The 284,009-nt window shown below is 49.5% G+C and overlaps 6 protein-coding genes, 4 long non-coding RNA genes and 1 pseudogene across 69 annotated transcripts; 6 read left to right on the forward strand and 5 right to left on the reverse strand.

Annotated features, from left to right (window-relative positions):
• Positions 1–4,034: 4,034 nt before the first annotated feature.
• Positions 4,035–4,854, reverse strand: LOC135966370 (uncharacterized). The gene is made up of 2 exons (XR_010579690.1): positions 4,736–4,854; positions 4,035–4,359 (listed from the first exon to the last, which is right to left on the reverse strand). It is a non-coding gene; the product is annotated as an uncharacterized lncRNA (long non-coding RNA).
• Positions 4,855–4,928: 74 nt separating this feature from the next.
• On the forward strand, positions 4,929–14,754 carry PGAM5 (PGAM family member 5, mitochondrial serine/threonine protein phosphatase). 2 transcript variants are annotated; one of them, XM_045366249.2, is made up of 6 exons: positions 4,929–5,154; positions 9,199–9,377; positions 11,259–11,384; positions 11,530–11,618; positions 11,796–11,929; positions 13,344–14,754. In XM_045366249.2, exons 1-6 carry the CDS (start codon positions 4,964–4,966, stop codon positions 13,492–13,494), a joined length of 870 nt encoding a protein of 289 aa, XP_045222184.2. In that variant the 5' UTR covers positions 4,929–4,963; the 3' UTR covers positions 13,495–14,754. The 2 variants fall into 2 exon arrangements, with proteins under 2 accessions (XP_045222184.2, XP_045222185.2); XM_045366250.2 differs by having other exon boundaries at positions 11,799–11,929.
• Positions 14,755–19,175: 4,421 nt separating this feature from the next.
• ANKLE2 (ankyrin repeat and LEM domain containing 2) lies at positions 19,176–60,956 on the reverse strand. Of its 3 annotated transcripts, XM_045366235.2 has the most exons (13): positions 60,742–60,956; positions 54,004–54,462; positions 46,310–46,516; positions 43,931–44,124; positions 43,384–43,572; positions 37,697–37,819; positions 34,396–34,462; positions 29,067–29,239; positions 27,578–27,684; positions 26,507–26,697; positions 22,497–23,091; positions 20,713–20,844; positions 19,176–19,490 (listed from the first exon to the last, which is right to left on the reverse strand). In XM_045366235.2, exons 1-13 carry the CDS (start codon positions 60,920–60,922, stop codon positions 19,289–19,291), a joined length of 2,820 nt encoding a protein of 939 aa, XP_045222170.2. In that variant the 5' UTR covers positions 60,923–60,956; the 3' UTR covers positions 19,176–19,288. The 3 variants fall into 3 exon arrangements, 2 of the variants coding, with proteins under 2 accessions (XP_045222170.2, XP_073864602.1); XR_012420888.1 differs by lacking the exons at positions 19,176–19,490; positions 20,713–20,844; positions 22,497–23,091; ... (1 more) ...; positions 27,578–27,684; positions 29,067–29,239 and adding exons at positions 31,503–32,365; positions 32,713–32,856; XM_074008501.1 differs by lacking the exons at positions 19,176–19,490; positions 20,713–20,844; positions 22,497–23,091; ... (1 more) ...; positions 27,578–27,684; positions 29,067–29,239 and adding an exon at positions 32,563–32,856.
• Positions 60,957–68,865: 7,909 nt separating this feature from the next.
• On the reverse strand, positions 68,866–125,230 carry GOLGA3 (golgin A3). Of its 7 annotated transcripts, none has more exons than XM_015431858.3 (24): positions 125,117–125,230; positions 117,813–118,123; positions 113,963–114,235; positions 111,043–111,155; positions 107,998–108,656; positions 107,311–107,422; positions 105,270–105,576; positions 101,653–101,855; positions 98,068–98,205; positions 96,332–96,493; positions 95,646–96,014; positions 93,271–93,348; positions 91,145–91,408; positions 88,999–89,093; positions 86,988–87,204; positions 84,783–84,926; positions 82,876–83,073; positions 81,464–81,580; positions 78,424–78,563; positions 77,761–77,893; positions 77,035–77,157; positions 76,016–76,180; positions 74,697–74,860; positions 68,866–73,178 (listed from the first exon to the last, which is right to left on the reverse strand). In XM_015431858.3, the coding sequence occupies exons 2-24, from the start codon at positions 117,943–117,945 to the stop codon at positions 72,989–72,991; spliced, it is 4,497 nt and encodes a 1,498-aa protein (XP_015287344.3). In that variant the 5' UTR covers positions 117,946–118,123; positions 125,117–125,230; the 3' UTR covers positions 68,866–72,988. The 7 variants fall into 7 exon arrangements, with proteins under 7 accessions (XP_015287344.3, XP_073864597.1, XP_005572743.3 ...); XM_074008496.1 differs by lacking the exon at positions 125,117–125,230 and adding an exon at positions 124,901–124,940 and having other exon boundaries at positions 114,083–114,235; XM_005572686.5 differs by lacking the exon at positions 125,117–125,230 and adding an exon at positions 124,901–124,940.
• Positions 125,231–131,861: 6,631 nt separating this feature from the next.
• LOC135966372 (uncharacterized) lies at positions 131,862–132,454 on the forward strand. Its single transcript, XR_010579693.1, has 2 exons — positions 131,862–132,001; positions 132,362–132,454. It is a non-coding gene; the product is annotated as an uncharacterized lncRNA (long non-coding RNA).
• Positions 132,455–134,777: 2,323 nt separating this feature from the next.
• CHFR (checkpoint with forkhead and ring finger domains) lies at positions 134,778–169,822 on the reverse strand. Of its 33 annotated transcripts, none has more exons than XR_012420893.1 (19): positions 169,751–169,822; positions 169,385–169,544; positions 166,040–166,139; positions 161,257–161,366; positions 159,705–159,764; positions 158,936–159,157; positions 156,380–156,547; positions 152,363–152,522; positions 150,683–150,837; positions 150,260–150,422; positions 147,235–147,377; positions 146,030–146,155; positions 145,472–145,591; positions 142,083–142,215; positions 141,524–141,594; positions 140,608–140,695; positions 138,799–138,906; positions 137,355–137,427; positions 134,778–135,941 (listed from the first exon to the last, which is right to left on the reverse strand). XR_012420893.1 is itself a non-coding variant. In XM_065525112.1 (19 exons), exons 2-19 carry the CDS (start codon positions 169,530–169,532, stop codon positions 135,899–135,901), a joined length of 2,139 nt encoding a protein of 712 aa, XP_065381184.1. In that variant the 5' UTR covers positions 169,533–169,544; positions 169,751–169,822; the 3' UTR covers positions 134,778–135,898. The 33 variants fall into 33 exon arrangements, 14 of the variants coding, with proteins under 14 accessions (XP_065381184.1, XP_065381182.1, XP_065381186.1 ...); XR_012420906.1 differs by having other exon boundaries at positions 142,083–142,166; positions 145,472–145,588; positions 146,030–146,183; XR_012420905.1 differs by having other exon boundaries at positions 142,083–142,166; positions 146,030–146,183.
• A 3,997-nt stretch (positions 169,823–173,819) lies between these two features.
• Positions 173,820–174,461, forward strand: LOC107126817 (NHP2-like protein 1 pseudogene; annotated as a pseudogene).
• A 26,571-nt stretch (positions 174,462–201,032) lies between these two features.
• On the reverse strand, positions 201,033–234,171 carry ZNF605 (zinc finger protein 605). 8 transcript variants are annotated; one of them, XM_065525127.2, is made up of 5 exons: positions 234,129–234,171; positions 224,365–224,500; positions 220,546–220,721; positions 213,790–213,910; positions 201,033–206,828 (listed from the first exon to the last, which is right to left on the reverse strand). In XM_065525127.2, exons 3-5 carry the CDS (start codon positions 220,558–220,560, stop codon positions 205,045–205,047), a joined length of 1,920 nt encoding a protein of 639 aa, XP_065381199.1. In that variant the 5' UTR covers positions 220,561–220,721; positions 224,365–224,500; positions 234,129–234,171; the 3' UTR covers positions 201,033–205,044. The 8 variants fall into 8 exon arrangements, with proteins under 8 accessions (XP_065381199.1, XP_065381196.1, XP_073864611.1 ...); XM_065525124.2 differs by having other exon boundaries at positions 234,120–234,171; XM_074008510.1 differs by having other exon boundaries at positions 201,033–206,563; positions 224,365–224,538; positions 234,120–234,171.
• On the forward strand, positions 231,072–233,742 carry LOC141408123 (uncharacterized). Its single transcript, XR_012420910.1, has 2 exons — positions 231,072–232,677; positions 233,003–233,742. It is a non-coding gene; the product is annotated as an uncharacterized lncRNA (long non-coding RNA).
• Positions 234,172–234,248: 77 nt separating the features above from the next.
• LOC135966373 (uncharacterized) lies at positions 234,249–248,319 on the forward strand. Of its 2 annotated transcripts, XR_012420909.1 has the most exons (3): positions 234,249–234,610; positions 245,684–245,827; positions 247,523–248,319. It is a non-coding gene; the product is annotated as an uncharacterized lncRNA (long non-coding RNA). The 2 variants fall into 2 exon arrangements; XR_010579694.2 differs by lacking the exon at positions 245,684–245,827.
• A 2,649-nt stretch (positions 248,320–250,968) lies between these two features.
• ZNF26 (zinc finger protein 26) lies at positions 250,969–276,747 on the forward strand. Of its 11 annotated transcripts, XM_074008516.1 has the most exons (7): positions 250,969–251,464; positions 251,752–251,894; positions 252,258–252,361; positions 270,531–270,736; positions 271,528–271,654; positions 271,928–272,023; positions 274,305–276,747. In XM_074008516.1, exons 5-7 carry the CDS (start codon positions 271,555–271,557, stop codon positions 275,648–275,650), a joined length of 1,542 nt encoding a protein of 513 aa, XP_073864617.1. In that variant the 5' UTR covers positions 250,969–251,464; positions 251,752–251,894; positions 252,258–252,361; positions 270,531–270,736; positions 271,528–271,554; the 3' UTR covers positions 275,651–276,747. The 11 variants fall into 11 exon arrangements, with proteins under 11 accessions (XP_073864617.1, XP_073864616.1, XP_073864615.1 ...); XM_074008515.1 differs by lacking the exon at positions 252,258–252,361; XM_074008514.1 differs by lacking the exons at positions 252,258–252,361; positions 270,531–270,736 and having other exon boundaries at positions 251,581–251,894.
• Positions 276,748–284,009: the final 7,262 nt, after the last annotated feature.

Consider the following 284,009-nt stretch of genomic DNA (forward strand, 5'->3'; position numbering starts at 1 on the left):
TTTTCTGTTTATTCATTTGTTTTGGTCTCCTTTTTCTTTTTCTTTTTTCTTTTCTTTTTTTTTTTTTTTTTGAGATGGAGTCTCGCTCTGTGGCCCAGGCTGGAGTGCAGTGGTGCCATCTCGGCTCACTGCAAGCTCCGCCTCCCGGGTTTACGCCATTCTCCTGCCTCAGCCTCCCGAGTAGCTGGGACTACAGGCGCCCGCCACCTCGCCCGGCTAGTTTTTTTGTATTTTTTAATAGAGACGGGGTTTCACTGTGTTAGCCAGGATGGTCCCATCTCCTGACCTCGTGATCCATCCGTCTCGGCCTCCCAAAGTGCTGGGATTACAGGCTTGAGCCACCGCGCCCGGCCTTTTTTTTTTTTTGAGACGGACTCTTGCTCTGTCGCCCAGGCTGGAGTGCAGTGGCATGATCTCGACTCACTGCAACCTCCGCCTCCTGGGTTCACTCACGCCGTTCTCCTGCCTCAGCCTTCTGAGTAGCTGGGACTATAGGCACCCACCACCACACCCAGATAGTTTTTTGTATTTTTAGTAGAGACGGGGTTTCACCGTAGTCTCGATCTCCTGACCTTGTGATCCACCTGCCTCGGCCTCCCAAAGTGCTGAGATTACAGGTGTGAGCCACCGTGCCCGGCCTTGGTCTTTTTTTCTTTTTAGAGACAGGGTCTTGCCATGTTACCCAGACTGAACTGCAGTAGCTATTCACAGATCTCACTCATCAGCATGGGAGTTCTGACCTGCTCCATTTCCACCTGGGCTGGTTCACTCCTCCTTAGGCAACCTAGTGCTCTGCTTCTCCCAGGAAGTCACCACAGTGGTGTGTTAAGTGTGGATATCCAACTAGCAAAGCACACTACAGCGCCGAACTCCTGGGCTCAAGCAATTCTCTCACCTCAGCCTCCCCAGCAGCTGGGACTGCACGGGTGTGCCACTATGCCTGGCTCTATCTTTCTTGATTAGGATTTCCTCAAATGTCTGTTGATCCTTGATGGTTCATTAATTTTTAAGAATCAGTGCTACTAAGACATTCTTTGGAAGCTTAGTGTGGGCTGCACATGTTAAATGGTGCCTTCACTGTAGGCCAAGCAAGCAGAGACCCACTTTTGTTGAGGATCACACGTTATCAAAAAGTGGGGTATAAGGCCGGGTGCAGTGGCTCATGCCTGTAATCCCAGCACTTTGGGAGGCCAAGGTGGGAGGATCACTTGAGCCCAGGAGTTCAAGGTCTCTCTTTTTTACTGTGCAACACAAACCCCCGTCTCTATAGAAAATATAGAAATTAGTGGAGTATGGTGGCACATGCCTGTAGTTCCAGTTACTCTGGAGGCTGAGGCAGGGGAATCACTTGAGCCCAGGAGTTGGAGGCTGCAGTGAGCTGTGATTGCACCATTGCACTCCAGCCTGGGCAGCAGAGTGAGACCCTGTCTCTTAAAAAAAAAAAAATTTTTAAAAACTTTTTTTTTTTTTCCAGACAGAGTCTTGCACTGTTGCCTGGGCTAGAGTGCAGTGGCGCGATCTCAGCTCACTGCAACCTCTGCCTCCTGGGTTCAAGTGATTCTCCTGCCTCAGCCTCCCGAGTGTGGGATTACAGGCACCCACCATCACGCCCAGCTTATTTTTTCCATTTTTAGTAGAGATGGGGTTTCACCATGTTGGCCAGGCTGGTCTCGAACTCCTGACCTCGTGATTTGCCCACCTCGGCCTTCCAAAGTGCTGGGATTACAGGCGTGAGCCACTGTGGCCCAGCCCATTTTCTTTTTTTTTTTTTTTTTGAGACAGAGTCTCGCTCTGTTGCCCAGGCTGGAGTGCGGTGGCACAATCTCGGCTTACCGCAGCGTCCCGTTTTCAAGCGATTCTCCTGGCTCAGCCTCCTGAGTAGCTGGGATTACCAGCATGCGCCACTATACCCTAATTTTTTGTATTTTTAGTAGAGATGAGGTTTCACCATGTTGGCCAGGCTGGTCTCGAACTCCTGACCTCAAGTGATCAGCCTGCCTCAGCCTCTCAAAGTGCTGGGATAACAGGCATGAGCCACTGCACCTGGCGTAAAAAAAAACATTTAAAAAAAAATCTTTTTTCTTGGGCTGGTCAGTTTCCACACAGAGGAATCCTTCAGTTCTTGTCAGGGCGTTGGGGGAAGGATGGTGGTGGTAGCTGAGCATGCAATGAGCCTAGTGGCCAACATTCTTGTGACTAACCGGATGAAAGGGATTAGAGGTCCTACTCTTCCTTATGTGAACTCCGTATAATCCCGTCTTTAAGGCCGGGCGCGGTGGCTCAAGCCTGTAATCCCAGCACTTTGGGAGGCCGAGGCGGGCGGATCACAAGGTCAGGAGATCAAGACCACAGTGAAACCCCGTCTCTACTAAAAATACAAAAAATTAGCCGGGCGCGGTGGCGGGCGCCTGTAGTCCCAGCTACTCAGGAGGCTGAGGCAGGAGAATGGCGGGAACCTGGGAGGCGGAGCTTGCAGTGAGCCGAGATCGCGCCACTGCACTCCAGCCTGGGCAACAGCGTGAGACTCCGTCTCAAAAAAAAAAAAAAAAAAAAAAAAAAAAAAAAAAAAAAAAAAAAAAATCCCGTCTTTATTACTGCATCCCGATCCGAGCTATGCTTGGTGTCCAGAATCCTCCTGTTCAGGTCCTCTGGAATGGCCTTTCTCTTAGTGCTCCACGGTGATGAAAGTGAGCTAATCCCCTGAACATGTGTGTGAGAAAGGAAATGTGGAAGGCAACCTTTTCCTCTAAATGCTCCTGCTTTCAGTTCCACAGTTCTCAGACAGGAGGCTAGCGCTGCCAACTCCCAGACTCTTCCAGACTCACTGGATTAAATGAACTTGCTTCTTGGTTTCCTTCCACATAGGCACTGGTGTTCCATTTTCTCAGGTCCATAAAGATCTGATTTCCAGTTTTCAAACTTTTGTTAACTGATTTATCTGCTGTCGTTTCTTTTTTTAAAAATTAATTATTTATTTATTTATTTTTGAGACGGAGTCTTGCTCTGTTGCCCAGGCTGGAGTGCAGTGGTGCGATCTTGGCTCACTGCAAGCTCCGCCTCTCGGGTTCACGCCATTCTCCTGCCTCAGCCTCCCGGTAGCTGGGACTACAGGCGCCGCCACCGCACCTAATTTTTTTGTATTTTTAGTAGATACAGGGTTTCACCCTGTTAGCCAGGATGGTCTCGATCTCCTGACCTCGCGATCCACCCGCCTCGGCCTCCCAAAGTGCGGAGATTACAGGCGTGAGCCACTGCGCCTGGCCCTGTCCTTTCTTCTTATGGACTCAACTATGTCCTTGTGGATTTTCCATTTTGTTTTTTATTTTTTAGCTGGAGTGCAGTAGTGCGATCTCAGCTCACTGCAGCCTCTGCCTCTCCAGTTCCAGAGATTCTCCTGCCTCAGCCTCCTAGGTAGTTGGGATTACAGGCGTGTACCATCATGCCTGGCTAATTTTTTTTTTTTTTTTTTTTTTTTTGAGACGGAGTCTCGCTCTGCCGCCCAGGCTGGAGTGCAGTGGCCGGATCTCAGCTCACTGCAAGCTCCGCCTCCCGGGTTCACGCCATTCTCCTGCCTCAGCCTCCCGAGTAGCTGGGACTACAGGCGCCCGCCACCGCGCCCGGCTAGTTTTTTGTATTTTTTTAGTAGACGGGGTTTCACCGTGTTAGCCAGGATGGTCTCGATCTCCCGACCTCGTGATCCGCCCGTCTCGGCCTCCCAAAGTGCTGGGATTACAGGCCTGGCTAATTTTTGTATTTAGTAGAGACGGGGTTTCACCATGTTGGCCAGGCTGGTTTCAAATTCCTGACCTCGGGTGATCCACCCGCCTCAGCTTCCCAAAGTGCTGGGATTACGAACATGAACCACTGAACCTGGCCAATTTTTTTGTTTTGTTTTTTTCAGAGTCTCACTCTGTCACCCAGACTGGAGTACAGAGGCACGATCCTGGCTCACTACAACCTCTCCCTCCCGGGTTCAAGCGATTATCCTACCTCAGGTTCCTGAGTAGCGGGGAATACAAGCGCGCACCACCATGCCAGGCTAATTTTTTTGTATTTTCAGTAGTGAGGGAGTTTCACCATGTTGGTCAGGCTGGTCTCGAACTCCTGACCTCAGGTGATCCGCCCACCTTGGCCTCCCAAAGTGCTGGGATTACAGGTGTGAGCCACTGCGCCGGGCCCAATTTTCCTTTTTTTATGTTATTAATTTTTTTTGAGACAGGGCAAGCGTCCAGCAATGGGTAAGCGGTGGGGTCGGTCCACACAGGCGTCCAGCAATGGGTAAGCGGTGGGGTCGGTCCACACAGGCGTCCAGCAATGGGTAAGCAGTGGGGTCGGTCCACACGGGGAGCGCCGGTCCCCCTGGAAGGAAACCCAGGCTCTAACGAGGTTCCTCTGAGGACCCTGCTAAGCGAAATGCGCCGGCCACAGAGGGACTATCCCGCAGGAGGCCGGGACCAGAAGTAACAGCCCGGCCGAACCTGAACGCACTTCACGCCGCTTGAACCGCACACGCAGGAACGGCGCCGGCGGAAAAATTTATTTCGGGTTCTGCCACCAAAAACATATCCTTTAAACAAACCTGCCGCGGTTTCCCAGCTCCCTTAAACCAGGGCCCCAAGTTCTCCTCCGAGTCTCCGCCCCGCACCCAGCCTCGAGCCTGGGCAGGGCTTCCGGTGCGGAACCTTCTGGAAAGCACCGCACCGCCCTCCCGGCGTCTCCACAGCTCCGCCCGCACCTGCGCGCACCGGCGTTCGCGAGCACCAGTGACGGGACGGAAGAGTGACGGGGCAGGCGGCTCCGCGAAAACACCCCTTCGCTGAAGGCTGCCCAGCGCCCCGCCGCGCCCCAGGAGGCGGGACTTCCGTCCCCGCTTCCCGGAAGCGGCCTCCCGCGGAAGCGTGTCCCTCGCGGAGCGCCGTCGGGGCTGTGGGCGCCTGCGCGGGCCGGCGCGGGAGCGGGCGGCATGGCGTTCCGGCAGGCGCTGCAGCTGGCGGCCTGCGGGCTGGCAGGGGGCTCGGCCGCCGTGCTCTTCTCGGCCGTGGCGGTAGGGAAGCCGCGCGCGGGCGGGGACACGGAGCCACGCCCGGCTGAGCCGCCGGCCTGGGCGGGGGGCGCGCGGCCGGGCCCCGGCGTCTGGGACCCCAACTGGGACAGGTGCGCGCGGGGCTGGTCGGGCCTGGGGTCGGGATGGGGGTCAGGGCCGGTGTTACCGTTGGGATCGGGATCGGGACCAGGTTCAAGGTTGCGATCGAGTCGGGATCTGGGGTCGCCGTCCGCTTCCCCCGGCGAAGGAACCGCCTTCCGGGGCCGCTCTGCGCTGAGGGTTCTGGGGGCGGCGGGCCCTTCCCGCCGGCTTCTGTGGGCCGAGCTCCGCCTCATCGTCGCCCTTCTCTCCGCCCCTGCGAGTCCGTCCTGGGTGCCGTCGCCGGAGCGCGGGCCGGGGCGAGGCTGGGGTGGAAGCCGGGCCTCCTCCAGGGGCGTTTGCAGGAGGGCGCCCGCCAGCCGCGTGCGGTTAATGAGCGTTTGAAATATGGCCCGTGTGATTCCTGAAGGGAATGCTTAGTTTACGTCAATTTAAACTTAAGCAGGCCGGGCGCAGTGGCTCACGCCTGTAATCCCAGCACTTTGGGAGGCCGAGACAGGCGGATCACGAGGTCAGGAGATGGAGACCATCCTGGCTAACACGGTGAAACCCCGTCTCTACTAAAATACAAAAAAATTAGCCGGGTGCGGTGGCGGCGCCTGTAGTCCCAGCTACTCGGGAGGCTGAGGCAGGAGAATGGCGTGAACCCGGGAGGTGGAGCTTGCAGTGAGCCGAGATCCCGCCACTGCACTCCAGTCTGGGCGACAGAGTGAGACTCCGTCTCAAAAAAACAAAAACAAACAAGCAAAAATAAATAAACTTAAGCAGGGCCGGGTGCAGTAGCTCACGCCTGTAATCCGGGCGTTTGGGAGGCCGAGGCCGGAGGATCGCTTGAGCCCAGGAAGTTGAAACCAGCCTGGGCAACATAGGAAGACCCCCATGTCTACAAAAATTACAAAATAAGTTAGCCGAGCGAGGTGGCGCGCGCATGTGGTCCCAGCTACTCGGGAGGCTGAGGCAGGAGGATCCCTTGAGTCCAGGGGTCCCAGGCTGCAGTGTGAGCCGAGATCCCGCCACTTCACTCTGGCCTAAGCAACAGAGCCTGTCTCAAAGGAAAAAAAAAAAAGTGCAGGTTTTTAACATTGGTTATGTGTTGAAATAGTATTTTTAGCATATTGAATTAAAAGTATGATCGAAATTCACCTGTTTCTTTTTAATGTTGCCGTTAGAAAATTTATAATTTTCACATGTTGCTGGCATTCTGTTTCTGTCGGCCAGGACTGCTCTCGAGGCAAGGATGGTTTGCCCAGTCCTAACTGCTCCTTATACTCAGTATTCTGAGAAAGGGGCACAGAATTATACTTACTACTGTGGTTGTGTTAAGTACTTTATATTACTTTTTTTTCTTTTGTTAACCTTATTTCCTCTATTATTAGCATCATACACTAAGCGTGGTATATATATCAAAATTAATGAGCCGTAACCCATACATTATTACTAAGGTTCATGTTTCACTGAGATTTTCTCAGCTTTTACCTGCTGTTCTGTTCTAGGATCCCACATGACAAGCAATCTTCATGCCTCCTCAGGCACGTTTTGGTGGTGATAATTTCTCAGACTTGTTTCGATGATCATCACTGTTTGACGCATCCTGGTCAGGGGTTTTATAGAAGGTTCCTCAGTTGAGATTTGTCTGAAGATTTTCTCATGATTAGATGGGAGTTACATTCTTTTTCTTTCTTTTCTTCTTTTTTGTTTGAGATGGATTTTCGCTCTTGTTGCCCAGGCTGGAATGCAATGGCGCAATCTTGGCTCACTGCAACCTCCGCCTCCTGAGTTCAAGCGATGCTCCTGCCTCAGCCTCCCGAGTAGCTGGGACTACAGGCGTGCACCACCACGCCATCTAATTTTATGTTTTTAGTAGAGACGGGGTTTCTCCATGTCGGTCAGGCTGGTCTTGAACTCCCGACCTCAGGTGATCCACCCACCTCGGCCTCTCAAAGTGCTGGGATTACAGGCATGAGCCACCATGCCCAGCCCATTAAATTCTTTTTTAAAAATCAGTAAAATATTCTGAATTTCTTAGGCCTTTTTAAGGAAAGAGATTAAGGTTAAAGAACTTGAAGTAGGTTGGGTGCAGTGGCTCACACCTGTAATCCCAGCACTTTTTGAGAGGCTGAGGCGGGCGGATCACTTGAGGTCAGGAGTTCGAGACCAGCCTGGCCAACATGGTGAAAGTCTGTGTTTACTAAAAATACAAAAAAATTAACCAGGCATGGTGGCACACACCTGTAGTCCCAGCTACTCAGGAGGCTGAGGCAGGAGAATCACTAGAACCCAGGAGGTGGAGGCTGCAGTGAGCCCAGATTGTGCCACTGCACTCCAGCCTGGGCGACAGAGGGAGACTCTGTCTCAAAAAAAAAAAACTTGAAGTAGAACCAGGAACTGAGCCCAGCCTTTCTCTTTTAAGCAGGTGTTCTGTATTTGCTTGCCATGTCTGGGGAGAAGTGAATTGGGCCTTGTGGGCTGGGAAAGACTCGTACAGACAGAAGGCATGAGCAACTACAGGAAGGTGCTAGAAGACAGCGTGTTTCCTCTTGAGTCTGGTGTCCACGCTGTAAAGTTCCAGAGCCTCATCTGGTGAAATCTCCCGCTTCTTCCTGGAGGTCTCATGCAGTGCACGGCTTCCTGTCTCTGTGCCTATAGCTCCCAAATATTTTCACCCTGACTCCCCCATACCTGCCAATTTGAGTCTTGGCCTGGTTTATGACAGGCCCCCAGGTCAGCGCAGCCCGAACAGAGCCCTTGAGTCACGACCATACCCTTCCACAACTTCCTTTTCTGCCAGTGTCTCTGAGTAAACACCAGCAGGTTCCACTTCTGCTCTTCCCAGCTCTGCCGTGTTGAACTTTTTTTGTTGCTGTTCAGACAGGGTCTTGCTCTGTTGCCCGGGCTGGAGCGCAGTGCACTGCAGTGGCGAGATCATGGCTCCCTCCCAGGCTCAAGTGATCCTCCCACCTCAGCCTCCTGAGCAGCTGGGACTACAGCTGCGGACCGCCTTGCCCAGCTAACTTTTTAATTTAATATTTTTGTAGAGACGGGGCCCCCCTGTGTTGCCCAGGCTGGTCTTGAACTCCTGGGCTTCAGTGATCTGCCCACCCTGACCTCCCAAAATGCCGGGATCCGCTTTTTCAGATTCCAGCAGCTCCGGAACAGGACTTCATAATGGGAATGGTTTCTTCCTCACTGTCTGATGTGATAGTCACTATCCCATGTGGCTGCTGAGTGTTTGTTTATTTTTTGAGGTGGAGTCTCGCTATGTCGCCCAGGCTGGAATGCAGTGGTGCAATCTCAGCTCTTTGCACCCTCCGCCTCCCGGGTTCAAGCGATTCTCCTGCCTCAGCCTCCCGAGTAGCTGGGATTTCAGGTCTGTGCCACCAAGCCCGGCTGATTTTTTCCATTTTTAGTAGAGATGGGATTTCACCATGTTGGCCAGGCTAGTCTCGAACTCCTGACCTCAGTTGATCTGCCCGCCTCAGCCTCCCAAATCCTGGGATTACAGGTGTAAGCCACTGCACCCGGTCCTGAGGGTCTAAAATGTGTTTAGTATGACTGAGGACATGATGTTTTAATTTTATTTAATTTTGCTTAAATTTTTAATTGAAACATCCTCATAGCTGGTGGCTGCTGTTGGGCATTGAAGTTCTAGGCTCTGTTGAAGCATCATGGTCAGGGAGGCTGTCCTGGTCCCGCGGACACTTTCCACCTGCCCACCCATAGCCGCTGTCCTCCTTCCTTTTCCATACCCACAGGTGCATTCTGGGTGGTCTGTCTCCTGCTGTTCACTGTCTGCCTCTCCTTATTAGAGAAGATGCACAGGGCTTTGCTTATCTGTTTTGCTTTCCAGCACATAATGCAGAACAGGCCTGGAACTAGCTTTGTGGGAGGGAGAGTAGCGGTATGCTCAGAGAGGCCTCCCCAGGGCTGTGTCGAGGTCCTTGTCTTCTCTCCATGCTCTTCCCAAATAGTCTGACAATCTGGAAATAACATCTTGTCAGAAAAACTCAAACTTGGGAACAGAGGTCACAAGGACCTATCTTGTATTTCAACATCAGGCGAGAACCGCTCTCTCTGATCAACCTGCGGAAGAGGAATGTGGAATCTGGGGAAGAAGAGCTGGCGTCCAAGCTGGACCACTACAAAGCCAAGGCCACACGGCACATCTTCCTCATCAGGCACTCCCAGTACCATGTGGATGGCTCCCTGGAGAAGGACCGCACTCTGACCCCGCTGGGTATGTGGCGAGTCAGACCCTCTGTGACTCCCTTGGGTGTGTGATGGGGTCAGACCCTCCAGGGACGCCCTTGGGGATGTGGCCAGGTGCATATCCTCTGCTGGTGCCTTGGTTACGTGATGCAGCTCCTCCGCAGACCCCCCCAGTCAGCTTTCTTGAAAGTGTTTGGGGCACTGGGTCTCCTGGGGCCCATGTCTGAGGCCATCACCCCTGAATCACACATTGACATTACCAGTAACTGTCCGCTGAAGTTGGATAGAAGACAAGCTTTTAAAAATGTCTTTACCTTGGCCAGGCGCGGTGGCTCACACCTGTAATCCCAACACTTTGGGAGGCCAAGGCAGGCGGATCACCCGAGGTCAGGAGTTCGAGACCAGCCTGGCCAACACAGCGAAACCTCGTCTCTACTAAACGTACAAAAATTAGCCAGGTGTGGTGGCAGGCACCCGTAATCCCAGCTACTCAGGAGGCTGAGGCAAGAGAATTGCTTGACCCTGGCAGGTGGAGGTTGCAGTGAGCCAAGATTGCACCACTGCACTCTAGCCTAGGTGACAGAGCGAGACTCCGTCTCAAAAAAAAAAAGTCTTTACCTTTTAGCAAATGTTGGACCTATCTTGTTTGCATGAGACCAAATTCGGTACATATCCTAGCAGGGGTTTTGTGCCTGCTCGACGCCTTGGAAAGCCGCATAGCTTGTGCGCTCAGCTGCTCACCTGGACCTGCTGCCAAAGACCCTTCTCTTCTGCACTCACAGGCCTACTGCCTGGCGTCTGCTTTTTTTTTTTTTTTTTTTTTTTTTCCGGAGACAGAGTCCTGCTCAGTTGCCCAGGCTGGAGTGCAGATGTGATCATGGCCCACTGCATGGGTTCAAGCAATTCTGCCTCAGCCTCCCAAGTAGCTGGGATTACAGGTGCCCACCACCACAGGTGGCTTTTTTTTTTTTTTTTTTTTTTTTGGTATTTTTAGTAGAGACAGCGTTTCACCTTATCGGCCAGGCTGGCCTCAAACTCCTGACCTCGTGATCCGCCCGCCTTGGCCTCCCAAAGTGCTGGGATGACAGGTGTGAGCCACCGCGCTCAGCCTGGCATCTGTCTCTCAATGCCCCGTTGAACAGGCAGGACTGAGCGACACGATCCCACCTGTCCCCACTGGCAGACGCTGCATAGACAGCGCCCAGGAGGGTCCTTCCACCCTGTCCTTGTGTTCCTGTGCAGGTGGATCTGTAGGAGAGATGCCTAGAGAAGGAAATGTGGGGTAGGCTAAGGTAGAGTTTACACTTTGAAAAGTTCTTTAAATGGGATAGTGTCTGTTCATGCACATATTAAAAGTTCAAATGGTAAAAATGTGCAGGGCTGTCCTCCACAGATGCCTCCCTCAGCCCCCAGAACTGTCCCGGCTGCTTGTATACAAAGAAAGTGGAGTGACAGACGCAGCTGTGGCTGCATCCAGTGGACTCGGCCTTCCCGAGGGCCTTTCCACCTGGATGCCAAAGCTCACAAGAGAAAAGGTGTCTGCACTGGTGTCCGGCCCCATGTAGCAGCTCGGGGTGTTTAGGTCCTGCTGTGTTGGCCTCCGTCATGGCGTGTGCCTGGTGGACCCTGAGGCTCAGGTTTTGGGCATAGTTAAGTGACGGGGACGAGGGGACTCAAACCACCAGCCACTGTCCGATTTCCTGCCGTTGATGGAATCGGATGCTTTTCTTTTTCCTGTATGGGGGTGAAGACAGTTGAGTGCCAGCCCCTCAGGCCCAAGCCTAGGGAGAGCAGGAGCCATGGGGTGCACTTGCTGCCTGACGCGGGCTCGTGCTTGTGGGTGGAGGAGGGCGCGTTTGCGGGCGGAGGAGGGGGTGCGGGTGCGGCACTGAGGTGTTTCACCCTCCAGGTCGGGAGCAGGCTGAACTCACGGGGCTCCGCCTCGCAAGCTTGGGGTTGAAGTTTAATAAAATCGTCCATTCCTCCATGACGCGCGCCATAGAGACCACTGATATCATCAGCCGGCACCTGCCAGGTAAGTGCGGGGTGCGGGGCCTCCATGCTTGCAGCAGTGGACGGCTCGCGGCAGGGCCCCGGCCTGAACTCCTGGCCACTGGGAGGTCACAGCATCTCCGCCGGCACGGCCGCCGCACCCAGGGCTTCACTGTGCTTCTCCCCAGGCGTCTGCAAAGTCAGCACAGACCTGCTGCGGGAAGGCGCCCCCATCGAGCCAGACCCGCCTGTGTCTCACTGGAAGCCAGAAGCTGTGGTAAAAACCTCCCCAGGGAACAGCTGCGTCACCCCTGCCTTTCGTGGGCAAAGCGGCCCTGCGGGGCTCACCGTCCATCACGTGTCCGGCCATCCCACGGGCTTCCCCGGGCAGCGATGGGGTCTGTCTGCCTTGCCCGTGTACTTCCACACTGACTGTTCCTCACTCTGCCCCCAGCAGTATTACGAAGACGGAGCCCGGATTGAGGCCGCCTTCCGGAACTACATCCACCGTGCAGATGCCAGGCAGGAGGAGGACAGTTATGAGATCTTTATTTGTCACGCCAACGTCATCCGCTACATCGTATGCAGGTAGGCAGCCACCGTGCTGGTTGTGGCCAAAATAATTTCACACCTAGAGAAAAGCACTGTGCTGTTCCGGCCGGCGCCGCAGGGCAGCCCTGAGGCGGCTTGGGAAGCAGCCTGAGGGTGGCCATGCCACCCACGGAGACAGGGTGGTGGGTGGCTCAGAGGCGGTGATGGCAACACCAGGCTTTTCCACAAATGCGAATTGTGCCTAAGAAGTGCATGAAGATGCCACGGCGGATAGATCTCATCTCTGTTCTTCGCTTTCCCAGAAAGGGACCTGTTCCACTAACTGGCTGCTCCCTGCGTTATTTTTATTTTTATTTTATTTATTTATTTTTTTTTGAGACGGAGTCTCGCTGTGTCTCCCAGGCTGGAGTGCAAGTGGCGTGATCTCGGCTCACTGCAAGCTCTGCCTCCCGGGTTCACGCCATTCTCCCGCCTCAGCCTCCCAAGTAGCTGAGACTACAGGCGCCGCCACCTCGCCCGGCTAGTTTTTTGTATTTTTAGTAGAGACGGGGTTTCACCATGTTAGCCAGGATGGTCTCGATCTCCTGACCTCATGATCCGCCCGCCTCGGCCTCCCAAAGTGCTGGGATTACAGGCTTGAGCCACCACGCCCGGCCGCGTTTTTTTTTAATACGGGAAAAGCAGAAATTAAATTGTGTTTACTCGTAAGAAGTTTTTCTGATTTGTGCAAATCTTGAGTTGGGGTTGGGCCCCTGTCCTAAAGAGCGCAGGTCTCCAAGTGTGATGGCTCAATTCACGTCTATCCCAGCCAGATCTTCCCCGAGAAGCCCCGATTGAAGATAGGAGCAGCTCGGCTTATGTGTACCCAGCCCTGAGGCTGCTTTGAAACTTCTTACTGAGGGGCTCAGCCCCCGTTCGTAAAACAGAGCCCCCCCGGCCCAGCCTCTTTTAAGGACAGAGCCCCCTGGCTCTAGTCCAGCCTGTTTTAAGGACAGACCCCCCCTGCCCCAGCCCGGCCCATTTTAAGAACATAGTCCCCTGGCTCTGGCCCAGCCTGTTTGTTTTTATTTATTTATTTATGTATTTATTGAGACAGAGTCTCGCTCTGTCGCCCAGGCTGGAGTGCAGTGGCGTGATCTCGGCTCGCTGCAAGCTCCGTCTCCCGGGTTCACGCCATTCTCCTTCCTCAGCCTCCCGAGTAGCTGGGACTACAGGCGTCCGCCACCACAGATGGCCAATTTTTTGTATTTTTAGTAGAGACGAGGTTTCACCGTGTTGGCCAGTATGGTCTCAATCTCTTGACCTCCTGATCTGCCCACCTCAGCCTCCCAAAGTGCTGGGGTTACAGGCGTGAGCCACCGCACCCGGCCTAGCCCAGCCCAGCCTGTTTTAAGGACAGAGCCCCCGGCTCTAACGTGCTCTCTCTCTCTCTCTCCCCCTCTCTCCCCAGAGCGCTGCAGTTCCCTCCCGAAGGCTGGCTCCGGCTGTCCCTTAACAACGGCAGCATCACCCACCTGGTGATCCGACCCAATGGCCGAGTTGCGCTCAGGACCCTCGGGGACACGGGGTTCATGCCTCCCGACAAGATCACCCGGTCGTGAGGGCACCGCAGGGCTCTGGCCTCTCCTTCCCTCTGTCCTCCCTGCACAGGCCGCACGCGCTTACGTTTTGTTCCCGAGGAGACAGGTGGAAAAGTAGAAACCTACAATGCTGCATCTGGGGAGTGACTTGTGGCCAGGCTGAGAAGGGGAGAGTTGGGATCAGACAGCCTGACTTCTATACAGGGTTTCACACCTGACCAAGGAACCCCCAGGATGGCGTGGGGTTTAAGGTGAAGACCCCTCATGCAGAAGTCAGGCCTGTTGTGGGGACCTGAATGAGGCCTGACCCAGACCACCATGTTCGCAGCCGCGGCTGACCCGTGCCGAGGGTCCATGCTCCGTTGGCAAAGCCAGTCAGGCACGAGGGTGACTGAGGCACACGGATGAGGAGGGCACCCAGGTTCTGTTCACAACTCACTTCACCTCATACATCCTTTTAATTTCTTAAAACCCTCTTGTCATTTAAATATTTGTCGATTAAAGATTTTCTGGATGGGCACAGTGGCTCACACCTGTATTCCCAGCTACTCGGGAGGCCAAGGTGGGAGGATCTCTTGAGCCCAGGAGTTTTAAGACCAGCCTGGACAAGGCAACATAGCGAGACCCTGTCTCTACTAAAAATACAAAAGTTAGCTGGGCATGGTGGTGGGCATCTATAGTCCCAGCTACTTGGGAGGCTGAGGTGGGTGGATCACTTGGGCCCAGGAGTTGGAGGCTGCAGTGAGCTGTGATTTGTGTCACTGTCCTCCAGCCTGGGCAACCAAGGGAGACTTAAAGCAATTTTTTTTTTTTTTTTTGAAACGGAGTTTCACTCTTATTGCCCAAGCTGGAGTGCAGTGGCGGGATCCTGGCTCACTGCAACCTCTGGCCTCCTGGGTTCAAGTGATTCTCCTGCCTCAGCCTCCCAAGTAGCTGGGATTACAGGCGCCCACCACCGCACCCGGCTAATTTTGTATTTTTAGTAGAGACGGGGTTTCACCACGTTGGCCAGGCTGGTCTCGAACTCCTGACCTCGTGATCCGCCTGCCTCGGCCTCCCAAAGTGCTGGGATTACAGGCGTGAGCTACCGCACCCGGCCGGGGATTAAAACATTTAAACGTGTTGTGTGTACCCAGATATTATGTTAATTTAGGAAAAACTAAAATTTCTATGAAGTGGTTGTGACTATTTTCTGTAGTCGATACAATTGGGATATCTGATCTATTTCTCTGTCTACTTTGGAAATGATTGCATAATAAAATTTTACTGTTTTTCTTAAAAGGACTAGTGACTGTGTTAAAAACAGGAAACTTCGGCCGGGCACGGTGGTTCAAACCTGTAATCCCAGCACTTTGGGAGGCCAAGGTGGGCAGATCACGAGGTGGAAAGTTCAAGACCAGCCTGACCAACATGGTGAAACCCCGTCTCTACTAAAAATACAAAAATTAGCCAGGCGTGGCGGGCGCCTGTAATCCCAGCTACTCGGGAAGCTGAGGCAGGAGAATCGCTTGAACCCAGGAGGCAGAACTTGCAGGGAGCCGAGATCACGCCATTGCACTCCAGCCTGGGCAACACAGCGAGACACCATCTAAAAAGGAAAAAAAGGAAACTTGTGCAGTGTGAGAAACGATGGTGCCACCAGAACCCTTTGCACAGGGTCCCGTCTCCCCATGGTTTTGACACCTCTGCCTGTGTCACACCAGCTGCCTGCTCAGAGGACTTCCGCCAGCGGCCTGGGCCCTCTCCGAATCCCTGACCAGGATGGCAAGACTGACCAGTGGCTGTGGAGACAACAGCCACAGCAACCAAACGCCATTGTCTAGAAACAGTTTGATAAGCCAGGGCTGCGCCGACTTCAAAAACAAATACCAGGCACGCTCACGCTTGACCTCAGACAGGAGCAAGGCTCTCGCGGAAGGAGTCCGGGATGCTCTCAGTCAGCTGCACAGGCGCCCACGCCACAGTCCCAGGCGGGGCCTCTGGGGATGGGCGGCGCTGCAGGGCTAAGCCTTTGTTTTGCTTGGGGCCCTGGCTCCTCTGTAAAGTGGGAAAGCTTAGAGGTGGGAGCGGGGCCAGCACGCCTGGCACCAAGGCGGTGCTCAGAGCAGGCACAGGGTTGCTGGGCGGAGAAGCTCATCGCAACGTGGAATGACCACACATCAGCTGGCCCTGACCCCCACCCAGCCCGCGGCTACTCCCATCACTCACGTCACAGACCTGAGTCCCACCCACGTGAAGATCTGGACAGACTCCCAGGTCTAAAGGGGGAAGCGGAAGGGGGACCGTGAGCAGTTTTCAGTGCATCACAAGAAACCAGTGACCCAGAAGTCTTCGAAATGCTTATGCAAAAAAAAAAAAAAAAAAAAAAACCCAAAAGGAAAGAAAACCTGATGCTGCTGCTTAAGTCAGATTTGAAGTCAAGGATTTTGAAAAGTTAAGCCACAAACTCAGTGTGACTCATTCTTTAAGAGCACACGGCAATGATAACCTGTATTCTTGTTTTTCAAGTCTACAGCCCTTGGTATTCCCAGGCAGCCTCCAATCCAAGTCCTAACCAGGCCCTGCTTATCTGCCAAGATCAGAGACTCTGGATGTGTTCAGTGTAGTATGGCCATAGATGATTACCCAACTTTCTTGAATATGAAACTTTAAATAACTTTTAGTTTCTTTTTCTAGAGTAAATTCCCAGCAAACTTTTTTTTTTGAGACATAGTCTTGCTCTGTCACCCAGGCTGGAGTGCAGTGCCATGATCTTGGCTCACTACAACCTCTGCTTTCCAGGCTCAAGCGATTCTCATGTCTCAGCCTCCCAAGTGGCTTGTTCTACAGGCGTGCATCACTGCACCTGGCTCATTTTTGCATTTTTAGTAGAGATGAGTTTCACTCTGCTGGCTAGACCGGTCTGGAGCTCCCTGGCCTCAGTGATCCGCCCACCTCGGCCTCCCAAAGCGCATGAGCCACTGTGCCTGGTAGACATTTCCCTTCTAGAATACCTGCTGTTTAAGTGGTTCTTACTTGGCCTTTTCCAGTCTTCTGCATTTGGGACAGACGTAGATTAGCAAAGTGAGGACGGCTCCCGGTTTGGCTGGTTGCTGGTGGGGGTCTAATTTCTGAATGCTGGACTCAGGGCAGGCATGGCTGGGGAGAGGCAGGGAGGGGCAGGCAGGAGACTGGGGAGTGGGGGATCTGAAGACCCCAGGGATCTTCAGCGCACGAGTGTGCATGTTGTGAACGCCCGCACGGAGGGAGCCGTGTGAGGGGAAGGCTGGGGGCTTTGGACTGGGCCAGTTACAGGGGCCCAGTGACGTCAATGATGGATACTGTCCCCCGGTTGGGGACAGGCTGAAGACAGACTGAAGACTTCTCAAATGTTAGTAACGACACCCTCACTCTGGTCAAAGTGAAAACTGCACACAAGAAGCCTCAGTGAGACTGGTGGGAATGGCATGCCACCAAATGGCAGCCAGCTGCCAGGGACCGTCATGCCAACGTTTATCCCAAAGCCTTTTCTTGAGACAGCTAAGGAAGGAGCATTGGCAGGGCAATCTGCAGCTGGAGCAGTCACAGGGTTTCCAACCACGACAAGCAGACGCCTGCGCCCTGCATGCACAGCCAGGCCCCAACCAGGGTTCTGCCATCAGCCCTTCCTGGAAAAGCTCTGCAGGTTTCTGGAAATATCCAGACGACTCTGGAGGACCCAGCTGTGGTCCCTGCCATGGCGCCGCTGGCACGCCCACGGCTGGTATGCAGCACCATGGCTGCTTTTACCCCAGAAACGAGCAGCAGACTCCCCGGGCGCCTTCCTCACAGCTGCCACCACGCTGAAGCAGGGCACTTTCCAACCAAAGCCACCACAGCAACTGTTAATGTCACCAAGGTTCCCACTGCCAAGAGCAACAAGAAAATCTGTGCTCCTTTAACGGACGCCAGAAAGTCTTTCGCAACTTAGTCCAGAAAGGGGCCTAAAACCAGCAAGCGAATCTGAGGGCGCCCAGGCTGACAGCCGTGCCACCAAAACAGTGCCGTGTGCCCGGGCACAGGTGAGGGATCTTTCCAGAAGCTTAGAATTATTACCACGTGGTTCTGAAGTAATGCATTTCATTAAGTGTTTTGTGAAGGACATAAAGCCCCCTGGGGGACACGAGAATGCCTTCGTTGGGTCTGGAATCGCCTCCCACAAACAAACGGAGAAACAGTCAAAGGCGGCCTAAGACCTGGGAAATCAGGAGCAGTGGCCTATATACAAAATCAGGGCCAAAATCTTTTACTTTCTATTTGAATTTACAACCATATACAGACAATATGGTAAGATTTTAGAGAAAACAGATCATCACTATGAATATCCATATTCTGATTTCTTTTGAGAACCAAGATGCCTTTTAAAATGCTGCTTAGAAGAGCACGTGTTGTCTGTCTGGTGTCTAGGTCTTGTCTGCTACAAAACAAACGAAGACACCCTGTGTAACAAAATCAGATTTTAACATTTAAATCTTGATTCCAATATTCCTCACCGATATCATCATATGAAAGAAATAAGCCTTTTTTTTTTTAAACAAAGTTTCAATTCAGAATTTTTACAAACAAAAACAATCTTGTATCTACTTATTATCACTATATTCTCAAAAAGCAAGTTCAGGAAATTTAAAAATGATTTTTATAAAAGGCACTGAAGTTAGCAAAAGCATTGGTGGGTTTTCATTTTGGATGAAACACTGGAAATGTTCACAGAGTAACAACTGTGTGAGCAGGTGCCCGTAACACCCAGGAAGAAACCGACCTCCAGTTAGTACCTCCTGAGCACCTAGGCAGCTCCTCACACATTCTGACCACAGACCTTCATTCAAGCCAAGGTGAAGGCTACAATCAACACGGCAAGGAACCCAAATGGGACTTAAACCTCTGAACGCAACACTCTTTATAAAGGAGATCCCCACTGAAATGAGTTCCAAAATAAAGGGTAACTTTATCGTATAATCATTTATGCTCAAAAAAGCCTCAGAATAAACTTCAAAACAGAACAATTACAGCTTGTATTACTGCTACACTGGCACCTGAACAAAGCAGGCAGTGAAGGCGCGCATGCTGAGGAAACAGGGAACACCTGGGCTCCACTGCTGCGGAGCTCTGCGTGGCTCCTGACACCGCTCCTACGGGCTGCAAGACTTCCCACAGAGAAAAGCTACTTTCATCTTCCGATCAGTAACTTAAATATTCCGAACAACCCAAATTACAACAGTTGCTGCGAGTCTGAGGCGCACTCCGGGCTCCCTGATCCCAGCCGTCCACCTCACTCTGTCTGAACCATGAGACCCACGAGCGAACTAACAGGGACTCTGCCAGCATCATGCCACCCCCTGCCCCAGCCCAGGAAAAGACAAGGCGGCAAACAATTCATCTTGGTGAGTGCAGGCAGCGCGGGGACATCAGTGCTCACACCTCCGCCAAGTCCTTCCTTGTCCACAGCGTTTGTTGGATGCTGTGGTGAGTACCTGGCTGCCTGCCTGCAACTGCCTCAGCACCCTTTCCTCTGCTACATTTCAGACCTAGAAATTGCCACCTAAAAAGTCCACCACTACCACATGGACATTTTCCAGAAAATTGGTATCTGAGTTTGCTTTCATTAACTTCTAACTTCCAAAATATCAGAAATCTAAGTTTTATATAAAACATTTAAATCTTCTAAAATTCTCACACCCTCAAAGTGAGGATTAATAATAATTTAATCAGAATATATTCCTTTGTGACAGTTTAGCAACAAACATATGATCTTTCCTTCTTTAAAACTGAAGAACCAACGGAGAGCCCAGTGCTAAGCCTACAGGGCGGCAAGCTCAGCCAGGCGCGCCATCCTGCGGAGCTGGTTCCCGTGCGCGGGGCTGTAGCGCCCAGGACTGCCCGGGCCCGGCTTTCCGGGGTTGCTCCCAGCTGCACTGTTTCTCCCCGGACTGTAGCTGTGAGGGCCACTGAGATCTGGCAGCCGAGACTTGAACTTTCCTTTCACCGCGGGACTGGGCCAACTGCGGAAAGCAAGAAAGAACTGTTAGCAGACGGGCAGGCCGGGAGATGAACAGCGAGAGAGTGGGAAAATAATGGCCCAGGACTCACGCACACGTGCCCGGGCAGAGAGGCACTGCTGAACCCTGGCACTGTGGGCACACACACCCGGGCAGAGAGGCACTGCTGAACCCTGGCACCGTGGGCACACACGCCCGGGCAGAGAGGCACTGCTGAACCCTGGCACCGTGGGCACACACGCTCAGGGGGAGGAGAGGCACTGCTGAACCCTGGCACCGTGGGCACACGCCCGGGCAGAGGAGAGGCACTGCTGAACCCTGGCACCGTGGGCACACATGCTCGGGGGAGGAGAGGCACTGCTGAACCCTGGCACCAAGGGCACACGCACCCGGGCAGAGGAGAGGCACTGCTGAACCGTGGCACCGTGGGCACACACGCCCGGGCAAAGGAGAGGCACTGCTGAACCCTGGCACCGTGGGCACACATGCCCAGGCAGAGAGGCACTGCTGAACCCTGGCACCGTGGGCACACACACCCGGGCAGAGGAGAGGCACTGCTGAACCCTGGCACCGCGGGCACACACGCCCGGGCAGAGGAGAGGCACTGCTGAACCCTGGCACCGCGGGCCCATGGGCCCGGGCAGAGGAGAGGCACTGCTGAACCCTGGCACCGCGGGCCCATGGGCCCGGGCGAAGAGGAGGAGGAGAGGCACTGCTGAACCCTGGCACCGCGGGCACACGTGCCCGGGCAGAGAGGCACTGCTGAACCCTGGCACCGTGAGCACACACGCTCAGGGTGAGGAGAGGCACTGCTGAACCCTGCCACCGTGGGCACACGCACCCGGGCAGAGAGGCACTGCTGAACCCTGGCACCGCGGGCACATGCGCCCGGGCGGAGAAGAGGCACTGCTAAACCCTGGCACCAACTGGGAGAGTCAAGCTCATGGGGGTTTCCAGGAGAATCCTGTGTGATCTGAGTAGAAACCCTGCTGCTTCCACCCCTCTAGCCCTCAGCTTGTCAGCAGCTGACCCGTTCGGCTTTTCCACCCAACTGGAGATCCGTCCTGTGTGCAGAGCCACAACACCCAAACCCACAGCCTGGCTGACGGGCCTGCCGGCGTTAGGAAGAGCCACTGATACTTCCGCATGAACTGGAACTGGACCCTGCAGAAGCCAGCTTCCAACAGCTGCCCTGCGGATAACAGGCTGTCTGGGGCCCATGTACCTCTGTCTGTCCGAGGGTGAGTAGCACAGGACAGCAGTCTTCCATCTGTGCACGGCTGGGAACTGATGGGGGTCGACATCTGCACACTCAAGAGCAGCCAAAACATCCTGATCGAGTTTTGACGGCTCCTCTCTAGAAACCACAATACAAGAAGCAAAAACATCTTTGGTAAAAACATGAAGACCTCTAAAATAGCACTACTTTTTTTTTTTTTTATTTTGAGACGGAGTCTCGCTCTGTTGCCCAGGCTGGAGTGCAGTGGCGCCATCTCGGCTCACTGCAAGCTCCGCCTCCCAGGTTTACACTATTCTCTGCCTCAGCCTCCCAAGTAATTGGGACTACAGGCGCCCGCCACCACCCCCGGCTAATTTTTTGTATTTTTAGTAGAGATAGAGTTTGGCCATCTTGGCCAGGCTTGTCTTGAACTCCTGACCTCATGATCCACCCACCACGGCCTCCTAAAGTGCTGGGATTACAGGCTTCAGCCACCGCGCCCGGCCTCCACCCACTGTTAAAATGCAGTTTTGCATATTTGCACCCTCAGTGCTCAGTACCAGAAGGTTAGGGACATTTATCCTGTTAGACTGAGACTGACCCCAAGATGGCTTTTCTTCCTAAAAGAATTTAATTCTTAGAAGAGATCATTCACACCAGTGGCAGGCACATCCCTAGCAAATAACAGCAAACACGAGGATCACCCACAGTCCAACCAGAAGAAGACCCAGAAAGAACGTCTAGAAGCTAGACTCGGAGACGGGAACTGAAAGCACATGGCGAGTCCACACGAAAGCTTGTGTGGGGGTCGGCGCGGTGGCTCCCGCCTGTAATCCCAGCACTTTGGAAGGCCAAGGCAGGTGGATCGCGGGGTCAGGAGTTCGAGACCAGCCTGGCCAACATGGTGAAACCCCGTCTCTACTAAAAATAGAAAAATCAGGCCGGGCGTGGTGGCTCAAGCCTGTAATCCCAGCACTTTGGGAGGCCAAGACGGGCGGATCACGAGGTCAGGAGATCGAGACCATCCTGGCTAACACAGTGAAACCCCGTCTCTACTAAAAATACAAAAAATTAGCCGGGCGAGGTGGCAGCGCCTGTAGTCCCAGCTACTCGGGAGGCTGAGCCAGGAGAATGGCGTGAACCCGGGAGGCGGAGCTTGCAGTGAGCCAAGATGCGGCCACTGCACTCCAGCCTGGGCGACAGAGCGAGACTCTGTCTCAAAAAAAAAAAAAAAAAAAAAAAGCCAGGCGCGGTGGCTCACGCCTGTAATCCCAGCACTTTGGGAGGCTGAGGTGGGTGGATCACAAGGTTAGGAGATCGAGACCACGGTGAAACCCCGTCTCTACTAAAAATACAAAAAATTAGCCGGGCGAGGTGGCGGCGCCTGTAGTCCCAGCTACTCGGGAGGCTGAGCCAGGAGAATGGCGTGAACCCAGGAGGCGGAGCTTGCAGTGATCCGAGATCGCGCCACTGCACTCCAGCCTGGGCGACAGAGCGAGACTCCGTCTCAAAAAAAATAAATAAAATAAAATAAAATAAAATAAAAAAAAGAAAAATCAGCCAGGCGCGGTGGCAGGCACCTGTAGTCCCAGCTACTCGGGAGGCTGAGGCAAGAGAATCACTTGAACCCAGGAGGTGGAGGTTACAGTGAACCGATATCACGCCACTGCACTCCAGCCTGGGCGACACAGCGAGACTCCATCTCAAAAACAGAAAGCAAGCAAGCGTGAGTGGGAAGGAACAGGTTTGGAAACAGCACCGCAGGCGTGCACAGGGCAACACAAGCCTACCCAAAAAGGAAAAGCCGCCTGGCCGGTTCCCTCGTGACCTCCAGCTGACCCTCGTGCCCGGGGCTGCTGGGACTCAAGGACATTTTAGCGATCCTGGCTGACATTTCGCTTTCCGTCCTCCTGCGGCCGGTCCCCAGTTGGTCTGCGGGAGGAGGAGGCTCTAACAAGTCTCTTTCTACTGCATCGATTCTTGAAGTCAGGATCTTATCTTTAGTTTTCGTATTTTCATCTGGTGTCTTAGAAACGCTACTTCCTACATTTTGCAAATTCAGTTTATCAAACTCAACAGTCAAATCCGAGACAGGTGGCAGATGGGCTTCCTCCCCACGGGGCGCCTTTGGTCTCTTGCCCACCAGGGTCCTGCTGTGACTCAGAGGATGGCAGAGCCCATTTCTGCTGCTGTGTGGACCGCCTGGCTCGGCGGCTTCTATGAGGTCTGCCTCCTGCTCCAAGGGGAAGATGCTGCACCTCGCGTATCCAAAAGCACCAACTGTGGGCGGGCTGTTATTTCGAGCTGCATTTTGCCGATTTTTTATTTCTTCCAAGCTCATGTCATCTTCATCTAGAAACGCCCTCACAGAAATGGAGTTGCTGCCTGTGAGGAGGACAAGGAGCACTTCAGTGACAGGAATGACAGGAAGCCATGGAGCTGCTCCGCTCCGTCCGTGACCAACCGCCATGACCCCAGCAACCACAACTCTTACATTCAAATCCTACTCATCAGATTTCACAATGGAAAACCACCCACACGACTCCCCGGGAAAGGGCAAACAGGACCCTGCAGATGCAATCAGGCTGCTGGGCCAGGCGCAGAAGCTCACACCTGCAATCCCGGCATTCTGGGAGGCCACGGCAGGGGGGTCGCCGGACCCCAGGAGTTCAAGACTGCCTGGGCAACATAGCGAAACCCCGTTCTCTATAGAAAAATTAGCTGCCATGGTGGCACTCACCTGTAGTCTCAGCTATTTGGGAGGCTCGAGTGGGAGGATCACTTGAGCCCAGGAGGTGGAGGCTGCAGTGGGCTGTGATGCCCCAGCCTGTGCCACAGAGTGAGACCCTACTTCAGGGAAGGAGGAAAAAAAAAGCTGCCAGGCTGACTTCTTTTCTTTCAAAGGAAGGGAAATGAAAGGCCAAGGGCCGCCCAGGTGATGGGTGAGATGACCGCCCTGCACCCCCAGCTGCCCTCCAGCCCTCACTCCAGCTCTGATCTACTGCAACCCCAGGGGCTCTGAGTGTCACAGAGCCCCACAGGATCCCAGAAGATTGTGCAGAACAACTCCATGAAGCAGCACTGCTGCGCTTTAGCTGTGAAGACAACATGGAAGAGCTCCTGGGCGCAGCCCTGTCCGACAGGCAACAGAAATGTCCCATTTGGTGTTCACGATGACGACCCTGGCCACAAGGGGGTCCAGAACACTTGAACTGTGGCTCGTGCTCCTTAGGAAATGAGTCAACTTTATGTAATAGTTATTAATTAAAATGTACATAGTCACAAGACAACACAGGAAGTGAGGCCACTTCATAGAAGGGAGTTCTGTGCCACCGTCAGCTACAGCACAGCAAGGTCAGATTTCAGTGCTTCCTGTATAACCACTGCACTGACTTCTCTCTAGTTCTATGGTTGAGAGTCACAGGTGACTTTCCAAGATTCATTGCTTCTTAGTTTAATGTATGTCAGTCATTTTCATTTTCTATCATTCCAGGGAGTTTGTTTTATAAATGAAGTGTCTTGTGGGCCAATGGCTCTATTCTGACCTTACACATTCACACTCACACACACACACACTCACACTCACACACTCACACACACTCTCACACACACACACTCTCACACACTCTCACACACACTCTCACTCTCACACACGCTCACACACACACTCTCACACACACTCTCTTTGACATGCACACTCACACACTCACACAGTTTAAACTGTATATCTGCTTTTTTAGCAGATTCAAATCTCTATTAGTAAATTTGTTTTTTTAAAAAATAGAGACGGAGTCTCACTATGTTGCTCAGGCTGCTTTCGAACTCCTGGGCTTCAGGAATCCACCCACCTCGGACTCCCAAAGTGCTGGGATTACAGGCGTGAGCCGCCGCACCTGGCCATCATTGATGTTTTTATGAATCACTTTTAGATTTTGTGTAGATAGGCTGGGCGCGGTGGCTCACGCCTGTAATCCCAGCACTTTGGGAGGCCGAGGCGGGCGGATCACAAGGTCAGGAGATCGAGACCACGGTGAAACCCCGTCTCTACTAAAAATTACAAAAAATTAGCCGGGCGCGGTTGTGGGCGCCTGTAGTCCCAGCTACTCGGGAGGCTGAGGCAGGAGAATGGCGTGAACCCGGGAGGCGGAGCTTGCAGTGAGCCGAGATCGCGCCACTGCACTCCAGCCTGGGCTGGGCGACAGAGCGAGACTCCGTCTCAAAAAAAAAAAAAAAAAAAATGATTTTGTGTAGATTAACCTCTTCCATCATGATCTTTCCATTCACTGTATCCGTGCTTTGGAAGCACTTTGCATCCCAGTGTCTGAAATGCACCGCGTGAAGCGCTTAGCGTCCCGGTGTCTGAAATGCACCGCGTGAAGCGCTTAGCATCCCGGTGTCTGAAATGCACCACGTGCGTCCCGGTGTCTGATATGCACCGCGTGAAGCGCTTAGCGTCCCGGTGTCTGAAATGCACCGCGTGAAGCGCTTAGCGTCCCGGTGTCTGAAATGCACCGCGTGAAGCGCTTAGCGTCCCGGTGTCTGAAATGCACCGCGTGAAGCGCTTTGCGTCCCGGTGTCTGAAATGCACCGCGTGAAGCACTTTGCGTCCTGGTGTCTGAAATGCACTGCGTGAAGCGCTTTGCGTCCCGGTGTCTGATATGCACCGCGTGAAGCGCTTTGCATCCCGGTGTCTGATATGCACCGGTATTCTGGTGTGCACTCCTCTTTGTCTTTTTCCTGAAAATATGCTAAATCTAAAATATCATAGTCTCAGCCAGTGGAGTTCAGCTATTATGAGTTTTGAAAAAATGGCACAGAATGAAACATATTAGATTTTGGGTAATGAAAAAACAAGCAGAAATAGCAATACTGGAAAAAACAAGCAGAAATAGCAATACTGCTGAAAGCGATGTCATTATTTTTCAAATATCCTCCCCAACACACACCCCATTTAACATTAACCTTCCCAGCACTCTGGGAGGCCGAGGTCAGGAGTTCAAGACCAGCCTGGTCAATATGGTGAAACCCTGTCTCTACTAGAACAAAATACGAAAATTAGCCGGGTGTGGTGGCAGGCGCCTATAGTCCCAGCTACTCAGGAGGCTGAAGCAGAAGAATCGCTTGAACCCAGGAGGTGAAGCTTGCAGTAAGCCAAGATTGTGCCACTGCACTCCAGCCTCAGTGACAAAGCAAGATTCCGTCTCAAAAAACATTAACCTAAATGAAAGTACCAGACAGACCTCTACATTAAAAACACCGACAGAAATGAGAAACAGATGTGTGTATCCTGTCAGACCCCGGCCACGGGGGGCCCGTCCCAGCTGCCACGGCCACGTCTGCACGTGCTTAGACCCCGGCCACAGGGGGACCCGTCCCAGCTGCCACGGCCACGTCTGCACGTGTTTAGACCCCGGCCACAGGGGGACCCGTCCCAGCTGCCACGGCCACGTCTGCACGTGTTTAGACCCCGGCCACGGGGGGCCCGTCCCAGCTGCCACGGCCACGTCTGCACGTGTTTAGACCCGGGCCACGGGGGGCCCGTCCCAGCTGCCACGGCCACGTCTGCACGTGTTTAGACCCCGGCCACGGGGGGCCCGTCCCAGCTGCCACGGCCACGTCTGCACGTGTTTAGACCCCGGCCACGGGGGGCCCGTCCCAGCTGCCACGGCCACGTCTGCACGTGTTTAGACCCCGGCCACGGGGGGCCCGTCCCAGCTGCCACGGCCACGTCTGCACGTGTTTAGACCCTGGCCACGGGGGGCCCGTCCCAGCTGCCACGGCCACGTCTGCAGGAGCTTACCAGACATGGTGGCTTTATCTCGGCAGGAGGCTTCCCTTTCTCCTGTTTCTTGTTGAGCCTTTTTGCCTATTTCCTGCTGTGTGAGATATTCTTCTAGTCTTTGCAGGCCTTCCTGGGAAGACAGATCAACAAAACAGCCCAGAAATTCCCAGTATTCAACCCAGGGATACCCCAGCTCATGAGCTAGCTCTCTGTAAGAAATAAAACACAATTAACCAGTTACGACAACAGAAAAAATACTCAGAACTACACAGAAAAAAGCCACTAAAGCTTCAAGTACCAGAGCAATGTCTGCAATCATGGCTATAATTTTACTTTATCCTTAACTGGCGGCTAAAATCACACTTCGCATTTTCTGAAACCGCACTCCTCCTCACACTTCGCATTTTCTGAAACCGCATTCCTCCTCACAGGGTAAGCAGGACCCGGCAGAGCTCTCATGAGCTGTGAACCGGCCGCGGGAAGGAAGGAGGCCTCAGCCCGACAGACCCTCACGCCAGCAACCCAGGTCACACAGTTCAGCTCCCACAGACGGACGTGTTCATGACCACGGAACAGCCCTGTGAACTTGCCCGTGGTTCTAGTCACGGCACACGAAAGCCTGGAGGTCCTTCTGGGTTCCACTTGTACACCTGACAACGGGCACGTATTTTGCAAAAATATTCTAAACAATACCACGAAGCTTTATTTGATTACAACACAACTTAGCTTTGTGGCTGTGCACGTCTTTTCCCCAAGGAATCCATACCATTATGCGGTACCTTCTATAAAATATTAAGGCTCCTTAGAAACATGTCCCAGAATCAATAAAGAACTCCAACTAGAAAAGGAAAGAAGGCACTGCAGACATCCCCCAGGTGTGGGATGGAACTGGCTTAAGCTAGAATTCTGCAACAACAACTGCAGCGTGTCCAACATCCACAAGGAATTAGACCTTCATGAAAAGAACCAAGTCTCCCAGTAAAGGCTTCCTGGCAATTGGTACTTAGAAGCTGTGATTTGATTTTCCGTCATTAATGAAAACACGACCAACTGCGTGCTCCACAGTGCCACGGCTCAGCCTTTCAGTACCTTCCCACTCTCTCAAAGCCTCTTTCTGGGTCTGATTTCTTGACGTGGTGAAGGAAGCCTGCTTTCTCTCGAGGTGGAGTTTTCCAGAGTTTGCGAAAATCTTCTGCCTATGAAGAAAAAAAAATGTATTGAGCCGTGCCAGGCACCACGCCCCTCATCTGGGGAAATCGCAGCAGCTGCCTGTCTCCTGACGCCCCTCCTTCTCTCCCCTTCACTAGCAGATCCCTGGGCCACATGCCCACCTGTGGCATGGCTGAGTGGCCGCATGGCTGCACTCTGACCTGGGGGAGGGGAGGCGATCTCCTTTCTTGCAGCCCCGTCTGGGCTGTGAGGTTCAGAACCAGGAGGGCCCGAGCGTGAGGCCTCACCCTGAGGACAGCAGACGGCTTGGAGCTGCCACACCGACACACATCTAACACTGCTCCCATCGCAGGAGAAGAAACCAGCGTTGATCTTTCTTAGTCACTCTTCCTAGGGCTTTATGCTTTATGGATCTGACCTAATCCTACCTGATACCACCTAATTTTGGAGCCATTTTTTTTTTCTTTTGAGACAGAGTCTCGCTCTGTTGCCCAGGCTGGAGGGCAGTGGTGTGATCTCGGCTCGCTGCAAGCTCCGCCTCCCGGGTTCCCACCATTCTCCTGCCTCAGCCTCCTGAGTAGCTGGGACCACAGGCGCCCACCACCATGCCTGGCTAACGTTTTGTATTTTTTTAGTAGAGACGGGGTTTCACCGTGTTAGCCAGGATGGTCTCCATCTCCTGACCTCGTGGTCTGCCCATCTCAGCCTCCCAAAGTGCTGGGATTACCAGGCGTGAGCCACCGCGCCCGGCCTGGAGCCATTTTCATCGTAACTTATTTAGAAAGTTTTCAGGACAGGATTATATGTACAAGTCAGTATGTGAAATATTTCAATAGGAGAAAGAATTGAATTGTCAATTATAAATAAAAAAACGTGTACAACCTTTGGCCCACCAACACCATCATCAAGGATTTCTCCGAACATCGGGGATGAACCCGGGGGCTGAGGCTTCCAGGAGAGGGACTGGCCTGGAGCATTTCGTCTGAGAGGAAGCCAGTGGGGGCTGCAGCCATGGGGAAACGTGGTCAGGTGGACGTGCAGATGGAGCTTTCCTAGTCACAATGGGCAGCCTCGCTACACCAGCAAGGTGCCCTGAGATGGGCCGTCGACACAGAAAGAACAGGGCGACGCGTGCACAGGACGCGGCTGGCCCAGGGAATATCTGCTTTGTTGAGACATGTGGCTCCCAGCACACCGGCCCTGGTGAGCAAGCCACAGAGCCAAGAACACACATTTCTCTGACCGGTGTTCTCACCACCACTCACTGGTGGACGGTTTGAGATGAGGACAGCCCTGGGCTCCACAGGACGTGGCCCCTGAGACTACGCACAGGCCAAGGCTGGAACACTCAGAACTGCAGCATAGGGACAGCCAGGCACAGCTTCCAGAAGCTTCGAGAGCAGCTCACCTTGGCCGGACTCAGGGGCCCCGCGAAGGCTCTCAGGGTCAGCACTGGGTCTCGGGGGCTGCCTCCATGGCGGCTGACGTGAGAGGCCTCAGCCGTCTGGTCTGGGGACCACAGCTCCCCAATGACTGGAGAAGAAGTGTCTTCTGCTCTCAGGAGAGGCACGTAGTAGTGACCTGAGGGAGGAGACAAGCACTGGCTGCAGGCTTCTGCCCCCTCCGCAGGTCAGGTCTGGTGATCAGCACGGGGGTCACACAAGCCCTTGCCAAGGCCTCTGCAAATGGATCCAACGGACAGGGCAGAGGCTGGTTTGCGCCAGAGCTCCCTTCACTTAATGCAAATGGATGCAATGGAAACAAAGTCACACGAGGTCTCAGAGCTCACTTCACTTAACCAGCCTCACTTTCCTCCACTGCTACAAGAAAGAAAAGAAAAGGAAGCCCCAGGTAGTTAAAGGACTGAGGGGTCAGACCTGAGTGAATAAGATTAGCACACAATAGGCGCTTAATACATTTTAAAAATAAGTTATATTTCATTCCAGCCAGGTGCGGTGGTTCACGCCTGTAATCCCACCACTTTGGGAGGCTGAGGTGCACGGATCACTTGAGGTCAGGAGTTCAAGACCAGCCTGGCCAACATGATGAAACCCCATCTCTACTAAAAATACAAAAATTAGCTGGGTGTGGTGGCACACGCCTACTCAGGAGGCTGAGACAAGAGAATCACTTGAACTCAGGAGGTGGAAGTTGCAGTGAGCCGAGATCACGCCACTACACACCAGCCTGAGCGACAGAGTGAGAATCTGTTTCAAAAAACAAAAAAAAAAAGTTTTATTTTATTCCTTCTCTCTTTTCCCCTCTTAGTTTCAGACAGTCTCACTCCGTCACCCAGGCAGGAGTGCTGTGGTATGATCATGGCTTACGCAGCCTCCAACTCCCAGGCTCAAGTGATCCTCCCACCTCATACTCTTGAGTGGCTGGGACAACAGGCGCCACCACACCTGGCTAATCTTTTACTTTTTGTAGAGATGGGGTCTTGCTCTGTTGCCCAGGCTGGTCTCGAATGCCTGGATGCAAGCGATCATCCCACCTCCACCTCCAAAAGTTCTGGGATTACAGGTGTGGGCCGCCGTGCCTGGCCTCCTTGTTTCTCAATTCTGCCTCTGTGGTATTTTATCATAGGTGTGGGCCGCCGTGCCCGGCCTCCTTGCTTCTCAATTCTGCCTCTGTGGTATTTTATCACAGGTGTGGGCCGCCATGCCCGGCCTCCTCACTTCTCAGTCCTGCCTCTGTTCTAGTTTACAGTTTGCATCACTGAATACGCATCTCTCAACAGATCTGGCATCACACGGCACTTGGATGTGAAGTATGGAAAGCACAAGGAAAAGTAATGTCCTCAGGTCCCATGGGACAGTGCAATAAAGTCACACAGGATAGTGTCATGAGGTTCTGTAGGTTGCATGGAGGCCACACACCACCTCGTCCTGCTTTCAAACACAGACCCTGGAGACCTAGACTCAAGAGGCTTCCTTTACAGTCAGTCACGCTGCTCAGGAACGCCTGGGAATTTCTTATGTTAAAGGCTTATTATAGTTTTGTTTTGTTTTTTTTTTGTTTTTTTTTGGAGACGGAGTCTTGCTCTGTCGCCCAGGCTGGAGTGCAGTGGCGTGATCTCGGCTCACTGCAAGCTCCGCCTCCCTGGTTCACGCCATTCTCCTGCCTCAGCCTCCCGAGTAGTTGGGACTACAGGCGCCACCACCACGCCTGGCTAATTTTTTTGTATTTTTAGTAGAGACAAGGTTTCACCATGTTAGCCAGGATGGTCTCGATCTCCTGACCTCGTGATCCGCCCACCTCGGCCTCCCAAAGTGCTGGGATTACAGGCATGAGCCACTGTGCCCAGCACTTATCATAGTTTTTATGCTTTTAATTTTTTTCTAATTGTAAAAGTGCTGTATGCCCATCAACAGTCGACTGGATAAAGAAAATGTGGTACGTATCGACCACGGGATATTAAGAACAAGATCATGTCCTCTGAAGCCACATGGATGGAGCTGGAGCTGTGACCCTAAGGGAACTGACACAGGCAACAAAACCAAACACAGCTCTCGCTTATGAGAGGAAGCCAAACGCTGAGACACATGGACGCAAAGAAGGAACAACAGTCAGCAGGGCCTGCTTGAGGGTGGAGGGAGGGAGGAGGAGGGAGAGGACTGAACCTACACTGATCACCTGGTAAAATAATCCACCCCCTACACCCCGGTGATGTGCAAGTTACTGATACTACAAACCTGCATGTGCACCCCTGGACCTAAAACGGAAGTTAAGAAAAAGTACGGTAATTTCCATTCAAGAGTACTGAAGGTACTGAAGAATTTCCACTCAAGAGTACTAATTTTCCATACTGAAAATTAGGGTAACTCAAATACTCTATCTTACATTTTAATATCTTATATTTGAATGCATCATATGTACGTTGGCATTTTACAGGTAATGGCAGTTTTTTCCCTCTTTTAGTGGTACATGAAAAGAAAACATATAGTATATACAGTATACGGTGCATGGTAAGTATACGGTAGAATTTACCTATAATTTACTCATAAAATACTAACGTTTACTTTTTTGGCATATTGATTTGAGTCCTTTTTAACAATTTCTATCTACAGATGGAACTCACGGTCTCTGGACAGTTTTGTGCCTGGCTTTCTGATCCTATTTGTCCCTCATAACACTTTAGAGCCCCTCATCTTCACACAAGCGTGGGTCTCTCTGAGTGGCGGGAAGGGTGGGATGCAGGACGCAGCCAGCCCTGCAGCAGGCTCTGTGGCATGTGAAGCTAGTGACCGAGGCCCCAGCATGACCACAGACGCTGACCATGCCTGGGCTTTGCACGAGCCTCAGAAGGACCAGGAAGGAGATGCAGGCACTCTGGAGGTGCTGTGTAGCTCAGCCCACAGGAACATGGATCTCACAGTGCTGCCTTCTCCTCAGCAAACAGCTGCTGGGGCAGATCTTAGAGGCAACAGTGTTTTACTATCACACATAGGCAAGGACTTCTCGGACAGAAGTGCTTCCTCAGTACCATCGTGAAGCAATGCCTAATGTCAGGGTTGCAAAGCATTTCTGACAGCGTGGTTTGAAAATCCAGAGCAGACTCTCAGTTCTTCAGGATGTTCTGGCAACACAGCCGTGTGTTCCAAGGGCCTCCAAAAGTTCCAGCTGGGCCTCTGGAGCGAGGCCTCAATGGCCCTGAGGAGGAACTCTCAGCGCTAGCAGCATGCAGGATTCATGTCCTGTGCACAGCTACACACGCAGAAGAAGTATAATTAACAAATTACACTTAGGATGGGAAGAGATCAGGGGACAAGCAGAGGCTCTTGATACCTTAGAGTGGGGTTGGTACACTTCCATACAAGGTCAGACAGTAAATAATTAGGCTCAGTAGGCCACAAGTCACTGTGTGCTGGGAAAGAACCCGGACAGTGTACAAATGGTGGTCATAGCTTTGTGCCAATACAATTTTATTTTTAAAAGCAGTCATTTGCAGACCCTGCTTTAAATGGAGACAGAGTTTTAGACAGGAATGGAATCCGAGACAGAGAAAAACAGGCAGGAGGGCGAAAGGACCTCAGCGTCTGCTTCAATCTCACCAGCAAGCAGAAGCTCCAGACTTCGGGCTAAGACAGCAAAGAAGAGGCGCTTCTAGACGTGTCATTTTCCAAAGTTCACGAAAACAGAGGAAGACGGCAGGGAAAAGCCATCTCTGAAACCAGCCATTTTCACACGCCTGGCACCTACAAACCGCGAGGCACAGGGGCCAACTGGAAGCTGCTGACTACAGGAGGGCGGTCCAGAAAGTAAAGCCTCTCCCAAAGGCGAGTGGGGAGGGAACATCCCAGAGCCAAGGCAGGAGCCGGAGGAGAAGGAGGAGGAGGGCGGCGGCTTCGGAACCAAAGGAGTGACGGGGCGACCCCAGGGACGACCCCCACCCCAACACAGGCAGAGTGTGACGGGGCGACCCCAGGGACGACCCCCACCCCAACACAGGCAGAGAGTGACGGGGCGACCCCAGGGAGTGACCCCAGGGACGACCCCCACCCCAACACAGGCAGAGAGTGACGGGGCGACCCCAGGGACGATCCCCACCCCAACACAGGCAGAGTGTGACGGGGCGACCCCAGGGACGACCCCCACCCCAACACAGGCAGAGAGTGACGGGGCGACCCCAGGGACGACCCCCACCCCAACACAGGCAGAGAGTGACGGGGCGACCCCAGGGAGTGACCCCAGGGACGACCCCCACCCCAACACAGGCAGAGGGTGATGGGGCGACCCCAGGGAGTGACCCCAGGGACGACCCCCACCCGAACGCAGGCAGAGAGTGATGGGGGTGACCCCAGGGACGACCCCCACCCCAACACAGGCAGAGAGTGACGGGGTGACCCCAGGGAGTGACCCCAGGGACGACCCCCACCCCAACACAGGCGGAGAGTGACGGGGCGACCCCAGGGAGTGACCCCAGGGACGACCCCCACCCCAACACAGGCGGAGAGTGACGGGGCGACCCCAAGGAGTGACCCCAGGGACGACCCCCACCCCAACACAGGCAGAGAGTGACGGGGTGACCCCAGGGAGTGACCCCAGGGACGACCCCCACCCGAACGCAGGCAGAGAGTGATGGGGTGACCCCAGGGAGTGACCCCAGGGATGGATGACCCCCACCCCAACACAGGCAGAGAGTGACGGGGCAACCCCAGGGAGTGACCCCAGGGACGATCCCCACCCGAACGCAGGCAGAGGGTGACGGGGCGACCCCAGGGAGACGACCCCCACCCCAACACAGGCAGAGGGTGACGGGGCGACCCCAGGGAGTGACCCCAGGGACGACTCCCACCCCAACACAGGCAGACACACAAAAGCCAGGCCAGCCACCCAACCAAGGAGCTCTGGGCCCTGCCTCTCCCTGAGCTGTTCTTTGTCAACTGCAGGCTCTACCTGAAGAGAAGCCATCACAATGAAGCTGCTGTGGGAGAGACCTGTGGATCCAGGGGTGAGGCCACGGGCAACAGGCAGCGACACACAACCTCAAAAAAGTTCTCTCACAGAAAGCTCAAGGAACAGATACAAGACTTCAGAGAAGGGATAATAGGAAAAGAGGGGGCAAGTGAGCTGGGAGAGCTCAGAAGAAAGGATGATCCCGAGAAGAGGCTTCCGAGGGGAGCCGGCACACGCCTGGGGAGCTCAGAAAAGCAAAGCTCTGCTCTGTTCCCCCAACACTCCAAGGCCCTTCCCACCACGGATCCCACGATCCAGGCACCAACTCCCCATCTTACCCTTTAAATACTCTCTGATCCGCTCCTTCAGTTCCACAGATTTATTTTTGCTTCTTTCACAAATCACCTATTGAATAAAAAGTGTGTCTAAATCTTATTTGATTGCAATATTTCCTTATCATTACAATGATTTTAGAAAAGTAAGTTTTAAAGTCAGTAAAGCAGAATAGTATCTTAGTGCTAAAGATTTAATAAAGCTCACAATCAAAAAATGTGTGAAGAGTGCAGTCTTTCTAAAAGTCTAAGGGGACAGCTAAGAGAACACCCTCTGGGATTACGGGTAAATTTACTTTTTCTTCATGCTATTCTGCATTTTCTAACTGTCTGCAAGGAGAGGAAAACATAAAAGCACACCGTCAAGTAAAAGCAGGAGGCATGTGAACATGTTTCTAACTTTCTCAGGTGTCTGAGTTTCACTTACAAGAAGCCTCATCGGCCGGGCGCGGTGGCTCAAGCCTGTAATCCCAGCACTTTGGGAGGCCGAGACGGGCGGATCACGAGGTCAGGAGATCGAGACCATCCTGGCTAACCCGGTGAAACCCCGTCTCTACTAAAAAGTACAAAAAACCAGCCGCGCGAGGTGGCGGGCGCCTGTAGTCCCAGCTACTCGGGAGGCTGAGGAAGGAGAATGGCGTAAACCCGGGAGGCGGAGCTTGTAGTGAGCTGAGATCCGGCCACTGCACTCCAGCCTGGGCGACAGAGCAAGACTCCGTCTCAAAAAAAAAAAAAAAAAAAAAAAAAAAAAGAAGCCTCATCATACATAAGCTTTTTGTTGTGAGGCTGGGTCAAGGTGGAGCTCCTAATTAACACGGAACAAGAATGTTCTATTTTTGCCACTACAGAAATCAAATTTCTCAGCCTTGGAGAACTGCAGCAAAATACAAACTTGTGCTAGAAACTACAGAAAAATCAACAACCCTCAAATAAAAGGAAGGAAAGGAGCCAGCCTGTGAGAGAAACTGACTAAAACTAGGAAAACAACCACATTTTTGAGTCTGTACTGGATTGTAAGCTTTAAAAAGTCAAATGCTCGGCCGGGCGCGGTGGCTCAGGCCTGCAATCCCAGCACTTTGGGAGGCCGAGGCGGGCGGATCACGAGGTCAGGAGATCGAGACCATGCTGGCTGACACGGTGAAACCCCGTCTCTACTAAAAAAAAAAAAAAAAATACAACCAAAAAAAAAAAAAAAAAGTCAAATGCTTTTTAAAATGCCAGGAGTTAGGCCAGGCGCGGGGGCTCACGCCTGTAATCCCAGCACTTTGGGAGGCAGAGGCGGACGGATCACGAGGTCAGGAGATCAAGACCATCCTGGTCAACATGGTGAAACCCCGTCTCTACTAAAAATATAAAAAATTAGCCAGGTGTGTTGGCGGGCGCCTGTAGTCCCAGCTACTCGGGAGACTGAGGCAGAAGAATGGCGTGAACCTGGGAGGCGGAGCTTGCAGTGAGCCGAGATCGTGCTACTGCACTCCAGCCTGGGAGACAGAGTGAGACTCCGTCTCAAAAAATAAATAAAAAAATAAAAATAAAAAATTAAAATAAAATGCCAGGAGTTTTTAGTTACCAAATGCCATTCTTATGCTGAATAAGTACAGATATTCTCACACACACACACACACACACAAATTAAATCATACATATGCAAAATAATGGCAATTTCTCAGTTGTAGAATTTTCTTTTTTTTTTTTTTTTGAGACGGAGTCTCGCTCTGTCGCCCAGGCTGGAGTGCAGTGGCCGGATCTCAGCTCACTGCAAGCTCCGCCTCCCGGGTTCACGCCATTCTCCTGCCTCAGCCTCCCGAGTAGCTGGGACTACAGGTGCCTGCCACCTCGCCCGGCTAGTTTTTTGTATTTCTTAATAGAGACGGGGTTTCACCATGTTAGCCAGGATGGTCTCGATCTCCTGACCTCGTGATCCGCCCGTCTCGGCCTCCCAAAGTGCTGGGATTACAGGCTTGAGCCACCGCGCCCGGCCTAGTTGTAGAATTTTCTGGTGAATTTTATTCTTTTTGATCAAGCAGTATTTTAAATTTTCTATGGCAAGTGGATGTATTGCTTATGCAATAACAGCAGTTACAGAGGGGGTGTAGGAGAGGCCACTGCCACCGGAAGATTCTTACAGCTTTTATTTCTAAAGGGCTGCTAGACCGTGGACAGCTCACAGCTGTAATACACAGAAACATGAAACTTGTCTTTCAGTTCTCAGAAGGTCCAGATACGTCTGGCACTTTGTGGGCACAGAACGTACTTCTGCCCTTTGTAAGGTGCACTTTGCTCAGCTGCTCAGGGTCATGATGAGGCCTGACTGACCACGCTTTTCTGGGTCAGATGAGTACGTATGTGTGAGAAGCTTAGCACAGCGCTTGGTGCACACTGAGCTGAATACAATTTAGCTGCTTTCAGCATCATCATCCTCACTACCATCGTCACCATCACCATCACCTCTGCCAACACCATCATCACTGCGATCTTCATCCTCACCATCACATCATCACCATCGCTATCTTCATCACCATCCTCACCACCATCATCCTCATCATCACAACCATCACCATCATCAGCATCATCATCCTCACTGTCACCATTCCCACAATCCTCACCACTACCACCATCACCACCTTCACCATCACCAGCATCACCATCATCACCACCATTCTCACTACCACCATCATCACCATAATCACCATCACCACCATCACACCATAATCATCACCATCATCATCACAACCATCATCATCCTCACCGTCACCATTACCACAATCCTCACCACTACCACCATTACCATCTTCACTATCACCACCATCATTCTCACTACCACCATCATCACTATCACCATCACCATCATTCTCACCAGCACCATCACCACCGTAATCATCACCATCACAACCACCACATCCTCACTGCCATCCCCATCACTACCACCATCACCATCATTCTACCACCGTCATCACCATCACCATCACCACCACCATCATTACTTCTGTTCTCTTTGACTCTGGTCAACTGACGTGTTCAGAAAGGGAACTTGATAAAAGACTGTGAGCTGTTTAAAGCAACTGACTGCCAGTTTTAGGAAAATAAAATCAGCAAACCGGGTCAGTTCCTTCCCTCCTGGTTCAACAGATGCATCATCTTCACAAAGTGCATCTGACCCAACAGCCAGGGTTCTAACATGTCCCATAAGGCAAACACACTCACACAGAGCTCCTTGTGGCTTCCCTGTGCCTGTGATAACAGACTGTCAATTTATGTCTTTTCATTTCTAACTCCAGATAGTAACTGAATTTTAATAAGTACTTACATCTTCAGGTGTTTTATCATATTTATTCCTTGGGTTTTTTACAATCAAATGGTGTGACGAAAGCACGTTGACTACATCTGCACTTCCAAACTTACAAGCAAAATGCAACGGTGTGTCATAGCCCTGAAAAAAGGTGCAGGGGAAGCACAATTATTCACACGTGTCTCATAAGGTTGCTCTAAGATGAAAATAGATATTTATACATTTATTTATTGATTTTATTTTATTTTTTGAGACAGAGTCTCACTCTGTTGCCCAGGCTGGAGTGCACTGGCGTGATCTTGGCTCACTGCAATCTCTGCCTCCTGGGTTTAAGCGATTCTCCTGCCTCAGGCTCCCCAGTAGCTGGGACTACAGGCACCTGCCACCACATCCTTTTTTTTTTTTTTTTTTTTTAGTAGAGACGGGGTTTCACCATGTTGGTCAGACTGATCTCAAACTCCTGACCTCAGGTGATCCACCCGCCTTGGCCTCCCAAAGTGCTGGGATTACAGGCGTGAGTCACCCCACCCGGCTTCTACTTTTTTTTTTTTTAAAAGACTCACAAACAAAAAGGCCATATAAGACGCTACTTTTATAACAGAAAAATAACTGGCATTCTAGCACATACCCACTTCATGCCAAGGCTTGAGCTCAGCACACTGACCCGGGTGCCCAGGCCCTGGAGGAGCTTAAATTCTCCATAAACAGCGAACAGTCGCTTTAACCAGTACAGGGCCCAGTACAACGTCATGTAAAACATGCCCAGAAAATGAAATACACAGATGGGGACCACAATCGGAATAAAGCAAAGCCCACGAATTTGGCCTGTACTCAAAGAAAAGTCTCTGTGGCACGTGACACCCAGTAAACGAAACTCTTCACTGCTGACGATGCTGCACCACGCCCTGACTGGGAACCCAGGTCTCTGTCCATGACGCTGCGTCACGCCCTCCCTCCCCCATGGGGTCGCAGGTCTCCACGCCATCTGCCTGGAGTTCCCACAGCTGCACCTCTGATCCTTCCTTATGCTCTGGGCAGTCTCAATGTCACCTTCAAATGTGGCCTATAGACCAGCAGGCCTCATGGTCAACAGTGCCCCTGAGCCCAAGACCTGAAGGGCCAACTCCCTCCCAGGCACCTCACTTGGACATCCCACAGGCAGCTCCACTGCACCGTGTAGAAAACAGAATTCATTTACACCTAGCAGAGCCAGAAACGCCTCCTCACGTCACCTCTGATTACCAAGATTCTGGCTGTAAAGTGTCTGGTGGCATCGTATGCCATGGCGGCCACCCCTAAGCTTCTGCACAGGGAACAAAAACTCATCATGGACCCTGCGGCCTGCACTGACACCCCGCCTCCACTCCTTGGCAACACAGCCTAGGTCACCCGCAAATGTCCTTCTCCAGCTCCCTCCCACCATCACCCACTAGAGGTAATAACCCTTACGACTCGCTCACACGACCCCAGAAAGGTCTGGATGTTTGAATACACCACCACGCTGCCTGCACCCCATCCTTCTGTCCAGGGGCTGGTAAGCTTTCTTGGACAAGGACCAGACAGCAAGCATTATAGACTTTTGAGGCCATCCTGTCTCTGCCACGGCTACCCAACTCCACTCTTGTAGCAGGAAAGCAGCCACAGACAAATCCACAAATGAGTGTGGCTATGTTCCAATAAAGCCTTATTTACACACACAGATGGCAGCTGAGCTGGCTCCTGGGCTGCAGTTTGCTGGCCCCTCCTCGAGTGCAATGATTGCTCTGTGTTCTCCAACCCTCAGGCCCTTCTTCTTTTCTTTTTTTTCTTTTTTTTGGAGATAAGTCTTACTTTGTCACCGAGGCTGGAGTGCAGGGGTGCAATCTCGGCTCATTGCAACCTTCACCTCCCAGGTTCAAGTGATTCTCCTGCCTCAGCCTCCCTAGTAGCTGGGATTACAGGTGAGGATAATTTTAGTTTTTTTTTTTTTTTTTTTTTTTTTTGAGACGGAGTCTCACTCTGTTACCCAGGCTGGAATGTGGTGGCGCGATCTCGGCTCACTGCAAGCTCCACGTCCCAGGTTCACACCATTCTCCTGCCTCAGCCTCCTGTGTCGCTGGCACTACAGGTGCCCACCACCGTACTCGGCTAATTTTTTGTATTTTTAGTAGAGACGGGGTTTCACCGTGTTAGCCAAGATGGTCTCGATCTCCTGACCTCGTGATCCCCCCGTCTCGGCCTCCCAAAGTGCTGGGATTACAGGTGTGAGCCACCGTGCCCGGCCCTAATTTTAGTATTTTTAATAGAGACAGGGTTCTGCCATGTTGGCCAGGCTGGTCTCAAACTCTTGACCTCAGGTGATCCACCCGCCTCAGCCTCCCAAAGTGCTGTGATTACAGACGTGAGCCACGGCACCCGGTCCTCAGGCCTTTCTTGGTCCACATTCTACTTTACAGGACTGAGGTTCCGGGTCCTCTGCTTCAGAAACATGACCGCCCCCCTCCCGCTTCCCAGGCCCTCTGCCGTGCATCTGGGCAGATGGTCTACACAGAAAGGACCCGCAACAGAACGGCTTCCTTCTGGCCCACCATTCTCCCCACTACACAACGGCCCTTTCCAACCTGTTCTGTACTCGGCAAACCTCACCACCCCGATTTCTGCCTGTTCTTGCTGGGTAACTTCCTGTAGTTCTGGCTGACCTTCTCTCCAGCCCTGCTTCTCACCCACACCGTAATCTTGGGATGTGATCTCTCCAAAAACCCTGGTACTTTCTCAAGTTATTTTTGGTCCACACTTTAATGATTCCTACTTTCGGGGGTTATAATAAACAAATGTAACCTGAAATATCTAATTTCAGTAATTTACTAAGTTTTCTTTCTGGACACACACATGCACATTTTCTGTGAATACTGCGTGAAAATAAGAACATGTATTCCTAGTCGAACCTCATTTCCTTACTCAGTTTGCTCACACTCAGCATAACTGACGCACTGTGATGTTACTCCCCCTTTCCTAGTTCATGTACACTATTGCTTTTTTGGTAACCACTGTTTTCACTTTCACCCCTTTCTATAATTTTGCTGGCTTGACAAAATGTCAACACTCCCCCTTTTCTCTCTTGTTGATTTAAAAATTATTCTTGCTTTTCAATTTTGCAGCTCAGTCGGGCGCAGTGGCTCACGCCTGTAATCCCAACACTTTGGGAGGCCAACGCGGACGGACCACTTGAGGTCAGGAGCTCAAAACCAGCCGGGCAAATATGGTGAAACCCTGTCTCTACTAAAAGTACGAAAATCAGCCGGGCGTGGTAGTGCATGCCGGCAGTCCCACTACTCAGGAGGCTGAGTCAAGAGCATCGCTTGAGCCTGGGAGGCAGAGGCTGCAGTGAGCTGAGATTGTGCCACTGCACTCCAGCCTGGGGCACAGAGCAAGACACCGTCTCAAAAAAAAATTTTTTTTTTTTGCAGCTCAACATATCATATTCACTGTGTTATCCAAATAACAAAATTATGCCTCCCCACAATATGCTTCTTTGACACTCTCTTCTACCCACCACAACACGACATTCCACACTCCCGGGTTTTACTAAGAGTTTGTAATTCCTGGCTCTAACCTGTCACTGGGCTTTCCCTCACAAAAATACATCGATTCTTCAAGAATTCTTACTTATGCATTGTTCAACCACTGAAAACCATCCCTCTTTCGGTGGTGGGGACAGGGTCTTGCTCTGTCATCCAGACTGCAGTACAGTAGTGCCATCTCGGCTCATTGCAGCCTCTGCGTCCTAGGCTCAGGGGATCCTCTCACCTCAGCCTCCTGAGTAGCTGGGGCTACAGGCATGTGCCACCACCCCTGGCTAATTTGTTTTTTTAAATTTTTTGTAGAGACAGAGTTTTGCCATGTTGCCCAGGCTGGTCTCAAACTCCTGGGCTCAAGCGATCTGCCCACCTCAGCCTCCCTAAGTGCTGGGAGGCCATCCACATGAATTTAAACAGTCGTGTACCCAGTTTTACACTAAAGTTTGTAGCTGAAACAGATAACTGTGCTGTCCTTCCTAGGGGTACAGGAAGTGGACAGGGCAGAGGATTTGAAACACTGAGCCAAAGCCCAGGCTCCCTTTAAGAATCATGTTAGTGGCCGGGTGCGGTGCTCACGCCTGTAATCCCAGCACTTTGGGAGCCCGAGGCGGGCGGATCACGAGGTCAGGAGATTGAGACCATCCTGGCTAACACGGTGAAACCCCGTCTCTACTAAAAATACAAAAAAAATTTGCCAGGCATGGTGGCAGGTACCTGTAGTCCCAGCTACTCAGGAGGCTGAGGCAGGAGAATGGTTGAACCCAGGAGGAGGAGCTTGCAGTGAGCCGAGATTGCGCCACTGCACTCCAGCCTGGGAGACAGAGCAAGACTCCATCTCAAGAAAAAAGAAAAAAAAAAAAATCAGGTTAGCCCGTCAGAATGTTGAAGGATTGAAGAGCCGCACGCGTTGAGTGGCGTTTCTGACCTCCTCCTTCCCTAACTCGCAGAAGGAGTGCAATCGCCCAGAAAGCCCTATGTGTTCCACAAGCTTCTTATCTTGAAATGTTGAACAAGAAAACTGTCCATTTTCTGAGACCCCCCCAGAAAGTAAACTGATTATCAACAACTGCTTAATTGTTGCACTAATCTATCTTTAACGAAAAGCAAATTCGTTATTTTTTTTAAGCAATGGACTTTTCAAAAATTGAAATTAGGCAAAGCAGCTTAAGCCTCCTAATGAGAGAATATTATTTGTTCAGACTCAAGCTGAAATTCAAGCCTCACATTGCCTTATGCTTTGTTTATGATAAATATATAAATGAGGGTTGCTTAACAGCTGTGAGCACTGTGTGGGATTTTACACCTGGCCTGCGTGACCGCCTGTTCCAGTTGGGGTGTTGATTTGACTAATACGCTTCATCCCAGTGTATAAAACTTGCTTCTCTTCTCAAGCAGAGCAGCTCCCCTGGCTCCCTACTCTGCCCTGAAGGACTCTTGGGCTCCTGGGGGTGGGAGGGGCCAAGAGAAGGAAAAGCCTGTCTTTAGCACCCTTTAGAAGAGCTGTGCCCCCTTCACAGTGCTGCCTTGCATGGGCCTAGCCCGGGGGGGCACTCATCAGTGACTCCAACTCGCCTGCTTGCTGCACTTGGGATGAAACGATCCCACAGGTCAGGTGGAGGGTGGGGTGTGGGCACTGGCCAGGATTGCTGTCGCCTTTTCTCAAGAGCGAGGAAGATCGTTCCTATTTCTAAGCAGTCACACCCCAGCAGTCTCTTTCTCACACAGTCCTGCATGTTAGGCGCCATGGTCTGCAGGGGCAGCTCTGTGCCTCAGTGGCTCTTGGCAGGACACTGAGGGCCTGTCTGTGGTGTGCCCAGCTCTGCCACTCCCAGGAGGAGAAAGGCTGCTCAGCTCAAGGTATCCTGTTCAGCAGAGCAAATGTCCTCTGACAACCATGTCCCCAGACAGTTCAGACACCCTTGGGGACAGCACTGCACACACGACAAAGACGCAGGGGCCAGGGAAGCCCAGCACTCGGTGCCCTCTGTCCCGTGGGACGTGGTGAGAAGGCAGGATGCAGGGGTGTAACTATGTGTCTTTTCCCCAAAGTTATTACACCAATGAGTAACTGGTCAATAAAGCATTCTTCTGGGGAAGAAATTTTAAACAATTAAAAAAAGAAAGCGTCAGTGGAGGGTGGGCACGCACCATCTTGTCGGGGGTGTTCAGATACAGGTCAACCACGTAGCGGATGCGCTTCTGCAGCATGGCCTCGTCGTCATCGGGGTACATCAGCCTCATGAAGTCGGGGTTCTCCAGGACGTCCAGAGTCAGCCGGCAGATGGAAGCCTGGTTCTCTTTGGCAGCAACATGCATCACGTTGTACCTGCACCCTTCCTGAAAGAGACCCGCACACTCTGAGCTCCCATCTGTGACACGTGGACACGTCTGTCGCGAGTGCTGCGATGGAACCGCCAGGCCGCGCACCCACCCGATGGAACCGCACCTACCCGATGGAACCAGCCAGGCCGCGCACCCACCGATGGAACCGGCCAGGCCGCGCACCCACCCTATGGAACCGCACCTACCCGATGGAACCAGCCAGGCCGCGCACCCACCGATGAAACCGGCCAGGCCGCGCACCCACCGATGGAACCGGCCAGGCCGCGCACCCACCCGATGGAACCGCACCTACCCGATGGAACCGGCCAGGCCGCGCACCCACCCGACAGAACCGGCGAGGCTGCACACCTACCTGCACAATAGTTGGGTTGTCCCCTGAGCCAATCAGATAACGGGGGTTGCTCCAGATGAGGTCAGAAAAGGTGTCTTCCTCTCCCTTCTCCACAGCTTTCCGAAGCTTGGCGGTGAGGTCCTGCGTGCGGGGATTTTTATAGCTGTTCGCTCGCTCTTTGTTGACTGTTTCTGATTCAGACAAGCACAAACCATCTGCCGGTAGGAGACAGAATTTAAGAAAGATCAGTGTCACCAAGTCACTCATGCACCCTGTGACCAGGGATAAGGAGCTTTCCACACAGGCCTCTGGGCCAACTGGGAGGCACAGGTGAGAAACGACGAGATGGGCCTGCGGCCACCAGCCCCAGCATGTAACGGCAGCCAGCGCGCCCCTGTGAGCAGAGCAAGTGGAGGAGAGCAGCCAGACCCTGCCGCAAGCTTGCTGGGAAACACTGAATGAGGCCAAGTTTGGTGAACTTTGTGTTTTTTCAGAGACAGGGTCTGGCTCTGTCACTCAGGCTGGAGTGCAGTGGCACGATCACAGCTCACTGCAGCCTCGACCTCCTGGGCTCAAGTGATCTCAGCCCCCCAAGTAGCTGGGACTACAGTTGTGTGCCACCACGCCTGGCTTATATCCGTATATATAAATGTATTTTTAAAGATAGGATCTCACTATGTTGCCCAGGCTGGTCTCCAACTCCTGGCTTCAAAGGATCCTTCTGCCTCAGCTCCCAAAAATGTTGGAATTACAAGCATGAGTCACCACAGCCGGCCAGTGAACTCTGAAAGCTTGGTCAGTAGGTGGAGGAGGAATAACGGCAGTTGTGGGCAAGGGAACACTCCCAGCAATCACACAAGACCTTCGATGTGCACAGTGTGGCTGCAAAGGATCACAGGATTAAGGAGCCACCACACCCTGCTGATTTTTTTGTGGGGACAGAGTTTTGCTCTTTCGCCCAGGGTGGAGTGCAGTGGTGCGATCGTGGCTCACTGCAACCTCTGCTTTCCGGTTTCAAGCAATTCTCCTGCCTCAGCGTCCCAAGTAGCTGGGATTACAGGCACCTACCACCACGGCCAGCTAATTTTTGTATTTTTAGTAGAGACAGGGTTTCACCATGTTGGCCAGGCTAGTCTGAAACTCCTGACCTGAGATTATCCACCCACCTCAGCCTCCCCAAATGCTGGAATTACAGGCATGAGCCACCGTGCCCGGCATGATTTCTGTCTTAAAGTGATTTCCTTCTGAGAAATTCTCACAAACTGCAAAGAAGGAAATCTGTACCTGTTAGAAGCCACTCTGGTTTCCATCCAGGAAGCACCTGTATAAGGCTGACTGAGGACAGGCAGATGACTGGAGGGAGAGGGCGCCATTCCTCTGGAGTACCAACCCGCCAGAGAAGCCCAGACAACTGTGAGCTGGGAGAGGGAGCAGGAGCTGAGGCCAGACGAAAGGTAAAGGCAGAGGCTCTACCCCACACTGACTGTGAAGAGCCTCTTCACACAAAACCCGAGTTCTGAGCTAGGAGGTGGAGAGGAGGCAGACTTCGGGCTGGACAGTTCCTACAGACAAGCCCGACTTTTGCAGATGCCCTAGTCCTAGAAGTAGGTATAGCTTCAGGTGGGGAAGGAGACTGCTCTCAGGATCCAAAAAGGCACAGTGGCTCACGCCTGTCATCCCAGCACTTTGGGAGGCTGAGACGGGAGGGTCACTTGATGCCAGCAATTCGATCAGCCTCGGCAACATGGCAAGACCCTATCTCCATAAAAAAATTTAAATTCTAGCCTGGCCAACATGGTGACTAAAAATACAAACATTAGTTGGGCATGGTGGCGGGCACCTGTAATCCCAGCTACTCGGGAGGCTGAGGCAGGAGAATCACTTGAACCCATGAGGCAGAGGTTGCAGTGAGCCGAGATCGCACCACTGCACTCCAGGCCGGGCAACAGAGCAAGACTCCGTCTCAAAAAAAAAGTTTAAATTAGCTGGGTGTGGTGGCGCACGCCTATTTCTCTCCCTATTTGGGAGGGTAAAGCAGGTGGATTGCTTGAGCCCAGGAGTTTGAGGCTGCCGTGGGCCATGACAGCACCATACTCCACTCCAGGCTGGCAAAACAAGACCCTGTCTCTTTACAAAAAGAAAAGAAAAAATCCAACAGGCAGCAAGGAGAGATGTGGGGACAGATGGAAGCAGCCACAGCGCTCTTTTCAGCTTCTCCACTCCAGATGCTAGTTACTGGCATGTCAGCATCAGAGCTAGCGTGGCTTCCTGGTCCACTGAGACGCCATCGACTCTACCCCCACAGAGAAAACAAGTTACCACATACGAGGAAAGAAGGCACAAAACAGGGTGGGATCTGTGTGACAGGAACATCAAGATGTGAACTGCTGCATGATTTACCTTTCACCCCGTCATTGCTAAAGAGCGGCGCTGTTTTCACAGGAGAAAGTGGTAAGGACGTTCTGCTTGGAGAAGGGAAATAATCACAAATTCCTCTGGCAAATTTCTCAGCGTCTTCTCTGGTAGAAAAAGCTTTAAATCGGGACCCTTTGATCATCTTGACAGCTTGCAATGCTTCTTTTTTATTTTCATAAACATGGATCCTTTCTGGGTAGGAAAAGTAACAAAGGAAAATCAGAGATGAGTGACTGGAGCAGCTGTCACCTGGTCCACCCTGGGCTTCATCATCAGCTTCCATGTCTGCTACCCAGTCGCCCGGCTTAGTTCAGATCTTTAATCTTGAAGAAAAAGGGCCTTAGCTAGCCAAAATAACACAGTTAACAAGCTCAATTGTGTGCGTATATGCATGGGAGTAACATGATACATATTATGTTCACATATGTAATTCTATATGGCAAGATTCTATCCTAAAAACTAAATTTCATATAAAGATCTAAATAAAAATTATTAAAAGGCAAATTAAAAAAAACCATAATGATGTCAGCCAAGAACAAAAGAGAACTTTAAACACAATTTTGAACAGGAAACGCCTATTTTTTTTTTTTTTTTGGTGACGGAGTCTCGCTCTGTTGCCCAAGCTCAAATGCAGTGGTGCGATCTTGGCTCTCTGCAACCTCGGTCTCCCAGGTTCAAGCGATTCTCCTGCCTCAGCCTCCCGAGTAGCTGGGATTACAATGCACCTGCCACCACGCCCGGTTAACTTTGTATTTTTAGTAGAGATGGGGTTTCTCCATGTTGGTCAGGCCGGTGTTGAGCTCCCGACCTCAGGTGATCCGTCCGCCTCAGCCTCCCAAAGTGCTGGGACTACAGGCATGAGCCACTGTACCCAGCTGGGAATGCCTTTTTAAACATGCCAAGAAACCATCCAAAACAAGCTAATTCTGATTATATAAAAATATGAAAGCTCTGTAGTGGAACTATCACAATCAAGTTTTGTATGAGACCATCGTAAATACATAAGATACAAACTATTAGCCAGGAGACAAAAATTTCTGAGCAATATAAGAGAGGAATGGTTACTGTCCACTACTGGATAAAAATGGCCATGGTCCAGGCATAGTGGCTCACGCCTATAATCCCAGCACTTTGGGAGGCTGAGGCGGACGGATCACCTGAGGTTGGGAGCTCAACACCAGCCTGACCAACATGGAGAAACCCCGTCTCTACTAAATACAAAATCAGCCGGGCACGGTGGCGCACGCCTGTAATCCCAGCTACTTGGGAGGCTGAGGCAGGAGAATTGCTTGAACCCGGGAGGCGGAGGTTGCAGTGAGCCGAGATCGCGCCACCGCATTCCAGCCTGGGCAACAAGAACAAAACTCCATCTCATTAAAAAGAAAGAAAGAAAGAAAGAAAAACAAAGTCTACCTTGTGACTCTGTACTTCTACTTTCGTTTTTATAAAAATGAAAACAGGCCGGGCATGGCGGCTTACGCCTGTAATCCCAGCACTTTGGGAGGTCGAGGTGAGTGGATCACAAAATCAGGAGATTGAGACCATCCTGGCTAATATGGTAAAACCCCGTCTCTACTAAAAATACAAAAAATAGCCGGGTGTGGTGGCGGGCGCCTGTAGTCCCAGCTACTTGGGAGGCTGAGGCAGAAGAATCGCTTGAACCCGGGAGGCGGAGCTTGCAGTGAGCCGAGATCGCGCCACTGTACTCCAGCCTGGGTGACAGAGAGACACTCTGTCTCCAAAAAAAAAAAAAAAAAAAGTGCACTTATATTACATTCAAAAACACACGTTACATATCATGTTCTAAACATCTTAAAAATAAAAACAATGTTCATGTATATAAATAATAACAGGATCAATCATGGCGAAAGCAGTGAAGTAGTTACTTCTCAGCAGTGAGATCTGAGAACAGAAGAGAGAATCTGGCTTTTACTTTAGATGCCACTTATAGAACATACACATTATAAGTGATTGTAACGAGCAACCTTTACAATAATAAAGATTAAAAATAAGGCTGGACGAGGTGGCTCACACCTGTAATCCCAGAACTTTGGGAGGCCGAGGCAAGCGAATCACGAGGTCAAGATATAGAGACCAGCCGGGCGCAGTGGCTCAAGCCTGTAATCCCAGCACTTTGGGAGGCCGAGACGGGCGGATCGTGAGGTCAGGAGATCGAGACCATCCTGGCTAACACGGTGAAACCCCGTCTCTACTAAAAAATACAAAAAACTAGCCGGGCGAAGTGGCGGGTGCCTGTAGTCCCAGCTATTCGGGAGGCTGAGGCAGGAGAATGGCGTAAACCCGGGAGGCGGAGCTTGCAGTAAGCTGAGATCCGGCCACTGCACTCCAGCCTGGGCGACAAAGCAAGACTCCGTCTCAAAAAAAAAAAAAAAAAAAAAAGATATAGAGACCATCCTAGCCAACGTGGTAAAACCCCGTCTCTATTTTAAAAATACAAGAATTAGCCGGGCATGGTGGCACACTCAGCGACTTGGGAGGCTGAGGCGGGAAAATCACTAGAACCCAAAAGGCAGAGGTTGGAGTGAGCCCAGATCGTGCCACTGCACTCCAGCCTGGTGAAAGACCGAGACTCTGTACCAAAAAATAAGTAAACAAATAAATAATAAATGACAAAAATAAAAACTGCACTATGACCATTTCCCAGTGTCACTATTCTTTTTTTTTTTTTTGAGACGGAATCTAGCTCTGTCGCCCAGACTGGAATGCAGTGGCACAATCTCAGCTCATTGAAACCTCAGCCTCCTGAGAAGCTGGGACTACAGGCGCCCGTCACCACGCCCTGCTAATTTTTTGTATGTTTAGTAGAGACGGGGTTTCACCATGTTAGTCAGGATGGTCTCGAACCCCTGACCTTGTAATCTGACTGCCTCGGCCTCCCAAAGTGCTGGGATTACAGGCGTGAGCCACTGGCCTGGCCACTAAGTATTCTTTAAAAAGATCTTATGTAAGAATAATATTCCATTCTATTCACGGTGTTTAACCAATTATCTACTCACAGGTATCACCACAAATGATATCACAGTAACAACAATACTAATGACAGTGTGCAATTTCCGGCATTCCAGTCAATATTGAGTTCTCTTTTTTTTTTTTTCCCCAATGCTAAATCTTGTTTAAAATTACAATTCTTGGCCGGGCGCGGTGGCTCAAGCCTGTAATCCCAGCACTTTGGGAGGCCGAGATAGGCGGATCACGAGGTCAGGAGATCGAGACAATCCTGGCTAACCCGGTGAAACCCCGTCTCTACTAAAAATACAAGAAAATTAGCCGGGTGAGGTGGCGGGCGCCTGTAGTCCCAGCTACTTGGGAGGCTGAGGCAGGAGAATGGCGTGAAACCGGCGGGGCGGAGCTTGCAGTGAGCCGAGATCGCGCCACTGCACTCCAGCCTGGGGCACAGCAAGACTCCGTCTCAAAAAAAAAAATAAAAATAAAAATAAAAAAATAAAAATAAAATTACAATTCTTGGGCTGGGCACAGTGGCTCACACCTGTAATCTCAGGACTTTGGGAGGCTCAGGTGGGAGGACTGCTTGAAGCCAGGAGTTCAAGACCAGCCTGGGCAATAAAGCGAGACCCACTCAAAAAAAAAAAAAAAAATTGATTACCTAGGTGTGGGCAGGCGAGGTGGCTCACGCCTGTAATCCCAGCACTTCGGGAGGCCGAGCCTGGTGGATCACTTGAGCCCAGGAGTTGGAGACCAGCCTGGGCAAAGTGGGGAAATCTCATCTCTACCAAAAATACAAAAAAATGACTGCACACTGGCACATGCCCGTGATGTCAGCAATCCCAAACTGAGGTGGGAGAAGTGCTTGAGCCTGGTAGGCAGACATTGCAATGAGTTGTTGAGATCACATCACTACACCCCAACCTGGGTGAGAGACAGAACCCAATCTCAAAAAAAAAAAACCAAACATAAAAAAAAAACCAGGCCGGGCGCGGTGGCTCAAGCCTGTAATCCCAGCACTTTGGGAGGCCGAGGCGGGTGGATCACGAGGTCAGGAGATCGAGACTATCCTGGCTAACACGGTGAAACCCCGTCTCTACTAAAAATACAAAAAACTAGCCGGGTGTGGTGGCGGGTGCCTGTAGTCCCAGCTACTCAGGAGGCTGAGGCAGGAGAATGGCATGAACCCGGGAGGCGGAGCTTGCAGTGAGCCGAGATCACGCCACTGCACTCCAGCCTGGGAGACACAGCGAGACTCCGTCTCAAAAAAAAAAAAAAAAAAAAAAAAAAAAAACCAATTAGCTAGGCGTGCTGGTATGTGCCTGTAACCTTAGCACGCTGGGAGACCAAGGTGGGTGGATCGCTTGAGGGCAGTTCGAGAGCAGCCTGGGCAACATGGCAAAACCCTCTCTCTATAAAAAATACAAAAATCGGCCGGGCACGATGGCTCACACCTGTAATCCCAGAACTTTGGGAGGCCGAGGCGGGCGGATCCCGAGGTGGGCGGATCCCGAGGTCAGGGGTTCGAGACCAGCTTGGCCAAAATGGTGAAACCCTGTCTCTACCAAAAATACAAAAATTAGCTGGGTGTGGTGGCAGGTGCCTGCAGTTCCCAGCTACTTGGGAGGCTGAGGGAGGAGAATCACTTGAACCCGGGACGCAGAGGTTACAGTTAGCTGAGATCGCGCTATTGCACTCCAGCCCAGGCAACAGTGCAAGACTCTGTCTCAAAAAAAAAACAAAAAAACAAAAACAGCTGGGTGTGGTGGCTCATGCCTGGGTCCCAGCTACTCAAGCGGCTGAGGTAGAAGGATCACCTGAGCCAGAAAGGTTGAGGCTGCAGCGAGACGTCACTGTACCACTGCAATGCAGCCTAGGTGGCAGAGTAAGACCCTGTCTCAGATGAATAAATTGAAAAAATAAAATGGCCGGGGGCAGAGGCTCACGCCTGTAATCTTAGCACTTTGGGAGGACAAGGCAGGTGGATCACAAGGTCAGGAGTTCAAGACCAGCCTGGCCAAGATGGTGAAACCCCGTCCCTACTAAAAATACAAAAAATTAGCCAGGCGCGGTGGCAGGTGCCTGTAATTCCAATTACTCAGGAGGCTGAGGCAGGAGAATCACTTGAACTCAGAGGGCGGAGGTTACAGTGAGCCAAGACTGCGCCACTGCACTCCGGCCTGGGCAACAGAGTAAGACTCTGTCTCAAACAATAAATAACTAAATAAATAATAAAATAAAATTACAAAACTTTGATGCTGAAAATGTATGCATTCATTGGCCATTTGCATTCATTAACATAAAAGGTGTGCAGGTCACAATGCATTTTAAAAAGGGGGAGGTGACTAATCAACAAAGCTCCTAACCAAGAGCAGCAGCAGCTAATGTCAATATCTCAGTCCAGCGTATCTCACAGAACCCATTTACCTCACAATTCTAACAGTCCTCACGTAGACTCTCTACATAAAAATATTAACAACGGTTCTCAGTCCAGCACATCTCACAGAATCAATCTACCTGACCGATTCTAATGTTAATATCTCAGTCCAGCGTATCTCACAGAACCAATCTACCTGACCAATTCTAACACGTAGACTCTTCCACATAAAAATATTAACAACGGTTCTCAGTCCAGCATATCTCACAGAATCAATCTACCTAACAATTCTAACAGTCCTCACGTAGACTCACATAAAAATATTAACAACGGTTCTCAGTCCAGCATATCTCACAGAATCAATCTACCTAACAATTCTAACAGTCCTCACGTAGACTCTTCCACATAAAAATATTAACAACGGTTCTCAGTCCAGCATATCTCACAGAATCAATCTACCTAACAATTCTAACAGTCCTCACGTAGACTCACATAAAAATATTAACAACGGTTCTCAGTCCAGCATATCTCACAGAATCAATCTACCTAACAATTCTAACAGTCCTCACGTAGACTCTTCCACATAAAAATATTAACAACGGTTCTCAGTCCAGCGTATCTCACAGAATCAATCTACCTGACCAATTCTAACAGTCCTCACGTAGACTCACATAAAAATATTAACAACGGTTCTCAGTCCAGCATATCTCACAGAATCAATCTACCTGACCAATTCTAACAGTCCTCACGTAGACTCTTCCACATAAAAATATTAACAACGGTTCTCAGTCCAGCGTATCTCACAGAACCAATCTACCTGACCAATTCTAACAGTCCTCACGTAGACTCTTCCACATAAAAATATTAACAACGGTTCTCAGTCCAGCGTATCTCACAGAATCAATCTACCTGACCAATTCTAACAGTCCTCACGTAGACTCTTCCACATAAAAATATTAACAACGGTTCTCAGTCCAGCGTATCTCACAGAATCAATCTACCTGACCAATTCTAACAGTCCTCACGTAGACTCTTCCACATAAAAATATTAACAACGGTTCTCAGTCCAGCGTATCTCACAGAATCAATCTACCTGACCAATTCTAACAGTCCTCACGTAGACTCTTCCACATAAAAATATTAACAACGGTTCTCAGTCCAGCGTATCTCACAGAATCAATCTACCTGACCAATTCTAACAGTCCTCACGTAGACTCACATAAAAATATTAACAACGGTTCTCAGTCCAGCATATCTCACAGAATCAATCTACCTGACCAATTCTAACAGTCCTCACGTAGACTCTTCCACATAAAAATATTAACAACGGTTCTCAGTCCAGCGTATCTCACAGAACCAATCTACCTGACCAATCCTAACAGTCCTCACGTAGACTCTTCCACATAAAAATATTAACAACGGTTCTCAGTCCAGCATATCTCACAGAATCAATCTACCTAACAATTCTAACAGTCCTCACGTAGACTCACATAAAAATATTAACAACGGTTCTCAGTCCAGCATATCTCACAGAATCAATCTACCTAACAATTCTAACAGTCCTCACGTAGACTCACATAAAAATATTAACAACGGTTCTCAGTCCAGCATATCTCACAGAACCAATCTACCTGACCAATTCTAACAGTCCTCACGTAGACTCACATAAAAATATTAACAACGGTTCTCAGTCCAGCATATCTCACAGAATCAATCTACCTAACAATTCTAACAGTCCTCACGTAGACTCACATAAAAATATTAACAACGGTTCTCAGTCCAGCATATCTCACAGAATCAATCTACCTAACAATTCTAACAGTCCTCACGTAGACTCACATAAAAATATTAACAACGGTTCTCAGTCCAGCATATCTCACAGAACCAATCTACCTGACCAATTCTAACAGTCCTCACGTAGACTCACATAAAAATATTAACAACGGTTCTCAGTCCAGCATATCTCACAGAATCAATCTACCTAACAATTCTAACAGTCCTCACGTAGACTCACATAAAAATATTAACAACGGTTCTCAGTCCAGCATATCTCACAGAATCAATCTACCTAACAATTCTAACAGTCCTCACGTAGACTCACATAAAAATATTAACAACGGTTCTCAGTCCAGCATATCTCACAGAATCAATCTACCTGACCAATTCTAACAGTCCTCACGTAGACTCACATAAAAATATTAACAACAGTTAACTGGGGTGACGAGATGGTGGTGATCGGATTTTTTCTTTTTTTATCTGTACTTTTCCATTTTCATATGTCATCCCGCCCTCTGCATATATGCTCTGTGTGAGGAAATCCTACACACGTCCCCATTACCATTTCTCGCTGGGATGTCCTCATATACTGGACACACCCCGTAGTACAAGGGCGGTTCCTTAGACGCAGTCACTCCAGTTCCGTAGGTGTCAACAGCACTGGGGGGCACCGAGCAGGTCTGAGATGTCACAGCTTCCTCTTCTGGAGGATTCAGGCCCACACTGTAACCAAAATCTCTGTCTTCAGAAAAACCAGCCTCATCAGTTGGGTTCCCTTCAGCTGACTTCAAAATCCTTTGTGTGTCTTGGCTGGGAGCTGTGGCACCTGCCTCATGGTGGTCGAAAGAAGGCAGCCTTCCTCCTTGCTCCAGTAAAGCCTGAGCCAATTTTTTCTCAAAAATGAACCTTGTAGTTGACGTAATGGGTCCACATTTCAATCCAGCTTTGACGATTTCTTCTCTAAGGTCATCTGGATTCAGAAGTTTCAATCGAGCCAACACAGCATCCATTGTCATTTCACCTAGGCCCAAGACAAAAAAATCAAATAGAGTCACAAAATACTAACACCTGCTGAAGCTGGGTGGCAGGTACCAGGGTTCGTTATTTAATGGCATCAGTTTATTTCATTAAAAACTTTTTTCTTGGCTGGGCGCAGTGGCTCATGCCTATAATCCCAGCACTTTGGGAGGCCGAGGTGGGCGGATCACCTGAGGTCAGGAGTTCGAAACCAGCCTGGCCAACATGGTGAAACCCCATTTCTACCAAAAATACAAAAAATTAGCCGGGGCCGGGCGCGGTGGCTCAAGCCTGTAATCCCAGCACTTTGGGAGGCCGAGACGGACGGATCACGAAGTCAGGAGATCGAGACCATCCTGGCTAACCCGGTGAAACCCCGTCTCTACTAAAAAAATACAAAAAACTAGCCGGGCGAGGTGGCGGGCGCCTGTAGTCCCAGCTACTTGGGAGGCTGAGGCAGGAGAATGGCGTAAACCCGGGAGGCGGAGCTTGCAGTGAGCTGAGATCCGGCCACTGCACTCCAGCCTGGGCGACAGAGCGAGACTCCGTCTCAAAAAAAAAAAAAAAAAAAAAAAAAAAATTAGCCGGGTGCAGTGGCAGACACCTGTAATCCCAGCTACTCGGGAGGTTGAGGCAGGAGAATGGAATGAACCCAGGAGGCGGAGGCTGCAGTGAGCCAAGATTGTGCTCCAGCTTAGACAACAAGAGCAAGACTCCAGATCAAAAAAAAAAAAAAAAAAAAAATTTCTTTCTTTTTTCCCAGGCAGGATTCCACTTTTCATACAAACTCTCTCCTTACTATAACGCCACCAATTTTTTTTTTTTTTTTTTTTTGAGGCAGAGTCTTGCTCTGTCACCCAGCCTGGAGTGCAGTGGCACCATCTCAGCTCACTGCAACCTCCGCCTCTTGGGTTCAAGTGATTCTCCTGCCCCAGCCTCCCAAATAGCTGGGATTACAGGCACCCGGCATCACGCCGAGCTAATTTTTGTATTTTTAGTAGAGATGGGGTTTCACCATGTTGGCCAGGTCGGTCTTGCACTCCTGACCTTAGGCGATCTGCCTGCCTTGGCCTCCCAAAGTGTTGGGACTACAGGCGTGAGCCTTTTTTTTTTTTTTTTTTTTTTGAGACGGAGTCTTACTATGTCTCCAGGCAGGCTAGAGTGCAATGGCGCAATCTCGGCTCACTGCAACCTCCACCGCCCGGGTTCAAGCGATTCTCCTGCCTCAGCCTCCTGAGTAGCTGGGATTACAGGCATGTGCCACCATGCCCAGTCAATTTTGTATTTTTAGCAGAGACAGGGTTTCTCCATGTTGGTCAGGCTGGTCTCGAACTCCCGACCTCAGGTGATCCGCCTGCTTTGGCCTCCCAAAGTGCTGGGATTACAGGCATGAGCCACCGTGCCCAGCCCATTATATTCTTTAAAAAAAAAAAAAAAAAAAGTCCAGGCACGGTGGCTCATGCCTGTAATCCCAGCATTTTCGGAGGCCAAGGCGGGCCGATCACCTCAGGAATTCGAGACCAGCCTGGCCAACACAGTGAAATCCCGTCTCTACTAAAAACAATTAAAATTAGCCGGGCATTGTGGCACATGCCTGTAATCCCAGCTACTCGGGAGGCTGAGGTAAGAGAGTTGCCTGAACTTGGGAGGTGGAGGTTGCAGTGAGCCAAGATCGCACCACTGTACTCCAGCATAGGGGACAAGAGCGAGACTTCATCTCAAAAAAAATTACCCAAGCATAGTGGTGCACGCCTACGGCCCCAGCTACTCAGGGGGCTGAGGCAGGAGGATCACTTGAGCCTGGGAGGTGGAGGCCACCGTGAGCCGAGATGGCACCCCTGCACTCCAGCCTGGGCGACAGAATCAGACCCTGTCTCAACAACAAATAAAAGGATGGGGGGGAGTAATATTTCTGAATTTCAGTTTCCATAGGGTTCTGACTTTTAAAAACATGTTCGTGATTGACATACTCAAGAAATAAGTAAAGCCGGGCAAGGTGGCTCACACCTGTAATTGCAGCACTTTGGAAGACCAAGGTGGGTGGATCACGAGGTCAGCAGTTCGAGACCAGCCCGGCCAAGATGGTGAAACCCTGTCTCTACTAAAAACAATACAAAAATTAGCCAGGTGCGGTGGCAGGCACCTGTAATCCCAGCTACTTGGGAGCCTGAGGCAGAAGAATCACTGGAACCCAGGAGGCAGAGGTTGCAGTGAGCGGAGATTGCCCCACTGCACCCCAGTCTGGGCGACAGAGAGATACTCCGTTTCAAAAAAAAAAAAGAAACAAATAAGTAAATAAACAAAAAGATAGGGGACACCCAAATGGAATACCAGCCAGAAGAAACGAACCTAACTGGCTTACAAGTGAGTAACACACCGGAAGCTAACCCACATAACTTTGGAAAACTGAGTGACTAAAGTGCTCTAAGGAGAAAGACAAAAAGAAGTGTGGCCATTACAGTGTGAACAGCCTCTAAGCAGTAGGTCTTTTCACAATGCTGTAAGTTAGCACACTTACAGCTATTTTCTGTGGACTCTAGGGCAAAGCAAATCATTTGAATACATGGTGGCTGATGAGAGCCAGGACTCTCCATGACAGAAAGGAAAGTGGGAGTGAGAACAGGGTTTCACCAAATGATTCCTGTAAAGGGCAAGAGAGTAAGCATCTCAGACTCTATGAGCCAAAGGCCGTGTAAGTGCTCAAGAACAGCCACAGGCAGGGTGTGACAGCTCACACCTGTCATCCCAGTGCTTGGGGAGGCCGAGGCGGGAAGATCACTTGAGTCCAGGAGTTCAAGACCAGCCTGGGCAATGTGGCGAGACCCTCTCTACAAAAACTTTAAAAATTAGCTGAGTGTGGTGATGTACACCTGTGCTTCCAACTACTTGGGGAGCTGAGGCAGGAGGATAAATTAAGCCCAAGAGTTTGAGGATGCAGTGAGCCCTGTTTGTGCCACTGCACTCCAACCTGGGCAACAGAGCAAGACCCTGTCTCCAAAAAAAAAAAAAAGAACAGCCACAGATATACACAAACAAAAGGGTATGGTTGTATTCCAATAAAACTTTACTATACTTAGAAAAATAGATGGGGGCCAGTTTGGATCAGTTTGCTGACTCTTGTATTAGAATAAACCCAGGGGCCCGGGCATGGTGGCTCATGCCGGTAATCCCAGCACTTTGGGAGGCCAAGGTGGGTAGATCATTTGAGGTGAGGAGTTTGAGACCAGCCTGGCCAACATGGTGAAACCCCGTCTCTACTAAAAATACAAAAATTAGCCAGGCGTGGTGGCGTGCACCTGTCATCCCAGCTACTCAGAAGGCCAAGCAGGAGAATCGCTTGAACTGGGCAGGCAGAGGTTGTAGTGAGCCTTGGCCTGGACAACAAAGTGAGACTCCATCTTAAAAAAAAAAAAAAAAAAAAAAAAAAGAATAAACCCACAGACGTTGCATTGAAATTGGAAGTATCAGTATGATCACATGGTCTTTGACATATCGATGGGTAAAGATGTGAGAAACAGCTAGGTCTGAAGACTGGGTAATGTTACATTAACAATTTTTTTTTTTTTTGAGATAGAGTCTTGCTCTGTCACCCAGGCTGGAGTGCAATGGCACGATCTCTGCTCACTGCAACCTCCACCTCCCGGGTTCAAGCAATTCTCCTGCCTCAGCCTTCCGAGTAGCTGCGACTACAGGCACCTGCCACCACGCCCAGCTAATTTTTTGTATTTTTAGTAGAGACTGCCTCACCACATTGGCCAGGCTGATCTTGAACTCCTGACCTCGTGTTCCACCTGCCTCGGCCTCCCAAAGTGCTGGGATTACAGGCGTGAGACACGGCACCCAGCCGAGTATGCAACTTTTGAGATTGGCTTTTCCTAGTCAGCATAATGCCCTTGAGATCCACCTACGTGGCAGAGTGGACTGCTGCGGAGTGGCACCCTGGGGTATCAATGTTTAAGTTTAACCATCCACCTCTAGAGGGACATTTGAGTTATTTCAGTTTCTGGCAATTACAAATAAAGTTGCTATGAACATCAAATACGGGTTTTTGTGTGAAAATCGTTTTCATTTCTCTAATAAAAGCTCAGGAATGCAGAGCAGATTTAACTTCCTAAAAACCTTCCAGGCTGATTCCCAGAGTAGCTGCACCACTTACCATCCCCACTCGCAATGCACGAGACCCAGTTTCTCTAAATCTCTGTTGACTTGTGGTAATATCAGTATTTTTTTATTTCAGCCCCTCTCAAAACACCACCTCCAGCCACCTTGTCCACAGCTCTGCTTGGATGATGCTGGTGGTGACGGTAACAGAGCACTCAGAGGTGCTTAACACATACCAAGTGCTGCACTTACCCAACTCCCAAAAAATCTTAACTAGGTACTACTATAATCCCTATTCCTAAATGAGCAGGCTGAAGACAGGTTAAGCCCACAGCAGTAAGTGGTAGGGCCGGGCGCGATGGCTCACACCTGTAATCCCAGCTACTCGGGAGGCTGAGGCAGGAGAATGGTGTGAACCCGGGAGACGGAGGTTGCAGTGAGCCCAGATCCCGCCACTGTACTCCAGCCTGGGCGACAGAGCGAGACTCCGTCTCAAAAAACAAACAACAGCAGCAACAAAAATAGAAAAATTAGCCGGGCTTGTTGGCATTCACGTTTAATCCCAGCTACTCCGGAGGCTGAGGCAGGAAAATCGCTTGAACCAGGGAGGCGGAGCTTCCAGTGAGCCGAGATCCTGCCACTGCACTCCAGCCTGGGCGACAGAGCAAGACTTCATTTCAAAAAAAAAAAAAAAAGAAAGTGGGTAGGGCCAGGACACAAACTCACACAATCCGACAGGAATCCCCACTCAATCATTAGAAAGCACCGCTTCTCAGTGACTAACAGTCTGACAATTTAGAGTAAAAACAAACTCAGTTTCTCCCACTAGACTCTCGCAACATGCTTCAGACGCCAGATATGTGGGGGTTTTCTCGCCACGAATCACGCAGGTCATCAGTTCTGCAGTGGACACAGGCTGGGTGTCGTCTGTGCAGTTCCATCCTAACTCAGTCATCTATTCTGACAGCATCTTCCTGGACATACCAGCAGACCCCACAGGTTAAGGGCTCAGCCCCACAAGACTGTCCCCCACTTCCAGTGCCCAGGTTGTTTGACCTGCGCTTCGGACCGACTGGGTGTAACCGGGTAACCTCCTCAGGTTGTGTTAATTTGCTAGAGCGGCTCCCGAACTCACAGACATGTTTTACTTACATTTACCAGCATAGGATAAAGATTACAAAGAATACAGGTGAAGAGATGCGTGAGGTAAAACCGGGGGGAAAGGCTTGGAAATTCAAGGCCTCTCTGGGCACCGCCTCCAGGAATCCCCACGTACTATCCGGAAACTCCCTCAACCCAGCCCTTTTGGGTTTTTACAGAAACTTCATTTCACAGGCATTGGTGATCAGCTCAACCTTCAGCCCTCTCCCCTCCCCGGAGGTTGCGGGTGGGGCTGAAAGTCCCCAGAACCTCTAACTCAGCCTTGGTCTTTCCTGCGACCAGTCCCATCCAGAAGCTCCCTAAGGGCTGCCGGCCACCAGTCCACTCAGCCTACAAAAGACATCACATTGGAGGTCCCCGGGATTTCAGGAGTTGTATGCCATGAAAAGCGGATGGAGGTGAAACACACAGTTCACAGTATCAGTTACCTCAAACTTAAAATGACCCAAACCCACCTCCGCTCTCCACATCACCCAGACCCGACAGTCTACCCCAAAGCAATAAATGGACACCTTCTCCCGTTTCCTCCCGCCCCAAACCCCTAAGTCACATAGGCCTTTTCCGTCTCTGCCTCCTGTTCAATGACCAGTAACCGCAGGGGTTTCACATTCCAAACACATCCGGGACCCAGGGCTTCCTACCCGCGCCGCCCCCCCTTGGGCCATCCCTCCCCAGGTCTCCATCGACCGCAGCAAGGTTCTCCGCTAACGCCTCGCCGGGCTCCCGCCGCCTTCCCCGGAGGCCGCTCCCGAGCCCAGAAAGCTCTCATCCCCGAACCCGGCGTGGCCCCTGCCGCCCCCGCCCCGGGAAGCCGCGTTCCCCGCAACTGCCCTTTCCGCGGCCGGAATGGCCTTTCTCGAGCGGCCCTGGGAGAAAAGAATGGCCTTTCTCCCGGCGGCCTCGCCCAACTGCTGCCGGCACCGGGAGCTCGAGGGGCGCGGCCCAGGACGGGGTCCCGGGGAGGGCGTCGGGGCGGGGAAGGGACCGGGATGCAGGGGCCCAGCGACCGCCTGGGCCTTACCTGGGGCGGGGGCGGCGGCCGCGGGCGGCGGAGGGCCTGGGGTCCCACTGCGGCCCAGACCCCCAGGCCGCGGGCCCAGCCGCCGCACCAGCCACCGCACAGCGATCAGCAGCACCGAGGCGCCCAGCAGCTCCCAAGCCAGCGCCGCCCACTCGGCCGCCGCCAGCCGCGGCCACAGCATCGCCGCAGCCCGGGCCGCAGCCGCCTAGGAGCCCGCACCCTGCGCCGCGCCCGCTCCAGGACCCCGCGCCGGGCTGCCCGCGCCCTGCCTGACGGCGCCACGCTAGAGGCGGCCGGGGTGGCGCGGGGGACACGGGCGGCGGCCCCGCTCACGAAGGTCCGGCGAGGGCGCCGCGGTGGCCCCGGCCCTGCACCCCAAGCGGGCGGGGACGGGCGAGCGGACGGGCGGGCGCGGCAGGCGGGGCGCGGGCAGCCCGGCGCGGGGTCCTGGGAACTGCGCGGCGCGGAGAGGGTAATGTGTGGGCGGGGGCCGGGGCGGGGCTTGTTTACTGCCTCCCGGGCCTGGCCTCCGCGGGGCGCTGCGCCTCTTCGAGAACTAAGCGGGCTCCGCCGGGTTCGTGAGCTCCGGGCCCCAGGACCGTTTGCGGCCGCCGCCCCGTCCTGGAGCTGGAGTGAGGAGGCGCTTCTCACTTTCCTGCGAACCCGCAGAACGGGCGGCCGGCGCTGGGGAGGCCCCCGGAGCTTCCCGCTTCTTCACCAAGCGACCCTGACGCGCAGTAGAAAGCTTGGATTTTGCCGGGCGCGGCGGCTGCGTCCGGAGTCCCAGCGCCTTGGGAGGCGAGGCGGGAGGATCCCCTCGGCCCAGGAGTTCGAGACAAGCCTGGGCAAATATTTTGAAAGTCATGGTAAAAGCCTCAGTTACTTTTGCACCAACCTAATTGGGAGACCCTGTCCCGAAAAAGGGAGGAGGATTTTCCTGTATACAATTTAGATTTTTTTTTTTTTTTTTTTTTTTGATGCGGAGTCTTGCTCTGTCACCCAGGCTAGAGTGTAATGGCACGATCTCTGCTCACTGCAGCCTCCGTCTCCTGTGCTCAAGCGATTCTCCTGCCTTTCCTCCCAAGTAGCTGGGATTACAGGCGCCCGCCACCCCACCCGGCTAATTTTTGCATGTTTAGTAGAGACGGGGGTTTCATCATGTTGGCCAGGCTGGTCTCGAACTCCTGACGTCAAGTGATTGGCCTCCCAAAGTGCTGGGATTACAGGCGTGAGCCACCGCACCCAGCCTACTTTAGATATTATGAAATGAAAATGAAAGACCTGAAAAATACAATTGATATCCTTGGTTAAAAACATAATTGATCTGAGCGAGGTGGCTCAGGTCTGTAGTTCTAGCAACTCTGGAGGGTGAGGGGCGAGGGTAGTTTCAGTTCGGGAGTTCGAGGCTGCAGTGAGCGTGATCTCGCCTGTGAATAGCCACTGCATGCCAGCCTGACCGACATAGCAAGACCCCATCTCTTAAAAAATATCATTGGATGGTACTAATGGTTGGTTGGGCACTACAGAATAAAGGGTCAGTACATTTGAAGATGGGTGAAATGGAAATTTAAACCACGATGAGATGCTGCTTTAAATCCACCAGAATGGCTAAAATTTAAAAATTGGCAGTATCAAATTTTGCTGGCAAGAGCGAACACTGAGTTAACCACTTTGGAAAATAGTGAGGCAGTTTCTTACAAAGTTAAACGTATACCTCTGCTGTATTCTGAGTGTCTCTCCCCAGTGTTCGTATGTTGAAACCGTAACCCTGAAGGTAATGGTATTAGGATGTGGGGCCTGTGGGAGGTGATAGGTCAGGGGGCAGAGCCTTATATACTTTACTTAGAAGAGGCTCAAGAGGGCCGGGCGCGGTGACTCACGCCTGTAATCCCAGCACTTTGGGAGGCCAATCACTTGACTTTGGGAGGCCGAGGCAGGAGGATCACAGGGTCAAGAGATGGAGACCATCCTGGCCAACATGTGAAACTCCATCTTTACTGCTGGGTGTAGTGGCGCACGCCTGTAACCCCAGCTACTCAGGAGGCTGAGGCAGCAGAATCGCTTGAACCAGGGAGGCAGAGGTTGCAGTAAGCCGAGATCGCACCTCTGCACTCCAGCCTGGCAACAGAGCAAGACTCGTCTCAAAAAAAAAAAAAGTATGGTGCTTCAAACTAGGAACACCCCAAAAGTATGTCAGTAGGTGGGTAAATAGATTGTGAAATTGTCATAGGCACATACTATCATTATCACATGGTTATATACTATTCAGGAACGACATGGCTGAGTCTCAAAAGTACACCACGAAAAAGAAACCAAACTCAAGAGTGCATACTATATAATTCCATTTATGTCTTTTTTTTTTTTTTTTTTTTTTTTTTTTTTGAGATGGAGTCTCACTCTGTGTCCCAGGCTGGAGTGCAGTGGTGTGATCTCGGCTCACTGCAAACCTCACCGCCTGCCCGCACCCTGCCACCTACACCAGTAAAAGCGATTCTCCTGCCTCAGCCTCCTGAGTAGCTGGGATTATAGGTGCGCACCACCACGCCCAGCTAATTTTTGTATTTTTAGTAGAGACAGGGTTTTGCCATGTTGGCCAGGCTGGTCTCGAACTCCTGACCGCGGGTGATCTGCCCATCTCGGCCTCCCAAGGTGCTGGGATTACAGGCGTGAGCCTCCCCGCCCAGCTGCGATTTATGTCTTAACAGCAAAGCTTGTGGTGAGAGAACTCGGAACAGCAGCTGACTAACTGGGCTGGTTAAATGGAAGGGGGCACAAGGAGCTTTCTCCTGTGAAGGAAATACTCTGTATCTCGTCTGGGTTGATAATAAAGGCACATATTTGTGAAAACTCATCAAAGTTTTGGCTACAAGGTTCATAAATGGGAAGAAAACTCATCAAACTGTATGCTTAAAATATGCCTAAGTTTTAAAAAAAAGAATAAGGAGTACCTTGTTAGAATGAAACCTGCCATTGTTGTTTTTGATTTCTAGGTACTGTGAGGACAGATCTCTGTGCTCAGCGCCTCCCAGTTTTGACCCTTTATGAACGTGTGCCATCGTGTGGTGACAAGAGCACAGGCTCTGGGCTGCCACCTGGGTGGTGTCCGGTCTGCTGCCTGCCTCTGGGTAACTGTGGGTGAATCATTTCCCTGTGCCTCAGGTTTCTCATTGGTAAAATGAGGACAATCATAGTATCTATCTGACTGGGCACAGTGGCTCACGCCTATCATCCCAGCACCTTGGGAGGCCAAGGCAGGAGGATTGCTTGAGCCCAGGAGGTGGAGACCAGCCTGGGCAATATGGCGATACACTGTACTAAAAATTTTTTTTTTTTTTTTTTTTTGAGACGGAGTCTTGCTCTGTCGCCCAGGCTGGAGTGCAGTGGCCGGATCCCAGCTCACTGCAAGCTCCACCTCCCGGGTTCACGCCATTCTCCTGCCTCGGCCTCCCGAGTAGCTGGGACTACAGGCGCCCGCCACCTTGCCCGGCTATTTTTTTGTATTTTTTAGTAGAGACGGGGTTTCACTGTGTTAGCCGGGATCGTCTCTCGATCTCCTGACCTCGTGATCCGCCCGTCTCGGCCTCCCAAAGTGCTGAGATTACAGGCTTGAGCCACCGCACCCGGCCTCTAAAAATTTTTTAAAATTAGCTGGATGTGGTGGCACATGCCTTGAGGAGGGAGGATCACTTGAGCCTGGGAGGTCAAGGCTGCAGTGAGCCAAGATTGCGCCAGTGCACTCCAGCCTGGGGGAGAGAGACCCTGTCTCAAAAATAAACAAACACATACATACATACATACATACATAAAAAGGTAATTACATAAGTCCTTGCTACGGAGCCTCCATACACGAAGGACTTTAATAACGAGTTGTTATACACTTTTATAAACTATAAATTTAAGTTTGACGTATATGCATGCTTTATAGGGGTGGCCGAGTTCTCGCCCGTCACAGGGATCTTGTCATCTGAATCATAAACCCAGGCAGCTCTGGGAGAACTGAGAGCTCATTTGTTAAATGGTCAGCTGTAGTCAACTGTTGCCACCCAGCACGCACTCTCCAGCCTTAACAACAGAAGCTCCCAGTGGGCAGTGGAGACGCTCCCGTCTCCTAAACACATCCAGCGGCCATGTGACTAAGCAAAGGCAGCGGAGAGTGAATGGATGGTGACGGATGGGGCCACGCAGCCGGCCTTCTGTGAGCGCCTACAATGCACATCCCTGTCCTTTCTCTCCCTACTCACCTCAGAGGAGGACGGAAGGTGGGACTGGGAGAGCTGTTCTCAGGCTGGTGGACGCTGTGATCAGTGGAGACAGAAGGCACTTTTGTTCTGGGCACCGTGAAGCTGTCCTGGTCAGTCCTGTTTCCATGCTTGAGTGTCCGTGGTGCAGCAGCTCCACCATCCTTGACACCAGGACTTCTGTGGAATCCAGGTAAGCAGCTAGGGTCCTGGTAGGGCCATGCCCTCACCCCCATCTAATGCATCCACTCCCAGTTAAATGAGAACAGAATAATCACAGGAAAACATGGAGAACGACTCCACTGTTCTGAAGCCAACCCTGTATTAGCCACTATTTAACTTTAGGTAGAAATGAAAAAATTTGAGATGTAAACTCCTGCAGGTAGAAGTGGATTTCTCGTGAGTTAACAAAATGAAACTTACTAGAATCAACGGCCTTTTCTGAGAGCCATTCTGATTTTATTCCTAGTTGTAGTTTAACTTCTACTTCGTTTCTGATCCCAGATCACACAGGGGCCGTGTGAGCCCCAGGGACTCAGTGGAAGCTGCAGTCTCATAGCTCGAGGATTTACTCCCAACGGGCTGGGATAAGCCCTAGATGAGCAGGGAGTAGCTAATTTTTTCTTCCCCTTCTTTTTCAATATTAATTGGATTTCCTTAAAAGCCATGTCCATTAAGTCTGTTATCAATGGCTATTTAGCACTTGTGGAAAGCCAGCCATATGTTACATACAGTAGGGTTTAGTCAGGAAAACAGTCCAGGCCAGGTGGTTCAGCAGAGAAAATGCAGGGGCAGGGACGGCAATTGCAGGACGCCAGAGGCCTTCAGGTGGAGATAACGGCCCGTAGTGGAAATGCAGACTCCAGAACCTGGTGGAACCGGGGCTGATGCCGGGGAATGAGGGTGGCAGGGGAGCTGCGACCGTGACCATCAGACGCCCAGCCACAGGGACTGCCTGATGCAGACAGGCGGCGGCAGTGGTGTGGGGGGGGCGTCTGTTTTCTGGGTGAAGATGGGGCATTTTGAAAGCATTGGGAAGATAAACCTGGCGTGTCCATCCAGTCTCCAGAAATGCACATTTAACGCTCAGAAGGAAATCTTGCAACAGTTGAAGTGCTGTTGGGAGGCTCTGTGAGCAGAGATAAGACTGTCGTGTGCGTTTCAGGACATTCAGATGTGACACTCAAAAATATTTCACTGTGGGCCGGGCGCGGTGGCTCACGCCTGTAATCCCAGCACTTTGGGAGGCAGAGGCAGGTGAATCACCTGAGGTCAGGGGTTCGAGACCAGTCTGACCAAAATAGTGAAACCCTATCTCTACCAAAATACGAAAATTAGCCGGGTGTGGTGGCGGGCGCCTGTAATCCCAGCTACCCGGGAGTCTGAGGCAGGAGAGTTGCTTGAACCCAGGAGGTAGAAGATGCAGTGAGCTGAGATCGAGACACTGCACTCCAGCCTGGGCAACAAGAGTGAAACTCCATCTCAAAAATATAAGTATTTCATGTGAAGGTGGAATCCAACCCCGACAATGTGTAGAAAAGCCCAAAAATCTACACAAATTCCTGAGCCGAGGGCTACGGAGATGAGCATCCTGGTAATGCCAAGGACACGCTGCCTTCGAGGCTAGAGGTTCCCACCTCATCAGTAACGGAGGCATCGCCAGCCCTCAGCTGCCTCGGGAGCCCCCGATTGGCCTTCACACCTCCCAGAAGCTCCACCATTTCAGCCCTTAACTGGAGTCCAGACCTTAGAAATGTGGACACTGCGAAGGTCGCCAGCAGCAAGTGGTGGAGCCAGGGGGACGGCTGTAGGACGCCCCCACACACAGGCGAGCAGAGGGCGTTGCAAACATTGGCAGAGGCGGCCCAGCAGCAGTTTAACATCTCGCCCTGTGTCCAGGAGAAAGGCCACTGCCCAAGTACCCTTTTTTTTTTTTTTGAGACGGAGTCTCCCTCTGTCACCCAGGCTGGAGGGCAGCGGCACGAACTTCAATCACTGCAACCTCCGCCTCCCAAGTTCAAGTGATGCTCCTGCCCCAGCCTCCTGAGTAGCTGGGGTTACAGGAACCCGCCACCATACCCGGCTAATTTTTGTATTTTTAGTAGAGATGGGGTTTCGCCATGTTGGTCAGGCTGGTTTCAAACTCCTGACCTTGAGTGATCCACCTGCCTCGGCCTCCCAAAGCGCTGGGATTACAGGCATGAGCCACCACTCCCGGCCTGCTTCCTAATACTACCTGAGGTCTCACATTTCCAAGTGATCTGGTGATTTTTAAATCCTGAGCCTCCCATCAGCGACAACCCAAATTCCTGACAATACCTGACGCCACTCTAAGCCAGGAAGAAGTGACCCATCCGTGTCTGCCAAAACCGCTCCTGACACCCACTGCTGAGCTCTGTAGCAGAATGCAGCGTGGAGCTTCGAGCTGCTGAGACAGACACAGCTGAAAATACACCTGTCAGCCAGTCAGTGCAGTGCCTGCAAACACGTAGCAACTCCATGGAGAAAAGGAAAACGTTCAGATATAAACATGTCCCCTTAAGGGTTATTATAAACAAAAAAAAGTTATATCCTTAATATTTCAGAAAGTTAAGGCCACAGAAGGTGGTCAGGGAATTTTTACTCCGACCTGTGTAGTAATTCCCTGGGTACAGAAGCGGGTAAAGCAGTCACAGGAAAAAGTGCATTAATCCCACAGGGCCAAGCCCGGCGACTACCACTTCCTGTCCCTCTTCTGTACTTTTTAAACCATGGTGGTGTCTACTAACGTCTAACTGAAAACTCTGTATCTGGTTAACTGTTTTTTTGTTTTTGTTTTTTTTTTTGAGCTAGAGTCGCACTCTGTCATCCAGGCTGGAGCGCAGTGGCGCGATCCCGGCTCACTGCAACCTCCGCCCCCCGAGTTCAAGCAATTCTTCTGCCTCAGCCTCCTGAGTAGTGGGGATTACAGGCGCACACCACCACGCCAGGCTAATTTTTGGGTTTAGTAGAGGTGAGGTTTCACCATGTTGGCAGGGCTGGTCTTAAACTACTGACCTTAGGTGACCCACCCCCGCTCAGCCTCCCAAAGTGCTGGCATTACGGGCGTGAGCAACCACACCCAGTTTACAGCTGGTTAACTTTTTTTTTTTTTTTTTTTTTTTTTGAGACAGGGTCTTGCTCTGTCGCCCAGGCTGGGGTGCAGTGGCCGGATCTCAGCTCACTGCAAGCTCCGCCTCCCGGGTTTAGACCATTCTCCTGCCTCAGCCTCCCGAGTAGCTGGGACTACAGGCGCCCGCCACCTCGCCCGGCTAGTTTTTTGTATTTTTTAGTAGAGACGGGGTTTCACCGTGTTAGCCAGGATGGTCTCGATCTCCTGACCTCGTGATCCGCCCGCCTCGGCCTCCCAAAGTGCTGGGATTACAGGCTTGAGCCACCGCGCCCGGCCTACACCTGGTTAACTCTTAATGATCAAAATCAAAGTACGGATGGAAAAGACAGAATCTGGGAAGTCACATTGCTGAGGTCTGAGAGTCATGACCCCACCGTCACCGCGGAGGCCCAGCAGAGGGCAGCACCTGCATGATGAGGCCCAGCTGAGGAGGCGCCGCACAGAGCGGCCACCATCCTTCCCCTGGTCCACCGGGAAGCTCGCTCCCCCTCCTGTATTCCTGGCAAATGGCAATGGGCGAAGTGTGGGCCAAGCGCGGAGGCGGCGGTGCCATGCGTCTGCTGTTGTCACAAGCCACAGAAGTTGGCTTCACTCCTGCCTGAAACCGGCAGGGCACTAGAATTCTCTTTTAAAGCATGTGTTGAACAGAGTGTGTAATAACATAAGATTAAAAAGTTACTCTCCAAACAACAAAATATAAATATTAAAATGAAGCTTCCAATGAATATGAAAATCTTTACCAAAAAATAGTTTATTGCACAAAATTTAAGGAATTCCCAAGCACACTTACATTTGTAAAAAAATCAACGTGCTTTTTAAAGTTACACTTTGTCAGACAAGGTGACCCCTTTCCCCAGAACAGCCACAACTTGAGTGCTCTCTTTTGTGAGGAAATTTTTAATAAAAATGAGTAACTCAAAAGCACTGAATTTTCCAGAGCCTCTAACACATTTCCCTCAGGATCCTGTGAGAGCCTGAGATCACTGTATGATGAAATTTGCCTGGACCTTCCAGTCAGTGAGCTGAGAACGCCTCACACCACAGCATCACTCAAGTCCTCACGTCAGAGGGCTCCTCGAAGGGAGGCTCCAGGACGGTTCTCTCTCAGATTTGCTGGTCCCCTCCCCTCTGAGAATCTTCACATACAACATTCTGTTTTTGTTTTTAAAGACCTCAGGGAACTAGAACTCTTACGTTGTGGGAACCCTACACCAAGGAGAGCTGAGGGCAAACTCCCTAGCACAGCACAGTGCGGCACGGACTGCGTTCTGGGGGGCAGGGCCCTGCTGGACCCACCTGAGGAGAGTCCGTTTCACATCCTATCAAAATCACTGCCTGATCCATAGTGCAGAGGTTGGGAACAGGGGTGTGAGTCCGTAAGACCCGTAGCATCCATCTCACACACACCATGGAAAAACACATGAAAACCAAGTTACGTTGTTTTGGGAGCGTCAGAAAAACAACCAGTGACGTCGTGAAGTGCCCAAGCCTGTTGTGACACACAGCGTGGGGACAAACACGCCGCATAATGCTCTGGGGACCCTGTTTTCTAAGCAATACTCCCGACTTCACTGCCTTTTCCATGAGGATATTCCATCATTCCCACTGCTGCCCACAAGAAGAAAATAATTCAAACTTTACGCACTGAAGTAACTCTGGGAGGTAGAAGTGCCAGGAGAGTCCCTTGGAGATAAGAAAAAAACCTCGACAATAAAGAAAAAGCTGGCAATTTAAAACTTCAGTCGGGGGTGGTGGTTCACGCCTTTAAACCTAGCACTTTGGGAGGCTGAGGTGGGCAGATCACCTGAGGTCAGGAGTTCGAGACCAGCCTGGCCAAAATGGTGAAACTCCACCCCCATAAAAATACAAAAATTAGCCCGGTGTGGTGGCGGGCACTGTAGTCCCAGCTACTCGGGAGAATGAGGCAGGAGAATGGCTTGAACCCGGAAGGCGGAGCTTGCAGTGAGCCAAGGTCACGCCACTGCACTCCAGCCTGGGCGACAGAGTCAGACTCTGTCTCAAAAAACAAACAAAAAACCCAACTTCCTCTTTTAGGCATCGTCTTAAGAAAGGAAGCCTGAAGGCAGTGTCCGTGTGAACACAAGAGGTCTCAGATCCAGAAGCACAAGCCGTGCATGAAAACACCGGAAGACTCACCGTGGAGAGCGAGGGCAGCCAGGCCCTGCCAAACCAGAGGGGCCCCTGGCACCGGCGGCCACAGAGCACCGGGGAGGTATCACGCCCAAGGGCACACGCAGGAAAAGCGGGGTGAGAAACGCAGAGCTACCTTCCCTTGAGTATTTTCACAATTAGTTTGTCCTAAGAGAAAAAAAAATACACGGTGAACATCGCTCACTCGAGGACTTTCCATGAGAAGTCGCTCCCCATCGAATGTGTGTGATTTCTTGATTTTAATTTTTAAAAATTTTCTTATTTTTTTGAGACGGGAGTCTCGCTCTGTTGCCCAGGCTGGAGTGCAATGGCGCGATCTCGGCTCACTGCAAGCTCCACCTCCCAGGTTCAAGCGATTCTCCTGCCTCAGCCTCCTGAGTAGCTGGGATTATAGGCGCGCACCACCACACCCAGCTAAGTTTTATATTTTTAGTAAAGACAGGGTTTTGCCATCTTGGCCAGAGTGGTCTGGAACTCTTGACCTCAGGTGATCCACCCGCCTCAGCCTCCCAAAGTACTGGGATTACAGGCATGAGTCACCACGCCCGGCCCGATTTCTTGATTTTAATATTAAAACAAAGGGGTAGTGCAGCCCAAATAAATAAGAATGTAAATTACTGTATTTTTCTTTTCTAAGGGTACAAGAACAATTTAGTAAATAACATCTTCAACTTAACATAAAAAGGATATATTTATAATGAAATTTTCAAGTATTATTTCAAAATTAACCCTGTACAAATGATATATATATTTTGGAAGTTCTAATACTTGCTAGAGAATATTTTTTAAATACCAAACATCTTTGTGGTTAATGCTACCTTAACCTTACCAATTAACCTTCTAAAAGTATATTACAACAGAACACAAGTAGCATAAACATACCATACTGTTTTCTCCACAAAACAGACACAAGATACGGACATGAGCACATCTGGCCTGGCCAGTGACACTCAGAACCTCGTTTCAGACCCGTATCTCTGCAAAGGAGGCCACAAGGACCCATTCTCTCTCTCTCCTCATACAATAAATATTATTTTAGATTTTCTTAACAAACTAGGGGACAACTTACAGACCCCAACTCTCGCAGTGTCTGCAATGTTTCAGGAGTTGGGGTGGGAAACGGAAGATCTCACACACGTAGTGCTGATTTTAAATAAGGCATCTGTCTGAGACACCTGGGGAGAGCACAGCCACCTTCCTCACGGTGCTGGCCTGTCTCTCCCGGAAATCGCCTCTGCTCTCCACATGATGCTGGTGTAAGCACAAAGGACCCAGGACTTCTCTTGGTGACTGCACGAGTACAGGCGCTCCCTCAGACACTGGTAAAGATTTTCACTTGGGCATAGAAGTGTGAGGCTTGTTACCACCTGCTATCTACACCTGGCTGTGGCTCCAGGAGAAACGGCAGGAGTCGCTGCAGGGAGCCCCTGGCCTGCTCTCCTCCTCCTCCTCCACCTTCCTTCCTCTCCCTCTGGCCTCTCCCTGTGCCCCACAAAGGTCAGATCAGATACAGGGCCTCAGTGTCCTTGTGCCTCCTGATGGCCTTCAGGCCTGACCAAGGGTCCAAGCTGCCGCTTCCCGGTGGCCAGCCATGGTGGAATCACACAGGACCAGTGGCCCGAGAGGAAGAGACCGGCAGGAAGGAAAGACCCTTAGCAACAAAGTAAAACCAGAACAGAGGACCTTTCTGTGTAAGAATATTTGGCTTTAGAAGGTAAATAAAATAATTATATTTCTTAGAACAGAATTTTCTGACATCCCTAAATCCTACAGGTAAATTATTCCCAACAAATTTTCAAAAGGCAATCAATAATAAGACAAATAGGTTCTTCTTAAATAATATGAGCATACGCTTGTTAAAGATTGGGTTACAGGCTGAGTGCGGTGGCTCATGCTTGTAATTCCAGCACTTTGGGAGGCTGAGGCGGGCGGCTCACTTGAGGTCAGGAGTTCGTAACCAGCCTGACCAACACGGTGAAACCCCATCTCTACTAAAAATACAAACATTAGCCTGGCATAGTGGCGAGCGTCTGTAATCCCAGCTACTCGAGAAGCTGAGGCAGGAGAATGGCGTGAACCCAGGAGGCGGAGCTTGCAGTGAGCCGAGATGGTGCCACTGCACTCCAGCCTGGGCGACAGAGGGAGACTCCATCTCCAAAAAAAAAAAAAAAAAAGATTGGGGTTATGATCTTCATTGTCTACGTACACATCCTATGGTGGGATGGCTATCCAAAAAAACAAGCAAAAAGGTGCAAATAAAATTTCATTTCTGCAGAAAAGTAAAGCTCTTACTGAACGGAACAGGGAACTGAGACTGCAGCCGGCCTGGCCGGGTGCTGGTGCCGCACACCCCGTCATGCAGCCTCTCCCCATCACCTGCAGAGAGCAGCGTCAGTGACCGCTCGGAAGACATGTCCTACAAGTAACCCTTCAGACACGTTCGAAGCTCCTTGCCGAGAGCCTATTAGGCTTTTAAGATTTGGTCATTCCATGGGAAAAGCTAATTGTAATCTTCGAATGTTTTTCTAATCCTTGGCTCTCATTCTGTTATATATTTTACTCCTTGTTAAAGGCAAAACAAAATTTAAATTTCATGTCTTAGAAAAACATCAGCCACACAATCAAATAAATAACATTGATAAGAGAGCATTCCGGACAGCGGTACATGGAGGCGAGTCCGCAGCAGTCACTGTCCCGGCCCTTCTTTGGAAGCCCTGCTCTGACTGTGTCTCTGGGCATTGCCACGTGGGTTGGCATGACCCCCAGGGGGCGCAGGGCTGGCAGTGGCTGGTTCCACCGGAGTCCAGGAGGACAGAGACTCGTGCACCGTGAGGGTGTGCTCCTCCATCTGGCGCTGCAGGCTGTCCATCTCCTGCCTGGGACAGAAGAAGGAAGGCGGCCCAGATCACACACGTGCCAGGCAGAACGTGCCACCCGTGGGCAGCCTCGCTCGCTAGCACCTGAGTGGAGCTGGGCAGCTTCGGGGACCCGCAAACCAACCGAGACCACAGAAGCTCAGCTATTCTCGGCACCGTTCTCTACACTGTGCAGAGGACAGTCGAGGGCGTACACAAGAGGACACAGGCTCAAGGACCAGTCCTGACCAGGCGGCAGGGTGGAAGCTGTCACTGAGGCCTGGCACACACGACTTCCATTCCGTAACCTTCCCTCGGGGTGCCGCCTGGCCCCACCCTACACATTTCACTGAGCCTCAGGCTGCCAGGTACACTGCGTGTGGCCTTCCAGCTTCTCAGGGCCTATCACGGTAGTTTAACTCCAGGCAGTTTCCGCCTATGAGTTCAGAGGCTGTGTGTGAGTTCCCCAACCTTTATATAAACCTCAGAGGCTGTGTGTGTGAGTCCCCCACTTATATAAACCTCAGAGGCTGTGTGTGTGAGTCCCCCACTTATATAAACCTCAGAGGCTGTGTGTGTGAGTCCCCCAACTTATATAAACCTCAGAGGCTGTGTGAGTCCCCCCCTTATATAAACCTCAGAGGCTGTGCATGAGTCCCCCCCTTATATAAACCTCAGAGGCTGTGTGAGTCCCCCCTTATATAAAACTCAGAGGCTGTGTGAGTCCCCCCCTTATATAAACCTCAGAGGCTGTGAGTACCCCCCTTATATAAAACTCAGAGGTTGTGTGACTCCCCCCCCCGTCATATAAACCTCAGAGGCTGTGTGTGTGACTCCCCCCCCGTTATATAAAACTCAGAGGCTGTGTGTGAGTCCCCCCCTTATATAAACCTCAGAGGCTGTGTGTGTGACTCCCCCCCTTATATAAACCTCAGAGGCTGTGAGTACCCCCCTTATATAAAACTCAGAGGTTGTGTGACTCCCCCCCCCGTCATATAAACCTCAGAGGCTGTGTGTGTGACTCCCCCCCCGTCATATAAACCTCAGAGGCTGTGTGTGAGTCCCCCCCTTATATAAAACTCAGAGGTTGTGTGTGAGTCCCCCCCTTATATAAACCTCAGAGGCTGTGAGTACCCCCCTTATATAAAACTCAGAGGTTGTGTGACTCCCCCCCCGTCATATAAACCTCAGAGGCTGTGTGTGAGTCCCCCCCTTATATAAACCTCAGAGGCTGTGTGTGTGACTCCCCCCCCGTTATATAAACCTCAGAGGCTGTGTGTGTGAGTCCCCCCCTTATATAAACCTCAGAGGCTGTGTGTGAGTCCCCCCCTTATATAAACCTCAGAGGCTGTGTGTGTGACTCCCCCCCCCCGTTATATAAACCTCAGAGGCTGTGTGCACGAGTCCCCCCACCTTTATATAAACCTGCTCAAACTCTGCTGGGCACTCATTGAGTGCTGGCACCAGGAGTGTCCTCTCAGCTAAAGAGGGCATTAATCTTTAAGACTAGCTGAAGTGCAACACAGAGTATGGTCGTACTTGAGCTGCTGGAGGCAGCTGTTCAGGTTCTTGAGGGGCTCCTTGCTCACGGCAGGCGGTGGCTTCAGCAGCTCCTCCAGCAGCGAGGCGGGAACCGGGCAGTCGGGGATCTTGATGGGCGTGGCGGGGTTGGAAGAGCTGGCCTCGCCTTTTGGCTCCTTTCTCTGTTTTGAAAAGCACATGATCGGCTTTCCCACCGTCCCCTCCCTCGGGTCAGTCTCACTAGCACAGCATGTGGCAGATGGGCCTCCCCAGCGGGTGACATGGGGCCTCTGGGAAGGGGACCATCCCGGCTGCCGTGACAGCACAGCGGTCCCAGGGCTCCAGAATAGCTGGCTGAGGAAACACCTTTATTCCTAAGGCACAAAACCACAGCAAGCCACAGAGACAACCTAAGTCCTGGGTCTGCAGCGGGGAAGGGCCGAGCCACAGACTTACAGCTCTCCCAGAGGCTTTTCCCATCAGAGACTCAAGGCCTTGACGTGGAATTTCCCTAAGAAATTAAGTACGTTTTCCAACTTAGGCTCCCTTTTCTAGGACTTCAGACTTTTTCCACAGATAGGCAGACGACGCAAAACGGCCTCTGAATCCCAGCGCTGCCCTCCCACCTGCCTCCTGGAAAGCATGGCCATGGACTGAGCACAGAAAACCGCCGGGCGCCTGGGCACAGCTCCCGGGCCCCAGCCCTACGCACACAGCAGGGACTGCCAAGTCACAGACCAGCTGCTCATCTGTTTTACAAAGCACATTGTAACAAAGTGGTATTTTTTTTTTTTTTTTGAGATGGAGTCTCGCTCTGTCGCCCAGGCTGGAGTGCAGTGGCCGGATCTCAGCTCACTGCAAGCTCCACCTCCCGGGTTCACGCCATTCTCCTGCCTCAGCCTCCCGAGTAACTGGGACTACAGGCACCTGCCACCTCGCCCGGCTAGTTTTTTGTATTTTTTTTCAGTAGAGATGGGGTTTCACCGGGTTAGCCAGGATGGTCTCGATCTCCTGACCTTGTGATCCGCCCGTCTCGGCCTCCCAAAGTGCTGGGATTACAGGCTTGAGCCACCGCACCCGGCCAACAAAGTGGTATTTGAATTCAGAAATGAGGCAAACGCTGCTGGATGAATGAAACCAGAATGAAATGATTTCATCTGTCACCTGAGCAGGACATCTCATTATCACTGACTTTATACAGCCGCTGCTCAGGGTGGGTTAAACTACATAAATGGACATCCGTTTATGTCTGAATGACTAACATGCCTGCCAGCCTCCTGTCCAAGAGCATCTACAGCACAGCCTGGCCACCCCGGGAGGGACGCGGGCCTGAGTACCGTCTTGGCCGCACCGCGGCGCAGGTCCAGCTTGAGCTGCTGGTTCTGCTGGAGCAGGGTCTTCATGTTGTTCTTCAGCTCCGACACTTTTGCCTGGAGCATGAATTTATCCTTCTGGGTCATGGACAGATCTTCCTGGGCCATCTCCAATTCAGACTTGACATTCTGTGGAAAATGAAGTCAGATTTTTTAAGTTAACAGATCTTAAACATCCTGCCAAGATCCGAGTTTGTATTTTCATAGGTTAAGCACATGTGTGTCCTCCTCGGCGCCGTCTCGATGGTCCCAGTCCAGGTCCAAAACGCTCAGGACCGGAAGTGTGTCAACTTTTGGAATTTTGAATATTTGCATCACACCTGCCAGCTGAGTATCCGTAATCCAGACATTTGAAATGTTCCAATGAGCATCTCCTTTGTCATGCTGACGCTCGCAAAGTTTCGAATTGTGGGTTTTTGTTTTGTTTTGTGTTTTTGAGACAGAGTCTGTCTCTGTCATTCAGGCTGGAGTGCAGAGGCCCAACCACAGCTCACTGCCCAAAGCGCTGGGCCTACGGGCATGAGCCCCTGTGCCTGGCCAGATTTTGGGTTTTTGGCTGATGGATGCTCCTCTGCCTGTATCTATAAATAAATTCTCACTGTGACTCAAGCCCCTCATTTACGAGGGGGACTCGGCAATTATACTCCTTTCCCGAGCAGTCAAGACCGAACCCTGAGCTCTTTGTCGAGAAGTTTATTGCAGATTGTAAAATTTTTCCCATGCACCCTCCCATTTGCTGGACTCCATGAAATCACGTTCTTGGTCCATGTCACACAGCGCAGCCAAGGGATCGGAGCCGGCCCAGGCTTCAGCCCTGCCTCCGTCCTGCTGTGTGACGTGGACCAGGTGACTTTGCGAGCGCCGCACTGGACGAGGGTGCCAGCTCCCCCGGGAGCCTGGCCACAGGCCGCACGGCACGGGAACCAGGGGCCGCCCCAGGACGTGCTGCTCCTGCCTGTGCCCAGCGCCTCACACACAGATACCTGCAGCAGCTGCTGTAGCCCTTCCAGCTCCTTTCTGCCCTGCTGCTCCGTCAAGTCCAGCTGCTGCTTCAAGGACTGGATTTCTCTTTCTTTCTGATCCACCTCCCATTTGAGATTTTCCATCTAAAGAGGGGAAAGTCACATGGCCAACAATATTGAAGCGGCTTTACCGCCCAGGAAAACAGCTCTAGCTATGTGTCCGTTCATTTGATTGATTTTTTTTTTTTGAGACGAAGTCTTGTCCTGTCGCCCATGGAAAACAGCTCTAGCTGTGTGTCGGTTCATTTGATTTTTTTTTTTTTTTTTTTGAGACAGAGTCTCGCTCTATTGCCCAGGCTGGAGTGCAGTGGCGTGATCTCGGCTCACTGCAACCTCCGCCTCCTGGGTTCACCCCATTCTCCTGCCTTAGCCTCCCGAGTAGCTGGGACTACAGGCGCCCGCCACCATGCCCGGCTAATTTTTTGTGTTTTTAGTAGGGACGGGGTTTCACTGTGTTAGCCAGGATGGTTTCGATCTCCTGACCTCATGATCCGCCTGCCTCGGCCTCCCAAAGTGCTGGGATTACAGGCATGAGCCACCGCGCCCGGCCTGGTTTATCTTTTAATACCATATTCAGAAAACCATCACTATTCCTCCCCACGTAGGACGGCGTGAAGTCACCCAGGACACCTGTGAGTCCAGCCCTGTGAGTCCAGCCCCGCAAGTCCAGCCCCCGCGAACCATCACCTCTTGGTTTCCCACAGGCTGTTTGCTGAGCTGCTCGTCCAGCTGCTTCTGCAGGAGCTGGAGCTGCACCCGGGCCTCGGCCAGCTCTGCTTGGAACTGTGCTATCTCCTGGGAATGTTTCCCCTCCCGAATCCTAGCGTAAAAAAACAAGAAAGCAGGGAACTGCCGCGCTCCTCCAGCATGCCCTGCCCTCCTGCTGGGAAACGCTGCCTGGGGAAGGCATCCATCCCGGCAGGTGCTGCGAGCTGCAGCCATGCTTGGTGCCTCAATGTGCACTCGGGCAGTCCTCACAAAGTGTCTGAGACTCACCCTTCGCCAGCTCCCCTCACGGATCCCAGAGACCACAGCGCCTGGGGCCCACAGAGCCACAGCGTCAGCCCCACGCCGGGCCGCCCCTTCCCGCCTCGGACCTGAGGCTAAGTACTCGTGCTGGGCGCTCTCTCGGGGGAGGACACGGGGCAGTGAGCGAGGCTCAGGCTTCTGGAGACAGACGCTGGGTGCCCCCTACTCCTATGATTCACACTCAAGTACTCGGCACTTTGCAAAATATAGATGACCCTCGCTGTGCTGAAGGTGATGAATTAGACCCCGCCCGTTGCCAGGACAGCCGTGTGTGAGGCCGGGCATGGCCCAGGCCCCGCTGTGCAGGGCCCAGGCACTCACTGAAGGTCGTCGGCCTCAGCCTGCAGCTTCTGCACCAGGTGTTCCTTGGCCTGCAGCTCCTTCTTCACCTCACTCAGCTCCAAGGAGGCCGCCTTGACGTGGCGGCGGTTGTGCCCGGCTTCCACCTTGGCAGCGGCCACCTAGGAGGAAGGAAATCACATTGTCCATACCCTGCATGGCACCTGCAGCTTTACGACACGCCGGACGCGGTGGGTGAATCCACTCCCGGCCCCGTGCACGTCTTGGCTGTGGTGTGTGCTTCTCCACAGGCCTGTCGAGGTCCTTGTAAAGATGAAACCACCTGACCCGGAGCGCGGCACACTCATGTGGCTGCTGCTGTCTGTTCAGTGAACACGAACATTCATTCGAGAACATTCATTCACAAACATTCATTCAAGAGTTTTCGGTCTAAACGGTTTTTATGGTCTTCTTCCAGTTTATTCACAGCCTGGACAACATAGCAAGACCATGTCTCCACAAAATATAAAAAACTCAGCAGGGCATAGTGGTCCCAGGTATTCAGGAGGCTGAGGTGGAAGGATCACTTGAGCTCAGGAGTTCTAGGCTGCAGGGAGCGTGATCGCGCCACTACACTCCAGCCGGGGTGACAGAGTGAGGTCTGGTCTCAAAAATAAAGTAAATAGGCCAGGCGCGGTGGCTCACGCCTGTAATCCCAGCACTTTGGGAGGCTGAGACGGACAGATCACGAGGTCAGGAGATAGAGACCATCCTGGCTAACACGGTGAAACCCTGTCTCTACTAAAAATACAAAAAATTAGCCGGGCGTGCTGGCGGGTGCCTGTAGTCCCAGCTACTCGGGAGGCTGAGGCAGGAGAATGGCGTGAACCCGGGAGTGAACCCGGGAGGCGGAACTTGCAGTGAGCCGAGATCGCGCCACTGCACTCCAGCCTGGGCGACAGAGCGAGATTCCGTCTCAAAAAATAAATAAATTTAAAAATAAATAAATAGGCCGGGCGCGGTGGCTCAAGCCTGTAATCCCAGCACTTTGGGAGGCCGAGACGGGCGGATCATGAGGTCAGGAGATCGAGACCATCCTGGCTAACACGGTGAAACCCCGTCTCTACTAAAAAATACAAAAAACTAGCCGGGCGAGGTGGCGGGCGCCTGTGGTCCCAGCTACTCGGGAGGCTGAGGCAGGAGAATGGTCTAAACCCGGGAGGCGGAGCTTGCAGTGAGCTGAGATCCGGCCACTGCACCCCAGCCTGGGCGACAGAGCAGGACTCTGTCTCAAAAAAAAAAAAATAATAAATAAATAAATAAATAAAAATAATAAAATAAATACATTTAAAAAAGAAAGAATAAAATTAATTGCAAGGCCAAGGCGGGCAGGTCATGAGGTCAGGAGATCAAGACCATCCTGGCTAACAGGGTGAAACCCCTCTCTACTAAAATACAAAAAATTAGGCGGGCGTGGTGGCGGGCGCCTGTAGTCCCAGCTACGCGGGAGGCTGAGGCAGGAGAATCACTTGAACCCAGGAGGCAGAGGTTGCAGTGAGCCAAGATCACGCCACTGCACTCCAGCCTGGCAACAGATTGAGACTCTGTCTTTAAAAAAAAAAAAAAAAAAAAAAAAAAAAAAAAAAAAAACACTGAAAAAAATTAAGTGAAACCTAAGCACAGAGCGAAAGCTGGAGAGCTGGGGCACTGTGTGAGCCCAGCCTGAACCACAGCCCAGCAGCAGGCCCCAGGCAAGGGTTAAACGGCTGGGTGGATGAGGCCTGTGAGGCCAAAAGAAAGCTGTTAACTACTCCTATTAAAATACTCCTGCCACATTTTTTTTTTGAGACAGAGTTTCACTCTTGTTGCCCAGGCTGGAGTGCAATGGCGTGATCTCGGCTCACTGCAACCTCCGCCTCCTGGGTTCAAGCGATTCTCCTGCCTCAGCCTCCCAAGTAGCTGGGATTACAGGCATGTGCCACCATGCCTGGCTAATTTTGTATTTATAGTAGAGACAGAGTTTCTCTATGTTGGTCAGCCTGGTCTCGAACTCCCGAACTCAGGTGATCCACCCGCCTCAGCCTCCCAGAGTGCTGGGATTACAGGCGTGAGTCACCGTGCCCAGCCACCTGCCACATGTTAAAATTAATTCTATTTATAAGAAAACTTTATTGTTTTACCCCTTTAAAAAAAAAATCAAGAAGCTTTTTATTTTTATCTCAATTACATTATCATAGAAAAGTTCTTAAAGGCTGTGGCAAAGCCAGGTCATAGGCATGAAAGAAGCTTTACTGTTAGGCCAAAAAGTTTGAATTGTGAAGCAATTATAACTTGTAATTTTTTACAAGTTCAATTCAAACAGGATTTAAAGGAAAAGTGATGTGTTCTTTCCTGCCTTTCTCTAGAGAAAACCAGTTATTTCTTGTGTTCCTCCTAGAAATTTTCTACAAATACATGAGCATCGAATGCACGCACACACACCATGTCCCAGGCACACACGTGCACGCACACCCCCCACGCGCACACACAGGGCAAGCGTGCTGAGTAGCTGCTCTGTGCCAGGCATGGCAGAGGTAGCCAGCAAGCAGCGTTCTAACGGAGGAGCAGGGCCCAGACAGGGCACCTGGGGGTCAGGATGGGCCTCTGCTGGCAACTTGACCAATGTGTCAGTGAACACAGGTGAAGCAGGGCAGGGGCCAGTCACGAAAAGACAGCTCTCTACACAGAGAAGGGTCCACAGAACCACCCCTTGTCTGCCGAACACAAATGGGATCCTATGCTATTCTCAAGTTTGCTTTTTCAATGCAACAAGACACACAGGACACCGTTCCTAGCACAATATAAATACACATGCACGCTGAGCTCATTGGCCCCAGGTCCTCACGGCTGCACTGCCATTTAATCTAACACCACCTTCTAAGGACCAGACCAGGTGCTCTGCAGCCTCCATCACCGACAACTGCAACGCACCTTTGCTCTCTGAAACTGCTGGAAGGAGGCTGCTGTGTGAAGGACTCTGCATAGATTTCTAGGCACTGGAGCGTCCCCTGGAACGCCCTGTGAGCCAGAAAGTGGCACGCACCTGCTCCTTAAGGCTGTTCACCTTCTCCTTCTCCTTCTCTAGTGAGGCCTGCAGGGCCTGGACAAGCTGCTTCATCTGGCGATCCTCCTCTTCTTTGCGCTGCAAAACCGCCTGCACCTAGATCAGATTGCAGGACAGATAAGGACGTCAAATGGCAAACACACAAGGCTGCACACGTCACATCACAGGCGCAGGCACACGTCACATCACAGGCGCAGGCACACGCAGGGAGGCAGAGGAAACTCCACCTCTGAAGAATCTGTGACAAAAACAGAATCCTAGGTTGCGGGAGCACAACCACAGGGCCGCACTCAAGAACGTGGCACGCCTGTGGGCCCCATGGCTCCAGAGGCTGGGGCAGGAGGATTGCTGAAGTCCAGTAGGTCGAGGCTGCAGTGAGCTGTGATGGTGCTACTGCACTCCCCTCCACTCTGGGCAAAAAAAAAAAAAAAAAAGAATGAGCCGGGCACGGTGGCTCACGCCTCTAATCCCAGCACTTTGGGAGGCTGAGGCAGGCGGATCACCAGGTCAGGAAATCAAGACCATCCTGGCTAACACGGTGAAACCTCGTCTCTACTAAAAATATAAAAGATTAGCTGGGTGTGGCGGCGCCTGTAGTCCCAGCTATACCGGAGGCTGAGGCAGGGCAATCGCTTCAACTGGGGAGGCGGGAAGCCGAGATCCTGCCACTGCCCTCCAGCCTGAGAGAAGAGTGAGCCTCTGTATTACGAACAACGACGAAAAAAAAAAGGAATGTGGTGGCTGGGAACCCAAAAATTACATATAAATCAGGGGTTGCGGCCAGGTACAAACAGAGCGGAAGTGGTGGGAACTAGGGCAAAATATGGAACTAAGACAGGAGAGTCAACACCAGCAGCCTGATGTGGCCCCCAGGATTTCCCTGAAATGCCCCGCCTGGTCCTCAATCCAGAGAGGCTGTGGAGCCTGAGCAGCTGAGTGAGACCCAGGTCAGTGTTCGAGTCCCAGTTCTGAACTGCGTGAACCTCTCGTTAAGTGCCCCCTACATACAATGTCATCACCTGGGACTGGAACTCAGCCACACCCGCATGGGAGGTCTGCCCCTCAACTGAGCAGGCCTGCCCGTGAACTAAACAGGCCTGCCTCTCAATTAAACACATCTGCCCCTCAACTAAACACGTCTGCCCCTCAACTAAACAGGTGAACTGAGCACACACAGGGGCTCCAGCCTCACCTCGGAGAGCCCAGCCCTGCACCAGCAGCCGGGGACCCAGGCCTGTGGGTCACCCGACCCCTGAGCCTGTTCTCTCGGCTGCAGGCCGGGTGGGCTAGGAGTCAGCACAGGTGACTGAATCTGGGTGAGAGTCTCGGAGTGCACGCAACCTCAGCAACTCTCACGCCGCTGCTGGCCTGAGTTTGACGAGTTTGAATACCTGAAGGTTCAAGTGGACTAGGTCTGCCTCCCTCTTGGCCAAAGCTGTTTCTAGGATGCTGTTGTGTTCCCGCAGAGCTGCGTTGGACTGTCCAAGACCCGTAAGCTTCCCTTTCTCGTGCTCTAATTCGAGAGCCAACTTCTTGTTCGACTCCTCGAGGCGTTTTATCTTCTTCCTGAAGCCTCTGGATTCTTGAAGCTGAAACATACCAACGTCACCGTGAAATTACCCGCACTGGTGAGTGGAGTTCACACACCCCAGAAACAGGTGTTTTCAATAAGAAAAAGCAGACACTTAGGCCAGGCGTGGTGGCTCAGCCTGGAATCCCAGCACTTTGGGAGGCTGAGGTGGGGGGATCACCTGAGGTGAGGAGTTCGAGACCAGCCTGGCCAACATGGTGAAACCCCGTCTCTACTGAAAATACAAAGACTAGCCACCGTCATGGTGCACGCCTTTAGTCCCAGCTACTCAGGAGGCTGAGGCAGGAGAATCACTCGAACCCAAGAGTGGAGGTTGCACTGAGCTGAGATTATGCCACTGCACTCCAGCCTGGGCAACACAGTGAGACTCTTGTCTCAAAAAAAAAAAAAAAAAGAAAAGAAACATCGAAAACTAAAACACAGCAATGGGCCGGGCGTGGTAACTCACACCTGTAATCCCAGCACTTTGGGAGGCTGAGGCGGGTGGATCACATAAGGTCAAGGGTTTGAGACCAGCCTGGCCAACATGATAAAACCCTATCTCTACCAAAAATACAGAAATTATCCAGGTGTGGTGGCAGGTGCCTGTAGTTCCAGCTACTCAGGAGAATGAAGCTGGAGAATCATGTGAACCTGGGAAGCGGAGGCTGAGGTGAGCCAAGATCGTGCACTCCATCCAGCCTGGGTGACAGAGCGAGACTGTCTCAAAACAGCAAAAACAAAAACAGCAATGGACACCACAGGACCGTGCTTGCTTCATGATATGAAGGCTGTTGTGGTCATGGTTAGTTGCTTCCCCAGGCCCCTCTCCTTCCTCCCCATGGCCAAGAGCCCAGCCTTCTCCTGGGGCCATGGGCTTCTGGAGAAGCCTGTCCAGGCAATGAGCCCTGGCCAGGCCACTCAGCAGGGTGGGCACGAGCAAAACCATTTCAGGACAGGACATAGTGAGTGGAACAGGCAGCCCTAGGGTGACAGAGCTCCACAGAGGGGGCTGGGGAGGGAGACAGGGGCCGGGAACCAGAGGGGCTGGGGAGGGAGAGGGGGCCGGGACACTGAGCTGCCACCAGCACCGCTGAAATGAGAACTGTCTCTGAACCTGAGACAGATCTGCGTTCTTTTTTTTTGAAACGGAGTCTCACTCTGTTGCCCAGCCTGGATTGCAGTGGCACGATCTCAGCTCACTGCGATCTCGGCTCACTGCAATCTCTGCTCCTGGGTTCAAGCAGTTCACCTGCCTCAGCCTCCTGAGTAGCTGGGACTACAGGCATCCGCCACCACACCCAGCTAATTTTTGTATTTTTAATAGAGACGGGGTTTCACCATGTTGGCCAGGCTGATCTCGAACTCCTGACCTCGTGATCCGCCCACCTCAGCCTCCCAAAGTGCTGGGATTACAGGCGTGAGTCACTCGCCCAGCCAAGTTGGGTTTCTTATTTGAAACCAAAGCGTTTGAACTGAGAAGGGCTGCACTGTGAATTCTGTAACCATTCCACCAAACAGACGGTAACACAGTGATCCTCCCCAGAGGGCTGGAATCAGGGCCTGCCCCACCACAGAGCCAGAGGCTGACAGTCAGAAGGTGGCAACACCAAAAGCAACGCTAGGCGCACAGTGAAGTTTTGTTTTTCGGGCCACACGCGTGGTGGCATGCCCAGGGATCACGTGACCTGCCCCACGCTGCCGCCACAGCAGACAGCCAAACCTCACCTCGTCCTCCAGCTCCAGCACCTTCTCCCGGGACTCCTCCAGCTCCTGGCTGGTCAGTGCAATGACCTCCTGCAGTTCCTTTTCCAGCAGAGTCTTGCTGTGACTGACAGCCTGCAGCTCCGCCTCCAGGGCCTGGATCCTTTCCTAAGGGCCAAGACAGAACGGGCACTTGGTCACGGGACAGGCCCTGACCTCCCTCACTTCCCGTGGCACCTGCAGGCAGGAGGCTGTGTGGCTGCACACACCAGACACCAGTTGCGTGACACAGTCCCACAACCTTCCTTTATGTTCAAGGAAGGAGTTGAATTAACCGACCACAGCATGCACACGATGACACACGGGGACAGCTGGGACAAACATGCACACGATGACACATGGGGACAGCTGGGACAAACATGCACACGATGACACACGGGGACAGCTGGGACAAACGAAATCATCTCTTCAGTTCAATGCTTCAAAAATACAGAAGAAAATCTGACCTGCAGATAATGGCTATAAATCACCACCTGTGGCAGCACCAGGTGTAATCAGCACCACATATGTGCTCACGCACCACACATCACACACACACGTACGTACCACACGCACACACACGCTCATGCACCACACGTGTTCACATCTCACACATGCACATACGTGCTCACCCCACACGCGTTCACATGTTCGCACCCCACACCACACGCACACACGTGCTCACACCTCATACATGAATGGATACATGCAGGCACTGGTGTGCTCTCACACCCCGCCCACTTGTTGCCTCGATGGTGCCAGGCCCTTGCCAAGCATGTTCCAGTACCACCTAACTTAACCCTCACATGAGGAGGTCCTCATTCACCTCAGTTTGACCTCATTTCACTGAGGATCAAAAAGGTGAGAAATTTGCCAAAAGCCACCACTTGCGAGGGGTGAAGCCCGGACGGACACAAGACATCGGCTCGCGGCCGTGCTATTCCTCAGCTGCAACGATGCGGCGAGGGGCTGGCTCTGCCCGGCCTTTGCACCCTCCCCACCCCAGCCCTTAGTGAGCCCAAGGAAAATGGCAACTGAATCAATCTCCCCAACAGTTTACAAAGCAATCAGGTGAGAGGGAGCACTTGATTTATTCATTTAATTTTAGACAGAGTCTCTCTCTGTCGCCCTGGCTGGAGTGCAGCAGCAAAATCACGGCTCACTGCAGTTTCAGCCTCCCCTCCTGGGCTGAGGTGATCCTCCCACCTCAGCGTCTCAAGCATCTGGGACCACAGGCACGTGCCACCATGCCCAGGTAATATTTCTGTATTATTTGTAGACATAGGGTCTCATTATGTTGCCCAGGCTGGTCTCAAACTCCTGAGCTCAAGCGATCCTCCCGCCTCAGGCTCCCAAAGCGCTGGGATTACAGGTGAGAGCCACCGTGCCTGGCTGAGTTTATTTAATTGCTGGGCTTACAGGTGTGAGCCACCATGCCTGGCCGAGTTTATTTAATTTGACAAGAAAACCCCATGTTATGATACAGTCTCTTCTTACCCCTAAATTCTTAAGTGGACAGGAAATAGAAACAAACCACATGTAAGAAGAAATACTAAGTTGTCAGTGCAAGGACACGAACTGGAGAATAATAAATACAATGCAAATGAACTCACTCAGGTAGGATGGTATGCCTACCACGTAAGGTAAGAGAGCACAGAGGGCCGCGGCCTCCACAGAAGGCCCTGCTCAGAGCCCTCCAGCAAGGGCACTGGCTTGTTCTGGGCCACTGCAGCGTGGCTACCTCTAAACGCTCCCCGAACCCTGCCAAACGCTGACCCCACACCCTTACTCCTGCTTCTCAGCGAGTTCGGAGGCTGCTGGAACGCGAGTGGACCAGGGCAGGCCCTCCCTCTGCCCCAAGGGAGCAGCTGAACTTCTCTGAGCCAAGGAGATTTCTTGAGGAAAATCAGGTGAAGGCCGCAGACCACAGACCGCAGACCGCAGACCGCAGACCGCAGGCCGCAGGCCGCAGGCCGCAGACCACAGACCGCGCAGGGTTCATGAGGGTCGCGGGGCGATGCTCCGTCACTGCGGGCTCCTGGCAACCTCGACGCTGAGCGGAGTTTAGAGGCTAAAGCCTCCCACGTGAGCTCGGCCCCGCGAGGCTTTAGGGGACAACTGCTGATGGAGAGCCCTTCCCCGCACTGAGGGGCTGGCAACCCTGGCCGGGGATGGCACGGCGTTACCTACATGTAGAGCCAGGCTGCTGTCACCGCTGCCGCCCTGGGCTCGGAGTTGGCCCAGCTCCGCGTCCGCAGCCTCCTTGGCCGCAAGGGCCTCCTGCAGGCGGCGGCTGAGGATGCCCACGGCATTCTCGTAGGCCTTGTGTTTTGTCTTCATCTCCTTCTGGGCGCTGGTCAAGTCTGAGCCCAGCCGCCTCATCTTCTGCTTCTGTTCCGTGATGGCCCTGGGGTGTCACGAGGGAGACACAAGAGGAAGCTGAATTATCCTCTGACGCGACCATCTGGCATTCTGGTTCGCAACAGCTGGCAACAGGAAGTGCGTCTCAGAAGCCCCTTCTGAAGGACAGGCTCGGTGGCCGAGACCCTGGGCCACGGGGAGGCTGCCTCCGCTCACGCCCCACCCTTGCTCTCCCCAGAACCCGGCTGCCCTAGGAAAGCCGGGTGAGTGTGTGTCTGTCCTGTGGGGGCTGCACACAGCGAAGGATCAGTCCGTATCGGGTGTTCCCGCAGAGCCAGGCCAGCGGAAGCACTCAATGAATTTTCACCATTTCCACCACCAGCGTCAGACCTGCCCTCCTCTTGGGGCAGCTTATGAACGACCCTGTGAATGCAGAGAAAGAGTCTGCTCCTACCAAACAGAAACGTTCTTGAATATCGGTAAAAATTTCAACCATCAGATTCATGAGCAAATCACCAGCTGATTAAAGCAAAGCAGCACAGACGCCCACGCCTGGAATCCTGGAGGGCCGAGGCGGGAGCATCACCTGAGTCCAGGAGCTTGAGACCAGCCTGGGCAACATACTGAGACCCCATCTCTACAAAAAAATTTAAAAATTAGCCAGGCGTGGTGGTGCACACCTGGGGTCCCAGTTACTCCAGGGGCTGAGCTGGGAGGATCACTTGAGCCCAGGAGGTTGAGGCTGCAGTGAGCTAGGATGGCACCACTGCATTCCAGCCTGGGCGACAGAAACAGACCATTTCGAAAACAAACAAAATACCTCAAAACTATGCATTTAGCTGGGCATGGTAGCTCACATCTGTCATTTCAGCACTTTGGGAGGCTGAGACAGGAGGACTGCTTGGCCCTGGGGTTCGAGACCAGCCTGGGTAACATGGTGAGACCCCATCTCTACAAAAATGAAGCAAAGCAGCACAGGGCACAACGCCAGAGGAAGAAGGCCCGACAGCATCTGCGTGTGCAAACGTGTGCCGGCGAGGTCTGTGCACCACTGGGGTAAGGCAGCCCCGACGGCATCTGCGTGTGCACGCACATATTGACGGGCATGTGCCGGCAAGGTCTGTGCACCACTGGGGTAAGGCAGCCCCTGACGGCATCTGTGTGTGCAAACGTGTGCCCGCGAGGTCTGTGCACCACTGGGTAAGGCAGCCCCGACGGCATATGTGTGTGCAAACGTGTGCCCGCGAGGTCTGTGCACCACTGGGTAAGGCAGCCCCGACGGCATATGTGTGTGCAAACGTGTGCCCGCGAGGTCTGTGCACCACTGGGTAAGGCAGCCCCGACGGCATATGTGTGTGCAAACGTGTGCCTGCGAGGTCTGTGCACCACTGGGTAAGGCAGCCCCGACGGCATATGTGTGTGCAAACGTGTGCCGGCGAGGTCTGTGCACCACTGGGGTAAGGCAGCCCCTAACGGCATCTGATTGTGCGCACACGTATGCACGGGCGTGTGCCGGCGAGGTCAGTGTGTTCATGTTTATGTGAGTGTGAGGTGTGAGGATGAACATTGAAGCGTCTCCCAGGGTAGGAGCTGGGAGAGGGGATGCTGCTGCACAAAAAGTCAAACGTAAAAACACCTGGGGAGCTTCTGTTACAGGAGCTTCAGCAAGTCCACGATCAACTCGGATCATTTCGCAGATGAGCAGCCACCAAACCACACAGACTCCAAACCTGGACCTTAACGTTCCAGGCCACCACAGCACCTCCCAGGGAGGGTGTCCCCGCACAACAGCAGCAGCCCACGGGGCTCTCCTGCCTCCCCCGGGCACACGCGGACTTACTTCCGGGCTTCTTGCTGCAACTCTTCAATTTGTTTCTTCAGCACCTCGTTGGCCTCTGTGACCGCGACCATCTGCTCCTTATCGAACTGCAACGACTTCGGAAGGGAAGGAGGGCGTGAGGAGCGGCACTGAAACCCCAGCCTGTCTCCCCTCCCGGGCTCCAGCCCATCGCCCCTGCCGATGGCACTGCACAGGCTCGCCCTGGAGGACTTGCGCCTTGAGAAAAGTCCTGAGAGAGATATCTACCTTCTTACAGACCTACAAACCACTCTTTTTTTTCTTGAGATGGAGTCCCATTCTGTCGCCTAGGTTGGCGTGCAGGGGCGTGATCTCAGCTCACTGCAACCTCTCCACCTCCCAGGTTCACAGTGATTCTCCTGCCTCAGCCTCCCGAGTGGCTGGGACTACAGATGCCCGCCACCACACCCAGCTAATTTTTTTATTTTTAGTAGAGACGGGGTTTCACCACATTGGCCAGGCTAGTCTTGAACTCCTGACCTTGTGATCCACCCGCCTCAGCCTCCCAAAGTGCTGGGATTACAGGCGTGAGCCACTGCGCTCGGCCACAAACCACTCATTATTGAGACCAACGACCGTTTCCAAACACTGTGTCCAGAGCATCAGAGGCACAACAGGACATGACTAGTTCATAGGAAAGACTGTGGACCCAGGACCTCTCCTCCTAACCCCTAGGACCCAGGACCTCTCAAGGATCCAGACCCCTCCTTAGAAACCCCAGGACCCCTCCCTGGAGACCCCTGGACCCATCCCCAGAGTCCCCAGGAACCCTCCCCTCAAGCCCCTGGGTTCCCTCCCCACAGCCCCTGGACCCCTCCCTGAGCCCCCAGAACCCCTCCCCAGAGACCCCTGGGACTCATCCCTGGAGACTCCAGGACCCTTCCCTGGAGCCCCCTGGATGCACTCCTCAGCCTCCACTGTGAACACTGACGGCTGCGTCCCCCACCTGCTCCTGCCCTCGCAGCCTTTCCCCAGCTCCTGCGTGCTAGGCAAGTCCCCACAACCAGCCCAGACCTGCAGCTGTGGGGTCTGAACGTGCTCTGCGCCCACTGCTGTCTCCTCCAAGCCTCCTGCAACCCAACGAGCCGGCGCTGCCCTCGGCCCACCTCCCCACCCCGGCAGCAGCGTTAATCCATCAGCCCCCACTTTCTGACACCGACCGCGCTCCTCCATCAGCTCCTACTTTCCGACACTGACCGGCGCCGGCCATACCGCCTACTCCCGGCCTCACCCTGGCTCCTGATGAGCCAGACACGCTGACCAGTCCGCCTGCTGGGACCTTGGCTCGGTCCTCTCTGGCAACTTCAGAAACATCATAAGCAAAACGACCCTCCCCAAATTTACTGTTGCTCTCCCGATTTCTCATCTCGCCTCCCGGTTCCTCAGCCTGGATGTCTGGACAGGATCCTGGACTGTGGCCTCCATCCCGCACCCCTCACCCCTCACCTCCGGCTCACCTGCTCTGCCACCTGCAGCCAAGAAACTGTCACCAGCATCCCGGACACCCACTGCGTGCAGAAGCCAGCCCAGGCTCAGCTTCCACAGGAGTGTGACTGTCTCTGGCCGGTCCCAGCTCCGCACCCAGCCACAAGGGACTCCCAGGGTCCCCGGGCCCCGGTGCCCTGCCCCGACGTGGGGTCTCCACAAAACACTCACCCTTGCTTTACGCGCGACAGCCGCCATCCTCACACACTGGATCCCGGGAGCCCATGGCAATGGGGAGAAGCTGGGTGCCTCACGGGGCCTTCTCACTCCCTCCCTTCATGCAACATCGTCACCTGGACTTACCAGGCCTCACCTGACCGCCCCTCTGGGACCTATGCTCCAGGTGGGCCATATTCCCAGCTGTTCTTCCAAAAGCCTCTCCCGCCTTGCCACCGCCCTGCCCCAGACACGGCCCCGCCCCAGACTCGGCCCCGCCCCAGACCCGGCCCCGCCCCACACTCGGCCCCGCCCCAGACCCGGCCCCGCCCCACACTCGGCCCCGCCCCAGACCCGGCCCCGCCCCAGACCCGGCCCCGCCCCACACTCGGCCCCGCCCCACACTCGGCCCCGCCCCAGACACACGCGCCCCAAGCACTTTGGCCGAATCCTCCCGATCAAGTGAGTCAGTCCGACACGGACGGACCTGCAAGTGTGTTTCCATCTCGTCTCGCTCCTTCTGTGCCGACTGGAGATGCCCTTCAAGGTCGGCCATCTGCTGACGGACCTGGGCCGCCTCTCGGTGCAGGCGCGAGAGCTCCGCCTCCGCGGCCCGCTTCTCCCCGTGCACTTGCATCAGCTCCTGCCGCAGCTCCTTCAGCTCCGAGTCCAGCCTTTTCCTGGTGGCTTTCAGCTCACTGATGAGCTGGTCTTTGGAGGTGGCGTCGCGCCGGTAGGCCTCCACCATCACCTGCCGAGACAGAAGCTGTGAGCCGACGCTGGGCGGTGGGCGCGGGGGACTTCTGGGGGTCACGCTGGCTTCAACAAAAATGTTTACCACTTACCAGGGACATAACTTTTTTGAGGTAAAGATACATTTCATCAAATTTAAGCCTTCATCGACTGAGACACACCGTTATTTACCACAGGTGACATCACGGCCTGTTTAAACAAGAGTCTGTGTGTGGTGCAGGAGGCAGCCACACCAGCCTCCTAGAGGTCTCTTCAATTCCAAGGAGTCTGGCTCTCTCCAGCCTTCAACTGCACTGCTTTGCTTCCAACAGGTACTCCCCTTGCTTGTGGCTCAGTAATAAAACAAAGCAGGACTCACGACACTGCTCCAGGGGCCGCCCTTGCTCAGAAATAAAATACAGCAGGCCGGGCGCGGTGGCTCACGCCTGTAATCCCAGCACTCTGGGAGCCCGAGCTGGCTGATCGCCTGAGGTCAGGAGTTCAAAACCAGCCTGGCCAACAAGGCGAAACCCCCATCTCTACTAAAAATACAAAAAACCAGCCAGGTGTGGTGGCACATGCTTGTAGTCCCAGCTACTCAGGAAGCTGAGGCATGAGAATCACTTGAACCTGGCAGTCAGAGGCTGCAGTGAGCTGAGACAGCACTACTACACTCCAGGCTGGGCGACAGAGCCAGACTCCGTCTCAAAAAAAATAAAACACGGCACTCACAACGCTGCTTCAGGGGTTGTCCTCGCTCAGAAATAAAACACAGCACCACGAACAATACAGCTTCGGGGGTCACCCTTGCTCAGATCCCATAAAATCCAACAGGAGGTACTGGCTTCACTGACACAAAATTTATATTCCATGTCTTTTTGGGTAATCATAATTTGTTTCAATGCTGGAACTCCATGTGCATTTTTCAGACATTTTAAATGGCAAACCCAACCTGTGTGAACAACACCGCACAACACACAGCCTCCCAGAGTGAGCACAACAGGGTATGACAGGCGCTCCAGTGACAGGCGCTCCAGTGACAGCCGGCCCTGGAGATCTGAGGGGCCAAGACCCCCACCCCGCTGTGGAAGTGCATCTTGACTTTGCAGATTAAGTACCTTTAAAAAAAGTTTGGCCGGGCGCGGTGGCTCAAGCCTGTAATCCCAGCACTTTGGGAGGCTGAGACGGGCGGATCACGAGGTCAGGAGATCAAGACCATCCTGGCTAACACGGTGAAACCCCGTCTCTACTAAAAAATACAAAAAACTAGCCGGGCGAGGTGGCGGGCGCCTGTAGTCCCAGCTACTCGGGAGGCTGAGGCAGGAGAATGGCGTGAACCCGGGCGGCGGAGCTTGCAGTGAGCTGAGATCGGGCCACTGCACTCCAGCTTGGGCGACAGAGCGAGACTCCGTCTCAAAAAAAAAAAAAAAAAAAAAGTTAAAGAGAGCCAGGCGCGGTGGCTCACACCTGTAATCCCAGCACTTTGGGAGGCTGAGACGGGTGGATCACAAGGCCAGGAGATCGAAACCATCCTGGCCAACACAGTGAAACCCGGTGTCTAATAAAAATACGAAAAATTAGCCAGATGTGGTGGCCAGTGCCTGTAGTCCCAGCTGCTCGGGAGGCTGAGGCAGGAGAATGGCTTGAACGCGGGAGGCAGAGGTTGCAGTGAGCCGAGATTGTGCCACTGCACTCCAGTCTGGGCGACAGAGTGAGAGACTGTCTCAAAAAAAAAAAAAAAAAAGAGTTAAAGAGAACTCAAGATGTTACCTGTTATCTTCTTCTCAACTCCAATGACACTGGAATTGCTAAGCAATTAAACCACACAAAACTCTGTTCATATGCTTATTTCAAGTGAAGAAATCAACAACACATTTTTACCTTTTGTTGAAGAAACTGTTCCTTTATTTTTTGCGTTTGCTTTTTCAGAGTGGCAGTCTCCTGCTGCAGGTGTTCCACCTGTGGGGAACATGTGCACAGACATTACACTGTGGGCTCCAGGAGAGGACACGTCCTCACAGATACTACACTGAGGGCCCCAGGAGAGGACACGTCCTCACAGATACTACACTGAGGGCTCCAGGAGAGGACACGTCCTCACAGATACTACACTGAGGGCTCCAGGAGAGGACACGTCCTCACAGATACTACACTGAGGGCTCCAGGAGAGGACACGTCCTCACAGATACTACACTGAGGGCTCCAGGAGAGGACACGTCCTCACAGATACTACACTGAGGGCCCCAGGAAAGGACACATCTGCAGAGATGTTACACTGAGGGCCCCAGGAGAGGACACGTCCTCACAGATACTACACTGAGGGCTCCAGGAGAGGACACGTCCTCACAGATACTACACTGAGGGCTCCAGGAGAGGACACATCCTCACAGATACTACACTGAGGGCCCCAGGAAAGGACACATCTGCAGAGATGTTACACTGAGGGCTCCAGGAAAGGACACATCTGCAGAGTTGTTACACTGAGGGCTATAGGAGGTGAATGTGTCTGCATAGATGTTAAACTGAGGGCTCCAGGAGGGGGATGCATCTACATAGACATTACACTGATGGCTCCAGGAGGGCACACATCTGCACAGATGTTATAGGAAGAAGCATTTGTGTCCTGACGGGAACCGGTGGTTCCTAAGGCCTGGGCTCTCCCTCCTCACCACTGAGAACATGAAGGCACAGTGAGGGGCAGGGAGGTGGGAGAGGGGATGAGGCCAGGGCGCACTCCAGCCCAGGACTTGGCAAGCCTTTCTTGGAGATGCCTGATAGGAAACGACCGCAGCTCACAGGCTGCATGTTGGTCACGGCTGCTCAGCAATGCTCCTGCAGCACAGACGCAGCCCCAGTCTCTGCAGAGGCGGGCAAGCAGGGCTGTTCCAGTGGCCGTTTACAGAACCCGGTGCTGGGCTGCGCCCACAGGCTGAGGGTGCCGACCCCAGGCTTTGGTCCTTGTCCTGCAAAGTCTGTTGGAGCCCAGTCCATTCAGCCCAGGAGCTTTTGAGAAATGCAGAGCCTCGGGCCCCACGCAGACCCACCCCACAGGACTGCACTCGGAGGGCCCCACGCAGACCCACCCCACAGGACTGCACTCGGAGGGCCCCACGCAGACCCACCCCACAGGATCTGCACTCGGAGGGCCCTGAAGGACTCAGGAACACGTGTGTTTGTGGAAACACTTCTCTACCTCAGCAAACAGCTCTCGGCACACACACATGGAGCAGTCGACTCCAGAAATAGGGAAAAGCTTGTTGAGGGTCTAGGTTTGCTGTCTGAATATAGAATACACTGCACGCAAATCCTAGTTATCACTAGAGCACGACTGGAGAATGAGCCTTTTTCCCTACAACATGGAGGGCGGTCCCTCAGGAGCCCCCCTGCGAAGGATCAAAGTGCCCGGCCAAAACTGGTTTTAAATAACATTCTCTTCTTGATGAACTCTGAAAACATCATGCTAAGTGAAAGAGCCAGTCACGGCCGCGTGCAGTGGCTCACGCCTGTAATCCCAGCACTTTGGGAGGCCGAGGTGGGTGGATCACGAGGTCAGGAGATCGAGACCATCCTGGGTAACACAGTGAAACCCCGTCTCTAATAGAAATACAAAAAAATTAGCCAGGCGTGGTGGCGGGCGCCTATAGTCCCAGCTACTCGGGAGGCTAAGGCAGGAGAATGGCATGAACCCAGGAGGCGGAGCTTGCAGTGAGCCGAGGTCGCGCCACTGCACTCCAGTCTGGGCGACTCAGCAGGAAAGAAAAGAAAGAACGCCGGGCGCGGTGGCTCAAGCCTGTAATCCCAGCACTTTGGGAGGCCGAGACGGGCGGATCACGAGGTCAGGAGATCGAGAGCATCCTGGCTAACACGGTGAAACCCCGTCTCTACTAAAAAAATACAAAAAACTAGCCGGGCGAGGTGGCGGGCGCCTGTAGTCCCAGCTACTCGGGAGGCTGAGGCAGGAGAATGGCGTGAACCCGGGAGGCGGAGCTTGCAGTGAGCTGAGATCCGGCCACTGCACTCCAGCCTGGGCGACAGAGCGAGACTCCATCTCAAAAAAAAAAAAAAAAAAAAAAGAAAAGAAAGAAAAGAGAGAGAAAGAGAGAAAGGGAGGGAGGGAGGGAGGAAAGGAGGGAGGGAGGAAAGGAGGGAGGGAGTAAGGAAAAAGAAAAGAAAGACAGGAAGGAAGGACCAAATAAGCAGCATCACTCCTGAATGGAGGGTTCTGATTCAAAACAAAACACAGCAGAATGCATTACCTGGCCGGACTTGATGGCCAATTCTTCTCTTAACTTCTCTAAAGTTTCTGACGTTTCCTCGGTACCTTCTTCCAAGCGTCTTGCTCCTCTGTCAAACTCCTCCTTGCCACTCTTGGCCGCCTGCAGAGCCGCCTCCAAGATGATCTTTTCATTCTGCAGGAGGCAGATTGTGTCCTCCCTGGAGGCGGCCTCGCCCTGCAGCTCCCCCAGCCTGGCCTGCAGCTCATCGTAGTGTGTCTGCAGGGCATCGAGAGACTGCTCCCTGCTCTGCAGAGCCTCCTGAGTCAAGGTGAGCTGTTTCATCAGGTCCAGGTGCTCCTGCTGCAAAGCCTCAAGCTGCTGGTCTCGCTGGAGCAAAGTCAACTTCACCTGGAGAAGGAATGAAGCCCACATGGCTGCGCCGGCCCTACTCCGAGAACGTGAGCCCTTTTCCTGTTCGGGTTTCAAGTAATTTTGATGGACACCATGGAAGGTCTTTTTTTCACACACAATCCTGGTGCAGAAGAACCAGCAGGGCAAACACAGAGTCAGGTCTGCAGCAGCAGCAGCATCTGACCAACAGCCCAACTCTCACCTGAGCAGACACGGCCCCACAGCAGAGGACCCCCCGGGTTCCTCGTGTGCAGTCCTGGCTGCTCGGGATCACCTGGGGCCTGGGTCCAGCCTGAAGGGCTGCAGGGACTTACCTGCTCCAGCTGCTGCTCCAGGGATGCCGCGGAGTCTGCCATCCTCTGCAGCCGCTCCCTCTCGCCTTCAAACTCTTCCAGCCTCCTCTGGAGGTCCTCCTCCACCATCGTCTTTGCCTCCTGAATCTGCAGGAAGGCTGCTTCCTGATCCAACATGTCAGCCTGGGCCCAGCAAACAACGCATTTTTTAAAAGGCAGGAAACCGTAATAGTGAACAGCAGCCAGCAAGTCCCGTGCTCTGCGGAGAAACTTACCACCCTGGCATGGGCCCCATCCACGTCCCCATCCTGTCTACCAACTGCAGACTGAGGGCCCCGGGTGAGCAGCTGGGCCGCCCACCAACCAGGAGACCGAGGCCAGGTCCAGCCCAGGCCAACAACCCCGTGTGAAGGACTCGGATCCACTGGTGAGCAGAACCTCCCGGCTTTTCTCGTGTGGCAACAGGCGGGTCACAGGTGCCTGCTTTCGGGAGTGAGACCCAGACATACTCTCACGAGAGCAGTGCTTGGTACCACCAGGTAAGAGAGCAGAGGCCCCTGCAGTGAACACAGCCTGCGTCCTGGCTGTGGATGAGCCCTCACATCGGGGTACACTTAGGGAAAACACAAATTCCTAACTTGAAATTCTTTTCAGTTCTTCTCTACTAAGCCCTTGAAGAACTATGGCTGACGCAACACGATTCTTATCCGTCATCCCAGCCGGGTGGCCCAGCTGATGCCACAGAGAGGTGGGAGCAGTCACAGAAGACGGGAAACCACGTGAGGCTGCGGAGAGCTCCCTGCACAAGGGAAAGGTCGGCAACGAGAGCGGCCCAGCATCATCCAGCACAGACCCTCCCTCCATACACTGCCTTGGGGTTTTACACCATTCCTTCTTCTTTAATTTTTCCACAAGGTTATCGAGTAGGTGACACTATCCCCATTTTATAAAGATGAGGCTCAAGCCTGTAATCCCAGCACTTTGGGAGGCCGAGGCGGGCGGATCACCTGAAGTCGGGAGTTTGAGACCAGCCTGGCCAACACGGCGAGACCCCGTCTCTACTAACAATACAAAAAATTAGCAGGGTGTGGTGGCGGGTGCCTATACCACCAGCTACTTGGGAGGCTGAGGCAGGAGAATCGCTTGAACTTGGGAGGCGGAGGTTGTAATGAGCTGAGATCACACCACTGCACTCCAGCTGGGCGACAAGAGCGAAATTCCACCTCAAAAAAAAAAAGATGAGGCTCAGAGAGCTAAGAAATTGTCCAGGGCCCCACAGCTAAAGAACAGCTATCAAGGCTGCTGCATTTCTGTCCTCTGGAGATGGCTGGGCAGGCAGCGGCCATGACCTCAACAGCGTGTGGTTGCTGGAGGGTCAAATGGCAATGCAGGTTGAGTGCTTAGAAAAGAAAATCCTCTCATCGCTAGGCTTCGACAGGCTGTCAGGCACAAACTCACCGGATGCTTCCTCCTTACCTACTCTGTACCCACCGCCATCCCTGACTGGCAATGACTGACGGCCGGGGCCCAGGCCGAGGCGGGGCTGGCAGGGAAAGAGCCACACTGCACTAAGCCCCAAAGGTGAGGGATGAGGAGCGGGGTCCCAAAGCCTTAATGAGCGGTCACTGCAGGCCATCCATGAGAATATTTAAGAGATACACACAGAGAGATAGAACATGTAAGAAAAAACACACCGTATCTATGTCTGTGTATGTGTATGTTCTCCCAACCTTACACGGCCCTGGTCGCAGCCTCACCTCAATACCCTGCAGCTGTGCCGCGATCCGTCCTTTCTCCTTCATGGACCTGTGCTGAGTTTCCGTCAGCTGCTGGGACAGGGACACATTCTCGAGTTTCAGGTGCTCCAGGAGACCTGCCTGGGTCATCTGTCCAACCTTCAAAAAAAAACCCCACAAAGTAAAAAGTTGCTCAATTTCAAGCAAGAAATGCAGACCAGCCTGTCCCTGGAGGCCCCAGGATGAGGGTCACTGGCTGCCCCTCAGTGTCTCCCACAGAAGCCCCACCACCCACCACACGTCTTCCCACATCAAAATATGCGCTGTCTGGGCTCTGTGTGCCTGAGTGGGAGGGCGGGCAGGCCATCAGCAAGCGCTCATCATGCTGTTTGTAGCTCATCAGACTGCGGTTTGTAGCAGGACCTACCCAAAAGTCCCCACTGACGAGGCATCTCTGAGCCCCTGTGGGTGACGAGCCTTATCTTAACTGACCAAATCCAGCCAGACACACACCAGGGCCTGCCCGACAGGTGCCATTCCCGGGACGCAGCCTTTACAGCCCAGTTAGGGCCCGGCCTAGACCCCCAGGTGCTCAGGCCCACCCTGGCCAAGCGTCTCATGAAAAAGCCCAGTCCCACGGCCCTGAGGAGGATGGCGTCAGCCAACGGAAGTAGTACTGAAAGGAGATGTGAGGACAGCCTGGGGCCTGTGTCTGGACCTGCCCGCGTCGCCTGTTCCATGCTGCCTCCTGGAGAACGAAGTGCGAGACGTGACAGAAGCCACAGGCCCCAGGACCTCAGGAGAAGGTACACGGAGCCAGGGAAGACAGCCTTTGCTGGGACTGTGTTTTGAGACCATGAAAGCAGAGTGCCTGCCTGGAATTCTCCTCCCTTCTGCATGTTACTGGGAATGAAGGGATACATTTGGGTACCAAAAAAATGTATTAAAAACTCTGATTAAGGAATGCTGAACCTGGATTCCAAAGGTATTTGGAAAAAGCAGTGAGGGCCCAGCACTGGCTCATCCTGTAATCCCAGCACGCTGGGAGGCTGAGGCAGGAGGATCGCTTGAGCCTAGGAGCTCAAAACCTGCTTAGGCAACGTAGCAAGACCCTGTCCTTACAGAAAATGTTTAAATAATTAGCCAGGTGTGATGGTGTTCAACTATGTCCCAGCTACTTGGGGGGCTGAGGCAGGCGGACTGTGTGAGCCCAAGGGGTCAAAGCTACAGGGAGCTATGATCGTGACACTGAATTCCAGCAGCCTGGGTGACAGGGCAAGACCCTGTCTCCGAAAAAAAAGCAGATAGGGCTCTGGAGCCACCATCGCTTTGAAGCTTCCTCTTTTGTTGTCCAGGCTACACCACCACACTTCCTTGTTGGTTTTTTATTTGAGACAAAGTGTGGCTCTGTTGCCCAGGCTGGAGTGTGGAGTGCAGTGGCTCGATCTCGGCTCACTATAACCTCTGCCTCCTTGATTCAAGCACGTCTCATGCCTCAGCCTCCCAAGCAGCTGGGACTACAGCCACCCGCCACCACACCTGGCTAACTTGTGCATTTTTAGTAGAGATGGGGTTTTGCCATGTTAGCCAGGCTGGTCTTGAACTCTTGGCCTCAAGTGACTGGCCCGCCTCAGCCTCCCAAAGTGCTGGGATTATAGGCATGAGCTACTGCACCTGGTCCAAACTATACTTCTAAAATACACCTGGCATGGCTTACTTCTTTAAATACTACCTCATATAAATGCACCGCAGTTTTAAAAAACTGTATTAATCTGTGTACTGACTTGTTTCCAAGTTATGTTGTACGTAGAACAAATGTTTTCCATATGGTTCTCTGGCTTAAAAAGTGCGTAATAGGTTGAGCGCGGCGGCTCGCGCCTGTAATCCCAGCACTTTGGGAGGCTGAGGCGGGCGGATCACAAGGTCAGGAGTTCGAGACCAGCTTGGCCAATATGGTGAAACTCCGTCTCTACTAAAAATACAAAAATTAGCTGGGCACGGTGGCGGGCACCTGTAATCTCAGCTACTCAGGGGGCTGAGGCAGGAGAATCACTTGAACCCAGGAGACAGAGGTTGCAGTGAGCCGAGATCATACCACTGCACTCCAACCTGGGAGACAGAGCAAGACTCCATCTCAGAAGAAAAAAAAAAACTAACAAAAATTGAAGAAAACTTCTATTGTATATATTTGTAAATCTAGACATAAAAGGAACATTTGGTGGAATTAGTATTTCACATTCCCCTCTTGAGAAATAAAGTTTTAATAAATATATAATATTTTATCTGGAAAAAAAAATTCCACAGCTAATTAAAAAATGACAGGCCAGGTGCGGTGGCTCGCACCTGTAATCCCAGCACCTTGGGAGGCTGAGGTGGGCATCACTTGAGCCCAGGAGTTCGAGGCCAGCCTGGGCAACATGGCAAAACCCTGTCTCTACAAAAAATACAAAACTTAGCTGGGCATGGTGGCGCATACCTGTGATCCCAGCTAGTTAGGAGACTGAGGTAGGAGGATCGCTTGAGTCTGAGAGGTTGAGGCTGCAGTGAGCCGAGATCACACCACTGCTCCAGCCTGGGTGACGGAGTGAGACAGTCTCAAAAAAAAAACAAAAACAAAAAGACTAAGGCTGACCAAAGGCGCTCTTCAGCATCTCTGACATCATCCTAATTAGGCTAGGTGCTGAGACTCGGATCGAGGTGCACGTGAATCATTCGTCTGTCGGTCCGGGTGTCTCCAGCGTGTGGGCCAAGGGGCAGGCCTGGACAGACACATGCTCCCACATATGCGGGACCAAGCTGGACATGGGCTGTGCCCACTAACGAGTGGATGGGAGAGGAAAGTGTTTCCGACAGTATGTAGGAAATGCGAGGCACGCTGGAAAGATGTGGTCCCTGTGTGTCACTGAGGGCTCACATAGCAGAGAAAGGAAAAGCTCCAACCAGGAAGAGAACCCCACTGGCACCACACACCTGTGAGACATCGCAGCAGAGTGGGGAGGCCGGGGTGGGAGGGTCCTGAGACCCAGGCAGATGAGAATTTACAGGCATGCACCACCGTGCCCAGCAAGACAGGCTTTGGAATTGAAAATGCTGGCAGAGGCTGCTGTGGGTCTCCCATGTCAGAAGGTTGTGGGGAGGCCCACGGGACACATCCTACATGGGACACAGGGTGTGCTAGACAGCAGGTTAAAAACAAAAACATGTCTGTGAACTCTAAAAACAGAAAAATCAGCCAGGCGCGGTGGCTCACGCCTGTAATCCCAGCACTTTGGGAGGCCGAGGCGGGCGGATCACAAGGTCAGGAGATCGAGACCACGGTGAAACCCCGTCTCTACTAAAAATACAAAAAATTAGCCGGGCGCGGTGGCGGGCGCCTGTAGTCCCAGCTACTCAGGAGGCTGAGGCAGGAGAATGGCGTAAACCCGGGAGGCGGAGCTTGCAGTGAGCCGAGATCGCGCCACTGCACTCCAGCCTGGGCGACAGAGCGAGACTCCATCTCAAAAAACAAACAAACAAACAAAAAAACAGAAAAATCTTTGGAAAAAGCACCGTTCTACGTGAAGACAAGAAGCGTGACCTGCCCTGGAAGGTAGACGGGGGCCGTACCTGGATGTGAGCCATCTCACCCTGCAGCCTGACGCGGGCCTCCTGGGCCAGGGCGAGCTGCTGCTGGTACCACTGCCGGACACTCTGCAGGGACGAGATCTCTGCCTGTGACGCCTTCAGCTTGCTGGTCAGCGTCGCCCGCTCCAGCTGCACCTGCTGAAGCTGGCTCTGCAAAGCTGTCATCTGCTGCCGCAGGTCGTGCACTGAAATGGGGCAAGCACAGCAGCTCAGGCCAGTGACAGCCAACGGGGGAGTCCGCAGCTCCGCGCGTGCGGGACACAAGGCGGGACTCTCAGCGGAGACCAAATAAGATCAGTTCCGGTTATTCCCCGTAGCTGACTCCATGAAGTCGCCGTGAACACGGCACTAGTGGACGCTGACAGATGCTGCTCCTGGGAGAAATGCAGGGTGAGGTTCCTGCAGGCCTCTGCTCAAGCATCTTCACCAGTTCATCGATACATAACCTCCGTTCTGTGTCTCCATTTAAGACACCTATTCAATCCATAGGGTCGACTCATTCACACTGAGCTCACAGCCAACAGCAACTTGGCCAACAAGCCTGAGCAGAGCTTCTCTAGGAAATAATGATGGCCGGGCATGGCGGATCAGGGGACATGGGGGTGCAGGGGGCATGGGGGTGCATGCCCAGGAGATCCAGACCAGCCTGGGCAACACAGCAAGATCCTCCGCTCAAAACAAAATTAGCCAGGCGGGGCGACATGCACCTGTGGTCCCAGCTACTTGGGAGGCTGAGGCGGGCAGATCCTATGAGCCCAGGAGTTTGAGGCTGCAGTGAGCCACAACTGCCCCACTGCACTCCAGCCTGGGCAACAGAGCAACCCATCTCAAAGACAAATGAATTTTTAAAAACAAAAATAAAATTTAAAAAAACAGAAATAGGATGAATTAAAAAAAATAAATCAAAAGAAAAAAATGAAGTACATCTCCACAGAACACCTCACATCCTCGCTGCGTTTAAAACCACTAGACAGGCCGGGCGCGGCGGCTCACACCTGTAATCCCAGCACTGTGGGAGGCCGAGGCAAGTGGATCACCTGAAGTTGGGAGTTTGAGACCAGCCTGGCCAACATGGAGAAAGCCTGTCTCTACTAAAAATACAAAATTAGCTGGGCGTGGTGGCACATGCCTGTAATACCAGCTACTAGGGAGGCTGAGGCAGGAGAATCGCTTAAACCTGCGAAGTGGAGGTTGCGGTGAGCCGAGATCACACCACTGCACTCCAGCCTGGGCAACAAGAGTGAAACTCTGTCTCAAAAGCAAAACAAAGCAACAACAATAACAACCAAAAAAAAACACTAGGCAGTGTTTGGGGCCATCTTAAACTGCAAAATTATCCCCAAAAGAAATAAAACGTGGCCCTGGAAAGAACTCCTCCGGCCCGGGCTGAGCGCAAAAGCAGGCAGAGCATCCTCTCCTCAGCAGGCGCCTAGGATGACTCACATACTCTGCTGCTCCACACGTGTCCATGAATACTGAGCTTGGGGTTCAAACAAATTTAATCAAGTCGGCAAATTCACACTTATGAAATCTGTGAAAACTGTCGTGGACGCCGAGGCTCTCGTGTTCGACCCAACGATGTCTACCAGCCATCAACAAACAGCAAGGGTATCTGTCGCCCCCCGGTCAGGACTGGGCAGCCTCACCACAGTTCAGGCTGGTTTTGCCGCCCCCCGATTACTGGTCAAGTGAAGCGTGGCAACCCACAGGGCCCCAAACTACTTTAGTGTTGAGAACTTTTTGGGTTTCATAGTTTTTCTGAAGGGACTGGGTATCACGAAATGCTCGACTAAAATATTAAAGCGGTTACAGGAGTACTACTGCCTCTCGGCTGGCTTTCTCTTTCTTGTATTGGAACGCAGCCTCTGTGACGCCAGCTTGTCACCCCCCTCTGTGTCATCAGATCCAAGACCCAGTCTCACAGCCTCATGGGCGAACTGGCTGACGTGGAGTCAGTCCTCCCGGTGGCTGCACCAACACCCCCTCGCTCAGGCGATCCCAAGTCCTGAGAGATGAGGCCACCGAGCAGTCTCCCTGGGAGGACTCTGGACCCAGGTCACTCCACAGTCCCCCAGGCTTTGGTCTTCAACCTTCTGACCCTGCTTCGCCCTCTCCTTCTTGCTCCTGTCCACGCCTGCTCTGAGCAGGTCAACCAGAGTCTTCTCCGTGCCTGCTGGGCACTGGAGTGTGGGCTCTGGGACTGGCCCAGACGGGGACTGAGGGGGCAGAAGGCGTGCTGCCAAGCCACAGGGAAGCCCGCCGCGGTTCCCGTGGTCCACCGTCCTACTTGTACTCGCTGGACGAGCCCTACAGGGAGGCAGCTGGACCGACACGCTGCATCCAGGGAGAAAAGGTTGCCAGACGGACAGTCAAGGAGCTGTTCTTGAATATCTTTTTTTTTTTTTTTTTTTTTTTTTTTTTTTGAGACAGTGTCTGGCTCTGTCGCCCAGGCTGGAGTGCAATGGTGCGATGTTGGCTCACTGCAAGCTCCGCCTCCCGGGTTCACGCCATTCTCCTGCCTCAGCCTCCTGAGTAGCTGGGACTACAGGCGCCCGCCACAGCGCTCGGCTAATTTTTTGTATTTTTAGTAGAGACGGGGTTTCACGATGGTCTCGATCTCCTGACCTTGTGATCCGCCCGCCTCGGCCTCCCAAAGTGCTGGGATTACAGGCGTGAGCCACCGCGCCCGGCCTGTTCTTGAATATTTTAAATGGAATCTGCAATTCTGTGGAATAAGTGGGCAGCTCTACACCCCCGAAATACCACCGGACTTTTGAGGCAGGATGCATGTAAATGATCACCGCAGACAGTCCAGGGTCTGAGGTCGATCTCCAAGACCTAATTCATTCCCCTGGATGTGCATGCAAAAATGTACACAATTCCACAAGTTCAACTAAAAATTGTATTTCCTTTAGAAAAGTGGCCTCCTTATGTGTAAATTATAAACCAATGCAACCCCCACAGGGATAGTCACAAGCCAACAGAGCTGTCAGCACCAGCCCCAGCTCGCTGGGCGCCTGCCTGGATCGGGGGCTGGGGAAGGAGGAGGACATGGCAGCGTGGTAGGGACCAGTCAGGGGAGGAGGAGGGCGCGGCCAGGAGGAGGAGGTGTGCTGGGGACCAGTTGAGGAAGAAGGAGGGCGGTGGCGGGGAAGGAGAAGGACATGGCCAGGGACCAGTAGAGGAAGGAGGATGGCGCAGCAGGGACCAGTCAGGGAAGGAGGAGGCCGCGGCAGGGACCAGTCAGGGAAGGAGGGCGTGGCCAGGGAAGGAGGAGGGTGTAGTGGGGACAGTCGAGGAAGGAGGAGGGCGCAGCAGGGACCAGTCGGGGAAGGAGGCGGCCACAGTGGGAACCAGTCAGTCAAGGAAGACGGCATGGCCAGAGAAGGAGGGCGTGGCCAAGGAGGGCATGGCTAGGGAAGGAGAAGGGTGTGGCAGGGACCAGTAGAGGAAGGAGGAGGGTGTGGTCGAGGAAGGAGGGCACAGCAGGGACCAGTCGAGGAAGGAGGAGGGCGCAGCAGGGACCAGTCAGGGAAGGAGGAGGCCGCAGCAGGGACCAGTCAGAGAAGGAGGAGGGCGTGGCCAGGGCCTGGCCTCACCTGTGTTGTCCTTGCTGAGCATGCTCTTCTGCATGTCCTCCACTTTGGCCACGAGCCTCTGGTACTGCTCCTCGGCCACCTGCAAGTCGTTGTTGGACGATGCCAGGCTGGCATTTTTTGCCTCCAGCATGTTCTGCAGGTCGGTCATGGCTCGCTCCAGGTCCCAGCATGACTGCTTCAAAGTGTCCACCTCCGAGCTGAGCGAATCCTGCCGCTGCTGGCTGCTGTGGCTGCACTCCACCTGCGCCTGCAGCTTCGTGCTGAGGGCGGCCAGCTGGGCCTGTAGCTCAGCCTTCTCTTTAAGTGCCTGAAAAGATCCCAACAACCACAATGACTTTCAGAAAACGAGTCACTTCCGTCCAGTGTATTAACAGGAACACAACTGGCGAGTCAGTCAGGGCCTGACGGGGGACCCTGAGACCCCCAGGCGCTCTCCCAGGGCCTGACAGGGGACCCTGCCCCGAGACCCCCAGGCACTCTCCCAGCACAGCCGTCCCAGAAGAAGGCGACTTTCCAAACAGGCCCAGGACGCACACGGAGCTGCACTAGTTTTGGGCCCAACTGCACCTACACAGGGCAGCGCTCGGGCAGGGCTGGGGAAGCACCCTTCTCCTGCGAGGACACGGGAAACGTGTTCAAAACACCAAACGTGCACATGGGCATGCCAGATATGGCATGGATATGGCACGCGCACACAGAATGCCAGACGTGTAGAGGGACCCCTGAGAGATTAACAGTGGATTCGGATCTGGGGGGAAATGGGCAAAAAACACAGGCAAGGAAAGGTGGCTGCTTCCTAAGTGCGGCTCTAGGGGCTCCAGCCAGGGCCACGGGACACAGCACAGTCCTGAGTGACCACGGCAATGCTGTGTGGCCCCACGAGCAGCAGAGAATCGCCAGCGAAAATCACCCCACCACCGACCCCAACCGGCCCCCACCGGCCCCAACCGGCCCCCACACTAAGGCCTACGGGGAGGGATCCAGTTCACACATCACCAAGACAACAAACACCCAAAGCAACTGAGGAAACACAAACTCAAGGATACCCTAGAGCAAGGGGCCAGCAACCACCACACCTGAAACAACCCTCACGATCGTGGTGTGGATGCAACCGAAGCACCGATCAGTGACCCCAGGAGGATAAGAAGACAAAGTGCAGTGAGAGCAAGCCACCGTTCGAGAGAGTGGCTACACAGAGGAAGGGAAACGCGTCCAGCGACGGGAGGCTCACACTGTAACGCTGGAGAAGTGACGACTGTACAACCAGAATTAGCCTCAAAACAGCCGAAATCACCTTTTCCGTAGACACAGCTTTAGGTGGTTTGTGTCCAAGGACCATGTTGTACAAGAACACCATCTTCAGCATGAGATGTGCATTTAGCAAGGCAAGCTCCCGGCGCGGTGAGCAGCTACGGCCCTGCTCTGCGGCCCCGTTCGCTGCAGGAGGCCCCCTCAGCCCCGTCACCTCAGGGCCTGGGTGCAATCTCACGCTTCCACGACAGAAGCAGACAGCTGACCCCCACTGAACAGATTTACTCAACTGTCGGCAGACGGTAAATACCTAGCTCTTTGCTATGGGTAAAGTGCATACAACAAAACGACAAAGGAGAGCTGAAAAAGGGATGGAAAATGATGTTTCTGGCACATGCTAACCAAAGCCAGCGTGTGTGGCTTTTTCTGCTATAGCAAAACTAGTATCAGAAAAAGCAGAAAGCACAACAAAGAAACAAGGTTCACTGTGCCAGAAAAAGGTGCAACCCACCAAGAGAATTTAACTCTTAAGGCCTGTGAGACACCTAACATCTAGGAAATACTCTGGTGAGACGCAGGGAGAAATGGACCCACGCATGATGAGGCAGGAAACTCACACCTCTTTCTAAGGCTGACAATAGACAAAAAACGTAAAGATGCAGAACACTCGGCTGCCAGACACGCTGCGGCGGCTGATTCCCAACCACATCTTGAAACCTCGTACCCAGCAGAGGAGCCACACGTGCTTTCCGACTTCGCCGCCCGCTAAGACGTCGAGGGCGTCCGTTACCTGACTCGCCTCCAGTGACAAGGCTTCCAGCTGTCCTTCAAGTCGCATTTTCTCTTTGAGCACCTGCAGCATCTCCTCCTGGGTTTCTGCTGCAGAGCTCTCCAAGGACACGCTGGGGACAAAAGCACGGGTCAGGCCTGTGCGAGCCAGAGCCATCCTGATTTTCCTTCATATTCCTCCATGTTCTCCAAATTCCACACACCCCTGCTGCTCTCTCCCAATCTTTTTAAATTAAGTAGAGAGCTAAGGCTTGCATGAACGCACGGATGAACATTCCTGCCAACAGTCGGCACCTCACAACGCGGGAACCGTTAGGAAACGTGAGACGCGCATCGTGCAGCTTAGTGACAAGTATATGCAAACAGGAGAGTGGATATTTTAATAACACAGACGATTGCTGATTATTCCAACTCTACTGCTTAAAAAACAGCAGACTTGGTATGAATGAAATGTTCATGTCAAGACTAAGGACAGAATCAGGAAGAAAAGCTGTGTATCCCCTGTTCCAGTGCGGAGAGTCCTGGGCTGGGGAAGCAACATCTAAGGTCAGGCCCTCTGTCGGCCCCTCCCACCTCTGCTATGGCCCCACCGACCCCTGCCCGCCCCGCCCCCTCTGTCGGCCCCTCCCACCTCTGCTACCGCCCCGCCCACCTCCACCCGCCCCGCCCACCTCTGCTGTCCCCCCACCTGCTGCAGATGCTCTCTCTCCGACTCCGCACCTCCCCGTTGACCTCCTGCCCCTGGTCTTGGTGCTCAGCGGCTGCAGCCTGGAGGACGTCCTTAATCGAGGGGAACTGGCCCAGCGTATCCGCAGGAATCTCCTGGCCGTTGACCATATAGGGGGTGTCCTGCGTGCCCACCGTCTTCGACAGAACGCCATAGGTCCCTCGGGTGGAGGCGCTGCTGTACGATGAGCTGTCGCTGTCATTTCCATCCACCTCAGACACGCTGTCTCCAGCCAGGGAGGCGTTCTCCAGACGGTCGTCAGTGTCAGGGGACAGGCTGATCTCAGACACAACGGACGCTGCGCTGCTTCTGTTCTGCTTCAGGGAACCCTTGGTAGAATCGGGAACCGGAACATTTCCCCCGGAATTCCCAGCATTTGAATCTTCAGTTCTGTAATCGGCCAGAGACCGGATTTTGCTTGACTTGGAACTTTTTTTCTCCTTAGGGTGTGCCGGAAGCCCCAGGCTGCCCACCTTAGGCCCCCGAGGGACACTGGTGCGCAGGAAGGAATATTCTTTTGTCATAGCCACGGTGCTGGCCCTTGGCAAGTTTTCTGGGTTTAACATGAGCTCAGGATCAAGCGTGCTAGAAAGTCTCGTTTTGGTTGCAGGTTGACTGGACTGAGAAGAAAACAAAAGTACAAAAATTACATTTAAAATCCACAAGCAGCATTCTTAAAATTACCATTCAGAACGGTGGCACCGATCATACTCCCTCCACTGACAATCAGAGAGCACCACCTCCCCAGGCCCTCACCACACAGGGTGCGGCCAGGCCTCCAATCCTCGGTGGTCTCACTGCTGCAAGGCCCCACTCGAGTGACCAGCATGACCACCCCTGGTCTGAAGCACACTCTTCAGTGAATGACTTCAACACGTTTAAAACAAAACAGCAAGAACCTCCTCATCAGACTCCTCAACAAAACTTTCCCGGCTACTCTCCAGTTTTTTTTTTTTTTTTAATAAACATAGAAACTTTCTTCAAGGCCGGGCGCGGTGGCTCACACCTGTAATCCTAACACTCTGGGAAGCTGAGGTGGGCAAATCATTTGAGGTCAGGAGTTTAAGACCAGGCTGGCCAACATGGTGAAACCCCCGTCTCTACTAAAAATACAAAAACATGAGTCAGGCATGGTGCTGGGCACCTGTAATCTTGGCTACTCAGGAGGCTGAGACACGAGAATCACTGGAACCCAGGAGGTGGAGGTTGCAGCGAACCAAGATCGCTCCAGCCTGGGCAACAGAGTGAGACTCCGTCTCTCAAAAAAAAAAAAAAAAAAAAATTAGCTGGGTAGGGTGGCACATGCTTTTAATCCCAGCTACTCAGGAGGCTGAGGCAGGCGAATGGCTTGAACCCGGGAGGCAGAGGTTACAGTGGGCCAAGATCACACCACTACACTCCTGCTTGGGTGACAAAGCGAGATTCTGTCTCAAAATACACATATATATTTTTTTCTTTTTTTCTTTTAACTGCTCATTGACAATGCACCTGGTCACCTAAACTCTGATGGGAGATGTACAAGGAGGTGAATGTTGCTTTCATGCCTGCGAACTCAACATCCATTGTGCAGCCCATGGATCAAGGACTAGTTTTGACCTTCAAGTCTTATTACTTAAGAAATACCTTTGTAAGGGTACAACTGCCATAGTCATAGTGATTCCTCTCACGGATCTGGGCAAAGTAAACTGAAAACCTTCTGGAAAGGATTCACCATTCTAGATGCCATTAAGAACATTCATGATTCATGGCTGGAGGGGTCAAAATATCAACATTAACAGGAGTGTGGAAGAAGCTGATTTCTACCCTCATAGGCGACTTTGAGGGGCTCCACACTTCTGGGTCCACACACTGCACCCGGCCTTTTTTTTTTTTTTGAGACGGAGTTTCGCTCTTGTTGCCCAGGCTGGAGTGCAGTGGTGTGATCTTGGTGGTGGAAACAGCAAGAGAACTAGAATTAGAAGTGGAGCCTGAAGATGTGATTGAATTGCTGCAATCTCACAATAAAACTTGAAAGGGAGGGCTGGGCGCGGTAGCTCACGCCTGTAATCTCAACACTTTGGGAGGCCAAGACCAGCGGATCATGAGATCAGGAGATCGAGACTATCCTGGCTAACATGGTGAAACCCCGTCTCTACTAAAAATACCAAAAACATTAGCCGGGCGTGGTGGTGGGCGCCTGTAGTCCCAGGTACTCGGGAGGCTGAGGCAGGAGAATTGCGTGAACCCGGGAGGCGGAGCTTGCAGTGAGCCAAGACGGCGCCACTGCCTGGGCGACAGAGCAAGACTCCATCTCAAAAAAAAAAAAACACTTGAATGGGTAAAATCCTATCAAACAGCACTGCATGTTACAGAGACACCTTTTGTAAGAGAGTGAATCGCCATGGCAAACTTTACTGCGGTTTGAAGAAATTCCTACAGCCCAATCTTCAGCAACCACCACCCTGATCAGTCAGGAGCCATCAAACTTGACGCAAGATCCTCCAACAGCACAGAGATCACTTGCTGAAGGCTCAGATAATCGTCAGCATCTTTTAGTAATAAAGCATTTTCAAATTATGTGGGTACATCCGTTTTATTTAGACACAGTGCTACTGCACACTTAGTAAACTACAGAAGCGTATACACATAACTTCTTTATGCTCTAGGAAACCAAAACCATGTAGGACTTGCTCTATTGCAATGTTTACATTTTTGTGGTGGTCTGGAACTGAACCCACAGTGGCTCTGAGGTCACCTGTGTTTGCTTTCTTTGCTTTTCAATTGGCAGATTTAGAAATAAAATGTGCTTGTTGCAAAAGAAGGACCAGGCAGGGGGCACAAGCCAGGCTCCTGTGGAGTCCCCCAGAGGGGGGACCCACACGACAGGAGCAGAATCAACCGCTGCAGAGGCCCCTGAGCCCATGGCAGCTCACAGAAGCCAATGGCAGGTCCCAGGGTTATGTGGGACCAACAGCTGTCTCTAGGGCAGGAAGCTTTCCATGAGCTTGTTTGGGAGAGGGGACTCACCCTCTCCTGCTGGCGCTTCACCCTGTACTGTTTGAGCTGCTCTTCCAGCCACTTCCGAGCCTGAAGTCGGACCTGCTCCTCCTTCTCCAGTGGCAGGGAAGAATCTGTAGAGCCTGCAGTGGGAAAATGGCCATTTGGAAACTCATCAAATACCAGGATGCAGAACAATCAGGCACAAGAACTTGGTCGTTTTGTACTTAATTACCCATATATTTTACACCTAAACAATGCAGAGCCATCTTGTTTGGAAGGACAATTTCTAGATCAAGAGAGAACTGTGAGCCCCTGACACTGACCACAGGCAGGAACCACCTCACAGGAGACACACTGGTCAGGCACTGGGTCTGTGATCCCAGGACGAGTACACCCCACCTGGGGGCATCCCCCGGTAAAACAGGAAACCACGGCAAGTGACTTTTTTTTTCTTTTGAGACAGAGTCTCGCTCTGTCTCCCAGGCTGGAATGCAGTGGTGCGATCTCGGCTCACTGCAAGCTCCACCTCCTGGGTTCAAGCAATTCGCCTGCCTCAGCCTCCCGAGTAGCTGGGATTACAGGCGCCCACCACCACGCCCGGCTAATTTTTTGTATTTTTAGTATAGATGGGGTTTCACCATGTTAGCCAGGATGGTCTCGGTCTCCTGACCTCATGATCCGCCCACCTCAGCCTCCCAGAGTGCTGGGATTACAGGCGTGAGCCACTGCACCCGGCCTTTTTTTTTTTTTTTTTTGAGACGGAGTTTCGCTCTTGTTGCCCAGGCTGGAGTGCAGTGGTGTGATCTTGGTTTACTGCAACCTCTGCCTCCTGGGTTCAAACGATTCTCCTGCCTTAGCCTCCTGAGTAGACGGGATTACAGGCATGCAACACCACACCTGACTAATTTTGTATTTTAGTAGAGATGGGGGTTTCTACATGTTGGCCAGGCTGGTCTCGAACTCCTGACCTCAGGTGATCCGCCCGCCTCAGCCTCTCAAAGTGCTGGGATTACAGGCGTGAGCTGCCGCGCCTGGCAGCAAGTGCCTTTTAACAACAGAAAGAACTGGGTTCAAAGCTGGAGCTGTGCCGAGCACTCTGAGGCAGGCTCAGCTCTCACCACGCTGCAACTTCCCCTGGCTTCACAGCAGGTTCTCCTGACCCCGCTGGGAGGAGCACGTGAAAAGCCGGCACTGTGGAGTTACAGGCAGTACCCAGCCACAGGAGCTCAGCCGCCGCTGGGTCACGAGACCCCGCGTGCATTTCCTTGCGCAGTTACATTTGGGGTCCGCTTTGACGCACAGCTCATCTCAGCTCCTACAGTCACAAGCCACATTACAAAAAGGCTCTGGCGGTACTCAAACGGCTGAAGCCTGGCGCCAGGCGTCACTGCAGAGTAAATGCTGCACAGGCTCCGCCCTCCAGGGCTGGAAGCAGATTACCTCAGTCTCCAGACAGACGAGACTCCAATCCGAGGTCATGCTCCGGGACAGGAGGGGAAAATTATAACGTTTTAGCCAAAACCAGAATTTAAAATATCTAAAACCCAGACCGTTCATTTTGGGTGATGAAAGGGGTGCATGGTGCGTGCCAACGTGTTACAGTTACAAACCCAGGGCTCCACTTCCCAGGGCTAAGTGTGTGGCCCTTGTCCTTCCTAAGCTAACAGCAGACACAGCCGATGGCCTGGGTGCCGACCAGAGAAGGGAAGCATAATCACGCAGCAACACTTTACACACGGCACCCTCCTTACATGTGGATGCTGAGGAGATGAGCAGCTACTGTCCTAAATAATCCCTAAAATCTGAGTAGTCACCAAGAATTTCACTGCAAATGTACCATTATTAGTTTATACATTTTATCACTGAAAAGATCTCTAGTCCTTTTCACGAGGCAAAGTGGTCCAGATGGCTAGACCGTAAGTGGCAAATGCAGGTCTACGGCCATCAGACAGATATTTACACAAGTCGGCAAAATGATCAGGGTTTCAACCAAACACTGATGCAGGAGACAGGCTCAGAGCCAGGCGCCAGCAGGAACAGGTGACCGGGGCATCCCACAAAGGCGTGCACGCAGACCCAGCACTGCTGTCACACGGGCACCTGGGCCAGAGCTCACACATCTGTAACTTTAGGACCCCAAAAGTAAATAAACTAAGTTGAAAAAAATCAGGAATCTAGATTTTTTTACATGCTACTTCTCAACTTAAACGCTGGCAATGAGTTTTCAGAATTGTTTCAAATAAACACATGTGAAATGCAGTTTGATTTCAGTAATTTGGGGGGTTTTGTTGTTTTTATTTAGTTTTAAGAAATTTTTAAAAATACACTGCAGGCCAGGCACAGTGGCTCACGCCTATAATCCCAGCATTTTGGGAGGCCAAGGTATGACGATCACTTGAGCCCAGGAGTTCAAGACCAGCCTGGGCAACATGGTGAGACCCTGTTTCTATAAAAAAAAAAAAAAAAAAATTAAGATTACCCGGGTGTGGTGGCGTGCACCTGTTGTCCCAGCTACTTGACGACAGAGGCAGGAAGATACCTTGAGCCTGGGAGGCAGAGGCTGCAGTGAGCTCTGACTGTGCCACTGGACTCCAGCCTGGGCGACAGAGCAAGATCCTGACTCTAATTAAAAGAACAAAACAGGCTGGATGCCCACGGTCTGCTTACCAAGCACCTGGGTGACACAGGACATGCAGGCCGGCCTTTAACGCAAGAGCGTCAGCACCGCTGCCAGTCAGACCGTAGCAGAGCCTGGACTCCAACTGCATCTTCACTCTCTAATGTGAAGCTGTCTTTGCTAAACGCACAGCCCTGCATGGGACTTGGATGGCACACAGCAGGCACAGGCACACAACGGCTCAGACAGCAAGTGCGCAGGGCACCTGCTCCCAAGGGGCTGAGCGACACGAACATGGAGAGTGGGAACGCGGCGGGAACGGATGCTTACACAGTTGCGTTTCTTGCACAGGAAGACTGAGTCTGAGAGACTGCAAAGCTCCTTTTCTAACACTGCCCTCAGCACTAGTTCCCTGAGCCTTCCTTAGGTTGTCATGGAAACCAGCCACACCTGGAGAGGCATCAGGGCCCACTGGGCTTGTGGTGGGGTCGAGAGATGACGGAGGGTCTGGCGAGGGTGGCATTGGCCCGTTCTGACAGAGGCCTCCCTGGCCAGGTCCATCTGGGCTTTCTCCTTCCGTGGAAGCTCTGTTTACCTCAGCACCTGGAAAGACAGAGTACGCTGGACCACCGGGGATTTAACAACAAGTGATGTCGCTTTTCAGACACGCAGCTGGAGTAGGAGAGAAGAGGATCCAGACTCATGAGCACAGTACCTTCTCACCCCACAAAGGCGTTCACTCTGAGAAGAGCAGCCCATGGGCCCCATCCCACAGCCGGGGTGGCCAGGATAAGGCCCACAGCCCCGCTGGTGTCATGTCCTCCCTGTAAGGTGAACTCGCCCTCCACGCCTCCACTCTGGCTGTAGAATTTATGTAGTAACGACAGTAACATTTCCTCTTTTTATTTTTATTTTTTGAGATGGAGTCTCGCTCTAGTGCCCAGGCTGGAGTGCAGTGGCACAATCTCAGCTCACTGCAAGCTCCACCCACCGGATTCAAGCGATTCTCCTGCCTCAGCCTCCCGAGGAGCTGGGATTACAGGCACCCACTACCACATCCGGCTAATTTTTGGTCTTTTTAGTAGAGACGGGGTTTCACCATGTTGGCCAGGCTGGTCTCAAACTCCTGACCTCAAGTGACCCGCTCACCCGCCTCGGCCTCCTGGAATGCTGGGATTACAGGCGTGAGCCACTGCACCTAGCCAATGTTTCCTTTCCATTTAAGTAAAACCAATAAGAAATCTTATGAAAGTCGACTGTTTAAAACAAGCAAAAACCACAAACGCTTAAAACACAGCTGACAATCTTTGTAGCAGGCACTGGGAACAGCAGTGATAATCAGAGTCACAGCCTCACATTTACAAAGGCTGATTCTGGAGTCATTTCAAAGCCTAAGCCTATCCTCCAAGGCGAGGACCCTACGGCAAGGAGGTGGATTACGTCATCAGAACACCACCCGCGAAGCAGAGACAAGCCAGAACTGCGCTTCTGCTCAAACACTGCCTGCTGGGTAAAGGCCTGGGTTGAACCAGTGACAATTCTATACCCACGTGCTACCTCAGTTCACCCACTAACATGATTATATATAAATTACCCACAACACAAACTAAAACATATTTCCTCATCACACGGAAGAAAGACTTCTTTCAATGAAGTGATTTTCAGTCTTTTCCCTGCCCCCAACTGCTGACTGGCGGGTGGGTCAGTTCAAAGAACCAAGACATGTGAGGGGGAAGGGAGGGTCCTCAGGGGGTTCTGGCCCTGGTTCCAGTGGCTCTCGAGGCCTGGCAACACCCCTGCCTCTCACAGCGGTCGGCATTCCTTGGATCCTATGTGCATGCAGTAGAGTAAATTCGCTTTTTGCTCAGGCAAATTAAAAATGGGTTTCTTTCACTTGCAAATGTGAGTCCAAACACAGCTACTTACTGTCATGCCTCCTGAAAGAAAAACCAGAGTAAAAGCAGGGGTGCCACAGACAGGAAGCCAGAGCAAGGGGACCCCGTCAACGCACTGAGACGCCTTTCATGCAAACGACCCGGGAGCTCCACTGCTGGGAGAGGGGGAACCTTGCATTTCAGATAAAAGTTAATGGGTTAGGCCAGGTGTGGTGGCTCACGCCTGTAATCCCAACACTTTGGAGGCCGATGCAGGTGGATCACTTGGGGTCAGGAGTTCAAGACCAGCCTGGCCAACATGGTGAAACCCTCATCTCGACTAAAAAGACAAAAATTAGGCCGGGCGCGGTGGCTCACGCCTGTAATCCCAGCACTTTGGGAGGCCGAGGCGGGCGGATCACAGGGTCAGGAGATCGAGACCACGGTGAAACCCCGTCTCTACTAAAAATACAAAAAATTAGCCGGGCGCGGTTGTGGGCGCCTGTAGTCCCAGGTACTCGGGAGGCTGAGGCAGGAGAATGGCGTGAACCCGGGAGGCAGAGCTTGCAGTGAGCCGAGATCGCGCCACTGCACTCCAGCCTGGGCGACAGAGCGAGACTCCGTCTCAAAAAAAAAAAAAAAAAAAAAAAAAAAAATTAGCTGGGCATGGTGGCACATGCCTGTAATCCCAGCTACTCGGGAGGCTGAGGCAGAAGAATCGCTTGAATCTGGGAGGCAGAGGTTGCGACAAGCTGGGATCGCACCACCGCACTAAGCCTGGGAGACAAGAGCAAAACTCTGTCTCAAAAAAAAAGAAAAATCAGCCAGGCGTGCTGACACGCATCTGTAGTCACAGCTACCCCAGGAGCCCAAGGCAGGAGGATCGCTTACACCCAGGAGCCCAAGGCAGGAGGATTGCTTACGCCCAGGGGCTCATGGCTGCAGTGAGCTATGATTACACCACTGCACTTCAGCCTCCTCAGTGGAGCAACACCCTGACTCTAAAAACAGTAATAAAATTTTTGAAACAGAAAAATGAAGAGGTAGAGGCTTGCAATTAATCAAGCATCTTGCTCAAGGGCACAATGCTCCTGAGTGGCAGATCTAACAGCAGGTTCCATGGCTGTGGGTCTCAGAACCCCTGACCTTGGGCCTCCAAGCTGTCATCTGCCTCACCTGATGTTTTCGTAGCAAGGACCAGCAAAGCCATCCTAAGTGCCTGAGTATCATTTTACAGGAATTAGACTGTGATTTCTGATAGTAAATTAGCACATCTATAGTCTACTGTTTTAAAGCACTGAACCTCCTGGCCAGAAAGAGGCAGGAGAACTGAGTGAATAACTAACTCACCCTTTCCCTCTGACACGTGCATAGCCCCGGGGGGCTAACATAAAATTGTGCTCAGTAATCCTTAGATCTCTATTGAAATAGTTCTGAATTCTAGCTATTAAAAATTTGGCCACTGACCAATCAAAAAGGCAGAATTTGGCCAGGCACAGTGGCTCACTCCTGTAATCCCAGCACTTTGGGAGGCTCAAGTGGGTGGATCACTTAAGATCAGGAGTTCGAGACCAGCCTGACCAACATGGTGAAACCCCATCTCTACTAAAAATACAAAAAACAGCTGGGCATGGTGGTGGGCACTTCAGGAGGCTGAAGCAGGAGAATCGCTTGAACCCGGGAGGTGGAGGTTGCAGTGAGCTGAGATTGTGCCACTGCACTCCAGCCTTGGCAACAGGACACTGTGTCACACACACACAAAAAAGGGGCTGGGTGCGGTGGCTCACGCCTGTAATCCCAGCACTCTGGGAGGCTGAGGTGGGCGATCACCTGAGGTTGGGAGTTCGCGACCAGCCTGACCAACATGGAAAAACCCTATCTCTAATAAAAATACAAAAAACAGCCGGGGGTGGCGGCGCCTGTAATCCCAGCTACTCGGGAAGCTGAGGCAGAAGAATCGCTTGAACCCAGGAGGTGGAGGTTGCAGTGAGCCGAGATCTCGCCACTGCACTCTAGCCTGGGCAACAAGAGTGAAACTCCATCTCAAAAAAAAAAAAAAAAGGTAGAATTCTGGGCAGGGAACACGACAAAGACCCATAGATCCCTTCAGGGAAACACTGCTGCTGCCCCACAGGTGTCAAATGGCGTTCTGTTTAGCAGGAATGTGCCTGATCTAAAGGTGGCATCATTCAGTTACTAAAACATACTCTGAATGAAGTGAAAAGCTCACAGTGGTCTCAACACCACGTCCTCCCTCAATACCACGTCCTCCTGTGACCAGCACACAGAGGAACCTGACGACTTACACTGGGCTTTGTCCTGCTGGTCAGGTGGCACCACTGGGCCCGGGGGCTTCAGGGGGCCCTCGGGGAGAGCCAAGGGGCCACCGTGGGATCTGTCCTCCTGGAGGCCATCCTGCTCGGCCGACGCACCGTCCATGGTCAGGACGACACCAGCTGCACTGACGCCGTGGGGCTACAAGTGAACCTTGGTCAAGCGTGGTTTCTGCCATCAGCAACAGCCAAGAGCCCCTGGGAGGGGCCCCACTGTGTCTCCCATTTTCAGGAGATCGAATGACTCAAATGGCTTGAGGTTAAACCAGCTAATATCATGATACCTGACAGGAGAGAAAGAGAAAAAATGTATTATGAAACTTTTACTTATCAGATTTCAAGTATCGATTACAAAATTAACATTTGGTTCCCAATTTGCATATGTACAAGAAACAAATACAGACTCTTTCATTCAGCAAATAATCCTGGAGCGCCTACAATGTCCTAGGTTTTGCGGCTAAAATGCTGACCCAGCCACACTGGGCCCTTTCCTGAAGGAACTTAATGTCTGTGTCGGTGCCAACTAAAGAACATTCTACCGGGACAGTGCGGCTTTCTGTCCCGGAGTAGCTGTATTGTGGAGTAGCTGTCACACAGGGCAACTGAGGAACTGAGTTTTAAATTTAAAATTAATTGGCCGGGCGCGGTGGCTCAAGCCTGTAATCCCAGCACTTTGGGAGGCCGAGGCGGGTGGATCACGAGGTCAGGAGATCGAGACTATCCTGGCTAACATGGTGAAACCCCGTCTCTACTAAAAATACAAAAAACTAGCCGGGTGTGGTGGCGGGCGCCTGTAGTCTCAGCTACTTGGGAGGCTGAGGCAGGAGAATGGCATGAACCCGGGAGGCGGAGCTTGCAGTGAGCCGAGATCACGCCACTGCACTCCAGCCTGGGAGACACAGCGAGACTCCGTCTCAAAAAAAAAAAAAATAAAAAATAAAAAATAAATAAAAATAAATAAATAAATAAAATTAATTAATTTGGGCCAGGTGTGGTGGCTCACCCATGTAATCCCAGCAATTTGGGAGGCCGAGGCAGGCAGATCACATGAGATCAGGAGTTCAAGACCAGACTGGCCAACATGGTGAAACCCCATCTCTACTAAAAATACAAAAACTAGCTGGGCGTGGTGGTGCACACCTGTAATCCCAGCTACTCGGGAGGCTGAGGCAGGAAAGTCGCTTGAACCTGGGAGGTGGAGTTTGCAGTGAGCCGAGATCATGCCACTGCACTCCAGCCTGGGCAACAGAGTGAGACTCCATCTCAAAAAAAAAATTAGGCCAGATGCAGTGGCTCAGACCTACTATCCCAGCACTTTGGGAGGCCGAAGTGGGTGATCACCTGAGGTCAGGAGTGCAGACCAGTCTGGCCAACAGAGTGAAGCCCTGTCTCTGCTAAAAATACAAAAAATAGCTGGGTGTGGTGGTGGGCACCTGTAATCCCAGCTAGTTGGGAGGCTGAGGAAGGAGGGTCACTTGAACCTGGGAGGCGGAGGTTGCAGTGAGCCGAGATCGCACCACTGCACTCCAGCCTGGGCAACAGAGGGAGACCCCATCTCAAAAAAATTTAAAAATTAAAATAGACTCGCAGGCCTAGGTGTGCTAGGGCACGCTCCCCTCTCAGCCAGTGGAGTGACTGTCCAAGGCCAAGGCTCCTGCTGGCAGCTCTACCCCTTCAGGTTGGACAGCTCAGATCTGGAGAAACAAAACTTTAAAAAGCAGGTGCCATGGATGTGGTAACTGTATACAGGGGGTACAAGGACACCAGAAAGGCAGCTGCCTTGGAGTGGGGGCACAGAGAGGGCATCTCACAGCAGGGCCCGTTCCCGTCTTTACCTGTAGCTGGGTTAGAGCGCTCTCTCTCTCTCTCTCTGTCTCTCGCATGCACACTCCTTCTCTCTTAGCCCTGCTGGGCTACATTCAGGTGAGCAAAACTTTGCCCAACATTTGACAAGTGATTATCCACCTTGAAATGTGCTGGTGATATTATTAACTTGTTTCCTTATCAACAGGTAAGATGCTAGCACGAGCTTCCATTCATTCTGCAGAAATGTTGGCATTTATTCCTTTAAAATCAGTTTCATATTAACCTACATTATGTTCCGTGTTTAACATTTTTCATGATAAACATTACACAACCTTCGCCTCTAGCTTACAAATCCCACACAGAAGGTACAGACAAGAAGCTCACGTGGGGCTGCGCGCAGTGGCTCACGCCTGTAATCCCAGCACTTTGGGAGGCCAAGGCGGGCAGATCACCTGAGGTCAGGAGTTAGAGACCACCTGGCCAACATGGTGAAACCCCATCTCTACTAAAAATACAAATAACTAGCCGGGTGTGGTGGCAGGTGCCCATAATCCCAGCTACTTGGGAGCCTGAGGCAGAAGAACCACTTGAACCTGGGAGGCAGAGGTTGCAGTGAACCAAGACCACACCATTGCACTCCAGCCTGGGCAACAAGAGTGGAAACTCCGTCTCAAAAAAAAAAAGAAGAAAAGGGCCGGGCGCAGTGACTCACGCCCGTAATCCCATAACTTTGTGAGGCCAAGGTGGGTGGATCACTGGAGGTCAGAATTTCAAGACCAGCCTAACATGGTGAAACCTCATGTTTACTAAAAATACAAAAATTAGCCAGGCATGGCGGCATGTGCCTGTAATCCCAACTACTCAGGAGGCTGAGGCAGGAAAATCGCTTGAACCTGGGAGACAAAGGTTGCAGTGAGTCAAAATTGTGCCATTGCACTCCAGCCTGGGAGACAAGTGCAAAACTCCATCTCAAAAAAAAAAAGCAGCCCACGTGGCTGGTCCTCGGGAGCACGTGTGCCACTGGCCCCACAGCAGGATGTGCCTGTCTTTCTAGTTTTTACTCTCACTCTATCTGCCCTCTAGACTGGTCACCCGTAAAAGAGGAAACCCACTGGTGGTGGGTGTAACCCAGTCCACTGACGCAGTCAGTAACTCACTGAAGGGCGTGCAGACCTGTATCTGCTCATAGCTATAATAATCCACCATTCCTCTCTGCCGCCTTGCATCCTACAGGCCAGAGACAGTTATGAGTTCATAAGAGTGTTGCTCAGAGCATTAAAAGATTATGTATGCTATTAGCATGAAACTAGCAGTAACGGTTTGTAACCAGAAAGCACTGTGAATAGAAATGTGTCATAACATTAGTAACTTTAAACCCAGCACAGCTAATCAGGAAACTACTGTAAACAAAGGATCCTAGGAGTCTTGACTCAGGGTGCCTGGCACATATAAATATTTAAAGATTAAAACAATGTCTGAATCACAGAAGTGAAGGAAGTTACTGAGGCTGGTCAAGAGCTAATCCTGTGTGCAACAAATTCTCAATCTCACTTTTGTGTCTACGACCATCTAGTAACATCTTTCATCCCTGGATTTTCCAGGTCGGTGGGTGATAAAGGGGCCCTAGAGCCTGGGCAGGGATCTGAGCTACACACCTGTCCTTACACACAGCACAGAACCATCTGAAAATCACTTTCCAGGAAAACCACCGGGACCTCCACCAAGCCTGCCCCTCAGCTACAATCGCAGACACGCCCCGGGGGTGGGGGGGTCGGTCGGCCACGCCCACCTGGGAGTGGAGAAGACACCCCCAAAACAAGGGGAGGAGCATCAGCAAAGGCTTCCCGTTCGACCACAGACGAATTACAAACCGACACGGGATACACGAGTGGAATGTGGACTCTGCTACGCCACTGAATATTGGCACCTGCACATCTGGTCCTCCTGAAAACTTCCTAGCAAAAGAAAACTTGTGTTTTGCTTTGTGATGTCTTTGCTTCTGCCTTGCGGGGGTGGGGTGATGATATGGAAACGACCGTGTGTGGCTACGTGTGCAGTCCCTCCTGGCCCCTCAGGTAAAGGGTCTTGTCCATCCCCTCTGCCATCGTTGTACCTCACGTGGCCTCCACCACAGCACGTCATGTCTGCCACTGTGTGTGTGCCCATTACATGGCGAGATCCTTGAAGGCAAAGACTCATTCCCCATCTGCCTCCTACCACCTTGAATACTCCCAACTCCTAAAGTGCCAACGCGGATTTAATTTGCCGAATTAAATCTCCAGTTCTGCTGAGTACACTCCTCGGCTACAAAGCTAATGGTTCCAAAACAAAGTGATCAAGTATTTGAATCCTTGAGCGTCAATACTCCCTTTTAAAATATAGAAAACTCTAAACATCTGAAAGCTTCAGTTCCAATGAGGGAGTCCAGGGAGTTAGAAACTGGAAGAGCAGCATCACGACCACAGCCCAGGCACCACCACCTGAACAGAAAGGATGGGACGACCAGCAGGACCCGACTCAGTCATTACAGGCAGAACGTGCAGAGAACTGCTGCAGAGGCCCACAGCGACGACGCCCGGGCCTTACACTGACCAAGGAGGAGGAACATAGCCAACGAAGCTCAGGTCCACCGAGAGGGCATGCCAACACGGTGACAGCCAGCTGCACCAAGCTCTCTGAGTCCAGTGCAGTCACAGATTCGGCTCACATAATGCCCCTGCTGGCGTCCAAGCAGCCCACCCCCCCCAGAACGGGGACCCCGAGACGGCGACTGTAAGTCACAAAGACGGCCCCTGTTTATAGGCAGCTCCTCCTGAAGCCGGACCAGAGAGAGAATTCACTAACTGCCTGGAGTTTGCTGACAGCGATACTTCTTCCTGTAGGGCAATAAGCTGGCAGTCTCGGTCGATCCTCAGTCTTGCTTGATTTTTAGTTAAAATTCGGAATGACTCAGTCATCAGGGCCTTATTACCTCAGACGACTGACAAAAGCCAATCTCCGGGCAGCAAGGAGGAGGAGCAGCCAGTTGCCAGTGCATCACAGAAAGCTGTTATTAGGAACATGACTCGCTTTTGATTTTATTTTTTAAATAAAGAGGCCAGTCTGATCAGTCTCACTTATGATCACTTGCACTCCTACATCTCTAGAGGGAAGAGACGGCACAAAGCTGTCAGAACTCGGAAAGGTACACACAACCCTAGGTTCACAGCTGGGTAACATCAAGGGACTTCACACTGCAAAACCACCACCTCAGGCACCTACAGGACGTTCTGCTTCCCCCACACCTGAATTCTGTATACAGACATTCACGGCTCCATCTACTCCACCTCGTTTCAGCTGTCCTATCGGGTATGACAAACAACAGAGCACAGCCAAAGACCAAACACGATTTCCCAGGAAGACAGTACCTGGTGGAGGCCACACTAGTATCCAAAAGTAAACAGAGATCTATACACAAAGTGAAAACCAAAAGCAAGCCTCACGTCACTGCAGAGACGTAAAGGGCAGGCTTGGAAGTCGGCCTCAGCTCCCGACCCTCCACCACTTAGCTGTGAGATCCTGGGCTAAAGATTTAACCACTTCTAGCCTGTCTCCTCCCGTAAAACAACGACAAAATGAGTGCAAAATTTTGCCAGGATTAAATACAACAAGGCACAGAGTCTGTCCCATGTCCTCAATAAAATGGCAGTAATTATGATTTTCCCTTTAGTTGTTGCTTGTCAAAATCACTAAGTAAAAGCCAACCTAAGGCATTCTCACGTGGGAAAGTGCTACATTTTTTTTTTTTTTTGAGACTGAATCTTGCTCTGTCACCTAGGCTGGAGAGCAGTGGCGCGATCTTGGCTCACTGCAAGCTCCACTGTCTGGGTTCACGCCATTCTCCTGCCTCAGCCTCCTGAGTAGCTGGGACTACAGGTGCCCGCCACCACGGCCGGGTAATGTATTGTATTTTTAGTAGAGACGGGGTTTCACCGTGTTAGCCAGGATGGTCTCGGCCTCCCAAAGTGCTGGGATTACAGGCGTGAGCCACTGCGCCCGGCCATGCTACTATTTCTTAAGGCAATGGGGCGGGGGGGGGGGTGGGGGGGGGGGGGGGGGGGTGGGGAAGCTCCTCTTCAATCTGAGTAAAGTCAAATGATTTATTTCCTTCTATACTGCCCGGAAAGCTATTAAAGGGTTATAAAGGGCTATGTTCATGTCATTTAAAAGACAATTCAAAATAACCCACGACGACGGGTGTGGCTGCTCACACCTGTAACCCCAGCACTTAGGGAGGTTGGGGTGGGGGAATCGCTTGAGGCCAGAAGTTCCACACCAGCCTGGGCAATACAGCAACACACCCAGTCTCTTAAAAAAAAAAATCCACGAGTCACCTGTAAATGGCTTACACTGTCCCAGTGACAATAAACTCCAATCTCTTACCAATCCAGCACCGGCCTACACCAACATCCTTACCTCCATCGCTTTCCCCCTGTGCCATTACACTCCAGCCACATTCTCCGCCTTAAAACGCCAACCTTTCTCCGCCCTCAGGATCTTCAAACTTTCTGCCTGAGACGTGTTTTTCTCACAATTTTGCCTGGCTTGTTTCTCGTCATAGAGGCCTTAGTACAGAAGTCGCCCGCCCCCCAGGCTCCCACACACCAACCACCGCCCGGTACCCTCTCGGTGGCGACCCTGGGCGTCCCTGTGCTAGGTGAGCTCGGCGGGGGCAGGGACCCAGGCCCACAATGACCAGGACCCGCCGCACGACTGACATTCGTCGGGTTCATACCCGTGACAACGCCCGGCCCCACTCGCTCTGGGCACCTGGAATGGAGACAAGTCCGCCAGCGACAAAGGCAAACAAGGAAGTGCTCGGACTCCTGAAACCCCGGCTTCCCACGAACCACCCGACACCAAGTCACGCTTGTCAGCTGCAAAGGGCCAGACTAAAGGCACAAGCACTGCCCGAGCGGTGGCAGTGGACAGCTTCAGGACATGCCGCGCTCGTCAGGCGCAGACAAGCATTCAGGAGGGCTCGCGGGCACCGGCATGTACAGAGTCAGCTCCGCTGCAGCTGAAGCGGGGAGCCCAGGCCCGAGGCCACCGCAGCGAGGAGGGGGCGACTGGAACGGGGCCGTCCCGCAACGCTGCAGGGACGGGCCCAGGCCCCGCCGCCCCACGCCCGGCCTCCGCCGCAGCCCCTCGGGCCTCCCCGGCCCATGCACGGCTGGAACCAGAGCCCTGAGGCGCCGCGTCACCCCGCCTCTCACCCTGCTGCTGCGGCAGCCACGGAGGCCGCCCGGCCCGGATGCTCCGGCAGAGACGTGGCCGTGCGAGGGGCGGGGCGAGCGGTGCAGCGGCCTCGGGTCCCCGGAAACAGCCTGCACGCGCTGCCTTCGTTCCGGAACAGAGACTGTCCTCCTCTTCTGCCAGCGGCCACCCCAGAGCCAGGGACGCTCTGGCCGCAGGGTCCGGATCGAGCTCACCTCGGAATGTCCTGAGGCCGGCTTCAGAAAGTGACCTTAGGAGTTTGCGAACCTTTCCCTAGTAGAAACGCAACTTCCGGACGTGCAGGACCAACTCCTTCAGGAAGCTGAACTGAGCTTCCGGCGGAAGTGGCGTGGCCGTCCTCGGTGTGGGCGTGACTTCCCCGCCCGCCCTAGCCCGGTCCCCGCCCCAACCCCGCAGCTCCACTCGGCCGGCGCCTTTCGCGCTTCAGGTGCCAGTTCAAAGGCGACGCTGCTTTCGACCCTATTTGCTTCCCCTTTAAAAGGCAAAGCTGGACTGCGCGGGGCGCGGGGCGCTGGGGAACGGCTTTCCACCTTCCCTCGTCCGCCAGGCCGCTCTTCCAGCTGTGAGGAAGGAGGCCGCCTCGGGGTCCTCTGTGATGTTGCGCTCATCTCTGCGGATTTTGGATACAGCCTGTCTACGAACCTTTCTGGGATTTTGATGGGAACTGCTGCAGATCATTTGGGGAGCACGGGCATCGCTGACTCGGTCCTTCATCTGCGTCCATGGTGGCTTCTCCATTTATTTAGGGCTTTTGATTTCTTCCACCAGCATTTCGTAATTTCAGCATACAGATTCTGCACCTTTGAAGTGTATAGTATTTCACGTCAAGCAACTGTGACACTGCGTTTTTGACATCGTTTTCCACGTATTCACTGTTGGTCTACACAAACGTGATGAATTCTATCTTGATTTTGTTATCCTGAGACCTCGCTGAACTCATTAGTTTGAGGGTTTATTTGACGTTTTGCCGTTGTCTGTTGTAAAATCCTTGTATTTTTTACATGGGCCATTATCTGCAAATGCAAATTCCAACTCAAAATGATCACAGACTGAGGCGTAAAATCTATGAATGAAACTATACAACTTTTAGAAGAAAACAATTTCTTACGTCTAGAGCTTGGGGAAGAGTTTCTAGATCTGACAAGCAAGCACAATTCACAAAAGTTGATAGCGTAAACTTCATGAAAAAATTAGAAACTTTTCACCAGACGCGGTGGCTCGCACCTGTAATCCCAACACTTTGGGAGGCCGAGGCGGGCGGATCACCTGAGGTCAGGAGTTCAAGACCAGCCAAGCCAAATGGTAAAACCCATCTCTACTAAAAATAATTAGCTGGGCGTGGTGGCGAGCGCCTGTAATCCCAGCTACTTGGGAGGCTGAGGCAGAAGAATGGCGAGAACGCCGGGGGTGGAGCTTGCAGTGAGCCAAGATCATGCCACAGCATTCCAGCCTGGGCGACAGAGCGAGACTCCGTCTCAAAAAAAAAAAAAAAAAAAAGGCCAGGCGCGCTGGCTCACGCCTTGTAATCCCAGCACTTTGAGAGACTGAGGAAGGTGGATCACAAGGTCAACAGATGGAGACTATCCTGGCCAACATGGTGAAACCCAGCTCTACGAAAAATACAAAAAAATTAGCTGGGTGTGGTGGTGCGTGCCTGTAGTCCCAGCTACTTGGGAGGCCGAGGGAGGGGGATCACTTGAACCCGGGAGGCAGAAGTTGCAGTGAGCTGAGATCGTACCACTGCACTCCAGCCTGGGTGACAGAGCAAGACTGTCTCAAAACAAACAAACCTTATGAGAAAGACCACATTAAGAGGATGAAAAGATGAGTTACAGACTGTGAGAAAATATTTTCAAACCACGTTTGTTGAAGGACTAGTAGCTACAATATATAAAGAACTCTCAAAACTTGATAGTTAAAAAAAAAAATACAATTATTCTGGGCACAATGGCTCATGCCTGTGGGCTCATGCCTGGCTCAGCACTTTGGGAGGCCGAGGCGGGCAAATCACTTGAGGCCAGGAGTTTGAGACCAGCCTGGCCAACATGGAGAAACCCTGTCTCTACTAAAAATATAAAAATTAGCCAGGTGTGGTGGTGCACGCCTGTAATGCCAGCTACTAGGGTGGCTGAGGCACAAAAATTGCTTGAACCTGGGAGGTGGAGGTTGCAGTGAGCTGAGATCATGAGATCATGTCACTGCACTCCAGCCTGGGTGACAGAATGAGACTCCATCTCCAAAACACACACACACACACACACCAGAAGACAAGCAAAAAACATGAAAAGACATTTCACTAAAAGGATATATGAGTGGCAAATAAGCTTGTGACCAGGTTCAACGTCACTAGCCATTACAGAAAGGCACATTATGTTGACGTCAGGTGCAGAAGCTCACGCCTGTAATCCCAGCACTTTGGGAGGCCGAGGCAGGTGGATCACCTGAGGTCAGGGGTTTGAGACCAGCCTGACCAATATGGTGAAATCCCATTTCTACTAAAAATACAAAAATTAGCTGGGCATGGTGGCAGGTACCTGTAAGACCAACTACGTGGGAGGCTGAGGCAGGAGAATCGCTTTGAACCCGGGAGGTGGAGGCTGCAGTGAGCTGGGATCGTACCACTGCACTCCAGCCTGGGTGACAGCAAGACCCTGTCTCAAAAAAAAAAAAAAAAAAAAGACTGCCTTGGGATATTAGTATACACCTATTAGAACAGCTGAAATAATATACAGCAGTGGCAATATGGAATGCTGGGAGTAATGTAGTTCAGAGTAATCTCTCAAATAATACACAGCAGTGGCAATATGAAATGCTGGAAATAATCTAGTTTGGGGTAACTAATCTCTCCTACATTGCTGATAGGAACAGCAATAGTGCACCCACTCTGGAATACAGTTGGGCAGTTTCTTTAAAAAGTAAACAGTTTTATGACCCAGCAACTGCGCTCCTAGACATTCAGAGAAATAAACTTATGTCCACACAGAAGCCTGTACGTTACTGACCCCAAACTGGAAACAACCAAAATGTCCTCTGAGGTGGTTAAACCAACCATGGCTACCCACGCCACAAACACCACTCAGCAAGAAAAAGGAGCTGACCACTGATGGGCGCAATAACTCGGATGAAGCTCAAAGGCATTACACCCAGGGAGGAAAGCATCTCCAAAGGTCTACACTGCACGAACTGTATGACATGTCCACTTACATCACAAAATGACAGAATCACAGAGTGGTTGTGGGGGTCAGATTACTATAAAGGGGTAGACGGAGAGAGATTTTTGTGGTGACGGAACTATTCTGTATTTTGTGACCATGGTTACGTGAGTGTCCTCGTGTGATAAAACGACAAAATGAAGAAAACACTCCACCAAGCTTAGTTTCCTGGTTTTTGTATTGCACTATCCTAAGGTGTAGCCAATGGGAGAAATCGGGAAAACATTTAATTAGCCTAAGATCCAGTATTTGATAGCACAATAGGGTGAATATAGTTAATAATAGTGTATTGTATATTTTTAAATAACAAAAAGAATGGAACTGGAATGTTCCTAACAAAGAAATGGTATAGGCTTGAGGTGATGGATACCCCAGTTACTGGGAGTTGATTGTTATACATTGTACATCTGTATTAAAACATCCAGGTACCCCATAAATATATACAACCTTTTATGTACCCACAATAATTTAAAATTTTAAACATTTAATTAGCAAGCAAAATTGGACAAATGCTTAATTTAAATACAGGCAGAAACAATGAATCTAATTATATATTAAATTGATGGCACAGTGTGGGAAAAATGCTAATCTAAGTAAAATTCTTAACAGCTTTATTAAGGTACAATTTATATGCAATAAAATATACCCGTGTTGTGTATGCAGTTCAGCAACTGTAGTAAATGTGCAGAGCTGTGCACCCATCACTCCAACCCAGTTTCCGGATACTTCCTTTACCTCAGAAGGATCCTTCTTGCATTCACTCCCCATCCCCTCCACCTAGCCCAACAACCACTCAGCCACCTTCTGTCTTTATGAATGTGCCTCTTCTGGACATTTCATATAAATGGGATCATATCGTATGTGGCTTTCTGGGACACCTTTTCACTTAGCGTGGTGTGTTTAAGGTCCCTCCGCACTGAGCACGTTTCCTCGTTGCACGATACTAGTGTCGGGATACACCCATTTGTCTGTCCATGCATCAGCCGATGGACCCAGAGGTGCCTTACGCGAGCCCAGCACTATTCTGCGTGCGGGGGGTCCCTGCTTTGGTCCAGCTTCATGTTTGTGTGGAGACCTTCAGAGGGCGGTAACTGATGAAAATAAAGCTGAGTGGAGTGTTTGAGCCGGAGGGGCTGCCATCTACATGGGGCCGTGGTTCCTGTTTATTGTGGCCTACTGTGTGCAGGTACTATTCTAGGCGCGGTCCCAAGTCCCTGCTCTTACAGAACGTACATTCTAGTGGGGACCAGACAACAAGCACAGAAGGTGACAGGAAGAGTCAAGAAGAGACAGAGGCAACCTGGGGAGGCTCGCTGCTATTTCAGGCCGATGGTTGAGGGAGAACCTCTCAGGAAAATGTGAGCCAACAAAGTAAGAAACAGAGTTGCTGGGCGCGGCAGTTCACACCTGGAATCCCAGCACTGTGGGCTGTGGAGGCGGGCAGATCGCTTGAACTCAGGAGTTCAAGACCAGCCTGGCCAGCATGGTGAAACCCGTCTCTACTAAAAATGGGAAAATTAGCTGGGCGTGGTGGTGTGCACCTGTAGTCCCAGCTACTCAGGAGGCTGAGGTGGGAGGATCATCTGAGCCCAGGAGGTAGAGGCTGCAGTGAGCTGAGATTGCGCCACTGCCCTCCAGCCTGGACAACAGAGCAAGACCCTGTCTCAAAAAAATAAAAAATAAAAAAAAGGTAAAAGAAAGAAAAGGAATCATGCAGGTACTGGTGGGAACAGTGTCCCAGGAGAGGGAAAGGCAAGGACAGTGAGCACTCAAAGGCATCTCTGAGGAAGTAATATTTGAGCTGAACTTGCGTGACAAGGAGGACCCAGGCACGCACAGATCTGGGAGAAGAGCAGCGAGGTGAGGGGGCAACAATCAGAGCCACAAGAAGCCCCTGAAGAGAAGCCTGGGGCACTGAGGAGCCAGCAGGGACGACCCCTAGGGGTTGGCCTGAGCCACAGTGAGGCCATGCCACCTTCTGACAGTAGAGAGGGCAGGTCTGTGGGGCGCACCTGGTGGGCCTGGGGTCCCCGCTGGAAACAGCTCTCTCTGACAACATGAATCTGGGATGTTTGAACACCAAGTGGAGACATTAAGTCAGCAGTTAGAGCCGAGTGTCTGCCACAAAGACCTAGAGCTACAGGGTGAAGGAACATGCGGGGAGCAGGGAAGAGGGTGTTGGGTGCTCAGCCATGCCCCACACTCCACCTCCAACCACAGCACCTCTGAGAACAGACTGGACCTTCCTGAAAACAAACACCAAAGGGGAAGAGTGTGTGGGGGGTGGTGAGCTTCCTGTGGCTGCGCTAAGTTACCACCAACTTTGCTGCTTAAACTAGACTTACTCTCTTGCAGTTCTGGAGCTCGGAAGTCCAAAATGAAGGGGCAGGCAGGGCTGGTTCCTTCTGGAGGCCCTCGCAGGGAGATCTGTTTTCTTTTCTGTTTTGACATCCTGCCCTCCTCTCCCGCTGAAGGCCCTTGCTCCCCCTGCAAAGCACATCCCTCCCGCCTCTTCTCTGTCGCCAAGCCCCGGCCTCTGCTGTCACCAAGCCTCCTCTCCCTGCCTCCTGCCTTTGATTTCTTGCTTCCCTCTTTGATCTGCCCACCTCAGCCTCCCAAAGTGCTGGGATTCCAGGCGTGAGCCGCCGCGCCCGGCCTCTTGCTTCCTCCTTACGACGACTCCTGCAATTGCACACGGGGCCCACAGGATAATCCAGGATCCTCCTCTCATCTCAAGGTCCTTGATTCCACCATATCTACAAAGCCCCTTTTACTGTGCAAGACTCAAGTGATGAGATACAGACATCCGTGGTGGCGGGACAGGTGGACATAGCTCGGCCCACCACGGGGTGTCAACAGTATCCAGCATGTGGGGTTTGCCAAATAACAAACAAAACCACCCAATTTTTACACAACCCCGTGGCGTGCGAGGTTTCATGGCACAGTGTTACAGTATGTTCAAGTCCTAAATCCCAGGACCTCAGAGGCGACTGTATCTGCAGACATGGAACACGTCATGAATTTGCGTGTCATGCCTGCACACGGGCCACGCGAATCTTCTCTGTATCCAGTTTTAGTATGTGTGGTCTTTAAAGAGATGATTAAGATAAAATGAGGCCACTGGGGCGGGCCCTAATCCAATAGGACTGGTGTCCTCACAGGAAGAGATTAGGGCACAGACACGCATGAAGAGAAGACGACGTGAGGACTCAAGGAGAAGATACTGTCCACAAGCCAAGGAGACAGACCAAAGAGGAACCGGCCCCTCTGACACCCTGATCTCAGAGTTCCAGGCCCCAGAACTGTGAGAAAATACTTTCTGTTGTTTAAGCCGCCTGTTCTGCGGCGTTTTGATCCAGCAGCCGGAGTGGACCCACATTCAAGGCCACTACTGGGCGAGGCGTGGCTCACAAATGCAGGCTCCCAGCACAGCACACGGCCCTCACAATGCCAGGCTCCCAGCACAGCACATGGCACTCACAATGCCAGGCTCCCAGCACAGAGCACAACCCTCACTCCTGGTCTAATGGCCTTCAACATTCTCTCCTGCGTCCATCCCTTCCACACACATGCACAACCAAGTGTCTGCTCTGTGTGAGGAACACAGATAAAAGACCCCACCATCTAGACTCACCGCCTCAGGAGACAACCACAAAACATGAGTGACAGAGGAAGGAGCGACTGTTTGTGCCGCGGGAAAGATTTCAAGCCCAGGGGACAGCTCGTCAGGACCTTCACCGTTTGGCAGCCAACTGGTCACCCAGGGATCAGGAGATGCCGCCCTGGGGCCAAACATTTCAGACAAACAAACAACAGCGGGCGACAGGCAAGATCCCTGCTCTATTTTTCAGAGGGGGGAGACAAATGGTAAACAGATGTTTCCTTTCTGACAGTGACAGGTGCTGGGGGGAAACTAGAATGGCTGGCGGGGTTGGGGGTGGGGGCAGCCCTGCAGGAGTCGGGCTGAGCTGGAACCTGAATGAGGAGAGGCTGCGGGAGGGGGAGGGGCCGGCACCTGGGGCTGGTTGTGGGAAGGAGCTGGCTGGATGGAGAAGCAGAGGAACACCCCAGGGGCTCCAGGAGGAGCAGGTAGGGAGAAGAGGTTTTTCTGAGGGGTGGAGGCAGGGGTTGTATGTGCTGGGCCTTCAAGGACCATGAGATGGTTATTCATTACTATGTAACAAACCACTCCAAATGCTGTGGTTTAAACAACTACTTGTTTCTCAGGATTATATGCTGGCTGCCTGGTGCAGCACTGTGCTGGTGTTTAACAACCTTCTCTCCAGAAGAAAACAAAAGCAATTAAAAACCACCCTGATTCATTTACCAATTTCCACAGTGCAAACACTCCTCCCAGGGCCCATTCCCACCAGGCCAAGTGGGTAAGGCTGGAAGGGACGCCCTTCCACACCGGCCCCAGAAGCACACCCCTCGGGCGGCAGTAACAGGCAGGTGCGGTGAACTAACCAGAAAGTGGTGCATCCTGAGCACTCATTGCCTTTGTTTTCAGTGTAACTTAATTCTAAGTGTAGAGGATGCTTGAATAAGGGCGTCTACCAGTTACCAGCACTAGGCATTCCTGGAGGTGGCTCCCCCGAAGATCACCTGGCTCCGTCCTGCTGCCGGTCTGGTCAGCGCACAGGTCTGCAGGGATAGGCTGCACTCTGCACGTGGCCGTCCGTCCTCAGGGAGGCAAGACCCGGCCTCTCCACACAGCTGCGTCCGAAGGCGCAGGAGCTGGCGTGCACGCCATGCCAAAGCAGAGCCCACGTGGAGGCAGAGGGCAGGGACGGCCCCGGGGACAGCCTTCTGGTTTCCCATCAAGCCAGGCGGGAGGGAAGATCTACTCCCAGCTTCCTAAATCCCCTCGTTCTCATGCTTTCCTTCCCTTCCCGGTGCAGGGCTCCCGGCGACCTAGTGGCCCTGGCAGTGACACTGGCACCTCTTCAGGGAGGCGGCTGCAGCTGCCTCAGGGCCAGCATTGCTCCGCTCTCTCCAGGCTGCCAACCTGAAGCTGGGGGGGCTGTCACCAGGAACCCCTGGCTGGCAGAAGCCCCTTCCAAACTCAGCTGCCTCTCTGCTTTGGCCACATACCTGGGGTGAATGCCGCGCTGTGCTGGGAGCGGCCCCTGGGCCCCTGGCTCTCTCACACCTGGGCCCGATCTCTCCCATCCTGCTGGCCCTGAGATCATTAAGATGACTTAAAGCAGATTTAAAACAGCCTTTGTAGCTGGCCTAGGGAGGAGGGTTGGCCTGAATCCCCCAGTCTGTTTTAAGCCAATCTGCCCGGACTTCCTGGCTGCAGTCGAGAGCCCTCACAAAGGCCATCTCAGGGAGGTCTCACTGGGGTGGATGGGCTCACCTAGAACCTGAGGCCCCCTTCCCTGGCTTGGAGCCTGGGCAGCACACGGAGGGGTGGGCACCAGGGAGCACAGAGGGAGCCGCAGGTGAGGAGCACGTGGGGAGACGGTCCGTGGGGCCAGCGGGCAGCTGCAGCCCTGCCCTGGCTTTGTTCCAAGGCTGGGCCCAGGAGCCAGGCAGAAGCAGTGGGATCTACAGCGGCTGCCAGGCTGTCCTCCAGAAAGCCTGTGGATGACCCAAGCAGCCACCCCACGAGGACAGCAGGGCTCCAAAACCACCACAGTGCGTCAGTCTTGCTGGGTGGGATGGCTGGGTCTTGAGGACAAGGAAGTACAGAAGCTCACGAAAACACGGGATGAGTTCACGGCCACCTGCCTCCATAAAACACGGCTCCTTACCACACCGGGGGGGTAACTGCCCCGGTCCCAAGGCCTCCTCCCTCACATCAGAGCCAAACCCAAGCTCTGTTCCGACTGCTCCAGGCAGAAACGCCCTTCGCAGTGGGCCAGGAAATGGACTTCTCTGAAGGACTGAGGAAGCAGGAGTGAGTCCCTAGGACACCTGGAGCCCTGAGGCTCTCTGAGCTGCCCTGCCCTTCCTGAGCAAAGCTCTGCGTCCTCCACAGGGCGAGTGTTCTTGTTTCTACTTTTTGGAGATGGGAAGGGGTAGAGTGAATATCATCTGATCTAAGACACAGACACAGGGCAGCCATGGGTGAATGCCGACCTCCCCTCTCAGCCTCAGCCCTGCACAAACTGGCAACCTCCCCCCTCTCGGCCTCACCCCTGCACTAACTAGGTACCGCCCCTCTCAGCCTCACCCCTGCATAAACTTGGGCCCTCCCCTCTCGGCCCCACCCCTGCACAAACTCAGGACCTCCCCTCTTGGCCCCACCCCTGCACTAACTCGGGACCTCCCCTCTCAGCCCTGCCCCTGCACAAACTCAAGACCTCCCCTCTTGGCCCCGCCCCTGCACAAACTCGGGGTCTCTGCATGGCGGCTTCATCTGGTGCTCAGCTGAAGACAAAGCCTCCACACTGGATGAACAGGTTGTGGTTTCCCAGCACTGGCCAAATGAAGAGACCTGAGCAGGTTTCACAGGATGCTCGGACTTCAGGCCCCAACCTCAGGTCAGGCGTGACTCCATGGAGACACTGAGGGACAGCAGGCGACAGAGTAACCATCACTAGCAGTGAGGTGCTCGGCGCTCACTCTGCACAGGGCCTGCCTCCCTCGCGTGGAGAAGTGAGGCAGCCCCACACACGAGCCCAACACGAGAGGGGAGGAGCGAAGGCGGCTCATTTATTAGAATATGCAAAAGAGAGGGCTTTCCTCCACAAACGCAGAGACAGTGCTGCTTCTCAGTTCCTATCAAGAGCAAGTCAACAGTTGAAAACTGTATTCCTGAGAAGCAAAAAAGTTACCAGTTTGCAAACAAGGATAACAGGTGATTTCAACAAAAGATAAAAAACTTTTTTTCCCAAAAATCAAAATTTCAAGTATTATTCCAGCTGACATGGCAAACCTAGCACAGGCGGAAGCCAAGGTGCCCCTCAGGCTCTGTAGGGTCTTGGAGGAAGGGCCCGGGCAGCATGAGGGAGCCGCGCGTCCTGGGCCCTGCGTCCAGCTCCGGGCTCGGGGCCGTGAAGGGAGTGGCGAGTCCTGGGCCCTGCGTCCAGCTCCGGGCTTGGGGCCGTGGTCACCCACAGGTTAGCAAGGAGCGACTAACTTGACAGCCATGTCGAGGGTTAGCAGTTTTGGACACTGGAAGTTTTTTTTCAATAAACAGAAGCATATGCTTATTCTTTCAAATACCATACTATACCCAATTTTAGTCAATTTGTAAATTATAAATTATATTATTTGTGCTACAGTTTGTGATATTTAAATCTTATTAGAAGATAAGCACCAAACCTATTAAAATAAAAAATATATAAAATGCTGTGGTTTTCCCAACAGCAGAATATTGTGTACATCCTGTAGGCTGTAAACTTATGCTCCCTTCTCCTGAAACAATGTTTTTGATAAACTGTCCCCTTTCTCCCTTGAAACTCTTCCTGAAAACAGACTTCTGCTTTACCTGTAGTTGCGGAAAACATACAAAAGAGCAAAACTGCCCTCTGGGCGGGACGGCTGCGTGTCAGGGAAAGGCTTTGTCTCTGCTGCTCACGCCACCAGGAGCCCCACCCAGCACTCGCCAGGAGGGCGGGCTGTGGCCCCCGGGCTCCGGGGAGGGTCTCACTCAGAGGATAAAGCTCCACAGAAGAGTCACCCCAGAGCACCTGCCGGAGACCCTGCGTCCCTCAGGGGGCCGTGAAAACGCCCTGACATGTTTGTCTCTGTATTTTAAAACCACGCTCTCTTCCCCTTCAGTGCTGAAAGCCGCTCGGGGCCTCTGGATGCTTAGTTTTTGAACCTTGTCTGTTCACAGATATGATTGAATTTCCTGCCGGGAGAAAATGGCCAAATTACACAAAAGAGCATCAGAGAAGCATTCAAATAAATTACACGAGAGCACTGGAGAGGCATTCAAATAAACCCATTCTGAAACCATACACCGAAAGAGCTACCTGAGAAAGAGTGTGTGCTTTCTACAAAATCAAAGCAACTAACCCCCAAAGGTAAACTTCTTTTTCCCTTTTGAAATTTTGAAACAGAAGTGAAACATCTGGCCACGCACAGTGGTTCATGTCTGTAATCTAGCACTTTGGGAGGCCGAGGTGGGTAGATCACTTGAGGTCAGGAATTCGAGAGCAGCCTGGCCAACATGGTGAAACCCCGTCTCTACTAAAACTACAAAAAAAATTTAGCCTAATGTGGAGGCGAGCACCTGTAGTCCCAGCTACTCAGGAGGCTGAGGCAGGAGAACCGCTTGAACCCAGGAGGTGGGGTTGCAGTGAGCTGAGATCGCACCACTGCACTCCAGCCTGGGAGACAGAGCGAGACTCCATTTCAAAAAAAAAAAAAGAAAGAACTGTAAACATCTTAGATAATTTTTTAAGAGAAGAGAATAAAAGCTGCACCTCCTCGGGCATCCCCGTGGCATCTGCTGACAGGGCTGAGGCAGACACGCCAAGCTGGACGGCCTGTGGCCACCTTTCCTCTCCACAGACCGTGGCAAGGAGGACCAGCATGGCTCTGCTCTCCTGATACACATTTCTACTGAAAACCGTCTGCCAGTCAACAGTGAAATCTTGTTTTGTGACAACATGGTCTCCTCCATGTGCTGTTTGTGCTCAAACACAAAGCAAGGTTTGTGTTCCACAAAATCCCTGCGAGGGAGGCACCTTATCTGAGTCCTCGCAGCACCTCGTCCTGACGGCACTGTCTCCATCACTTTCATCTGAACTCCTTGGCCACGGGAGTGACTTACACAATCACCTAACCTAAGAGATGCTTCCTGACCTACACCTCCCAGGGCAATGCAGATGGCGCCGTGAACCTTTAAGGACGCTGGGAAAGATACCACGTGAGGGTGACAATGTGACAGCGATCACAAATGCCTGCTCACGGTACGGACGAGAACCCAGCTGCGCAGCGCTATGCGAGGGGGCCCTGAAGCCCTCAGAGACTACAGCCTCCGACTTAGAAATGGCTAAGCCTGAAACGATGGGGTGTGCTCCGGATACCTCAGACGACAGATAAACCAGCTCCAGACAGGAAGACACACAGGTGGAAGATGGAAATAAGACTGCATGAAATGAAGGGATAAAGGAAGAGCAGGATTTCTAAATGAAGATGTGGTTCCTAAAGGATGCAACCTGAGAGAAGGATAATGACCATATCAGCGTATTTGTAAGCAGGTGGTGAACTCATTCATCACCCTGCAGCTGACGCCTGTGCCCCCAGCTGCACTCACATGGCGTGGTGAGCTTTCACCTGAGTGCGGCAGTTACGGCCCCAGTAGCAGTCAGGACGGGATGTTACAGCCACTGGAAAAACAGAAGGGTTACGCATCTATGAGATGTACTGCACACACCCACTCCGCTACCTGAATTTCAGCAGAGACCCAAAGACAGACGTTGCGGGGGAAACGCACAGCCTCTGGTCCCTCCACAACTAGTCTCCTTGGACCGTTCTGAGATTTCAGGAAAGGAAACACATGTTTAACTAAAAACCCAATTGAGGGTCAGGTGCGGTGGTTCATGCCCGTAATCCCAGCACTTTGGGAGGAGAGGCGGGTAAATCAACTGAGGTCAGGAGTTCAAAATCAGCCTGATCAACATGGTGAAACCCTGTCTCTACTAAAAAATACAAAAAATTTGCCAGGTGTGGTGGTGGGCACCTGTAATCCCAGCTACTTGGAAGGCTGAGGCAGGAGAATCACTTGAACCCAGGAGAGGAAGGTTGCAGTGAGCCAAGATTGCACCACTGCACTTCAGCCTGGGCGACAGAGTAAGACTCTGTCTCAAAGATAAATAAATAAAATAAATAAAAATTAAAAAATAAAAACCCAATTAAGGAAATATTTATTTATTTATTTATTTTTTTTTTTTGAGACGGAGTCTCGCTCTGTCGCCCAGGCTGGAGTGCTGTGGCCGGATCTCAGCTCACTGCAACCTCCGCCTCCCGGGTTCACGCCATTCTCCTGCCTCAGCCTCCCGAGTAGCTGGGACTACAGGCGCCCGTCACCTCGCCCGGCTAATTTTTTGTATTTTTAGTAGAGACGGGGTTTCACCGTGTTAGCCAGGATGGTCTCGATCTCCTGACCTCGTGATCCACCCGTCTCAGCCTCCCAAAGTGCTGGGGTTACAGGCTTGAGCCACCGCGCCCGGCCTTACCCCAGCTTTCTATTGGATGTCTTTACGACCCAGTTTTAGAAACCCACGTTACACTCATGAATAACTGCAAACAGACGCAAGGCCTAAGACAACCACGGCCCGGCATGGCCTGTCTGTCCTGCCGGCTCCTGACTGAGGCCAAATTCTGCTTAGAACACAGAGCAAAGTGCAAACAGGCTGTCTGCTAAGAAGAGAGTGCTGGCCAAGCGGGGTGGCTCATGCCTGTAATCCCAGCACTTTGGGAGGCCAAGGTCAAGAGTTCGAGACCAGCCTGGCCAACTCTACTAAAAACACAAAAAGTTAGCCGGGCGTAGGGGAAGGTGCCTGGAATCCCAGCTACTCAGGAGGCTGAGGCAGAAGAATCACTTGAACCCAGGAGGCAGAGGTTGCGGTGAGCCGCGATTGTGCCACTGCACTCCAGTCTGGGCGACAGAGCGAAACTCCATCTCAAAAAAAAACCAAAAAAAGAGTGTAGAAGCCAACCCAGACAGAACAAGAGCCGTGTGGGGTCGGGGTCCTCACCTGGCAACTCGGAAGCAGGAATGTTCCGCCGATACTGGTAAGTCAGCTCCCGGAAGCTGCGCAGGCCACAGCAGTAACACAGCACGGTGTTCCCCGTGACCCTGTAATCTGGAACAAACACAGCCTCATGCAGACACAGCCAGTTACCCAGCAACGCCACCTTCCCCACAACAGCACACACAGACCACAGCAGCGGGAAACTAACACGCTGACCATAATTGGGGTGAAGACAACGGGCTACACCATCAGAAAACAAGAACAAAGTCAACCTAGACAGCAATTTTTTCCTTTCTTTTTTTTGAGACAGAGTCTCGCTCTGTCGCTCAGGCTGGAGTGCAGTGGCGCGATCTCGGTTTACTGCAAGCTCCGCCTCCCGGGTTCACGCCATTCTCCTGCCTCAGCCTCCCGAGTAGCTGGGACTACAGGTGCCCACCACCTCGCCCGGCTAATTTTTTGTATTTTTAGTAGAGACGGGGTTTCACCGTGTTAGCCAGGATGGTCTCGATCTCCTGACCTCGTGATCCACCCGCCTCAGCCTCCCAAAGTGCTGAGATTATAGGCGTGAGCCACCGCACCCAGTCCTACCAATTTATTTTCTTACAGCAAAATAATCCCACATGGATATAACATTTTATTTATTTATTTATTTTTTGAGACCAAGTCTCGCTCTGTTGCCCAGGCTAGAGTGCAGTGGTGCAGTCTCGGCTCACTGCAACCTCCGCCTCCTGGGTTCAACTGATCCTCCTGCCTCAGCCCCCCGAGTAACTGGGACTACAGGCATGCGCCACCATGCCCAGCTAATGTTTGTATTTTTTCAGTAGAGTTGGGGTTTCACCACGTTGGCCAGGCTGGTCTCGACCTCCTGACCTCAGGCGATCTGCCTGCCTCAGCATCCCAAAATGCTGGGATTACAGGTATGAGCCACCGCACCTGGCCCCACGTGGATATAAAATTTAAATATTAAAACTCCCAAAAAATTACTAAGAATAAAATGAGAAAATTAGCTATTTCTAAGTATGTCTTGGAACACCAAATTGCACAGAGGAAGGATTTGTACACTTGACAACAATTCAAACCTCAAAATGAAAATAAATACAACAAAAGTGAGCTAGTACTATAGCGGAAACATTTGCAACACAAATCAAAACGTGCTATACCCTTAATTAACAAAGATATCGGGCCGGGCGCGGTGGCTCAAGCCTGTAATCCCAGCACTTTGAGAGGCCGAGACGGGCAGATCACGAGGTCAGGAGATCGAGACCATCCTGGCTAACACAGTGAAACCCCGTCTCTACTAAAAAATGCAAAAAAAAAAAAAAAACTAGCCGGGCGGGTTGGCGGGCGCCTGTAGTCCCAGCTACTCGGGAGGCTGAGGTAGGAGAATGGCCTAAACCCGGGAGGCGGAGCTTGCAGTGAGCTGAGATCTGGCCACTGCACTCCAGCCTGAGCGACAGAGCAAGACTCCGTCTCAAAAAAATAAATAAATAAATAAAATAAAATTAGCCGGGTATGGTGGTGCGCGCCTGTAATCCCAGCTACTCAGGAGGCTGAGGCAGGAGAATCGCTTGAACCCAGGAGGCGCAGGTGGCAGTGAGCTGAGATCACGCCCCTGCACTCCAGCCTGGGCAACAAGAGCGAAACTCCATCTCAAAAAACAAACAAACAAAAAACAACCCGAAAGCATCAGGATCGTTTTTCTTCTCTTCCAGGATGGGTGAAGGTCAGAGTTGTCACTGGGAGAGCAGACGGGCAGGTGCAGCCCTGGAAAGTCACACGCACCCTAGAGCAGGAGGCAAGAGAAGAGCTCACCAGACAGCAGGAACACTCCTCGCTGGAGAGCCACGAGGCTCTCGGTCAACATGTTTTTCCACGTCAGACCTCTGGTTGCCAGGTAATTCTGTGACGCAAAAAAAAAAAAGAGGAATAAGCAATATTCGTTTAGAGGAAGAAACGCTGAAATAATGAGATAGAAAACAATTTCATAAAAGATCTCTGAAGGTGCAGAAAGCCGAAGCTCAGCCCCTTACGAGTGGCATTTGCAGAGGGCTGCACGTTCACAGCCTGCGGCACGAGAAGTCTTGTCCAGGAGCCTCCTGGAAGTCCCAAAAGGAAGGCTCACTTCTGACCTTCCAGCGTAGGAGTTATCAGAGGCCCTCAAAAGTTCTGCCAAGACCCTCACAGCCCAGGTGTGAATGAGACACAAAAGCCTGGCCACGGTGCACACAGCCCCACAACGAGCCCAGTCTGTTTGACAAGAAAAGCTGAGGACTGGGCATCTGTTTTCCGTGCCCTTTAAACACACACGAGCTGTTGAGCTCCTTCTGTGGGCATCAAAGCAGAGTGTGGGGCTGAGCGGGCACCTGCCAGGTGTGTCTGTGGCAAGCGTCAAGGCCCCACCACTGTGTGTGCTCTCGGCAAGAGGGCAGATGCGCACGTTACACACAGAAACGCAGAAGCCGAGGTAGCTTCCTAGATGCGGGAAAGCAAATGGCCGGAAGAGAAAGGGACCAGAGAAAATGCCCTGGTCGCGGGCAGCACTTCCAAGTTCCTCCCGAGAGCTGTGGGAGGCGGCTCCTATGGATCCGTGGCAGGAGGCACAAAAAGGAAACACCTATTTTTGGAATGCGGGAAAAACAGATAAACACCAATGGAATGCAGAGAACCAGCTGGCTGCACTAGCGAGAAAACGCGGCTCCCGGCTCCCCAGCCCGCGGCGGGTCAGTACCTTCAGGATGTCCGACTCGTAGCTGTTGTTGTTCAGCACGCCGTCCAGACACTTGTCACCCAGGTTGAGCTCTGCCGAGATGAAGGTGCAATGTTACCTGTTTATAAAGACGTCGCAGGAAAGCACTGTCTGCCCCACACTGAGGATAAACACATTTCTTTTCATTACAGATTCTAGAAGGAATAAGAAGTTCAGTGATAAAACTCAATTTTAAACACAGGACAAGTAGAAATGATTTCCATTCCACTCCCTCCTTAAAAAGATCAGCTCTCGAGTCACCCCAGCACCTAGTCTGGTATCGTGACACCAGAACCCTGCAGCAAGGATTCCGTCCTGGGAGTATGTCCCCTAATCCTTCCATTAAGGCTTGATTTTCAGCCAACACGAATCTGACACACCTCTGCAGATCAGCAGGAAAATGTCACCATCTGATGACATGACCAACCGTGGCCTCACCCCTGTAAACATCAGGCTATGGACCCCACCATCCCCTGCCCTCAAGTTCACCAAGAGAACATGCAAAGGTCAAAGCAACTGGGGCCCGAAGAGCCGGTATTACCACAGAACGGGGCCAGGCAGCCGAAGCAGCCGGTGCGGGTGCAGCCCCAGTACAGATGGCAGAAAGGCTGCAGGCAGACGGCACCTGTGGAGAGAGGACACTCGTTACCCGCAAGGCTGCAGGCAGACGGCACCTGTGGAGAGAGGACACTCGTTACCCACACCCAGTGCTGAGTCCTATCTCTGACACAATTCATTAGCACCAGGCTCAGGAGCTCAACTCGCTTTGGAAACATTGTTCAGGAGGAGTCTCATGGAACTCGGGGCAGGGCCACATCCCAGGACTGTGACGACGGGGAGTTGTAGCCCTGAAAAAAGGCCAGGCTCACGTTTTCTGTTTTTTTATTTTTTAGAGATGGTATCTCGCTCTGTTGCCCAGGCTGGAGCACAGTGGCACAATCAGCTCACTGCAACCTCTGCCTCCTGGCCTCAAGGGATCCACCCACCTCAGTCTCCCAAGTAGCTAGGACTACAGGTGCATGCCACCATACCCGGCTAATTTGTTTTTTATTTTTGTAGAGACAGGGTCTCACTATGTTGACCAGGGTGCTTTCAAACTCTTGGCTTCAAGTGATCCTCCCACCTCAGCCTCTCAAAGTGCTAGTATTACGGGCATGAGGCATAGCACCCGGCCCCAGACCCATATCGTTTCTTACACTGAACACCACATGCTCATCCCAGGAAAACAGTGAGAGCCACGAAAGAAAAAAATCTCACCTTCTCCATCCCCCTAACACAGCTTCGATGGGTTTCCTTGTAGCTCTGAACATGCAACATGTTTGCCCCCAACTGCACATACTTTTTAAATTTTATTTTATTTTGAGACAGTCTCGCTCTGTGGCCTAGGCTGGAGTGCAGTGGTGCAATCTCGGCTCACTGCAACCTCCGCCTCCTGGGTTCAAGCGATTCTCCTGCCTCAGCCTCCCCAGTAGCTAGGATTACAGGTGCCCACCACAACTGGCTAATTTTTGCATTTTTAGTAGAAACGGGGTCTCACCGTGTTTGTCAGGCTGGTCTCAAACTCCTGACCTCAGGTGATCCACCTGCCTCGGCCTCCCAAAGTGCTGGGATTACAGGCGTGAGCCCCTGCACCCAGTCTAGGTGGCCTTTTTCTACCTAGGTATTTTTTCATGCCGTCACCTTGGTTTTGTAGACGTTATTTATTTTTTGAGACAGAGTCTCGCTCTGTCGCCCAGGCTGGAGTGCAATGGCACAATCTCGGCTCACTGCAAGCTCCGCCTCCCAGGTTCACGCCATTCTCCTGCATCAGCCTCCCGAGTAGCTGGGACTACAGTTGCCCACCACCACACCTGGCTAATTTTTTGTATTTTTAGTAGAGATGGGATTTCACTATGTTAGCCAGGATGGTCTCGATCTCCTGACCTCGTGATCCGCCTGCCTCAGCCTCTCACAGGAAATTATTTTTAATTGTCTGATATTCTATACAATGGAAATCCCTAAAATATAATATTAGTTAAACCCAAGCTAAAATTCTCACAGGGTTGAGTCCTTAAGTCTTCTAACACCTACGGCCACTTCATAAATGCCTCTGTATACGAAGCATTCTCTATGAAATTAGAGTCGAGGGCCGGGCGCGGTGGCTCAAGCCTGTAATCCCAGCACTTTGGGAGGCCGAGACGGGTGGATCACGAGGTCAGGAGATCGAGACCATCCTGGGTAACACAGTGAAACCCCGTCTCTACTAAAAATACAAAAACTTAGCCGGGCGAGGTGGCAGGCGCCTGTAGTCCCAGCTACTCGGGAGGCTGAGGCAGGAGAATGGCGTGAACCCGGGAGGCGGAGCTTGCAGTGAGCTGAGATCCGGCCACTGCACTCCAGCCTGGGTGACAGAGCGAGACTCCGTCTCAAAAAAAAAAAAAAAAAAAAAAAAAAAAAAGAAATTAAGAGTCGAGAGCTTGGGTTCCTGGGGAAAAGCTGGCCCGAGCTGCCATCTGCTGCCCACCATGTGTGTTAGGCACGGGGCGAGCTATTCTCTGCGGCTTCTCACCTGCCCTCCCGCGAGCAGCATCAGCAGCGGCCAGTGCCTGCCGTGGACGACCCGAGGCAGGGACCGTCCAGGTCACCTCGCCGGGTGTGTCCCAACGCTGCAGGCTGGGCCCCACCCCTGCCAAGCCCAGTCTCAGGGTACAGCCCCCAGAAGTAACCTGTTTGGTTTCCTGAGTGCCTAGAACATTTTAAGCCAATCCAGACAGAACCGGTGCTGCGACCGCGCTGCTCACGCAGGGCTCGGTGCACACAGCAGCACAGGTGCCTGTGGCAGGAGTCAACTGTGGTGCTCAGCAGCATATAAGGAGCTCTGACAAATTAGGAAGTCATTTAAAAAAAAGGCAAAGGACATAAACAGACATTTCTGCAGGAATAAATTAAAACAGACATGAAATAAAGGACAAGCTCCGTTTTTAACAGTAAGAACTGTATGTGCGTGCATATATATATTTGTTTTGTTTTGAGACAGGATTTCCCTCTGTTGCCAAGGCTGGAGTACAGTGGCACGATCTCAGCTCACTGCAACCTCCTCTCGGACTCAAGCCATCCTCTGGCCTCAGTCTCCCGAGTAGCTGGGATTACAGGTGTACACCATCATGTCTGACTAATTTTTGTAATTTTTGTAGAGATGGGGTTTCACCATGTTGCCCAGGCTGGTCTGAAACTCCTGGACACAGAAAATCCATCTACCTTGGCCTCCCAAAGTGCTGGGATTACAGGCGTTAGCCACTGTGCCTGGCCAGAGTTGTATTTTTTTTTTTTTTTTTTTTGGAGACAGAGTCTTGCTCTGTCGCCCAGGCTGGAGTGCAGTGGCCGGATCTCGGCTCACTGCAAGCTCCGCCTCCCGGGTTCACGCCATTCTCCTGCCTCAGCCTCCCGAGTAGCTGGGACTACAGGCGCCCGCCACCTCGCCCGGCTAGTTTTTTGTACTTTTTAGTAGAGACGGGGTTTCACCGTGTTAGCCAGGATGGTCTCGATCTCCTGACCTCGTGATCCACCCGTCTCGGCCTCCCAAAGTGCTGGGATTACAGGCTTCAGCCACCGCGCCCGGCCCTAGAGTTGTATATTAAAGCATCAAAATTCATCTAGGAGGTTTAACAGTGACACATTAAAAAGCAACCACAGTGCTGGCAGGAGATGGACACAGATCCAGGCCAAGCCCCTGCTGGATGGAGATGTGTGGCCTGTGAAGGGGCAGTGCAACTAGCTGGTGGGAAAAGATGGATTATTCAATATGGTCACGTGGGGACAACTGATCACACAGATGGAAAAAAAGAAATGGCATCCTTACTTCATGGGGTACCCTAAGGCCAACACCATTTTGAAACCTGAGCCCCGAAGGACAGAGGGAGCCCGCCTGCGTTCCGTGGCACGGGCACTCACACTGCTGAGGGGCGACACGTGGGTCCTGCTCGCGCTCCGCTCTCCGGTCGGGCATGGGCTGGAAGCAGCAGGTGCACAGGGCGTGGCTTCCTTGCAGAGGGCACACGTAATCCTGGACTGCTGAAGCACACGCACATTCAGCGGGAGCACGTGGGACCCAGGGCAGAAAGACAGCAGGTTAGAGACGCCGCCCGGAAGCACAGTGAGGAGGTGCACCTGCGATAGCCGGGGAAGACATAGACCTACCCCGCTGAACCACCAGGGACCTTCTGCCACCCAAACTCGGGGAGTCCAAACGGATTAACAATAATGACTGGTTTAGCGACTAGAGCAAGATTTCAAAGACCTGTTGAAGGTTTTTCTTTTTTTTTTTTTTAGACAGAGTCTTGGTCTGTCACTCAGGCTGGAGTGCAGTGGCGTGATCTCAGCTCACTGCAAGCTCCACCTCCCAGGTTCATGCCATTCTCCTGCCTCAGCCTCCCGAGTAGCTGGGACCACAGGCACCCGCCACCACGCCCGGCTAATTTTTCTGTATTTTTAGTAGAGATGGGATTTCACCGTGGTAGCCAGGATGGTCTCGATCTCCTGACCTCGTGATCCGCCTGCCTCGGCCTCCCAAAGTGCTGGGATTACAGGTATGAGCCACCACGCCCGGCCGATCTGTTGAAGGTTTTCTACTATTTCCTATAAAGGGAGGATAGCCCCATAGAACCTATGACATAGAATAAAACAAGTTTTGTGTTCAATGTCCGCTCAGGTGAGAGAACAGCCATCTCTCAAATCAACAAAGAACAGGCTAGTTGCACAAGACCAATTGATGCGGCAGCAGAAGTCTGAGCCCACCTGGCCAAGTTCCCTGGACACTCACCACCCACACAGCAAAGACCCTGCGAGGTCAACATGCTGGCCATAAGGACAGCAATTTCACCACCCAGGTTCACCAAGCGCCCACTGAGGGATCCAGGACCCCAGAGGGAGGCGCTGGTCCCACCATGCAAAGGAAGGAGTCTGTCCAGTGACCCAAACGGAGCTGCTGAGTGGCGGAGGCAAACCCAGGCTGGTGGACAGGCGTCCAGGTGGACACTGCTTTGTCTGTTCTGTCCACGGGTTCTACAAGAAGCCACTGAGAACACAGCACAAGGATGTGGCTCTGCATCCATCCCAGGCCAGCGGCCTCGTGATGTGCTCAGCCCTGACCCATGGCCAGGACCCCAAGGGCCATCTTCCCATTCTATGAGTCTGGAGTGAGCAGGGCGGAGAAGTGCAGCCTCCACACCCCCTGCCCAGCTCTCCTCTGCTTTCCTGGATGGCACCTGACACCCCTTGCTGGAAACAGGCACCTGACGGGAAAACGTTTCGCACTAAACCAACTCTGGAGACATCGCCACTGCTGAGGAGAAGCCGCCTCTTACTTGAGGGACAGACACGCGATCATCACTTTGGGTCTGGCAAACCCACTGGGGGATGTGAGCTGCCCTGAGGCAGTGGCTGGGGAGGAGCCAAGTATTAAGGTCAGGTTGTTAATTCCCAGGAGTGTTCAGGAGTGGCTACGAATCAACAGTTATTTATCTGATTTCCCAACCCAAAATCAGTCACAAAAAGCAACAAACTGTGAGTGCAGGGAGACCACTGAGGCCAGGTCCCAAAGGGGGCAAGGGGTGCAGAGAGGAGGTGGGCAGAGTGTGGCCACATGCACGTCAGCACCGGGCACAGCCATAAAGTGACTCGCGGGAAGGCTGAGGCCTAAGGGCGGCGTGGCTCACCTGTCGTGAGGCTGACGGACGTGGAGGGTACATCCCCCAGGGCCTGCGGGGCTCCTGGCTCAACCTCGGGTGCTGGGCAGTGGGGAGGCTGCGCCACCTGCCTTCTGTACTCAGGACACTGCCGGCACACAACGTATGGCTGGCTGCAAGGAAGCACAGGGCCGAGCTGTGTGCAGGCCCCCAGCCTCTCTCAGGCAGGGCCGGTGCAACGCGGATCCACAGCCGTCACAGCTCAGCTCCACCCTCGCTCAGCTGCTTGGTGTGAGGGGAGGGGCCAGGCCCCCTTCCTGCCCAGGTCCACTGTGTTAGAGGAACGGGACCAGAACAGGAGTCGAAGGGCGAGGATGTGCCGCTCTACATCCCCAGCTCAGCCCCCACGCTTTGGAGCGCCGTCCCCGGGGCCACTCAGTCCCCACTGATGTGTGCTCCCAGGAGACGACACCAGCGCAGGGCAAAGGCCAGCACGTGCGAACACACCTCAGGCTTCTCAGGATGCCGCCTACTCTCCCGTTAAAAGTAGAGCATGGTGGACAAGGTACCGGGAGTCACACCAGGAGCCTGCAAATCACTTGTCACACCAAATCACTTGTCTTTTCTACACTTCCCTTGTACGTCCACAAACGAGCAGATAAATATGTAAACTGTAAAAAAAGAACCTGTCGAAAAAAATACACAAGGCTCTCCTCTCCATCTGAAAGGCTTTTCTGCGCCTGACACCAAGGCCAGGGGCCAATAAGGCCAGCGGGTAAGACCTGACCAGATTAAAAAACGAAGCACGGTGAAAAGACACGTATTTTTTCATAAGGAAAAAATGTAAATGCAAATGAGATTACCTATTTTCCCTACTAAACTGGCAAAAAGCGCCCCTCGTGCAGACCTTGTAGAGCGCACTAGACGCGCCCTTTCCCATTGGTGTGGGGATAACAAACTTATCAAACGTCTGTCCAGGTCCAATTCCAGTCACTCTGTGACTCGACCGCTTCACGTCCAAATGCTGACGTCACTGCACGTGTGCACAAACACGGACGTTAAGAAATGCACAGCAAGAGCCGGGCGCCGTGGCTCACGCCTGTAATCCCAGCACTTTGGGAGGCCGAGGCGGGCGGATCACAAGGTCAGGAGATGGAGACCATCCTGGCTAACATGGTGAAACCCCGTCTCTACTAAAAATACAAAAAATTAGCTGGGCGTGGTGGTGGTGCCTGTAGTCCCAGCTACTTGGAGGCTGAGGCAGGAGAATGGCGTGAACCCAGGAGGCGGAGCCTGCAGTGAGCCGAGATGGTGCCACTGCACTCCAGCCTGGGCGACAAAGCAAGACTCCGTCTCAAAAAAAAATAAATAAAAAAAATAAAATAAAATAAATGCACAGCAAGTGCTTCCCAATTCAAATGCTGGGGACATTACCGAGCTGTATGTGCAGCCGAATCCGAGCTTCATAAAAACATTTGTTTCTCACGCCTGTAATCCCAGCACTTTGGGAGGTCGAGGTGGGCAGATCACGAGGTCAGGAGGTCGAGGCCATCCTGGCCAATGTGGTGAAACCTTGTCTCTACTAAAAATACAAAAAAAGTAGTTGGGTGTGGTGGCAGGCGCCTGTTGTCTCAGCTACTCGAGAGGCTGAGGCAGGAGAATCACTTGAATCCAGGAGGCGGAGGTTGCAGTGAGCCGACATCGCACGACTGCACTCCAGCCTGGCGACAGAGCGAGACTCCGTCTCAAAAATAAATAAATAAATAAATAAAATTCGTGCTATTGCACTTCAGCCTGGTCGACAAGAGCGAAACTCCGTCTCAAAAAAAAAAAAAACCTGTTAGTATATTACATTTCATTTTGTTAACGATTAGGACGCATGTACGAATAGCTGGGAAGATGCAGCAAAATCTTAACGCAACCTGTTAGTATATTACATTTCATTTTGTTAACGATTAGGACGCATGTACGAATAGCTGGGAAGATGCAGCAAAATCTTAACGCAACCTGTTAGTATATTACATTTCATTTTGTTAACGATTAGGACGCATGTACGAATAGCTGGGAAGATGCAGCAAAATCTTAACGCAACCTGTTAGTATATTACATTTCATTTTGTTAACGATTAGGATGCATGTACGAATAGCTGGGAAGATGCAGCAAAATCTTAACGCAACCTGTTAGTATATTACATTTCATTTTGTTAACGATTAGGATGCATGTACGAATAGCTGGGAAGATGCAGCAAAATCTTAATGCTAAAGTGGTTTTTGTTCCCTTCTTTTTGCTTAACAGTCACATGTTAAACTTGGCAAAAGCAAACAAAGATAAGTTTTGGGTTTTTTTTAATGTGTTCATTGTCTTTTTAAATATCATGGCCTTGACCCAACATTCAGACCCTGGACTTGTGCATTAGGAAACATCTACATGGCAGCCGATAAACAAGGTCTCTGAGGCCGGGACTGTCTGGTCCAGGTGATGGGGCCTCTTCCGTAATAACATCCTGACAAATGATAAACGTTGCAATTTATACTACAGGACTTTACAGTCACTAGATCAGCTACAAAGAATACATGCGCTTATGTGGGAAAAAATAACATATGGAATGAAGTCCCTCTGTCACAGCCAGAGATGCCAGCCCATGACGAGTCGAAGGCAAGGGAAGGGTGTCGGCCAAGGGTGCAGATGTCCCGGCAGCCGCCTGTGGCTGGCGCTCTGCTGGCTACCCGACTACCCCCGTAAGTGTTCACCCAGTCCCTGCCACGCCCTCTCAGGGGAGGTGCTAATTCTATCCAATACCAGAAACCAAGCTGAAGCCATTTAAGAGCTTGGCTGCTCAGGGGCAGAACCGGAACTCAGGACCCGCGCTGTCTACCCGGTGGTGAGCTCAGGGGCAGAACCGGAACTCAGGACCCGCGCTGTCCACCCGGTGGTGAGCTCAGGGGCAGAACCGGAACTCAGGACCCGCGCTGTCCACCCAGTGGTGAGCTCTCGGTCCTGGTTCTGATGCTCCTCCAGCTCCCATACTCTGCTCTGAGCCAGGGGCATGATTTACCTAATGTCCGAGGACTCACTGTCAACGTCTGACAGCTCCAGCAGGTCCTCTGAACTCCCTTCCTCATCAGAAAAAGACCGCCTAACTTTGGGCTGCAGCATGTCTTGAGTGATTTTATTCCTGGCATCCATACTTTGCACATCTTCTTCACTGCGACTCTTGTCTGGAATTGAAAGAACACAGCGCCATTGGCCAGCAGTGAGACACAACAGGCAGACACAGCTCACACTGCTGGGAGCTTGTGTGCACAGTGCTGTGGAAGAGGGGTCTGGGTGGACCGCCCTCATTTCCCTGGGTGCTGGTAGGTGGACCACCCTCATTTCCCTGGGTGCTGGTGGACGGACCGCCCTCATTTCCCTGGGTGCTGGTGGACGGACCGCCCTCATTTCCCTGGGTGCTGGTGGGTGGACTGCCCGCACTTGCCTGGGTGCTGGGTGAGGTACGCTTCCACGAGGTTGTTGAGGATGTGGTTTTTACAGATACGCTCCACAGGACAGCGGCAGGTGGGGCACAGGGACGAGCGCTCCATCCAGCCCGAGTAGCAAGCCGCGCAGAACGTGTGCATGCAGGGCTGCAAACTGAAAGCGTGAGAGGAGCAGTGTCCAGAGAGTCCCACAGACGCAACCACCACCCTCGACCAAGGTCCACGGCAGCCCCACCACGGAAGGGCCTACAGGAGCCCAGCCATTGTTCAACCTAAAAACCCTTTAACTCAGTCTTCGTAAACGTAAAGAAATCAGAGGCCACGTGGCCTCTGTGTTTTCAGGAGGGACAGAGGTGAGATTATGACTTCAGGAACACAAACGACGAGACACCAAGTGTTTCTGGAACAGAAGCTGGAAGGTTCTCACTCTTGAGTTCCCACGGAAAAGCAAGGAGGCCCTTCCTCAGCTGCCCCTGCATTCATTCCGTGCTGAATACACCTTCCCAGCTAAGGAACATTTAAAATGTGCACAGTTCCTTCCATCTGTCTGCAGAGGTCACTGGGTCACACACGACCCACACCCACACACCCAAAACTTGTGGGGTCCACAGCCTCCAGCTCAGGGTTCCAGGTTTCCTCCCTGTTGGCGCCACAACTAAAATGCAAGTGGTGGCCATGCACGGTGGCCCACGTCTGTAATCCCAACACTTTGGGAGGCCAAGGCGGGCAGATTACCTGAGTTCAGGAGTTCGAGAACAGCCTGGCTAACATGGTGAAACCCCCGTCTCTACTAAAAATACAAAAAAATTAGCCAGGCGTGGTGGCGCACGCATGTAATCCCAGCTACTTGAGAGGCTGAGGCAGGAGAATCACTTGAACACAGGAGGTGGAGATTGCAGTGAGCTGAGATCACGCCACTGCACTCCAGCCTGGGTGACAGAGCGAGACTCCAACTCCAAAACAAAAACAAAAACAAAAAACCAGCCTGGGCTACATGGCGCAACCCTGCCTCTACAAAAATACAAAAATCAGCAGGGTGGCTGGGAGCAGTGGCTCACGCCTATAATTCCAGTACTTTGGGAGGCGAAGGTGGGCGGATCACCTGAAGTCAGGAGTTCAAGACCAGCCTGGCCAATATGGTGAAACTCTGCTCTACTAAAAAATACAAAAAATACAAAAAAATTAGCCTGGTGGCACACGCCTGCAGTCCCAGCTGCTCAGGAGGCTGAGGCAGAAGAATCGTCTGAACCTGGAAATCTGAGGTTGCAGTGAGCCAAGATCGTGCCACTGCACTTCAGCCTGGTGACAGAGCAAGACTCCATCTAAAAAAAAAAAAAAGGAATAAAAAACAAATACATAAATAACAATAAAATCAGAACATTAAAAAAAAAGTCAGCCAGGCATAGTGGTGTGCACCTGTAGTCCCAGCTACTGAGGAGGCTGAGGTGGGAGAACCGCTCAAGCCTGGTAGGGAGAGGTTGCAGTGGGCTGAGATAGCACCAACTCTTACCCGGGTGACAGAGACAGACCTTGTCTAAAAAAGAAAAAGAAAATGGTAACCTCAGCAGATGCCAGGCCAAACAGAACCTGGAAGCTTGTTTCATGCTCAGCCCCGCCCCACACTGGACGAGGAACCTGCAGTGCCATGTTCCATGAGCCAAGGGTGAACGCAGTCGCACCTCACGCAGTCGTGTAGCAGGTCCTGGCAGATGATGCATGTCAGCGTCTCCTCCATCTTGTCTGGCTTCCCAGTCGCTGCTCTGACGTCCTCCTGGACGGTTTGGGCGTTTCTACGCGGTTGTGCGACCAACAACTGCAGGTTCAGGTCAAGGTCCCCGTCTACAAGAGAAAGGGATGTGTTCTGACTGTCGTAACCGAGGAAATACATGCAGTCGTTTTTTTTTTTCTTGAAACGGAGTCTTGCTCTGTTGCCCAGGCTGGACTGCAGTGGCGCGATCTCGGCTCACGACAAGCTCCACCTTCCAGGTTCACGCCATTCTCCTGCCACAGCCTCCCAAGTAGCTGCGACTACAGGTGCCCGCCACCACGCCCCACTAATTTTTTGCATTTTTAGTAGAGACGGGGTTTCACTGTGTTAGCCAGGATGGTCTCCATCTCCTGACCTCGTGATCCACCCGCCTCGGCCTCCCAAAGTGCTGGGATTACAGGCGTGAGCCACCGCGCCTGGCACATGCAGTCTTTTGAGCTGACAAACATCTTCACCTGTAGAAAGAGAAAATCTCCAGGCCACAGATGTTCAGAACCAGAAGCAGAAAACACAGAGGCCTTGCCTTATCTTTGTATTTCCAAAGCGCATCTTTGGCTGGGCGAGGTGGCTCACGCCTGTAATCCCAGCACCTTGAGAGGCCGAGGCGGTCTGACACCAGCCTGGCTGACACAGGGAAAACCCGTCTCTACTGAAAATACAAAAATTAGCCGGAAATCGCTTAAACCTGGGAGGCAGAGGTTGCAGTGAGTCAAGATTGTGCCACTGCAATCCAGCCTGGGCAACAGAGTGAGACACTGTCTCAAAAAAATAATAATTAAATAAATAGGGTATTTTTCAGAAGGTCCAAAATAAATCTCATATTCCAATAGGTTTAAGTTTTGTTTTAGAGACATGGTTAATAACATTAAAAAAGACATTCAGGATGTGAGTCAGTGTTGAAGGCCAGCTGTCAGGGTGTATGATGTCACTTTGTTTAAACACAAACTGGGACTCGTTTGTGTCACAGAGGAAAAGGCTGAAAACAGAAACTGAAGATGTCAACAGCAGCTCATATTTTTTTCTTCTGGTGTGTTTTTTTGTCTTTTTTTTTTTTTGAGATGGAGTCTCAAAAATGTGTTGTTGATTTCTTTACTTGAAACAAGCATACGAACAGTTTTGTGTGGTTTAATTGCTTAGCAATTTCAATGTCATTGGAGTTGAGAAGAAGGTAACATCTTGAGTTTTCTTTAACTTTTTTTTTTGAGACAGTCTCTCACTCTGTCGCCCAGGCTGGAGTGCAGTGGCCGGATCTCAGCTCACTGCAAGCTCCACCTCCCGGGTTCACACCATTCTCCTGCCTCAGCCTCCCGAGTAGCTGGGAGTACAGGCGCCCGCCGCCACGCCCGGCTAATTTTTTGTATTTTAGTAGAGACGGGGTTTCACTGTGTTAGCCAGGATGGTCTTGATCTCCTGACCTCGTGATCTGCCTGCCTCGGCCTCCCAAAGTCCCGGGGTAACAGGCGTGAGCCATCGCGCCTGACCCTCTTCGGCTGTGTCTTCATTTTTCTATAATGCTGAGATGTTGGTAATCATCAATTAATTTTTATTTTTAATTAAATAAACTGCACACAATTTAAAAAGCCAAATATTTACAAGAAGCCAGATGTAATGGCTCACAGCTGTAATCCCAGCACTTTGGGAGGCTGAGGCAGGGAGATCACTTGAGCCCAGGAGTTCGAGACCAGCCTGGGCAATATAATGAAACCCCATCTCTACAAAAAATAAAAAAATAAAAAAAAATTAGCCGGGTATGGTAGCATGCACCTGCGGTCCCAGCTACTCGGAAGGCTGAGGTGGGAGGACTCTCTGAGCCCAGGAGGCGGAGGCTGCAGTGAACCAAGACTGAGCCGCTGCGCTCTGGCCTGGATGACAAAGCAAGATCTTGTCTCTTAAAAAAATGTATAGATGGCCGGGCGCGGTGGCTCAAGCCTGTAATCCCAGCACTTTGGGAGGCTGAGATGGGCGGATCACGAGGTCAGGAGATCGAGACCATCCTGGCTAACATGGTGAAACCCCGTCTCTACTAAGAAATACAAAAAATAGCCGTGGCCGGGCGCGGTGGCTCAAGCCTGTAATCCCAGCACTTTGGGAGGCCGAGATGGGCGGATCACGAGGTCAGGAGATCGAAACCATCCTGGCTAACACGGTGAAACCCCGTCTCTATTAAGAAATACAAAAAACTAGCTGGGCGAGGTGGCGGCACCTGTAGTCCCAGCTACTCGGGAGGCTGAGGCAGGAGAATGGCGTGAACCCGGGAGGCGGAGCTTGCAGTGAGCTGAGATCCGGCCACTGCACTCCAGCCTGGGCTACAGAGCGAGACTCCGTCTCAAAAAAAAAAAAAAATGTATAGATAATATATTTAGAAGAAAACAAAGGCAGTCACCTTCTGCCTCAGCCGCTCCTCACCTGATTTCCCTCCTTGGAGGAAAACTACTTTCGTGTCTTTGAGCTGTTTCTTCTGGTATTTACCTCTGTGTTTCTAAGTTATCATGGTACATGTTGATTTATCAATTTTAGACATCATCCCTGACATCTATTAACGTAGAGCAAAACTCTGAACTGAGACCCCCCCACCAACATTATGTTAACACAACCATTAGTTCATGATATTGTATTTGTATTCTGCTTATGCAGGTATTCACTGCTGAGCCAAGTAGTGTACTAGATTGTTGTATGACTTACACAATTTTTCATGTTTGCTAGAAATAAAATTTCCTGGCCGGGCGCGGTGGCTCACGCCTGTAATCCCAGCACTTTGGGAGGCCGAGACGGGTGGATCACAAGGTCAGGAGATCGAGACCATCCTGGCTGACACGGTGAAACCCCGTCTCTACTAAAAGTACAAAAAACCAGCCGGGCGAGGTGGCGGGTGCCTGTAGTCCCGGCTACTCAGGAGGCTGAGGCAGGAGAATGGTGTAAACCCAGGAGGCGGAGCTTGTAGTGAGCCGAGTTGACGCCACTGCACTCCAGCCTGGGCGACAAAGACTCCGTCTCAAAAAAAAAAAAATAATAAATAAATAAATAAAAATAAAAAATAAAATTTCCTCACTCCTGTGCTTATTTTTCCTATGTAACTGTTGCTGATCCTTTCCACACCTTCCCCATGCCAATCAACTCCACGTGTCAGACAACCTGTGAATGTGAAGATTTAAGCTACATTTTTAGAAATTATTGTCCTACCAGGACAGAGGACTTTCTTTTTTGATTTTTATTTATTTATTTATTTATTTTGAGACAGAGTTTTGCTCTTGTTGCCCTGGCTGCAGAGCAATGGCACAGTCTTGGCTCACCACAACCTCCACCTGCTGGGTTCAAGCAATTCTCCTGCTTCAGCCTTTCAAGTAGCTGGGATTACAGGCATGAGCTGCCACACCCAGCTAATTTTTGCATTTTTAGCAGAGACGGGGTTTCACCATGTTGGCCATGCTGGTCTAGAACTCCTGACCTCAGGTGATCTGCCCGCCTTGGCCTCCCAAAGTGCTGGGATTACAGGCATGAGCCATGACGTCTGGCTTGATTTTTATTTTTAGAGACCAAGTCTTGCTCTGTTGCCCAGGCTGGTCTTGATCACCTGACCTCAAGAGATTCTCCTGCCTTGGTCTCCCAGTGTTAGGATTACAGGTATGAACTACTGCACCTGGCCAGGAAGGAGGACTTTCAGATTAATTCTGCAACTCAGAACGGACTATTTCCAGACCAAGAGAATAGCCTGTAGTAAACCACAGTGCTATCGGGATTATGCAAACCACAAAAAACAGGCCCAGGTTTTCTGAATGAAAATGCCAGAGGTGTTCACAGGCATCAACCTGAGGCAGGGTCCATGTGCCCCTGCAGGAAGCAACGCCCCACAGCACAGAGCATGGCAGCGGCCCCTGCACACCCCGGGAGCTCACGATAGGGCAGAGGACACACACAACCAGATACTAACCTCCTTTCATTTTCTTCTTCACGGGCTCCAAATCCTCCTGATCCTGGGGTTCCAATGACGAAAAGGATGCAGGCTTTCTGTCTGGGAGAGCTGAGGCAAAGCTGGAGATTTTATCACTTGCCACGGAGGGACCACATCCTTTAGGGGAGATGCCACCATCCCCAGACTCTGTGAGAGGAATCAAACAAGACAAGTGCTGATCCATCCAGCTCAGGAGAGAACCACGACTGTAGGGTATCACTGACTGGAACCCAGTGCAGCTGGCAACCTAAGATGTCATAGTTTAGGAATGACAAGTGGCTTACCAGGAGTGTGTGCTCACTCAACTCACATCTTCACTGTATTTGTGCCCATCTCTGTGTGGGGCGGAGCTGGGGGCAAGAAGCGCATTCGCAGAGGAACAAATGCGGAAATGTCTTTGACCAGGTTTAGCGCTCGCGCGACAAGTCTAACTCAGGGTAAATCCACATATTTGTGGTCATATGATGCACACCGTGTCGTAAACTGTGTTAAAATAGAGGTTTGGGCCCGGTGTGGTGGCTCACACTTGTAATCCCAGCACTTTGGGAGGCTGAAGCAAGTGGATCACCCGAGGTCAGGTCGAGACCAGCCTGGCCAACATGGTGAAACCCCATCTCTACTAAAAATACAAAAAATTAGCCAGGCATGGTGGCGGGCACCTGTAATCCCAGCTACTCAAGAGGCTAAGGCAGGAGAATTGCTTGAACCCGGGAGGCGGAGGCTGCAGTGAGCCGAGATCGTGGCACTGCACTCCAGTCTGGGCAACAAGAGTGAAACTCCTTCTGGGGAAAAAATAAAAATAAAAAATAGAGGTCAGAGGCCGGGCATGGGGCTCACACCTGTAATCCCAATACTTTGGGAGGCCAAGGTGGGAGGATCACTTGATCCCAGGAGTTTGAGAGCAGCCTGGGCAACAAAGTAAGACCCCATCTCTACAAAAAATACAAAAAAGAAAAAATTAACTAGGCGTGACAGTACGAGCCTGTGGTCCCAGCTACTCAGGAGGCTGAGGTGGGAGGATCACTTGAGCCCAGGAGGTCAAGGTTACAGTGAGCTATGATCACGCCACTCTCCCCACCTGGGCAACAGAGCGAGACCTGTTTTTTTTTTGAGATGGAGTCTTGCTCTGTTGCCCAGGCTAGAGTGCAGTGGTGCAATCTTGGCTCACTGCAACCTCCGCCTCCTGGGTTCACGCCACTCTCCTGCCTCAACCTCCTGAGTAGCTGGGACTATAGGCGCCCGCCACCATGCCCAGCTAATTTGTTGTATTTTTTTTTTTTTTTTTTTTTTTTTTTGAGACAGTCTCGCTTAGTCGCCCAGGCTGGAGTGCAATGGCGCTATCTCGGCTCACTGCAAGCTCCGCCTCCCGGGTTCACGCCATTCCCCCACCTCAGCCTCCCGAGTAGCTGGGACTACAGGTGCCCGCCGCCTCGCCCGGCTAATTTTTTGCATTTTTAGTAGAGACGGGGTTTCACCGTGTTAGCCAGGATGGTCTCGATCTCCTGACCTCGTGATCCGCCCGCCTCGGCCTCCCAAAGTGCTGGGATTACAGGCGTGAGCCACCGCGCCCGGCCAATTTGTTGTATTTTTAATAGAGACGGGCTTTCACCATGTTACCCAGGATGGTCTCGATCTCGTGACCTTGTGATCCGCCCGCCTTGGCCTCCCAAAGTGCTGGGATTACAGGTGTGAGCCACCGCGCCTGGCCAAAACTGGTTTTAAATAACATTCTCTTCTTGATGAACTCTGAAAACATCATGCTAAGTGAAAAGAGCCAGTCACGGCTGGGAGCAGTGGCTCATGCCTGTAATCCCAGCACTTTGGGAGGCTGAGGCGGGTGGATCACAAGGTCAGGAGATCGAGACCATCCTGGCTAACACGGTGAAACCCCATCTCTACTAAAAATACAAAAAACTAGCCGGGCGGAGTCCCAGCTACTTGGGAGGCTGAGGCAGGAGAATGGTGTGAACCTAGGAGGCGGAGCTTATAGTGAGCCGAGATCGCGCCACTGCACTCCAGCCTGGGAGACAGAGCGAGACTCCGTCTCAGCAATAGAAAAAAGAGCCCAGTCACAATAGACCACGCATGATTCCATGTCTGTGAAGTGTCTAGAACAGAAAAATCCAGAGGCCAAAAGCACACACAGCTGCCAGGGGCCACGGGGAAGGGGACACGCAGAGTGACTGCTGATGGGCACCGGTTTCCTTTTGGTGTCAACGAGTGGTGACGGTCCCACAACCTTGTGATGTACTAAAATCCACTGAAATGTACGCTTTAGCTGGATGACTTTTATGGTATGTGAATTATAATCTCAATGAAACTGTAAAATACACCATGGTACTAGAGTCCCTGATCTTCACTTCTCTTGGGAAGTAAAAGGAACAACACAGTCAATATTGACTCCTACAGAAATCTTACTACTGAGAACCTCATGCCAGTCCTCAGTCGCTTATCTGTCTCTGTAACAACACAGGCAAAGAGTAGTGAACAAAAACTATGCAACCAGCACCAAGACCTCATGAGATGTGACCTCACCACAACTGGAGGAATGCTCTCGCCCTGCAGGAGGCGGCTCCGTGGAAGAGGCCAAGGCTGTGGGGAAGAGGTCTGACGTCGACGTTGATGGCTGTGGTTCCTCAAAGCACACCTGAGCGGTGGGCGACAACGGAGGGAGCCGGGGATCGGCCCCTGGCCCTGCACCTACACCTGCACCTGAGGCATCTTTGGTCCCATGGAACACATTTTCCTTGTTAGCTTCTGTAACCCAAAAGGAGCAGAAGGAGCACACATCCAGGGCTCAGGAAGACACTCTAGGGATTGAAACGCTCTTAAGAATGCAACAGCCCCAAGGCCAGGCACGGTGGCTCACGCCCGTAATCCCAGCACTTTCGGAAGCCAAGGCACCTGAGGTCAGGAGTTCGAGACCAGCCTGACCAACATGGTGAAACCCCATCTCTACTAAAAATATAAAAATCAGCCGGGTGTGGTGGTGCAACCCATAATCCCAGCTACTCGGGAGGTTGAGGCAGGAGAATCTCTTGAACCCGGCAGGTGGAGGTTGCAGTGAGCCAAGATTGTACCACTGCACTCCAGCCTGGGCAACAAGAGCAAAACTTCATCTCAAAAAAAAAACGGGAGGCTGAGGCAGGGAAATCGCTTGAACCCAGAAGGCGGAGGTTGCAGTGAGCTGAGATCGCACCACTGCACTCCAGCCTGGCGACAGAGCGAGATTCCATCTCAAAAAAAAAAAAGGAATGCTACAACTCCTAATATGCATCCGCTTCTTTGCTATAATCTTACTTACCAAAGGATTCTTGTGTCATGCCTTGCTTTTCATTTAAAGATTCATAGAGGTATGCCACGTCTAAAACAAAATTAATCAAATCAGAAACGTGGTGGCCCCTGTGCAAACTGAGAACTCATTTTTCTCTCTGTTCTCCAGTCCATTTGTTTTTGTTGATTATTTTGACTCATCAGCTAATAACAAATTCATCAGTTCAAGAGTTTTTAAAAGAAGTAATCTAAAACATCTTTTCCAACTCAAAAGACATAAGCCTCGGGGAAAAATGGCATCAGGAGGCAGAAGGTGAAGAATCTATGTCTCACTTGTAACTTCAAACTACACAAAGGAGCAGATACAAGAGCCTTCTGTGTGGCAGGGGCTGGTTAAGTTTATACTGAAGATGCCTAAGACATATTTGCCCCATTCTTCCTCACCACTGTGGTCTTTAGGTATTTCAGGGGTGGCCAGGTGCAGTGGCTCTTATCTGTAATCCCAGCACTTTGGGAGGCCAAGGCAGGCAGATCACCTGAGGTCAGGAGTTCGAGACCAGCCTGGCCAACATGGCGAAACCCTGTCTCTACTAAAAATACAAAAATTAGCCAGGTGTGGTGGCATGTACCTGTAATCCCAGCTACCTGGGAGGCTGAGGCAGGAGAATCGCTTGAACCCAGGAGGTGGAGGCTGCAGTGAGCCAAGATCACACTGCTGCACTACAGCCTGGGCAACATAGCAGAGTGAGACTCTGTCTCAAAAAAAAAATTAAATAAGTACTGGCCGGGTGTGGTGGCTCACGCCTGTAATCCCAGCACTTTGGGAGGCTGAGGTGGGTGGATCACCTGAGGTCAGGAGTTTGAGACCAGCCTGTCCAGCAGGGCAAAACCCCATCTCTACTAAAAATACAAAAATGAGCCAGGCGTGGTGGCGGGCACCTGTAATCCCAGCTACTTGGGAGGCTGAGGCAGGAGAATGGCTTGAACCCAGCAGGTGGAGATTGCAGTGAGCTGAGATCACGCCATTACACTCCAGCCTGGGCAACAAGAGCAAAACTCCATCTCAAAAAAAAGAAAAAAGGATTTCAGGGGTGACCTTGGAAGGACTCCCATCACTTTCCTTGTCCTATACCGTCCTTCCACAAAACCAAAACGCAGACTTCTGGAGCTGAAAAAACTTACTGGAATCCAGTCTAACCTTTGATGTTTCTTGTAAGGTCTCCAAAAGCAGAGCCATCAGTAGCCTCCAGACCCCTGGTCCTAGGTTTTATCCCCGTAACTCAAGTTCTTCTCCTGTAGAACCTAAGCCATCCCCGTGAGTTTCTCCCTGGCTGCCACGTTGGGATTGGCTGCTCAAGGCCACGGTGGTATTTCTGAGGAATGGCTGGACTCAGGCTGCAAAATCGACACTCCCACTCCTCAACAGACACTATTCACAACAGGAACCCACGTCAGCAAGAAAGGGGGTGTAGCTGGGAGGAACGTTCCTATGGGAAGCGGTGTAGCCAGAAGGAACGTTCAGAGCGCGCCCTCGAGTGCACCCCTGTGTGCGTCTGACCCTGGCAAGCCTTCCTCTCTCTTACTGTGTTCCGGTTCATTCTTCCTGTACACCAAGTAGATGACATCCCCACTCTGTAAAGGGCACGTCTGCTTCTTAACAACTTTCAGCTTGTTAATCACTGTTCCGTTGGTGCTGTAAAAAAACAAAAACACAATTTATTCTACTTAAAGTAACTTGGAGTTACGAGATTTTTTTTCTAGCACCATCAGCAAAGCAGCTCAATATGACCATTCTGGGAATACTTGTAGGAACGGCATAAATATGTAATGTCGCACACATCCGTGCACCCCTCACCATTCTCTCGAGAAATGGCTCACCCACTTCTCCCTGACTGACAGCCTAACCAGTCACCACACCTCCTCACGTGCTGGGCAGCTCTGCTGCTGCAGGCCTAGGTTCTCTCCTGTTTGCCTCCTACTGGACCCGGAGGCCTCGCCTGCAGTGTGGTGCTTCCACCTCCAGCCTCCCCTGAGCTGGACTTGCACTATCCACAGTTCCGTTCCCTGCAGCCGTCACAACCCCGGGGAGCTCATGCCTCCAGTAAGTACTGATCCCTCCCAAGAGACTGGCTCTGGGCAGAAGCGGAATAAATGCCGGGCCATTAGCTACAGGACACGGCCCTGCGCTCAGAGCCTGTGGTCTGGCTGCCAAACCCCTCGAGGCGCTCTGCCCTGGGAGAGGCCAATTCAGATGCTGCTGACCCAGGGACAGACAGGAGGAGGCTAAGTTGGTGGGGCAGGAAGTGCCTCCTGGGGACCTCTGAGCAGAGACCTGATGGGAAATCAGGTGTTGGTCAGGTGACAAAGGTCCAAGAGCACAGCACACCCGACACACAAAACGGCAACCAAACAAAACGATTGATTTCAGCCAAACCACCCGGGCCTCAGCTCTGCAGCCTCACTCCTGAGGCCCCAGCAGTGGACAGAATTCACATCCGAGTGACCACCAGTTTGCTGAGGTATGGGAGTGGCAAACGATTTCTGTAAACAGAGGGTAAACAGTGTAGGTTTTGCCATCACCTGGTCACCTGGTCACCACTGCCACTACTCAGCTCTGCCCTCTGTAGCAGGAAAGCAAATGCAGACAGTAAGCAAATGAACTGCCATGGCCGTCTCCCTGTAAAACCTTCAAAACCAGGCAGTGGCTGTGTGTGCCTGAGTTCTGCTGTTGCGGTACAAAGCTGACCCTGGAAGATGCGGTTTTGAGCTGTGCAGGTGCACTTATACACGGATTCTTTTCAATGACAGGTGCAGGTGCACTTATACACGGATTCTTTTCAATGACAGGTGCAGGTGCATATATACATGGGTTCTTTTCAATGACAGGTGCAGGTGCACTTATACACGGGTTCTTTTCAATGACAGGTGCAGGTGCACTTATACATGGGTTCTTTTCAATGAGAGGGAGTGAACCCCACACACATGCTGGACTGACTTTCTGTGTCCTCGTGCTCCACAGGGCTGGCTACGGGGCGCGAGTACACACAGATTTGGGTGCATTGGGGCACTGGAGCTGGAGTGACTTAGTGTTCTCATGCTCTGCAGGGCTGGCTACAAGGCTGGAGTGCGCATGGATTTTGGGTGCATGCAGGGGGCTGGAGCTGGACTGACTTTCTGTGTCCTCATGCTCTGCAGGGCTGGCTACGAGGCTGGAGTGCGCACGGATTTGGGTGCATGCAGGGGGCTGGAGCTGGACTGACTTTCTGTGTCCTCATGCTCTGCAGGGCTGGCTACGAGGCTGGAGTGCGCACGGATTTGGGTGCATGCAGGGGGCTGGAGCTGGACTGACTTTCTGTGTCCTCATGCTCTGCAGGGCTGGCTACGAGGCTGGAGTGCGCACGGATTTGGGTGCATGCAGGGGCGCTGGAACCAATCCCCCCAGATGCCGAGGGGCGACTGCAGTCATCACTCATCCTCCTGCTCTTTCCAAACAAAAATCTGATTATTTCACTCCTCCGCTTACGCCCCTTCAATGACTCCTCATTGCTCTCAGGCTAAAGCCCAAGCTCCCTCGTGCGACTCTGCTGCTCACCACATGCTCTGACCACATGGCCCTGCTCATGCTCGGGGGCCCCCATACATGTGGTTCCTTCTGCTTGAGCAACCCTCCCCTCCAGCCCACCTCTGCCAAGAACGTGGCACACTCTTCTACATGCTGCTAGACGACCACCTGCCAACCCTGCCATGAGAACAGCACACTCTCCACACGCTGCTAGAAGACGGCCTGCCACTTGCAGCAGATCTAAAAGACGCACATTCTGGCTGGGTGCGGGAGCTCACGCTTGCAATCCCAGCACGTGGGGAGGCTGAGGCAGGTGGATCACCTGAGGCCAGGAGCTCAAGTCCAGCCTGGCCAGCATGGTGAAACCCCATCTGAGCCGGGCGTGGTGGCGTGCACCTGTAATCCCAGTTACTCAGGAGGCTGAGGCAGAAGAATCGCTTGAATCCGGGTGGCAGAGGTTGCAGTGAGTCGAGATCACACCAACTGCACTCCAGCCTGAGCTACAGAGCGAAACTCCATCTCAAAAAAGAAAAAAAAAACGGAATAGGCACATTCTGAGTGACACTGACACAGGCTTCCCTTTCAAGAATCATCCCAAGAAAACAGACATGAAAGCAGAGTTTGGGAAAGAGTCACTGCAGTGTTATTTATAGTAAGAAAAAGTCAAAACAATAAATGTCCACCAATAAGGGAAGTGACAAAGAAACTATCCTAAAATGACAAGAAGATGAGATAGATGCAGACGCAGGGACATGTGAAGAGCTCCACACAACACTGTAAGTGAAAAAAGCTCTCAATCCACTCCCCTCGGCCTCCCAAAGTGCTGGGATTACAGGCGTGAGTGCCGGGCGCAGTGGCTCATGCCTGTAATCCCAGCACTTTGGAGGCGCATCACCCAAGATCAGGAGTTTGAGACCAGCCTGGCCAACACGGTGAAATCCCGTCTCTACTAAAAACACAAAAAAATTAGCTGGGTGTGGTAGTGCGTGCCTATAATGCCAGCCACACGGGAGGCTGAGGCAGGAGAATCACTGGAACTTGGGACGTGGAGGCTGCAGTGAGCCGAGATTGCACCACTGCACTCCAGCCTGTGACAGAGTGAAACTCCATCTCAAAAAAAAAAAAAAAGAAGAAAAAAGCTGACGCTACAACAGTATGCGTAGCGTAATCGCATTAATGCAAAATATATATACCTGCACATGTATTTCTTTTTTTTTTTTTTTTTTTTTTTTTTGAGACGGAGTCTTGCTCTGTCGCCCAGGCTGGAGTGCAGTGGCTGGATCTCAGCTCACTGCAAGCTCCGCCTCCCGGGTTTACGCCATTCTCCTGCCTCAGCCTCCCGAGTAGCTGGGACTACAGGCGCCCGCCGCCTCGCCCGGCTAGTTTTTTGTATTTTTTAGTAGAGACGGGGTTTCACCGTGTTCGCCAGGATGGTCTCGATCTCCTGACCTTGTGATCCGCCCGTCCCGGCCTCCCAAAGTGCTGGGATTACAGGCTTGAGCCACCGCGCCCGGCCACCTGCACATGTATTTCTAATGTATGAACGGGATTTTGGAAAGCTTTCCACTTTCTAAGTTGAATATCCCTAAGCTGAATGTCCTTAATCAGATATCTGAAGTCCTAAACTTTTTGAGCACCAATAAGACACTCAAAAAATACCCACTGGAGCATTTCAGAATTTTGAATCAGACACTCTCAATTGGTAATTATAATGCAAATATTCTAAAATCTGAAAAAATTCAAAATCTAAACACTCTAGTCCCAATCATTTCAGATACTCAATCTGTACTTAAGTTGTACAAGAACGAGAATTTATTAGTTTTAAAAAACGATTTTTGGATTTGAGGGAAAGAAATCAAACCTGAATAGGCTTGCAAGAACTAAAAATTACGAGCATCTTTTAAGTCTTATTTCTGAGACATATTTAATTTGAATACATTCAAGAAGGGTCATAGATACCAAAGTGTCACTAAGTGTCCCATCCTGGAAACCAGGAAATACGTCTTCTTATACCTTGGGAGCCTAATTAACTATAGTCATGTCCCAGATAATAACTTTTGTTTTGAGACGGAGTTTCACTCGCTTCTCAGGCTGGAGTGCAATGGCGCCATCTCAGCTCACCGCAACCTCCACCTCCCAGGTTCAAGTGATTCTCCTGTCTCAGCCTCCCGAGTAGATGGGATTACAGGTGCATGCCACTATGCCCAGCTAATTTTTATATTTTTAATAGAGACGAGGTTTCTCCATGTTGGCCAGGCTGGGCTCGAGTTCCTGACCTCATCTGCCTGCCTCAGCCTCCCAAAGTGCTGGGATTACAGGTGAGCCACCACGTCCGGCCTGATAATAACGTTTTGTTCAACAGATACATACACGGTAGTAGTCCCATAAGACTAAAATATCCTATTTCTACTGCACCTTTTCCATGTTTAGATAGATAAATACTTTTACCGTGGTGTTACCACTGCCTATAGCATTCAGTTCAGTGGCACGCTGTTCAGGTTTCCAGCCTGGGAGCAACAGGCTGCACCATGTAGCCTAGGTACGTAGTAGGCTATACCACCAGGTTTGTTTAAGCATACTCCATGATGTTTGCAAGATGATGGAATTGTCTAATGACACATTTCTCAGACTGTATCCGTGTTGCTAAGGGACACGACTGTGCTGTGTATAAAAATGAGCCGCTGTTATCACACGAAAGACAGCATTTCTTCTCCTCCTCGGCCGTGGCACACAGCACACTAGCACGGAGTCAGGCTTCTTAAGGTACAAGAAGAAACACCAAAAGAAGCTCAGAACATACTCACCTGGTATCTTCCAGTGTCACCTGACCTGATTTTTCATCCACTACAATTTTACAGTGATCTCCAGAGACCAGTTTATTGCCGGGGAATGAAAGGTCGCAACCTACAAAAGACAGGGTGGGATGACATGGAGTATGACCGTGGGAACTGTGAACCCTAATGCCCTTTGCTTTACCAAAGTATGTGGTTCAAACTCAGGATCCCCCTTGTACATATGTAAGAAAAACACTTAACCAAGACAGTTATGAAAAACAAATTTTTTTTTTTTTTTTAGACAGAGTCTTGCTTTGTTGCCCAGGCTGGAGTGCAGTGGCGCAATCTCAGCTCACTACAAGCTCCACCTCCCGGGTTCACACCATTCTCCTGCCTCAGCCTCTCAAGTAGCTGGGACTACAGGCACCCACCACCATGCCTGGCTAATTTTTTGTATTTTTAGTAAAGATGGGGTTTCACCGTGTTAGCCAGGATGGTCTCGATCTCCTGACCTCGCAATCCACTCCCCTCGGCCTCCCAAAGTGCTGGGATTACAGGCGTGAGCCACCGCGCCCGGCCCGTCCTGAACCTTTCTGAATCCCCACCCTCTCAAAGACACCCATCAACACCTCCAGCTACACACAGCCTCTCAAATGACAATTTTACAGCCGGGCACAGTGGCTCACACTTGTAATCTCAGCACCTTGGGAGGCCGAGGCAGACGGATCACAAGGTCATGAGTTCGAGACCAGCCTGGCCAACATAGTGAAACCCCATCTCTACTGAAAATACAAACATTAGCCAGGCATGGTGGCAGGCGCCTGTAATTCCAGCTACTTGGGAGGCTGAGGCAGGAGAATCGCTTGAACCTGGGAGGCGGAGGTTGCTGTGAGCTGAGATCATGCCATTGCACTCCGGCCTGGGCAAAAAGAGTGAAACTCCGTCTCAAAAGAAAAGAAAAAAGAACAAAGGCTTTTAATATCTCATCATTAATCATTACTGCTTATAGTAATCTATAAGGATACATAGAGATACTATAAGACACTAAAGGCAATTAAAAAGTGAAGGGTTTGGTCAGGCGACAGTGCCATGCAAATTACTTTTCCCAAATGTTCCACATAGAATGACACCCTGAATCTGCTTTGGCCTGAGCCTTGCTCCCATCACTGACCTATGGGTGTGTGAATCAGAGACTCAATATTGTCAAGATGCCAGCTGTCCCCTAGGATTGTTTCATACATTCAAGGCAATTCCAATAAAAATCCCAGAGGGCTTGCAGACACTGACAAGCTGACTCTAAAGTTCACAGAAAAAAACTGTAGAATAACCAAAGCAATTTTGAAAAAGAATGAAGTTGGAAGACTCACATTACTTAACGGACTTACCATCATGCTATAGTAATCAATACAGTATTGTAGTCGTGTAAGGATGGCCAGAGACAAATGTAAAACCTAAAACTATGAAACTTCCAGTGGAAAAGACAGGTGAAAATCTTAGTGCCGTTGGGTTGGGCATGGACTTCACAGACAGGACACAAAAAGCACAAACCAGGGAAAAAAAAAGTAAGCTGAGGTTCGTCAAAAGTAAAATCTGGGCCAGGCACGGTGGCTCACGCCTGTAATTCCAGCACTTTGGGAGGCTGAGGCGGGTGGATCACAAAGTCAGGAAATCGAGACCATCTGGCTAACATGGTGAAACCCCGTCTCTACCACGATTACAAAAAATTAGCCTGGCGTGGTGGCGGGCGCCCGTAGTCCCAGCTACTAGGGAGGCTGAGGCAGGAGAATGGTGTAAACCCGGAAGGCAGAGCTTGCAGTCAGCCGAGATGGCGCCACTGCACTCCAGCCTGGGCGACAGAGCCACAGAGCAAGACTCTCAAAAAAAAAAGAAAGAAAAACAAATTCTGGGCTAGGAGATGTGGCTCACGCCTATAATCTCAGCACTTTGGGAGGCCGAGGCGGGTGGATCACAAGGTCAGGAGTTTGAGACCAGTCTGGCCAACATGGTGAAATCCCGTCTCTACTAAAAATACAAAAAAATAGCCGGGCGTGGTAGTGCGTGCCTACAATGCCAGCTACACGGGAGGCTGAGGCAGGAGACTCATGTGAACCCAGCAGGTGGAGGCTGCAGTGAGCCAAGATCGCACCACTGTACTCCAGCCTGGGCGACAGAGCGAGACTCTGGCTCAAACAAAAAAAAAAGGCTCAGCGCAGTGGCTCATGCCTGTAATCCCAGCATTTTGGGTGGCCAAGGCGGGCGGATCACTTCAGGCCAGGAATTCAAGACCAGCCTGGTCAACATGGAGAAACCCTGTCTCTAATATAAATACAAAAATTAGCCAGGCATGGTGGCACACGCCTGTAGTTCCACTACTCCAGAGGCTGAGGGGGAGAATCACTTGAACCAGGAGGCAGAGGGTGCAGTGAGCTGAGATCACACCACTGCAACCCAGCCTGGGCGACAGAGCAAGACTCTTAACTCAAAAAAACAAACAAACAAAAATAAACAGGTGCAAACACATTATAAGGGGTGACAGTAAAAAAAAAAAAATTTGCTTCCAAACAGCACATATCTCCCATCCTCGCTCCTTTTCAAAGTATAATGTCAGAGCTAATTTATTAATTTTCACACCAACTAAACATTTTTGTTGACAGGACCAGTGCATTTCCCTCCCCATACAAAGGCTACAGGAGAAAATCAAACTACCAGATGGTTACTTAGGAGCCTGGAGGCAGTGAATGTGGAGGCTGAGGGAACTTCCTCTCACTAATTGTATGACTTTGTTCAAGTTCTTAGCTTTCCAGGTTCATTAAATAAATAAATATTCTAGGGGCTGGGACTCGAGATCTTTGTTAATGTAGGCACTACAGCTATAAATTTCCCTCGAGTACTGCCTTGGCTGCATCCTAAACGTCTTTTGGTGTATTCTATTTTTGTTTCATTTGTCTCAAAATATTTTTAAAGGTTTCCCCCTGTAAAGACTTATTTGACCCATCGCTTGCTTTTAAGGGTGTAGTGTTTAATGTCCATATATCTGTGAATTTTCCACTTTTCCTTCTGTTATTTTTAACTTTGTTCCATTATAATCAGAAAAGATACTCTGTACAGCAACGAATGTGACAATATTGCATTCCGGAGAGTATATTAACACAACTACTTTATAAAGTTGTAACGAAGGCTAAATGATGTGCATCAATCATGCGCAAGAGTGGGTGGGCAGAACGCCGAATAAACACCAGTTCTTACGTGAGATTTCACTCCACCGAAAAATCTGGAGCTCACTGCACCGCCGCCCCTGTGACCTGCCCGCAACCGGGTGGCTCTGCCCGGCCCGGCCCCCGGCCCCCGGCCCCGGCCCCCGCCCCCGCCCCGCACCTCGTCTCCGCCCGATGGTCCACTCCCGCTTCCTCAGGAGGACGTGCGGCTCGCCCTCCTCGGCGCCCAGGCGCAGGAGCCGTCCCCAGGGCTGCGGCGGCGGCGGCGGCGGCGGCGGCGGCTGCTTGCCTTCCTCGGGCCGCTCCATCGGGATTCACATCTGCGGAGACCCCGGAAACGCCCGTGGGGACTCCCGACCCCAGAGGCCGAGACTCGGCGCCCGCCCCACCCCGCGAGCCCTGGCCCGGCCGCCCGCGCCCACGCAGCCCCGCGGCCCGGCCCAGACGCCGGCGGGCGCCCCCTCCCACGGCCGCAGCCAGGTCCCCCTTCGCGGTCCGCCGCAGCCCTCTCGCCAGCCGCGCTTACCCCCGCCCCGCGTCGAACCCGGAACCGGCTGCGCCGCCGCCGCTGTCAACAGACATTGCGGCTCCCTCAGCTGATCCGCGGGGCGGGGCCAGCGGCGTCTGCGCCCCGCGATTGGCTGGTGGCGGCGCTCACCGAGAGCGGCGGCTAGAGCGGAGCCGGGAGTGGCCAGCGAGAGTAGGCGCGTGGCGGACGCGCGGCCATCTTTGATCCTGGCCGGGAGACTTCGTCGCCTGCGGATCACGGAAGTGGCTGCGGTGGGCGCCATGTTATGTTGGGGCAGAAAGGACGGGGAACTTCCGGATTGGAAGCCCTTAGGATTCTGAAAGCCCGGCTGAGCTGCGGATGAGTCCTAGGAGTCGAAGACGGTCCACCTTAGTTGTCACGAGGTAGTGCACGTGGAGACCCTTTCGGGTACAGTTGCACACAGCGGATCACACAGATCCGAAGTCTGAAGCACAGGGCGCGCTCCAGGAGTGGGAGCGGCTGCGTTGTGGGCAGGGCCGACGCGGGGCCACGTCTTGGCGGGTGTTTTGCGGTGTCTTCCCGTTCTGAAAGCGCGTACCCTTTACCTCAGTATCCCACTTTTTGGAATCCCGAGACGTTCACGCGTGTGCTCCAGAGAAGAGCGCCAGAGGGTATTCCCTGAAAGTGAAAGGTTGGCGAAAGCGGAGTAAACACGGCGAGGTGCGTCCACGCAGGGCGTCTGTGCGGTTTGAAGGAACCAGCCAATGTCTGCACTGATGAGGAGCCCCCAAGTGCGGTTTTAAAAGGGTGAAGCAGGACCCGCCGCAGTGATTTATGCCTGTAATCTAAGTGCTTTGGGAGGCCTAGGCAGGAGTTCGAGATTAGCCTGAGACCTCATCGCTACCAAAAAAAAAAAAAAAAAAGTCGGCATCCATTTGTGTAAAACAAACCATATATACACACGTATATGCATATATAAACATTTGTATATATAGGTATAGGCATGTAGCAGGACGAGCAGCAGACAAAACTCATCAGACACCGAGTTAAAGAAGGAAGGGGTTTATTCAGCCAGGGGCATCGGCAAGACTTCTATCTCAAGAGCCGGGCGAGTGAGCGATTCCTGTCCCTTTTAAGGGCTCACAACTCTAAGGGGGTGCATGTGAGAGGGTCGTGATTGATTGAGCAAGCAGGGGGTACATGACTGGGGGCTGCTTGCACCAGTAATTAGATCGGAACAAAGCAAGACAGGGATTTTCACAGTGCATTTCTATACAATGATTGTAATCTATAGATAACAGAACCAATTAGGTCACGGGTCGATGTTTAACTACCAGGCCCAGGGTGCAGCGCCGGGCTATCTGCCTGTGGATTTCATTTCTGCCTTTTAGTTTTTACTTTTTCTTTCTTTGGAGGCAGAAATTGGGCGTAAGACAATATGAGGGGTGGTCTCCTCCCTTAGGCATAGTTATCTATACCTTGTAAACCAAAAATAAATTTGTAAGCCCCCCAACCAACTGAATGAACTGATTCTCTCAATGCCAAAGTTAACCTGAAAAACCAGTTCAGTCCCTGATGGGAAGCAGGGTTTGGACATGTCCCATTATACTCTCCTCCCTTTGGAATTCAGGTATAACTGACCAGCATCGACATTAAAACAGACACCTTAAGGCTGACCAAACAGACTGTAGTATTAAAATACATCACATGACAAATAGCAGGCCCTGGAAGAAAACGAAGTATTTTACCCAGCATTGCATTTCTTTAACATAGTTTTATATAGCCCTGCAGAACTTTCTCCTGGGGGAAATCTATTTTGTAGAGAATCTCCTTCCTTTTCCACATCTTTTCCTGATCCAGGAGAGAACGTAAGAGTCTGGCACCTTTTTAATTCTAATAAGAAACGTTTACCATCTATTCTTTCTAAAACCTGCTGCCTGGAGCTGCATCCGCATAAGAATGGCCAGGATGGTGGTGTTCAAGCCTGTAATCCCAGCACTTTAGGAGGCCGAGGTGGGAGGATCGCTTGAGCCCAGGAGTTCCACACCATCCTGGGCAACATAGGGAGACCCCGTCTTAGCTGGGCGTAATGACAGCACATGCCTATCGTCCCAGCTACTCGGGAGGCAGAGGTGAGCAGATTCCTTGAGCCCAAGAGGCCGAGGCTGCGGTAAACCACAGATTGTGCCACTGCAATCCAGCCTGGGCAACAGAGACCCTGTCAAAAAAAATAATAAAATGGAACCTTGGGCTCCCTTATCTTAACCCAGACACTCCTTTCTATTGATTCCGGGTCTTTAGATAATAACCCTTTCAACCAAGTGCCAGTCAGAAAATCTTTGACTCCATCTATGACCTTTCTCCCTAAAATGTGTAAAACCTGCCGGGTGCGGTGGCTCACGCCTGTAATCCCAGCACTTTGGGAGGCCGAGGCAGGTGGATCACGAGGTCAGGAGTTCAAGACCACCCTGGTCAAGATGGTGAAACCCCGTCTCTACTAAAAGTACAAAAAAAATTAGTCGGGCGTGGTGGCAGGTGCCTGTAATCTCAGCTACTCAGGAGGCTGAGGCAGAGAATTGCTTGAACCCAGGAGGCAGAGGTTGCAGTGAGCTGAGATCGTGCCACTGCACTCCAGCCTATTGACAGAGTGAGACTCCGTCTCAAAAAAAAAAAGTATAGGCCGGGCGCAGTGGCTCAAGCCTGTAATCCCAGCACTTTGGGAGGCCGAGACGGGCGGATCACGAGGTCAGGAGTTCAAGACCATCCTGGCTAACACGGTGAAACCCCGTCTCTACTAAAAAAAATACAAAAAACTAGCCGGGCGAGGTGGCGGGCGCCTGTAGTCCCAGCTACTCAGGAGGCTGAGGCAGGAGAATGGCATAAAAACCCGGGAGGCAGAGCTTGCAGTGAGCTGAGATCCGGCCACTGCACTCCAGCCTGGGCGACACAGCGAGACTCCGTCTCAAAAAAAAAAAAAAAAAAAAGGATAAAACCAAGCTGTAGCCCCACCACCGTGGGCACAGGGTCTTAGGACCTCTTGGGACTGTGCTGTGGGCCGTGATCACTCACTTTTGGCTCAGAATAAACCTCTTCAAATATCGTACAGTTTGACTCTTTTAACTGATAATGTGTACATACAAATATGTTTATGAAAATCTCTGTAGAAAGGATACACAAGGAAATGGCAGTGGCTTCCTCTGGAACATGGACTTGAAGTCAAGGGGGTAATGAAGACTTACCTTTCACTATATATTTGTCTCAGTCTGAGTTCCACCAGAAAAACAGAACCAAAATCGGTAGGATGATGGAGAACACAGCATGACCCATGAATTCCATGAGCATGGGCCCACGGTGTACCTCATTTACTGTGAAGTGGGTACTTTGATCCGAAGCAATGCCATTGTTACAGGAAAAAGAGGAGTTCCAGTCCAGGCTCCATGAAAGGGTTCTTAGATCTTACACAGGAAAGAATTTGAGGTGAGTCACTGAGCACAGTGAAAGAAGCAAGTTTATCAGAATCTACTCTGTTACAGAATAAGGCAGCCTCAGAAAGCAGAAGGAGGAACGCTGTACCACAAACTCTTAAGGAGCTACAATTAAACCTGGAATGTGCAGATGTGCTCACTAAAGGTAAGGCTATTGGTGCTATCAGTGACCATTAATCCTTCAACCCAAGCCTGCTCATTAAGGTTCTCTCTGAGTAAAGTGGGCTGCACTCTTAGGACATCTGGACATCCTGCAGGCTTGGTGGGAGATGTCCCGTATGATCATAAATATTTCTGCAATTATAATTGGTGGTCAGCTTAGAATGTGGCTATTTTCAGACCATAACAACCTTACAGGTGCGTTGTGAGTGCCTAGCTACTCACCTTAAGATAGAGTCATTCTAGTCATGTTTTATTAAACCAGAGCCCTGGTAGACAGAGCTTTCTCTATCGCCACAACAGTGGATAAGGCATCCTGTGAGTCCACTCATTCTGTGAGTTTTGGCACAGTCATTGCATGATGATGGAATGCTACTCTGTATGCCTCACTTTATGACTTGGTAGGTCAGATAACACTGAGTTCGTGATGAGCAGCTCAGGTCATGCAGTAACTTGGTGGTCCCTGGTTAATTATTCAGTCCCTAATACTGTCTAGTAGCAAGACAAAAGCTGGTTGTCAAAAGAAGAGTTCGGGTGGAGGCAAGCGCTTCTCAGACCTCGGCTGCGCTGCCCTAGGAGTGCCGAGCCCGCAGAACCACAGCCATGACTGAGACCAATGTGAATCCGAAGGCCTAGCCCCTCGCCGATGCCCACCTCACCAAGAAACCACTGGAGCTCGTTCAGTAGTCATATAACCACAAGCAGCTTCAGAAAGGAGCCAAAGAGGCCACCAAAACCCTTAATGGGGGCATCTCTGAGTTCATCGTGATAGCTGCAGACACCGAGCCACTGGAGATCATTCTGCACCTCCACTGCTGTGTGAAGACAAGAACATGCCCTACGTATTTGTGCGCTCGAAGCAGGCCCTGGGGAGAGACTGTGGGGTCTCCAGGCCTGTCATCACCTGTTCTGTCACCATCAAAGAAAGCTCACAACTGAAACAGCAGATCCAATCCATTCAGCAGGCCATTGAAAGGCTCTTAGTCTAAACCTGTGGCCTCTACCACGTGCTCCCTGCTAACTTCTCCCACGAGGTTGTGTATCATATTGTCCGTGTTAGCATGTAATATTTTCTGCTACTCTCTATTGTAAAATGTTGAAGTACCAAAAAAAAAAAAAAAAAAATTAATTATCCGCAGACAATGTCAGGGCTTTACACCAGAATCCTAAAAGTCTACATTGTGATTCTCCTATGCGGGCCTGCCAAGGCTCTACCCAGCATTGCTCTCTGCCACTGACATGTCAAGCAACATTGGATCTGCTGGGTCATGTGACCAAGTGGCTGGGCAGCTTGCACAACAGCCTGCACCTGTTGCAGAGCCTTCACTTGTTCTGGGCCCCACTCAAAACTAGCAGCTGGCTGGGAGCTCAAGCCTGTCATTCCATCACTTTGGGAAGCCGAGGTGGGTGGATTGCCTGAGCTCAGGAGTTCGAGACCAGCCTGGCCAACATGGTGAAACCCCCGTCTCCACCAAAAATACAAAAAATTAGCCGGGTATGGTGATGCACACCTGTACTGGGGAGGCTAAGGTGGGAGGATTGGTTAAGCCTGGGAGGCGGAGGCTGCAATGAGCCATGATCGTACCACTGCACTCCAGCCTGGGCAACAGAGTGAGACCCTGTCTCAAAAAACAAACAAAAAGAAACCTTTTATTTATTTATTTATTTTTGAGACGGAGTCTCACTGGATCACCTAGGCTGGAGTGCAGTGGCATGATCTTGGCTCACTGCAACCTCTGCCTCCAGGGTTCATGCAATTCTCCCTGCCTCAGCCTCCCAAGTACATGAGATTACAGGCGCCTGCCACCACGTCTGGCTAATTTTTTTTTTTTTTTTGAGACGGAGTCTCGCTCTGTCGCCCAGGCTGGAGTGCAGTGGCCGGATCTCAGCTCACTGCAAGCTCCGCCTCCCGGGTTCACGCCATTCTCCGGCCTCAGCCTCCCGAGTAGCTGGGACTACAGGCGCCGCCACCGCGCCCGGCTAGTTTTTTGTATTTCTTAATAGAGACGGGGTTTCACCGTGTTAGCCAGGATGGTTTCGATCTCCTGACCTCGTGATCCGCCCGTCTCGGCCTCCCAAAGTGCTGGGATTACAGGCTTGAGCCACCGCGCCCGGCCTGGCTAATTTTTTATATTTAGTAGAGATGGCGTTTCGCCACCTTGGCCAGGCTGGTCTCCAACTCCTCACCTCAGGTGATCCACTAGTCTCGGGCTCCCAAAGTACTGGGATTACAGGCGTGAGCCACCACACCTGGCCACGAAAAACCTTTTGAGATTGTCAGTGAGTCATAAAAAATTATCAACCATGGAAATTACCTTAAGTGAAAATGAGGTGAGCTAATAAGTACATTTTAAAAATATTACTGATGGACCGGGCGCGGTGGCTCACACCTGTAATCCCAGCACTTTGGGAGGCCGAGGTGGACGGATCACGAGGTCAGGAGATGAAGACCATCCTGCCTGACATGGTGAAACCTTGTCTCTACTAAAAAACATGAAAATTAGCCAGATGTGGCAGCGCGCACCTGTAGTCCCAGCTACTTGGGAGGCTGAGGCAGGAGAATTGCTTGAACCCGGGAGGCGCAGACTGCGGTCAGCCGAGATCGGCTATTGCACTCCGGCCTGGGGACAGAGAGAGACTCCGTCTCAAAAAAAGAAAAAAAAAAAAAAAGGTTACTGAGGAATTTGCTTCCATTAAAACCAGAAAAGTAAAATTACATTTTACATTTTCATTTCTTTTTTTTTTTTTTTTTTTTTTTTTTTGAGATGAGTTTTGCTACTGTTGCCCAGCCTGGAGTGCAGTGGTGCGATCTCGGCTCACCGCAACCTCCGCCTCCCCGGTTCAAGCGATTCTCCTGCCTCAGCATCCCAGTAGCTGGGATTACAGGCATGTGCCACCACACCCGGCTAATTTTATATTTTTAGTAGAGACAGGGATTCTCCATGTTGGCTAGGCTGGGCTCGAACTCCTGACCTCAGGTGATCCGCCTGCCTTGGCCTCCCAAAGTGCTGGGATTACAGGCATGAGCCACCATGCCCAGCCCTTTTTTTTTTTTTTTGAGATGGAGTCTTTCTCTGTTGCCCAGGCTGAAGTGCAGTGGCATGATCTTGGCTCACTGCAACCTCCGCCTCCCAGGTTCAAGAAACTCGCTTGTCTCAGCCTCCTGAGTAGCTGGGATTACAGGCGTGCACCACCACACTGGCTTATGTTTGTATTTTCAGTAGAGACGGGGTTTCACCATGTTGGCCAGGCTGGTCTCGAACTCCTGACCTTAGGTGATCTGCCTGCCTCAGCCTCCCAGAGTGCTAGGATTTTCCTTTTTTTTTTTTTTTTTTTAAGTGAAAGCAAGTTTATTAGAGATGTAAAGAAACAATGCTACTCCACAGGCAGAGCAGCCTATATTTTCCTTTTGATATGAACTGGGTTTATTTTTGTTTTGTTTTGTTTTTGAGATGGAGTCTCATTCTATTGCCCAGGCTGGAGTGCAGTGGCAGGATCTCGGATCACTGCAACCTCCGCCTCCCGAGTTCAAGCGATTCTTCTGCCTCAGCCTCCCTAGTAGCTGGGACTACAGGTGTGCACCACCACACCCGGCTGCTTTTTTTGTGTTTTTAGTAGAGACAGGGTTTCACCATGTTGGCCAGGCTGGTCTTGAACTCCTGATCTCAGGTGATCTGCCTGCCTTGGCCTCCCAAAGTGCTGGGATTACTGGCGTGAGCCACTGTGTCCAGCTGATATGAACTATTTTAACTGGAAATAATATTTTTAGTTCTATTTTTTATTTAATTTCATCATTTTTTGGGGGGGACAGAGTCTTGCTCTGTCACCCAGGCTGGATGGAGTGCAATGGTGCGATCTTCACTGACTGCAGCCTCCGCCTCCCGGGTTCAAACGATTCTCCTGCCTCAGCCTCCCAAGTAGCTGGGACTACAGGCACGTAGTCAGGCTAATTTTTGTATTTTTAGTAGGGACGGGGTTTCACTGTGTTAGCCAGGATGGTCTCGATCTCATGACCTTGTGATCTGCCCACTTCGGCCTCCCAAAATGCTGGGATTACAGGCAAGAGCCGCCACACCCGGCTTAATGTTTTGAGTTTTAATACATGTACTTTGCAAAACTTTCTTCTTTACAACTACTTTAACCCTGTAGGGAAAATAAGACAGGAAGAAACGAATAAAGCACATCCACAGGAGTGCTCATTTTCCTTCTCCCAGACTCCCCAAGCTGTAGGCACCAACACTGTTCCCTGCAAGCCTCACCTGGGCCATGCACTTCTCTGGACTTGCGTGGATTTCCTCCCAGAACAGTCCTGATTAAGGAAACACCAGGTGCTCTCTGTTTCCTGCTACCAACCCCTCTGTGAAGGGAAATGCCTAAAACAGATCTCACTCAATGATTTCCAGAGAAAGTAAAGAATAACGTGGCCGGGCGCGGTGGCTCAAGCCTGTAATCCCAGCACTTTGGGAGGCCGAGGCGGGCGGATCACAAGGTCAGGAGATCGAGACCACAGTGAAACCCCGTCTCTACTAAAAATACAAAAAATTAGCCGGGCGCGGTGGCGGGCGCCTGTAGTCCCAGCTACTCAGGAGGCTGAGGCAGGAGAATGGCGTGAACCCGGGAAGCGGAGCTTGCAGTGAGCCGAGATCGCGCCACTGCACTCCAGCCTGGGCAACAGTGTGAGACTCCGTCTCAAAAAAAAAAAAAAAAAAAAAGAATAACGCATGGGAACATTCCAGAACATGAGGGAATCTCTGCTTATGAATTTAAGGAAAGTGTCTCTGGAGGACGTCGAGAAAAGGGAACCCTCGTACATGGTTGGTGGGAATGTAAATTAGTACAACTACCATGGAGAACAGTTTGGAGGTTCCTCAAAAAACTAAAAATTGAGCTACCACACGCTCCAGCAATCCCTGCTGGCTAGATACCCGAAAGAAAGGGAATCAGTATGTCTAAGAGATATCTGCACTGCCATGTTTGTTGCAGCACTGTTCACAACAGCCAAGATTTGGAAGCAACCTAAATGTCCATCAACAGATGAATGGATAAGAAAATGCGGCGCGGCCGGGCATGGTGGCTCACGCCTGTAATCCCAGCACTTTGGGAGACTGAGGCGGATGGATCATAAGGTCAGGAGTTCAAGACCAGCCTGGCCAAGATGGTGAAACCACGTTTCTACTAAAAATACAAAATTAGCCGGGCGTGGTGGCAGGCGCCTGTAATCCCAGCTACCCTGGAGGCTGAGACAGGAGAATCGCTTGAACCCGGGAGGCGGCGATTGCAGTGAGCCGAGACCACCTCCAGCCTGGGCAACAGAACGAGACTCTGTCTCAAAAAAAAAAAAAAAACAACTAAAAAAAGTTATTTATTTATTTATGTATTTATTTAAAGACGGAGTCTTGCTCAGGTTGCCCAGGCTGGAGTGCAACGTCACAATCTCGGCTCACTGCAACCTCCGTCTCCTGGATTCAAGCAATTCTCCTGCCTCAGTCTCCCGAGTAGCTGGAACTACAGGCACTCGCTACCATGCCCGGCTAATTTTTGTATTTTTAGTAGAAACGGGGTTTCACCATCTTGGCCAGGCTGGTCTTGAACTCCTGACCTCATGATCCACCCGCCTTGGCCTCCCAAAGTGCTGGGATTACAGGCGAGAGCCACGGCGCCTGGCCCATAAAAACATTTTTTAATAAAGGAAAATGACTCTAGGTATTCCCCAGCAGAGTTCCTCTGGGAAGTTTTTTCCTTACCAAGGACGCGGCTTCAAGTCATTCCCAAGCCCGGGCTCCCGGGTGGCTTCTGAGGAAACCAAGCTCCCTCACCCTGTGGCGACGCCGCGGGCGACATGCGCATGCGCGCCACGAGCCACAATTGTAGGGTTGGGCGCACCCTGCCGGCCACCAGGGGCAGCGCAGCAGCTCAGCGCTGCCCATCAGCGGAAGAAGCGCGCCACCCCCTGCCCGCTCCCGCTCTTTTCTGAACCATCTCTTCTTTTTTTTTTTTTTTTTTTTTTTTTTTGAGACGGAGTCTCGCTGTGTCACCCAGGCTGGAGTGCAGTGGCGCGATCTCGGCTCACTGCAAGCTCCGCCTCCCGGGTTCACGCCATTCTCCTGCCTCAGCCTCCGAGTAGCTGGGACTACAGGCGCCCGCCACCTCGCCCGGCTAGTTTTTTGTATTTTTAGTAGAGACGGGGTTTCACCATGTTAGCCAGGATGGTCTCGATCTCCTGACTTCGTGATCCACCCGCCTCGGCCTCCCAAAGTACTGGGATTACAGGCTTGAGCCACCGCGCCCGGCCTCATCTCTTCTAAACTATAATTTTGGAAATCAAAAGTGAGGTGGAGCCTCCTCTTCTGTGGCTTGATAGGTGGGAGGGAGGTAACGAAGCAAAAGTAGAAGGCCAATATATTAAAGTCAACTGAAACTGGAAAACTTTAAAAGCCTACCATGTGCAATAAAACAACAAAAAGAAATTCTTGGGCCGGGCGCGGTGACTCAAGCCTGTAATCCCAGCACTTTGGGAGGCCGAGACGGGTGGATCACGAGGTCAGGAGATCGAGACCATCCTGGCTAACACGGTGAAACCCCATCTCTACTAAAAAATACAAAAAACTAGCCGGGCGAGGTGGCGGGCGCCTGTAGTCCCAGCTACTCAGGAGGCTGAGGCAGGAGAATGGCGTAAACCCGGGAGGTGGAGCTTGCAGTGAGCTGAGATCCGGCCACTGCATCCCAGCCTGGGCGACAGAGCAAGACTCTGTCTCAAAAAAAAAAAAAAAAAAAAAAAAAAGAAATTATTGGATACAACAAATCCAAGAAATCCTTGGATCTAACAAAATATGAACCTATCTGTATCCAGAAAACTATGAAACACTATTAAAAGGAAACGTAGGCCGGCACAGTAGCTCGCAACTGTAATCCCAGCACTCTGGGAGGCCCAAAGCAGAGAGGGCTCGCCTGAGGTCAGGAGTCCAGAGGGGCCTGGGAAATATGGCCAAGCCCCGTCGTTACTAAAAATACAAAAATTAGCCTGGCTTGGTGGTGTGCGGCTGTAATCCCAGCTACTTGGGAGCCTGAGGTGTAAGCATGACTTGGGCCCTGGAAACAGAGGCTGCAGTGAGCCATGATCGGGCCACTGCACTCCAGCCGGGGGAACAGAGGGAGACCCTATCTCAAGGGAGGTAGGGAGAGAAGGAGGGAAAGAAAGGAGGGAAAAGAAAGAGAGAGAAAGAGAAAAAAAAGGAAAACCTAAATAAATGGAGCATACTCCTTTTTCATTATTGTAGTCACAATATTGCTAAGATGTCAATTCTTTCCAATTGGTGCCGCTCCGACAAAAATACCTGCAATTAATTTCGTAGATGTTGACAAACTGTTTCTAAACCTCGAATTGTAAATGCACCTCTGAATAATAATGAACTTGAAGAATTTAACTTCCAAATCCAAAGCTTTTAAAAGTTGCCAAAAGAGCACGATCTCTGCAAAAGAATGGGCATTCTTTCACATGAACAATATCATTTTATCTTATTTTTAATTTTTTTTTCAGGGTGTTGCTGTCACCCAGGCTGGAGTGCACTGGCACCATCATAGCTCACTGTGGCCTCAAATTCCTGGGATCAAGGGATCCTCCCACCTCAGCCTCCTGAGTAGCTGTTACTACAGGTGCCACCACGCCTGGCTGGAACAATATCATTTAAACTAAGCTTACATAGAATGTATTAATAATACAATCACAGGCAAGGATCCTTGCTTCAAACGTGTTAGGAAGCTACAGAATTGAGGCCAGCCAAAACACATAAATCAAATCACATACATTTCTAGCTTTAATTTGCTTCCTATTTTCGTAGATGGTGATTTTCATAATGATAATACATGAGGTGGTCCTTATAATAACTAGATTCTATAGAGATGTGTATTGTATCAGCAGTCGTCTGGTGTAGAATGCCACTTCCATTACAGCTGCTGAACACAGTGTTCTCTACAATCAATTAAAAAATATATTTCTTTTTTTTTTTTTTTTTGAGACGGAGTCTCGCTCTGTAGCCCAGGCTGGAGTGCAGTGGCCGGATCTCAGCTCACTGCAAGCTCCGACTCCCGGGTTTACGCCATTCTCCGGCCTCAGCCTCCCGAGTAGCTGGGACTACAGGCACCCGCCACCTCGCCCGGCTAGTTTTTTTTGCATTTCTTAGTAGAGACGGGGTTTCACCGTGTTAGCCAGGATGGTCTCGATCTCCTGACCTCGTGATCCGCCCGTCTCGGCCTCCCAAAGTGCTGGGATTACAGGCTTGAGCCACCGTGCCAGGCCTAAAAAATATATTTCAAAAGCCAGTTTCCCCAGTATACCAAACGTCAACATTCACTGATGTACTGAAAACTTGTATTTGCCAACAATAGATTTCAGGGTAATTCATATTAAGATAGGATGGTTTTTAATATTATTTGAGGATAGCCAGGAAGTTTTGGTTGAGCAGGTTCTATTTTGTTTGAGTGGGTCCATTAAAAAGATTGTTATTATTGCCGAGTGTGGTGGCTTGTGGCTATAATCCCAGTACTCCGGGAGGCTGAGGCAGGAGGATGGCTTGAGCCGGTGTTTGAGTCCAGCCTGGACAACCTAGGCAGACCTCATCTCTAATAAAGATACAAAAATCAGCCTGATGCAGTAGCACGTGCCTGTAGTCTCAGCTACTTGGGATGCTAAGGCGGAAGGACCACTTGAGCCCAGGAGTTCGAGGCTGCAGTGAGCTATCATGGCACCACTGGACTCCAGACGAGTGGACAGAGACCCTCCCTCTAATAAATAAATCAATACATAAATGAAAAAATTTAAAAAGATGGTTATTTGTTGACTGTCAGGGTGATTTATTCCTCTAATGAATAGAATATTTACTAATAAGTGTATACCTTGTCATCAGTACTCCAGTTCTAGTTACAAATTGGTAAAAATTGAAATAAAATCATAAAACTAACCAGGAAAACATAGAATCCGTAAAACTACTCAGAAAATACTTGCTATAACAGATTACTCTCTCTGCTAAAGGGTCCCATGGAGAGAGATTTCTATGAATATCGAACAGTTAAAAAACTGAGACTAGGCCGGGCGCGGTGGCTCACGCCTGTAATCCCAGCACTTTGGGAGGCCGAGGCGGGCGGATCACAAGGTCAGGAGATCGAGACCATGGTGAAACCCCGTCTCTACTAAAAATAGAAAAAATTAGCCGGGCACAGTGGTGGGCGCCTGTAGTCCCAGCTAATCGGGAGGCTGAGGCCGGAGAATGGCGTGAACCCGGGAGTCGGAGCTTGCAGTGAGCCGAGATTGTGCCACTGCACTCTAGCCTGGGCGACAGAGCGAGACTCCGTCTCAAAAAAAAAAAAAAAAAAAAAAAAAAAAAAAAAAACTGAGACTGGGGCAGTGACAGATAATTCAGATTACAAAGCAAAAGGAACATAGGATTCAGATGAATACGACACCATGGTGAGACAAAATCTTTAAAGCACAGACAACTGGTTTTGGATGTAGAAGCTCGTATTTTACTGAGTTAATTACTCACTGACGCGTAGTTCGCTTTTCAGCAGTGATCTCCAATCAGTCCCTCTTTTCACAGAAGCCAGTGCAGGAGGGGCACGCATCGCGTCGCTTCCTGCCCCGCGCTCCACCGCCCCAGTCCGTCCCGGCTGCCGCCCGCCGTCCCCGAGAAACGCTCAGACGGTTTTCTGTTTTTTAAATTATACTTTAAGTTCTGGGGTACATGTGCAGAACGTGCAGGTTTGTTACACAGGTATACACGTGCCATGGTGGTTTGCTGCACCCATCCACCCATCATCTACATTAGGTATATCTCCTGATGCTCTCCCTCTCCTGGCCCCCACCCCCCGACAGGCCCTGGTGTGTGATGCTCCCCTCCCTGTGTCCATGTTTTTTATTTTTTATTTTATTTATTTATTTTTTTGAGATGGAGTCTCGCTCTATGGCCCATGCTGGAGTGCGGTGGCAGCATTTCGGGTTCAAGCGATTCTCCTGCCTCAGCCTCCTGAGTAGCTGGGATTACAGGCACGCGTCGCCACGCCTGGCTATTTTTTTGTATTTTTAGTAGAGACGAGGTTTCACCATGTTGGCCGGGCTGGTCTGGAGCTCCTGACCTTGTGATCCGCCCGCCTCGGCCTCCCAAAGTGCTGGGATTACAGGAGTGAGCCGCCGCGGCCGGCCTCAGCCTCTTTTCTCTAGGTGAAGCCGCGGGACGAACCAGCCCCTGCGGAAATTTAGAAACAACGACGTCCGTCAATTTCTGTAGGAAAAAGATACAGATCGTGTGACACGTCTTCTGGGAATGAAAGTCTGCTAAACTCGCCGTCACGAGTAGATGAACACATTTAAAGTTTGTATTTAAGAGGAAAATGCCAACGACACAAATGACCCAAGCGCTGGATGAAGCGGCGACCCAGGAGGGGGCTGGCCTGGAACGGGAACCAAGACGCCCGCTGGAAAACGAGCGGGGAAGCCCGGGCCGGGGGTCGCCGCCCCACACGGCGCACCCCGCAGCGACTACGCGGCTCCGGGTCTCGCCTGCGCCGGCGCCTCCTTCGCAGACGCGCTTGCGTGACGCGAGGGTCGGTTCACCGAAGCGCACGCGGAAGTCTCCGCCCCGCAGCCCGTCCAGTCCGGCTCCGTCTCAGACCCCGGCGGGTCCCAGCTGGGCGGGGCGGGGCGGGGCGGGGCGGGGCGGGGCGGGGCGGAGAGCCCAGGCCAACGGCAATGGGAGCCGCACGCTGCTAGGCAACATGCTGTCTCCCGGCAACGAAGAGGCGGGGAATTCGCCAACGTGTCTGAAACAGACAACAATTTTAGCCTACGGCTGTGGGGTCTTGGGCTTCCTGGCCAATGGGAATAGTGAGGGGCCTGGTCTCTAAGCAACGCAAAGGCGAGGTGGAACCCAGCAGCGCTGACAGAGCCGCCGTGAAGGGCGGGAACGTATTACCCGTGAGCCAAATTTCAGAGCGTCGTTTGCCTTCCTAAGCCCACCAGCTTTCAGCGTTCTCCAGCCTCGCCACACCCCCGCCTCGGGCCATCCCCGCCCAGACGCTCATCCCCGCGAGAAGCTCAGCGCACCCGAGCGAGCCCGGCGGCTGCCGCGGGAGGAGGCGCCCGGCTCTGGACACGCCCATCAGGATGCTCAGTGGCGGCAACACCGCTTCTGCATTGATTTCCGCTTTACTTTTACTCTTTTCTTGGGTTAAAATTCAAACGCCGACCCGAGGCGTCAGAGATGGGCGGTCGTTGGGCGCAGTAGCGGCCCCCGGACGTTTGCGGTGGGACTGCAGGCTCGGAACGTGCGGACGGGACGTCGGAGGTGGGAGCCCCCTTGGGCCAGGCTGGATCCGGGCTGTGGTGCGGTGTCTCGGCTGTCAGTCACAGGAGATATGCAGGCCTCGTCATCTGGGGTCTTCTGTGTCAGTGATGTGGGGTCGGCCGGGTCAGAGAAGGGGGAGGGGGTCTGAGGTCGCCAGTGGGAGGCCACTCCCAAAGTGATCCCCTCCCTCCCACCTGCTTCCCTGAGAAGAGCTCGCTTATCCTTCACGAGTCACAAAAGCCATCTTTGACGTGAAGACAACTTGATGAAAAAAATCCAAAGTGATTTTATATGCAGCTAAAATATTTATATATTAATTTTTATTGGAATATATATTTCAAATATGTACAGTTCACATATATATGACTTTTGAAAGTACACCTAGCGGCCGGGCTTGGTGGCTCACGCCTATAATCCCAGCACTTTGGGAGGCCGAGGCGGGCGGATCACGAGGTCATCCTGGCTAACACAGTGCAACCTTGTCTCTACTAAAACTTCAAAAAATTAACCGCGCCGGGCGCGGTGGCGGGCGCCTGTAGTCCCAGCTACTCTGGAGGCTGAGGCAGGAGAATGGCGTGAACCCAGGAGGCGGAGCTTGCGGTGAGCGGAGATCGTGCCACTGCACTCCAGCCTCGGCGACAGAGCGAGACTCCTTCTCAAAAAAAAAGAAAAAAAAAAGTGAAGTACAATGATCAAGGTAAGGATTTCTGGAGCCCCCCCCCCCCACCCTTCAACCAAAAGGGAACTGCATCCCCATCTTTCTGTGCTTGGCAGAGGAGATTACGGCCTCTGGCCTGGCCTGGTATTATGTGGGAGCAAGAAAAAAAGGGGACAATTCAAACACATGTGTGGGGACAGAGGGAATGAGTGCAAGTGTGTATGGTCTGTGATAAAGCTGCTATAGAATTCGGAACGTGGCTCACATCAGCTTCCACAGCACATTACTCTGAAGGTCTGAAGAATCTTTACCTGATTTTTTTTTTTAAAAAAACAGTCTCACTCTTGCCTAGGCTAGAATGCAGTGGCGTGATCTCGACTCACTACAGCCTCCGCCTCCCGGGTTCAAGCGATTCTAGTGCCTCCGCCTCCTGAGTAGCTGGGAAAACAGGCACCCACTGTGGGTGAGGGATTTACCCAGGTGCCGAGGCAAGAGACTGAAGGCACAAACTTTCAGTATAATAAAGAAAATAGTTAGAATAAGAATAGTTATACTACAAATTAGATATAGAGATGATCATGGACATTATCAATCATTAGCATAAACATTATTAATCATTAGCCTTTAATATCACTCTGTCGTATTACTAATATAACCTAGGAATAACCGGCGGGTATAGGAATAATCAGGTGCTGAAGGGACATTGTGAGAAGTGACCTAGAAGGCAAGAGGTGAGTCTTCTGTCACGCCCACATAAGGGCCGCTTGAGGGCTCCTTAGTCAAGCGGTAATGCCAGTGCCTGGGAAGGCACCCATTACTTAGCAGACCGCGAAAGGGAGTTTCCCTTTCCTTGGAGGAGTCAGGGAACACTCTGCTCCACCAGCTTCTTGTGGGAGGCTGGATATTATCCAGGCCTGCCCACAGTCATCCGGAAGCCTAAACCCCTCCCTGTGGTGCTATGCTTCAGTGGTCACGCTTGTCCACTTTCATGTTCCTCCAATACTCCTGGTTCCTCTTTGAAGTTCTGAGAAGATAGCGGTAGAATAGTGAAAGTCTTAAAGTCTTTGATCTTTCTGGTAAGTGCACAGAAGAAAACGCTGACGTAGGCTGTCTTCCCTCTGCTTCAGCTACCCATGAGGGAAGGGCACCCTGTCCTATGATCACATGACTTGCTTGACCTTCACAATCACTTGGATGACTCACCCTCCTTACCCTGCCCCCTTGTCTTGTATGCAATACATATCAGCGCTCTTAGCCATTTGGGGCCACTATCGGTCTCCGCGTCTTGGTGGTAGTGGCCCCCCCCAGCTGTTTTCTCTTTATCTCTTTGTCTTGTGTCTTTATTTCTTTTTTTTTTTTTTTTTTTTTTTTTTTGAGACGGAGTCTCCCTCTGTCGCCCAGGCTGGAGTGCAGTGGCGCGATCTCGGCTCACTGCAAGCTCCGCCTCCCGGGTTCACGCCATTCTCCTGCCTCAGCCTCCCGAGTAGCTGGGACTACAGGCGCCCACAACCGCGCCCGGCTAATTTTTTGTATTTTTAGTAGAGACGGGGTTTCACCGTGGTCTCGATCTCCTGACCTTGTGATCCGCCCGCCTCGGCCTCCCAAAGTGCTGGGATTACAGGCGTGAGCCACCGCGCCCGGCCGTGTCTTTATTTCTTAAGATCTCTCGTCTCCACGCACGGGGAGAACATCCGCTAAGCCCCATAGGGCTGGACCCTACACCCACCACCACCCCCAGCTAATTTTTGTAATTTTAGTAGAGATGGGGTTTCACCATGTTGGTTAGGCTGGTCTCCAACTCCTGGCCTCAAGTGATCCACCTGCCTCGGCCTCCCAAAGTGTTGGGATTACAGGCGTGAGCCACCGTGCCTGGTCATTACCTGATTTTCTTGGTGGCAAGTGTGGGTGGCCTGGAAAATTGGGCATTGTTCCATCATTCTACCTCACCGCCCCTTGCCCCTCATCCCCACTCGGCCCATGTTGCATCTCCCCCGGTGCCATCCCCACAGATCTGAGCCACCCAAGCCCCAGAGTCCCCTGTCACTTGGCCACCCCCTAGGGCCCCACACCGTGTTTACCTGCCAAATGCTGCCCCCACCAGCCGGGAATATGCGCATGAGATACAGGCCTTCCTGTGACCTGGCTGGGACTCGCAAGGCGGTCATCGCGGACCCCCAGGTGGGCACAGGGGTCGCCCCCAACCCCGCAGCCTTTCCCGTCCGGCCCGCCCTCACACCCTTACCCTTGTGACCCGCGCGCCAAGACCGACTGGCGGATTGCAGAAGTGTCCGCGGAGAACCACATTTCTGAGTCCCGCTCGCTTGGGACTACACTTCCCAGAAGGCCGCGCGCGCCGTGGCCGAGTCCAGCGTGCCGAGGTCTCGGGGAGCCGCCAGTTGTCTGGGAGCGGCCTGTAGCTGTGATTTTTCAGGCGGGCTGCTTCTCCGAGGACCAATCTTAACTGTCTACCTAATTGATTTTTCCTTTTCTTCTCCCTCAATAATTTAAAGGGGGCTTGCATTCCTCAGATAAACAGATTCCTTTTTAACTAGCAAAACAATGGCCAGGTGCGGTGGCTCACGCCTGTAATCTCAGCACTTTGGGAGGCCAAGGTGTGTGGATCACGAGGTCAGGAGTTCAAGACCAAACTGACTAACACGGTGTAAACCCCGTCTCTACTAAAAATACAAAAAAATTAGCTGGGCACGGTGGCATGCGCTTGTGATCCCAGTTATTCAGGAGGCTGAAGCAGGAGAATTGCTTGAACCTGGGAGGCGGAGGTTGCAGTGAGCCGAGGCTGCGCCACTGCACTCCAGCCTGGGCAATAAATCGAGACTCCATCTCAAAATAAAATAAAATAAAAATAAATAAATAAATAGGAAGACAAGGTTCTGTGTAGAGGAATCAACCTCAGGTTTGGAATGTGAAGTGGGCCCAGGCCCCAGTTTTCTTGGAAACTACAAAGTTAAAAGGAACACTGAAAACTGTGTCCAGAAAGCCGTTCTCTGAACCTTTGTCCGCGGGTGGGACATAAGGGCTGCTTCTCTGGGTCAAAGAGACTAAGGCAAGAATAGGATGTTTTATTTTTACTGATATAATTTCAACAGCAAAGTTTTTGATAGTTTATTATTTTGGAGATAAAGTTTTATCAGTAAGAGTGAGGAGGGGACCCTGCCCCCCGCCCAATGCGTATTTTTCCACATCAGTTGGATAAGCAGACCTTGCACTGTGGGACCCTAGGGCACTAAGAGGGGCTTCCCCCGTATGTATCACTCAAGGGAGCTACCCTGTTTCCTACATGGGCACCTGACCAGGGGAATGACAGCCTTTGCTGGTGTGTCATTATCAACTAAGACCTCTGCCGGAGAGGGGCCTGTCTCCCTTTCCTGATCATGGGACGCATGTGTTAACATGACCCCCCACTACCCTGTGACCCCAACACTCCACCCGCACATGTGTGGCGCTACCGGCCATGAACTGCACGTGGTCTTCTTAAAGCGCCGCCTGCAGTGCAGGCCCTGAGGGACAGCGGGGGCTTCCCCATTGTGCCCAGACATATGCCACAGGAAATGTCTGGTTTGGGAAGCCTACTGGCCCGTCAGTCTCCTTGACATGCGCTTTGGGTACATGAGATTACAGTCACTCAAACAGGGACTCCTTAATGAATATTTACAGCTTGTTTTTGGGAGAAATACTGTTTCTTGTTAATTTTGCATCTGGCTTAATTAATCTGTGTCTGTCCTTCCTGCCTGATGAATGGCAGATTTTAAATTCTCCATCTTAAGTTATTTTTATTTTTCCAACTTTCCCAAACATTGCTTCAAGGAACATTCTTGCACATATATCCTTGATTTGGGTGGAAGAGTTTCTTTCAGGGTGTTGATACAGTTTCTCTGTGTCCCCACCCAAATCTCATATTGAATTCCCAGGTGTTGTGGGAGGGACCTGGTGGGAGGTAACTGAATCATGGGGGCAGGTCTTTCTCGTGATGTTTTAATGATAGTGAATAAGTCTCAGATTGGATGATTCTATAAGGGGGGAGTTTCCCTGCACAAGCTCTCTCTCTCTTGCCTGCACCATCCATGTAAGATGTGACATTCTCCTCATTGGTTTCCACCATGATTGCAAGGCCTCCCCAGCCATGTGGAACTGTAAGTTCCTCTTTTTCACCATGTTGGCCAGGCTAGTCTCAACCTCCTGACCTCGTGATTCAGTTATCTCCCACTGGGTCCCTCCCACAACATGTGAGAATTATGGGAGCTGCAATTCAAGATGAGATTTGGGTGGGGACACAGCCAAACCAAGTTATCTCCCACTGGGTCCCTCTCACAACATGTGGTAATTACAGGAGCTGCAATTCAAGATAAGATTTGGGTGGGGACACAGTCAAACCAAGTTATCTCCTACTGAGTCCCTGCCACAACATGTGGGAATTACGGGAGCTGCCATTCAAGATGAGATTTGGGTGGGGACACAGCCAAACCAAGTTATCTCCCACCTTGTCCCTCCCACAACAAGTGGGAATTATGGGAGCTGCAATTCAAGATGAGATTTGGGTGGGGACACAGTTAAACCAAGTTATCTCCCACGGGGTCCCTCCCAAAACATGGAATTATCGGAGCTGCAATTCAAGATGAGATCTGCGTGGGGACACAGCCAAACCAAGTTATCTCCCACACGGTCCCACCCACATTTGGGAATTACGGGAGCTGCTATTCAAGATGAGATTTGGGTGGGGACACAGTCAAACCACATTACCTCCCACACCATCCCACCCACATTTGGGAATTACAGGAGCTGCAATTCAAGATGAGATTTGGGTGGGGACAAAGTCAAACCAAGTTATCTCCCACCGGGTCCCTCCTACAACATGCAGGAATTACGGGAGCTGCAATGCAAGATGAAATTTGGGTGGGGACACAGCCAAACCAGATCACTTACCAATTATGTGCTGTCCTGCTCTATCAATTCCTAAGAAAGGTATGCAAAAATTTCCAAATGATAATGTGGATTTGTAATTTATTCTTGGGTAACTGTCCTATTTTGTATAATATATTCTTTTGTCTATGTTAATTTGACATTTTGAACATAGAATAATTATATCTTCACAGCAAATTGTACTTTCATCCTTACATAATGATCCTTTTTATACCTACTGATGGTTTCCCTAAAGCTTATGTTACCCAATTAATGTTTGCCAGGTATATATTTTTCCACTCATATTCAGTCTTTTTATAACATTTTAATGCATTTTTAAATAAACATATACATGGAATATTTTAAAGCATAATGCGACATTCTGCTTTTAAACTGATGAGTTTATATGATTTGTGATTATTGATACAGTTGGCTGGGCACGGTGGTTCACACCTCTAATCCCAGCACTTTGGGAGGCTGAGGCGGGCAGATCACAAGGTCAGGAGATTGAGCCTGGCTAACATGGTGAAAGCCTGTCTCTACTAAAAGTACAAAAAATTAGCTGGGCGTGGTGGTGGGCACCTGTAATCCCAGCTACTCTGGAGGCTGGGGCAGGAGAATGGCGTGAACCCAGGAGGTGGAGCTTGCAGTGAGCGGAGATCACACCACTGCACTTCAGCCTTGGCAATGGAGCGAGACTCCGTCTCAAAAAAAAAAAAAAAAAAAAAAAAAGATTATTGATATAGTTATGTTTATTGCTATCATTTTACTTTTTGCTTTCCATTGGCCTAGTGTTTTTTATCCCTTATTATTTTCTATCTTCTTTTGGATTTAATCAAGCTTTCTAACTTCCGTTTTGAATATCTGTTCTTTAAGTATTAATGTTAAGATGTTTGCTATGTATACAAGACTTAACAAAGTGTAAAGGTACTTAATCTGCTCTCTCCATAAACAACAGAGAGGCATCCCAACTTTTTGTTTTGTTTTGTCTTGAGACAGAGTTTTCACTCTTCTTGCCCAGCTGGAGTGCAGTGGCACAATCTTGGTTAACTACAACCTCCCTCTTCCAGGTTCAAGTGATTCTCCCCCTCAGCCTCCCAAGTAGCTAGGATTACAGGCACCCACCAGCACGCCCAGCTAATTTTTTGTATTTAGTAGAGTCAGGGTTTCACCATGTTGGTCAGGCTGGTCTGGAACTCCTGACCTCAGGTGATCCGTCTGCCTTGGCCTCCCAAAGTGCTGGGATTACAGGCGTGAGCCAGTGCACCCAGTGTCCCAACATTTTTATCTCTGATCATCCTGAACACATACCATGCTACTCACTGTTTTAGTTCTTCATTATTTTTGTTGCAGAACCACTAACATTACATTATTATTGTTAGTTTACAGAGCCAATACTAGTTTAGGTTCACATGTATTACCTGCTGGCTTCACCCACTCCTTTTCTCTGATGGCAATCTTCGGAAGTTCCTTCAGTGAGGGTTTATTAGTGGTAAACTCTTTATCTTTGTTGTTGTGCAATGTCTAGAATTTTTGTTAAGTGAAGGTTTTACATTTAAATATTCATCTATTAAGTTTGAATATGGGATGTTTGAGTTTGAATATGGGATGAATCATGGATTGAGGTTCATTTGTTTTGTATATTGATTTTCAATTATTGCAGCACCATTTTTTTTTTTTTGAGACGGAGTCTGGCTCTGTCGCCCAGGCTGGAGTGCAGTGGCCGGATCTCAGCTCACTGCAAGCTCCGCCTCCCGGGTTCCCGCCATTCTCCTGTCTCAGCCTCCCGAGTAGCTGGGACTACAGGCGCCCGCCACCTCGCCCGGCTAGTTTTTTTTTTTTTTGTATTTTTTAGTAGAGACGGGGTTTCACCAGGTTAGCCAGGATGGTCTCGATCTCCTGACCTCGTGATCCGCCCGTCTCGGCCTCCCAAAGTGCTGGGATTATAGGCGTGAGCCACCGCGCCCGGCCTGCAGCACCATTTTTTAAAACCACTATTTTCATTGATTTGCCCTTGCAACTTTGTCAAAAATCAATTGACCATATACACAAGGGTCTATTTATGTATTCTCAATTATGGTCCATGATCTATGTGTTTATCCTTTCTTTGATAATGTTTAGATTGCTATATCTAAACATTATCAAATATAGCAATGTTTAGATTGCTATATCTTTACAGTAATTTTCAAAATCAGGGACTGCAAGTCTTCCAGCTTTGTTCTTCTTTGACAAAAGATGTTTTGGCTATTCTAGTTTATTCTGCTTTTCCACATAAATTTGATTAACTTGTTAATGTCTACAAAAACTCCCGCTGGAATCTCCATTGGGATCACAATAAATTTATAGGTAAATCTAGAGAGAACTGACATTCTAATATTTTATTGTTCCAAACCATAAACATGATACATATTTCCATTTATTTAGGATTTGGATTTCCCTTATTTCTCTCATAAGAAATGTTTTGACGTTTTCAACATACAGATCTTTTGTAACAACACTTATCTCCTTCCCACCATCCTACTCCCATTTCTAAACCTTGGCAACACAAGAATCTGTCCTCCATTAAAAATGTCGTGATTTCAGAAATGTTATATAAATGGAACAATACAATATGCAACCTTATGGGACTGATTTGTTGCATTTGGTGTACTTCTCTAGAGATTAATCCAAGTTGTTGTGTATATCAATAGTCCATTTGTTTTCCTGAGTAGCATTCTATTTGTATGTGCCACAATTTGTTTAACCATTCACCTTATTCTCAGTTTTTGTCTGTTCAAATAAACTGATATTAATATCTGTGTACAGGTGTTGGTGAGAAAATATATTTATCTGGGATAAATCCCCAAAAGTGCAATTACTAGGTTATATGGTAATTTGACGTTTAATTCATAAGAAACTGCCAAACTGTTTTCTAGAATTGCTGTACCATTTTAGACTCCCACTGCTAATGTATTAGTGACACAGCTATGTACCCTCAACATTTAATGCTGTCACTTCTTTTTTTTTTTTTTTTTTTTTGAGACGGAATCTCTCTCTATTGCCCAGGCTGGAGTACATGGTGTGATCTTGACTCACTGCAACCTCTGCCTCCAGGTTCAAGCAATTCTCTGCCTCAGCGTCCTGAGTAGCTGGGATTACAGGTGCGCACTACCATGTCTGGTGAATTTTTGCATTTTTAGTAGAGATGTGGTTTCACCATTTGGCCAGGTTGGTCTCGAACTCCTGACCTCGTGGTCCAACTGTCTCAGCCACCCAAAGTGCTAGGCTTACAAGTGTGAGCCACCATGCCCGCCACTGTCACTTTTTTGTTTTGAGACGGAGTCTTGCTCTGTCGCCCAGGCTGAAGTGCAGTGGTACAATCTGGGCTCACTGTAAGCTCTGCCTCCCAGGTTCAGGCCATTCTCCTGCCTCAGAGTATTTTTTACTTAAGCCATCTTGATATCTTGATAGGTGTGTAGTAGCACTTCATTGTGATTTGAATTTGCATTTCCCAAATCACTAATGATATTGAATGTCTTTTCTTTTTTCTTTTTTTTTTTTTTTTGAGACGGAGTCTCGCTGTGTCTCCCAGGCTGGAGTGCAGTGGCGTGATCTCGGCTCACTGCAAGCTCCGCCTCCCGGGTTCACGCCATTCTCCCGCCTCAGCCTCCCAAGTAGCTGAGACTACAGGCGCCCGCCACCACGCCCGGCTAGTTTTTTGTATTTTTAGTAGAGACGGGGTTTCACCATGTTAGCCAGGATAGTCTCCATCTCCTGACCTCGTGATCCACCCGCCTCGGCCTCCCAAAGTGCTGGGATTACAGGCTTGAGCCACCGCGCCCGGCCTTGAATGTCTTTTCATGTGCTTGTCATTTGTGTATTTTTCTCAGTGATATATCTGTTAATGCCTACTGCTCATTTTCTAATTTTTTTTTTTTTTTTTTGAGACGGAGTCTTGCTCTGTCGCCCAGGCTGGAGTGCAGTGGCCGGATCTCAGCTCACTGCAAGCTCCGCCTCCCGGGTTTACGCCATTCTCCTGCCTCAGCCTCCCGAGTAGCTGGGACTACAGGTGCCCGCCACCTCGCCCGGCTAGTTTTTTGTATTTTTAGTATAGACAGGGTTTCACCGTGTTAGCCAGGATGGTCTCGATCTGCTGACCTCGTGATCCACCCGTCTCAGCCTCCCAAAGTGCTGGGATTACAGGCTTGAGCCACCGCGCCCCACCTTTTTTTTTTTTGGCGGGGGGGTACGGAGTCTTATTCTGCCGCCCAGGCTGGAGTGCAATGGAACAATGTCGGTTCACTGCAACCTCCAACTCCTGGATTCAAGCGATTCTCCTGCCTCAGCCTCCTGACTAGTTGCAACTACAGGCGCACACCACCACACCCAGCTAATTGTTATATTTTTAGTAGAAACGGGGTTTCACCATGTTGGCCAGGATGGTCTCAATCTCTTGACCTCGTGATCTGCCCACCTCAGCCTCCCAAAGTGCTGGGATTATAGGCATGAGCCACCGCACCCGGCCTGCTGTACAGTTTTAGAGATGAAATTACATTCATGTATTTTGAAATATTCAACTTACCCTTGCATACGTGGAATAAATCCCACTTTGTCATGGTGCATACTTTATCTTATATATTTTGAATTTTGTTTTCAAATATTTTGTTGAGGATTTTCACATGTAAGTGTGATATTGGCCTGTAGTTGTGTGTGTGTGCATGCATGTGTGCATGCACTCATGCTGTCTTCGGTTTGGTATCAGGGTAGTGTAATACTGGCCTCATAAAATGAGTTGAGAGATATATTTCCCCTCTTCTATTTTTCTGGAATATCATGTAAAGCTGGTATGAATTCTCCTTTAAATGACTGATACAATTCTCCATCTGGGCCCAGAGATTTCTCTTTGGGTAGATCATTAGTAGTTCAATTTCTTTACTAGATATAGGGCTATTCAGATAATCAACTTCATCATGGGTGAATTTTGGTAGTTTGTGGTTTTTAAGAAATTAGTCCATTTCTTCCAAGCTGTTGAATTTATGAGTGTGAAGCTGTTAGTAGAGATCCTTTTTTTATTTTTGATGTCAGCGAGGTCTGTAATAAAATATTTATTTCCTTTTTAATACTGGTGATTTGTATCTTTATATTTCTGTCAATGTTGCTATAGGTTAATCATTTTTGTAAATTTTTTTAAGAATGAGCTTTTAGTTGTCCTGTTTTCTTTTCTTTTCTTTTCTTTTTTGAGACGGAGTCTGGCTCTGTCACCCAGGCTGGAGTGCAGTGGCCGGATCTCAGCTCACTGCAAGCTCCGCCTCCCGGGTTTACGCCATTCTCCTGCCTCAGCCTCCCAAGCAGCTGGGACTACAGGCACCTGCCACCTCGCCAGGTTAGTTTTTTTGTATTTTTTTTTAGTAGAGATAGGGTTTCACTGTGTTAGCCAGGATGGTCTCGATCTCCTGACCTTGTGATCCGCCCGTCTCAGCCTCCCAAAGTGCTAGGATTACAGGCTTGAGCCACCGCGCCCAGCCTAGTTGTCCTGTTTTCAATCACTGACTTCAGTTCTTTATCATTTTCTTCCTTGCATTTGTTTTGGATTTATTTTGCACTTATTTTTCTAGTTTCCTGAGGTAGAAACTTAAATTACTGATTTCACATCTTTCCATATTTCTAATGTACACATTAGAAGGGTAAAATTTACTTTTTTATATCAAGCTGTGTGTGTCTGCTTTTGCTTTGTTTTAGAGATGGGGTCTCACTCACTCTGTTGCTCAGGCTAGAGTGCAATGGTGTGATAACTCACTGTAGCCTCAGACTGGGCTCCAGGAATCCTCCTACCTCAGCTTCCCGCATCAGGCTAATTTTTTTTTCCCCCCCAAGACAGAGTCTTGCTCTGTCACCTAGGCTGGAGTGCAGTGATGCGATCTCGGCTCACTGCAACCTCTGCCTCCTGGGTTCAAGCGATTCTCCTGCCTCAGCCTCAGGAGGAGCTGGGGTTACAGGCGCCCACAACTGTGCCCAGTTAATTTTTGTATTTTTAGTAGAGATGCAGTTTCACCATATTGGCCAGGCTGGTCTCAAACTCCTGACCTCGTGATCTGCTGGCCTTGGCCTCCCAAAGTGCTGGGATTACAGGCTTAAGCCACTGGACCCAGCCTAAAAAAAAATTTTTTTTTAGAGATGGGGTCTTGACTGGATGTGGTGACTCACACCTGTAATCCCAGCACTTTGGGAGGCCAAGGCAGGGGATCACCTGAGGTCAGGAGTTCGAGACTAGGCTGGCCAACATGGCGAAACCCTGTCTCTACTAAAAATACAAAAAATTAGTTGGGCGTGGTGGTGCACACTTGTAATCCCAGCTACTTGGGAGGCTGAGGCAGGATAATTCCTTGAACCTGGGAGGCGGAGGCTGTAGTGAGCTGAGATCGTGCCACTGCACTCCAGCCTGGGTGACAGAGTGAGATTCCATCTTAAAAAAAAAAAAAAGGGCCGGGCGCGGTGGCTCAAGCCTGTAATCCCAGCACTTTGGGAGGCCGAGACGGGTGGATCACGAGGTCAGGAGATCAAGACCATCCTGGCTAACACGGTGAAACCCCATCTCTACTAAAAAATACAAAAAACTAGCCGGGCGAGGTGGCGGGCGCCTGTAGTCCCAGCTACTCGGGAGGCTGAGACAGGAGAATGGCGTAAACCCGGGAGGTGGAGCTTGCAGTGAGCTGAGATCCGGCCACTGCACCCCAGCCTGGGCGACAGAGCAAGACTCGTCTCAAAAAAAAAAAAAAAAAAAAAAAAAAAAGAGATAGGGTCTTGCTATGTTGCCCACACTGGTCTGGAATTTCTGAGCTCAGTGTTCCTTCCACCTCTGGTGCCCTAGTAGTTGGGTTTACAGGAATGAGCCACTGCACCGGGCAAGTTGTGTATATTTTGACAAATGAATAATTGTGCCACAAAAACACTAGTTTTTAATATTATTTGAACCATCTAATTACAGTTACCAGTGCTTTAGAAAACAAACCCACATAATTGCCTATGGGATGGACCAAATGACAGCTAACTGTTCATTGTCCTAAAGAGGAAAGTTAAAGGGGTGGAAAAAAATAACAGAAGTGGGTGGTCCTGCCAGGAAGGGGGTAAGTAGACAGGATTAGGCTGGAGATGTTTCAGCTCACACTCTCACTGAGGATAAAAGGAACAGACAAAAAACTGAAAGGGAACAGCTGCTTCTTTGGGTGTATCTGGATGCATATGGATTACAACAAATTGAAAACTGATGATAATTCAGATTTCATTTGGGATACCTGGTTGGAATGGAAACCAGAGTTTATTTGCAAATTGCTCCCAATGATCACACTCACACATATGAATTCATAAAACAGTTTACTCAGTAAACATGTGGGTACAGAGATTTTCTTTTCAAACAGAGCACAGAAGGGTCAGTAACAGGTTTGACCTAGCACAGCTTCCCAAGCACTGATGAGTGGATCAAACACTACAGCGTACACAGGATGCTCCTCACAGAATGAAAAACAGCTGCTCATTTTCGGTTAGCTATTAGCCTTCTAGCCCCACCCTTGTGGTTTTTTTTTTTTTTTTTTTTTTTTGAGATAGTCTCACTCTGTCACCCAGGCTGGAGTGCAGTGGCACAATCTCGGCTCACTGCAAGCTCTGCCTCCTGGGTTCACGCCATTCTCCTGCCTCAGCCTCCCAAGTAGCTGGGACTACAGGTGCCCACCATTACGCCCAGCTAATTTTTTTTGTATTTTTAGTAGAGACGGGGTTTCACCGTGTTGACCAAGATGGTCTCGATCTCCTGACCTCGTGATCTGCCCGTCTCGGCCTCCCAAAGTGCTGGGATTACAGGCGTGAGCCACTGCGCCCGGCCTGTTTTTTCTTTTTTGAGACAGAAGCTCACTCTGTTGCTCAGGCTGGAGTGCAGTGGCGGTGCCATCTTGGCTCACTGCAACCTCCACCTCCTGGGTTCATGCGATTTGCCCACCTCAGCCTCCTGAGCAGCTGGGTTTACAGGTGCTCCACCACACCCGGATTTTATATATATATATAGGTTTTTAGTAGAGATAGGGTTTTGCCGTGTTGGCCAGGCTGCTCTTGAACTCCTGAACGCAAGTGATCCACCCACGTTGGCCTCCCAAAGTGCTGGGATGACAGGCGTGAGCTATTGCACCTGGCCAGCCTTACCCTTGTAATGAAGCAGTGAAGTACAGCTGGCCCAGATCTCAGCCAACATCATCTTCTGACAGACTCTGCTTCATGCAGATACATTACACACAACAGGACACAATGCACATGCCTTGTTCATACCCTCAGAGTTGCCTGGCAATTACCATGGTTTGGGGACGAATCTACACTAGACCTGCATGGCTGCAGTGGTAACACTCCATTGCTTAACTGCTCCTTTCACATGAGCACTCTCTAATGAAAATAAAAAGTTAATTCACTTCCCCTACCCCCTATTTTAAGTTTAAGCTTGAATTTTTTTTTTTTTTTTTTTTTTTTTTTTTAGATGGAGTCTCACTCTGTCGCCAGGCTGGAGTGCAGTGGCACAGTCTTTGCTCACTGCAACCTCTGCCTCCTGGGTTCAAGCAATTCTCCTGCCTCAGCCTCCCAAGTAGCTGGGATTACAGGCACGCGCCACCATGCCCGACTAATTTTTGTATTTTTTTTTTTTTTTTAGTAGAGATGGGGTTTCACCATGTTGGCCAGGCTGGTCTTGAACTCCTGACCTCGTGATCCTCCCGCCTCGGCCTCCCAAAGTACTGGGATTACAGGTGTGAGCCACCATGCCCAGCTCACTTGATATGTTTTTTATAAGTATTTTTAGTGATAGGAATGCTTACTTGCTTTATTTATTATTTTTGTGGAGAACAAAGTCCCACTATGTTGCCCAGGCTGGTCTCAAACTCTTTGGCTCAAGCTCTCCTCCCACCTGGGCTTCCCAAAGTCCTGGGACTGCAGGCATGAGCCACCACATCTGGCCAGTAGGTCAGTAATGCCTTTTTTTCTCTTTTTTTGAGATGGGGTCTTGCTCTGTTGCCCAGGCCAGATTGCTGTGGCATGATCTCAGCTCACTGCAAGCTCTGCCTCCCTGGTTCATGCCATTCTCCTGCCTCAGCCTCTTGAGTAGCTGGGACTACAGGCACCCACCACCACGCCCGGCTAATTTTTTGTATTTTTAGTAAAGATGGGGTTTCACCTTGTTAGCCAGGATGGTCTCGATCTCCTGGCCTCGTGATCCGCCCACCTTGGCCTCCAAAAGAGCTGGGATTACAGGCGTGAGCCACCGCGCCTGGCCCTGGTCAGTAATTCTTTAATGCGAACTTCAAGTTATAAACGTCCCTTCACTTACATTTCTTTTCATCTTAGCAGTGAATGCCTCGAGAGCTACATTCTTTTTGCTGTGCACATTTCAAGATTTAGGTATCACTAACTAAAAAACCAGGCGTTCCTTTTTTGTGTGTGTGACAGAGTCTCACTCTGTCACCCAGGCTGGAGTGCAGTGGTGTGATCTCAGCTCACTGCAACCTCGGCCTCCTGGGTTGAAGCGATTCTCTTGCCTCAGTCTCCCGAGTAGCTGGGACTACATGCACACCACTATGCCTGGCTAATTTTTGCCATTTTAGTAGAGACGGGGTTTCACGATACTGGCCAGGCTGGTCTTGAACTCCTGACCTTGTGATCTGCCCGCCTCAGCCTCCCAAAGTGCTAGGATTACAGGCGTGAACCCTGGTTTATTTAATGTTAGCATTCTGACATGATGTTAAATGACCTCGATACAATGAGTAACAATTATGTTCTAAGTTGCAAAGATCCCATAAGGAAAATAAAGAAGTATTAGATAGCATCACCGACTTCACAGATTTGGTCTCAAAGTAAATCTGCTACATACTAAATAATTTAAATTAATATGGTGATGGAGTGTATAGCATTGGAAGAAAACTTGTTGAAGAAAGCTTACTTTATTTTTATTTTTTTAAGAGGCAGGGTTTCACTCTGTTACCCAGGCTGGAGTGCAGTGGCCTGATCATGGCTCACTGCAGCCTCGAACTCCTGGGTTCAAGTGACCCTTCTGCCTCAGCCTCCCAAGTAGTTAGGATTACAGACATGCACCATCATGGCTTTTTTTTTTTTTTTTTTTTTTTTTTTTTTTTTTTTGAGATGGAGTTTTGCTCTTGTTTCCCAAGGTGGAGTGCAATGGTGTGATCTTGGCTCACTGAAACCTCTTCCTCCCAGGTACAAGCAATTTTCTGGTCTCAGCCTCCCAAGTAGCTCAGACGACAGGCATGCGATACCATACCCGGCTAATTTTTTTGCCTTTGGTAGAGACGGGGTTTCACCGTGTTAGTCAGGCTGGTTGCAAACTCCTAAACTCAGGTGATCCACCCACCTTGGCCTCGCAAAGTGCTAGGATTACAGGTGTGCGTCACTGCGCCCAGCCCAAAATGGCTAATTAAGATTTTTTTTTTTTTTTTGTAGAGGTGAGTCTTGCTATGTTGTCCAGGTGGTCTCAAATGCCTGGGATCAAGCGATCCTCCCCATTTGGCCTCCCCAAGCACTGGGATTACAGGTGTGAGACACCACTCCCAGTCGAAAGCTTACTTTGGATATAACTGATTTGAATTTTATTCTTGTGAAATAGTGACGAGATTTACATCGTCTACTTCTAAGCTGCAGACAGTCATCATGAGGCAAATAAAATTTTCTAAGGTAAGGAGAGTGAGAATGGACTTTCCCCTTCAGTCTATGGCAAAATAAAGGGGGGCATGGGAGAATCCTGACGGTGGAAATCATTTTATTCTCATACACAGGTTATTACAGCACAATTAGGAAGAGACAATCACAGGCAACTCACAATGCTATATTCAAATTATGCCAAAGTCCCAACGTATTCATTTCATTTGCTAGTCAGTTCCTGAAAGACCAGAGCAGAGTGATACACAAGTTTATTAACACCGACTACAATGTCAATGAAGCCTTCTGGCATTTTTCAAAATAGAAAACATGTGTAAAGATCTTCAAAATGCAGGTCGAAATGCAAATTCAAGTGAAAGGAAAAAGCACTGCTGTGAAGCCTAATGGCAATTACTTCCTTTCAAAGGTTTGTGTCCCAGCCGGAGAGAATGACTGGTGGACAGAAGAGAAAGAAAGGCAAAATTCCTAAGGGAGAAATTTAAAAAATGATGGGGGTGCTGCCCTCTGCACTGGGCCTCTTTGGCAGTCTACTTCAACTTAATTTATTAGCGTCATAAGGTTGTAAGAGAAGCAACTCTGGCTTGATCTTAGAAAAGCTGATTTTCTTTTTGGCATCATATTTCTGGTGAGAACTGATGGGAAAGGTGGTGTGGATTCTTGGACAAAATCTGTAACATAATCTTGACTACTGAAGGGTAAAGACTTGCCCACAGGTTACAGATTACATGAATTACACACAATAAATAATAGCAGATGATGGGACAAGGATATTTTAATTGTACAGCATAACACTAGAGAGCTGGGAAGTGTGGGACATCATTCTTGTCTTTCTTCACTCAGTAACTGATTATCTTGTTTCTTGTCCATGGATATTTAACCTAAATAACGATGCTTTTTGAAGGTTGTTTGGCTGACCCAGAGGTAGTAAAAGACTTCATAAGTCTTTCTATTACTGAAGAGGGGCTTAGTAATAACTGCAAGTCCATTTATATATGTAGCAGATGGTAACAATCTCCAGAGCCACTGACATATGCAGCAGAAAAGCACAAAGAACTTTGTATTTGTTATAATTTCTACTGCATTGTCCAAATACAGATAGAAAATACTGATATATAGTGTGGGGAATCTTGAGACATTTCAGCCCATGCACTATGAGGCACTTGTACTGATAACTGATTATCACAACTTTATTAAATGCCCATCATTTAACAGATGGCACAGAAAATAAATGGCACACTCAAAATATTAACTTAACAAATAAAGGCACTATTTACAAATATGTGTTCACAATTAAAGACACCCAACCAGTGGGTTGGGGAAGCACCCAGTAGTAAAGTCTGAAGATCCTGGAGAGGGAATGATAACAACTGAAACCAAGAGATCTACGGCCATAGACGGGGGCTTCCCAAAGGGAGCTGTATCCTTATGGGAACACAGAAGCTACCTAAACCATAGTCCAGGCAGGAGGAAGGGAATGGTATAAAATACCTTTTTTTCTCCTCCCATCTGATCTCTTTCTGGTATCTCCCATTGTTCAAACCTATGAAGAAACCCCAGTCTCTAGAAGACAGTCTTGGGGGGGAGCAGAGCAGAAAATGGGGGAAAACGGATCAAAGAAATAGGGAACACTCAGCACACATGCAGATCCACAATCCACACAATTTCTGTCATGTGCCTGGTACAAATTCAAGTTACCCTGAGCCCGGAAGGAACAGGCTTCTGACTCAGATGATGCAGTCTACTCAACTATATTTAACAATTCACACTTAAGTGTTATCATCATCACACTTTACTTCTAAATAAACTCCAAATATGTTATCATTACTTTGGCTTTAAGCAGCCAATTCCCTTTTAAAAAGATTTTAAAAAGAGAGAAATATCTTTTATATTTACCCACATATTCACCATTTTCAGAACTTCATTCCTTTGTACAGACCCAAACTTAAGTTTTGTACTATTTTCCTGCTGCCCTCAAACTTCCTTTCATATTTCCCGAAGACAGGTCTACAGGTAATAAAATTATCTTTGATTTAGTTTGTCTGAAACAGTCTTTATTTTGCCTTCATTTTTGAAAACATTTTTGATGGAAACAGAATTCTAGGTTGCAGGGTTCGTTGTTTATTTCATTCAGGAATTTAGAGAGAATACTCTATTGTTTTATAGCTTGCATAGTTCTCACCATAAATTTGCTGCCATTCTTTGTTCCTGTGTATGTATTATCTTTTCTTCTCAAGGTGTTTTAAAATTATTCTGTTTATCAGTGCTTTTCTTGAATGTGACTCTGAGGTGCACTGCTGTGAAATAAATTATGTTTATTCTACTTCAGGTCATTTGAACTTCTTGAATATGTGGGGGTATTGTTTTCATCAGATTTGGAAAATCTTTAGCCAATATTTATTCAAATACTTCTTCCTGCCTCTTCATTTTCTCCTCTCCTTCTGGGACTCCAGTTACACATATATTACACCACTATAACTGTTTTCCTATTCTCTTTAAGTCTTTTTTTCTCTCTCTGCATAACATTTTGGTAGTTTTTATTCTTACTCTTCAAGTTCACTGATTTTTTTCTTTTTCTGTATCTCATCTCTCCACTTGGGATTTCAACAAAATCAGAAGGTGTTTTCATCCCTAGAAGTTCTATTTTGGCCATTAAAAATATCTCTTATACCTCAGGTTTCATCAACTTCTGGCATATGTGGGGGTATTGTTTTCCTCTACTTTATATTTACAATAGCTCTTTTAATACCCTTGTCTACTAATTCCATCACCTCTGTCTTTTCTGGGTTTCTATTGATTTTTCTCCTGGTTATAAGTCATACTTTATTGCTTCCTTGCATGCCAGATAAGATTTTTTTTGGATGCCGAACACTACAGGTCCACAGTAGCTTTTTAATCTAGAGCTAATTAGCCTCACTACTAAAACAAAACCCTTCTAAGAATTCTACCTGATGCTCCATGTGTTAGCATCTGTTTCCACTCTGGCTGCTGAGAACATAAACTATTCCCAGCCCTGCATGAGTTCCAGGAATTGTTCAGCCCGCTGCTTTCCAGTGCTTCTTTTCCTGGCCTCAGTGCCAAGTCAGTACTAAGCCAAAGGACCAAGGGGACTCTCTGCAGACTTCTTGAGCCCTATCTCTAGGAAGATCCCATCTCTCCAGTACTTTCCCCTGCAAATTCTAGCTGCTGTGGCCTCCCTAACTGCCAATCCTGTCTCTTCAATTCAGCAAGATTTACTGTTTCCCTTCCCTGAACTGCAGCCTAGTAACTGCCATCAGGGCGCAGGCTGAGAAACCATAGTGCTCACCTCACTCTGTCTACAGTTTCCTGAGGATTACAAACCTGTGCTTGTCATATGTCTAAAAACCGTTACATATTATATGTATTGAACAGCTTCTAGTTGTTTAAGGCAGGAGAGAAAATCTACTGTGCTTGTCCTATGTCTAAAAACCATTATATATTATATGTATTGGACAGCTTCTAGTTGTTTAAGGCAGGAAAGGAAATCTGACTCTTGTTATTCCATCACAGCAGAAAGCAGAACTCTTCACATCTAAGTAAACACACCTAACACTTACAATTGACTGCTTTTTGTAATAATTTATATATAAAGAACACTACTTCCTTACAGAACTATTTCAATAGCATCACGCTTGTCAAATTCTTTACATTATTGAGACTACTCGTCAGTATGAACCTCTGTAGGTATTATTCTCAAGTGCACAGTGAGTTGTCCTTTCTTGAAATCTTTCACTTGCTTGTTATAACAATATAATTTTCTTCCTGTTTAGGTATTCTAAACATTTAATAAGCTGACTTTTGACTAAAAGCTTCTGTACTATCACAACACTAATAAGGTTTTCATCTCAATGAGTCATCCAATATGTAATGAGTAGTCTTCTGGGAGATGACTTTTTTTACATTGTTTACTTTTTAAAAACTCTTTCTAAATTCTGCATAGTGACTCTTGACTCCTCGATTCAAGCTTTTTCAACAGTCACTGCCTCAATAGGGTTTCTCTCCCTTATTCATCCTCAAAAGTGTTAGAAAGTATGACATTTGATAGCAACCTTTCTGAATTCACCAAACTTATGATTTTTATATTATATGATTTCTCTGATGTATCATAAGCTGCGACTTCCTGTTGAAGGTGGTCCCACACTCATTGCATCCATAGTATTTATCTCCTGTATGAATCCTCTGATGCCTCATAAGGTGTGACTTTCTCGTGAAAGACTTCCCACATTCACCACATTTATATGGTCTCTCTCCTGTATGAATTCTCTGATGTATAATGAGCTGTGCCTTCTCAAAGAAAGCTTTTGCACAATCGCTGCATCCATAGGTTTTCTCTCCCGTGTGATTTCTTTGATGCTTAATGAGCTGCACTTTCTGAACAAATGCTTTCCCACATTCATTGCATTCATAGGGTTTCTCCCCTGTATGAATTCTCTGATGCCTAAGAAGCTGTGGCTTCCAGGCAAAAGCTTTCCTACATTCACTGCATTCAAAGGGCTTTTCTCCAGTATGAGTTCTCTGATGATGAATGAGACTTGACTTCTCACTGAAGGTTTTCCTGCATTCACTGCATTCATAGGGTTTCTCACCTGTATGTGTTCTCTGATGTGATATCAGGCTTGACTTCTGGGTGAAGGCTTTCCCACACTCACTGCATTCATAAGGCTTCTCCCCAGTGTGTGTTCTGTGATGCGTTAGGAGCTGGGACTTCCCAAAGAAGGTTTTCCCACATTGAATGCATCCATATGGTTTCTCTCCTAAGTGAATTTTTTGATGTCTTATTAACTCTGACTTCTTAAAGAAGGCCTCTTCACAATCACTGCATCGATAGTTCTTCTCTCCTGTGTGAGTTATCTGATGTTTAATCAGCTGTGGTTTTCTGATGAAGGCTTCACCACATTCATTGCATTCGTAGGGCTTCTCTCCTGTATGAATCCTCTGATGCCTAATGAGAAGTGAGTTCCTGCTGAAGGCTTTTTGACACTCACTACATGCATAAGGTTTCTTCCCTGTGTGGGTCCTCTGATGAGTAATAAGCTGCGACTTCCAAAAGAAGGATTTTCCACAGTGACTACACGTATAGGGTTTCTCTCCTGTGTGCGTTCTCTGATGTGTGATGAGTTTTAATTTCTGCGAGAATGCTTTCCCGCACTCACTGCAACTGTAGGGTTTCTCTATTGTGTGAGTTATCTGATGTCTTTTAAGCTGCGACTTCCTACTGAAGGCTTTTCCACATTCACTGCATCCATACGGCTTCTCTCCAGTATGAATTCTCTGATGTAAAATGAGGAGTGACTTCCTACTAAAAGCTTTCTGACATTCGCTGCACCCATACGGTTTTTCTCCTGAGTGAGTTCTTTGATGAATAGTGAGCAGTGACTTCTGTGAGAAGGCTTTTCCACACTCACTGCATTGATAGGGCTTCTCTCCTGTATGAGTTCTCTGGTGAATAATAAGTTGTGACTTCTTGTTAAAAAATCTGCCACATTCCATGCATAAATAGACTCCTGTGTGTGTATGGTTAGCAGTGAGCCATGGCTCTTTATTGCTGGGTTTTCTACATGTATTGCAATCACAGCATTTTATTCCACCATGGATTCTGTCATGAATACAGAATAGTAATTTATTATTGAGCTCATCAATTTTCTTTCTTTCACCGTTATTTCTTGGAATAAGCAAATCAAAAGGACGTTTCAAACTTTTTTCTCCTGTGCCACATTTATGGGATCTCATTCCTACATGAACAACGTTTATGTTTGAATTAAATATTTTTCCAAAAACATCATATTTATGGCCTCTCTCCATACTTTTAAGGTTGTCTTGATTATCTCGGAGCCACATTTTGGGATTATCTAGCCAGACTTCTAAAAAGAGAAAAAAATGAACCATACTGTGTAATTCCTTCAATTATTATGCTTATCATGTAAAGCTTCTGAAATTGGGCCATAATCCTACTTTTTAAAAAATCTCTCAAATAATGTGTACTCATTGGGCATTGACAATTTTAACATAAATGAAAATTAATTTTTAAATTACAAATGTTTAAATACACAAACTTTTATTTTTATTATTTATGTTTTTGTGACGGAGCCTCATGCAGTCACCAGGCTGGAGTACAGTGGTGTGATCTCAGCTCACTACAACCTCTGCCTCCTGGGTTCAAGCAATTTCCTGCCTCCTCCTCCCAAGTAGCTGGGACTACAGGCATGCACCACGACACCCAGCAAATTTTTGTATTTTTAGTAGAGACAGGGTTTCACCATGTTGCCCAGGATGGTCTCAATCTCTTGACTTCGTGATCCACCCACCTTGGCCTCCCAAAGTGCTGGGATTATAGGCATGAGCCACCGCGCCTGGCCTTATTTATTTATTTTTTTTGAGAGGGAGTCTTGCTCTGTCGCTAGGCTAGAGTGCAGTGGCATGATCTCAGCTCACTGCAACCTCCACTTCCCGGGTTCAAGCGATTCTCCTGCCTCAGCTTCCTGAGTATCTGGGACTACAGGTTTGCACCACCACACCTGGCTATTTTTTGTATTTTTAGTAGAGATAGGATTTCACCAGGTTGGCCAGGATGGTCTCGATCTCCTGATCTTATGATCCACCCGTGTTGGCCTCCCAAAGTGCTGGGATTACAGGTGTGAGCCACCACACCTGGTCAAATACATGAACTTTTAAATGAGGAAATATTAAATATACTCAAAGAACAGTGATCATGAGATGAAAGAGCCTGGAGCAATTTCCAATCAAATACTGAGGTGATTAGTTTATTTTTTTGAAAATAATCTACGATTATCTACCATGTGTCCAGAACTTAGTATGAGATCAGAGAAGAAAAGTGGTAAGTACACCACCATTAGAAAGCTTCACAATATAGTTAAGAATGTGATTAAGGCCGGGCGCGGTGGCTCAAGCCTGTAATCCCAGCACTTTGGGAGGCCGAGACGGGCGGATCATGAGGTCAGGAGATCGAGACCATCCTGGCTAACACGGCGAAACCCCGTCTCTACTAAAAACACAAAAAATTAGCCGGGCGTGGTGGCGGTGCCTGTAGTCCCAGCTACTCGGGAGGCTGAGGCAGGAGAATGGCGGGAACCCGGGAGGCGGAGCTTGCAGTGAGCTGAGATCCGGCCACTGCACTCCAGCCTGGGCGACAGAGAGAGACTCTGCCTCAAAAAAAAAAAAAAAAAAAAAAAAAAAGAATGTGATTAATAAAAACATAAAAATGCAACATTAGTATATGTTGTTGAATAGTATAATAGAAAAAGGGATATAATGCAGAATATGTGTACAATACGAACTTTACACCTGAAAGATAAGAAACATTAAATTTTTGGGCCGGGCGCGGTGGCTCAAGCCTGTAATCCCAGCACTTTGGGAGGCCGAGACGGGCGGATCACGAGGTCAGGAGATCGAGACCATCCTGGCTAACACAGTAAAACCCTGTCTCTACTCAAAAATACAAAAAGTTAGCCAGGCGAGGTGGTGGGCGCCTGTAGTCCCAGCTACTCAGGAGGCTGAGGCAGGAGAATGGCGTAAACCCGGGAGGCGGAGCTTGCAGTGAGCTGAGATCCGGCCACTGCACTCCAGCCTGGACGACAGAGCCAGACTCCGTCTCAAAAAAAAAAAAGAAACATTAAATTTTTGTACTATTGTTGCATTTATAAAATATTCAGGATCATTACTTAAATCACTGATGTCAATAACTTCACCATCATCAGTAAAACTTCCTTTTGTAATTATCCAAGAGTTCTCCAGAGCTCAGTATCAACACTTTTATTTAACTTCTTCACATTCATCCTCCTTTAATTGAACGTATAATTGAATCTATAAAGTATATATTGTATCTATATGGAATGCTATCATTGGAAATTACTCCTAACCATAATAATTTTTTGTATAATAGTAGGACAGATATTTTTTTTTTTTTTTTTTTTTTTAGCCACCTCGCCCGGCTAAGTTTTTGTATTTTTAGTAGAGACGGGGTTTCACTGTGTTAGCCAGGATGGTCTCGATCTCCTGACCTCGTGATCCGCCCGTCTCGGCCTCCCAAAGTGCTGGGATTACAGGCTTGAGCCACCGCGCCCGGCTAGGACAGATATTTTCATCCAATAAGTACAATTGTTTGTGATTTCTACAAGACCATTTATTGCATATTTTAAAAGTTTATTGACTTTTTGATGATATTCTTTACTAGCAATTGTGGGATAATATTCTCAGGAAGTACTCTGCAAGATGAAAAGATCTGGCATGGTCTCAAATATAAAACGAGGCTGGACCTGGTGGCAGCTCACACCTACAATCCCAGCACTTTGGGAGGCTGAGGTGGGAGGACTGCTTGTCTTCAACCCAGGAGTTTGAGACCAGCCTGGGCAACATACAGAGAACCTGTCTCTACAAATATTTTTTTTCTAAAATTAGCCATGTGTGGTGGTGCACACCTTAAGTCCCAGTTACTTGTGAGGCAGAGGGGGTGGATCACTATAGCCTGAGAGGTTGAGGTTGCAGTGAGCCATAACTGCATTGCTGCACTCCACCCTAGGAGACAGAGTGAGACAGAGGCTCAAAACAAACAACAAACAAAAACAAACAAACCCCAAAAAACTACTCTTTTCTTGAGGCAAAAAGCCTCATCTAATTTTCAGACATCAGAATTTCAGATGAAGCAGGCTGGCTGTGGTGACTGATGCCTGGAATCCCAGTACTTTAGGAGGCTGAGGTGGGTGGATCACTTGACCCCAGGAGTTCAAGACCAGCCTGGCCAACATATTGAAACCCCATCTCTACCCAAATACAAAAATTAGCCGGGTGTGGTGGTGCATGCCTGTAATCCCAGCTACTTGGGAGGCTGAGATGGGAGGATCACTTGAGCCTGGGAGGCGGAGGTTGTGTGAGCCAAGAGTGAGCCACTGCACGTCAGCCTGGGTGACTGAGACCCCATCTCAAAAATAAAATGGAATTTCAGAGGAAGCACCACTGCTGATATGGAAAATTAAAGAAAGGCTCAGTGTTGGTCAGGTGTGGTGGCTCATGCCTGTAATCCCAGCACTTCGGGAGGTCAAGGTGGGCGAATCATGAGATCAGGAGATTGAGACCATCCTGGCCAACATGGTGAAACCCCATCTCTACTAAAAATACAAAATTAGCTGGGTGTGGTGGCGGGCGCCTGTAATCCCAGCTACTCAGGAGGCTGAGGCAGAAGAATCACTTGAACCCGGGAGTCAGAGGTTGCAGTGAGCTGAGATCGCACCTCTGCACTCCAGCCCCGGCGACAGAGCGAGACTCCGTCTCAAAAAAAAAAAAAAAAAAAAAGAAAGAAAGAAAGAAACATTCAGTGTTTCAGGTATAAATAAATATGATAATACTATTCATTGAGATGAAAAACACTATGCAAAGAAGTTTGAAGATCAAAAGCAAGAGTCATATGTAGACAAATGTGAGATCCACTTGAAGAGTTTACAGAAAATTGTTTTATAAGATGTGAGAACAAAGGAAAACAATAATTTTAAATTAAAATCAAATCAAGATGGGTTAAAAATATGTCTATCCAGGCCAGGCGCGGTGGCTCACGCCTGCAATCCCAGCACTTTGGGAGGCTGAGGCAGGCAGATTACAAGGTCAAGGGATTGAGACCAGCCTGGTCAACATGGCGAAATCCCGTCTCTACTAAAAATACAAAAATTAGCCAGGCGTGGTGGAGCACACCGGTAATCCCAGCTACTCGGGTGGCTGAGGCAGGAGAATTGCTTGAACCTGGGAGGCGGAGGTTGCAGTGAGCTTAGATTGTACCACTGCACTCCAGCCTGGCGACAGAGTGAGACTTCGTCTCAAAAAAAAAAAAAAAAAAAAAAAAGTCTATCCAAATTAATGAATTAAATGGTAAACAATAATAAAGTAGTTTATATGTAGACTTAAAAGTAGTATTTTGCGATTTTTTAGTCAGGATATCACTGTGTTGCCCAAGGAATGAAGAGGTAGGGTCATACCTCACTGCAGCTGCAAACTTCCAGGCTGAAGTGATCCTTCTGCCTCAGTCACACAAGTAGCTGAGACTGTTGGTGTGTGCCAGCATGCCTGGCTAATTTTTCATATTCTTCTTGTAGAGATGGGGTCTTGCTATGTTGCCCGGGCTGGCCTTCAACTCCTGGCCTCAAGCAATACTCCTGTCTTGGCCTCCCAAAGCACTGGGATTACAGGCATAAGCCACCATATCACGCCCACCAAAATGTCATTTTGATGGCACACAAACAAATACCCTCTTTCTTTCTTTCCTTCATAGTACTTATCAAATAGGTAATCCTTTTACTCATATCTCTCCCAGTAGAATGTAAACTGTATGAGGGTAGGGAACAGGTCTTTTTCACTAATGTACCCCCACTGCATAGCACATAACAAGCCCTCAATATAGGTAGGATAAATATTATTCACTTATCATTGAGCTTCTAAAGTAGTTCCTTTCAGTATCATTAATCTTGAGAATTTTGCACTTTAACACAAATGCTTCATGTTCAAATACTGAATTGCTGAATATTTTATGGTTTTATATTGTCTCCTAAATTAAAATCCTACAAAGTTATTTCATGACTCATTTCTTCTCAATTCCTCTCATTCCACATGAGAAGTGGGTCTAAATTAATAGGGGAACATAATATCTATCTTTACAGCTTTTCCAAACTGCACATACTCAGACCTAAAAAACAATGGGAATGGTACCTAGACATCTGCAACCTGAAATATTTCCCTGCTGTGCATTATGGCTCACTCCTGTAATCCCAGCACTTTGGGAGGCCAAAGCAAAGGATCACTTGAGCCCAGAGTTTGAGACCAGCCTGGGAAACATAGTGAGATCTTGTCTCTCCAAAAAAGCCAAAATTTTAAAAATTAGCTGGGTGTGGTGGTAGTCTCAGCTACTGGGGAGGCTGAAGTGGAAGGAGCTCATGAGTCCAGACAGGTCAAGGCTGCAGTGAGCTGTGACTGTGCCACTATACTCCAGCCTGGGTGACAAAGGGAGACCTTATCTAAAAAAAAATTAAAAATAAATATTTCCCAAAGTAGATGCTTAGATGGAAACTTTTCTACTGAAGGAACATCTGACAAACAAGACTTTTATTTGGCTCCATAATAACCAATTTTTAAAAATCAAATAAGTACATACCACAGATTCCACAGAGAGCACAGACTACGCTACTGGCCATCTCTCTTCATGGGGGAAAAAATCTTAGGACCCAGTTGTTTTAGGAATTTCAGACAATGTCTCATCAGGCCTGAGTTACTATATTATAGATGCTACATGGGTAGAGATTTCAGAAAAAGCTGTGAGTCGAGGAACATTCACTGGAGTTGAAGAAAAGAGCTGAAAGTGAAGTCTACCTGGGGAAACTGTACCATAATCAAAGGCACAGATGCAGAGAAAAATTTCAGAAGAGCAGTGAGGAAGAATCTAGCCGAAATGGAGTTAATAATGACTTCTGTGCACAGAAAAATAAATGGAGAGATAAGATGTTCCCATACCACAAGGTTCTTCAACATAAAGGTAACGGGTACTTAAACCCACCTGACTATGTGATGGGATGGGAGAGAAGCTTTAGAGAAGTTAAACACCAAATGTACCAGAAAAATGCACTGGGAACTGACTTGAAAATCCTTAGTCTGTACAGAGGAAGGTAAGAAGCAAAATCTCCTTACTATGTTTAAAGTATTAGGGTTTTTTTATGTGCTTTTGTTTTTAGAGACAAGGTCTCACTCTGTTGCCTAGCACATCCGTGGCTCACTGCAGCTTCCAGCTCCTGGGCTCAAGCAATCCTCCCACTTCAGCCACCCAAGTAGCTGGCACTAGAAGTGCACACCAGCATATTTGGCTAAGTTATTATTATTATTAGTAGTAGTAGTAGTAGTAGACATGGGATCTTGCTTTGTTGCCCAGGTTGGTCTCAAACTCCTGGCCTTACATGACTATCATGCCTTGCCCTCTCCCCAACCTCCAAAGCATGAGGATTACAGGCATGATCTACTGCGCCCGGCCTAGATCTTCATTCTGTATCAGTGGGTTCATCTTCTACTCTCTGTGGTTTTAAAATAGATATATATCAAATTACAGGAAGAGAAGAAAAATAATAAATTAAAAGTTTAAGTTTAAATAAACTCAAAGGCAATCAGTGTTATCTAAAAGAAGAAAAAAACTATGAATTCATAAAGAGAGCCTTAACCAAGAAAGTGGGGTTCTAAATGGCCATCAATCTGTGCCACTGAATAAGATGGATACATTTCATCATAAACTCCATAGAGAAAAGACACATCCCGATGTGGAGAACAGGTTATGGAGCACATCTGTTAAAAATCATGAAGAATTCATGTCACCAATCTTGAGTGAATTCTAAAGATTCAGGAACTTTAAACAGTTTTATAAACAACATTTTAAAAGTGCCCACCTGTCATAAAAAACCAGAGATTAAATGTTCACTGTATCTCATAAACCTGATTATTCCTCACCTGAAAAGTTTTAATTTAGGATTTCTTGACCTATTATCCATGGATCTTGTTGTTCTAGTTTGAGGTTTGAGAATTTGATAACCTGTCGATTGGAAACACAGAGGACTTGCACCTAACTGCTTGGGCTAAGAGTCTTAAATATGAAGAATGTTTTATTACAAAGGCTGTGAAATAAAAAGCAAGTGAATGAAAATCTTTCAATTTAGTATAAAAGTCAAATAATCTTTGACGTGTAAAACTTACGTCCAAAATCAACAAACACCTCACAGGCCAAACAGTTACTGGCCATACAGTAAGTTACATAAGAATGTTCTTACTCAAGAAGAAGAATGTTCTTACCCAAGAAAATCAGATTGCTATAGTTCTCCAACATCACATCTCTGTACAAGTTCTTCTGAGTAGGATTAAGTAGCTGCCATTCCTCCAACGTGAAATCCACAGCCACATCCTCAAATGATATCTGGAAAAGCACAATCCCTGTTAAACCTGAAGTGGTTCTCACTTGGTCTTGTAAAATACTTGCTTCTGTATTTGTGGTAGGCGGCCTCTAAGATGGCCCCAGTGACCTCTGACTCTGGTATTCATGCTTTTGCGTAATCCTCTCCTCTTGACTGTGGGCTGGACTCACTGACTCATTCTCCTGAACAGAACAGGGGAACATGATGAGATGCCACTTCCAAGACTAGGTTAGAAAGAAATGCAGCTTCTATCCTGGGCACTCTCTCTCTGGAGGAGTCTGGCTGCTGTGTTGTAAGGTCGCCATGTGGAAGCTCATGTGCCATGGAACTGAGGCTTCCCAACAGTCACTGAGCGAGCCTGGAGGAGCCAGCTCCTTCCTCGCTGCACCCTGAGATGACGGCAGCCCTTCTCAACACCTTCATCACTGCACCATGTGAGACCCTCAACTGAAACCAAGTGGGAAGCACCTGGCAGATTCCTAAGCCCAGAAACTGTGAGATCAATGTTTGCTGTTTTCAGCCCCTGAGGTGTGGGGTAATTTGTTACACAATAATGAATAACTAATACAATATAATATAATATAACATAATATAAAATAATCTTGAATTATGCTTTGAGCAAGAAATGTTAAAAAAATATATAATATATATATTTTATATAATTTATATATTATATATAAATTTATATATTTTATATTTTTATATAATTTATATATTTATATAATTTATATATTATATATATATTTTATATTTGTACTCAAGACTGGAGTACAATGGTGTGATCTCGGCTCATTGCAACCTCTGCCTCCCAGGTTCAAATGATTCTCCTGCCTCATCCTCCTGAGTAGCTGGGATTATAGGCGCCCGCCACCATGCCCAGTTAATTTTTGTATTTTCAGTAGAGATGGGGTTTCACCATGGTGACCAGGCTGGTCTTGAACACCTAACCTCGTGATCTGTCCGCCTCGGACTCCCAAATTGCTGGGATTACAGGCATGAGCCACCGCACCCAGCTTAAAAATATTTATCATTGTGAATTCATTCATCCATCTACCTATCAACTGAACAAGAAACCAGAATAGGTTGTCTTTAAACAATACAGTGGTTCTCAAAGAAGGTGCCACTGGAATTTGAGAACCAATTTTAGCTAAGCAACATTGTCCCATGCAGTTAAGCCCTTCAGCATGCCTGGCCTCTGTCTGCTAATGACAGTAATATCTCTCAGTCACTGGCTGGGCATGGTGGCTCATGCCTGTAATCCCAGCATTTTGGGAGGGTGAGGTGGGCGGATCTACCTGAGGCCAGGAATTCAAGACCAGCCTGGCCAACATGGCGAAACTCCATCTCTACTAAAAATACACACACACACACACACACACACACACACACTTAGCTAGGCATGGTGGCGGGTGCCTGTAATCCCAGCTACTAGGGAGACTGAGGCAGAAGAATCACTTAAATCTAGGAGATGGAGGTTGCAGTGAGCCAAGGTTGCACCCCTGCACTCCAGCCTGGGCAACAGAGCGAGACTCTATCTCAAATAAATAAATAACAAAACAAACAAAAAACCACTGTCTTCCCTCTGGGAGTGATTCTGCTCCCAAGTAAGAACAACTGGCCAGCTATTTTAGATATCTTCCAAAACACACGTATTGAGCAATTAAGATTCCAGGAACTATCTGGGTGCAGTGGCTCACTCCTGAAATTCCAGCACTTTGGGAGGCTGAGGCGGGTGGATCACCTGAGGTCAGGAGTTGGAGACCAGCCTGGTCAACATGGTGAAACCCCATCCTATTAAAAATACAAAATTAGCCAAGCGTGGTGGTGCATGCCTGTAATCCCAGCTACTCGGGAGGCTGAGACAGGAGAATCCCTTGAACCCTGGAGGTGGAGGTTGCAGTGAGCCAAGATTGCGCCACTGCACTCCAGCCTGGACAATAGAGCAAGATTCCATCTCAAAAAAAAAAAAAAGAAAAGAAAAGAAAAAAGATTCCAGGAACCATAACACGTATCAGAAATTTAAAAATGAGTAGAAAAATATCATGTTCTCAAGTACCCTTCAGGCCAGAGTGAATAAGGTTACAGGACTATGAAACTAGCATTTACAGAATATAGAGACAAAACAGGGATAAAAACACTGGATTTGACAACACTGACTCAGGTGCTATAACGAAGTAAGGCTTATGAAGGGTCTCTAGAAAGTCCTGGTCACAGAGGGGGATGAGGAAAAGGACACTCACAAGGCAGCAGCATGAGCAAAGGCATGGAAACAGAGTGTGTTTTCTCAGGGATGAAAGTTCAGGAATATAAGAGAGGAAGTGGGAGTGGCGGCGGTGGGAAAGGTCCTGGCCTCTTTAAAAGGGAAAGTGGAAAACTTGAGAGGTAAGCAGAGGCCAACCTCCATTTGGACTCAGGTAAATTTGAACATTCCTGTCCCAACAGTTACAAGGAACATAGAAGAAAGGAGAAAGGCTTAGAACAAGCCCAAGCATAGAGGACTAATAGGTTACTTTCCCTCATGAAGCTGGAAGACAAGGAGTACTCTGTGTGGGGGTAAATGAAAAATAAAAATCAAAGAAAATTAATTTCTTGCCTCAAATGTTAGTGTTACACAAAGAGGTCAGAAATGGTCCCTGAGAATTATAACAAGCTAGATTTATATGGGTGTATGGGCTGAACTCCAGTATAGATGTGTTTTGCAAAAACCTTAAGCACAGAGTTCTAAAGTGTTTTTGAGGGTGACGTGCATTCAGGCATCCAGCAGAATCAAATGCAAATTCTATTTAGAGAAAGAGATCCAAATAATTCTCACAAATAAAGGTTCAAGAAAAATGAGTACAGAGTAAAAGAGAAACCAGAATGCACACATTAAAAAAAAAATTGGCTGGGTGCAGTGGCTCATGCCTGTAATCCCAACATTTTGGGAAGCTGAGGCGGGCGGATCATCTGAGGTCAGGAGTTCGAGACCAGCCCGGCCAACACGGGGAAACTCAGTCTCTACTAAAAGTGCAAAAATTAGCTGGGCATGGTGGTATGCGCCTGTATTCCCAGCTACTCAGGAGGCTGAGACAGGAGAATCACTTGAACCCAGGAGGCGGAGGTTGCAGAGAGCTGAGACCGCGCCACTGCACTGCAGCCTAGGCGACAAGACTGATACTCCATCTCAAAAAATAAATAAATAAAATAAAAAATAAAAGAAATCTATTTATTTACTTATTTATTTTGAGATGGAGTCTTACTCTGTTGCCCAGGCTGAAACGCAATGATGCGATCTTGGCTCATTGCAACCTCTGCCTCCCGGGTTCAAGCGATTCTCCTGCCTCAGCCTCCCGAATAGCTGAGATTACAGGCACACGCCACGACGCCTAGGTAACTTTTATATTTTCAGTAGAGATGGGGTTTTGCCATGTTGGTCAGGCTGGTCTTGAACTCCTGACCTCAGGTGATCCGCCCGCCTCAGCCTCCCAAAGTGCTGGGATTACAGGCGTGAGCCACCTTGCCCGGCCTGAGAAATCTAATTTTTAAAAAAGACAGGAGAGGTATAAAAGACGAGATATTTGAACTGTCAGCACAGAATATAAAATAAATACATTTAATATATTCAAAGAAATAAAAGATGCTAATGAAAGTATGAAAAAGAATCAGAAGACTATACAAATGAATAAACGGATTTGAAAAAGAATGAAATACAACTCCTAGAGATAAAGTGCATAGTAAGTAAAGTTAAGAAGTCAACAGAAGGGCTTAAGAGTAGATTAGAAAAAGATGAAGAGGGAATAAGTGAATTGGAAGACAGACCAGAAGAAATTCATAATGAAGCAAAAGAACAGAAATGGAAAATATAAAGCAACCCAGCTATATGCTGCCTATGAAAGAGGCACATTTATGTTCCAAATAGTTTAAACATAAAAGGACTCACATTACTTGATTTCAAGATTTCCTATACAAGCACAGTAATTAAGACAGGATGGAATTTGTGAAAGGATAAAAACACAGGTTAATGGAACAGAACAGAGAACTCGAAAATAAGCCCCTACAAATATACTCAATTGTTTCCCAAAAGTACAAAAAGCAATTCTACAGTCTTTGTGACAAATAATGTCAGAATAATTTTATACTCATAAGCAAAAGAAGAGATCTCAACACATACCTCACACCTTATATCAAAACTAACTCAAAATGGACCACAGACCTAAACACAAAAAACTATAAACCTTTTAGAATAAAACCAAAGAAAACCTGTATGACTTTGGGTTTGGCAATGAGTTAGATACGACACCAAAGGCCTGATCAATTTAAGAAAAATATTTGATAAATTGGACTTTCTCAAAATTAAGAACTTTTGTTCTGTGAAAAACAATGTTAAGAGAAATAGAAGATATGGCACAGACTAAGAGAAAATTATTTGCAAATTACATACCTGCTAAAGCACTCATATCCAGGATATAAAGAACTATTAATAAGAAAATAATCCCATTTTAAAAATTAGCAAAATATCTTGACATTTCACCAAAGAAAACACATGGATGGTGGCCAGGCGTGGTGGCTCATGCCACGCCTGTAATCCCAGCACTTTGGGAGGCCGAGGCGGGAGGAGCACCTGAGGTCAGGAGTTTGAGACCAGCCTGGCCAACATGGTGAAACCCCATTTCTACTAAAAATACAAAAATTAGCTGGGTGTGGTGATGCACACCTGTAATCCTACCTACTGGGGAGACTGAGGGAGGATAACTGCTTGAACCTGGGAAGCAGAGGTTGCAGTGAGCCAAGGTTGTGCTACTGCACTCCAGCCTGGGCGACAAGAGTGAAACTGACTCAAAAAAAAAAAAAAAAAAAAAAGAAAATGCCAAAAGGTGAATGCAAATTAAAACTATAATGAAATACTACTATGTACTTATTAGAAGGCTAAAACTAAACACACACACACACACACACACACACACACACACACACACCCCTGACAAATATCAGTGAGGATTCAGAGCAACAGCAACTCTCATTCATTGTGGTGGGCATGTAAAATGTACAGCAGCTTTGGAAAACATTTTGGCGGTTTCTCACAAAGTTGAACACAGACTTACCCCACAACCCAGCAATCCCACTCCTAGGTGTTTACTCAAGTAGTGAACTGAAAACTTACATTCACCTGAAAATTTATGTTCAAACCTATATGGAGATGAATGCTTTATTCAAAACTGCTAAAAAGTGGAAGCCACCACGATGTCCTTCAATGAGTGAATGGATAGAGACTGTGGCCCATCCATACATGGGATAGTATTCAAGGGAACCACATGCCAAGAAAAAGGAACAAACTGCCGACAAGATATGAATGAATCTCAAAGGTATGCTGAGTGAGAAAAGCCACTGTCAAAAGGTCACATACATTATCCCATTTGTTTTTTTATTTTTATTTTATTTCTTGAGACAGAATCTCACTCTGTTGCCCTTTTGATAAGAGGAAACCACGTTAACTATCCCTACTTTTCTTTCTGTTATGGCTTCTGGGAATACCTGAGAAAAGCTTGAAGTTCAATTCTGTAATAGAGAAGGATCCATTTCTTTTTTTTTTTCGAGACAGAGTCTAGCTCTGTCGCTCAGGCTGGAGTGTAGTGGTGCGATCTCCGCTCACTGCAAGCTTCACCTCCCGGTTTCACGCCATTCTCCTGCCTCAGCCTCCTGAGTAGCTGGGACTACAGGCACCTGCCACCAAGTCCGGCTAATTTTTTGTATTTTTAGTAGAGACGGGGTTTCACCGTGTTAGCCAGGATGGTCTCAATCTCCTGACCTCGTGATCCACCCACCTCGGCCTCCCAAAGTGCTGGGATTATAGGCATGAGCCACCATGCCCGGCAGGATCCCATTTCTTTTTTTTTTTTTTTTTTTTTTTGAGACGGAGTCTCGCTCTGTCGCCCAGGCTGGAGTGCACTGGCCGGATCTCAGCTCACTGCAAGCTCCGCCTCCCGGGTTTACGCCATTCTCCTGCCTCAGCCTCCCGAGTAGCCGGGACTACAGGCGCCCGCCACCTCGCCCGGCTAAGTTTTTGTATTTTTTTTAGTAGAGACGGGGTTTCACCGTGTCAGCCAGGATGGTCTCGATCTCCTGACCTCGTGATCCGCCCGTCTCGGACTCCCAAAGTGCTGGGATTACAGGCTTGAGCCACCGCACCCGGCCAGGATCCCATTTCTTATTGATCTCTTCCAACTTTAAGACTTTTGTATGACTCTTTTTCTAACTCTGTCACCCCGGAGTGCACTGATGTAATCCCAGCTCACTGCAATCTCCATCTCCTGGGTTCAAGTGATTCTCATGCCTCAGCTTCCCGAGTAGCTACGAGGCTAATTTTTGTATTTTTAGTAGAGACGGGGTTTTGCCATATTGGCCAGGCTGGTCTCAAACTCCTGGCCTCAAATGATCTGCCCTCCTTGGCCTCCCAAAGGGCTGGGATTACAGGCGTGAGCCACCATGCCCAGCTGAGACTTTTGTACGATTCTATAATCTACTATGTGCTTCTTTTGACATCTTCTTTCCCAAGCTTATATTTTCTCTTATTTAAATGTATTTAGACCCTTCTGTGTGTTGCAGAGATTTCCATAAGCCTCATCACATCCACGAAACAGAGGACAAACCGATAACCCACCTGTGACTGGATCATTTTCCACTGCTCTTGGGAAACCCGCTGTTTTGTGACTTCTCTTAGTCCTGACACCTGGAGTGGTCTCTGGTCAGTGGTCTGTAAACTGAGAATGCATTCTTGGTCTTGTGGGCTCTTCTTTCTTATCTCACATGAATTGTCTTGTTCCAGAGGGTTACTGCCTGTGGATGCAGTAGACATTTTATTTTAGATGATCTAATTAATTTGGAAACCTAAATCTTGGTGTTCTCTTGCTGGGAGCTCAGATTATTTAAAGCCTCAAACTAGATGTTGGGTAGGTTCACATCAGGGCTAGCAGGTGGGAAGCAGGGTGGAATGTGAGCTACTGGCATGTCTCCATCGGGTCTGACCTGCATCTAGGCCAGGTCTGCAGCACACACTGAACTTAACCACCCTGGCTCCACCCATAAATGCCAGATGGAAACCACTCACCCGGCTGGTTCAAGCAGACAGATGAGCACCCCTACACCGAGCTGCTCAGCACCTCTAGAGGAGCACCCCTACACCGAGCTGCTCAGCACAGACACCTCCAGAGGAGCACCCCTACACCGAGCTGCTCAGCACCTCCAGAGGAGCACCCCACACCGAGCTGCTCAGCACCTCCAGAGGAGCACCCCACACCGAGCTGCTCAGCACCTCCAGAGGAGCACCCCACACCGAGCTGCTCAGAACAGACACCTCCAGAGGAGCACCCCTACAGCAAACTGCTCAGCACCTCCAGAGGAGCACCCCACACCGAACTGCTCAGCACAGACACCTCCAGAGGAGCACCCCTACAGCAAACTGCTCAGCACCTCCAGAGGAGCACCCCTAAAGCAAACTGCTCAGCACCTCCAGAGGAGTACCCCCACACCGAACTGCTCAGCACCTCCAGAGGAGCACCCCTACGCCGAGCTGCTCAGCACCTCCAGAGGAGCACCCCTACGCCGAGCTGCTCAGCACCTCCAGAGGAGCACCCCACACCGAGCTGCTCAGCACCTCCAGAGGAGCACCCCACACCGAGCTGCCCAGACACCTCCAGAGGAGCACCCCACACCGAGCTGCTCAGCACAGACATCCTGCAGCTCTGGAAATGCAATGAGGGCTTATTCATTCCGCAGAAATATTTCCTGGAGGTACCTAAATCAAGTTATTTGTGTTAAGTGCTACAGAGTAAAATGCAACTTATTTCTAGGCAGGGTGGTAAACAGAAAATGGCCTTTAGATGGAGATGGTGAATCAGCCTGGGGTTCTGGCTCCCTACCCCCAAATCAGCCAGGAACAAAAGGAAAACATAGATCAGAGGAACTAATATAAGAGTAAAAAAAGAAAAAGAGACACCCCTGGGCAGACGCAGGGTGGGGTGAAGCTGAGGCATGGGTTTGAGGCTGAGCAGGGCCTGGCAGCAGCCTACAGTAGATGGGAGGCAGAGGGGGCAGCAAGACACAAGGCAGGGAGTGTCATATGTTGCCTCTTCCCCAGTTCACACTGGAACAGCTACCGCCTGCACTTTCTTCAGAAATCAGCAGTAACAGCCCAGGCTGCTGGTTTCCAAGGTGTACCTGAGGCAGACCCCAATCCCTGCAGAACCGAGGAATCATGGAGGGGTAAGGGCTGCAGCTGTTCTTTGGGTATTTTCTGACCTCCTGCCTCCAGCATCCCAGGGCTGGGAGTGTCAACTCACGAGCTGCCCGGAATGGGGGCAGCTCACAGCTGGAAGAGGGGGCACGATTTCCAGGTCTCCCCTTGGTCCGGGGCCCCTGAACGCTCCTCTGCTTCAAATCATCAGAAGTTTCAGAGACTAAAGCCTGGCCTTCAGCCTTTCCCCAACACGCATCTCCAGACAATGTGGGGGAGCAGCTGATACCCCGAGGGGAACGTGAGCTCACAGGCCTGGAAGAGCAAATATAGATTTAAAAGGAAGAAAAAACTCTAATTTTCCCTCATACCAAACAGAGAAAGAGATTCACCCCCGTTTTTTTTTTGTTTGTTTGTTTGTTTTTTAAGAGGCTCAGTTTTGCTCTTGTAGCCCAGGCTGGAGTGCAGTGGCATGATCTCGGCTCACTGCAAACTCCGTCTCCAGGGTTCAAGCGATTCTCCTGCCTCAGACTCCCAAGTAGCTGGGATTACAGGCGCCGCCACCTCGCCCGGCTAATTTTTTGTATTTTTAGTAGAGACAGGGTTTCACCATATTGGCCAGGCTGGTCTCGAACTCCTGACCTCAGGTGATCCACCCGCCTCGGCCTCCCAAAGTGCTGGGATTACAGGCGTGAGCCACCATGCCTGGCCACATTCTTTTTTTGAGACAGGGTCTTGCTGTCACCCGGGCTGGAGTGCAGTGGCATGATCTTGGCTCACCGCAGCCTCAACCTTCCTGGGCTCACGTGAATTCTCTCACTTCAGCCGCCTGAGTAGCTGGGACCACAGGTGTGCGCCACCACACCCAGCTAATTTTTGTATTTTTTGTAGAGATGGGGTTTTGCCTTGTTGCCCAGGTTGGCCTTGAACTCCTGGGCTCAAGTGATCCACTGGCCTCAATCTCCCAAAGTACTGGGACTACAGGTGTGAGCCACTGTGTCCGGCCTCGTCGAACTTTTATTCAATAATAAAACTGTTTTTCTTTATTTTCTTTTTTTTTTATTTTTTATTTTTTATTTTTTTTGAGACGGAGTCTCGCTTTGTCGCCCAGGCTGGAGTGCAGTGGCCGGATCTCAGCTCACTGCAAGCTCCGCCTCCCGGGTTTACGCCATTCTCCTGCCTCAGCCTCCCGAGTAGCTGGGACTACAGGCGCCCACCACCTCGCCCGGCTAGTTTTTTGTATTTTTAGTAGAGACGGGGTTTCACCATATTAGCCAGGATGGTCTCGATCTCCTGACCTCGTGATCCGCCCGTCTCGGCCTCCCAAAGTGCTGGGATTACAGGCTTGAGCCACCGCGCCCGGCCTGTTTTTCTTTATTTTCTACTTGTGTGGAGAGGTCTTCTGGGTTGGCATATTTTAGGTTTATTTCCCCAACAGGCCAAATAATCGGGTAACTAAGTATAACCATTATTTTTAAAACTTTTTCAAAGACCACAAACTGCACAAAAGATATCATCTTAGGCAGAAGATGGAAAAGACTGACCAAGATTGAAAATAAGCATAATGAACTCAAGAAGTACCACATCCTGGTGCATGTGAATGCTTACACTTTAAATTTCTTCCCTGCCCATGGACCAGGCCACTTAGATTAAGCCACACATGGAGTCAGAGCCAAAGAAATTCAAGGACATGCAGCTGCACAGGGATGCTCTTTCCTTCATCAGAATGAGTTTGAAAGGAAATGTCCAAAAAAAGTTTCCTGTAAACTTGGGGACAAGAGGAACCGAAAATCTACCTCACATAACAATCCTGCCAAGCAACATTTGTCCAGCAATCACCGTCTACACCTGCGGGGCGAGGCCACGTGGCCCAGGAATGGTTGCCAAGCAGCGCCGAAGCTCCCAGGGCTGAAGCAGGTGACTCCCGAGCACACAGCAAGGGCCCCACAGGCAAGGGGCTAATCAGCCAGCCAGGAAGATATTGAGTGGCACGAGGCCAGCGGCACCTTTCCAGAAAGTGAGGTACACTGAGCGAGAAGACCTACAGCAAGGGCCTTTTCTCATCTTCGTCTGTCTTCACTGTCCCACAGAAACAGAGTAAGCAGTGACTGAAGTGTCCACTCCCCTGCCTCAAATGAGGGAGGAAAGTTAGGACTGGATATTAGCAAATGGCCGGGTTTTTCCCCAGGGCAACTGAGAAAAAAGAGTAGAGGCAGACGCCACCCCTCTGTGCAGTCCCCCACTTACCCCAGAGGCAGGCTGAGAATTAGACAAGGGCAGTTCCCAGGTGACCTCACGCTCAGGAACCCCACGGTGCACAGCCAGCAGCATCCACACCTGCAGGGCACAGGAGGCGGGGGCCGGCGTAGCTCGCGCCTGGCACCTGCGGAAGCAGACGTCAGTGTGGCTCGCGCCTGGCACCTGCGGAAGCAGACGTCAGTGTGGCTCGCGCCTGGCACCTGCAGGGAGCAGACGTCAGTGTGGCTCGCGCCTGGCACCTGCGGAAGCAGACGTCAGTGTGGCTCGCGCCTGGCACCTGCGGAAGCAGACGTCAGTGTGGCTCGCGCCTGGCACCTGCAGGGAGCAGACGTCAGTGTGGCTCGCGCCTGGCACCTGCAGGGAGCAGGAGGCAGACACCAATGTAGCTCACGCCTGGTATCTGTTGGTGGAAAGGCATATGGGGTGCTTGTATTAACTGGCCATAAAAATATGGGACAGCCGGGCGCGGTGGCTCAAGCCTGTAATCCCAGCACTTTGGGAGGCCGAGACGGACGGATCACGAGGTCAGGAGATCGAGACCATCCTGGCTAACACGGTGAAACCCCGTCTCTACTAAAAAATACAAAAAAAAAACTAGCCGGGCGCGGTGGCGGGCGCCTGTAGTCCCGGCTACTCAGGAGGCTGAGGCAGGAGAATGGCGGGAACCCGGGAGGCGGAGCTTGCAGTGAGCTGAGATCCGGCCACAGCACTCCAGCCTGGGTGACAGCGCGAGACTCCGTCTCAAAAAAAAAAAAAAAAATGGGACAATAAGTTGTGGAAAGCCACAAGAGGCCGCTGAGGAGGATGCCTTCTTATTGCCATTATGTTCCCATGTTCTGAGCGAGACTTGCTCTCTTATCCATGAACACTGTTTAAGGAGAGAGACGCTCCTCTGAAGCACTGGAATGTGGCCAGACGTGCAGGCTCCTAGTTAAGCCGGCTCCCACTAGCTACTCTCCGATAAGTTAAAAATATGCTGTTTGAGCACAAAGGAGATTCATTTAAACCGCCACTGCTATAGATTACACGTAGGACGCACTGCTCCCTTTCACCATTTCGCCCTGAACGTTCGCTTCGTAGATCTAAGTGATTGTACTCAATAAATAGAGTGGAGACCAGAACTCTGGGCCTTTTGCAGCCTCCATTTTGCAATTGGCCCCCTGGCCCCCACTCTTTATACACTCGTAACCTGTCTCTTCTCATTCCTTAGTTGCCACCGGACTTTGGGTACCCTACGGGTGATGTTGAGGCTGGTCCCCAACAGCATCTGCAGGGAGCAAGAGGCGGAGACCAGTGTAGCTCGCGCCGGCGTTGGCTCCCGAGTTCTTTATGTCTCCCTCTCTGTCATTAAGAGAATCAAGGTAAGACTCAGGCCAGGGAGGGGAGACAGGTCCCAGTGTCAGCATGGACAGTTAACAACCATAGTCACTCTGGAAAGATTGGCTAAACTGTGGATTCTGACCCAAGCCGTGGTTAACGGCAGAGCAAGGACACTGAGGCAGGAGGAATTCCTAGAAAAGGCGGGAAAGGAGAGGCATGGCGCGGAGCTTCGCCCATTCACAGGAAGTGGAGATAAGGTCAGAGGCTCTGAGGGGACTCTCTCTAGTCCGCAGTGTGAAGGGCTTGTGGCTAGAGGCAGATCTCTAGTCCGCAGTGTGAAGGGCTTGTGGCTAGGGGCAGATCTCTAGTCCGCAGAGTGAAGGGCTTGTGGCTAGGGGCAGATTTCTTGAGAACAAACATCCTGGAAGAGCCCAGAGATTGGCATCCAAAGACGCAGCTCCTCCTCAGACGCCCAGGAGCTCCTTCAGGCTCGCGGCACAGAGCTCAGGGGTTCCACCGTCTAGGAGGCCCAGAGAGGAGCCCGGACTATAAAGAGACCCCATAGTTACCGGCACCCAAACCTGAGGTCCCTGAAATCAGGGTCCCCCCGCCCTCCTGGAAGCTTCAAATTAGTTCGAACCCTTTTTGAGTGAATGCGGAGGGACCTCCTCCAGCTGCTCCTCCGGCAAAGGGAATGTCTTGTCCTGAGTCCAAAAGCAGCCACCTGGCCTCCCGCTTCAGAATCCTGAGTACTTAATCCCCCTGCTCTCACATTCACACCAAACCTCTCACTCCACACACACGGATACAAAAGTACATGCACACACAGACATGCGAACACACAGATGCACACATACAGACACGCACACACAGACATGCACACAGACATGCGCACACACTCACAGATGCACATACAGATGCACACGTACAGACAGGTACACACAAGCACACTAAGACATGCGCACACACAGATGCACAGATGCACACGTAGAGGCACACACAGACATGCACAGACGTGCACACACAGACGCACAGATGCACACATACAGACGTGCACACACAGACATGCGCACACACTCACAGACGCACAGATGCACACAGACACGCACACACAGACGCACACGTACACAGACATGCGCGCACACAGACGCACATGTACACACACACACAGACATGCACACAGGTGCACACACAAATGCACACATACACACAGGCATGCACACATACTCAGGCACACTGATACACATGTACATCACACACTCAAGACACACACTGATACAGGTACACACAGACACATACACACAAAGACATGCACAGACACACTGATACACACGTACATCACATACAGACGTACACACAGACACAATGATACGTACATCACACACACAGACACACTGATATGTACATCACACACACAGACATACACACACTGATACACACGTACATCATGCATACTCTCAGACATGTACACACAGACACACTGACAGGTACATCACACATACACACAGACGCATGCACACAGTGATACACACGTCTACACAGACACGTACAGTCATGCACACATACACTCAGACACAATGATACACATACATCACACAGACATGTACATACAGATGCAATGATACGTACATCACACATACACTCAGACGCACACACAGATACACACGTACAGACACGCAGACATGCACACTCAGACACGCTGATACATAAATCACACAGACATGTACACACAGACACAATGATACACATGTACATCACGCATACACTCAGAGGCACAGATACACGTACACACAGACACGCAAACAGATGCACACACACTCGGATACAGTGATACCCATGTACATCACACACAGACGTACACACAGACACAATGATACACACGTACATCACACACTCAGATGCACACACACGTACACACAGACATGCACACTTAGACACACTGATACATAAATCACAGACATGTACACACAGACACAATATGTACATCACGCATACACTCAGACACACACACACAGATACACACATACAGACACACTCAGACGCACTGATACACACGTACATCAGACTCACAGATATGTACACACAGACACACTAATACGTACATCATATATACACACACTCAAGACACGTAGACACATACATCACATACACACTAATACGTACATCACAAACGTACATACACACTGACATGTACATCACATACACAGACACGTAAACACACTGATACACGTGTACATCAGACACGCACAGACACTGATACACACGTACATTACAAACATGTACACACAGACACACTGATACATACATCACAGACACACAGACACGAGCACACACACCGATACGTACATCACACTCACAGACACGTACGCACACACAGATATGTACGTCACACAGACGTACACACACACCGATACACACGTACATCACACACACACAGACATGTACACAGATACTGACGCACATGTACATCACACGTACACACATACACATGTACATAGACGTACACAGAGATATGTACATCACATACACACAGATACGCATGCATATCACACATGCATATATGTACACACACTGATACGTACATCACACACTCAGACACGTACGCACACACAGATATGTACGTCACACAGATGTACACACACACAGACATGTACACAGATACTGACGCACATGTACATCACACGTACACACATACACATGTACACAGACGTACACAGAGATATGTACATCACATACACACAGATACGCATGCATATCACACATGCATGTATGTACACACACCGATATGTACATCACACTCACACACAGACATGTACACACAGAGATATGTACCTCACACATATACACACTCAGACATGCACACAGACGCATCCGTATATCATATATACAGATATGTACACACACTGACGTACACATACATCACAGATACACTCAGACACGTACACACACTGACACAATGATGCACATGTACATCATACACACAGACGTACACACACACACACTCAGACATATCACAGACACACACAGATACACATACTGATGCACACGTACATCCCACATAACACAGATATGCACAAACTCACTGACATACACGTACATCACACATGCACACACACTGATATGTACATGACACACACGTACAACACACATGACACATACACAGACAAGCACACACACTCACACATTGATACACCACACAGGCACGTACACACACACTGATACACACGTACATCACACGTGCACACACTCATAGACACACTCATACACATACATCACACACACTCATACACGTACACCACACAAATACACACATACATCACACACATATACTCACACTCAAACATCACACACACACATTCATACGTACATCACACAATACACATTCCCACACACAGACCTCACAGTTTCACACACGTACATATACCACATACACACATGTTCACACACACATCACACACACATTCATGCATGCATCACACACAGTCTCATTTACCCGCTAGGAAAGCAGCATTTGCTGAATTCTTATTACACACCAGGCACTGCTCTGCACACGTGGAAAAGACCACTCAACAAGATGTACGGCGTCTTTGCCCTCCAGGGAAACAGCCAAGTAAATAAATGATTTCTGACTGTGAGCGCTCAGAAGAAATTTTAACTGTGGGCCGGACGCGGTGGCTCACGCCTATAATCCCAGCACTTTGGGAGGCTGAGGCAGTAGGCAGATTACTTGAAGTCAGGAGTTCGAGACCAGCCTGGCCAACATGGTGAAATCCCATCTTTACTAAAAATACAAAAAATTAGCTGCGCATGGTGGCGGACGCCTGTAATCCCAACTACTCAGGGGACGGAGGCAGAAGAATCACTGGAACCCGGGAGATGGAGGTTGCAGTGAGCTGAGATCACGCCACTGCACTCCAGCATGGGCGAAGTAGCGAGACTCTGTCTCAAAAAAAAAAAAAAAAAAGGGAAATTTTAACTGTGACCTAGTGACGGATGGACAGAAGACATTCCTCCCAGACGTCGGAGAGGCTTGTGGGAGGAGGTGGCTTTTAGCTGAGCCTGAAGCAGGAGGAGCCTACCACCGAAGGCTGGGCCGACCATACCACTCCAAGCACCTCAGATGCAAAGGTCTTGGGCGGAGGAGCCAGAGGTCATCAGGAGGGATGGAAGAGGCCCAGGAGGTACAAACAGCAAGGGGAAAATTCTACAAGGAGATAGACCTGAAAGCCAACAGGGTCACTGAGAACTTTTAAAAAGGAAATAATCACGTAAAAAGAGTAGTCACTGATCAACGGTCCCATGCTACAAGGAGAGGGCCAAAGGGCAAAAAGACTTGTCACACACGAGAGGCTTCACAACCATACGCACTCGGATCTGCTTCCAGACCCACCAACACGGACTTCCCAGGCCCCTGGATTACCAAGTCCCAGAGAGGGCCTCAATCATACACACACACCCCAGACACGAACTACTGAACTCCGCAGCCACAAGCACATGCCAACCTCCAGCGTCCCAAGTCCCCCAGTCACTCACAGTGACCACCTGAGAATTCTCCAGCTCCACATCCCAAGATGTCCCCAGATCACTGAATCCAACAGGCCTGCTTCACAGACCGGACCACACAACCACGGAACCCCATAAACTCCACTCCCACTCACTCATGTGCCCCTATCACTCCCACAGAACCACAACGGCTGACTTCACAGGCCACCCAGTCTCTCTCCCCAAGAGGCCGCTTCTCCAGGGCTTTCAGTGACACATGCTATGGGTTCCCCAGTGATCAACAAAGCCCCCAGGTGGTAACTCTAGTGACCCCACAACAGCCTCCAGAAACACCTGACCACTGACTCCACAGACTGGCACAGTATTGGCTCCCAGACAACTAATCACAGATATCCAAAGGCCACTAACTTAATATTATTATTATTATTTATTTATTTATTTTCTTTTTGAGACGGAGTCTCGCTCTGTTGCTCAGGCTGGAGTGCAGTGGCCGGATCTCAGCTCACTGCAAGCTCCCCTCCCGGGTTCACGCCATTCTCCTGCCTCACGCTCCCGAGTAGCTGGGACTACAGGCGCCTGCCACCTCGCCCGGCTAGTTTTTTTTGTATTTCTTAGTAGAGACGGGGTTTCACCGTGTTAGCCAGGATGGTCTCGATCTCCTGACCTCGTGATCCACCCGTCTCGGCCTCCCAAAGTGCTGGGATTACAGGCTTGAGCCACCATGCCCGGCCTATTATTATTATTTTTTAAGATGGAGTCTCACTCTGTCACCAGGCTGGAGTGCAGTGGCGCAATGTCTGTTCACTGCAACCTCCACCTCCCGGGTTCAAGCAACTCTCCTGCCTCAGCCTCCTGAGTGGCTGGGACTACAGGTGCCCACCACCACTCCCAGCTAATTTTTGTATTTTTAGGAGAGACGGGGTTTCACCATGTTGGCCAGGATGGTCTGGATCTCTTGACCTTGTGATCTGCCTGCCTCGGCCTCCTGAAGTGTTGGGATTACAGGCGTGAGCCACCACGCCCGGCCAAGGCCACTAACTTCGAACTCCACATTCACCGCAAATGGCAAAGAAACCATTATGCTCCCCAGGCTTCCCTCTCACTGACACCCACGGGGTCCCCAATTTCTCGCCCTCACCCACCCACACATCAATCACAGACACTTGCATGCATGCTTGGCATTCATCCCAAACATCAAACTCCCAAGCCCTCCGATCATTCCTCCTCACAGACCTCACTGCCCACCCCATCAGTCCTTCAGTCATCTCTGGTACCCGGTCACTGATACAAACAAGCTCCTTCTCACCTGGTTCCAACCCCCTCAAATAACGAAGCCAATGCACAGGGCACGAGCCAACAAAACCGTCCCCATTCAACGATGCACACTGGACCTTTTATTCCTAATCCTCCACAGGCCCCCAGACACTCACCTGGCGTTTACCATTCCTATGTCACACCATAGACCCCATGGGCCAGGCAGAGTCATCCCTACAGGCCCAACTGATGACTGGACCCCAGTGACTCCCACACAGCTTTTAAATACAGATGCCCAGACACCATAATCACCGGCACCCCCAAACCTCCACTTAAGAATCACCACAGACTGAAACCCCAAACACTGAGTCCCAAAGGATCCCCACAGAACTCAGACACTCCTGCAGGTGAGCTGGGGAGGGAGGGGAAGAGAAGGGTGGGGAGGTGAGCGGGGAGGGGAAGAGAAGAGTAGGGAAGGGAGGAGAAGGGTAGGAAGGGGAGGAGAAGGATGTGGGGGGGGAAGGGTGGGGAGGGGAGGAGAAGGGGCTTCAGTCACCCCTGCAGGTGAGGTGGGGAGGGGAGGAGAACGGGCTGCTGTCCTGGGACGAACACACTGGTCTCCATTCACTCACTTTATCAGGTGCCCAGGTCCCGCGCTCACAGAGCCCCTCCCCAATAACTGACATTCTCAGACTTGCGCCACAGACCACCTAAATTGGACCCGTCACTCAATGCCAAGGGATCCCTAATCCCTTATCCCTGGGCCCCCAAGCATTTGCCCCATGACACCCCATTCTCTAATCCACTCCATGCTGGAGCATTCACTGACACTCCCATAGCCCTTCCCAGACACCACCTGGAAAGGGATTGTGGGGCTGTGCAGAAATGCCGACCCCGCAGGCCGCTCCAATGACGCCAAGTACGACCCCGTTGTCCACGCACTCACAACCTGCAACGGGTCCACCATTAACTTACATCCAGACTCCCTTGTCACAAACACACAGCGCCCCCATTCCTAGTGCTTCAATCATAAGATCCCCAAACACAAGCACAGAAACCAACCCCAGCCACTCGCCAGCATAGGCCACCCCATACTCGCCTCCGCTATTGGAGACGGGTTGAAACAGCAACCACCGTTATTCAGCTGTCAAATAAAGCATGCAACTGGACACAGCAAAGACGGCTCCGAAAGGTTACTGGAAGTGGGGAAAAAAGACGCGGAAGGCCGGGCGCGGTGGCTCAAGCCTGTAATCCCAGCACTTTGGGAGGCCGAGACGGGCGGATCACTAGGTCAGGAGATCGAGACCATCCTGGCTAACACGGTGAAACCCCGTCTCTACTAAAAAATACAAAAAACTAGCCGGGCGAGGTGGCGGGCGCCTGTAGTCCCAGCTACTCAGGAGGCTGAGACAGGAGAATGGCCCGAACCCGGGAGGCGGAGCTTGCAGTGAGCTGAGATCCGGCCACTGCACTCCAGCCTGGGCGACAGAGCGAGACTCCGTCTCAAAAAAAAAAAAAAAAAAAAAAAAAAAAAAAAAAGACGCGGAAGAGGGTTGGGAAGGGGGAGGGGAAGGGGCTTCTGGGAAGAACCCCGAAGCCACGAGACTCACGTGCGTCTCTGCAAAGCAAAAAGGGATTTTCTTTCATAGAGAGACGGGAACAAGGGTAGCCAAGACCAGGCCTGCCAAGCGAGGTGGAAGTTCGCGCGACCAGAGAGCAAAGCAGAGGAAGCCTGACCCTGAGCCAGCCTGTTCTCTGCCGAGGCTGCGTGTTGGCTCAGGCCGGGGATGGGCCAAAGCTCAAGAAAATGGGGAAAGGAAAGAAGCTTGGCTAAAGTTTGGTTAAGGAACATTTTGCTCCGACCGCTCAGTGGAGTTCAGCCAGTCACTGATGAGGCAAGCGACAGCAACGTGGCGGGTCTGTGTGAACAAGGTGGGCATCCTGGAGGCTGACCTAAATCATATAGGGAAGGGGGGTCTTTGCAGCGAGTCATCTCCTGGAACCCAGAAGGGTGGGAAATTCCTCAGCCTTCACTGTTTCCAGGAGCACAAGGCTCTGGCGAAATTCAACACTGTCACAGCCGGCAGGCTTCCGCGAATGGAACCCACACAAGCGAGCCCCTAAACCCTCCCAAGCAGACCCCCGCAGAAGCCTCATCATTCACCCCGCTGGCCTCCAGTGCTCACCACAAGGCATCCAAATCATTGATCAGCAGAGTCCTAATCGCTGCAGACACATCCTCCACACGGCCTCCCAGGGGCCCCTCTCCCCCAGGGCCAAGAGCAGCCTCGCGTCCCCTTGCCCCGCCCGCGCTGCACCCCAAGTCTACAGGGACCTCCATAGGCCGCCAGTGAATCGCCCAGCTGACCCCAAATCTCCCCCGACCCCCACATTCAGCGCCCCGCCGCCGCCCGCCCTACAGCCCCCACCCCGCCCGCTGCCTCCCACCCCCGCGCGCCCCCAGGGCCCCGCCCGAGGCCCGCCGTCCGCGCATGCGCCCAGGCCACCCCGCAGGCCTTTCTGGCCCCGGCCGGCAGCCAGCTCCGGCGCGCTGGGGTCACCGCTAGCCGGTCCGCAGCGGGGTCACCGCGACCACCGGCGCAGACACAGAGCCCGCCTCCAGCCCCGCCGCCTAGTCGTCCCGCCCCCGCTGCACACTCCCTTACCCCTCGGACCTCGCAGTGCAGTGGTGGACACGGCCCCACCGCGGAAGTGAACGCGCAGAGAACTACATTTACCAGAGTGCCGCTCGCGCTGGAACTACACTTCCCGAGGGGCTCCGCGGTGCACCCGCCGGGGTCGCCCTAGGACGTTTCCGGTTGGAGAAGCCGCTTGGCGGGTAACTGGGGAGGACTGGAAGAAATCTAGGATGGAGCCAGCAGTGCTGGCCCAACATGTCTGTGAGAGAACCTAAAGGCGCCTCCAGGAGGACGCCTCTGCATCTTTTCCTTGTTTTTTTGTTTGTTTGTTTTTGGAGGCAGGGTTTCGCTCTGTCACCCAGTGGGGAGTGCAGTGGTGCCATCACCACTCATTGCAGCCTCAGGCTGGTTTCCCAACTCCTGGGTTCAAATGATCCTCCTGCCCCAGCCTCCTAAAATGCTGGAATTACAGGCATGAGTCACTGCGTCCGGCTTCTTTTCCATTTTACATCACAGCTGTAAGTAATATAGGTAAATTTTAGTGTTACGCGCGTTGCAGTGAGCCAATATCGTGCCATTGCACTCTAGCCTGGGCGACTGGGCGAGACTCCGTCTCAAAAAAAAAAAAAAAAAAAAAAATTAGCTGGGAGTGGTGCTGGGCGCCTGTAATCCCAGTGACTCAGGAGGCTGAGACAGGAGAATCGCTTGAACCCGGGGGGCGGAGGTTGCAGTGAGCCGAGATCCCGCCGCTGCACCCTAGCCTGGGCAACAGAGCGAGACTGTCTCAAAAAAAAAAAAAAAAAGGTTTTTGCCAGGCCGGGGGCGGTGACTCACGCCTGTAATCCCAGCACTTTGGGAGGCCGAGGCAGGGGTATCACCTGAGGTCAGGAGTTCGAGACCAGCCTGACCAACATGGTGAAATCCCGTTTCTACTAAAAATATAAAAATTAGCCGGGTGTGGTGGCTCATGCCTGTAATCCCAGCTACTCAGGAGGCTGAGGCGCGAGAATTGCTTGAACCCGGGAGGCGGAGGTAGCAGTGAGCTGAGATCACACCACTGCAGTCCGCCCTGGGAGACAGTGAGACTCCGTCAAAAAAAACCCATAAAAGCATATTAATTTTTACATAAAAATGGGGAAAAACAGGAAACACAATTGGCAATTTAAAAAATTGGAATGGCCATAAAGACCAAATTCAAGTTTCTGTGAAATAATATTTAGCTCAATTCTATATTAGTAAATTTGGAGCCTGTGAGAGATGGGGTTTTGCTCTTGTTGCCCAGGCTGGAGTGCAATGGCGCAATCTCGGCTCACTGCAACCTCCGCCTCCCGCCTCCCGGGTTCAAGCGATTCTCCTGTCTCAGCCTCCTGAGTCACTGGGATTACAGGCGCCCAGCACCACTCCCAGCTAATTTTTTTTTTTTTTGAGACGGAGTCTCGCCCAGTCGCCCAGGCTAGAGTGCAATGGCACGATATTGGCTCACTGCAACCTCTGCCTCCTGGGTTCAAGCGATTCTCCTGCCTCAGCCTCTCGAGTAGCTGGGATTACAGGTGCATGCCACCGTGCCCGGCTAATTTTTGTATTTTTAGTAGAGATGGGGTTTCAACATGTTAGCCAGGCTGGTCTCCATCTCTTAACATCGTGATCCACCCACCTTGGCCTCCCAAAGTGCTGGGATTACAGGCGTGAGCCACGGCACCCAGCCACTCCCGGCTAATTTTTTGTGTTTTTAGTAGACATGGGTTTCACCATGTTGACCAGGCTGGTCTCAAACTTCTGACCTCAGTTGATCCACCCGCCTCAGCCTGCCAAAGTGCTGGGATTACAGGCCTGAGCCACTGCACCTGGCCCACATTGCCCCGGTTCTAATTGAAATTCAGACTTTATTTAAGCAACCCAATTCCGTGCTCAACAGAGCTAAAATTAAAATTCTGCTTTAAGGTGGTTTTGTTTTTGTTCTCGGAAAATGCTGCTGTTCACAGATTTATGATTTTCACTTTTCTCTGAGGTTGTGTTATTTATTAAATGACTCACTAGAATGTATACGCCCCTCCCTTTTTTTTTTTTTTTTTTTGAGACGGAGTCTCGCTTTGTTGCCCAGGCTGGAGCACAGTGGCATGATCTCGGCTCACTGCAACCTCTGCCTTCTGGATTCAAGCAATTCTCCCATCTCTGCCTCTTGAGTAGCTGGGATTACAGACACCCACCATCATGCCCGGCTAATTTTTTGTGTTTTTGTAGAGATGGGGTTTCACCATGTTGGCCAAGCTGGTCTCTAACTCATGACCTCAGGTGATCTACCTGCCTTGGCCTCCCAAAATGCTAGGATTACAGGCATGAGTCACCGAGCATGGCCATGGCCTTTTCTCCCATTCAAATTTTGGTCAGGAAAGAAAAGTTTCTCTCTCTCAAAAAAAGATTGCATGACTTAAGTAAAACTTATAAGTTAAAAAAAAAAAAAAAACTGGCTAAACTCTTAAGTTCAGTTCATTTGACATATCTAAGGTCCCATTTTAAATGACCAAAGCCAATAAAAGAACTTTCTATAAAGACAGAGATAAGTTTTAAAGATAAGACACTATTTCTCCCAGCCAAAAGACAGCTTAGTGACTAAGGTTTTGTGAAACTATTTAAGCCCATCCTTCATGACATACATTGGACCCATAAGATTCCCCTCAACAAAAAACATACAAAAATATCCTAGTGCCCTAAGTGCCCCAAATTACTGGGTTTCACCAAGACATATAAGAGGAAAAAAGTGACTCATGGGTGACTCTTCAAGAAATAATCCTTATTAAGCAGCATGCCAGATCCAACAACTCTTTCCCTTTTGGTCTTTGACCATTAAAACAAAAACCCCAAATTATGGACAATCATCCATCTAACAATGAGTCTTTACCCTTCAAAAGAAATACACCTTTAATGGCCGGATGCAGTGGCTCACGCCTGTAATCCCAGCACTATGGGAGGCCAAGGTGGCAGAGCACCAGGTCAGGAATTCGAGACCAGCCTGACCAACATGGTGAAACCCTGTCTCTACTGAAAATACAAAAATTAGCTGGGTGTGTTGGCGGGCACTTGTAATCCCAGCTACTCGGGAGGCTGAGGCAGGAGAATCACTTGAAACAGAAAGGTGGAGGTTGCAGTGAGCTGAGATCATGCCACTGCATTCCAGTCTGGGCAAAAGAGGAAAACTCCGTCTCCAAAAAAAAAATACACCTTTAAGTAACTCCAGCTAAATTCATATTCATAAATAGTACTTATGATGTGACCTCCCATCAGTATCTTTTAAAATGGTCTTATTTAACCCATAAAGACCCAAACTACGAAGACTGAAATGAAATGCCATTAAAAATACCTAAATTAGTTCATTTATGTACATAATTTTTAAAAATTGAGTATAAAATTTTTAAAAAATTGAAAGTTACTTTCAATTTTTGGATGCTAAAAAGCATCCAAAGGAGACTGAAAATTTCTTTCCCTACAGAAAAAATTAAACTCTCTAGAATTATCGATATATTAAAAAAGGAAACTGCCAAAACTTCTTCTCACCCTTCTGCTTCTCCATCTCTTTATCCCTCCTTCTCTAAACTGCTTTGCCAAGACTTGGCTTCTTTTTTCCTCCTCCCACCCAATCACTTATCTTTTGTAAATTATTATGTATTAATGTGGAGTCCTAATTAGGGAAAAAGAGTCAGGGTAGTGGGAACAGGGGAAAGCAAAATAAGAAAGAAGAAAAAGCAGATAAGCTGTAAGTCTGCCTTTCCTAATGGTCCAGGACACAGAGTCGTCCTGTGCAAATAACTCACAATCTTCCTATGCCTAGCTATCGCCAGACTCTCAGCTGATACAAAAAATGCAAGTCAGCTTCCTGCAACCTTGGTGTTATCAGAAATGAATGTAACACTCTGCAGCCCAAAAACCACCTATTCTACCTCCAGGAAGTCTGCGTTTCCTTGCAGTCAGTTCCTCTCTTGCTGGCTGCCCATTACCTTCTTGAAAGTATTTTCCTACTTCCTCTAATAAATCTGCCTGTGTTAGTGAATTCTTTTTTTTTTTTTTTTTCTTTGAGACAGAATCTTGCTCTGTCACCAGGCTGGAGTGCAGGAGCATGATCTTGGCTCACTGCAACCTCCGCCTCCTGGATTCAAGCTATTCTACTGCCTCAGCCCCCCGAGTAGGTGGGACTACAGGTGTGCACCACCACACCCGGCTAATTTTTTGCATTTTGGTAGAGACCGGGTTTCACCATGTTGGCCAGGATGGTCTCGATCTCCTGACCTTGTGATCCATCCACCTTGGCCTCTCAAAGTGTTGGGATTACAGACGTGAGCCACCACGCCTGGCCCTGTCTTGGTAAATTCTTTTACTCCTGTTCCACTTTCCCAGTTCCACTGCTTCCCCATGACCAGTTATATATCTATACAAGTTGTAAATATATATTTATAATTATATATTTAACATATATGCCTTTTTATTGTTCTGTACCTAACCTAACTCAGACCAAATAACACAGAAAACCCGTAACTACTACATCTTCAATATAAAATAGTAAGTATATCTTCCTCCCCAAGAAAACCACCTTAACTATTCAGACCATTATAATGCTACATTAAGCCTTATATATAAAAAAATTAAAGTTCTGTTAAACTTTCCTAAACGTTGTCTATATAAACGATCCCAGACTTCTACACTTCAAAACACAAACTTTCATTCTTTAAGATTTATACTTCCTAGGTGGCTATCCTCAAATTTTACACTGAAATAAACTCTATTTAAACTAGATACTGATCCTTTTAGTTATTTTATTTATTTGCTTTGTTTTTTTTTTTTTTTTTTTTGAGACGGAGTCTAGCTCTGTTGCCCAGGCTGGAGTGAGTGGTGCGATCTTGGCTCACTGCAAGCTCCGCCTCCCAGGTTCACGCCATTCTCCTGCCTCAGCCTCCGGAGTAGCTGGGACTACAGGCGCCGCCACCTCGTCCGGCTAGTTTTTTTAGTATTTTTAGTAGAGACGGGGTTTCACCGTGTTAGCCAGGATGGTCTCGATCTCCTGACCTCGTGATCCGCCCGCCTCGGCCTCCCAAAGTGCTGGGATTACAGGCGTGAGCCACCGCACCTGGCCTATTTTATTTTATTTTTTTATTTTTGAGACTGAGTTTCGCTCTTGTTGCCCAGGCTGGAGTGCAATGGCGAGAACTTGGCTCACTGCAACCTCCGCCTCCTGCGTTCAAGCGACTCTCGTGCCTCAGCCCCCTGAGTAGCTGGAATTACAGGTGCCCTCCACCTCGCCCGCCACACCTGGCTAAATTTGTATATTTAGTGGAGATGGGGTTTCGCCATGTTGGCCAGGCTGGTCTCCAACTCTTGACCTGAGGTGATCCGCTCGCCTCGGCCTCCCAGGGTGCTGGGATTACAGGAATGAGCCACCCACACCCAGTCAGATCCTTTTATTATTATTATTATTATTATTATTATTATTATTTGAGACGGAGTCTTGCTCTGTAGCCCAGGCTGGAGTGCAGTGGCGTGATCCCGGCTCACTGCAACCTCCGCCTCCCAGATTCTGTCTCAGTCTCCCGAGAAGCTGGGATTACAGGCGTGCACCACCACACCCAGCTAATTTGTATTTTTAGTAGAGACGGGGTTGCACCTTGTTAGCCAGGATGGTATCGATCTGCTGACCTTGTGATCCGCCCGCCTCGGCATCCCAAACTGTTGGGATTACAGGCGTGAGCCACCCCACCGGGCCTGTTTTATTTTTTTTATTATGTTTATTATTTGAGACAGAGCCTCATTCTGTCGCCCAGTATGGGGTGCAGTGGCGCGATCTTGGCTCACTGCAACCTCCGCCCCCTGGGTTCAAGTGATTCTCCTGCCTCAGCCTCGGGAGCAGCTGGGACTACAGGTGAGCGGCACCACGCCCCGTAATTTTTTATATTTTTAGTTGAGAGGGGGTTTCAACGTATTGGCTAGGCCGGTCTCTAACTCCTCCCACCTCGGCCTCCTAAAGTGCTGGGCTTACAGGCATGAGCCAGCACGCCAGGCCCTTTTAGTTGTTTTAGATTAACATATCCTAGTGCTGATTGTAGCCCTGGAGTCAGCTATTCCTGAAGCCTTCAGATCGGCTCCTTCAGTTATAAAGGCTCATAGATTTCTTCTGTTAGTCTATGCTAGTTTGAGTTATATTTCTGGCAGAGCCTTATTACAAATTTACTCTTTTTTTTCTTTTCATTTCTTTCTGTTTGAGACAGGATCTTACTTTGTGAACCAGCAGGAGTGCAGTGGTGCAAATACAGTTTGCACCCCACCTCCCAGGCTCAAGTGATCCTGCCATCTCAGCCTCCTGAGTAGTTGGGAGCACAGGTACATGCCACCATGCCTGGCTAATTTTTTTTTTTTTTTTGAGGCAAAGTCTAACTCTGTTGCCCACGCTGGAGTGCAATGGCACGATCTCGGCTCATTGCAGCCTCTGCCTCCTGGGTTCAAGTGATTCTCATGCCCCAGCCTCCCAAGTAGTTGGGATTACAGGCACATACCACCATGCCTGGCTAATTTTTTGTATTTTTAGTAGAGACAGGGTTTCACCATATTGGTCAGGCTGGTCTCGAACTCCTGACCTCAGGTGATCCGCCCACCTTGGCTTCCCATACTGCTGGGATTACAGGCTTGAGCCACTGCGTCCAGACTAATGCCTGGTTAATTTTTGTAAAGACAGGGTTTCACCATGTTGCCCAGGCCGCTCTCGATCTCCTGAGCTCTAGTGGTCCACCCACTTTGACCTCCTAAAGTGCTGGGATTACAGGTACGAGCAATTGCACCCAGCCACAAATTCACCCTTTTACTTCAAAAGAGTCTTAATACAAACTTACTGTAGTAATTATGTAGGGCATTCCCAGCATCCATTTCCATGCCAATTAAAATAACCTTAAGCTAAATAATTTAAAAATATAGAAGTAAAAGAAATCTGTGTGCAGCAAACCACCCGGGTGCTGAGGCAAGAGACCGAGGGCACGAGCTGTTCCAGCATAATAAAGAAAATACAGAGAATAGTTATACTAGAGATAGAATATAGGTATGATTATATATGAATATTATCAATCATCAGTTTGTAGCATCACTCTTTATTCCAATATTACAATAATCTTTGTTCTACAATCATAACCTAGGAAAAACCAGGCCATACAGAGAGAGGAGCTGAAGGGACACGGTGAGAAGTGACCAGAAGACGAGTGTGAGCCTCTGTCACGCCCGGACAGGGCCACTAGAGGGCTCCCTGGTCTAGCGGTAGTGCCAGCGCCTGGGAAGGCGCCCTACTTAGCTGACCAAGAAAGGGAGTCTCCCTTTGCCCGGGGGAGTTAGAGAAGACTCTGCTCCACCACCTCTTGTGGAAGGCCTGACTCAGGCCCGCCCACAGCCTCCTGAGGCCTAACCGTCTCCCTGTGATGCTGTGCTCCAGCGGTCATGCTCCTGTTTCACTTCCATGTTCCGCTCTGTACACCTGGCTCTGCCTTCTAGCTGGCAGTAGCAGAATTAGTGAAAGTACTAAAAGTCTTTGAAATGCAGAGAAGAAGTAATGGCATAAGCTGTCCTCTCTCTCCGTCTGCCTCAGCTGCCAAGTAGGGAAGGGCCCCCTGTCTGGTGGACACGTGACTCACATGACCTTACCTATCACTGGAGACGACTCACACTCCTGACCCTGCCCTTTTGCCTTGTATCCAACAAATCACAGCGCAGTCAGGCATTCGGGGCCACTACCAGTCTCCGCGTCTTGGTGGTAGTGGTCGCCCGGGCACAGCTGTCTTTTCTTCTCTTTGTCTTGCATCTTTATTTCTACAATCTCTCGTCTCCGCACACAGGGAGAAAATCCCATAGACCCTGTAGGGCTAGATCCTACAGGCATGGTGGCACATGTCTGTAGTCTCAGCTACTTGGGAGGCTGACTTGGGAGAGCCCAGGAGTTTGAGGCAGCAGTGAGCCATGATTGTGCTACTGCACTCCAGCCTGGGTGACAGATTGAGACACTGTCTCAAAAGAAAAAAAAAATTTGAGCAGATCATAAAATAATCATTAAACTAAACGATAGCATTATTGTAACTCTGGTTTATATCTCCATATTTTCTTTTTTTTTTACATAATTTAAGAGATTAATGCATTTAAAAGAAGGATTAATGTATGTTTTAGGGCATGCAATGTATAAAAATGTAATTTTGTGACATCAACAAATCAAAGGGGGGCATCAGAGCTTTAAAGGAGCAGAGTTCTCATATGTTATTGAAGTTAAACTGGTAAAAATTCAAATTAGAGCACTATAGTTTCCTATGTTAAATATACTCCTTATGGCAACCACAAACAAATAGCTATAGAATAGACCCAAAAGAACATCAGAAAGGAACTTAAACATTCTTCTATAAAAAATCAACTAGGCCAGGCGCGGTGGCTCACGCCTGTAATCCCAGCACTTTGGGAGGCCGAGGTGGGCGGATCACTTGAGGTCAGGAGTTTGAGACCATCTTGGCCAACATGGTGAAACCCTGTCTCTACTAAAAATGCAAAAAATTAGCCGGGCGTGGTGGTGTGCACCTGTAATCCCAGCTACTCAGGAGACTGAGGCAGGAGAGTTACTTGAACCTGGGAGGTGGAGGTTGCAGTGAACCGACATCGCGCCATTGCACTCCAGCTTGAGCAACAAGAACAACACTCCCTCTCAAAAAAAAAAAAAAAATTCAACTAAACACAAAAGAAGACAGCAATGCAGGAAATTAGAGATAAAAAAGCTTATAAGCCTCTTCAAAAACAAAGCAAAATGACAGAAATAATAGCTTCTGGCCGGGCGCAGTGGCTCACGGCTGTAATCCCAGCATTTTGGGAGGCTGAGGCAGGTGGATCACCTGAGTTCAGGAGTTTGAGACCAACCTGACCAATATGGTGAAACCCTGTCTCTACTAAAACTGCAAACATTAGCTGGGCGTGGTGGCACACAACTGTAGTCCCAGCTACTCAGGAAGCTGAGGCCCAGGAGGCGGAGGTTGCAGTGAGCCGAGACTGCACCACTGCACCCCAGCCTGGGTGACAGAGCGAGACTCTGTCTCAAAAAAAAAAACAAAAAACAAAAAAAAGAATATCTTTCTCATTAGCAGTTAAATATAAATGATTAAACTTTTCAATCAAAAGACTTACATTTGAAGACTGAATAAAAATATGTAATTCAACTATATGCTGTTATAAGAGACTCACTTTACATCCAAAAACACAAATAGTAGAAAGTGAATGGATTGAAAAAGATATTCCATGTAAACATCCAAAAGAAAGCAGTGATGCTTGCATCAGACAAAATAGCCTTTAAATCAAAACAGATTACAAGACAAAGAATAACATTGTAGATTAATAAAATATTCAATATAGGACATTATAAATACTTATCTAATAGCATAAAAATATATAAAGCAAAAGCAGCATTCATAAGAGCAATATTCTAGAGTAATTGAAGACTTCTTCACTCTCTATTTGAAATATTTGCATCACTGTTGACAAGTGAAATCGACTTTTGTTTTCATTTTCTGTGATACCTTTTTAGGTTTACATATTATTGTTATAATTGCTCCAGAAATTTGGAAGTTGTTTTGTTTTGTTTTGCTTTTTTTGAAACGGAGTCTTGCTCTGTTGCCAGGCTGGAGTGCAGTGGCGCAATCTTGGCTCACTGCAACTTCCAACTCCCGGGTTCAAGTGATTCTCCTGCCTCAGCCTCCTGAGTAGCTGGGATTACAGGCAGGTGCCACCACACCCCGCTAACTTTTATATTTTTAGTAGAGACAGGGTTTCATTGTGTTAGCCAGGATGGTCTTCATCTCCTGACCTCATGATCCACCTTGGCCTCCCAAAGTACTGGGGTTACAGACATGAGCCACTGGGCCCAGCCAGAAGTATTATTTATTCTGGTATAATTTATGAGCATGGGATTATCTGGTCTTTGAAGTTTGGCAGCATTTTCTTATGAAATCACCCAAATCTATTACTTTTTTTGTGGGGTGGTTCTTGACAAGTTTATTTAATGAAAAGAAGACTTGAATTTTCTGAGGTAAATCTTGGAAAATTCAATTTTCCTTAGAATTTAACCATTTCATCTAGGTCTTCAAAATGTTTTTGCCTAGAGTTGGGCAAAAACATCTTTTATGATTAAAAAAAATCTATCTTCTGTTTCAGTAGTCATTTCCTCTTCGTATTTCTTATTTTGTATATTTGTACTTTCTCTCTTTTTGTTGGATTAGAATACCAAGTTGTTTGTCTATTTTGTTAATGTTCTTCAAAAACAAATGTTTTATTTATTAGTTCTACTGTTGTTCTGCTTTCGACCTCATTTATTTCTGCTTTTATCTCTCTCATTTCCAACAGTCAAACTCAGTGGCCTTAAAAAAGTTTTATTGAAATACAATTCACATTCCACAAAATTTATCAATTGTAAGTATTCAATTCAGTGGTATTAGTAAATCCATAGAGTTTTACTACCATCACCACAATGCAGCCTTGGAACATCTTCATTACCTCCCCAAAGTTCTTTATGCCCATTTACATTTAACCCCTGCTCCTACTCCTGTCCTTACGCAACTACTGATGTGATTTTTCACTCTACAAATTTGCATTTTCTAGACACTATATCCACGAAATCATCCATGTGATGACTTTTGTGTCTCGCTTTTTTTTTTTTTTTGAGACGGAGTCTCGCTCTGTCGCCCAGGCTGGAGTGCAGCGGCCAGATCTCAGCTCACTGCAAGCTCCACCGCTTCCTAGGTTAACGCCATTCTCCTGCCTCAGCCTCCTGAGTAGCTGGGACTACAGGCGCCCGCCACCACGCACGGCTAATTTTTTTGTATTTTCAGTAGAGACGGGCTTTCACCGTTTTCGCCAGGATGGTCTCGATCTCCTGACCTCGTGATCCGCCCGCCTCGGCCTCCCAAAGTGCTGGGATTACAGGTGTGAGCCACCGCGCCCGGCCTGTGTCTGGCTTCTTGACATTAGCATCATGTTTCTGAGGTTTGTTCACATATCAGGTACCAGCACTTCCCCCTCTTCTAACTGCTGAACAGTATTCCATCGTAGGGCTATACCACACTTATTTATCCAGGCATCATTTGATGGATATTTTAGTTGTTTTCACTTTTGTTTATCCAGTCAGCAGTTGCTAGACATTTTGGGTTGTTTCCAGTTTCCGGCTATTATAAATAATATTGCTGGCTGGGTGCGGTGGCTCATGCCTGTAATCCCAGCACTTTGGGAGGCCGAGACGGGCGCATCACGAGGTCAGGAGATTGAGATCATCTTGGCTAACACGGTGAGACCCCATCTCTACTAAAAATGCAAAAAATTAGCTGGGCATGGTGGCGGGCACCTGTAGTCCCACCTACTCAGGAGGCTGAGGCAGGAGAATCGCTTGAACCCAGGAGGTGGAGGTTACAGTGGGCTGAGATTGCACTGCCGACTCCAGCCTGGGCGACAGAGGGAGACTCCGTCTCAAAAATACTACTACTACTACTAATATTGCTATAAACATGATCATAAACGACTTTATACAGACATAAGTTTTCATTTTCTCTTAGATACCTAGGAGTAGAATTGCAGAGTCCCGTGGTAAGTTTATGGTTAACTTTTTAAGTAACAGCCAAACTGTTTCCCAAAGTGACTGCCATTTTACATCTCACGAGCAAATCATGAAGGCTCCTTTCTCCACATACTTGCCTACAGTAGGTGTTGTCTGTTTTTCTTATTATAACCGTTCTATTGAGTTTTTACTGGTATCTCATTGTGGTTAACTTTGCTGTTCCCTAATGAATAATGACCTTGAGCATCTTTGTATGTGCTTATTAGCCATTTATATATCTTCTTTGGTGAAATGTATATATTCAGATCTTTTATTTGCAAAATTGGGTTGCTTGTCTTATTATTGAGTCATAAGTGTTCTGAATACAAGTCTTTTATCAGACAAATGATTTTCAAATATTTTCTTTTAGACCATGGCTTGTCTCCTCATTTTCTTCATACTGTCTTTTGAAACAGAAAAGTTTTTATATATTGACAAAGTTCAATTTACCAATGCTTTTATTTCATGGATCATGCTTTTGTTGTTATATCTGGAATCTCTTTACCCAACACAAAATTACAACAATTTTCTATTGTATTATAGTTTTAGCTCTTACTTTTAGGTCTATGACCCGTTTTCAGCTAATTTTCTTGTGTAACGTGTAAGGCAAGTCTTCTCCTTCTCCTTCTTTGGCATGTATGCATCCGTTTACCCAGAATCATTTACTAAAGTCTACCTTTTCATCATTGAATTATCTCGGTAACTGTGTCAAAAATTAATTGGCCATAAATGTTATAATGTATTTATAGATCCTTACTTATTTTCCATTGATCTATTTACTTATCCTTGTGCTAATATCACAGTGTCTTCATCACTGTGGCTTTATAGCAAATTTAAAATCAAGTAGTGTAAGTCTTTCAACTTTACTCTTTTTCAAAATTGTTTTGCTATTTTTTTTTTTTTTTTTTTTGAGACAGAGTCTCGCTCTGTCGCCCAGGCTGGAGTACAGTGGCACGATCTCGGCTCACTGCAACCTCTGCCTCCCTGGTTCATGCCATTCTCCTGCCTCAGCCTCCCAAGTAGCTGGGACTACAGGCGCCCACCACCACGCCCGGATAATTTTTTATATTTTTAGTAGGGACGGGGTTTCTTTTTTTCTTTTTTTTTTTTTTGAGACGGAGTCTCGCTCTGTCGCCCAGGCTGGAGTGCAGTGGCCAGATCTCAGCTCACTGCAAGCTCCGCCTCCCGGGTTTACGCCATTCTCCTGCCTCAGCCTCCCGAGTAGCTGGGACTACAGGTGCCCGCCACCTCACCCGGCTAGTTTTTTGTATTTAGTAGAGACGGGGTTTCACCGGGTTAGCCAGGATGGTCTCGATCTCCTGACCTCGTGATCCGCCCGTCTCGGCCTCCCAAAGTGCTGGGATTACAGGCTTGAGCCACCGCGCCCAGCAGGGATGGGGTTTCACTGTGTTGGCCAGGATGGTCTCAATCTTCTGACCTCGCGATCCATCTGCCTCGGCCTCCCAAAGTGCTGGGATTACAGGCGTGAGCCACTGTGCCTGGCCACATTTTTACTTCTTTTAGTAAATTTGTTACTATTTTATTCTTTTTGATGGTGTGAAATTGTTAACTTTAATATTATTCATTGCTAGTATATAGAAGTATAGTGTTTATATATTGATCTTGTAACCTTTGACCATGCTAACATCTTTTATTAGTTTCAGTAGTTTTATTATTATCATTGATTCCTTGAAATTTTCTATATACAGAATCCTGTCATCTGTAAATAAAGGCAGTTTTACTTTTTTCCAACCTGGATGCTTTCTTCTCTTTCTTTTCTTTTGCTTGACTGCACCAGCTAGAACATCCAGTAAATGCTGAACAGAACCAACTAGAACATCCAGTACAACGTTGAACACAAGCAACTAGAACATCCAGTACAACGTTGAACAGAAGCAACTAGAACATCCAGTACAACGTTGAACGGAACCAGTTAGAACATCCTTTACAACGTTGAACGGATCCAACCAGAAGATCCTTTATAACGCTGAACGGAACCAACTAGAACATCCGGTACAACGCTGGACGGAACCAGCTAGGACATCCGGTACAACGCTGGACGGAACCAGCTAGGACATCCGGTACAAGGTTGAACAGAAACAAGTAGAACATCCAGTACAACGTTGAACAGAAGCAACTAGAACATCCGGTACAACGTTGAACACAACCAGCTAGAACATCCAGTACAACGTTGAACAGAAGTGTTGAAAGCAGACACCCTTGCTTGTTTCCTATTATAGGGGAAAAACATTCAGTCTTTCACGGTTCTGTAGGATGTTAGCTAGGGTTTTTTTAAATGCCCATTATCAAGTTGAGGAAATTCCCTTTTATTCCTAAATGGTTGAGAGTTTTTGCCATGAGTAGATGTTGGTTTTGCTAAATGCCTTTTGCTGCATCTGTTGAAATAGTCATATAGTTTTTGTCTTTTATTATACTGATTTTCAGTGTTGAACCGATCTTACACTCTTGGTATATATTCCATTTGGTCATGTTATAAAATCCTTTTTGTACGTTGCCAGATTCAGTTTACTAACATTTTTCTTAAACAGCTTTATTAAGTTATAATGGATATAGAATAAACTGCACATATTTAAACAATTTGGTAAGTTTTCACACGAGTAAACACCTGCAAAACCAGTTTGAGGAGAAAAAGAGTCCAAGCCTGTTAAGAATTTTTGTGTCTATGTCTATGGTACTACACACCATAGGAATATTGGTGTGTAGTTTTATTTTGTTTTTCCCTTGTGATGTCTTTGTCTAACTAGTATGACAATAATACTGGCTTCATAGAATAAGTTGGGAAGTATTCCCTCTCATCTATTTTCTGAAATAATTTCTGAAGAATTATCCTTTCTTCTTTAAATATTTGATGGAACTCACTAGTGGAGCCATCCACTCCCAGATTTTCTCTGTGGGAAAATTTTTAATTAATTAATTTCTTTTTTTGAGACAGGGTCTCATTCTGTTGCCCAGACTGGAATGCAGTGGTGGGATCATGGCTCACTGCAGCCTCAACCTCTCAGGATCAAGCATTTCTCCTGCCTCAGCCTCCCAAGTAGCTGGGATTACAGGTGTATGCCACCACACCTGGCTAATTTTTAAAATTTTTAATTATTAGGAGTATATAGTAGGTGTATACATTTATGGATTACATGAGACATTTTGATATAGAATGCATATTATTATGCAATGCATAAAAATCACATCAGGGAAAATGGGGTATCCTCAAGCATTTATCCTTTGTGTTACAAGCAATCCAATTATACTTTTAGTTATTTTAAAATGTACAATTAAATTATTTTTGAGTATATCCTGTTGTGCTAGAAAATATTAGGTCTTATTCTTTCTATTTTTTCTACCGAATGACCATTTCTATCCCCCCCAGAGTCCCACTACTCTCCAGCTGCTGGTAACCATCTTTCTACTCTTCATCATCATGAGTTCAATTGTTTTAATTTTTGGCTCCCACAAATAAGTGAGAATATGTGAGGTTTGTCTTTCTCTGCCTCGCTTATTTCACTTAATATAATGATCTCCAGTTCTATCCATGTTGTTGCAAATGACAGGATCCATTCTTTTTTATGGCTTCCTAGTACTCCATTGTGTATATGTATCACATTTCCTTTATTCATTAACCTGTTGATTGGCACTTCAGTTACTTCCAAATCTTGGCTATTGTGAATAGTGCTGCAATAAACAAGGGAGTGCAGACAGCGCTTAAATATACTGATTTTCTTTCTTTTGGGTACATACCTAGGAGTAGGATAGCTGGATTGTATGGTAGTTCTATTTTTATTTTTTTGAGGAACCTCCAAACTCTCCATAGTGGTTGTACTAATTTACATTCCCACCAAGAGTGTACAGGTGTTCCCTTTTCCCCATAACCTCACCAGCATTTATTATTGCTTGTCTTTTGGATAATAGTCATCTTAACTGGGGTGAGATAATATCTCATTGTAGTTTTGATTTGCATTTCTCTGATGATCAATGATATTGTGTACCTTTTCATATACATGTTTGCCATTTGTATGTCTTCTTTTGAGAAATGTCTATTCAGATGTTTGGCTTTTTTTTTTTTTTTTTTTTTTGAGACAGGTTTCACTCCTGTCATCCAGGCTGGAGCACAATGGTGCAATCTCGGCTCACTGCAACCTCCGCCTCACGGGCTCAAGCAATTCTGCTGCCTTAGCCTCCCAAGTAGCTGAGACTACAGATGCATGCCACTGCATCCGGCTGACTTTTGATATGTTTTGTAGAGACGAGGTTTCGTCATGTTGCCCAGGCCAGTCTCCAACTCCTGGGCTCATGCGATCCACCCACCTCAGCCCTCCAAAGTGCTGGGATTACAGACGTGAGCCATCGCCTGGCCATTTTGCACATTTTTAAATCTCGAAAGGTTAATCTACAATAGTGGTATTATCTGTGGGAGTAATTGGGGAAGCTGCATATCTTGTGACCAATCTACATCTTAGAATTCAGGCTCCTCTCCTCCCCCCAGCTTTGTGGTCTCTCATAGGTTTACAAAGGCAGTTGAGTTTTGGAAAAGGGTTATCATTTAAACTATAACCTAAGTGTCTTCCAAAGTTAGCTTGGCCTAAGCCCAGAAGAGCCAAAGGCGCGTGGGGTCGCGGGTTTGATTAGATTAGACCTCCCCCACGGCAATAATTTTCTCACTGATATAATTTTTGCAAAGGCAGTTTCATTATTGGTGTGGTTCTATTTATTTGTCTTTAACATCTACTATAGTTTCTTCTTTATGAAGTTGGTTACTCTATTATTTGGTGCACTGATTTCCAAACTGTTATTTAACCCTACGAATTGCAGCTTTTAGCTTTACAAAGCGTCCTTTTTTGCTGTGCCTTCTGGTCTGAACCCTATCTTGTTTGATATCAAGACCTCAGCACGCCTGCGTCTCTGCTGGGGTCAGACTCTGACTCAGTTCTACAGGCCCTGGGAAACTGGGGTGCTCCAGAAACTGGGGTGCTCCCTGGGAAACTCCGGGCTCCGAGGATGGTACTGAACCTGGCGCAGCCGGGGGAGGGTGAACCAGGTGCCGCTGACGGAGCCCCCTCCCAACCTTCCTTTCCGGTCAGGCTGTGCCCCTCTCCAGATACGCTGCAGCCGGAAGTCAGGCCCGTAACTAGGGAGCCTTCGCCGAGGATTGTGGGAGATGTAGTTTTTCCGGGCGCTGTCGCGTCCTGGCGCATCGACGCATGACGCACTTCCGCGTGCGCCACACACCCTGTCTTAGTCGGGTGCGCGCGTGCGGGGCTGTTTCCGGGTTAGACTCAGTGGACCGAAATCTGGCCAGTGGGTGAACCTGGCTAGCCTCTGTGACCGCGGAGGCGCGGAGCTAAGCGGCTGGGATTATCCGGGGCAGACCAGGGACTTGACCAGCTAAACACCTCCGTCGGTTCGGGGCGTGGACGGAGCCAGGCTAGCCGCCTGCTCTCCCGAGTCAGGGCTGCTGAACGGCACAAATCCATCGGTGCGACTCCTGGTACCCAGACCGGGAGGCCGTCTAGTCACGCGCGCTCCGCGTTGGGCGAGAGCTGAGGAGCCGGCGTCCCTGCGAGCGACTCAGCCCCGGGACGGTCAGGTGCCTGGGGCCCAGGACGCACCTGTCTTCGTGCGGACGCATCCCTCGCGGTCTCTCCGCAGCCCGCGGGTCCTGCCCCCTAGGCAGCGCACGAACGTGGGCGTGGGGATGGCCACCAGTTTCCGGACAGCTTCGTGCTGGGTAAGTAGAGACTTTCCGTGTTTAAAAGTCGACTGGATACTGAGGGTGGCCACGTTGATCTCTGCAGGGTTACTCCCGGGAACTGAACTCACGTTCACCTGTAATTGTGTCCATAGTTCACTAGACTACCCTCCCCGCCAAACCGAAGCTCCTCTAAAGCTCACCCAAGCTCTGGTCCTGCAGAAACGTGCCTCGTGGTAATCTGTGACGGGCAATTATACAGCACTTCATTGCCAGCTGCGGGCCCTGAAATCTGAGGATCCTCCATCTTTTCGTGTTTTCTACAGAAAGTTGTCTTACGCAGACCGTTGGAACTTCGTTGGAGAAATTACCAGTTCCTCCTCTTTCGTTTGGCCAAATGCTTGTTTATGGAGTGTCTTTTTGTGTGCTGAACTCTAGAGCTGGTGCTGGCAATGCAGAGATAAGTTATGTATGTTCCTGATTTTAGAGGAGCTTTGGTTTGGTGGGGAGGGTAGTCTAGTGAACTGTGGACACAATTACAGGTGTATGAGTAGGGAGAAAAGGCTAGGAGCGGAGCTCGAGAGTCCAAGAGGTAAGGGGCGGGCCAGGGGATCATCTGGACTTTATGAATGATTGACGGAGTGAACCAGAGGGGAGACTTTACAAGGGACTTGATTGCCAAATCCATTGCACTCGGTGAGTGGTGGCGACGACGTTGCCGGATGTTGTGCTCTGCCACTGAGCTATACAGCTGGAGACTAGGAAAGCTGTTAGAAGAGGGACCCTGGGAGAGACTTTCGCAGGTGTTGAATATCCAATGCCTATATTTCAGCCTGTAACTCACATGGGAGGTCTAAACTGGAAATATCTAAAGACACCTTACTGTATTCGTGGAAGCTCAGAGTGTGACCAACTAGAACCCTCAAGAGGACCGAGGTGAGGACTCAAGTTAATGAAAGGAAAGGACACAGTGAGGAAGGCTGTGGTGCTAAAGAAGTGAGAGAAAGTTAGGAGTGGATATTTCCCCCCTGTGAGTTTGTTCCTTTGTCAGAGATCAGTTGACTATATTTATATGGGTCTATTTCTGGGCTCTTTATTGAGTTCTGTTGGTCTATTTGTTCTTTCACTAATACCACACTACCACACTGTCTTGATTTTTGTAGCTTTAAAATAAGTGTTTTTTGTTGTTGTTGAGACGGAGTCTCGCTCTGTCGCCCAGGCTGGAGTGCAGTGGAACAGTCACAGCTCATTGCAGCCTCGAACTCCTGGGCTCAAGGGATCCTCCCGCCTCAGCTTCCTGAGTAACTGGGATTACAGGCACGTGCCACCACATCTGGCTAATTAATTTTTTTTTCTTTTTTTGGTACAGATAGGGTCTCACTGTGTTACCCTGGCTGGCCTGCAACTCTTGGCCTCAAGCACTTCTTCCTCCTTGGCCTCTCAAAGCATTGGTGGGATAACAGGTGTGAGCCACCGTGCCCAGCCTATAAGTCTTGAAGTCAGGTTCATTCTCCCAACTTTATCCTTCTGCTTCAGGATCCTGTTAGCTAATCTAAGTCTTTTGTCTGTCTAAATTTTATAATCAGTTCGTTAACATCTGCAAAATAACTTGCTGGGATTTTAACTGACAGTGCATTGAATCTGTAGATCAGGCTGGGAAGAGCTGAAGTCTTGAATATTGAGTCTTCCTATCCATGAACATGTTATATCTATCTAGTTCTTAGTTTTCGTTCAGCAGTGTTTGGTAGGTTTTCTCATATAGATTTTATATAACATCGTTATATATTTTGTTAGACTTACGCCTAAGTATTTCATTTTTGTGTGTGCTACTGTAAATGGTATTGTGTTTTTTATTTCATATTCAGCTTACACCTGTGTACAAGAAAGGGGTTGACTTTTGTACGTTAACTTTGTATCCTGCTGCAACCTTGGTATAATCACTTAGTTCCAGGAGTTTTTTGGTGATTTTTTTTTTTTGAGATAGAGTCTCTCTCTGTTGCCCAGGCTGGAGTGCAGTGGCGCGATCTCGGCTCACTGCAACCTCTGCCTCCTAGGTTCAAGTGATTCTCCTGCCTCAGCCTCCCGAATAGCTGGGACTACAGGCTCGTGCCACCACTCCCAACTAATTTTTTTGTATTTTTAGTAGAGATGGAGTTTCACCATGTTAGCCAGGATGGTCTCGATCTCCTGACTTCATGATCCGCCCACCTTGGCCTCCCAGAGTACTGGGATTACAGGCGTGAGCCACCGTGCCCAGCCACTATTACTATTTTGAACAGACTAGGTCAACTAAGAATAAGAAAAATAGCTAGGCATGGTCAGGTATGGTGGCTCAGGCGTGGTAGCTCAGGCCTGTAATCCCAGCACTTTGAGAGGCCAGGGCAGGTGGATCACGAGATCAGATGTTCAAGACCAGCCTGGCAAACATGGCGAAACCCTGTCTCTACTACAAATATAAAAATTAGCCAGGTGTAGTGGTGCGTGCTTGTAGTCCTGGCTACTCAGGAGGCTGAGGTATGAGAATCGCTTGAACCCAGGAGGTGAGGGTTGCAGTGAGCCAAGATCGTGCTACTGTACTCCAGCCTGGGTGACAGAGCGAAACTTCATCTCAACAACAACAAAAAAAGAAAAATAGCTAGGCATGGTGGCTGACGCCTGTAATCCCAGCACTTTGGGAGGCTGAGGGCAGGAGGCAACTTGAAGCCAGGAGTTTGAGACCAGCCTGGGCAATGCAGAGACCTTGTCTATACAAAACAACAACAACAACAAAAAACCAAGTGTGCTGGTGTGCACCTGGAGCCCCAGCTACTTGGGAGGTGAGGTGGGAGGATCACTTGAGCCCAGGAGTTCAAGGCTGTCGCACCACTGTACTCCAGCTTAGGCAACAGAGTGAGACCGTCTCAAAAAAAAGATAAGAAAAAAGTTTTAATTTTACTTTCACTTATTCTTTCTTTGATGTTCTCAATTTTTAAAATGTATATCTGTGTCCGGGCCTGGTGGCTCCTCATCTCTGTAATCCCAGCACTTCGGGAGGCCGAGGCGGGCAGGTCATTTGAGGTCAGGAATTCAAGACCAGCCTGGCAAACATGGCGAAACCCTGTCTCTACTAAAAATATAAAAATTAGCCTGGTGTAGTGGTGCGTGCTTGTAGTCCTGGCTACTCAGGAGGCTGAGGTATGAGAATCACTTGAACCCAGGAGGTGAGGGTTGTAGTGAGCCAGGATCATGCCACTGCACTCCAGCCTGGGCAACAGAGTAAGACCCTGTCTCAAAAAAAAAAAAAAAAAAAAAAAAGTTGTATCTGTTTCTGACCTGTATTTTCCTTTTCTGCCCAGTTAAGGCAAGTTTACTTGTAACAACAATAAATTATCTTAGTTTTTGAGAAAGTCTTTCTTTACTTTTGAAGGATAATTTTGCAGGGTACAGAATTCTGTTTTGATGGATTTTTTTTTTTTTCTCTAAACAACTTAACTGTTCACTCCATTTTCCTGCTTGTGTGATTTCTGTAGGTAAGGTATTTTTTTTCCCCTCAGGCTTATCTTTGATTTTTTGTGTTTTAAAAATGGCATGCCTACATGCAGGTTTTTTGGCATTTATCTTCTTGGTATTCTCGGATTTTCCTCCATCTGTGATTTGGTGTCTGACATTACTTCAGCAAAATTTTCAGTAATTATTGTGTCATATATAGATGCTCCTTGACTTAATGATGTGGTTACATCCTGATAAACTCATCATAAATTGAAAATCTCTTTGTCAGAAGTGCATTTTTGACTTATAATATATTCAACTTATAATAGATTTATCCAGGTTGAGCCTCATTGTAAGTTGGGAATGTACTGAATGTGTATTGCTTTTGCGCTGTTTGTAAAATTGAAAAATACTGAGTCAAACCACCATGCGTCAGGCACCGGCTGTCTTTCTTCTGTTCTTTTCCTTTCCTTCGGGTATTTCCATTGTGCATATCTGTACCTTTTATGGCTGTCCACAGTTCTTGGATATTCTGTTCTTTTTTTTTTCCCCAGTGTTCTCTTTGCTTGGAGGTTTGATTTTTTCGCTCAATCTCATGCTGTCTACATAATACATAGCCGATCAAAGGCATTCTTCACTTCTGTACAGTGTTTTTGATCACTAGTATTTCTTTTTTTTTTTCTGTTTGTTTTTTTTTCTTGAGATGGAGTCTCGCTCTGTGGCCCAGGCTGGAATGCAGTGGCTGGATCTCAGCTCACTGCAAGCTCCGCCTCCCAGGTTTACGCCATTCTCCTGCCTCAGCTTCCCGAGTAACTGGGACTACAGGCGCCCGCCACCTCGCCCGGCTAGTTTTTTTGTATTTTTTAGTAGAGACGGGGTTTCACCGTGTTAGCCAGGATGGTCTTGATCTCCTGACCCCATGATCCACCCGTCTCGGCCTCCCAAAGTGCTAGGATTACAGGCTTGAGTCACCGCGCCTGGCCTCTTTTTTTTTTTTTGAGATGGAGTCTCACTTTCTTGCCCAGTCTGGAGTGCAGTGGTGCGATCTGGGCTCACTGCAGCCTCCACCTCCCGGGTTCAAGCCAGTCTTGTGCCTCAGCCTCCTGAGTAGCTGGGACTACAAGTGTGCATCACGGTGCCTGGCTAATTTTTGTATTTTTAGTAGAGACAGAGTGTCACTGTGTTGGCTAGGCTGGTTTTGAACTCCTGACCTCAAGTGACTGCCTGCCTCGGCCTCCCAAAGTGCTGGGATTACAGGCATGAGCCACTGCGCCTGGCCTGCCCATGTATTCTTGCATGCTGCCTACTTTATTCACTAGAGCCCATAACATACTAATCATAGTTGTTTTAAGTTTTCTCTGATACCTTCAACATCCCTATCATGCCTGGTTCTGATGCTTCCCCTGTCTGTGTGTGCTTTTTTTTTTTTTTTTTTTTTTTGAGACGGAGTTCAGGCTGGAGTGCAGTGGTGTGATCTCAGCTCACTGCAACCTCCGCCTCCTGGGTTCAAGCGATTCTTCTGTCTCAGCCTCCTGAGTAGCTGGGACTACAGGTGCACGCCACCGCGCCTGGCTAATTTTTTTATTTTTATTTTTATTTTTTATTTATTTTTTTTTTCTTTGAGATGGAGTCTGCTCTGTTGCCCAGGCTGGAGTGCAGTAGTGCTCTCTTGGCTCACTGCAAGCTCCACCTCCTGGGTTCACGCCATTCTCCGGCCTCAGCCTCCCGAGTAGCTGGGACTACAGGCGCCTGCCACCATGCCCGGCTAATTCTTTTTGTATTTTTAGTAGAGACGGAGTTTCACCGTGTTAGCCAGGATGGTCTCGATCTCCTGACCTCGTGATCCACCTGCCTCAGTCTCCCAAAGTGTTGGGATTACAGACGTGAGCCACCGCACCCGGTCATTTTTTTATTTTTAGTAGAGATGGGGTTTCACCATATGGCCAGGCTGATCTCGAACTCCTGACCTCAGGTGATCTGCCCACCTCGGCCTCCAAAAGTGCTGGGATTACAGGCGTAAGCCACTGTGCCTGGTCACCCTGTCTGTGTTTATTTGCCTTTTAGTATTGCCTTGTCCCTTTTTGTTCGTGGCTGGACATGATGTACTGAGTAAAAAGATTTACTTTTAATAGTACTTTACTAATATGGTGGTGAGATACCGGGAAAGGGTGAGCATTCTGTAGGCCCCTGATTAGGTCTGTCTCTTTGTGAGCCTGTTCCCCTGGACTCCGAACCTCACAAGTATTTCCCAGGCCACCCCCACCCCATCCCTTAGATGGGACAGGATGGAATTTGGTATATTCTTTCCTCAGGTTAGTTAGGCTCTGACAAAACCTTAGTAGATTAGGCTCTGGGAACCTGGTTGAGCTCCTGAAAATAAAACTCAGAAAAGCTTGGGACCTCGTCTCCCTCCACTCCTACCATAAGTGGGTCCCCCTGGACTTTTTTTTTTTTTTGAGACGGAGTCTGGCTCTGTCACCCAGGCTGGAGTGCGGTGGCGCGATCTCGGCTCACTGCAAGCTCCACCTCCCGGGTTCACGCCACTCTCCTGCCTCAGTCTCCCGAGTAGCTGGGACTACAGGCGCCTGCCACCATGCCTGGATAATTTTTTTGTATTCTTTTAGTAGAGACGGGGTTTCACTGTGTTAGCCAGGATGGTTTCGATCTCCTGACCTCGTGATCCACCCACCTTGGCCTCCCAAAGTGCTGGGATTACAGACGTGAGCCACCGCTCCCGGCCCCCTCGGACGTTTTAACTTCAGACACGTACACACCTAGCCTCTGGCAATTTGTCAGTTGCAGTTCAGGTATTTCTATCCTGACACTTTCTCACAGAGGTTTGTGCTCTGGTAAGTACTGTGTTTCTGCCTGTCTCTAATTTTGGGGACAGTGGTTTGCCCTGTATTTTCACTTCTCTTTCAGATCTAAGAAGAGTTGTTGATTTTTCAGTTTGTTAAGCTTTTTACTTGTTGTTAGGACAGAGTGGCTGCTTCCAGGCTCTTTACATGCAGAACTGGAACTATTAATTTTTGATGATACAGTTGCTATTTTTCTACATTCTCTTAGAACACAATTGTCTCTTATAACCATCCACCCATCCCAATCCCCTTTCTCTCCTCGGAGGTAATCGGTTTGGTGGATATTCTTCTAGGTCTTTCCCTATACATTTTTAATGCAGATGTTTATATCCTTAAAATGTTTGTGTTGGTTTATTTTTGTGAAGTTGTATGATATTCTGTTGTATGAACATTTCATAGTTTGTCTCTTGTAATCATCTATTATCAACATCAGTGTTTAGGTTGTTTTCAGTTACGGGCTATTTTCAATAACACTACTACGAATATTTTTGTACATTTCTTTTGGTAGACATCAGCTGTCATTTCTGTTAGGCACATACCAGGATTTTTCAGCCTCAGCACTATTGACATTTTGGACTGAATAATTCTTTGTTGTGGAGGAACGTCCTGTGCATTGTAGGTTGTTGAGCAGCATTCCTGGCCCCGACCCATGTAGGTGCCAGCAGCACTGCCCCACTGTGACAACCGTAAATGGCTCCAGACATTGTCAGATGCCCCCTGGGGGACAAAATCTCCCTCTTACCCGTTGAGAACCACTGGGCACGTACTTACGAGTGACACCGTTGAGTCACCGTGTACATACATTGACATTTAGTACACACTCTCGGTTTTCCAAAGTGGCGAAATGACTTCACATTCCCAGTACCAGGAATTGAGAGCTGCATTTGCCCTAAATCCTTTTTTATTTTCGTGGAAAAGAGGTTTTCCACTTTTCAAAAGATTGCACCACTGTAGTTGATGTGGGTGTGTTGCGTAGGCGTTAGCAGTATTGCTCTCACCATGTGCTCACTGGACAGTAGCACAACCCCACGAGAGGGGTGGTTTGCTCTACATCCTTAACAGGCTTGTGTTGGCCATTGTCCCGCTGATGCTCATTTCAGGGATCAGTTGTTCGTTTCTAAATATCTCCTTGTTTTTTTTTTTTAATTCCAATTCTCTTTTTATTCTCTTTATATAACTTCTCTGTATTTTAAATACTTATATAGTTATGTATTATGATAGTTATTTGTAATATTACTTGTCTGCTAACATCGTCTGGATCATCTGTGCGTCTGCATCAATTATCTGCCTATTCCTTTTGTCAGTCATATTTTCCTGCCTCATGTCTCAAAGTTTTTAATTTTTTGCTGACATTGTTTTAAAAGGAATAACCACAGAGGCTAAAGTTTACTGTTGTGGGTTTTTTTTGAGATGGAGTCTTGCGTTGTCGCCCAGGCTGGAGTGCAATGGCGTGATCTCGGCTCATTGCAACCTCCGCCTCCTGGGTTCAAGCAATTCTCCTGCGTCAGCCTCCCCAGTAGCTGAGATTACAGGCGCCCACCACCATGCCTGGCTGTTTTGTATATTTAGTAGAGATGGGATTTCACCATGTTGGTCAGGCTGGTCTCGACAAACTCCTGACCTCAGGTGATCCACCCACCTTGGCCTCCTGAAATGCTGGGATTACAGGGGTGAGCCACCACGCCTGACCTTACTGTTGTTTTATATCAGAGGATATTTCCCCTTTTCTCTGTCATGCAGTAGGGGAATGGCTGATCACTTCAGTTTAAACAGGAATTGAGCTGTTTAGGGGCTGGACTCTATTACCTGTGGCTTCGGGTTTCTGGATGGTGTATTTATTGCAGGCTCGTCTCTACTGGTACTTTGTTTCTGGAGCACCTTGAGGCTGTGGGAGACTCAGTCTGCCATTCCAACCCAGCCTGCAGCTTCTTGCACTGACCAGCACTCAACACATGTCCCATGGGGAAAGCTCACTGCCCACTGGGGCGCATCAAAACCTTCACTGGTTTCTCTTTCCCTATCCTAGTCCTCTGTCTGGGCTGGGCTCTTCCTTCACTGCCCTCAAGCTGAGCAAATGACCCAGGTGGGCAACAGCCAGCAATTTTAGCTCACCTAAGAGCAGCTCTTTTCTCTCTGTAATTTTAGTTTATTTAGTCCTCCTTTCTTCCACAGGTCTCTGGTTTTTTAAAAAGATAAGAGTACTTAAAATTTTCTAGTTGTAGCAGCAGTAGTCCAAGCATATGATTTTATTTTACATTAACGAGAGTTAGAATTATTAGATGAAATACAATGAAAATTTTTCTTGGTATTTTCATTGAGAATTTATCAAATTTGCAAATTAATTTGTGGAAAATTAATATCTTTAATTAATTAATTTATTTGAGACGGAGTCTCACTTGCTTTATCACCCAGGCTGGAGTGCTGTGGCACGATCTTGGCTCACTGCCAGCTCTGCCTCCCGGGTTCATGCCATTCTCCTGCCTCAGCCTCCTGAGTAGCTGGGACTACAGGCGCCCGCCATCACACCTGGCTAATTTTTTATATTTTTAGTAGAGACGGGGTTTCACTGTGTTAGCCAGGATGGTCTCAATCTCCTGACCTCGTGATTCGCCCGCCTCGGCCTCCCAAAGTGCTGGGATTACAGGGGTGAGCCACTGCGCCCGGCAAAATTAATATCTTTACCATATAAGTCTACTCATCATAAACATGGCATATTGCTTCAATCTCTTCTGTACTTACATATTTTATCATGTGTATTTTTTGTTAGGTTTTCCTGCATTTTAAATATTTTTATTTCTAAGTACTTTCTAGATTTGTTATGATCATATAGGCATTTTCTTATTATATTTTCTAGTTGGTTACTGCTAATGTACCAAAAAGCTGTTCCTTACTGATTTGTTTAAAAGTGCTACCCTGTTGACTTTTCTTACTGGTTCTCATGATTTTTTTGTTTGTTTGTTTCTTACAAAGAAACATTTGATAGGGACTTCCGAACAGAAGCCATGTCTGTGTTTCAGGTGGTAGCAAGACAAGATGGTGGATCCCTGCACCCCCAGACCCAGGGCATCTAGACCATAGGGAGGGGTGGTTCAGAAGGGATGTGTAGACAGTTGAAGTATGGTTACATCAAGGTTGTTTGACCTAAGGGTAGGATTTATGGTAAGTACCTGCTCTGACACAAGGAACAACAGATGAACTGGAAATCTTCCAGGCCTTCCCAGAACAGGAGTTCATCAGAAGCCCACGTGGTGGATGAGCTTCCAAGCTGGCTTTGGCCTTCACACTTCACCTCCCAACCCAGCTTTTCTATCTTAGGCACCCTCCTCTGAACCTTAGGGAGGGTGCTTGATATGGCATAGCTTTAGCAGCAGTGCATTGCAGTGGAAAACACATCAGGCCCAGGAGGGGTGTGTTGACATTTTCCAAATTAAGGAGATTCACAGCGTTGTTGAATCATTTCTGGTCTTCAGGATACTATGACTTTGGTTTTCTCAGATGAAGTAAAACAATGAGAGATACATAATAATTTGAATAGTAGAAATATAATGCCCGCAAGGATTACAAACGAAAGAGAACTTTTGATTGTGCCGGAACAACAGCAGCAAGTAACCTATTCCGTTAATGGGCCAACTAAAAGTATCATGAAGAAAACGAAAGCCTCATTCCTTTTTCAGGACTTCTTGTAGCCAGGAAATAATTCAGAATTAGCCCAAATTATAGGCAAATAACAAAAACTCAGAACAGCAATCAGAATCTAAAATTTTCTGTCTCTAGTTTTCCTACTTCTACCAAGAATAAATCATAGCAGGACCAATTTATTTGCAAATAAATTTTGGTCTCATACTTGGCCTGGTTATTTGCATAAGAATGGCAAGAATAGTGACCAGCCATGTAGGCTTCTTTTAAGTTGACTTTACTGGAGCTTCTTTTTTTTTTTTTTTTTTTTTTTGAGACGGGTGTACTCTCACCCAGACTAGAGCGCAGTGGTGTGATCTCGGCTCACTTCAGTCTTCGCTTCCCGGGTTCAAGCAGTTCTCCTGCCTCAGCCTCCTGAGTATCTGGAATTACAGGTGCCTGCCAGCATGCCCGGCTAATTTTTGTATTTTTAGTAGACAGAGGGTTTCACCATGTTGGTCAGGCTGGTCTCGAACTCCTGACCTCATGATCTGCCTGCCTTGGTCTCCCAAAGTACTGAGATTACAAGCGTGAGCCACCACTCCCGGCCTTGCTGGAACTTTTATAAGGAATTTTTGATTCGACTTTTTAAAAGCTTGGCCAGGCGCGGTGGCTCAAGCCTGTAATCCCAGCACTTTGGGAGGCCGAGACGGGTGGATCACTAGGTCAGGAGATCGAGACCATCCTGGCTAACACGGTGAAACCCCGTCTCTACTAAAAAATACAAAAAACTAGCCGGGCGAGGTGGCGGGCGCCTGTAGTCCCAGCTACTCAGGAGGCTGAGACAGGAGAATGGCCCGAACCCGGGAGGCGGAGCTTGCAGTGAGCTGAGATCCGGCCACTACACTCCAGCCTGGGTGACAGAGCGAGACTCCGTCTCAAAAAAAAAAAAAATAAAATAAAAAAAATAAATAAAAATAAATAAATAAAAGCTTAGAAGGCCAGAAGCCAACCCAAGGATTTGCCGCTCGACTGTGCTTGTAACACCTGTATGAATTCCTGTCTTCTCGAGATCCCAAAATACCATGAGGTTCCTGAGCCTGTTAGAAAGTGACATTCTTTACTTGCCACAGGTCAGGAATCTTTAAGGTGGACAAGGTACCAGGCCAGTCTTTCCAAGGGGCTTTTTATCAGCTCTGTAAATCCAACCTAAATTTCTCAAAGCAGCCTGGTTATATCTGAAAATACGCCATTCCATTTGAGGCCTTGATACAATAACCAGTCTTTCCAATTGTGTCCTTTTGCAAAAGAAAACAGATTCTTGCTGAACTTATATAAATAACCGTATTACCATAAGATCAGAATACTCATGAATAGTTTCCAGATTTTGGAGAAATCAGGTAGAGAGAAAGGTAAATTTTGCTCACAAAAACATACTTTACCCAATTGCTCTAAGCTGTAAATAACTCAGAAAGATTCTTGACTCTTCTTTAATCAGAGCAGCAGCCTTCCAAACAGGATGTCATGTGTTCACCTTGGAACTGCCATCCACAAGTCAAGCAGCTCTTTGCCAGTCGGGTGAGAGCTGTTTATCAGGGACTGTAGACTCCAACAGCTGTTTACATAGTTCCAGAGTCAGTGGAACAGAAGCCGTATCTGTGTCTCAGGCAGCTGCAAAACAAGATGGTGGATCTCCACCAGTTCTCATTTTATCTCAGCTGATTCTCTTAGTTTTTTTTGTTTGTTTGTTTGTTTGTTTGAGATGGAGTTTTGCTCTTTGTTGCCCAGGCTGGAGTGCAGTGACGTGATCTCGGCTCACTGCAAGCTCCGCCTCCCGGGTTCAAGTGATTCTCCTGCCTCAGCCTCCTGAGTAGCTGGGACTATAGGCGCCCACCACCACACCTGGCTGATTTTTTTGTATTTTTAGTAGAAATGGAGTTTCACCGTGTTAGTCAGGATTGTCTCGATCTCTTGACCTTGTGATTTGCCCGCCTCAGCCTCCCAAAGTGCTAGGATTACAGGCGTGAGCCACTGCCCCCAGCCGTCATGTGTTTTTAAAGGAAATGATTTTAATGGTTCATATAAAGTATGATATTTTCTTTTTCTTTCTTTCTTTTTTTTTTTTTTTTTTGTTGTTTTTTTTTGAGATGGAGTCTCGCTCTGTCGCCCAGGCTGGAGTGTGGTGGCACAATCTTGGCTCACTGCTAGCTCCGCCTCCCAGGTTCTCGCCGTTCTGCTGCCTCAGCCTCCTGAGTAGCTGGGACTACAGGCGCCCGCCACTACACCCGGCTAATTTTTTGTATTTTTAGTAGAGATGGGGTTTCACCACGTTTGCCAGGATGGTCTCGATCTCCTGACCTCATGATCCACCTGCCTTGGCCTCCCAAAGTGCTGGGATTACAGTTGTGAGCCACTGCTCCTAGCCAAAGTATGATATTTTCTATAGGTTTAGGGAAGAAACACTTTATTGTGTCAAGGAAATTCCTTTTACTTTTAGTTTGCTTTAAATTCTGAGTTTTGAAAGTGTTGTTTTTTTTTTTTTTTTTTTTTTTGAGGGGTCAGTCTCGCCCTTGTTGCCCAGGCTGGAGTACAATGGCGTGATCTCAGCTCACTACAACCTCCACTTCCTGAGTTTAAGCGATTCTCCTGCCTCAGCTTCCCGTCACCACACCTGGTTAATTTTTTTGTATTTAGTAGAGACAGGGTTTCACCATGTTGGTCAGGCTGGTCTCGAACTCCTGACCTCAAATGATCTGCCTGCCTCGGCCTCCCAAAGTGCTGGGATTACAGGCATGAGCCACCGCGCCCGGCCAAAAGCGTTGAGTTTTATCATGTTCCTTTTGTTATGTCTATTGAGATGATTGACAGTTCTCCATGAATGTGCTAATGTGACTTATTTTATTGTTTTTTGTTTTTTAAAAATGTGGACTATCCTTTAATTCATTGGATAAACTCTTGGTGTAGTTTGCTATGTACGTATGTACAAATACATGCTATGTGTGTATATATATATACACACACACACAGCATTAGATTTACTTTACTAATATTTTTAAGTATTTTAATCAATGTTAATCATAAATGAGGTTAGATTACAGTTTGTGCTGTCCTTGTTTTGTCTATAGGGTTGTGCACCTTTGTGTGATGCATTATACAGGTGTCCCATCATTTCACAGCTCTATGTCAGATGAAATATACTGGGAATTTTCTGTTCTTTGGATGGTGTTAGAAGTTTTGTTAGTGTGGAACTGTTGCCTTTTTGGGAAGAGTATACTTTTGATCCTTTGACTACTACTTCAGTTTTTTAAAATGAGCATCGACTAGTCTGTTTTCTTTTCTTTTTTTTTTTGAGATGGGGTCTCACTCTGTCATTCAGGCTGGAATGCAGTGTCACGATCTCTGCTCACTGCACCCTCCGCATCCCAGGCTCAAGGAGTCCTCCCGCATCAGCCTCTCAAGTAGCTGGGACTACAGATGTGTGCCATACTCAGCTAATTTTTGTATTTTTTTGTAGAGATGGGGTTTCACCATGTTGCCTAGGCTGTTCTTAATGAACTCCTAGACTCAAGTGGTCCACCCATCTCTGCCTCCCAAAGTACTGGGATTACAGGTATGAACCACCATGCTCTAGCCTGGTTTTCCTAATTCTTGCTGGGGTAATTTTGGTTACTTTTATTTTCATAGAAAAATCTCCACTTTAAGTTTTCCAGTTTATTGGAACAAATGTATAAAAAGTCAGTTCTGCTATTTTGTTTGCTTTGACGACATGAATTTGTTTCCACACTATTGCTATATTAAGGAACAATGTGAGCTTTCCATCTGATTTCAGATAACCCTCTTTCCACCACCATGTAATAACTGGTCATTTTCAAGGTAAAGTGTCATATTTATTGTAGTGTTTATATGTTTGTTAACCATTTAGCATGTATAAAACTGCTACTGTTTTTATCACGTTCTAGGTTCTCTTTTTGTGTGTCACCGGTATTATGCCTTTACCCCATTTTTCCCATAAGCCCTATGGCTTTTTATGCAACTGAATGGTGTGATGTTTTGCAGCGTGTGCATCCCGTTACAGTAGAACTGTTTATCATAATCTCTTGTGAAATTTTAAGTCTCTTAGAGTTTATGGACTGTTTCTTGGTCATAAAATTTTCTTCTAAAATTTTCTTTTGATCATGCTAGGTCAATTCAAAATTTTTACCATTATTTTGTATTTTATTTTTATTCTCTTATTTATTTATCCATTTTGAGATGGAGTCTTGCTCTGTCGCCCAGGCTGGAGTGCAGTGGCGCGATCTCGGCTCACTGCAGCCGCCACCTCCTGGGTTCGGGTGATTCTCCTGCCTCAGCCTCCCGAGTAGCAGGGATTACAGGCGTGCGCCGCCATACCTGGCTAATTTTTGTATTTTTAGCAGGACGGGGTTTCGCCATGTTGGCCAGGCTGGTCTTGAACTCCTGACCATAGGTGATCTACCCACCTCTGCCTCCCAGAGTGCTGGGATTACAGGCAGGAACCACCATGCTCAGCCTATTTTTATTCATATCAAGCTTAAAGAAATAGTAAAAGGCTTTAAATAAAATAGATAACAAGCCTCCTGGTCTACTTGCTGCTCCTGGTCTACCCACTCTTTGCTCTGCACCTTTCCTCGTCCATCCTGTGTCCCCAGAAGCAGCTGCTTTGGGCTCCATTTCCTCTTCTGGTGTAGACCTCAGCTTCTAATATGGTCACATCAACGTGATGTGTTTCATGTTTCTTCTCCCTCAGATTTAAAGTAACCAGCTTGACGAGTGGCCTGAACATAATAAGGGCACAGTAGTGTCTTCATGTTTCTCATCACAGTCTCAGGCTTGCTCTGTCAGCCCTTTCTTCCCTAGTGGTCGTTGTGAGGAGAGCTGATGATGCTCTGATCACAGTCTTGTTTGTTATTAACTCTCAGTTACTTTCATGTATGGGAAAGTTCAGGCCACACTCTCACTCCAAGCTCTTGTACATCCTGTCATTCTAGCCTGCACAGGGGAGATGGAGGAGGCTTGTCTGTATTCCCACCCCATTTACTTGTTGCCCTCCGGTGGGGGCTCCTTCTGGGTTGGGATGGGAAGATCGGTGGTTAGAGGAGAAGATACAAAGGCCCGTGTTGTGTGGTGGTCAGTACCCAGTGTTATGACGGGCATCTGTGGGGTTTGTGGGGCTTGGTTAGAGCCTCTGACAGGGCTCTACCCAGCAGTTCCGTGATGTATGTGATTCTTTCTCTCACTGCTTGCAGACTCACCCAGAGGTCCACTCACTGCCTCTTCCCCTGGGGTCTCCCTCCTGCAAGTAGTGCTGCCGAGGAGGGGCCTGCTAATGAGCTCAAGTGTCAAGTTCAGGAATCTTCTGGGTGTTCTTTGGGCCCAGGGAAACAGTGCCCTGCCTGAGGTGAGCTGCAGGGAGACGGTGCCCTTCCTGAGGTGAGCTGCTGAGCCCTCACTCCCCTGCTGCCTTTTAAAAGTCCCCCTGCAGTCTCTGCCTTCAGAATTTTTTGCAGGAAAGCAGTTATCGGATCCTTGTTTACTTAAATTCTTAAGCACATGTCAGTTCCTTCTGAAAAGTCCCCAGATGTAGCCTGATCAGTTCTTGCAGACGTCCAGGTTGTGTGTGGGGCGCTTGCACAGTCCCCTTTTCTTGGAGCCCCTCGTGTTTGAGAGGATGGATACCGGCTTCCCATTATTCCCACGTGTTCCTAGCAAGGTCACTTTTCTCCTTCAGTGACTCACTTCTGTGGACTGCTTTCTGGTTGGATCTCCCCCATCTTCAGTCATTCATGGACCAGTTATTCACTATCTTCTTTCCTCCCTTTGTTATCCCCAGGCTTCTCCACCTCTTTAAAGGGGAAGTTCTGTAGTTTGCTTGGCCAGGCTGCTTGGTGTCCTCCTGGCCCCCCTTCTGTCTCTAAGCGTGCCACGGTGTCTCTATGAGGTTGTGTTCTGGCTCTGTCCCCACAGGATGCCCAGAGTCCAGCCACTGCTTATCATCCCCATCGCTGTCACCTTGGCCCAAGCCGCCTTCTTCCGTTGGACTAACACAGTTGCCTCCTAACTGGTCTCCCCGGTATCTCCTCTTACAACCCCCTCCGTCTTCCACAGCAGTCAGGGTGATCTCCTCAAAATACGAGTCAGAGCGAGAAGCTTTTCATTGCCTTCTCACAGCACTTGCATTTCTGCCCGGATATCATCTCATCAGAGAGCTGCCCTGATCCCCCTGTCTGAAACAGCACCCGTGCCTCCCTCTCTCTCATGACCCTGTCCCTTACCTGCTCGGATTTTTCGTTTGTTTGTTTTTTGTTTTGAGACAGAGTCTTGCTGTGTCACCCAGGCTGGAGTGCAGTGGTGCGATCTCTACTCAACTGCAACCTCCACCTCATGGGTTCAAGCGATTCTCCTGTCCCAGCCTCCCGAGTAGCTGGGATTGCAGGCGTGCACCACCACATCACGCTAGTTTTTGTATTTTTAGTAGAGACGGAGTTTCACCATGTTGGCCAGGCTGGTCTCGAACTCCTGAGCTCAGGTGATCCGCCCGCCTTGGCCTCCCAAAGTGCTGGGATTACAGGCGTGAGCCACGGTGCCCAGCCTGGATTTTGTTAAGAGTACTTAGCACCACTGGCGTGTTAGGTAGTCATGTGTTGGCTGAGTAACACCCACCCTGGAGACCCTAGGTGGGTGGGACCTGGGAGCCTAATTCGTATACTGCTTTTAGCTATTTTCAGTTCACACCTCGTTGTCCTCATGCAGGATGACTGTTCCCAGAGCTTTTAGGGCTTCTGTGGGAGAGATGGTTTGCTGTGCATCAGCTTACCTCTGGAGAGCTTCTGCTCAGGGAAGTCAGTTACCAGATTTTTGGCTTACTGTTTATTAAAAATTTATCAAAATATCTTACTGGCTTCTGTTTACGTAGTTCCCTTTTTTTTTAGAGGTGTGTTTGTGCATGCTATATTCCTGTATGTAATTTAAATGAGTCTCAGATAGAGGAGGATACTGATATGACGTCATGTTTAAATCTTCTCTCCATTCTCTCTGTTCCTACTTTCAAATCACATTTAGTCTCCACCTCAACCTCCCTAATAAATCTTACAGCTTTGTAGGTGTTTTGATTTGTGAAATTATATATTGTAGAAAAGCCATCTAGCATAGAAGAATCATGGCCGAGTATTGGTGAGCCAGTAGGGATGGTGACCCACGCGGAGGTGCCTGAGCAAGAGGCTCTTTGTCAGTCGGTTTTTTCTCTACTGTTTTGGAAGCTCTACTTCCTCTGCGCTCCCTCTCTACATTTTAGTGCTCGATTGTCTCTTAAGTCATTCGCAGACCCACTGAACGTTTCCCTTTAAATCAAAGTCTATACAGTTGCATTTTCTCTTTTCCCAAGTGAAAGATGTTTCTTTATACCTTCATTTTCTATGATTCTCATCTATTTGCATCACACACATGCTTAAGTCATATAGCTGATAATAATTTTAGTTCAGATGTGTTTGAATCAATATTTAGATTTACGTTCTGCTGCTCCACCAATTCTTTCTGTGTCTTAATGTTGTCTGTATAGGGTGTATTTTTTTTTTAATTTAAAAAAGTTGTTAAATTTTTTTTTAGAGACAGAGTCTGGTTCTGTTGCCCAGTGTAAAGTGCAGTGGCACAGTCATGGCCAACTATCGCCTCAAACTGCTGTGCTCAAACCATCCTTCCACCTCAGCCTCCTGAGTAGCTGGGACTACAGGTGTGCACCACCATGCCCACACGTTTTTTGTTACTTGTAGAGATGGGGTCTAACTATGTGACCCAGGATAGTCTCAAACTCTTGGCCTCAAGTAATCCTCCTGCCTCAGCCTCCCAAATGCTGGGATTATAGGCATGACTACCACACTTGATGGATATAAATTTTCCAGGTGCTTGTATATTTGAAAATGTCTTTTATTTTCCCTTATTCTTGCGTTTTAGTTTGGCTGGTATAAGATTTCAGCATCAGCATTGTTTTTTCTCCGTACTTTATTTCTCTCCCACTTTCAGGAAACATTGTTCTTTCCTTTTAGTTGGTTATCAGGTGTTCTCTATTTACTTTATTTTCAGACGTTTCATTACCATCTGCTTAAATTTGGACCTTTTTTTTTTTTTGGTTGACTTATCTTGCATTTCAATTGGTAGGTTTTTTATCACGTGAACTCCTGTATTTGTCTTCACTCTGGGAGAATTTTCAGGCCGTATTTCTTCGAACATTGCCCTATTATTTCTCTTATTTATATAAACCTACATTGGCAATTTTTCTATAAACTAGGAAAATCATTCCAGACTTATTTATTTATTTATTTGAGACAGAGTCTCGCTCTGTCGCCCAGGCTGGAGTGCAGTGTCATGATCTTGGTTCACTGTAACCTCTGCCTCCCTGGTTCAAGCGATTCTCCTGCCTCAGCCTCTTGAGTAGCTAGGCTTGCAGGCGCCCGCCACCACGGCTGGCTAATTTTTGTAATTGTAATAGAGATGGGGTTTCACCATGTTGATCAGGCTGGTCTTGAACTCCTGACCTTGTGATCTGCTTCCCTCAGCCTCCCAAAGTGCTGGGCTTACAGGCATGAGCCACTGTACCCAGCCTCCAGGTTTATTTTGTAGTCTAGCTCTTACCTGTTCACCCATTGTAGCCATCGCTATGGTTTGAATGTATCTTTCAAATTTCATATGTTGGAAATTTAATTCCTAAATTTATTCGTTGATGATATTTGGAGGTAGAAGGTATTTAGGATTTGACAAGGTCATCAGGGCAGGGACCCTATGATGGGATTAGTAGCTTTATAAGGATAGGAAGAGAGACCTGAGCTGGCATGCTCCCTGTCTCTCATCATGTAATGCCTTCTACCAAGTTACGACACAGCAAGAAGGCCCTCACCAGATGCCAGCACCATGCCTGTGGGCTTCCCGGCCTCCAGAACCTTGAGCTAAATGAACATTTTTCTTTATAAATCACCCAGTTTCTGGTATTCTGTTATAAAAATAGAAAACAAAGACAGCAATCTTTTCTGTGCCTGAAATATTTGCAGTTCCTTGAATTGACCAGGCTCTACCGTGTGTTCTGTGTGATGCTTGCTCCTGGTACAGGGACTGCAAATTATGTTCCAATCTATTTTTTTTTCTTTCTTTCATAATAGATTTGCCAGTTTTTCAGTTGGGCATATACAGAAACAGACTCCATTTCTGAATTTCCCTGCTGTTCCCTCCCAGCCCCCACTCTTTGCTGTTGCTTAGAATGCAGATGTGATGACTAGAGCCATCTTAGACTGGGTTGCCCTGGAAGTGGAAGCCGTGTAAGGTGGAGCAGAGATGGAAGCCCCAGACCAATTGCCTTCAGACTCCTGCAAGTAGAAGGATAAACTCTCTTGTTTATCCCCCTGTTCTCAGTTGAACCTCATCCACACACCTCCTGAATTGCCCTTTCCACCCCAACTTCTTGAGGAACACATCATGAATCTTCTAAGACTACTTGAGTGGCTCTCTTCATTCCTGTGCAAAATGTACCCTGGATGTTTTTACCAAGGACTCAGAACACCTTATTTTGTTTGCATGTATAAATGTTCATTCCTATCTACAAGATAGAAAGCTTCTTGAAGACAGAACTGGATTTTATTCGTCCTGAAATCTTCAGGACCCAAGAGAGTACTGGCAAATAGAAGCTCCTTGATTGATTTTTTTTTTCTTTTTTTTCTTTTGAGATGGAGTCTCACTCTGTCGACCAGGCTGGAGTGCAGTGGTGTGATGTCGGCTCGCTGCAACCTCTGCCGCCCGGGTTCAAGTGATTCTCCTGCCTCAGCCACCTGAGTAGCTGGGATTACAGGTAGCCTGCCACTGCGCCTGGCTAATTTTTGTATTTTTAATAGAGACAGGGTTTCACCATCTTGGTCAGGCTGGTCTTAAACTCCTGACCTCGTGATCCTCCTGCCTTGGTCTCTGAATGTGCTGGGATTACAGGCGTGAGCCACCATGCCCAGAACTCCTTGATTGATTTTTAATTCTCTCACAGAGTAAACGCTAAACCGGACACAGGAAATAGTCGGTAGAGGAACATTTTTCCCTTCCCAGTTCCTCTGCATCTTTTCCACATCACCTAATGTAACTGCATCCAATTGAACAGGGTGTGTGTTATTTCAGGGATTATTGTCGTTCAAGGATATATCTATGGAATTCACCTGGGATGAATGGCAGCTACTGGATTCTACACAGAAGTACCTATACAGAGATGTGATATTGGAAAACTATCATAACCTGTTATCAGTGGGTAAGTACTCCGTCTCAACATCACATCACTCAGATAGTGAGTAATAAATTGCCATCCCTTTTTTTGTTGTTGACCTACTCTGGGATCTCTGAAGTGCTTAATGATTATGAACTTGAACTTTAGGGGTCAAATTTCCTTCGTCCCTATTTGTCCCTCACTTCCTAATTGTAATCTTTCCCCAAGTGAGATGAGCACTTTTACTCTGTAGCTCTTGATTCCTCGGTCCTGTCCCTAACAGCCTGGTCCCCACCCTTTGTGATTTCCCATCAACAGGGTATCATGGTACCAAGCCTGACTTAATCTTCAAGTTGGAACAAGGAGAAGATCCATGGATAATAAATGCCAAAATTTCCAGGCAGAGCTGTCCAGGTGGGTGAGTGAGAATGAGGAAGGTGGGAGGCATGGGAGTGAGCTGGTGAGTACCTGAGGAGTGGGCACTCGCAGTGTTGTCTTCAGAAATTCTTCTGGAAGTCCTTGAGCTACTGGAGCTGACTCAGGATGAAGCCAGGAGCTCCTCAGATAAGGAAATCGCCGTCACTCTTCATATATTTGGGTTTTCTCCCCCTCACTGTTGAGAGGCAGGCAGGCCCCTCTTCCCTGAACTCTGCTCCAGGCTTGCTTTTGGGTAAGTTTGCCTCCTCCCCACGGTCATGGTCATGGGTTTCATTGGGCATCGAGACCTTTAGGGGATTTCTTTTTCCCCTCACTTGGTGTGGCTCGTGGCCCTCTATTTCCCTTTCTTTTATTTCCTCCTTTGCCTTTCACAGTTAAATCCCCTAGACTTGACTCACAGTCTTAGCCCTGATGTCCCCTGTATCTTTGAGTGATTTTATACACCTTCCACTTCCCTTTTGCGTTGTCCAGAGGGGTATTTTTTCCAGTTTGGGTCTCCTCTCCTATGTTGTAACTGTCGAAAGACTCTTCCATTCTGAAGGTTTAAGCTTTCACCCCAGTGTTGTAACATCAAAATTGAGGTCTTTCTCTTTGGCACTTGAGTCCTGGGTTTTACCTGCCTGTAGGCGCGCTACCCCATGCTTTCCCAGACTTTACTCTCAGTTTCAGAAATGGGGATTTCCTTCTAAAATTACCACTCTTCCTCAAAAGAAATAGCCAGAGTCCTTCATTTTCTTCCACAAGTTTCTGTCTTAGTGTTTCCATCTCTAAGGAGCAGTGCCATCTTGCCATTCAAGCTGTTGACTCCTCCCCTGCTATGCTCCCACATCCAGTCCCTCAGCAAATCATCTTAGTTCTCTCCCATATGTTCCAAATTTCCTCAATTCCAGACATGTGTTAGGCCGTTCTTTCATTGCTATAAAGAAACACCTGAGACTAGGTAATTTATAAGAAAAGAGGTTTAATTGGCTCAGAGTTCTGCAGGCTGTATGGGAAGCATGGCAACATTTGCTTCTGGGGAGGTCTCAGGTAGCTCCGGTCATAGTGGAAGTCAAAGCGGGAGCAGGCACATCACATGGTGAAAGCAGGAGCAAGAAGAGGCGGGGAATGTGCCACATAATATCAAATGACCAGATCTCACAAGAACTCACTATCATGAAGACTGCACCAAGCCATGAGGGATCTGCTCCTGTGATCCGGATGTGAACACTTCCCACCAGGCCCCACCTCCAGCATGGGAGATTATAATTCAACTGAGACTTGGGCGGGAATAGGTATCCAAAGTATATCAAGAAGTGTAGTTCAAATTATCTCATTCTGGACTCCTGCAATAACTGTCTAAAGTATTTCTCTGCCCTTTTCTTACTTTTTACAGAACAGTCAAACTGATCTTTTAAATGCAGAAGACTGAGATTTTCTGTAATTAAAAACCTTTAGGCTGGGCACAGTGGCTCACGCCTGTAATCCCAGCACTGTGGGAGGCAAAGGCGGGCGGATCGCTTGAGCTCAGGAGTTTGAGACCAGCCTGGCCAACAAGTGAAACCTCATCTCTACTAAAAATACAAAAATTAGCTTGGTGTGGTGGCGAGTGCGTATAGTCCCAACTACTCAGGAATCTGACATGGAGGATCACTTGAATCCAGGAGGTCTAGGCTGCAGTGAGCCAAGATTGCTCCACTGCACTCCAGCCTGGATGACAGAGCAAAGACCCTGTCTCAAAAAAAAAAAAATCTTAGAAATGTAAAGAACTTTTTGCCATGGTTTTGAATAATTTGGTTCTGCTTTCATTCATTCACTCAGTGGGTTTTAGCTATCCTGGCCTTTTTCTATTTCTTAAACTCTGTCAGTCAGGCTTCCTCCTCAGGAACTTTGTACTTGGTGCTGTGGCACGATCTCGGCTCACTGCAACCTCTGCTTCCCGGGTTCAAGTGATTCTCCTGCCTCAGCCTCCCTAGTAGCTGGGATTACGGGTGCCCGTCACCATGCCTGGCTAATCCAAGTGCCAGTTTTAAACCTCTATTTTAAAAACTATTTTTGATTACTGGCAATTTGCTGCCAGTTTTCACAAGGGGCCTATTTTGGTCTGTTTTGATTCAGTTCCCTTGCCCCCATGCTTGGCCAGTATTTCTTTTGAACCAATGTGGTAGACTTGTTACCAAAAGAGAAAGGTTGATTACATGACAGTCCTAATACTGTTTAATTCCATATCAGGTTTATGTTATGATTCAAAAAGGTATCTTTTGTTTGTTTTTTGTAGATGGGTGGGAAGAATGGTACCAGAACAATCAAGATGAGCTTGAAAGTATTGAAAGAAGCTATGCTTGTAGTGTGTTGGGAAGACTTAATCTGAGCAAAACCCATGATTCTTCAAGACAGAGACTCTATAACACACATGGGAAAAGTTTGACACAAAACTCAGCTTCAAGCAGAAGTTATTTGAGAAGGAATTCTGATAAGTTTCCTGGTTATGAAGAACCATATTTTCTTAAGCATCAAAGAACTCATAGCATAGAAAAAAATTGTGTGTGTAGTGAATGTGGGAAAGCTTTTCGTTGTAAGTCACAGCTCATTGTACATCTCAGAATTCATACAGGAGAGCGGCCTTATGAATGCAGTAAATGTGAAAGAGCCTTCAGTGCCAAGTCAAACCTTAATGCTCATCAGAGAGTTCATACAGGAGAAAAACCCTACTCATGTAGTGAGTGCGAGAAGGTCTTCTCTTTCAGGTCACAGCTCATTGTCCATCAGGAAATTCACACAGGAGGGAAACCCTATGGCTGCAGTGAATGTGGGAAAGCCTACAGTTGGAAATCACAGCTTCTTTTACACCAGAGAAGTCACACAGGAGTGAAACCCTATGAATGCAGTGAATGTGGGAAAGCCTTTAGTTTGAAGTCTCCATTCGTTGTACACCAGAGAACGCACACAGGAGTGAAACCACATAAATGCAGTGAATGTGGGAAAGCCTTTAGGAGTAAGTCCTATCTCCTTGTTCACGTCCGAATGCATACAGGAGAAAAACCCTACCAATGCAGCGATTGTGGGAAAGCCTTCAATATGAAGACACAGCTCATCGTACATCAGGGAGTTCACACAGGAAATAATCCTTACCAATGCGGTGAATGTGGGAAAGCCTTTGGTAGGAAGGAACAGCTCACTGCACATCTGAGAGCTCACGCGGGAGAGAAGCCCTATGGATGCAGTGAATGTGGGAAGGCTTTCAGTAGCAAGTCATACCTTGTTATCCATAGGAGAACACACACCGGAGAGAGACCCTATGAATGTAGTTTGTGTGAGAGAGCCTTTTGTGGAAAATCACAGCTGATTATACATCAGAGGACTCATTCAACGGAGAAACCCTATGAATGCAATGAATGTGAAAAAGCCTACCCTCGGAAGGCATCACTTCAAATACACCAGAAAACTCATTCGGGAGAGAAACCTTTTAAATGCAGTGAATGTGGAAAAGCCTTCACTCAGAAGTCATCTCTCAGTGAGCATCAGAGAGTTCACACTGGAGAGAAACCGTGGAAGTGCTCTGAATGTGGGAAATCCTTCTGTTGGAATTCAGGGCTTCGTATACATCGCAAGACTCATAAATGAGAAATCGGAATGATGCAATGTGAGAAACTGATGTTCAGGAGACTTCGGATAATATAGACAGGATTTACAAGCAGGAGGCCCTAAAACTACACTCATGTCAAAAATCAGAGAGGAGAGAGACCAATCATATTTGGGATGAGTGTAAAAGCTTTCAGAAATAAGTTGCAAATCTTTGTAGATGAAAATAGTGGAAGGAATGCGGAGCAATAAGTGTATCAGATGTTGTAGTATCATCATGAAGATTCAGAGAATTTACACGAGGAACACCTTATAAGTCCAATAAATTAGGGAAGCATTTTCCCGTTGAAAGTGTGTTCCATGGAAAGTCACATTCCAGATTTGAAGCTGTGTTTTTGTAAAATAAAATCTCATTATGAACAGTTGACTTTTCATGGTGGAGTATAAAGTTGTTTTTTAAAAAATATATAAATAAAGTAATGTTCAGGAAAAACAGGGAACAGATTCTTAAAAGTTAAGGGATATTTCATATGACTTCCCTAAGTTAACACTGAAAAGTATTTCTAAAATTTTTAGTATTTTATATTTTAATGTAACTTGTTCTGTCTATCTAACTATATATATATATATTTGATAGTTTGTGGAATAATATCCCCCAGTATTTTCCATATTAAATGCTAATTGTCTTTTCTTTTTCATAAGCAGATCTGGTGTTTATTACAGGGCTGCCGCTTAAGAGAACTCATTGTAATGAACGTTTATTATATTTTGCAGTTCCGTGCCTGTTGTCCATTGATTGACATGAGCACCCTTGTTTTCTCTGGAGAAATACCTCCCCTCTCTGGGGTGCTTCCTGTGGTAGTGTCTTTCAGGTATCCGTTCCACTAGCTACAGGTGAGCATTTTACCCATTGTTGGATAATGGTAATCTCTTTTTCAGAATTTTGAGTCTGTAATTCATTCACACGTGAACCAGAAAATGTGGGAACTCATTCAATCTTGTCCCAGAATTCTGTTGAGAACATCCATTCATTCTGGCTAATTGATTACAAGAATAACTGTGGATACTATCCCTTTAGAACCTGCTTCTCTGATCTTCTGTTGTTTCCTCACTTCTCAATAAAAATGTCTTTTACTTTTTGTTGTTTGGGTTTTTGTTTTTTTTTCTTAAGAAGAATGACTTTCTATTTCTTTTTTATTTTTTTGAGACTAAGTTTTGCTCTTGTCCCCCAGGCTGGAGTGCAATGGCGTGATCTCAGCTCACTGCAACCTCCGCCTCCCAGGTTCAAGCAATTCCCTTGCCTCATCCTCCCGAGTAGCTGGAATTACAGCTGCCTGCCGCCATGCCTGGCTAATTTTTGTATTTTTAGTAGAGACGGGGTTTCACCATGTTGGCCAGGCTGGTCTTGAACTCCTGACCTCAGGTGATCCGCCCACTTCAGCCTCCCAAAGTCTTGGGATTACAGGTGTGAGCCACCATGCCCGGCCGGCTTTCTATTTCTTGTAACCTAAGGGCTTTAACTGATAAGTTGTTGCCTTGGTAACATGTAGTTGACAAAGTGGGGTATATGATTTAGGTTTGTCTGTTTTTCCTGAGACAAGAAAATCCCATTCTTGTTTATATTTGAAGATAGCAACTTTTAGCCCATCATGTGAACTAGTGTTATTGTTTCTGTACACCTAGAATGTTGTAGTCCCTGATGCTGAAATTTTGGAAACACCGAAGAACTATAGCCTTTTTAAGAATTTTAAATTTATGAGAAAATCTGAGATGGGACAGAGATGGCTGATTTTGATCGTGATAGATCTTAGATCATAAGAATGCCAGACCTGAAGCCCTGAAATCTCATCTCAGGTTGGAGTGTCAGACTCAGCAATTTTGACATTGCTGTAAAAGTTGCTTACAGCTGTGGGAGTGAGATGGTGGGAATCAAATAGTATATTTGGCTTGGTGAATTAAAGTCAGTTCACCTCAAATGTTTACTAAATCCCTTAATGTAAACATGCATTGAAAAAGTTATCCATATTCTCCCCTTCCCCCCCGCCAAAAAAAAGTTATCCCTTGATAATTTGAATAGGAATATCTGGGAAGAACCTGAGGACTAGGCCTAGCAAACTCTTCTGATGTACTTTGCACTGCAGGTGCTTCATTTAAGGATATAGACTAGATGTTGGCAATATATAAAATTCAAACTTGAGTGTCCATAAATAACTGTTGTTAGAACATGGCTAAATATATTTGTGTATTATTTGACTGCTTTTGCACAGCAATGGCACAGTTGAGTAGCTGAGGTATAAAAAACCTGCCACCTCCTGATATAAATAGAACCCCTTCCCTTTTCTGGGAAAATGTGGAATTTGCCTTGCAGGAGGAAACTTATTCTACCAATTCCCCAGGGCTTATTTTTACCAGTTTGGTAACAAGAATCTACACTGAACATGCCCTGGGATGGGATTGCTCATTTAGGGAATAGGTAGAATTCATAGAGCATTGCAGGAATGAGTAGTATATCCAAACTTCTCAACATGACAAAACCCAAGGCAACGTGACAAAACCCTGTCTACAAAAGTTTTTTAATAGCCGGGCGTGGTGGCTCACGCCTGTAATCCCAGCACTTTGGGAGGCCGAGGCAGGCGGATCACAAGGTCAGGAGATCGAGACCACAGTGAAACCCCGTCTCTACTAAAAATACAAAAAATTAGCCGGGCGCGGTGGCGGGCGCCTGTAGTCCCAGCTACTCAGGAGGCTAAGGCAGGAGAATGGCGTGAACCCGGGAGGCGGAGCTTGCAGTGAGCCGAGATCGCGCCACTGCACTCCAGCCTGGGCGACAGAGCGAGACTCCCTCTCAAAAAAAAAAAAAAAGTTTTTTAAAAGCTGGGTACAGTGGTGCACACCTGCAATCCCGGCTCCTCAGGAGGTTGAGGCAGGAGGATTGCTTGAGGTCAGGGGTGCAGTGAGCTGCACTGCACTCCAGTCTGGGCAACAGGGAGACCCTGTCTCAGAAAAAAAGTTGGGGGAGCGGGTAGATACTTGTGAAATCCTTTGAGGGTGTTCAGTGAGGGCAGTTACTTACAGCATATACTTGGTGTGCTGACACCCAGCAGTGATGATGGTTTTGTTTTTTGGTTTTTTTTTTTTTGAGACGGAGTCTCACTCAGTCGCCCAGGCTGGAATGAATGGCACCATCTTGGCTCACTGCAAGCTCCGCCTCCTGGGTTCAAGTGATTCTCCTGCCTCAGCCTCTCGAGTAACTGGGATTACAAGGCTCATGCCACCATACCCGGCTAATTTTTGTATTTTTAGTAGAGATGGGGTTTTACCATGTTGGCCAGGCTGGTCTTGAATTCCTGACCTCAAGTGATCCACCTGTCTTGGCCTCCCAAAGTTCTGGAATTACAGGCGTGAGCCACCACACCTGGCCATGATGATGGTTTTAAAAGTTAGCTGCAGCAGCTAGGGCAAGACCAGATCCAACACTGGCTCATGGCAAGGGGAAGAACAAATGTCAGGAACTTTGCCATAATCTAGAAGAAAGAATGGTAATGCTTTGTGACATGCTGGGATTGAATCCATTATGTGTTCCTAAGACCCTAAGCCTTCTCCCTCCACCAAGACCCAACACAAATGTGTTATTGAAAGTAGTAGCTGCTGGCTGGGCGTGGTGGATCACCCCTGTAATCCCAGCACTTTGGGAGGCCAAAGCGGGTGGGTCATGAGGTCAGGAGATCAAGACCAGCCTGGCTAGCACGGTGAAACCCTGTCTCTACCAAAAATACAAAAAATTAGCCAGGTGTGGTGGTGGGCACTTGTAGTGCCAGCTACTTGGGAGGCTGAGGCAGCAGAATGGTGTGAACCCGGGAGGCGGAGCTTGCAGTGAGCTGAGATCGTGCCACTGCACTCCAGCCTGGGTGACAGAGCGAGACTCCGTCTCAAAAAGAAGAAAGTAGTAGCTGCTCTCCCTAGGCCGGGAATGTGGGTGAGAGCATCTGTTAATCAAATCCATCATCTCTTGGAGGATACTGTTCTTTCAGAAGACTGGTAATGGCCCTTAACAACTAAACTAGGTTGGTTTGATTAGTGTAGGGTGGTAGGGTGGGCATGGTAATGAGGTCTCCAGTTGATTGTTAATTGTGAACTCTAAGAATGGAATTCAACCCATTTAAGGATTTGTCTGTAAAATCGAAGCATCTGATGTAACAGGCAACATGAGTGCCATGGCCCCCAGCCCAACTTGCATACTTGCTTCAAAGAACCCATGTTCCTTGAATTAGCCATAGGCCATATACTGTTGAAGAAAGAATATAATGTGAACCTATTTCCTGTCATTTTTAGGGTGCTATACTCATAACCCAAGTAGCTTCCGAGGCTGTTGAATACTAGCTCCGACCTCAAATATCAGATCATAATACTGTGATCTGATGAGCCAAGTCGGAGTTCTGATCCAAGGAATGTGGACCATTGAATCTTCTCCAGTGGTTGTTTCCCAGGACATCATAGTCCAGTGCTGCTCTGGTAGGCAGTTTGTGCCCATGTAACTCACCACACAAATACAGCAATTCCTTAACGGGTCTGTACTCTCACAAGGCGAAGAGCCCACTCTGCCTCTGATGCCATGACCATGTCACGTGCCTGTTTATAGTTGGTAAATTCATACAGACTGCTACTAGCTTGCAGACCAGACCACATTTTAACAGTGTGTGTGAGATTTCAACTTTAAGACTTGTGGACTGCAAATTCTGCATTAACGGCAGAGCATCAGTGGACAGCACTCATAGCAAAAGGACAAAGTAGGGAAAGTCTACCCGCCAACAGAAGGAAGGGATGCGGAAGCTTGTACTGGGGACTGCGTGCAAAGTGTTTTTTGTGTTTGCAACATGCTCAGTTTTAAGGTCCCAAATCCCATCTGCAAGTTCAGCAACATTCAAACTATCAAATCACGTAAAAACTAGTTCTGCGCTTGGGATAATTTGGTGCTGGCGTGGGCAAAGCCAGACGGTATCAGGGTGAACACTTCCACTCGCCTGTACAGGACTCCCTCAGGGAAAGCTTCACTGAATAGTGGCTCAGAAAAGCAGAGGAGTGGACAGTTACTAACCATGTTCTGTGGTAATCATTGGCTACCAGAGTATCTTTGCCTTGGTAAGAAATCCACATTTATTTGGTATCAAGGTAGTACTGTCCACAGGGAGGATGGAAACCTCATTTCCCTCTGCTACTGATTCGTTTAGCAGTCATGTGTCTGAGGCCCTGCCAATAACATATAACGAAAGTCTGCTGGTTATTTTCCAGGAATGGTATTCCTTGATTGCATGCAAACTCGCTTTCCCATTTGTTTTACATTGGTGTGTGATGATGTGATTGGTTTGTGATCAAAATAGGAAACATCTCACTAGGAATAGCACTAGAGGTGGCAAAATCCTGGCTTTTTGAAAATAATTGAATTGCGATCCAACCCTGGAACTACTTTCTTCCAAATTTAGTATTAGAAAAAGTCCTTAGTCTTTTTTGAGAGAGAGTCTTGCTGTGTCACCCAGGCTGGAATGCAGTGGTGCGATCATAGCTCCCTGCATCCTCTGCCTCCCAGGCTTGAGCGATTCTCATGCCTCACCCTTCCGAGTAGCTGGGACTACAGGTGTGCGTCACTATACCCAGCTAAGTTTTGTTTTTTCAGTAGAGGTGGGTTTTCACCATGTTGGCCAGGCTGGTCTCGAACTCCTGACCTTAAGTGATCTCCCCACCTCAGCCTCTTAAAGTGCTGGTATTACAGGCGTGAGCCACCACCTGTAATATATAAGAATGCTTTTAAATGCAAGTAAAAGAACCTGTAACTTAAAGTGGTATAAGGACTAGGGACTTGCAAGTATTATTTGAAATACTGAAGGGCATTGTTGTAACCCAGAGGTTCCCCATTGCTGTGGGATAACTGACTGTTGTGGAATGCTGTCCCGTTCTCCTGGGGCCACTGCTTTTACATCACGTAAATGGTGTTTATGAAAATCACGGCCAAGAGCAATGGCTCACGCCTGTAATCCCAGCACTTTGAGAGGCCGAGGTGGGCAGATCACAAGGTTGGGAGTTCGAGACCAGCCTGGCCAATATGGTGAAATCCCGTTTCAACTAAAAATACAAAAATTAGCCAGGCATGGTGGCGGGCGCCTGTAATCCCAGCTACTCGGGAGGCTGAGGCAGGAGAATCGCTTGAACCCGGGAGGCGGAGGTTTCAGTGAGCAGAAATCACGCCACTACACTCCACCTTCGGTGACAGAGTGAGACTCCGTCTCAAAAAAAGGAAAAAAACAAATCAAAGACACATGTACTGTGTATATGGCGCAGTCTTAACTGTGGCACGTGTCTATATCTTCACTTGCACGGGCCTCAGTGATCAACTTGTGGCAAAAGAATAAGAAAGAAGAACTAAAAAAAGATGCTTGCCTATAGTCCCAGCTACTTGGGAGGCTGAGGCAGGAGGATTGCTTCAGCCCGGGAGGTGGAGAACGCAGTCAGCCATGATTGTATTCCAGCCTGGATGACAGGGCAAGACCTCGTCTCTGTAAAAAGTAAAAATAAAGACATAGGCCGGGTGCGGTGGCTCACGCCTGTAATCCCAGCACTTTGGGAGGCCGAGGCGGGCGGATCACAAGGTCAGGACATCGAGACCATCCTGGCTAACACAGTGAAACCCCGTCTCTACTAAAGAATACAAAAAACTAGCCGGGCGAGGTGGCGGGCGCCTGTAGTCCCAGCTGCTCGGGAGGCTGAGGCAGGAGAATGGCGTGAACCCAGGAGGTGGAGGTTGCAGTGAGCCGAGATTGTGCCACTGCACCCCAGCCTGGGCGACAGACCAAGACTCCGTCTCAAAAAAATAAATAAATAAAAATAAATAAATAAATAAAGACATAAACAAACTATATAATAATAGTAAAGAAGACAAATGTCAATGATGCTGAAAAGCCAAAAGCAGCCGAGAGGACGGTCTTGAGTAGAGGGCAGAGGAGTTCCCAAAGAGGAAAGTCCAGTCTGAGATCAGGCTGGAGGCCAAAAGGAACTCTTGACCTGAGACAGTTGAATATATTACTTCTACTGGCAAATAGAAGTGCTTCAAGCAGACATTTATTTAGAAATTCATGCTGGATGTTTATTGATGGAATTTTTAACTCTTTAATAGAAGTCTGAACTAAGTCTGCCATGTATTTTGGGGGTAAGTGTTGGGAGAAGGAAGTGACTTTTGGTTTTGTGAGTGTCTTGAAGATTTAAGGTTTATTGTGAAAAAGTGTAGGGGTAATTTTTTTTTTTTTTTTTTGAGACAGAGTCTCACTCTGTCGCCCATGCTGGAGTACAGTGGCGTGATCTTGGCCCACTGCAACTTCCGCCTCTGGGGTTCAGGTGATTCTCCTGCCTCAGCCTCCTGAGTAGCTGAGATTACAGGCACGCGCCACCACGCCCGGCTAATTTTTGTATTTTTAGTAGAGACGGGGTTTCACCATTTTGGCCAGGCTGGTCATGAACTCCTGACCTCAGGTGATCCACCCGCCTCGGCCTCCCAAAGTGCTGGGATTACTGGCGTGAGCCACCGTACCTGGCCAGAGCAACCTTAATTTTTAAAAACAATTTAGCTGTGCTTTTTTTTTTTTTTTTTTTTTAGAGCATTACAGTAAAAGGAAAATAACAGCTCACTTTGGGGCCCAAGTTTGAAATTTAAAATCAGCCCTACTCTGGCTGGGTGCAGTGGCTTATCCCTATAATCCCAACACTTTGGGAGGCAGGAGGATCACTTGAGCTCAAGAATTTGAGACCCGTCTGGACAACAAAGTAAGACCCTAGCTCTAAAAAAAAAAAAAAAAAAACCCAGGCATGGTGGATTATGGCTGTGGTCCCAGCTACTCTGGAGACTGAGGTCAGAGGATTGCTTGAGCCCAGGAGGTTGAGGCTGCAGTAAGCCATGTTTGTGCCACTGCACTCCAGCCTGGGTGACAGAGGAAGACCTTGTCTCAGAAAGGAAGAAAAAAAATTCTGTTTGTATTTGTAATATGTTATCAGATATCATCATGGAGGTTGTAAGGATGGGAATATTAGTTGAAAGTCTGGTATTTTATCATTGAGTTGCCCTTTTCCAATTTTACATGCTTAGGTTGATTTCTCAATAGCAGCAGTAAACATCAGAAGACAGTAAAAGAATGTCTTCAATGTGCTGAAAGAAAACATCTACTTAGAATAGAAGGGTTATTCACAAACCACGGTGAAATAGTGTCATTTTAAACAAAATATTTAATACTAAGAAAGTTGGAAACATAAGTCAAAAAAATAAAAAGTCATGCTTGGCCAAATCTAAACAGACTTAAAAATCATAAGATGTAATTTGGTGGTACAAAAATATGGAAATAAACCCCAGAAAATAATAGTA

Source organism: Macaca fascicularis, chromosome 11, assembly GCF_037993035.2.
Source record: "Macaca fascicularis isolate 582-1 chromosome 11, T2T-MFA8v1.1".
Taxonomy (NCBI): Eukaryota; Metazoa; Chordata; class Mammalia; order Primates; family Cercopithecidae; genus Macaca; species Macaca fascicularis.

What these genes read in the sequence shown, in the direction of transcription:
- PGAM5 (XM_045366249.2), top strand. Translation starts at nt 4,964, where the DNA reads ATGGCGTTCCGGCAGGCGCTGCAGCTGGCGGCCTGCGGGCTGGCAGGG. An exon ending in TGGGACCCCAACTGGGACAG is followed by an intron (nt 5,155 to 9,198) that starts GTGCGCGCGGGG and finishes TTTCAACATCAG; the next exon opens with GCGAGAACCGCTCTCTCTGA. An exon ending in CCGCACTCTGACCCCGCTGG is followed by an intron (nt 9,378 to 11,258) that starts GTATGTGGCGAG and finishes TTCACCCTCCAG; the next exon opens with GTCGGGAGCAGGCTGAACTC.
- GOLGA3 (XM_015431858.3), bottom strand. Translation starts at nt 117,945, where the DNA reads ATGGACGGTGCGTCGGCCGAGCAGGATGGCCTCCAGGAGGACAGATCC. An exon ending in ACAGCAGCCTGGCTCTACAT is followed by an intron (nt 84,927 to 86,987) that starts GTAGGTAACGCC and finishes CTTGGCCCTTAG; the next exon opens with GAAAGGATCCAGGCCCTGGA. An exon ending in TAGTCCACTTGAACCTTCAG is followed by an intron (nt 81,581 to 82,875) that starts GTATTCAAACTC and finishes AATCTGATCTAG; the next exon opens with GTGCAGGCGGTTTTGCAGCG.
- CHFR (XM_065525110.1), bottom strand. Translation starts at nt 169,532, where the DNA reads ATGGAGCGGCCCGAGGAAGGCAAGCAGCCGCCGCCGCCGCCGCCGCCG. An exon ending in GTGACACTGGAAGATACCAG is followed by an intron (nt 161,367 to 166,039) that starts GTGAGTATGTTC and finishes GTTTTTTTACAG; the next exon opens with CACCAACGGAACAGTGATTA. An exon ending in GAAGAATGAACCGGAACACA is followed by an intron (nt 159,765 to 161,256) that starts GTAAGAGAGAGG and finishes ATTTTGTTTTAG; the next exon opens with ACGTGGCATACCTCTATGAA.
- ANKLE2 (XM_045366235.2), bottom strand. Translation starts at nt 60,922, where the DNA reads ATGCTGTGGCCGCGGCTGGCGGCGGCCGAGTGGGCGGCGCTGGCTTGG. An exon ending in GATCAGAGAGTATTTAAAGG is followed by an intron (nt 29,240 to 34,395) that starts GTAAGATGGGGA and finishes CTCCTCCCTCAG; the next exon opens with GTCACTACTACGTGCCTCTC. An exon ending in AGATAAAGCCACCATGTCTG is followed by an intron (nt 23,092 to 26,506) that starts GTAAGCTCCTGC and finishes TCCTCCTCACAG; the next exon opens with GCAGCAACTCCATTTCTGTG.
- ZNF605 (XM_015431866.4), bottom strand. An exon ending in TAGCAATCTGATTTTCTTGG is followed by an intron (nt 206,829 to 213,789) that starts GTAAGAACATTC and finishes TTCTCTTTTTAG; the next exon opens with AAGTCTGGCTAGATAATCCC.
- ZNF26 (XM_074008514.1), top strand. Translation starts at nt 251,823, where the DNA reads ATGCTTGTTTATGGAGTGTCTTTTTGTGTGCTGAACTCTAGAGCTGGT. An exon ending in GCAATGCAGAGATAAGTTAT is followed by an intron (nt 251,895 to 271,527) that starts GTATGTTCCTGA and finishes GTGTTATTTCAG; the next exon opens with GGATTATTGTCGTTCAAGGA. An exon ending in TTCCAGGCAGAGCTGTCCAG is followed by an intron (nt 272,024 to 274,304) that starts GTGGGTGAGTGA and finishes TGTTTTTTGTAG; the next exon opens with ATGGGTGGGAAGAATGGTAC.